The following is a 288,358-nucleotide window of genomic DNA, read 5'->3' on the forward strand; positions in this document are numbered from 1 at the left end:
ATGTCATTCCTCCTCAATCACACACAACATGTCATTCCTCCTCAATCACACACAACATGTCATTCCTCCTCAATCACACACAACATGTCATTCCTCCTCAATCACACACAACATGTCATTCCTCCTCCATCACACACAACATGTCATTCCTCCTCCATCACACACAACATGTCATTCCTCCTCAATCACACACAACATGTCATTCCTCCTCCATCACACACAAACATATGCAATAAAGCAGGAAACAGTGTGTCCAGAGGGTGGCGCTAGAGGACAGTCTGAGTCCCTACACAGATCAAGGGTTATCCTCTGTATAGTGTTACCGCTGTATGTATTCCCTGCTTCTTTTACCCTTCGGTTCCTCTGCCCAGGTGTGCTGCATTGCTGCAACGAGGTTCAGACGAGGAGCACCTGGAGAAAGAAGAGCTTACAAGCTCCAGTGCAGCAGCAGAAGAGGGAGGCCTCTGGTGTGGGGACTGCTGGGTTTCTGCCTCTCATCCGCATGCATAGTTGAACATTTTAAATGTTGATAATAATAAATCCTATGGATTTGATGATTTTAAAGGTGTCTTTTGTGTTCTATTTGGGTCCGTGGTGGAATTTTGTTAGCCCCATAGGGCCATTTTAAGGGTGGGGAGTAAGGGAGTCAAAAGACACCTGTCACTGGAGTGTTAGTTTGCAACATTTCAGATATTACATTATTATTCATCTTCTAGTTCACAATCAAAAGAGGGAAATGTTGTACCCTTACTGTACTCATTTTTATTTAACACTTGTAGTTACTTTTTATACAAATACATGTTTAATGGTATATATTATCTACTAATGTACACAGAACCTTCCAAAATGTGCTCCAAATTGACGAAATACAACATTACAAATCTTTTTTATGTATTGTATATATCACAAAAACAGAATAATATATTATTCTATAAGAGAACAACATTTTTACAAGAGGCATTCTGCACAATGACTACTTTTACTTGTCATACTTCAGTAAATAGCTGATAATACTTCTGTACTTTTTTAAATGTTTAGTTCTATATTTATATATTTTAAACACTGTCAGGAAATACTCTGATCTACTTACTGTGAGATGTTTAATTAAAGTTAGTATAGAGAGAGATTAAAATCTTGACTGACAGACTTTTTCATTGGCCAATAAGAAATGAGGAAACTGAAAAGCCTTTATAATGGTGCGTTGTTCACACCGGACGCGATGCGAGGGGTTTACTAATCTAACAGACATAATGACTTATTAGAAAGTGAGAGACGCAGGATCAGATGGTTGCAGACATTAATCAATTGAGTCGTTATAGAAGTATACCTGACCGCATTATCTCTGTAACGACTCAATTGATTAAACACTATAAGACTTAAGTTATAGTGTTTAATGTTATTTATTGTAGAGTAGCCTAAATGATTAGATAATTGCGCGGTCTGGTTGGAATGGTCACTGTCTGCAGAGCGTGCGCGTTTTCTTTTAAAAGTGGTTTCTTGGTAACAGACCGATGCTACTAGCTGCACCATTATTCAGTACAAGGCCAGCTCTGGACCCTGTCAGTTACCTCGGTGTCTCAGTCACTACCTAACTCTCAGATATGTCTTTCATCGGGAAGCTGAGTGGAGGAGAGAAGCTGACGAAGCCCTGCCGGCCGGAGGAGACGGAGCCTCTGCCGGACCGAGAGGAGCTGCTGGGGAAGAAAAGGGAGTTTCTGAAGAAGAAGATTGACCAGGAGTTTCTGTTTGCCAAGACCAACAGTAGGAAGAACAGAAGAGGTATCTTAAAATGTGTTGTATATTCTTTGTATATAATTTAATAAACTTTAAACCTAGTCAAGAGAGGTATTGTCAGTTTTTTTCAACATGTAGCTTCAATTATTAAGCTAGCACTCAAGCTAACGTTAACTCTTGCTAACAGAACAAGCTAAGCTAAGTTATTGTTCACAGATGTGTTATATTTATTTTTGGCTAATTCAATGTAGCTTACATAAAGAGTTATTCAAATACAATCACATTATACATGAATGCAAAACATGTTGACTTACACACTGTGGTAAAAAGCATATGTTGAACCGTAATTTAACAATTGAGAAACTGTTAAAGGATTTTAAAAAACAACATCAAAGAAATAATCAGCATTTGTTAAATAACATAATAGTATTGTCATTTACATTATTTTTTACGCATACCTAAATGTAACGTGTGAACCTTTAAATCAATGAGCCTACTCTAACACACTGATGGAAAAAAGACAAAAGATTTCCAATGGTCAGAAATAAAAGGAAAGTGCTCCTTGATTGACATCATTGTGCAAAAAGGTCCAGTACAACAAGAGGGATAATGTGTAGATAATATGGAAAAAGCCTGACCATGACACAGTTAACTTGACTGTGTTTGTATCTCATCATATCACCCAACATTGAACATGAATTATATTCCATTTAAATGCACCCGTTCAAGAACTCTGTTATCATGCAAGTGTATCTGTACTTTAGAAAATCATGTTGAGAACATTCCTGCTCTCTCCATGCGTTCCTTACAGGAGCTCTGCAGGCGCTGAAGAGAAAGAGGTGGTACGAGAAACATCTGAAGAACATCGACTGTGCTGTGAAGGCCATGAGGTCTGCTCATGAACACATGTAAGGCACCAGCACAGCAGCTCATCACAGTTAAGGAGATCATCATTATGTAATCAGGACACAAAAAAGGGTTTTATTAGGTACAATGTTAAAATACATTTTAAAATCAAGAACACTATACAGTAGGGATGCTCCGATCGATCGGTGACCGATACAGCAAGCGATATTGCCTGAATTTTCTCTTTCATTTAGACTCATTTTATTTTTCTAGATTTCTAAAAATTGGGGATTAACAGCAGGATTACAATGTTACAAAAAAATGTAGGATATGTATGAATATATATGTCATTATAGAATAAAAACATTGTTAAGATGACATTAAGTAGAAAAAGAAAGAGAACTCGCAAAACATGTCAGCCATTCTGGAGACAGGTTAAAATGTTGAATGAATCAAAGTGAAGTGTGGATGTTTTTATGACATACCATGAGATTGCATCCGTCTAACAGCAAATATATCATCCTCTTTTTCTTTCAAGCCTAATACAAAGTTAACGATAGAGTGCTGGCTTTTGCAGGGAGATTGTCAACAAGCTGAATGACGTGATGAAGGAAATCACAGAGGAGCACGATCTGACCCAGGACATGACCGAAACCCTCCTCAGTTCTGCCGGCTTTGAAGTGGAATTTGATGAGGTATCCCTTAGTTATTTCATTTGACTGTGACTGAAGTTAAAACAAGTATTCTTTGATTTAACTGAGCCTATGTGTGTGTCTCCCTCAGGAAGAGCTGCTGGCAGAGCTGCAGAGGCTAGAGAACAGTTTGGATGAGACTGTCTTTAATAAGGACGCAGCGGAGAGGAGGCTGCCATCCTCTGCCTCACATTCTCAACCTGGTAAAAACATCAATCACGATACACTTTTAGCTTAGATGGTAAAACAGGACGTGTCACACCACAGATCCAACGTGTTTTTTTCCTCCCCAAAGCCATGACAGAGGAAGAAGACATTGAAGGAGACTTAGAGCGTCTGAGGTGCTGGGCGAGTGCTCCCTCATAGGCACACCCGCCAAAAACACAGGCAGTGAGAGGAAAGGATGGAATAAATAAGCAGAAATGAAAGGATTGTTATGAGAGTTTTGTGAGAGCATTAAATGTAAGACGTAGGCTATTACAACAAATCTAAATCATTTATATTGTATTACATTATATTATATTGTAGTTCTGTGATAGAGTTTTATAATACACTACTATACATAGTGGACTCGTCCTGTTCATTTGTGGGCCATGGGACATTTGTGACTTCCCTCCAAGTTATCATTTGGTCCAATCCGTATGGAAATATCCATAGATATAATGTGCTGGTTACTATCCACACCAGAAGGGGCGGTACATGCCCACGCACAGGCCCTTTTCACAATGACGTATGGGAACTATTGAATTTTTTGCAAATGCCATATGCAATAGTTGAATGACTTAGGGATTACAAGTATCTGTAGCAAAAACACATGTAATCGGTTTCTCTTAAAGGCTTAAAGTCACGCAAAGCTCCCTAAAGCTGTAGGAGCAACCTCATGAGCAAAAAAGCTATTAAGAGTTCTTGGGGTTTGGACTGAAGAGAAAACTCCATCAAAAGAGAGCAGACAACGATAAACACATACTTTAACAATTGCATCATAACAGTAGATGCAGTAAAGGACATTGCTGATTTTCTCAGATCATGAGAACGGAGCTGCCGTTAACCTGTGGCTGATGCTGTTAACTGACTCCAGGGCCATCTGCTCAGCACCTGGATGTAGGCCAGGGGTGTCCAAAAATGTTTCACTGAGGGCCACATACAGACAAATGTACGATGGGCTGGGCCCCTCACTAGAGGTGAAGTACATTGGTTCATACGTTAGGTTATAAGGTAGCAAACTCAGATTGTTATAATAAGGGGAAATAGGACGGGTATATTTCAAGCAAATATAGTTATTGTTTAATTTTTTTAACAACTAAGACTAACAACTTGTTAGAAAATGTTTTCAACTTTAATTGACAGAATTTATTTGAAAAGTGGACTTATGAATACTGGACATGAATACTACTGTGTAATATCTGTTTACTATACATATATATTTAAGAAGTACAATATAAGGCAAGTACAAGTTTCATGTTTGGGCCTTAGTTGGCCCCCGGGCTGTAGTTTGGACACCCCTGATGTAGGCAGTTAGAAGCTGGAATCTCTCCACCACCTTAAATAACCTTAAGGAACTTATGAAGGTAATACTGTGTAGGCGTAGGTTGTGACCCATTAAACAGAGAGCTGGTGCCAACACAGCCTGGTTTTATCAGCAGGATATCACACCTGTACCACTGTTTACACACCTTTAGCAGGACTTGATTAAGGGCATAACATTGTCATTGCAGCTGTTCCCTCATGATGTGTAGACAGAAGCTGTGGTACTATAAACACAAAAGCACAATGAGCACTAGCTCTAGTCCTTACCATGTACCATGGTATCATGTCATTCACATTCAAACACTGTTTGTTAGATAGATGTTATACTTAAATCAGTCACTGTATGGGAATCTTAGAGACATTAAAGCAAGCCTTGATAAATCATATTTTTGCATAGTCTTTGGGAAATATTAGATTTGGCTGCCTCCATGTAGAATGTTTATCCATAAATCTCCAAATGTTGCATGCAGCATCAACACTCAAGACTTATATGCATTTGTTTCAGTTTTTATATGTAGCATGTATTCAACAAATAAATTGTAAATGGTAAATCTAAGTTAAAAGTTTGAGAAATGTAAAATATGTAATGATTTTATCGTTTGCATATTAAAGGAAATAAGCAAATTGGTAAAACCATAATAATAAAATAATTCTCTTGACTCTTAACCTCTTTACCTTGCCAATATACATTATTTATTTTAGTCACAAATTAAATAGAAAATACCATGAACAAGGTCACAAGTTTGTTGGTTTAATTTTAATTTTCATGTTTACAATAATTCATACATATTATTTATGTATACAAAATATGAAACCACATGAATTAAGAAGCTGTAGCGATAGGTTCAAGGTTTAATCCTGTATCACGTCTGTACTTTAATACAGGACAGGTCACACTTTATTTTCTGGAGGTTCCAACAAGTTATCATTTTCACCTACAATTGGGAGATCATATTCATTTCAACAAACCCTCAAATTATTGAGTTTTTTCTAATATAGATTATTATAGTTTTTCTGTCAATACTGATACATTTAATATTTTTGGAACGCCTTTAATCTAATTACAATTTATTGTCATATACAATTATATTTAGAGTACAGATGCTACTGTAGCTCAAAGACAAATGGTTAAATAGAACAAAAGTATATCTAACAAATAAAAACAGATTAAATAATATTAAAAAAAACATTATACAATAATAGATACAAATATATTCATGAGAATTCATAGTAAACCCCTGTAATTGTATGCATGTATGTCTATGTCATATGTTATATCATATGGTGACCCCTGAACTTAGAAGCAACATATACAGTCATTACATTTCTCATAGCAAGGAAAAAATAGTTTGTAACAACACATAGTTTGGAACCAGGAAATGCTTTTGTGTATTAGTCCTAAAAAAATGCAGTTAGAACATTTATTTTAATACAAATAATACCATAAGTTAATAATTCACTGACATAAAATAGCTCTACAGACTTTAGAAATGGTGTGTGCAGACATGAGCGAAACTGTGATGTGCAAAGTGTGAAAGTGTGAACTCTGGTGACCCTTTAAATCCAGTATCTCTGCCTGCTTTGAGCGAGCACTCAGGATGAATTAGTCTGTAACCCAGACAGAGCCGGTGACGCTCACAGCAGGGGGGGGGAGACGGCGTAGACACCAAGAGAAGATTGTCGAAGGTGTAGCCTCCGACATCGCACAGGCAACTCTGAATGTGCTGGGGAAATGTGAGTGTGGAGTTTAAGGACATGTAAGGAGTGTAGGACAGTGGACTGAAGCCTGATGGGGTCTGGGACCAGCCAGCAGGAAGAGACAGGTACGACTAACACACAGTACACACACCGCAGAACATTCTGAGACAGAATAACAATGTTTTAAAAGGAATTGACATCCATACATTTGAATGTACCTATAATATTATTTTTGTCATTAAGTGCAGGGGACAGACACAGGTGCATTCTGCAAGATGTATGTGTATAATGACCTAACACCTTGATAACTTGCGTATTTCTTTCTTCTACTAGCCATAGAGTAAATCATTTCATTATGTTAGCTTGTACTATGTCTCAACACTCTCATCTAACAAGGTATAATGTGTCCAGTTGTGTCTGGTGTGGTTGAATATATCAAGATAGCAAGTAGTTGTTAGTTGTTGATCAATATATGCAGGCTTGGAGAGTAATAAATAACATGTAATGGGATTAGGTAATCAGGATACAAAAAATTGCTAACCTTATTTGCTTAAAGTTAGATCAAAAAGTATAAGATTACTGTAACATTTAAAAAAAAGTGCCTGAATACGCTTAATGAAAGGCAGTTTTCCTATAGATGAATACTCCTAGCAGAGAACACAGTTTTGGAAACTAACCCTGGTTTCTTTTTGTCTATGGTTTCATTGTTCTGTTGTTCTACATAAAACCCTTAGAGAGGCCCTTTCCTTCTTTTAGGCGTTTTCCCTGTCTTGTAGTTTGCCATATAGGTGTTTGTAAATGGTCTGCAAAGGTGTTTGCATATTATTTCTTCCTGTTTTATTTCTTTGCATTGCATTTGATATTGAGGTAATCAAAAAAGTAATGGGAAGTAATGGGGTTATATAACGTATGTTGTGATACTTGGATAAGTTAACTGATTACATTTTTTTTACAGGTAACTATTGTAACGGAATACATTTTGTAAGGGTTCAAGTTCTTTTTATCATCATTTGCATAACAGTTACAGCGATCAGTCGTGGGAAATGACTTGTATTTCAGGCTTGCTGCAACAGTGGATTGAACTAAATGTGAACAGAAAGAGAGCAGTAATACATATATAGTATTTTGTGATTCTTTCACCTCTGATACCTCTGATTCCACACCCAGTTACAGAGAGCCCCCCCACATCACAGTCCAACACTGAGTCAGAATCAGCTGACTCCTCTCCTCGTCCGCCCGTCATCCTCATCACAGCTCCTTCACGAGAAGACATCCACTGCTCTCAGTCCAATCTGACCATATCTGAAGCCTCCAAAGAGCAGCAGCCTTCTTCCAAGCCCTATGTAGTGGGGAAGAGACACTGAACACACATGAGCTGCCACAGAGGGTAGGATGGGGATCAAAGCAAGCAAACACTATGAAACTGTAAACTGTGGTGGAATCATGTGGTTCATTCATTAATGGACATAATAGCCTACAGCTAAATGAATAATCTCTCCAGTGTCATTTTATCAAGCACATACATATTTATTTTTACTGACTCATACTTTGTGTTTACCTCCTTAAATCTGCACATTGTTGAGGTTTTTATGGCCATAATCTATGAAATCTATAATAATGCAACTTTATTGGTTATTTAGTTATTAGTAATGCTCAGTCTGTGGACCAGTTGTATAATGATCAAAATAAAATGTGTTTTATTGGTTTTAAGAAATAGGAAGAAGCTTGAAAGTGAATGGATTTACTGCTTCAAGTTTGACTTTGTTTGAATAAATATGTTTATTTATTGAAGTGAAATTCAAAATTGCTGGAGTAGCCCTTCATGAATTACTCCTATTACTGTTAATGCTTATGCTTTCTATGTGCTCACAGTAGGCTAATTCTAATAACGTTAATAGAAGCCATGGGCAATATATTCCATGTTGTTTTGATGACTATGTTGATTACATGTGTGGTACAATCATAAAGGGAAAAGGCAGATACGTTTACATGTTTATTTGTTATTTTATTACAGTTCTCGAAGATGGAGTCAAAATGGACTTTACAAAACCGACCATTTGCGGATGATGTGATCACAACCAGATCACAACACCCTGAAACTCCGGGAAAGCACTTAGTTGTCCTGTTGGTGTCCAAAAGCATAACAATATGGCGGCGCCCAGCTCGGTGTGCTTCTTATTAATCATCCATGGGTGTGCTGCGGACTGTCGAGTTAAAGCCAGAAGGGACGATACCCTTGTCTTCTGAGGTTGAAAACAACCTTAAATGAAAGGATGGATAACGTAGGAGAGGACGAACCGGAACCTATAAAGCTCAAGTCTATCAAGACTAATAAAACATTCACAGTGCCTCAAAGTGACAGGGTAAGAGAAGTAGCTCCGACAGACTCTGTTCAGGACTCATAGCTTTATGATTTACTGTTAATTAGCAATAATACATAACTCATAGATGCCTAATGTACACTTAGCACGATTCATTATGGCCTAGTCTGATAAACGGCTTATATTTGTCACGGGTATCACTACATTTAAACACGGTAATGTGTAGTTGTGTGACGCTCAGTATGAATGAATCACAATCCGCATTCAAACTGTATGAAGCTAGTGCAGTTCAGCAGGGGTTCCCAACGTGGGGGTCGCGAGATGATTACAATTACACATTTATTATTCACGTGGTGGAGGGTCGCCAGTCTCTGGCACTGTTATTTTGGGGGTCGCGGGCTGAAAAGTTTAGGAACCCCTGCAGTATAGAAACACTGTACCGTAGCCACTCTGTTACATTCATATTCATACTGTCTAGTCTATCTAGTCTTATGCACCTTTAGATATGTATAAACCCTGCTTTTATATACTCTTATTTGTATCATGCAGCACATCATGCACTTTTATTCTGGGACAGGATTTTTTTTTTATTGTGTCATCTTATATATTTTTAATATTCTTATATAATAGTTTTTACCTTATATGTTTGTTTGTAAATCTAGTTTCTTAATATTTAGGTGTGGAGAGCTGAGCGTAAGAATTGCATTGTGCAGTGCAACTGCCTGTTGTATGACAGAACAAATCTCTTTAATAAAAAAAAGCAGTGTTGTACTGTACTTTATTATATGTATAAGAATTATTTTTATATTATGATTCTTTATACTTTTTCTTCTCTACAGTTTGAATGCAAATATTATGCTTTTTATTACATGTATTTACATGTTTAGTTACTTGTTACTTTGCAGATTTTGGTAAATAAATTAAACAATAAAAAAATATCTGCTGCTTAAAATGGCCATTTTGCATAAGACATAGTTTTACTTTAGGTATTTATATGCTCATATATTTTCACTTTGACTTATGTACAGTTTTAATGCGGGACTTTTACTTGTAACTGAGTATTTTTAAAGTGCAGCATTGCTACTTTACTTAAGTAAATAAGAGTATTTATTCCACCTCACCTTAAAAGCAATAAACAACAGGAAATCCTTATTAGGTAAAGTGGCTGCACTCAGAGGAAATGTGACATTATGTAACACATTAGCTGTTTTTAATGGTGTTTGGCATTATTTCCGTAAAGGTGTGTTGTGATAAACTACCTGCAGTTATGAGCGCCCATTGTGGAACAGGAATTGGTTAGTTGGCGCCTTCGCTATATGTGTCAGTTAACTTTGAAAGTAAAATGAAGGTCTGTGCCTCTGAGAAGCTTAGCTCATTACTGGCTTCAATCTACACATAAGCCTAAATGTTAAAGCACCCAACTATTTACGTCATTGGCTGATTCCTCCTAAGTGAGATCTCTTGCTACGAAAAAATCTCTTCCTTAACGACCTAGTTCACTTTATTAGAGCAGCAATCACAGTCACTATCATTTTTAATGTGCATTGGGCCAAAGTTCCATTAAGGTAATTGCAAATTCTGCTCATCATTTTGGTTCAACTATTATTCATATTCACTTCAGTATTTATGAATACATGAAACTGTTACATGGAGTTCTCCAGAGGAAGAGAGACACTTTCCAGTTACTATCATAAACCACATTTATTCTTCAGGCTTCATCATGTGGGTCAATCAAATGAATCAATCTAAATGTTGTTCATATCACATGCACCTATGTTGCAGAGGGCTTTACAGTCTGGTAATAAAGTATTCAAAATATAATGACTGTAACATCTTTGATTATACTACTTTAGACAAGCATGATGCATGAAGTCCACTGCTGTGCGGAGAGTCTCTTTACCATCTGTCTTTTCACTCTTTTTCAGTTTGGGAGTTGCAGGAGTGTCAGAGAGTTTGAGAAGTTCAATCGCATCGGAGAAGGAACTTACGGCATTGTGTGTAAGTGTTGAATGTTTGAAGAGGAATTAGAAATAGCACTTTATTTACACTTCTCAGTAAATATACTGTTTTCTTCCTTCTGTAGACCGAGCTCGAGACACCAAGTCAGATGAGATTGTGGCTTTGAAGAAGGTCCGCATGGACAAAGAGAAAGATGGTAAGATCAATGCTCTGATTCATGTCTGTGTTTTAATGCAGTACTTTTGGTGTGTTTCTCTTTGTTCCACATGCAATCATATGTGTTGTTATGCATAGAATTACCTTTTTGTACATGTGGGAACTTTGTCCAGACTTAAAGCATGTAAACAACCTGAACATGAGCATAACAGGCCTGATTTCCTCCTGGTTCTGTCAGGGGTCCCCATCAGCAGCCTCAGAGAGATCACCCTGCTGCTGAGGCTCAGACATCCCAACATAGTGGAGCTGAAAGAAGTGGTTGTTGGCAGTCAACTGGAGAGGTAGTACACATACTCACACCGCCATGGTAGATTTCAAGTTTTACAAGAGAATGTTATACAGCAACAATTAATGCTGATCGTCTCACTGGGCGAAATGTAACTATTCAGCATCTGCCCAGCTGTCTTTACCGCAGTCACCTCAACCTGTTTTACACACTTGATCCTCCATGTTGTGTTTCAGCCTCTTTCTGGTGATGAGTTACTGTGAGCAGGATCTGGCCAGTCTGCTGGAAAACATGCAGACCCCATTCTCTGAGGCTCAGGTAGGACAGATCTAAGGATTTTCTCACATAAATTTAGCATATTGTAGTTGGTTTGAATTTCTCACTTAGATGCAGATAAATGATCGGTTACAGTGACATTGCCCCCTTTAACTCCTCTTAAGGACCCCTGATTGTATCCAAACATCCTCTGCCCCTTTCACACCAACGCGTTTTCAGCTCCGGCTCGGAGCTGGAGCCTGAAAAGTGCCGGTTTTTCCTGTTCACATCGCAGCGGCGCCGCCTCTTAGCTCCGATATCCGGTTCACTTCCAGCTCCAAAAAATTGTCGGTCTAGAGCAGTGACCACCAACTGGCAGCCCGCGGGCCACATCCGGCCCGCCAGACATTCTCATCCGGCCCGCACGACGGGGGTGACTGCGGCGTGGTTACTGTGTGCAGTACCGGAGTCCAACAGAGAGGCAGCAGCTGCGGGACAGTAGACTGCGTACTGCAAAACCTTTCCTGCCTTGAAGAAGAAGTGATCCTTCGTTGTGAAGAGTCTGCTTTGTGCGCTCCGCAGCACAGCAGTAGCCCCGCTGCGACAGAGTCCAACAGAGAGGCAGGAGCTGCGGGACAGTAGCCTAGAAGCAGGGTTGGGTTGTAACGGAATACATGTAACGGCGTTACGTAATCAGAATACAAAAATCAAGTAGGCTAACTGTATTCAGCTGGCGTTACATTTGAAAAACGAGTAATCTGATTACAGTTACTTTCGTAAACCTGAAGTGAATACATTTTGGAATACTTATTGGAATTATTGGTGGAAAAGTTTCCTCACAAAATGTAATATTCATTACCGGCAGAGCTGTGTGCACACTGCACAGTGCTACAGCATGTCTGTGAGCGAGAGATGCAGCGTGTCTGTGAGGCCCCGCCCCCGCACGCAGATGAGAGAGATCTCTTTTAAAATATATTGAAAGTTAGAAACGGAGATGGTTAGATAAAATGTGCAAGATAACGTTTATGTAGCATTTCTTTATTGTCGAAATTATGACATTTATAACGAGATCAAATCAAAGTGAATGGCCTGCTGCTGCTGAATGCATGGGGCAAGTGACTGGAAACAGTTTTAAAAGTTATTACATCGTTTCAGATAATAAATAATAATGATAATTCATTCTATTTAGGGGCGCCTTTCAAAGCACCCAAGGACACCTTACAATTCATAACATATTCCAAGGAAAGGTTTTAAGACTACAAAGAATGCAGTCCGGGTGATGTTTTTTATGTGGGGTGCAGATGAGAGAGCTGTCCAGAATGACACATGTTGTGTTTGTGCTCTTGATAAGCCATTAAAACAGTAAAATACGTGTCTCCTGTTCACCAAAACATACCCATCTGTTATGGAAAAAGAAAGTATTCTAAAAGTAATCTGAATACGTTAAAGTAGACCCGATTCCAACGTTTAAGACACGTAACTGTAACTGTATTCTGATTACTTTCAGAGCCATGTATTCAGTATTTAGTAACTGATTACAGAACACTCAATGTGAGTGTAATAATATGCATTCATTATGACAACATCATACTATTACTATATATTATACTATAGTAGTAGGCTACTATTTAAAATAATATAGTCTTAATACGGAAACACCAACAAAAACACTATAGTAATACTTTTACAAACACTATAGTAATAATATGCATTCACTATGACAATATCATGCTATTAGGAGTGTTCTATAGTGTGTTTAAAAAACAACTACAGAAACACTATATATTATACTATAGTTATACTATTTAAAATAATATAGGAATACTACAAAGATCTAGATACAGAGTATTACTATTGAAATATTATAGGGCTACTATAGCTAATAAAATGGCACTACAGAAAAAACTATAGTAATACAATCGCTGGTGAAAAATACTACAGAACACTACAAACTTACTATAGGACACTATACAACTCTTATAATATACTATAGTAATACTATAGTTCATTTATAGTTCATTTCGTAAGGGAGGTGCATACAGCAGACAGTAGCTAGCAGTTTTCGACAGATACAGCCCACTCAAAAATATATTGTTTTATATAAAATTAATTAATCTATATATATATATTAGCTGTACACTTTACGAATATAATAGTTTTTTATGGACAACTTTACCATTCAATCTCGTCCAACTGATCTTGCAGCTGTCACTCCTCGGCTCTTGGTAGTTCAGGCATTTATCAAACCTGGCAACTCCGGGTTTATATATACAGTCTATGGCGTAGACAGACTCCGCGAGTGAGGCTGACACTCCCGCGAGGGAGCAAGAGGGCTGTCTCTCTCGCGAGCGAGCGCATAGCCGCTCGCGGGGGTTTAATCTGCGCGCGAGGGTCATTTCATGCGCGTGTAAAAGCACATTTCCCGCTCGTGAGTAGCTTGTTTTGCGCGCTAGAATATTGACCCAAATCTGACTCCATACTTCGGAGCTAAGAGGTGGCGTCGCTTACGTCTCTCTTACGTCGAGGCGTGCAGGAAACTAAACCCACCTCCCCTGAACATGGGTTGACTGTCATGCCTGCCTAAAAGCAGTAGTGCTTAATAAACACACTTTATAAAGTCAGGCAACACTAACCAGGCTTCGTGTGATTCTGTTTATTTGTACCTTACTTTGACCATCCGTTCACTGTTATTGATCATTGTGGAGAGAGGCAGACGTGTTGTTTTGTATTATAGCAGCTATCGGATGGAATCAATACATGGGCTGCACAGGTTGTCGTGTCCGACTATCACAAGTAGAATCATAATGAAAATACGCCGGTAAAATGTGCCTGTAGAAAACGGTTTATGCCACAATAGGATAGCAATAGCAAGTAGTCAGTTTAGCTTCGGTTGCTATGCTAACATCACCCATTTTATACCAGAGAAACTTTCATAACAGCGTTGTGATGCCCAACAGCGTCAATGCAGACTGACACACATTCACTTAGGCTAAGGGGAACTGGGGATATGTATCAGCTGCTTGTGTGAGTTGGACAGTGAATACTTTAGAGCGGCCGCTGCCGTGTGATCTAACCGGGAGCTAACGGGAGAATAAACTCCCGTGGAAGAGCAGCCAACACTGCAGCCAGGGGCGCCGTAAGGGGGTGAAAAGTTAGGACGATTCTAAGGGCCCGTGACTGACAGGGGCCCCAAAATGTTTAGAACATTAAGAAAAAAAATGTAAGTAACCTTTCATCAATCCTCAATAATTAATATTAATAGAACATTATATTGATAAATTACTCACTAAACTTACGATTCATTTAACTTATTTTCTTCCAAAAGTTAATTACCCAAAGCCTCTGTACACCCCCTTCTATTTACATGTAATGGTTTGGTCCTGCCTCCAGACGCGGTGCGGCACCGGCACTTGCAGAGACTGTGAGAGCATGTGAGGACTGAGGAGGGATGCTAGTACTTAGCCTACATACGTGTGTTGTACCATGTTTCAACGACCAACAAAGTCAGGCTCTAAGATAAGAGAAAGGAGAGAAAGACAAGAGAGAGGGACTAAAGGGCGACACTATGTCACCCAGTTTTTCACAAGAAAAGGTGGGTGTGGTCCATGAGTGGTGGAAATTAGTCTGTTAGCTAATGTTTTTTTTTTTACTAAGCTGACATTAAGTACTGTTAATATCTTTACAGAAAATTCAGAGGTCTTTAATTTCACTGCTCTTTTAGCTGACATTTAAAGGTATGGTATGTAATTCACTTCAGATACACTTGTTGTTATATTCCATGGAATGCTCTTAACATCCCGATAGCAATGAATATATGAAATGCTTTGACATAATACATACAAAAACGTCATCTGTGGAAGCCGTGGCGCTGTAAAAAGCACGACCAATCATCTGAGCCGGCCCGGCTAAAATAACTGGATGGCCTACCTGCCTGTCAGCCTTCCATCTGTGCACAAACTGATCTCGTGCCCTCATTGGTCATGTGCGCGTTCGTGTGTGTTGGAGGAGGGACTCTGTAAGGAACTCTGAAGGAAGGGACAGATTTTTTTCAGTTGTGTATTTTCAAATTCTAGCTTACTCGAGCTGGTTTCTCCATTCTTACCTACCTACCTTTAATAAATGCAGGCACATTTTTAGCACCTATTCATACTAAACCAGTTGTCCCTCCCCCTGGTGCCAGGTCCAACAGATCCATCTTTAGGCTCAGCAGCCCTGTCCCCCCATTTAAATCAGGAGAGACGGTTTTGAGTGATGCATATTTATTGCACAGATGAACAAATGAATGTAATGGTAATTTTGGCGATGTAGGCCCCGTTGTGCAGGAAGTATCATTCGGGAGGGTAGAACCGATCCGATGAAACCCCCTGGGGTCTAGACACTCGTGGTGGTGAGTGGATAGTTGGGGTCGGTCTGAAGAGGAGTGGTTTAGCTTGAACCTGGATTTAGAGGGACGGGAGGAGAAAAGGGGTGGAGGAGGGTTGTGTCGAGTCACCTGAAATGACAGCTGTCAGAGGGGGAAAGAGCGGATTAAAAAGGTTTGACAGAGCGCTATGATAGGCTCTTGGAAATAGAGCAAAGTGATTGGTTAGACTGAAGAGTGACGCCCCCTGTCACTTATTGAGAGGAGAGAGAGTAATAACGTAAACATGAATGAGAAAAACAGTCTTCCTGGTTGAACTTGTGCTGAGCTTCATAAGGCTGAACCTGAACCAGCTTTTCTCCCAACTGAAGGAGGTGAGCAGCATTGTGTTGAATGACATGCCACTTAACATATCTGAAGGGAGACTGGAATACAACACATATATACAAAAAGCTAACATCTAATTTAAATTATACATTTCAAACACAGTATTTTCCCACATAGCCAATGATCTATATAAAACAAAAAACTGCTTTTAGTCTATTTAGGATGATGGACAGTTTGAAGCATTGAGTGATCAGTCTGTAAACAAAATGTTAATCACAGACATTTTGGTTATGATATTAATACTAATGTTATTATATTAAAGCAGGGGTGGGGAACCTCCGGCCCCCGGGCCGTATACGGACCGCTAGACCATTTGGTACGGCCCTCGAGGTAATTTATAAACAAAGTGGCCTGTGCCTGGTGGTGGGGCCCAATGTGATATATTTTCATGGGGCCCAAAATCCCTAGCGGTGCCCCTGACTGCAGCGGTCGGTAAATGCTGCAGAAACACATTAATAAACAATGAACCACGGCACTCTGGAGAAAAGCATAAGGTTGGAGAAGTCGTTATTTAATTTAATCTGGCTTTGTGTGATTAAAAGCAACACGATCATCGACCCGACGCAGTTGTTGTTGTTGTGAGCGCCGTAACGCCGTTGGGGAGAAAATTAGTGATGTGTCGGTCGCGAACTTTTAAGTGCCGTTTTTTTTTGTTTTTTTGCCGAGGGATCTAGATCGGCTTGAAGGCACATTATGCAATGTGCACATTATCCCGCTTATTACATGGCCACATTCTCAACAAAGTAACGACATGACTCCCAATATTAATTGAAATGCTTTTATGGATTTAGAAAATGATTTTATTGATTTAAAAAATCGTTTTATGTATTGATTTAAATTGACATGCATCCGCTAAGAAAAGTAGTCCGTTGTTACTGTTTGAACTAACGTAGCAACGGCAGGAACTGCTTCGATAGTGTTTTTGAGGAGCTTTTTGATTACAGATTTGAAAACATCGTTGCTTGCTTTAAAAGTAACACAATTCATTATGTCAAACCTTGGAAAGTATCTAGATATCCCTGGCCTGCCCTAATGCCAAAATAACTGGCAACTGAATATGTGTCGCCGTTTGATGTCTATGTCTGGACCGCTGCGTAAAAAGGAGGGTTTCTGCCCCATTACTTCTCTTCTTACTTCTATAAGAATAAAACACGGAGGACGGAGATATCTTTTTCTCCCCCTCTTCTGACAGCCCAGCAGCTGATCTCAAAGCACGCTCCCCTCTCCTGCAGGGGGGCGTGGTCAGCTGCAGCTCACAGAATCAGCCCCCTGCAAAAACAGCGCTGGAAAGAGCAAATAGAGCGAAATGATGCATGGCTCAAATGCAGGATCTTTTTGGTCTATATAGTCTATATTTTTTTATATAAAAAAAAATATTTATATACTTTATATAGGTCGATACAGTAACCCCTTATCTGTTTTGTGTAGTGTGGTTCTACAAGCAAGTCAATGCATTCATTGGGTGGTATCAGAGAGTTACACGGGTCTGTAAATGCAATGAAAACAATTGGCCACAGCAAATCATTTATATTAAACATGTAATTTTTACTTTTGAATACTTCAGTACAAAGGATGTATTGAATAATTTAAGTGATATATGTGTACACATATAAATCATTAGTCAAAACAGGGCTACATTTGATTGAATTAAAAGGTATAATATGTGGTAAACTGAAGAGCCGTTTGGGAGCCGAAAGAGCCGGCTCTTCTTGGTGAGCCGAGCCAAATGATCCGGCTCACCAAGAAGAGCCGGAATTCCCATCACTAGAGCAAATCAGCGATGTAAACGGTGACGTCATGACGCAGCAGCAGCGGCAGCACCAGTCGGGCTCTAGGCGGTGTGAACAGAGCGGGAGCAGAAAAGGGAAACCGGAGCTGAACCAGAAAAGCTCTAGCTCGGAGCTAGAAAGGGAAAAGCGCTGGTGTGAAAGCCGCATTAGTTAGGTCTGTGTAACATCATATTCTCTTCTCCAGGTGAAGTGTATCGTCCTGCAGCTGCTCAGAGGCTTGGAGTATCTCCACCACAACTTCATCATACACAGGTCAGTCACACACATTGACTGGAAACACCAACGCTGAGGCTGCACTTCTTTTTGTACTTTATAGACTTAGGAACAGAAGTAAAAAAACTCTGACCGTCACTTTCTAGAGAGGATTACATAAATCTATCCAACAATAGTATGTGGTCAGCTTGTTGACACACCAAGTTGATGCTAACATTACTTGTTAGTTGTTTTATGCTAGTTAAATAACATTTGTTCAGGTTAACTCAATTGACTTCTTATCTGTGAAACAACTGAACAGTTAAATAGCATATAGATGAAATGTTTTGGTGTATTGACAAAAAGATTGTTAAATGTACATCATGACTCCGGTCTGGTGTAGCAGCAGGATAGACGGATGTGTTAAAGCATTCTTCAGCCTGTTATGTTTAAATGAAACATATCAGGTTGGCCGGTTATCTTCGTACACATTTGGATGTGATACATTTCAAATATTCTTGCTTCAAAATATCTAAGTCGATGAAGGAAGTGAATACACTGCTGTATCTTTTTACATATCAATTATCTATAAGAGGAGTCCATAATGTAGGGGCGTCTTTCATAACAAACAGCTAGGTACAGTTTGAAGAGATTAATGCTGAGATGCACGAGAAAAGAATGGATGGTTTTAGAGTTCTCAATGACATACATATACAACTATATATATATATAGTGTTATATTTAGGTCTGATTCTCTAGACACTGAAAAAAAGGCTTATAGAAATGTAAAAGCAGATTTAGAGTTGATGTTTCGGGTATACTAACATCATTTTAGGCAAGGACCCATATCTATATTCTGATTTGCAAAGGCAAACCATGTAGACTGTTGACCAGGGAATGCCTTAAGGGCAGAATACCTCCAATTTGGAAAGAATCGAAATAGTGAAAATACATTAAAAAAATGTTACAGCTTTGTGAGTTCATGTGGATAAGCTTGAACAAATCTGACAAAGCTGTGTTTTAAACGGTTGCTATAATCTAAAAATGCATGACAAGTGTGGGAAGGGGGGTGAGTGCATTGAGGCGGGTGGATGATCCTCTCTAATCGTGTTTTCAGGGACCTGAAGGTGTCTAATCTGCTGATGACAGACAAAGGCTGCGTTAAGATCGGTGAGTCATCACAATCAGCAGCTGTCACTGTTATCCTGTTATTCCTGTTCTCACGGGCCGTTTCTCAATGTGGAGTACACCTGCTGCAGAGCCACTATTTCAAGTATACTATGTCATTGAGTGGCGCCGAATGCTGGGCATTTGAACAGTCCTTCTGCGCCACTCGATGACGTGGTATACTTGACATAGTGGCTCTGCAGCAGCTCTACTCGACATTGAGAAACGGCCACCGTGTCCCTACTCCAGCATGACCTTTGACCCCCCCCCATCTCTGTCCCTCCTTCTGTCAAGACTGCTAACTTCAATTTTTCCTGAAATGAATATAGATACAGAATTATTTATATATCTGCTAATTAAAGAATAATCTCTATTTACAACCTCCTTGTTCCTGCTTAAACACAACAAATCAAACAAATGTTACAAGTCTGCATAGTTGCATCTCGAATGTGAATGGTATTTTTGTAAAGTCAAATATATGAGCCAAAAGCGATTTATATATTAGTTTTTTTTAGAATATATGCTGTTGTTCCGGCTCTTCCAATAATATTGATCATTGTTCATTGACTACCTTTGAGTGACAAAAGAAGCTATTTCAATATGTCACCTGGGCTCTGGGAATTTTGAGTTGACATTTGAATGGATGAAATTAATTTTCTGACATTTAATTATTGTCTGGATCTGTTTGTCCTGCAGCTGACTTTGGGTTGGCCCGGATGTACGGCATCCCCCAGCAGCCCATGACCCCTCGAGTGGTCACACTGTGGTGAGTCTCACACGTGCTCACCCTAAATAATGCTTTATTTGGAAATAGCAAAAGCAATAATACCACGTTGTAGAAATTCTCTGTTACAAGTTGTGACTTAAAAGTACAAGTATTTCCATCAAACTATACTCAAAGTACCAAACTAGAAGTACTCATTGTGCAGACTGGACATTTTTAGAATAATAAATATTAGATCATTGGATTCTAATTAATGATCCATTCACGGAGACAGTTTAACTTTGCAGCTGGTCAAGGTGGAGATAACTTAAATTGCGTGCGTGTGTCTTTTAATCTCCTCCTCACCTTGGGCTCAGTCACCGTATGTGTTAATCTCCCCCCCCAAATCTGTCTGCAGGTACAGAGCTCCAGAGCTCCTCCTAGGGACGAAGACCCAGACTACAGCTCTGGATATGTGGTGAGGCTACATTATGAGACACTCATACACACATTCACATCATGCCTGACCTCCACATGAGGAAACATTTGTTTCAAGGGGGCACTACAGGGGAATCTAGTAAAATATATGTACCCAAGACATTTTACCTTGAGACTTTCTTGTTTCATTTTGTTGATGTATGTCAAAGGCTTTTACAGAGGGAATTTAAAGGTCACCTGTTATGCAAAATCCACTTTTTCATGTCTTTTATACATAAAAGCGGTGTGTGGCGCAGGTTCAAACCCCACTGCATGTCGTTGTGTCCCTGAGTCACTTCACCCCAAAGTGCTCCTGTGGGGATTGTCCAAAGTATTGAGTATGTAAGTCACTTTGGATAAAAGCGTCTAACAAGTAATAAACATGTGTCCCCTCTTCTTCATGTCTCTTGTACATCAACATGTGTCCCCTCTTCTTCATGTCTCTCCTACATCAACATGTGTCCCCTCTTCTTCATGTCTCTTCTACATCAACATGTGTCCCCTCTTCTTCATGTCTCTCCTACATCAACATGTGTCCCCTCTTCTTCATGTCTCTTCTACATCAACATGTGTCCCCTCTTCTTCATGTCTCTTCTACATCAACATGTGTCCCCTCTTCTTCATGTCTCTCCTACATCAACATGTGTCCCCTCTTCTTCATGTCTCTTCTACATCAACATGTGTCCCCACTTCTTCATGTCTCTCCTACATCAACATGTGTCCCCTCTTCTTCATGTCTCTCCTACATCAACATGTGTCCCCTCTTCTTCATGTCTCTTCTACATCAACATGTGTCCCCTCTTCTTCATGTCTCTCCTACATCAACATGTGTCCCCTCTTCTTCATGTCTCTTCTACATCAACATGTGTCCCCTCTTCTTCATGTCTCTTCTACATCAACATGTGTCCCCTCTTCTTCATGTCTCTCCTACATCAACATGTGTCCCCTCTTCTTCATGTCTCTTCTACATCAACATGTGTCCCCACTTCTTCATGTCTCTCCTACATCAAACATGTGTCCCCTCTTCTTCATGTCTCTCCTACATCAACATGTGTCCCCTCTTCTTCATGTCTCTTCTACATCAACATGTGTCCCCTCTTCTTCATGTCTCTCCTACATCAAACATGTGTCCCCTCTTCTTCATGTCTCTTCTACATCAACATGTGTCCCCTTCTTCTTCATGTCTCTTCTACATCAACATGTGTCCCCTCTTCTTCATGTCTCTCCTACATCAACATGTGTCCCCTCTTCTTCATGTCTCTTCTACATCAACATGTGTCCCCCTCTTCTCCACGTCTCTTCTACATCAACATGTGTCCCCCTCTTCTTCATGTCTCTTCTACATCAACATGTGTCCCCTCTTCTTCATGTCTCTTCTACATCAACATGTGTCCCCTCTTCTTCATGTCTCTTCTACATCAACATGTGGTCCCCTCTTCTCCAGGTCTCCTTCTTCATCAACATGTGTCCCTCTTCTTCTCATGTCTCTTCTACATCAACATGTGTCCCCTCTTCTTCATGTCTCTCTACATCAACACGTGTCCCCTCTTCTTCATGTCTCTTCTACATCAACACGTGTCCCCTCTTCTTCATGTCTCTTCTACATCAACATGTGTCTCCTCTTTTTCATGTCTCTTCTACATCAACATGTGTCTCCTCTTCTTCATGTCTCTTCTACATCAACACGTGTCCCCTCTTCTTCATGTCTCTTCTACATCAACATGTGTCCCCTCTTCTTCATGTCTCTTCTACATCAACATGTGTCCCCTCTTCTTCATGTCTCTTCTACATCAACACGTGTCCCCTCTTCTCCATGTCTCTTCTACATCAACACGTGTCCCCTCTTCTTCATGTCTCTTCTACATCAACATGTGTCCCCTCTTCTTCATGTCTCTTCTACATCAACATGTGTCCCCTCTTCTCCATGTCTCTTCTTCATCAACATGTGTCCCCTCTTCTTCATGTCTCTTCTACATCAACACGTGTCCCCTCTTCTTCGTGTCTCTTCTACATCAACACGTGTCCCCTCTTCTTCGTGTCTCTTCTACATCAACATGTGTCCCCTCTTCTTCATGTCTCTTCTACATCAACATGTGTCCCCTCTTCTTCATGTCTCTTCTACATCAACATGTGTCCCCTCTTCTTCATGTCTCTTCTACATCAACATGTGTCCCCTCTTCTTCATGTCTCTTCTACATCAACATGTGTCCCCTCTTCTTCATGTCTCTCCTACATCAACATGTGTCCCCTCTTCTTCATGTCTCTTCTACATCAACACGTGTCCCCTCTTCTTCGTGTCTCTTCTACATCAACACGTGTCCCCTCTTCTTCGTGTCTCTTCTACATCAACATGTGTCCCCTCTTCTTCATGTCTCTTCTACATCAACATGTGTCCCCTCTTCTTCATGTCTCTTCTACATCAACATGTGTCCCCTCTTCTTCATGTCTCTTCTACATCAACATGTGTCCCCTCTTCTTCATGTCTCTTCTACATCAACATGTGTCCCCTCTTCTTCATGTCTCTCCTACATCAACATGTGTCCTCTCTTCTTCATGTCTCTTCTACATCAACATGTGTCTCCTCTTCTTCATGTCTCTTCTACATCAACATGTGTCCCCTCTTCTTCATGTCTCTTCTACATCAACATGTGTCCCCTCTTCTTCATGTCTCTTCTACATCAACATGTGTCCCCTCTTCTTCATGTCTCTTCTACATCAACATGTGTCTCCTCTTCTTCATGTCTCTTCTACATCAACATGTGTCCCCTCTTCTTCATGTCTCTTCTACATCAACATGTGTCCCCTCTTCTTCATGTCTCTTCTACATCAACATGTGTCCCCTCTTCTTCATGTCTCTTCTACATCAACATGTGTCCCCTCTTCTCCATGTCTTCTTCTACATCAACATGTGTCCCCTCTTCTTCATGTCTCTTCTACATCAACATGTGTCCCCCTCTTCTTCATGTCTCTTCTACATCAACATGTGTCCCCTCTTCTTCATGTCTCTTCTACATCAACATGTGTTCCCCTCTTCTCCATGTCTCTTCTACATCAACATGTGTCCCCTCTTCTTCATGTCTCTTCTACATCAACATGTGTCCCCTCTTCTTCATGTCTCTTCTACATCAACATGTGTCCCCTCTACTCAACATGTGTCCCCTCTTCTAGTCTCTTCTACATCAACATGTGTCCCCTCTTCTTCATGTCTCTTCTACATCAACATGTGTCCCCTCTTCTTCATGTCTCTTCTACATCAACATGTGTCCCCTCTTCTTCATGTCTCCTTCTACATCAACACGTGTCCCCTCTTCTTCGTGTCTCTTCTACATCAACACGTGTCCCCTCTTCTTCGTGTCTCTTCTACATCAACACGTGTCCCCTCTTCTTCGTGTCTCTTCTACATCAACACGTGTCCCCTCTTCTTCGTGTATCTTCTACATCAACACGTGTCCCCTCTTCTTCGTGTCTCTTCTACATCAACACGTGTCCCTCTTCTTCGTGTCTCTTCTACATCAACAACGTGTCCCCCTCTTCTTCGTGTCTCTTCTACATCAAACACGGTCCCCTCTTCTTCGTGTCTCTTCTACATCAACACGTGTCCCCTCTTCTTCATGTCTCTTCTACATCAACACGTGTCCCCTCTTCTTCATGTCTCTTCTACATCAACATGTGTCCCCTCTTCTTCATGTCTCTTCTCATCACATGTGTCCCCTCTTCTTCATGTCTCTTCTACATCAACATGTGTCCTCTCTTCTTCATGTCTCTTCTACATCAACATGTGTCCCCCTCTTCTCCATGTCTCTTCTACATCAACATGTGTCCCCTCTTCTTCATGTCTCTTCTACATCAACATGTGTCCCCTCTTCTTCATGTCTCTTCTACAATCAACATGTGTCCCCTCTTCTTCATGTCTCTTCTACATCAACATGTGTCCCCCTCTTCTTCATGTCTCTTCTACATCAACATGTGTCCCCTCTTCTTCATGTCTCTTCTACATCAAACATGTGTCCCCTCTTCTTCATGTCTCTTCTACATCAACATGTGTCCCCTCTTCTTCATGTCTCTTCTACATCAACATGTGTCCCCTCTTCTTCATGTCTCTTCTACATCAACATGTGTCCCCTCTTCTTCATGTCTCTTCTACATCAACATGTGTCCCCTCTTCTTCATGTCTCTTCTACATCAACATGTGTCCCCTCTTCTTCATGTCTCTTCTACATCAACATGTGTCCCCTCTTCTTCATGTCTCTTCTACATCAACATGTGTCCCCTCTTCTTCATGTCTCTTCTACATCAACATGTGTCCCCTCTTCTTCATGTCTCTTCTACATCAACATGTGTCCCCTCTTCTTCATGTCTCTTCTACATCAACATGTGTCCCCTCTTCTTCATGTCTCTTCTACATCAACATGTGTCCCCTCTTCTTCATGTCTTCTCTACATCAACATGTGTCCCCTCTTCTTCATGTCTCTTCTACATCAACATGTGTCCCCTCTTCTTCATGTCTCTTCTACATCAACATGTGTCCCCTCTTTCTTCATGTCTCTTCTTCATCAACATGTGTCCCCCTCTTCTTTCATGTCTCTTCTACACCAACATGTGTCCCCTCTTCTTCATGTCTCTTCTACATCAACATGTGTCCCCTCTTCTTCATGTCTCCTCTACATCAACATGTGTCCCCTCTTCTCCATGTCTCTTCTACACCAACATGTGTCCCCTCTTCTTCATGTCTCTTCTACATCAACATGTGTCCCCTCTTCTTCATGTCTCTTCTACATCAACATGTGTCCCCTCTTCATCAACATGTGTCCCCTCTTCTTCATGTCTCTTCTACATCAACATGTGTCCCCTCTTCTTCATGTCTCTTCTACATCAACATGTGTCCCCTCTTCTTCATGTCTCTTCTACATCAACATGTGTCCCCTCTTCTTCATGTCTCTTCTACATCAGCATGTGTCCCCTCTTCTTCATGTCTCTTCTACATCAGCATGTGTCCCCTCTTCTTCATGTCTCTTCTACATCAGCATGTGTCCCCTCTGTGGAAAGAGACTCTGAAAGTTTCAGAAACAAAGATTCTCTCTCTTTTTGATCCATTTCTATAAAAACCTGTCTGAAAATGAGCTGATCAGATTTTGGCCACTTGATGATGTCATAACGATGTTTTGTCTTGTGTAGCCATTAGCCAATCAGCAACCAAGGTAACCCCCCCCCCCCCCCCCCCTTATCACCTGAATCTCCTCCTAGAGCACCATTGAGTTCTTTGTAACCAAATCTCTCTCAGAGGGGCGTGGGGAGGGGCTCCTCCTTTGGAAACAGGGCTGAAACAGAGGGGATTATGGGTAATGCTGCAATGATCTGTTTGGTGTTTGGAGCATGTAGTGGAGTAAAAGTACACCATTTACCTGGATTGTAGTGGAGTAGAAGAAAATTGATATACTCAAGTAAAGTACAAGTACCTGACAACAGTACTTAAGTACAGTATTTAAGTATATATTTGGTTACTTCACATCTGTACTTTGATCTGTTAGTGCGATAGACACTAAGAAATGTTTCAAATGTTCGTACCTGCCCACAGTCTGGGGTGGAATGGAAATGAACATGCAAAATAGTCCAAACTCTCAAAATAGACCATTGCATAAAAAGCATAGTACTTCACCTCTGGCGTCTTGATGTGAGGGGAGAGTTATAATATCATCACCCGCCACTCTCAGGTTCCTAATGCTTTATCACGAAAAGAGACATTGCACACTATCTTACACACCGTAAGGAGCCAATAGGAACCTCTGTTTGAAATACCTGCTGACACTGAACAGCTGATGTTCTGCAGGGCGGTGGGCTGCATCCTGGCTGAGCTGCTGGCCCACAAACCTCTGCTTCCAGGAGCCTCAGAGATCCAGCAGGTGGACCTAATCGTGCAGCTGCTGGGGACCCCCAACCAGAACATCTGGCCTGTGAGACCTCCGCTATGAACATCTGCTCATATTGACATATCTGTCAGGTCTGAAGATGTCAAAGGAATGTGCTAAATTGTTTGTGTGTGTCCCCCAGGGTTTCTCTCAGCTGCCCCTCATTGGTCAGTACAGTCTGAGGAAGCAGCCGTACAACAACCTGAAGAATAAATTCACCTGGCTGTCTGAAGCCGGACACAGACTGCTCAACCTGCTCTTCATGTACAACCCACAGCGCAGGTACACACACACACACACACACACACACACACACACACACACACACACACACACACACACACACACACACACACACACACACTCTTACACGATAGTCTATTTTAAATGTCAAAGTTAAAAATAGAACAGGGGTAAATATATAATCTCAACTAAATACAGGGAAAATTAGAAACATGTGAAACATGTTAGGGAACATTAAAGAGCAAGAAGACTAGGGCAGGATCCTTATTTCACTTTTACAGCAACATTGAAAACAAAGGATAACTCATTGAGAGCACTCGTGCGTGAGTTCAGTACTCAAACACGTATGTACTTTGTACCGCTGCAAATAACCACATGAATGATGCAGTGTGATGCTACTGTTGGGTTTGACAGCAACATGTAGGTCTTCACTTACACAGATTCATGTGCTGGAGGAAGCATGTTCAGCTGCAAACAATCTGTAAATCTTGAACAACGGGAGAGACACGCTCAGCCTCCCCTCTGATTGCGCGACCCCTCAGAAACTGAATGCAGTGCGGGCGTAAAGTCGTCACTGTCAGGGGGGGGGCTTCAGGGCACAAGTAATTAACGCTGGCTCTGCCTGCTAGTGCTGTGGAGCAAACCCCTCCTCTCCTTTTTTTTCTCTTTCTTATTTTCTCAAGCAGATTGCATTCCCACATTTTTCACTGGCCTGAAAAAAAGAAGTTGTCTTTGGTTCAAACAAACTGTGGGGCTGATTTGAAACACTCGATCAATAACTCAGAGAGAACAGTCGAGCTCACTGGATCCACACATGTTGTCTGCTGAGTCCTCTTTCCATTGGTGTCACAATGATGCTGAACACAGGTGGTCATTTATTCTATAGAAGTCATTAGAGGATGGCTTCTGTCTTTCCTAATCTGCCCCTGTGGCCCTTATCTACTGTGCTGGAAAGGTTCCTGGATATCTGTAGGCTTCAACAATATTCTTATATATATCAGGAATTCAAAGTCAATGTTACTTTTTCTGTGTGTTTGCACAGACAGAGAGATCGAAATAACGTTTCCAACAATCCCGAATACAAAATACAGTTATACAAATATGTCAATATCACTCAAAACTACAAGCTGATTCTTCACAACTACTGTGGGTAGGCTGGGCGGTTCTCCGCAGGATTGTGTGTGTGTTTGTTTCTTTTAAAGAATGTAGTTGAATACAATTTTAACTAAGTTAAACAAATTGTGTGACTGAAACATCAATCATGTTTTTATATTTGTGCTCCTGATCCAGAGCTACTGCCAAAGACAGTCTGGACAGTTCCTACTTCAAAGAGAAGCCTCTACGTGAGTGAAAGATTATGATATGCATCATCAGCTGTTTCCCTTGCCCTCTGACCCCCCCCCACTCATCTCTCTCTGCCTCTCTGCAGCCTGTGAGCCCGACCTCATGCCCACCTTCCCCCACCATCGCAACAAACGGGCCGCCCCCCCAGCAGAGAGCCGCTCCAAACGCAGCAAAGTATGATGGGAGATGGAGTTGATGAGACATCAGACTCAGAAATGACCAGGAGGAACATTCTCAGGAACGGATGTTGGTTTCTGTTCACAACGAGTGCACGGAACGTAGATCTGCTCATGGGGAGATGTTACTGCAAACAGTCATTAATTTCCCCTGATAAGTCACACTGTCATCATACTGAACGCTGTGTTCAGTATGATGACACAGAGGTCATCATACTGAACGCTGTGTTCAGTATGATGACACAGAGGTCATCATACTGAACGCTGTGTTCAGTATGATGACACAGAGGTCATCTGAACATGTAAAAAGGCTATGAGGAGCATTATTTTTTTTAGCTATACTTCCTAGTTCTCGCATTGCTGCCAAGGCTATTGCACAAAAGAAGGGAAAGTAATGAAGACGGAGTTGCCTTGACAACAATGCTGAGGCATTTTGTACTTTTGTTTCGAGCATTTGTCACATTTTATATGTTCTGTTATAACGTTCTCTGCTGTTCTGTGATCAGTTTGGATCTTAACATGAGGATGAGACTGAACGGCATGCCCAGGAAGAAGAAGAACGGCATTATACACTTTAAGGTAGAAAAATCTGCCTTTAACTCAAAGAAAATTAGTTTTTGGCAACAAAATGGGATGGAATGAAATGGCAGCTTTGTAAAGATCTCATGTTTGGTCGTCAAAGCCATCTGTTTTTGTGATGACTGTCAAAGTGACCTTTGGGTGAGGGTCATCCCTGAATCTGCTCCCTCATCATAAGTTGTTATAGGGATAGTTTGCGTAAAAAAAAGAAGCTTTTCTGCGAATTAAATGACAAAATGGATATCACTCTGTGTCTACATGCTAAGCTAAGCTTCATGTTTACTGAACAGACTTGGAGTATCAATCTTATTTTCTTACTTTAGGCTAAATCAGGGATTTGTTTTCAAATGTCAAAGTAATCATTTTGGAGCCTCAGCTCGGCTAAACGTACTGTAATAATTAAGCAGGGGCTTCCTTAGCAGAAATCACTGAAGCGGTTGTCTGTAAATATACCAAACTCAAATGTGACTGCAGAGCCTCTAAATGTCTTTAAACTGTCATCTGTAAAACATAATAAAGATGTCTTAACAGCAACTGTGCCTTTTCCTTTGAAGTGTCAGTTTATTGAATGCAGGTTAGTCAGTAGTAATGTTCAGCGGCAGGTTAGTTCCCTCACAGGGACGTCCTGACCTCACACTGAAGCAAACAGGAAGTCCCGTCAGTCTGCAGACAGGCCTGTGATCAGCAGAGGTCAGAGAGTACAGAACATTCAGACCGACTGGTCCTGCTGCAGTTAGCTTTCTTTATTGTCTGAAAGCTGACAACAAGACAAATACTAGCTAAGCTTGTGAAGGAAAGCCCTGAGCAGACGGTACTGAAACAATATGGTGATGTCTTGAGTTGAGCCATATTTACCTCCCAAAATAACAGAAATCCTTCACAAGACATAAATAAATACTTCAAATGTAAACATACGGTATCCCTATTAGTCAGTCAAGTGGTCTGTTGAATCATTTATAGTAGAGAAAACTAAATCAAAAATGTTAACAGATGTGCTTGGTTGATTCTCTTTAACAGGAAGTGTTCAGCGTACTGAACAATCTGAAACTTAAATTGATGAAAGTCCAAGAGGGAAATAGTTTGAGCTGCTTTAAAAAGAAAAGTGGAGCTGAGGTTCAAACTTCAGTCTTGACCTTAGAAAATGGATTTAGAGAGCATCACATGATCTCTATCAGCAGCCCATGAGATACAAGTGAAAACTCTAAGCTCTGCTAAAGGTTGTTTCCAATTTTTAGCATGACCTTAATGTCAGAAAGTGAAGCAACTATCTGCTGAGAAGAACATGTGATACGACCAAATCAACTTCGTTGTGAGATAATTATTTTCTGAAGAGCTACTGGAGACTTAATAAAAACAACATTTTTCTTTTTTGGATTGAGGAAATGTAGTGTTTGGCTCTTAAGCACATCTCTACTGTTGTAGATATGAAATATGAACGCCTGCAGACAGCTGCAGAGGGACACTGAGTCAGTGATGATTCATTCACTTCATCAAAATACATTAAGACAAACAAGTTTCATAAAAACAAGTAGATGCAGTCACACACTCGCATGCCTGGCAGGAGAACTCTCTTCTTCAAATGTCAGTCCTTCATTAAAACCCAAAGCAAAGTGCACACAGGCAGACAAATGTACAGTCCTTCAGAGAGGGACAAACTGTATCATTCAGATCTGAAGCAGCCTTCCTCACGTCTAAGCACAAAGTTGTAGTGGATACATTGGTGCGGCTGCTTTGTAATGGAACAGTCTGAAATGGGGGGGAAAGAGCTCTACAGTCCAACTACTACACAGCATGGTAAATAATGTAGCAATCTGTCAACTTCCTCCAGGGATTCAGACCTTCTGGAGGATCAGATTTCTTGCCATGTCTTTGTTCCAGTCTTTTATTTTGGAATCCCAGTTGATGGGAGAAGTTTGACTTCTGGTGGAGCGGGGGGGGGGGGGGGGGGGGGGAGTTGGAGCCTTGTCTCTCAGCCCTCCATCCCAAAGTCCTCTGTGAACTTCTGGACCTTCAGCAGGTCCTCAGTGTTGACCGTGGGCCGGGTGGTGGCCAGGGAGCGCAGCATGTCCGACTGAAAGGAGAGGGGACGCAGGACAGTTAGCTTCACGTTGTTTTCCATCAAGCAAGATTATACGGCATTAGACATCACACTGTGGAACATTTTGATGAGCATTGTGTGCAGCTAAGGTAAATTAGATTGATAGTAGACTGATCAAACTAAAGAATGAATAACGGGATATTATAACGGGATATTATCAAGCTGCTTAAGTGAATACTCGATTCTGATTGGTCAATTTGAACATTCAATATGTATCTCACCATGCATACTATAGGCTCCAGCAGCTTATGACTAGGCACCTCCATCCAGGTCATCTCTATGGCTGCAGGGTCGCCAGGGGAACAAGGGGTCAAGAGGTCATCCACCGTCAGCTGGTTGTTGCTTCTGGACGGCCCTCGAATCTGACGAGTCAGAACAGGAGACGGAGATCAGTGTTTAAGGATAATTAGTAACTATAACAGGAAATTGACTGAAATTGCCTCTTTAAAGTGGACCTGTAATGCTACATTTGAAAAATATATTGTAGGGCCATACTTATACAAATCATCTCTGTGAAGTTTTTTGCTTAAAATACCAAACAGATCACCCATTGTAGCCATGCCTCATACTGCTCATCCATCCATCCATCTTCTCCCGCTTATCCGTGGTCGGGTCGCGGGGGTAGCAGTTCCAGCAGTTCCAGCAGAGAGCCCCAAACTTTCTTTTCCCTGGCGACATCAACCAGCTCTGACTGGGGGATCCCAAGGCGCTCCCAGGCCAGCGAAGAGATATAATCCCTCCACCTGGTCCTAGGTCTACCCCTTGGTCTCTTCCCAGCTGGACGTGCCTGGAACACCTCCCTAGGGAGGCGCCCAGGTGACATCCTAACTAGGTGCCCGAACCACCTCAACTGGCTCCTTTCGACGCGAAGGAGGAGCGGCTCAACTCCGAGTCCCTCCCGGATGACCGAACTTCTCACCTTATCCCTAAGGGAGACACCAGCCACCCTGCGGAGAAAACCCATCTCGGCCGCTTGTATCCGCGATCTCGTTCTTTCGGTCATGACCCATCCTTCATGACCATAGGTGAGGGTAGGAACGAAAATGGCCCGGTAGACAGAGAGCTTTGCCTTCTGGCTCAGCTCCCTTTTCGTCACAACGGTGCGGTAAAGCGACTACAGTACCGCTCCCGCTGCTCCGATTCTCCGGCCCATCTCACGCTCCATTGTTCCCTCACTCGAGAACAAGACCCCGAGATACTTGAACTCCTTCACTTGGGGTAAGGACTCATTCCCTACTTGGAGTGGACAGTCCATCGGTTTCCTGCTAAGAACCATGGCCTCAGATTTGGAGGTGCTGATCCTCATCCCAGCCGCTTCACACTCGGTTGCGAACCGATCCAGTGAGTGCTGAAGGTCGCAGATCGATGAAGCCATTAGAACCACATCATCTGCAAAAAGCAGTGGTGCAATCCTTAGTCCACCGAACTGCAGACCCCCTCCCCCATGACTACGCCTCGAAATCCGATCCATGTATATTACAAACAGGATTGGTGACAAAGCGCAGCCCTGGCGGAGGCCAACCCTCACCGGAAATGGGTCCGACTTACTGCCGAGGACCCGGACACAGCTCTCGCTTTGGGAGTACAGAGATTGGATGGCCCTGAGTAGAGACCCCCTCACCCCATACTCCCGCAGCACCTCCCACAGTAACTCCCTGGGAACTCGGTCATACGCCTTCTCCAAGTCTACAAAACACATGTAGACCGGATAAGCGTACTCCCAGGCCCCCTCCAGGATCCTTGCGAGAGTAAAAAGCTGATCCGTCGTTCCACGACCAGGACGGAATCCGCATTGTTCCTCCTCAATCTGAGGTTCGACAATCGGCCTGACCCTCCATTCGAGTACCTTAGAGTAAACTTTCCCGGGGAGGCTGAGTAGTGTGATGCCTCTGTAATTGGCACACACCCTCTGATCCCCCTTTTTAAAAAGGGGAACCACCACCCCGGTCTGCCACTCCTTCGGTACTGTTTCCGACTTCCACGCAACGTTGATGAGACGTGTCAACCATGACAGTCCCACAACACCCAGAGCCTTCAGCATTTCTGGGCGGATCTCATCCACCCCCGGGGCTTTGCCACTGTGGAGTTGTTTGACAACCTCAGTGACCTCCCCCCGGGAGATTGGTGTTGATCCCCCGTCATACTCCAGCTCTGCCTCTAACATAGAGGGCGGAGTTGTCGGGTTCAGGAGTTCCTCAAAGTGTTCCTTCCAACGCCCTAACACTCCATCAGTTGAGGTCAACAACGTCCCATCCTTACTGTACACAGCTTGGATGGTCCCCTGCTTCCCCCTCCTAAGGTGTCATACTGCTCATACCCCTCTATTCCAGCCCTGTTGCAAAAAGGCTGATTCTGCTTTAAATGGAACAGCTGCTGCTAGCCACGCCCCTTTGTAGCATCACGCAGCTTTCCCCTGCTAAGAGTTTTCTACCCGGAGAAACTCAGCTAAACGCTGCCGTGATTAAATGCCATATTATGTTCCAAACCACTTCAAGCATTATTTCTGAAACAGAATGGAGCTCAAACCTTTCTCTCTCGCAGGGTTTACCGCAAGGACATTACGTTACACATATTCTTTCCAGTACAGCGTTAGCTCTGAGTGTTAGCATGCTGACTAATGTAAACACAGAGCATATTACTCCCAAAACACGCATTGTTTCTGATACAGCACATAGCTTGACATGTTCTTTCTTAAGTGTTTACCACTAGAACAGTGCCATTATATGTATTATATACAGTATAACAACTTTACTCTAAGTGCCTCCTGCAGACATCCTGCTGAATACACAGACACACAGCTGCGACAGGGTTGACGACTGTATATGGAGACCATAGGTTGGGAAGTGTCACGTGTGCCGGAGACGATAGGTTGGGACGTGTCGCGTGTGCCGGATGTCGCCAATGACGTCATTGGAGCCAAAATTCTGGATCTGCTCGTTTGCACACCTGTTTTTTTTTGTGGGTACGGAGGAAAAGAGAGAGCGTTTTCTTTTCTGACACTTTGTGAGTTCCCTGACACACCGGGGACACATATTTATGTATAAAAGACATCAAAAAGTTCATTTTGCATAATAGGTCCCCTTTAAAAAAAAATTTCTCCCACTGGCTTAGAAGATATCACCTTTTTGAAGTGGGTGGCAGACTGGACCTTCCTGACGGGCTGCATGAGAGCGTCCCTCACGATGATGCTGATGTCAGCGCCGGAGTACCCCTGGGTTTTGTGGGCGAGCTGCCGCAGGTCGGGCTCGCTCAGGCTGTGAGGCGTGTTCCCCAGGTGGAGGCGGAACATCTGAGCCCGAGCCGGCTCCTCCGGCAGGGGGATGTAGATCCGCTTCTCAAACCTGACCCCCCATAGAGGAAACCCCCCTCTCCATCAGTGAGCAGCTTCACACACATTTAAGCCTTGTGCCTCACTGGGAACATGCATTTTAGATTTGATAATTTTGACCTTGTGAATGCATATGGCTTACATTTTGGCAAGTTATTTTGTTTTTTGGAAGTTTAACCTAAACCCATATAATACGTTTATAACACTGTGTAGGCGACATGAAGTAAAACAAAGCTGTCCCCATTAAACCACAATTTCTGATCCTATGGTGCTGGTACACTCTCTGTGTGTTGCATCAAAATCCATGTTGTTACTTTTCATAGCTCGCTGAAAATATATATTTAATTCTATTTTGTGAGTTTTTGTGTGGCACTCACAAACTACCAAGAGATGTAAAGACTAAAGAAGATGAATCTGTTATTATAACTAGAGAATGCAATTCCTGAATAAATTCCTAGTTGGAATGCTTTATGCTGAAAAGCTAACACTGAATTGCTATGCTGAAATGTAATGTGTAAGAAGAAAGTGAAGAATTTAGATTGAAATTATACATGAACACTTGAATGTGTGATAAGAGAAGAAAAGAAAGTAAAAATATTTGAACTGCAAACTATTGAACTAACTTGATGACGAATGATCTGTCGCCATGGCAACGGTATTTGATGACACCCCATAATACGCTTAGATGTTTTGATGGCTGCATCGTTACCAAACCTGTAAAGTTTTGGGCCGCTTGGAGCATTTCACTGAAGTTATGAGAAAACCGTGTGTTTCATAGCGAGCTTTGTGTTGCCATGGCAACGGCATTTGAATACATTTCAAAACGGTCACGTAGATGTCTTCACAGCTGGACTGTTAGCACACGTGAAGTTTGAGCACTTTTTGACCATTTTCATAGGAGTTATAGCAATATCGTGTTTTACGGCGAGGGATGAGTTGCCATGGCAACAGCTTTTGAGGAAAACTCACTAATGGCACATAGACATGTTGTTGAAGGCTGGACCATTAACTGTCATCTGAAGTCTGGAAGTGTTTTGACCATTTTCATATCAGTTGTTTTTTGGCGAGGGATGCGTTTCCATGGAAACAGCCTATGGTGAGATGTCAGATTTGGCGTAGAGCTGTTGAGGCATGGACCGGTGATATACAAGTGAAGTTTGGGGGGCGATCGGACCGTGTCCATAGAGTGGCGAAGTCACGCCCATCTACTTCCGGTCCATGGGACCTTATTTCGGAAAAATAATGTATTGAAGTCAATGGAGAGAGAAAACGTATTGTAGTGGCCAATTGTCCAAAAGAAAATTAATGTTCAAAGGCCACTTAGTCTAGGAGGCGAGTTCGAGTATTGACTCGCGTATATTCAAGAAATCAGATACTTGCTCATTCCATTCAGGTACTTTATTGAGAGGTTCAATAGATCAGCTGGCGGCCCACTGCTGACATGCAATATTTGCACGGTATTTAAACAAATAAACAAACAAGATCCCTCGGTCTTTACGGATGTGTCGTGTGTGCGGTCAAAAACTTTTTCCAACTTCCTCTCAGACTTCCTGCTGTGTCATGCTGGCAGTGTCATTTATACCTGAGCACACCCCTACGATTGCTTTCTATAAATAATAACAAAACATAAACTAGAGCTGTCCATAAGCAAGATAACACGTTACAAAAACAGTATAATAATAATTCGTGGTTATTCAGCTAATTTAAGTTAAATTAAAGAATATTCAATTGGCTCACAAAACCATAATTCATTACCATAAAATAATGTGGCTAAATGGCTCTTACACTTATCTTTCGATCCCGTTTGAATTGTGCCATGAATTACACATATGATGTTTGTCAATCTTAAAAAATCATTTCCGTGTCAAAAAAGTCACAGTTTGTCGTAAAACTGTTGAAATATAAGACTATGAAAAATATGCAACTAGAAAGACTACAAATCCCAGAGTCGCGTAAGTGATGTCACAATTGTTTTCCTCCACTAAGAGATAGCTAAGATCAGCGCCATATAGATATAATCTATCTATATGGCGCTGGCTAAGATAAGATAACTTTAACAAAATGCCTGTGTGCTTAGTACCAGGTTGTTATCATACCAGCAATGGGTCTTGCTCGTTCTTTCGCTTCCCGTCTGATGAAAGGACCAGGAGTGGCTGGATCAAGTTAGCTACCTAGCTAGTAGCTAGCACGTTAGTTAGCATTACAGCCTTGTCATTTTTATTAGCCTCTTGGTGACGTGTGTTGTTCTGCAAGACCAGAGATGTAGTTCATTGAGCGTTTTACACAAACAAATGTGTTACTTCACAGTTTTACGACACATTTATTTATTTTTGACTTATCTTTTAAATTGACAAACATCATCTACAGTGGGGCAAAAAAGTATTTAGTCAGCCACCAATTGTGCAAGTTCTCCCACTTAAAAAGATGAGAGGCCTGTAATTTTCATCCTAGGTACACTTCAACTATGAGAGACAGAAGAGAGATTTTAAATCTCAGATCTGCTCAGGCGAAATCTGCTTTACAGGTCTCAGCACTCAAGCCTGCATTAATATAGGCACGGCCAGTCTATTGATAGCGTGAAGTACAACCGCGTGACTCAGTCATTTTGTACCTTAAAAAGCATTTAAATACCGCATTTAAAATCTGATGAACTCAGTGTGCATCTGGACCCGGTGACGACATTACCTATTGACGCAGCAACCACTGTAAGTTATATTCTTGTTTAATTAGACTTCTCTGTTTCATTTATTCGACTCTGTATAAATTGTTATTGTAGCGTAAACGGCTAAATCGCGTTTGAGAGATTTTAAATCTCAGATCTGCTCAGGCGAAACCTGCTTTACAGGTCTCAGCACTCAAGCCTGCATTAATATAGGCACGGCCAGTCTATTGTCGCCCATCAGCTGTAGATAGTTAACTAATTAGAGGGCCGTGGCCCTACAGCTGTGAGAACTGAGCAATCAGGCGTCCATTTCGGGTAGCTCTTTCCTGGAGCGTTAGCTTCAGCGTCAGACAGCCGAAGACTGACAAAGACATTGGAGTCCTGCGGGAGTAAGACTGACAAATACATTGGAGTCCTGCGGGAGTCACGAGGGAGGAAAATCCTACTCTGATCGAGCTGGTGTCTTGTTTCTCTTTTCTTTAGTTTTCTAGCCCCTCATGCTATAATCATGTGTATTTTCTCTATTCCTGTTCATGTGTCTTCTCGCAATTATCACTGGCCCCGTGTATCTCCTAATCGATATAACCGGCCTGCTCTCGTCTATCCCACGTGCTCCACTGAGATCCAACATCTAGTTTCTGGTGGCCTGTGGAATTGCCAGTCAGCTGTTCCTAAGGCTGACTTCATCTCTGGCTACGCCTCCCTGCAGTCTCTGGATTTCCTTGCTCTCACTGAGACCTGGATTACTCCATCCAACACATCCACCCCAGCAGCTCTCTCCACTGCATATTCCTTCTCCCATACACCCAGACCCACTGGCAGAGGAGATGGCACTGGTCTCCTGCTCTCTCCCAAATGGAGCTTTTCCCTCTTCAAGCTACCTAACTTCACTCCTTCCACCTTTGAATTCCATGCCGTCACAGTAACCCATCCTCTACAATGAACCATTGTTGTTCTCTACCGTCCACCAGGCGCCTTGGGGGACTTCTTGGAGGAATTAGATAATCTCCTCTCACTCATCCCTGAAACTGGCCCTCCCGCTGTACTTCTCAGAGACTTCAACCTCCAGACGGGGAAGATAGACGAACTAACATCTCTGTTAACCGCCTTTGCTTTCTCACTGTCTCCGTCCCCACCTACTCATAAAGCTGGCAATGTCCTTGATCTCATATTCTCAAGGAACTGCGCTACTTCTAACCTCTCTGTAAACCCGCTCCACACATCCGATCACTTCTTAATTTCATTCTCTCTATCCCTTTCCAAACATAACAAACTAATCTCTTCTCATCCTGCACCTGTCCGCCGTAAAATTCGCTCCCTCTCCCCCTCTAGCTTTGCCTCGTCGGTGCTCTCAGCCCTCCCTTCCTCTGATTCGTTCCATCTCCTGCCTCCAAACTCTGCTGCAGAAACTCTCCTCTCTACTCTCTCATCCACTCTGGACTCGCTCTGTCCTCTCACATCTCGGCAGGCTCGTCAGTCCCCTCCTGCTCCCTGGCTAAATGATGCACTGCGTGCTAATAGAACCGTCCTTAGGGCAGCAGAGCGGAAATGGTGGAAATCCAAACACCGTGACGACCTCCTAACCTATCAGGCTCTCCTCTCCTCTTTCTCTGCTTCGATCTCTCAGGCAAAAAGCACTTTCTTTCAAGATAAGATCCAATCTTCCTATTCCAATCCTAAAAAACTATTTTCCATCTTCTCCACCCTCTTGGACCCTCCAAAAGCTCCTCCCCCCTCCTCACTTCTGTCAAGCGACTTTGTTACCCACTTTGAAAAAAAGGTTGATGATATTCGCTCTTCTTTTTCTGACTCACCTTTACTCACCGCTGGGTCACCTGACCCTCCTTCCACCAACACACCTCCTTTTCCCCTCTCTCTCCAAGTGAAGTTCTTACCCTCATTACCTCTGCCCGCCCTACCACCTGTCCTCTGGACCCTATCCCTTCAAACCTCCTTCAGACTATCGCTCCTGATATTCTACCGTTTCTCACCCATTTCATCAACACTTCTCTAACTTCTGGTCACTTTCCAAACAGTCTCAAGGAGGCAAGAGTAAACCCTCTCCTAAAGAAACCCACTCTCAACCCGTCTGATGTTATAAACTACAGGCCTGTCTCTCTCCTCCCGTTCCTGTCTAAATCACTTGAACGCGCTGTCTTTAAACAACTCTCCCGTTATCTCAATCAGAACAACCTTCTGGATCCGCACCAGTCTGGTTTCAAGGCAGGTCACTCCACAGAAACTGCTCTCATTGCTGTCACGGAGGAACTGCACACTGCCAAAACTGCATCCCTCTCCTCTGTCATCATCCTATTGGACCTGTCTGCTGCATTCGACACGGTGAATCATCAGATCCTCCTTCGCACTCTCCAAAAACTTGGAGTTTCAGGCTCTGCACTTTCCCTCCTCACCTCATACCTGAAAGACCGTACCTACAGGGTGACTTGGAGAGGGTCTGAGTCCGACCCTTGTCAATTAACTACGGGGGTCCCTCAGGGCTCTGTTCTGGGTCCCCTCCTCTTCTCCCTGTACACAAACTCGCTCGGATCAGTCATTAGCCCGCATGGTTTTTCTTACCACTGCTACGCTGATGACACCCAATTAATTCTGTCCTTTCCCCGCTCAGAGACCCAGGTCGTCGCACGCATCTCTGCTTGTCTAGCTGACATCTCTCAGTGGATGTCTGCTCACCACCTCAAGCTCAACCTTGACAAGACTGAGCTGCTCTTCCTCCCGGGAAAAGATTGTCCCACTCTTGACCTAACAATCAACATCGGCACCTCAGTTGTTTCCCCGACTCAGACTGCAAGGAATCTGGGTGTGACCCTAGATAACAACCTGTCCTTCACTGCAAACATCGCTGCTACAACCCGTTGCTGCAGATACACGCTTTACAACATCAGGAAGATACGTCCCCAGCTGACTCAGAAAGCGACTCAGGTTCTGGTCCAGGCTCTCGTCATCTCACGCCTAGACTACTGCAACTCCCTCCTGGCTGGTCTACCTGCATGTGCCATCCGACCTCTGCAGCTCATCCAGAATGCAGCGGCTCGTCTGGTCTTCAACCTTCCTAAATTCTCCCACACCACTCCGCTCCTCCGCTCCCTTCACTGGCTTCCGGTAACTGCTAGAATCCACTTCAAGACACTGGTACTTGCTTACCATGCTGCGAATGGATCTGGCCCTTCCTACATCCAGGACATGGTTAAACCGTACACCCCAGCCCGTGCACTACGCTCTGCATCAGCCAAACGACTCGTGCGCCCTCGCTGCGAGGGGGACCCAAGTTCCCATCGGCGAAAACACGTGGGTTTGCTGTCCTGGCTCCAAGATGGTGGAATGAGCTCCCCATTGACATCAGGACGGCAGATAGCTTGCACATCTTCCGGCGCAGACTGAAAACTCATCTCTTTCGACTCCACTTCGAGCGTTAGAACTATTAACGAAGCACTTTTATACTAATAAAGGACTGGCTTACCTAAAGCCAGTGAGTAGCACTTGAAATGTTTGGCTCTATGAAACCTGATGTACTTATATGATTCTGTTTTCTTCAAGGTTGTGTCTTCCTGGTCGAATGTACTTATTGTAAGTCGCTTTGGATAAAAGCGTCAGCTAAATGCAATGTAATGTAATGTAATGTAACAGAATGGGGGGAAAGAATCCAGGAAATCACATTGTAGGATTTTTAACGAATTCATTGGTAAATTCCTCGGTAAAATAAGTATTTGGTCACCTCCAAACAAACAAGATTTCTGGCTCTCACAGACCTGTAACTTCTTCTTTAAGAGCCTCCTCTGTCCTCCACTTGTTAACTGTATTAATGGCACCTGTTTGAACTCGTTATCAGTATAAAAGACACCTGTCCACAACCTCAAACAGTCACACTCCAAACTGCACTATGGCCAAGACCAAAGAGCTGTCAAAGGACACCAGAAACAAAATTGTAGACCTGCACCAGGCTGGGAAGACTGAATCTGCAATAGGTAAGCAGCTTGGTGTGAAGAAATCAACTGTGGGAGCAACTATTAGAAAATGGAAGACATACAAGACCACTGATAATCTCCCTCGATCTCAGGCTCCACGCAAGATCTCACCCCGTGGGGTCAAAATGATCACAAGAACGGTGAGCAAAAATCCCAGAACCACACGGGGGGACCTAGTCAATGACCTGCAGAGAGCTGGGAACAAAGTAACAAAGGCTACCATCAGTAACACACTACGCCGCCAGGGACTCAAATCCTGCAGTGCCAGACGTGTCCCCCTGCTTAAGCCAGTACATGTCCAGGCCCGTCTGAAGTTTGCTAGAGAGCATTTAGATGATCCAGAAGAGGATTGGGAGAATGTCATATGGTTAGATGAAACCAAAATAGAACTTTTTGGTAAAAACTCAACGAGACATGTTTGGAGGAGAAAGAATGCTGAGTTGCATCCAAAGAACACCATACCTACTGTGAAACATGGGGGTGGAAACATCATGCTTTGGGGCTGTTTTTCTGCAAAGGGACCAGGACAACTGATCCGTGTAAAGGAAAGAATGAATGGGGCCATATATCGTGAGATTTTGAGTGACAACCTCCTTCAAGGAGTTTCTGTGATGTGGAATGTGGGAGAAGAAGAGGTGCAAATTAACCCGGCGGAATAATAAAGAATTTCGTGCGTAGCATAACAGATAGTGGGAATGCTGTATCAGCATTCCCACTAAATAACAGACTATGACCATGCTGCAGTTGCCCAGACTCACAGTGTTTAGAGTGTACACACAGCTGTTATATATGCATGTATAAGCATGGCATAAGTGTCTCTTCTGACTGACAGAGAATCATTTGGTTGTCTGAATAATAATAACACCGCAGAAGTCATGGTGAGGTAAACACATGGAGTGACCTCTGACCTTCTGCGGATGGCAGCGTCCAGCACCCAGGGGATGTTGGTGGCCCCGAGCACCAGGACCCCATCGTTGTTGTTTGCCACACCTGCACAACCACAGAGCTTCAGTCAGCTTTTCTGTATTCGCATATTTAGGATGACCTTGGTAAAGTACACACAACATTAGAATAGTCTAGACGGTGTCAGGTGTCTCACCCTGCATCTGGACCAGGAACTCCGTCTTGATGCGGCGGGCGGCCTCACTTTCGTTCTCGTTCCTGGAGCCGCAGAGCGAGTCCACCTCGTCGATGAAGATGATGGAGGGCTTGTGTTGCCGAGCTAGGTCAAACAAGTTCTTCACCAACCTGGGGGTGGGCAGGGGCGGAGACAGATTGATTGCAATATTAGAGAAGGCACAGTCCTTCTATGGCTGCAGCCACACGAGGACGATAACGGGCGTATCTGCTACAGTTCTCTATCAGATAGACGGTTCGGCCACACGAGGCCGACATGGAAACGCAGAAAACAATAACGATAACGGGTCCCAAGGTGGGTAGATCTGCGGACGAAATGCTCTGGGGGAGCCAACGGCTCCGTGATTACGCCCTATAACGATCATTTCCTGATAACGATGATGCAATAGCCCCAGTGTTTCGAGCCAGGTCCCGGTATCTCGCAGGACAGCGCACCCAGCAGGAGCTTCCAGCTAGATTTGATCGATATGGACATAAACGCGAGTGAAGTCTAATCGGATAGGAGAGGAGACACGCAGCTCGGCATGACAACCTGCAGCTCCGCCCGCTGTGATGGAGCGATGAGCGGAACAAAACACACACTTCAAGTTAGATCATCACCCTTAGCTATTTTAATTACCTCTCAAACTACCTAAACTAGTTATAAATATGTTTATTTTTACTGTCGGGTCACTCATTACTGGATCAGCCAGCTGCATGAGACCACGGATACTGACGGGCTGTCATGAGAGGGGGAGGAAAAGAGAGGCTCCGTCCTCCGTGTATTATTTTTATATTATTATATAGAGTCGTTATTCATTTGTTTTAAAGCTCAATAAATAACAAAGAAGACCTTTGACCGGCACTTTTTGTCCAGAAGATTTAAACTTTAACGGACATGTTGACCGGCGAAACCCCACCTCTGCTACTAAATCCAGTAAGGAGAATAAACAGAAGGGCAACCATGCATGCGCGAGAAGTCTTCTTCGCTGCTTTTGGTGTATTTTGTGGCAGAAGTACAGCGCCACTTACAGGCCCGGCATATGTACTACAGCGTCTCCAGCGGTTCGACCTGTCTCGTGTGGACGGACACGTTTCTGGTGCCTGTTGCGGTGTGTTTCCGTTAACGTCCTCATGTGGCTGCAGCCTAAGTGACTGTGAGTCAAAGAGGTGATGAGTGTTCCTCTTCACCTTGTCTTTGAGCAGGTTCACTACATCATATCACATCATGTGTTATTCAGCTGACGCTCTTATCCAAAGCAACTTGCACATCAATACTTTAGACATGTCTACGGGAGCTTTGGGGTTCATCATCTTGCATAAGGACACTTCAACATGTGGACTGGAGGGGCGACTGTGTCTCAGGATGTAAATGGGCGTCTACCAATCAGAGCGTCAGGGGTTCCATCCCCCAGTCCTTGCAGTCAACATGTCAAAGTGTCCCTATCCCATAAACTGAACCCAAATTGATTTCATAGTTAACCAGTGACGAGCCGTCAGGGCCCTCTAGGCCAGTGGTTCCCAACCTGGGGGGCTGCCAGTAGTTCCCAACCTGGGGGGCTGCGCAAAGATCGCAGGGCTGCGCAAAGATCGCAGGGCTTCAGATGATTTGAGGCCAAATATCAGATTTAGACTTTTTTTTTTAAAATCTTTTTTTTTTTTACATATAATTGTAACGCAATACATGATTGTCGCTACATTACAATAAAATATAAAAAATAATTGATTAATTAATTTGAATAAAAATTCAAGTTAGTAGCTATTAAAGGCATAAAAAGACAGAAATTAATAATTCTTTCTTTAATAGAAATGTTTCTTCTGCCCGTAAAGCGTCCAAACCAGGCTTTTCTGGATAAACGCATTTTTAAAACATAGTCATTGTCCATGCCGGTTTCAGTTGGATTATTTGTCACAGTTGCTCCGATCAGATCGTTCTCCTCCATTTTGTAGATTATTTACGACTTTTGAATCCACATAAACACATCGGCAAAATCCGGCTTACTTTGAGCATGTGTTTTAAACAGTTTAATCCCTTTGTGAATTGTTTCCACTTGCGCCGTCCTTTTAATTTCTTCATACAGCGGGAATCTTAATTAATCCAGAGTCCAATAACCATCAAAGTCACTCCAACAGTGCTCCTTAATTACGCTTTCATCCTCCTTTAACAAAATACTTCACATTCATCCAGTTTGTGACAGTAGTTGTAGCATTTTGAGACTTTTAAACTTGAATTACCGCTGTTGCGCCCTTGTGTGTGTGTGTTTGGGGGGGGATAGGGGGCGCAACACCGGTAATTAAAGTTTAAAAGTCTAAAAAATGCTACAACTACTGTCACTACTGTTGGTTGTTGGGGAAGTTGTGTGTAACTGGTTTGAGAGCAGTGGGCTGAAAACACAACCCGTCTCTATAATAAAGGTGTCTTTCCCAGGTTAGAGTACAGCTTCAGACTACAGATCCCCGCCCAGGAAGAGACGTACTTCTCACTCTCTCCCAGCCACTTGGACACCAGGTCTGAGGAGGAGACGGAGAAGAAGGTGGAGTTGTTGGCCTCTGTGGCCACAGCCTTAGCCAGGTACGACTTCCCCGTGCCTGGGGGGCCGAACAACAGGATGCCTCTCCACGGGGTCCGCTTGCCTGAGATCAGAAGACATGTTGGTCATGAGAGGGAACTATCTAGGTAATAGGCGCGTTCACACCGGAGTACTTTTCCCGTTTAGTTCCGTTAGTACCCCTTATGTCGCGTCCACACCAAAAAGAGTACTTAGTGCAGTGAACTTTTACCACCATTTTTAGTGCCTGCTGAGAGGTGGTACTCTCCTGGGGGGAAAAAAGTGCCCCAGTTCTGATTGGCGTGGCGAATTGCAAACCACGCCCCGTAAAACTCTGAAATGTTTTGAAGAGCTGCCATTTTATTATCCTTGCATTAGCATTATTAGCATTAGCATTAGCCCAGCGCACAAACGCAGAGAGACAAACTTATGGCAACACAAAAGAAAACATGGGAGCGGTGGAGATGAGGAGGTGTCGGCGTTCTGGCGATTTACTCGGAAGGCCAGTCCCCAACTCCGGGGACTTCCGGCCGGGGACTTCGGGTGGCAGTATACGCCGTGAAGTGGTTTGCGGCCTGCCAGTAAACCCAAAGCAGAAGAAGAAGAAGTGACGTCAGCGGCTTCATTTGCCTCATCCTCCCTCAGGGAACTTATTCCTGTGTGAACGCGATCGGCTCTTAGTTCCATAGGGGAACTAAGTGCTGGGAACTAAGTACGGCAAAGTACTTGGTGTGAACGCGGCAAAATACAATTTGACAGCCTTGAAGAACATCTAAAGTGAATTATATAATTCTATTACATCAAGCTGATATCCTCTGATCTGCTCTGATATTAATGTTCATTTTTTAATGTAATAACTTTGCCATCCTTCTCACCTTTTGGATCATTGTATGTGTCAGTTGGCGCGTTCACACCGGAGTACTTTTGACACAATAGTTCATCAGAATATATTTGCATTCACACCAAAAAGCCCCCTGAACTAAATTAGTTAATCAGAACCATTTTTACCCCCTTTTCAATCCCTGCTAGAGAGCAGGGACTTTCGTGGTAGAAAAAGGTTCGTATTTCTGATTGGCTGGGCGGATTGCAAACCACGCCCCGTAGATCTCTGAAAAAGTTTTGGAAGCTGCCATTGTATTTGCTCGCATTAAAAGCTCAGCGCAGCGCACCAACGAAGAGATTACTTTTGTGAAAGCAGTTATGGCAACACCAAATAAATCAGCGGAGCGGTGGAGTGATGTGTCGGCGCTTCTGGAGATTTACTCGGACGACGCGATCCAGAGACTTCTACTGAAGGCAGTGTCCAACACGAAAATGTACAGTACGACTGTATTTCGGTAAAGTTAGCGGCCATGGGAATCGTCCATAGCGCTAAATCATGCCGGGTCAAAATAATCCCCACATCTGGGACAGTCAATTTTGTATTATTGTTATTATATATATATATATATATGCCACTGTTATTAATACTGACACATAACTTTGCACTAGGGTGTGTCTGCTGCTGAGCCTACCTATTATTGTTATTATATATATATTGCCACTGTTATTATATTGTTTTGATACTACTGACACTTATTGATCTGCTGCTGATAAATAAAAGAGAAACTACATGGCGATTAAACAGATCCTGTATCTTGCTTATTTCTCCTCTGACACTTTATCTGTAACTGTAATTTTGTCTGTTGACTGTGGTAAATAAAAGAGAGAACCAAAAGCACTGTACAAAAGATCAGCTTTATTGTCAATTTACAATTTACATAAGGGCGTGTCAACTCCATCATGTCTGAGGAAGCGGAAGTTTTTCTTCTTCTTCTCTCGTTTTTTTGGTGGATTGCAACTTTAAGGTGCATACCGCCATAGATATATATAAACACTAGATGGCTGAAGGGGGAGTCGCCAGCGTAGCTCACCGGCGGCCATCTTGCCACAGTCAACAACTACTGCTACAGCTGTTGTGAGGTGAGTGATCTGCACAAAAATACTCTTAACTCGCTGAAATCTTGACTGATTTACAAACGGTTTGGTTTATTATAAACGTTATTATCATGGCTATGATACAGGAGACAACAAGACATGTTGAAAAAAAAAAGTTCATGATTATAATTATAAGTATGCAGTATCATAACTACATATTTGATGTTTATAACAAACCAAACCGTTTGAAAGTTGGTTGAAAATTGAGCAATCTACGGTTATTTCAATAGTGCACCAGAGACATAATGTTATCAATGAGTGAGCTGCCTGCGGCATGATGGCCGCCATGTGGCAACGTCGGTCTCCATTGCCCAGCAGCGCGGGTGAGTCATCTAGTGTTTATATATATATCTATGCATACCGCCACCTACTGTACTCGCCGGGAAGTTGTTTGCGGCCTGCCAGTAAACTCAAAGCAGAAGAAGAAGTGACGTCAGCGGCTTCATTTGCCTAATCCACCCCCAGGAACTCATTGCGGTGTGAACGCGATCTGCTTTAGTTAATCAGAACTAAAAGAGTTCTCATGAACTATTGTGGGAAAAGAACTTTGTGTGAACGCCCCTAGTGTGTACCTGTGAAGAGGTGAGGGAACTTGATGGGTAGGATGACGGCTTCCTTCAGAGCCTCCTTGGCTCCCTCCAGTCCGGCCACGTCGCTCCACCTGACGTTGGGCTTCTCCATGACGATGGCCCCTGCACACAGGAGACAGAAACCCTTTAGAGGTAAACTTACACCAGCGGCTGTCTAACATGGAAGTTTTTTGGTATCAGAGAAAAATCTATGGAGCTAAATACTGGCCTAAAGTTTTGATCATTTAAAAAAATAAAGATAATCTGAAAGTTTTGATCCTGAACTTTTAAAAATAAGATGATGTATCCAAACTAATAATAAGTGTATGAAAAGTTTTTCAGTTTGAATATTATTTTTGATTCAGTTTAGTAATTATTTGGAATAAACTGTATTCTTTCACATTTCCCTTTTGTCTATAGATTCTATTTCTTTAGTTCTTCTTATTTTCAGCTGCAGATTTTATACTTTCAGATTCAGAACTGTTATTTCATATTTTCAAATGTAATTCTTCAGTTTCAGATGGTTTTTATCTTTAGATCGTATTTCTTATCTTTCAGACTTTTGGCCCAGATGTGTTGTTGGGAGGCGGGCCTTAACTGCGGGGTTAAGGGGTTTGAATCACGAGTGACAGCAAATTAAAGCTGAAGCCCTTTCTCAGCCATGTTGCCTTCAGGGATGGTAGGAACTAGTGAGCTATTTTGGTTCGTACTAGGAAACAATCATGGTATAAAAGCAATAAATTGTTCATATTTCGATAGTTGTGTAAAAGCATCAAAGAGCATCCATATGGATTCAACAAGTTAGCTTGCACTTCCTGTTTGAACAGAAACTTTTTTCGCAGCACATGTTAAAGTGTAGGAGTTCATTTTAGTTTTCGGGAAGTTGCTTGTGTAATATACTTCAATATCTGAACTTAGGAAAGAACATTGAGTGCTCATCTGTAATAGCTTTTTTCTTACCTTAATTACCATGGTTACCAAACATTAATGTGAGGTCTCTGCATGTTAAAGTCTCTGTAAAAAGGCTCCTGTCATAATATGACTTCAAAACTGCAATTAACTCCAGAATGCTTCTAATAAATCTGAATTTCTTTTTTTACAAAGACGAGGAATTTGCTTTGGAATATAAATAAAGAAATACACAAAAATATATTACATCAACACTCAAGAAACACTGTTTGGTTATTAAATTAAACAAATAACCATATTGTATCAGTGTAATTGAAAGTAACTTCTATAAGAACCTCTCATAACGATTGTTATGGCTGTAACTACGGTTCTATGAGTCCCGGATGACCACCAGAGGCGGTGCTTTAGCACTGGATATATCCATTGCACGCATGCGCAGTTCGAGTACCTAATAACAACAAAGTCACCTGTGACCCACGTGACGACGGCTACATAGGCCGGTGTCATTAGCGGATCGGCTCCCAGAATCTTCTCGCGAGCACACAAGAATTCTGAGTGACAGGAAACTCTGGCGGTCATCCGGGACTCATAGAACCGTAGTTACAGCCGTAACTATTGTTCTATTTCGTCCCTACAGACCGCCAGAGTGGCGACATTACCTGATAACTGGAGAATGTGCCAGAAGATGCCCACGACACCGCGGCGCAGATGGTCTCCAGGGGCACCACTCTCAGGGCAGCCCAAGATGTTGAGATGCTCCTTGTAGAGTGGCATCTCAGCCCTGATGGCAGGGGGGCGGCCACTGGGAGATGCCTACGGGGTATCGACAACCCAGTGAGGCAGCCACTGGTTAGAGGGCACAACCTCCTTTAGTGCCGCCATGGCAAAATTAAGAGTTGCTCCTACTGCCGTATACAGGCAGTAGCTTCGATATATGCCCTTTGGGCACCCACAGGGCACAGCAACTTCGACGTGCCGTTCTCCTGAATGTCAAAGCGTGCCAGCTCGGCAGGCTGATTGAAGTGGGTTTGTGGAAGCACCCTGGGCAGGAATGCCATATTTGCCCAAAGGGCAACACCTGAGAATCCCACCTCGGGCATGTTTCGTTTATGGAGAGGACATGCAACTCCCCAACTTGCTTCCCTGAGGCTATGGCAAGACGAAATGCACCTAGGCAGCCACCTAAGCCCCACCTGGGCCAGGGGCTCGAAGGGAGGAGATGATAGGGCATCCGGCAGCAGGGGCAGGTCCCAAGCCGGAGCCCTCGGGGTGCTAGGGGGACGCTGCCGTAAAGCCCCTCTCATGAAGAGGAACACCGACCTGTGGCACCCCTCCGTGGCGCCGTCGACCCGAACATGTCGAGCAGAAATAGCAGCCACATAAATTCAGAGTGGAGTGAGAACATCCACTATCTAGAAGGGACTGTTGTCTGGGCAACAGCGTAGATGCTGTCCCAAGGAACAAGCACATTCCTGCCCCCCAGTTGGGGTAGAAAGTGCGTGAGTGCAAGCTGCACAACCCGAAGCTCTAGCACGTTGACATGGCGTGCACCCTCCTGGGCAGACCGCTGACCCTGAACGGTCCTGCCCTGCTGTACTGCACCCCACTCTGAGAGACATGCACCTATGGTGATGGTCTCCTGGCGGGATGGGATGGCGCCCATGGGCACGCCCACCAGGAGATAGGCCCTGCCCCTCCAGCGTGACACAGAGTGGAGGCAATGTTGCAACACCCTGACTTTCCTGTGCCTGTGCCACTTGGCATCCAAGTGAAGGCTGTTCAGCCACATCTGCATGGGGCGCAACGACAGCGGGCCTAAGGGCCCAGCGGCCGAGGCAGCCGTCAGTCTGTCCAAGGGCCAGAGGAACTGAATATAAGGCACCATCTTGCCCGGCCCACGTGGAAGTAGGCATCCCTCAAGTCCACGGTTGAGAACCACTCCGCCTGTGCATGTGCTGTGGTCAGCATATAGAATGGCAGCACCTTCAGGAATCTGTTGATTCCACTGAGGTCCAAGATTAGGAGAAATCCGCCGACTTTCTTGCTCACGAGAAAGTACGCCGAGTAGAACCCCCTGGGCTAAGCAGAGGGTCTACTGGCTCGATTGCGTCCTTGGACAGAAGGACGGACTACTTTGGGCCAGAGCTAGGGCCTCTGCCGGATCGCTGACGACTGTCATTTTGGCCCGGCCGAAGGCTAGGGGCCGGAACTGCGGTTCGTACCCCTGGGTTAAGGTGAAAACCACCAAAGGGCCGGAAGTACAGACAGCCCAGTAACTGAGCTGGGAAAGCAGCCGACGACCGGCCCAGAGAGTCTCTGGGCCTAAACCCCCCGGCCTCCGGAGCCCCCTGGGGGCGCCAGTAAGGCTCTGAGGCACGAGGCCGACTAGAAGGCCGGCGGCACGAAAGCCCCCAGGAGGTGAATGAGTTGGAACCTGCGCAGACCACCACTGTAAGCTGGTGGCTGAGAGCGGCTGCTAGAGGGGCCCCTGGGCACAGGCCTATGAAGACCCGAGAGCTGCTGCCTGGTGTGCCTAGCTTGGGCAGCACGCTCCAGTGCCTACAGGGCAGCTGCCCCAAACAGCTCCCCTGGCTCGACTGGCACACTACGGAGGACATGTCTCCGACAGTGGTGACTGAGCAGGCCAAACCTGGCGACGACTCTGCACCAATAAGGACATAACTCGTCCCCATTCCCTAGACATTAGGGCAAAGGTTTACAGTGATGCATCACTGAGGCCCAGCAAAGAAGGCTCAGCCGGAGCCTGCTGCAGAGAGGTAGAGACAGCCAGTATCAGATGAGAGAGGGAGTTCCCGTGCCGCTGTGTCGTAGGCCCTATAGAGCAGCTTGTTTGTGACACTGCACTGAAGCCGAGGGCACCTGGCATCAGGAGCCAAAATCGGGGAGGCGATGGCAGGCTCAATGGATGGCAAGCGACCCAGCCCCACCCTCGCCGGATCCTGCATGGCAGCAGAGTGGGAGAGGGCCCTGGTGTCTCTCCAGCATGCATGGAGCTCCCTCAGGTACTCCTCTGAAGGAGGAACAGTGAGAGTGAAAAGGGGCAGGGTTATGCCTGAAGAAGGCGCTAGCCTGAGCCGAATCGGCCTGCGGAACCTGAAGCTGCAAGCGTACCAGGGCCGCACGAATAATGGCCGCCATGGAGGCGTCCTCCATGCCCTACAGAGAGCTCTGAGCAGAGGAGTGGGAAGCCTCTTCGGGGGTGAGCGGGGCCCCGCCCCCCCCTTCATAGATGAGGTTTAGCTGGAGCCGGTAGCGACATGCGACAAGCGACAAGCAGAGGTGTGACAACCAAAGGAGGGCCAGGTGGCAAGCTAGTAGCCCCCACACCGGCCCCTGGCTGAAGGGCCAACAGGAGCGACTTCGTCTGCTCCATAACGGCAGATAACCGACCCACCTTAGAGGACAGCCTGTTTCTAGCCCTCTACCTGGGGGTGAACCCATAGCCATCACTCCATCAAGTCGCCGGGAACGGCCAGACTGAGCTGGAGGAAGTTATGACGAGGAGATGTACCACCTCTGCGACTCTAGCCACTCTGAGCGCCCGAGGCATGAAGCTACAGCTCATGCAGGCGCTTTGCGTGAGACCCTCCCTCAAATGCTCGAGGCCAAGGCAGAGGGGGGCAGCGGTCATGGCCGTCCTCGGGCTCAAGAGAAGCCATACAGGCGCTACATGAATGAGCCAGTCTGTAGGTAGAGTAGAGCAATGCTCCTACTCGCCGAACACAGAGAGGGATGTAACTACACCCACATTACCGGCAGAGGGAGCGGGAGCGAGAGCACTGCCTTCACCTAGCTGGATTAAATAAAGACAGGACAGCTTAGCCAGGCAGCTGCTGCTAGAATCAAGCAACACGTCTACCAGGAGCGGGGGCGAGAACACTGCCTTCACTGGTTGAGTTCATAACGAATGCCTGCACACTAGATCATATAATATTGGGAGGATGAAATCCTCTTTAATGGCCACACATGCAGAGCACACAGCACACACAGTGAAGATTGTTCTCTGCATATCATCCTAGTGCTAGAGTCTAGTACTAGGAGCAGTAAATACAACTATATAGCGCTACTGCAATCAAAACCATACGTTACCGGGAGCGAGAGCACTGCCCTCACCGGCTGAGTTAAATAATGAAGCTTAACAGTACATGCAAGGTGTTAGCCAAGCGGCTGCTGCTAACAATCAGGCAACCAAGTCAGAACACAATGTTAAGACCAGATAATTAGCTTCTATGGAATAGAACAGCCCGCATAGAACCATAGGCCATGGTCACAGTAGTAACCATGGCCAGTGCTTACATAGGACCGTAGTTACAGTAGTAACTATGGCCAGTACTTACCTTACTCTCTGCATCTAAACAAAAAAACGGGCAAAATATGGCACACTGGGCTTTCCATACTAAATTGAATGAGGGACGCAGCCAAAGCTGGGACTCAAATGCTAATGATAGCTCGGGCACAACGCCACAAGCAGAACTTTCAAAAGAGCATAATAAGGGCAACTTTATGGGAGAGGACTTACTTTACGGGGACTTATTCCGGTGTGAACGCAATCTGTACATGAGAACTAAAGAGTTCTCATGAACTAAGTTCTCATGAACCTTTGTGGGAAAAGTACTGCGGTGTGAAAGCGCCTAATGGGGGCTATCTACCCTTACCCACAATTGAAAGTAATTCACACAGGCTATCTCCTCTTTACTCTTCTCTCTGTGAGGAGCAGCAAGTTCAGCTTCAGAACAAAGTGAAAAACAAACAATGGCATCAAATATTATTATTATGTCGGGTAGTAATACATTTATTTATTTTCTTCTCAGAGTGTACCAGAATGCGTAGTTTATATGTTAGTATTTCTAAAAATCTCCTGGGGGAGAATACCCCCAGACCCCCCTTCTGGGGTTGGGTTTTCAGCATGTGTTCCTTTTGATGTGATACAGTTCAGCTTTGATTCCATCATCTCATTAAACCTTTTTAAAAGCATACTTTAGTTCTGTGAAGGGATATAAGGGATATATGCACTGTACTTCACTTTCATTAATATTGTATGCTGAAAAGCAAATATATATATATATATATATTACAGCACAATTTTTTGTTGAATAGATTTGAGTGGTTCAACATTTTCGGGTCGCGATGTATTGACAAAGTAAAAAGTGGGTCCCGAGGCCTGACCAGTTGAGAACCACTGCTCTAGACCAACCCACTCTGTTTTTATGTTACAATTTCTTATTATTAAATATTGATCATGTTTATAATGTTTTACTTCCCCAATTCGATTTTCTAAATGTGTTTTAATGTTGTATATATTCTTTTTTAATTGGATTTCATTATGTTTAGTTGTTGAACACATTTTGGAAATATTAAATGCACACTATCACAAAACAAAGAAAATATGTGAACTACATCTGAAAAAACTACAAAATATATATCCCAAAAGTATATTTCAATTGTATCAGTGGACTACGCTGATACAATAGGATATATGGCTGTCAAACATCTTATGAACTGGCGAGGAATATGAGGAATATTTGCAGACTTCACATTTAATCACCCATCAGTTGCTCTTGCAGCTTCTTCTTCTCTGGATTCTCCCCCTCGCTGTCACTATCACTCCTACAGACACACAGAGGTGAATCAAACACAGTGGATCACACACATTTGAACATGTTTCAGGGCAGGAAGCGTACACACTTGTCATTGCTCTGAGCCTCCTTGACGGGCTTCTTGCCCTGCTTGTCTTTATTCTTCAGATAGTCTTTGAGTTTCTCCGCTCGGTCCAGGTACTGCATACACTTTGCTCGTATGCTCTCCTTTGCCTTGTCACTGTGGGCCTCATCTGAGGAAATGACAACAATAATGTGAATGAAACATTGTAACAACAGAAGGGTATCAAGCCAATTAAAGTGTTCTTCCGGCTGCTTTACTCACATTTGATGGCATGTAGGAAATATTCCACAGCATGCTGGTACAGTCGCAAGGCCTCCTCATAATTCTTCGCCTTGTCTTCCTCTGTGGCTTTGGTCACAAGATCAATCGCTTTCTGGAGCAGATGGACATAAATACAGTCAGAGGACAGATATAGGCCTCACATGGGTTGGGGTGGACACAGAAATAAAGGAAAGGAACACAGTGTCATTCTCACATCAGCCTACACATTCAACACTGGAGCTTCAACTGAACAAAGCACAATATATACAACAGTCTCTCTCTCATTCTACAAAAATAACCCACTATTCCTCACCTGATCTGCGGTATGGCTTTTGTTTTTACCTTCTTTAGAACCCATAAACCACCAGTGGCTTTGACATAAGTTAGCAATCCACAATTTAAAACCCCTCCCTATGATTAATAATAGTATTATTGTATAGTAGTTAGCTGGTACAGTAACGTTAACGTTTGAGGTTTTTAAGGCTCATGTTTTGGAACAATTTAATGGAGGAACTGTTAACTGAAGGCTCAGTTAACTACACCCACAACATCAGCGGGCTTTAGCGTCAGCTGTTTTGATAGAAGGTTAGCTTACATTGAAGTATTGTATTGATGTCCAGTGCAAGGTAACTGTACTGGCTAACGGTAACTGGCTAACGGTACTGGATAACGGTACCTGTAATGTTGACGTTGTCATTTCATCTCCTTCTTGTGCTCGCCTCTCACGTTTCTATCCTCTTGCTCCAAAGGCGGATATGTGAATACATGAATTCGTTAACAGCCCTGTGTTGTGTCGGTACCGACTGTTCTTTACATGACAAACAGAGGCTAATACGTTAGCTTGCTAAGCCAATATGACAGCTCTGCATCGGCCCGACACAACCACAAGCTAGCTGATGGAGACAACTTCCGGTTACACCTTATAAAATACAACTTTAAATGACTATTTTATGTACTAAAATATCACACATTCACCAACCACATCAATATAACAATTTTATGGATAGGGTGTTGCTAATTGTAATTTCATTACATTTTTATATTTTGACATTATTAATCATTTATATATTTTACTGCTAAATAACAAATTGAGAAAATGGCAATTATGCTATGTATATGTACAGCCTACATATTTACCTTACAAATACCTATAGGCATATATATATATATTATATATACATATACTCTATACATTACATAGTTGTTGAGCACATTTTTTCAATATTACATTTACACATAACAAAGAAAATGTGTGAAATATATCCAAAAATGCTACACAATATGCTATATATAATATATCCCACAATCATGTAGATTTCTCTAGTTTCAGATGTTGATACATGTTCAGCTTCTTGTTAACGGTTCACAGCCTGTAGTCCACCAGATAGCAGCAGAGCTCCTAACAAAGGTGTAGTTCTGGTGGAAATGTTACCACCAGAATCATGCTAACACAATTTAAAAGCATAATATTGAGATTTTTTTTGTGTGGACAGCATTCAAAAACTTGCACTTGCAAGACCTTATGAAAACATAGAGCTAAAAGATAAGATATTTAAAAAATCTGATACATGTTGAGATGTAATTTCTCAATGGATATCACTTCTGGTCAGCTGTGAATTCGTCAGTGTTTATCTAACTCTTTGGAGGATAATAACATGAAAACAGGAAAATGAAAGGTGAAATGCATCAATCTGGTGCACTTTGAGGGCAAAATAAAAGACTAAATCTAGAGGACACAACCCTTGGTCATTGTTAGTTGTGACTTTGCTGGTGCTCTTCCACCTTTGTCTGGGCTTTAAAAAACATGTGCACCCAAACCCAGTAAAACAATCAATAAGTACAATGACATGTTAATATTGAATAAATTATACATGTAAAACCAATGTCCAAATCATAAAAACAAACCACACAGAAATGTCTGTAATTTGTAACAGTTTTATTGGTAGTTTTTTTTACATTTGTGATTATTACATTGCTATCATACATTATAGGCTGTAAGTATCTTGGAAGGAAGTCTAAAATACATTGCATATGACGGGTTGAGGCAGCAGCACTTTATTCTGCCGAGACCCCTCAGTTCAATGATTGTGTTGGACGCAAGCTGCCACAAAAACTACCTTTGGTTCAAAACCCTTTCTTTGCATTGCATAGACAGGAGCCACAATCACAGAAAGGAGGTGAACATCATCATGTGGAAGCAGAGGAGAGGTGTACATTCACAGATTTAGTGCACCGAGTTTAAAGAGGGACGGCCTGTCGCTTGTTGAAGGTTGACCAACTTAAGACAATCAGATCTGTGCGGTGTGTTAGAGGACAGGACTAACATGGAGTAAAAGGTGTGGTGGGGAAGGATGGAGAGCAACACAGGAACAACACTTTCTGTCAGGCCGGATCTAACTGGAACACATGAGGGGAAGTGAAGCCTGCCAGTCTTTATCACAGCCGACACTGAAGAAACCAAAACGTTGACTTTAATTAAATGTATTATGTCAACAGATTTACAAGGTTAAAAAGCAATAATATTAAGTTGAACTTATTTAAACTTAATATTATTGCCTTCACTAACTTAATACAGTTATGTGAAATCTGTTGACCTAATGCATTTTATTAATGTCAATGTTTCAGTTTGTTTTATGCATTTACTATAAAATGAAAAAAGTGTCCAAACCATCACAAGGACACCGTCTCAAACAGAATGAAGGTCGTACAGACTGTGACTGTGTTCCTTATCCGAGGACAGACGGGATATCTGGTTCTGTGTTGCACGATGAGGGGAAACAATGGGACATTGTTAGAGGCCCAAAGAACAGAGGCTCTACTGAAGGGAAGGCTCGCTTCAGGAACACGCACCATGAACAGCTGAAGGTTATGGAAATGTCTACATTACAGTCACGTGGAGCTCATTGACGAGCCAACCTTCATTTAGAGACTGAAGTCATAATTGCTTGGGCATAGTAGATTAACAAATAACATTAACCCTAGGTCCATTTAGTGGCTTTAACCAGAGCTTTCAACTGCATCTGATGCTCTTCATCAATCGATTGAGTTTGCTCAGTGCTCGTCACATGACTTCACTCACACTCCATCTAAATAACAGCACTAAATTGGTGCATGCCTAACATCACTTTCTCTCACACCAACTCTGCATTTTTCCAGGCAATAATTGAAAAATGCATACTAAAAAACAGCAAGACCTGAACGAACAGCACCAGGGCCTGAGTTGATCATGCCACTGAAAGTGACATTTTGGATTTAAGTGAAAGAAAAAAGTTTTTAAAAAATCAGTTTTACTCCTACTAGCAAACAAGGTTTATACTCTTCCACGTGAGAGAGCCAAGTGGTTCAAGGTGGATTTTTGACGGCTGCAGTACATAAACAATAGATCTTTTGGAATAAGCAACATTAAAATATGTTATTAACACATATCATTCTGAATAGGGTTCTTCTAGAATATGCCGGGCATTTATTTCATATGATACAAAAGGTTCTATATTATCTGATGTAACTCAAACAACAGCAACAGTATTTGTTCTACTTCAGAAAGTTTGTTTTTCATTGTTTCAAATTCAACTTCCTACTATTTTAACCCTTTTTTTGGATAATATGAAATATTATTATAGTAGTATTGTCATTATTAAAACATTACATATGTTTTTAAAGGATAAGATCCTGTCTAACTGCTTTAAATGTAATAAGTTTAGTAAAAGACTAAACAATACAGAAGATTTAAGGTAAATCCTTGTCTTTGATCGCCTGCTCTTTGCAGGGGCGGTTCTAGGGGGGGGCTCACAGGGGCCAGTGCCCTTATAACACTGGGCTTGGACCACCCTGTGCCCCGCCTCTGAAAAAAGAGTCTATTATAAAACCAATGGTGATGGTGCAAAGACTGTGCTTTAACTTGAGCCGAAGTTACCATGGATGTGTTTTGTTTTCATAAATGCCATTTAATAAAATTGTAACTAAGCTACTGAAACAAATATTATTCATTATAGTTTATGTTGTGTTCCATGTCATTATACTGAACCAAAATGTTGAAATCTTAAAAACACAAAGAGAGTGTTTGTCCTGCATTAAATGTGCTCTTTAAATAACCGGGCCCAGCATGCCCCCCCCCCCCCCAGTAAAATTGGTCTAGAACCACCTCTTTATATCATTGTGATGATTTCTGTGATCAGCTGATCTTAAAGGTTACTGCTACACTGGAAGCAGATGGATGACAGATGAGGCCATGCAAGCTCCAGAAGAAGGCAAGTCAGTGGACCAAGAGTAAAACATATATTTGTAAAAAACATTTCAGACAGCAAATTAAAAGGAATGTAAAAGAAAGCGTGTGTACACTGACTGCAGTGATTGCTTGGTCAGAGAAACACTGCTTTAGGCAGGTAACAAGGGACCAGGAAACTCAAGAGAAATGGAATGAGATGACAGAGACATGACGTGGCAGCAAAGGTCAAAAAGGGGGGGAACACATGTTCAGATGTCATCATCTGATACAGAGTTTAATGTCATGCTTATCATAAGACTTTAAAAACAACATAAAAACAAAGTAACACGGTTACACTAAGAGTAATACTATAGCTCGGCCATGTCGAAAGCTTCAAACTCTCTCACTGTGTGAATAAAAAATACTTTACAAAGAGTGTCACTACGTGTAGGAAGGCACCATTGGCACTTGATTACAACAGTAGGTTAGGATAATGTGCTAGCAGGTGCCATCAGACAGCAGGCACACCGTCAGCCAACCGAAGGGTGTAGTATAGACACACACACACACACACACACACACACACACACACACACACACACACACACACACACACACACACACACACACACACACACACACACACACACACACACACACACACACACACACACACACACACACACACACACACACACACACACACACACACTCTCTGATCAGTTAACTGCATACTGACTCTAAATCAGCGTCTCACACTCACAAAGACTAACAGATTAGAGCCCTGAACATTGGAAGGCTGTGGTGGAATGAAAGGCAGAGAGTAAAACAGGGAGCTTTCACCATTCTGTGCTTATTGTCTAACAAAATGTCCATCCCTTAATATCAATAACACTTTGCTTGAAGTGCACTGGTAGTGGAATCTCATGAGCACATCTTGGAATAAAAGTGAATGCATGGAATGATTTTTAAAAGCCTGTTTTGTCTCTCATCACTTCAAGCAAAGTGCCACTTCCTTTTATCTGCAAAACAAATGATTCCAGAGGCCGAGGAGATGTTTGAACAGAAGGCACAGTTCTGAGGCAATCAACACTTGTGGTCTAATCTCCCTCACTCCAAAGCTTCAGCTCTGAATGGAGGAGTCGGAAAAAGAAACTAAAAGAAAAGTATCAGCATTTACGGAGCGTCTCCTCGCTGCTGCTGCTGCTGCCGCTGCTGCTGCTGCCGCCGCTGCTGCTGCCGCCGCTGCTGCTGCCGCCGCTGCTGCTGCCGCCGCCGCTGCTGCCGCCGCCGCTGCTGCCGCCGCTGCTGCTGCTGCTGCCGCTGCTGCTGCTGCTGCTGCCGCTGCTGCTGCTGCTGCTGCTGCCGCTGTCTCACGTCAGGAGGCCCATACGAGTGAGCTTCGCTGACAGGAAGGAGTGGAGGACAAACACCACCGGCTTGGGACCTGAGTGGAGGTCAAACACCTGGAGGAGGGGGAGGAGAGGAGAGGGGAGAGGAGGAGAGGAGGAGAGGAGAGAAGAAGAGACGAAGAGAGGAGAGAGAGGAGAGGAGGGGAGGGAGGAGAGGAGAGGAGAGAGGAGAGGAGAGAGAGGAGGAGAGGAGGGGGGGAGAGGAGGAGGAGGATAGGAGTGGAAAAGCAGAGAGAGCGCAGGACGAGGCAAGCGAGAGGACGGGGAGTGAGGAGAGGAGGACGAGCGAGGAAGGAAAGGAAGGAGGAGGACAGGAGGAGAGGAAGGAGAGGAGGGGCAGGGAGGACGAGGAGAGGAGGGGAGGTCGAGGAGAGGAGAGAAGAGAGGCAGAGCGAAAGGATGAGGAGGGGAGGGACTGAAGGAGGGGAGGGAGGAGGACGATCGGCAGAGAGGAGAGGAGGAGGAGAGAGAGAGGAGGGGGAGAGAGAGGAGCGAGGAGGAGCGGGGGGGAGAGGAGAGGATAGAGGAGAGAAGAGAGAGAGGAAAGGAGAGGAGGGGAGGAGGAGAGGAGGGGAGGGAGGAGAGAAGAGGACGGAGGAGAGAAGAGAGGAGAGGAGAGAGGAGGACAAGAGGGGAGAGGAGGAGGAGGAGGAGGAGGAAGGAGGGAGGGGAGGGAGGAGAGGAGAGAAGAGAGGAGAGGAAAGGAGGGGGAGGGAGGAGAGGAGGGGAGGGAGGAGGAGGAGAGGAGAGAAGAGAAGAGAGGAGAGGAGAGAGAGGAGGAGAGGAGGGGGAGAGGAGAGGATAGAGGAGAGAAGAGAGGAGAGGAAAGGAGAGGAGGGGAGGGGAGGGAGGAGAGGAGGGGAGGGAGGAGAGAGGAGAGGAGAGGAGAGAGAGGAGGAGAGGAGGGGGGAGAGGATAGAGTAGAGAAGAGAGGAGAGGAAATGAGAGGAGGGGAGGGAGGGAGGAGAGAAGAGAGGAGAGAAGAGAGGAGAGGAGGAGAGGAGGAGAGGAGGAAAGGAGGGGAGGAGGAGAGGAAAGGAGGGGAGGGAGGAGAGGAGGGGAGGGAGGAGAGGAGAGAAGAAAGGAGGGGAGGGAGGAGAGGAGAGAGGAGGGAGGGAGGAGAGGAGAGAGAGGAGAGGAGAGAGGAGAGGAGAGAGAGGAGGGGGGGAGGAGAGGAGAGGATAGAGGAGAGAAGAGAGGAGAGGAAAGGAGAGGAGGGGAGGGAGGAGAGGAGGGGAGGGAGGAGAGAAGAGAGGAGAGGAGAGAAGAGAGGAGAGGAGGAGAGGAGGAGAAAGGAGGGAGGAGGAGAGGAAAGGAGAGGAGGGGAGGGAGGAGAGGAGGGGAGGGAGGAGAGAAGAGAGGAGAGGAGAGAGAGGAGGGGAGGAGGAGAGGAGGGGAGGAAAGGAGAGGAGGGAGGAGGGAGGAAAGGAGAGGAGAAGAAAAAAACGAGTTTCCATGTTCTATTCTGAGATATAACATATTTTTTATTCCACACTGTCGTCTTTTGAAACGTGGCCCCTACGTTACCCACAATGCAACAGTTCATTGAAGATGTGTTATGATGAGTCATTTTAGTTGTCAGGGTGCATCTCTCAGGACGGATGTTTGAAACTGTTGGAGTTCCCCTTCAACCCTAATCAACACAGACTAAAGTTTTCACTAGAATGTTTCCATTAGAATCCATTCGCTAGAATACGTTTCTATTGCACACGATTTGAGCCTAATGACATTAAAAGAGATCAAAACTATTGATTTATAAATTTCAAAATGTAGAAATTCATTAGCATTTTTTTTACATTTAAGTTCAAACCATGGTCAAGGTGAATATAAAAATGTTGAAAAGTTGAAAAAGCTTTGAAATGTGATTGTGACAGTTTAGCGCACAGTAAACATGTACTGTATAAAGCTCACCACAAAGACAGAAGGAGCATGTTTTTCCATCAACTACTATAATAACGTTAGAAATCATAAATAAAGACATTGATTGGTGGAACAGATTCTATATTATTCTACATATTGAATAATTCTAATGTATTTCCTCTCATCCATGGTCACACAGTTAAGTCATTAATGTTACACCAAAGCGTTTGTACTGCAATGTGACGCGGATAAAACAGTAGACGCTACTTTTGCTAAAAGAAAGTTGGAATGAATGAAGTACAACACAGTAATTATAGTAAACGCAATATGTAACAGCCGTGGGGTCCGAGACACAACTCAGAGAAGTTCAGATGCTTTTCATAAAATAAAGCAGAAGATCCACACTCTCATTTGTTGATTGATCAATGCAGACCTATTTACTGATATTCCTGCTTTGCCATATTTTGACTGGAATTTGTAAATGTTAAATTAGACTGGTTACATAACCTTGGAAATGCCCAAAACGTAACAGACAGCACATTCCCTCGAGGAGCTGTATGTCTGGATCATTCAGACTGAGGTCTTACTGCCAGCTCCTGATGAGTGTGTCTAATGTCGGTGTAAGTGTGGATGATTCTTTATGGAAGTAAAAAACTAAATACATGTAAATGGAGAGAATACCAGATTTTGAAGTTTCTGTCAGTAAGGGCAGATGCTAAAATCGTCAAACAAATTCAAGGCAAGAAATTATTTCAGTTGTTTTTGACCAAGTTTAGCAGCTGGCTGCGTGACAGCGGTGTATTCTGGGAAACGCCGTGCCTCCTGAACAATCTACATCTGTAAGTTCAATCAAACCTGAGTATTTCCTATAAGTGAGATCGCTTCTGACAGTTCTGTTGAAAGGAATGTTGTGCGGGCAGACATTACCCAGAGTTCCTATCAGGAAACAGCTAACATCTTATTCTTTTGTCTCACCATCTCTCCCTCTGGACCTCCAAAGTCCAGGTAGAGGTTGCGTATTCCATCGTCTGCGGACATCCGGAGCTTCTCGTAGGGGTACCTGAAGAGCACGGCCCCCCCCGCTGGGTCCACCTGCTCCTTGGTCACAGTGAAGCCCTTCTCGTAGTGCAGCGTCAGACGCACATCCTGCCGGCTCAAGGTGCAGCCTGGAGAGAGAGATTTACAATTGTAAAAATGTAGAAAAGCGCATTATAAAGGAAAAGTATTATTATAAGAACAGCAGGTGTGAGTGCACGTTAAGGTGCAGCCTTCATGTACGCTGAGTAATATTATGAAGTGCACATATTCATATCAGCACGAAAAACGTACATAGGCAAGGCAAGGCAGAATTATTTATACAGTACATTTCCACAAATGTGTTTTAAAGTGCTTTACAGCAAACATTAGAAGCATTAGGGTAACATGTAAAAAACAGTCATTAAAAAGCCAAGAAAATACAATGAAAACAAGGTATAGAATGGAAGAAGAGTTACAGTGCAGTGTAAGTTATACGAGTTATTTGATTGGATAATGGCAGCAGCCGGCAGCAAAAAGGAAACATGGAAAAGAAGTGAGTTGCAGCTGACCTGAAGTTTTCTGGGAGCTTGTTCCAAAAAATGTGGAACATAATAACTGCCATGTGTTGACAGCAGACTAAATGTCTTCCTCTCAATCTCTGGAAGTATGATATTAATATACAAGTGAATGTTGTCGCCTCAAAAATCATAAAAATAAATGAATCTATGGTGGGTTGTTCCTCTTTGTTGCAGAAGTTTAAAGTATCTTGAATATAAAAGTCCTGCCTGGTGCAGATTCAACTGGGACGTTATTTGATCATTGAGCATTTCCATGTATCACTGTTACTTCTTCCTGTACAACTGTAGCAGGACAGAGAAGAAAAAGACAAAGGGAGAAAGGCCAGCTGCTGGTTCAGCTCAGAGGAAACATTCCCCTCTGCTGGACCCGCTTCTGCTTTCCACAGAGAAGCTCAGGAGCTTCCTCTCACTGACCTTTAAAGGCATACATGAAAACATTGTATGTCTGTTTCACACTCTACACACTGCTGCTGATGATCGGTGTACTGACACTAACCATGCACGCACGCACGCACACACACACGCGCGTGCACACACACACACACACACACACACACACACACAGTGAACAAAACAACATGTGCTGTTTACTGGGGACGGAACCTTAAATCTGAATTAAAAATGATTTCAGATGTATCTTGAATCAGTTTTTGTATCCGCCTTGTTTTCAGATTACATCAGATGTCACTTGTTAGACGCTTTTATCCAAAGCGACTTACATACTCAATACTGTGGGCAATCCCTACAGGAGCACTTTGGGGTGAAGTGTCTCAGGGACACAACGACATGTGCAGTGGGGTTTGAACCTGTGACATCCTGATCCCAACACCAACGCACAACCCACTGCACCACACAGATTTGATTTAAAGATCTTATTGCTTACTAAAGCCCTGACAGGCCTTGATCCAAACTATGTATCTGACCTTTTATTGACATATGCCCCCCCCTGAACCCTGAGATTCTTAAGAGGCATCGCTCCTGGTTGTTCTAAAATCCAGATAAAAAACTGAAAGCAGACAGTCTTTGCTGTCAGAGCTCCTAGACTTTGGACGACCTGTCTGGAGATCAGGGCTGCCAACTCTGTCTCCTCTGTTCAATCATTAAAAAAAACTCACTTTTTTTTAAAGAATTAATTTTATGTGATTTTATTTATGTTTTATTATTTCTGTTTGTTTTACTCTCTGTGTTTAGTGTTGTCATTCAGCAGCAGATCACACTGAGCGGAGAGGACCAAGACACCAGCAGAGTTTTTATCTGAAGATAGTCCATTGTTATTTTTCATCAAATACAACAATGTACACCATCTCACAGTGGAATGTACAGAACATAAATAAATAAAGCTACAGTTTACCACAGCATGTCCTTAGTGTTAAAAGGTTGTTGTCTGTGATACAGCCTAATGTAAGTGAAACACTGTGTTATAACTGTAAAACTGCTCTTTTATATTTATATAGCACCCTGTCCAGTGGCGGCCGGCCCATAGGGGCGCCGCCTCACCTCTTCCCACATTAAAAAAATAATATATATATATATATATATATATATATATATATATATATATTAGGGCCGGGACTCGATTAAACAAATTAATCTAATTAATTAGAGGCTTTGTAATTAATTAATTGAAATTAATCGCATTTTTAATCACATATAAATATTTGACCTGAGAACAGTGAGAAGCAATTTTTTTCACATGGATTTTAGTATACCATTAGGCGCATTCACACCGCAGTACTTTTCCCACAAAGGTTCATGAGAACTTATTTCATGAGAACTCTTTGAACCTGGGGGTGGATTAGGCAAATGAAGCCACTGACGTCACTTCTTCTTCTTCTGCTTTGGGTTTATTGGCAGGCCGCAAACCACTTCACGGCGTATACTGCCGCCCAAAGTCCCCGGAGTTGGGGACTGGCTTCAGTAGAAGCTGCTGGGAGTCCCAGCAGCCTTCCGAGTAAATCGCCAGAACGCCGACACCTCCTCATCTCCACCGCTCCCATGTTTTATTTTGTGTTGCCATAAATTAGTCTCTCTGCGTTTCTGCGCTGGGCTAATGCTAATAATGCTAATGCGAGGATAATAAAATTCACAAAACGTTTTGGGAGTTTTACGGGGCGTGGTTTGCAATCCGCCCAGCCAATCAGAAATATAGCTCTTTTCTCACAAGAGAAAAAAGTCCCTGCTCTCTAGCAGGGACTTTCGTGGGGGTAAAAAGGTTCTCATGAACACATTTTAGTACCGGCTCTTTTTGGTGTGAACGCGATAAAAGAGGCTAACGTCCACGCTAGCTGCTATATGTTTTGCATTGAGGTGATACTTGAGGCTTGATGTGCTGCGGTGATATGCGAATTCCTTTTTGCATAATTTGCACACAACCGTGCTCTTATCGACGCTTCCATCCGTCCGTTTTTTAAAACAACATTTCCCACTGTTGTTCACTGTGGTTTGTTGTTGTCCGAAGTCATGAACGTTAGTTGGTGCTCCAGTATAATCGGTACGCCTGAAACTCATCCAGTGAGAAACGTTCCGCGGTGCAAAAATAAGTGCGATTAAAATGCGTTAATTTTTTTAACGCGTTAATTTTTGTGTAATTAATTAATCTTAATTAGCGCGTTAAAGTCCCGGCCCTAATATATATATATATATTAAAAAATATATATTAAAAAAATATATATATTTTATATTTTTATTTTTAATGAACAAGGTAAATATCATACAATTGGTATCAGTAAAATGTATAATCTTGTCACGGCTGCTGCTGCTGTCTGCTCGTTAACCTGTCTAGGATTGTTTTCAGCTGTGTATGTAATATATATATGAGATGCGCCGTTGCCCGGACGCCATTGGATGCCAGTTTCCTGTCCCTCCTCCGGTAGGCGTGACCGAAGATCTGGATTGGAGCAGGTCGGGCCCGACTCACCAATCCCTGCCCACACCTTCCGGGGACTCTTACAAGAGTGTGTGCATCTCAATTAGACAGGAGAGGTCTGAATCTGTGTCAGACGTCTCTCGGTGCTCTCCTTATGTTCTGTGTAGCTTTGTGCTAGTTCTGTTACGGCCCGTACACACAGCAGCTTTTGGCGATTTGTCCACCGCTTCCAGCGCGTCTCCGCCCATTGACTTTGAATGGGGATGACGTCACTTTCCCTCGCTTGTCGCCGAACTGCATTGTGGGGGGGCGAGGCGAAGATTTCCAGGATTTCCAGGATGTTCAGGATTTCAAAGTTGAACAATGTTCAACTTTTGAGGCTGAGCTGGAAGCGACAGCCAATCAGATCCGTTTATGCAAATCTGACAGTTCAAGCGCTAGCCAATCAAACCGCGTGCAAGCTGGGAGAACCAGACAAGCAGTTCATTTCTATATTCCACAAAAATGGAGAAGAACTTAGTTATTGCGGTAGCAAATCACCCGGTTCTTTATGACCAGTCCCTATTTACTTACCGGGATACAAACCGGAGGAGCCAGGCATGGAGGGAGGTGGCAGAGGCAGTGGGTGAAACTGGTAGGTTTTCGCTTGTTTGGGGATTTTATATCCAGTTTACTTCGTTGCTAGTTTACTTCGTTGCTAGCAAGCATAGACAGTATCATTAGCCAGCATGGAATGTAGCATAACATAGCACCATAAACATTAATCTCATAAATGTTCAAAATGTTAAAAAAATAAATGTTCATCATAGCCCTTCCTATTTGACAATAGTGTAGAAGAACCGGGTTTTTTTGCTTTGTATGTCGGGGGCGGGATATTCATGTGATATTCATGTGATTGGTTGTTGGTCGCGAAATCCCCAAGCTGTCAGACACGCCCAGCTCCAGGATTTTCAAGATTTGGTCAAAGCTGCTGTGTGGACACACCGTTATAGTGGTTAGTTAGGATGTGTGTTGTGTGTGTATTCTGTGATTTGTGACGGCGTCGAACTTGTGCGAGACGCCTCACTATTTTAGCCGTAAGTGCCCATGACTGTGATAATCTGTGGCCTTCGTTTTGTGTTGCAATATTTTGAACAGATAGCTGGTTTTAAGAGCCTGTATTTTCGGTTATATCATCTTTATTTTGAGTTTATTATTAAAATCAACCTCTTACCAAGAACACCTGGTCTCGTGTTGCTTCCCTTTTACCATAAGCGAGCTGGGAACGTAACATATTTGGGGGCTCGTCATTTCTAATCAGGTTGGTAATTTGATAAATTCGAATCAGATGGTACATTTGTAAGCTCAGGTCATAGATCAGTTGATGGAACGGGGTGTCCTTAAGTTGTCCGGCGAATCAAAGCTGGCTGTGTCTGACGGTACCATGGCCCATATAGAGTTCACACAGGAGCTTGATGGGGAATCCCTGGCTGCTGGCGCGTCGGGAGGGCAGGATGAGGAAGGTACACAGCGGGAGACGCCGGGTACACTTCCTCGATTCGATGCACTATCCACGGCAAGTGATGGCTCTCAAGATGTGGTGAGGATTAAAGTCCGCATAGCACGTCTTGAGATAGAGGCTAAGGAGCGGGCCGGGCAGGCACAGCTACAGTTTCAGCTGGAAATAAGGAAGCTGGATGCGCAGACACACGCATCAGCCCCACCCGCAGGTATGACACCCAGTTCCACTAGCTTGAATTCTGTTGGCTTTGATATTAGCAGAAATATTTCTTTGGTTCCGGTATTCTGTGAGACTGACAAACATATGTGGAGTTCGGCAGGGAAAAGGGAAGCATGTCCGATAAATGGGTCACAACATGTAAAGCGAATGATTTTGCTTCTCTGCGAGAATTGCTTCTGTTAGAAGAATTTAAGAAATGTTTGCCGGATCGTATTGTGGTGTAGAGTGTTTTACTGTTGCGAACCTGGGCATGTCATTGCGAACTGTTTGTCGCTGAAACGCAAAGAGCAGCCGCAGTCAGGCACATTTTGAGCCCTGTTCTGAGCCCTGTTCCCTGTTCTGTTCCCTGTTCTGAGTCCTGTTCTGAGCCCTGTTCCCTGTTCTGAGCCCTGTTCCCTGTTCTGAGCCCTGTTCCCTGTTCTGAGCCCTGTTCCCTGTTCTGAGCCCTGTTCCCTGTTCTGAGCCCTGTTCCCTGTTCTGTTCCCTGTTCCCTGTTCTGAGCCCTGTTCCCTGTTCTGAGCCCTGTTCCCTGTTCTGAGCCCTGTTCTGAGTCCGTTAGTCCTTCAGAGCCCTTATGAGTCCTTGTGAGTTTGTTAGTCCTTCAGAGTCCTTATGAGTCCTTGTGAATTTGTTAGTCCTTCAGAGCCCGTTAGTCCTTATGAGCCCTTAAGAGTCCTTCAGAGCCCGTTAGTCCTTATGAGTCCTTGTGAATTTGTTAGTCCTTCAGAGTCCTTATGAGTCCGTGTGAGTTTGTTAGTTCTTCAGAGCCCTTATGAGTCCTTGTGAGTTTGTTAGTCCTTCAGAGTCTTTATGAGTCCGTTAGTCCTTCAGAGTCCTTATGAGTCCTTCAGAGTCCTTGAGTCCTTAAGAGTCCGTTATAGTCCTTCAGAGTCCGTTAGTCCTTGAGAGGTCAAACATCCCTGGTCGTTATGTGTATTGTGTGTAGTCTTTTAGTCCTTCAGAATGATTAGGTAGGGTTAGTAGTAGGCATGGTTAACAAAACTGTGAGTTTGTGTCTTAAGGGGGGGGGGGGGTGTCACGGCTGCTGCTGCTGTCTGCTCGTTAACCTGTCTAGGATTGTTTTCAGCTGTGTATGTAATATATATATGAGATGCGCCGTTGCCCGGACGCCATTGGATGCCAGTTTCCTGTCCCTCCTCCGGTAGGCGTGACCGAAGATCTGGATTGGAGCAGGTCGGGCCCGACTCACCAATCCCTGCCCACACCTTCCGGGGACTCTTAAAAGAGTGTATGCATCTCAATTAGACAGGAGAGGTCTGAATCTGTGTCAGACGTCTCTCGGTGCTCTCCTTATGTTCTGTGTAGCTTTGTGCTAGTTCTGTTATAGTGGTTAGTTAGGATGTGTGTTGTGTGTGTATTCTGTGATTTGTGACGGCGTCGAACTTGTGCGAGACGCCTCACTATTTTAGCCGTAAGTGCCCATGACTGTGATAATCTGTGGCCTTCGTTTTGTGTTGCAATATTTTGAACAGATAGCTGGTTTTAAGAGCCTGTATTTTCGGTTATATCATCTTTATTTTGAGTTTATTATTAAAATCAACCTCTTACCAAGAACACCTGGTCTCGTGTTGCTTCCCTTTTACCATAAGCGAGCTGGGGACGTAACAAATCTACAATAAAATCTCGTTTAAAATTGTGTTACGATGTCTAAAGTTACTGATAAGTCACATGTTTCCTGCCTGGCCTTGCCCATGGCATTAGTTTATCATTACCGGGCGGAGCCCCCGAGCCAAACAGCAGCAACCAGCACGTTGCAAAAGTCTCAATAGTAAACTGTGCCGCCGAAACATAATTTCAGCCAATCAGCGCCGTCAAATATTTTGGTCACGAGGGCGCTCACGTTGGCGCCCACGTTGCTTACGTGCGTTGACGTGAGTTGTTTTTTAGACTCGTGAGTGACCAAGGTGAGGCAGTATTTAGAATGGTGTGCAGGTGGAGTCGCCGGACCTCGGTCCGCACCCAATTCCGTGCAAGAGCTACTCTCCAATCCTTTCCAAAGGAGAAGTTTGGGAGATAAATTGATACTTAAAGACCTTGGACCGGACCAACCCGATTTGTATATATCGCAGCAAGCTCGTGAAAAAGACAAAACGTATCAACGAGGCTAGCTGGATGCAAACGATGCAAACAGGTAAATGCTATCTTTTGTTTCCCATGCTTGCTCTTCAAACAGCCGGGGACAGGCAGATCTGTTCAGAAACTAGACAAAAGTTAAACAAGTACAAACCACAGACTGTTTGTGTCATGGAGAATACAGTCGCTGGTTTATTTATGTCTGTATAGGCCGTTGTTGTGAGTGTGGACGGTCGGAGCATATATAACGTTAGCTTTGCCAAGCTCCATTCAGAAAACAAGCATTCTAAAAGGTTTTTCGCCTGCCGTCTGTCTGCAGACTTGTCAAAGCATTAATTCATGGTTTTTACTAACCGGTATCAGTATGTTGTTACGTCGGCATAATTTAGAAACGTGTATTACAATTTAATCACGGTAAAATATGTTCATTTTGTTGTAGTTGTAGCTCCCGAGCCAGCGCGTCTTGTTTGAATGATGCGAGTAAACACAGCTGGCAGCCGCGGTGAAACTCGAGCGACTAGAGCGATGCGATAGGAGCGTTTAGAGCGAAGCGAATATTCGCATCGCGTCCGGTCTGAACACAGCATTAAAGCGAGCTCCACGCTGCACTGGAAACGCGCCATTACATCACCAGAAGTCCTAATTTAAGGGGTAATTTCTCCCAAAAAAATTTTTTTTACTCACTATATCAAAAGCCCCACCAAAAATATTTTCCACCAGCCGCCACTGACCCTGTCATTAAAAAACATAACACGGTAGAAATTTGGAGAAAAGGAAATTTGTGAATGAAATAATTTGCCATTTTTTGTTCTCTAATTGAAGGCCACACTTTATATTATCATATGTTAACTTAGGAACATTTTGGTCATTATAAGCAGGGCTGCACATAACTGTTGCCCCGCCAAAAAAAGAGCACCGGATCATTTGAAAAAAGCGCATTTGTGCACCAACATTGAGAGAGAGAGAGAGAGATTTGTGAGTTGCATAAGAACTGGTAAGATAGCAGGGTTTCCCACACATAGACTTTACAAATTATAATTCGCGAGCCATTTAGGTTACATTTTTTGTATCTGTCTGTGAGCACGACAGCATCTGCGATCCCTCGCTCTACCCCTCGCTATCGCGTGAAGGGTCTGCTTCAGGGTCGGCTCTAGAACAAATCGAATGGGGGGGGAAATCATTTACCAAGGGGGGGCACACACTGCCGTCAACAACCAACACACAAACACCAACGCAACTTCAAAAAACATGCTGTAAACTTAAGTCTATTGTTTTTCACACACATTGCAGGGTGTAGTGCTATTGTATAGCGCACCTATGACTTGTGCATACATGCACGATTGTGGCACGACCACCAAAACAGAAACATATGGACATAGGCCACCATACAAAAAAGTGTGCAAATGTATTTAGTATCCTATCCATGTGAACATGTTTTAGGTGGGGGTGGACCTAACCTCCTCTAGGAGGGTCTGGGGCATGCTCCCCCGGGAAGATTATTTTTAAAATATTGAAGTTAAATGCATCAATCTGGTGCACTTTGAGAGCAAAATGAAGAGATCTATGGATAGCCTCAGCATCCATATGAAACAGAACTGTACACAAATGTACTTTTTCTTTATGGATATTTTACTAATCACTCCCCTTTTAAACTGTATTCTTGTGTTACTGTCCTATAGTATTTTATACCCGTTTTTCATGTATTCTCTTATTCTTTAATAACTATAATGATCATATAAAGGTATTCCTCGCAAATACTTGTTTACATAAATGGTGACCAAACCGTTTGAGACCCACTGAGATAAGTTAACCTACACTAAAGTGAACTATCTAAACACTGAGAGAGTCCTTACCTCACTGAGCTGACGTTATAAGATCCTCTCAGTCTGACAGGAGAGGACTCTCCTCCACCTTGGTGTAGAAACAGCTCTTTATATCCGTTAGCATAGCTAGCTAACTCACAAAATGCGCTCGTGCCACACACACACAGAGCCGAGCTTGAATGAAACACAGAGACCCAGAAGTAGGCTACTTCTACTGTACTGTATATCGTATTATTTTCGATGGCTTTACTGTATAATCAGTGTAACAGATTAACAGATCGCCACTGGGCTTTCATCTAAACACACAGCCACGTAATGATAACAAAACAAAGGTCGGGGGTCATTGGTCAAGCAACACACCAATCAGAGAGCAGCAGTGAGCACACCTCAGGCTGTGTTTTATATTTGTATTCTTTATTTCTGATGTATTTCACACAAAACGTTTTCACTTATATGATTTAAAAATTTTAAAAAAACGGCAAAGTGGCAAGGCTTGCCCACCCTGCGTTGGGGGGGCACAGTGACTCATTTGGGGGGGCATGGCCCGCGAATGACCCCCCATGACGCCGACCCTGGTCTGCTTTATGTGCTCCGCACAGTAACCCCGCTGCGAGGCTCCGGCGAACAGTTCATGAGCGTGCTCACTAGCGCACCTCCCCCCCCCCCGTTCATAAAGTCAAGAACCCCTCAAAAGGTACGGTTTATTTCATTTTAAGGAAGTGCGCTTCAAGCAACATCTCCAGGTGCTCCTTTGAGAACCAGGGCAAAAAAGTTATGTGCACCGCTGCTTATAAGTTAGCCAATACTGGAAGGTATCCCAACATGTTTGAATTATACAACAATACAAAGGAGATGTTCCAATGTTCAGCCTGCTATAAGTTATAAATATAAGAGCAACAGCCATGCACGTTTCAAACAACAAGGCAAGGCAAGGGAATGTATTTGTATAGCACAATTCATACAGTAATGCAATTCAAAGTGCTTTACAGGATCAAACAGAGAAAACACAATACATTGAGAAGAAATACAAAACACACAAAATAATTAATTAAAAGACAGAAAACCATGTTTAACAGTTCGAAAATTAGAACATGTTTCCATGGAAGTTGGTTCTGGCCTTAAGGTAAAGTAAACAGATATTGTTCTAAACTGTATTAAAGTAAACAGGTATTATCTTGAACTGTATTGAAGTAAACATGTATTATTTTGGACTGTTTTAAGTAATCCTATATATATAACCTTCTCACTTACACTCAATGACCCAGATACCCTGCTACCCACACATACACCTCCTTCCACCAGCACACACACATATTCTTTTCAAGGTTCTTTCTGGGGCCAATATAATCTCAAGCACCAATATATCTGTGTACAATGTTTGATTGTCTGGGAAGGAATAGTTTGTGTGAAATAGTGAATAGAGTGAAGTCAGGTGGAAGATAAAGATTGACTCCGTCCTTGTTTACTTCCGAAGCTCTCACGCTCTGTTCAGAAGTAAAATACTTTTTCCCAGAACTCTGATTCGCTGTATTGGGCCCGACCCGAAGTGAATCCAACCAGTAAGAACACCTAGGGGAGTGAGCAGCCGACGCAACTCCTCCCCACGGACTCTCTGATTCGCTTAGGAGTAAAATGGGACGGAAGAGCCAGCACAACTCCGCCCCAAATATGTCTACATATACTGTGGTTTATTCATGCAAAATGCCCCCTGTTTCTGACTGGCTGGTCCCGATATCTGTATCGCACGGCAGTAGAGCGGGGAGCCCGGAGTGCTCTGTTACAGGGCACTCTGTATTTCGTATTGTGTTTTTTACCATTAAAATCAGATTATTATTATAACTTTTATGCCGGTGTTTTGAACTTATTTTATTAAATCTGACCAGGCTCATCAAACGGACGGCGCGGAGCGGAGGTGGGCTTTAAACCACCACTACTGTGTTTGCTCCAACAAAGGCGACCAGGATCGATGTCCTCAGGGTATTTCACTGCTGACTCTAAACTGGAATCACTCATGCTCACACTCACCGATGGAGACTTCTTTGATGAGCTCAGCCGCGGCGTGCGCCCCCTGCACGAGGGCTCGCGTCCATGACGACAGGTCCCAGTGGGTCTCCACTCTGAAGATGTGGGACTCGATGCCCCGCCCTGTGCCCGTCCGGGTGGCAAACACCAGGTCTGACCCCTGAGCAGGAGACCCCCGAGCACTGCCAGAGTGAACCAGCCTGAGGGGAGACATGTGTGAGGGCACAGTAACATCTAGCACATGGATTATAGTCAGTGTTAAGCTCCTCTTGCTGTCCATGACACAACACTGACCCGTCTAGTTAGTGCTCTTTCTGAGGACGAGGGGGCATGCACATCATCGAGGTAAACACCAACAACCTTGTTACTGTTTCTTTTCATTTTTGTTCATTATTTATTTTAAAGCATGTTTATAGGTCAGTGAGTCTCTGTACTGTCCAGTATATGGGATACATTGATGTGTGCTATGATTGTATATTGCAGAAGGCTAAAAGAGATTGTGTCGACCTGGAAATCATATAAAAACAAAATTACTGTACCAAACAAGGTATGTTAGAAAGCCCACACCTCTCTGCATCTCAACAATGCTTCATTTAGATATCTAAGATTAACTTAATATTATGCTTACTGCAATATGGCACATGTCCATACATTTTACAATGAATTATGCAACCCGTATTGATACGTTGGAAAATTGTCATATCAAAAATGCATTTTAATATTACTATCTGTACCATGAAGGAATGATTTGATTACAGTTTGAGGACAGTGAACTTTTATCCTTACGGCTCTAGGTGCCCCTCACCTTGTGGCCAGCAGTGGGTGTGTGAGCAGAGGCGTGGACCAGGACTCTCTGCTCCACGGCACCGCCTGAAACAGCAAGATGTCCTTCTCCGTCAGCGCCATGACAACGGGCTTATACTGCTGCCGTCCACCTTCCAGCTGAACCTGAGGGAGAAAGTCAGGAGGAGACAGTCAGGAGGAGACTTCAGTGTTATTATTTATAAATATGTTTTGGACCAGAAGGTGCCTTTATTGAGAGATACAGTGCTGACGGTGGGAGACAAAGGGAAGCACATTGGGATGTTTGGAGAGCTGGATTCAAACCCTTGTACTAGGCAGCGGACACTGGATGTATGTGGGCCACCAGCTTTAACCACTGAGCTGTCTGTTAGCCCAATTGTGATTATTATAATGTTATATTTTAAATGATCATGTAGTGATTATTTAAGAAGATCTAAAACAGACAAAGATGTTTTTTTTCTGTCTGTATTAATCTTATTTGTAGGCAGGGTCATCTATAAAATGCCATAAACCTTAATTCAGAATAGTTTATATTTACACATACTGTATGTTGCCGTAGCTATGTCATACATAGGAAGCGCAGTATTTAGTAAACAATATATTAAAAACTGTGCCTCTTGTGATTTTGACTACAATTTGAATATTGTGCAGCACTATTTAACAATGAACAGTTGAAGTGATGGAAGTTACAGTTGGTGGGCATACTGATAGATATTCCAGTGTACAGGGATATATTGGAGTAGCTCACTGTCACAGTTTGACTTTAATCATTGTTTGTAAAACTAGGGTGGTGTTGGAATGAGTCCTGGCGGAGTGAGTGCAGTGTTGGTGGAGTGGAAGTGAGAGGTGATGACATTAAAATGTATTTATGTGTTTGTTTTAGCACTGTGGTGAGTAGGTGGGCTTTACAGGAAGGAGTGCAATTCAACAGAAACTGGCTTTGGTACTTCCTGTTTGAGCCAAGTCGAGATAAGCATTCACCATGACTCTGAATGGACCCTTCATCAAAGTGAAAGGATAAAATACTCAGTCTTGTTCCTGGATGTGAACTGAGAGCAGCCTTTTCAATGGACATGTTTAAATGTAGGACTAAAGCTAATTCAAGAAAACACACACTTCCTTTGCTGCTGCTGCAGAGCAGAATGCCAGCGTATGTGTGTGAGATGACATATGTCCATTGACTTAGAGTAATGAAATAGATACTGTAGAAATCTCAACTGAAACCCTTGATTTGCTTTCCTTTTCAGAGCAACGTGTGTTTCTGCTCTTCATTTATATAACCTGAAAAATGCCCTGTATTCCCAAAGCAGTTACTGATAAAACAACCCAGTCTCACGGCATTTCACGATTTCCCCCTTTTTTTCGTGTCACACAGAACGATTTTAAAAGCAATGTATTTCTATTGGTAGTGTGTTTCGTGCATGCAACACGTCTTTTTGTCCGGTCGGGTCTTGGAAGACTGGAAGCTGTGTGGTTCATAAAAACATGTTTATACTCAATACCAAGCCACGATTATTGTTTTTATTTTAATTCGTATAATGTCGGACTTTTTTTGCCGTCCGGGAGGAAAATAAATGGGGTTCAGAGCCTCAGAATACTGACATCTGTATTTTTTCAATCTTTTTTTCGGTAACACTTTATATTAAGGTACACAAATCAACCATCAACTAGTTGTTAATTAACATGCATATTAGCAGTATATTGGCTCTTTATTATTCATTATAAAACACTTATTAATGCCTTATTCTACATGACCATATTCTAAGTAATAAGCCATTAGTTGAGAGTTTTTCCTCTATAACCCTCTAATTAGTGCTTATTTATTGCAAGTAAGGAAGTTGTTGTACATGCGTTTTGGTCTTGATATACACTGCTCAATATGGGCCTAATAGCCTAAGGCAGTAGTACCACAAGAATAGTTATTCTCCCATAATAACACTTAACAAATATGATCTATTGTTATGGAACAAGACATGAAACTATAAGTGTTAATTGTGTCTGAATAACTCAAAATTAGGTATTTATATCTTATAATATGTTTTGGGGTATTGCTACCAATAAGCAAGGTGATATTGACCTGTATGTTTCATATTTGCACATTTATATTTTTGTAAAATTTGTACTAAAGGTTAGACAGGAAACCGGGTACAGGAAGTAGGAGAACGTGAACTGAATAGAATGGCAGTAGACCAGTAGACATCCATGAGTATACTGCCACTAATTTTCCCTATGCAGCCTGAAGAGTAAAAGGGTCAAGTCCGTCAGAAAGCAATGACTGTAAGTGTAAGTGTGAGCCTTACACTTATACTGTAAGGATTAGTGTTAGAAATTAAAATCAATGTTTTATGGCAAAATGTAGTTTAAACATACCGTCAGCTTAAATGCTGTTTTATTCTGAAAAACCAGAAGTTCTCGCACAATCTTAATGCCAAGCTTTTATTCTGAAAAACCTTCATCTCCGGTTAGCATTTAGCATGTGGCTAATATTCCTTATCCTACAGAGGTGAGTGTGAATGCACACGGAGTGTTGCACACCGAAACCTACTGATTTTAACACTACAACCAGTGCTTGAATTGGAATGAAAAAGGTGCCAGTACTCTAAAATCAGCAACTTTTTCAAGTCAATTTTATATATACAGCCCACAAACAAGAATTTGGCTACTATAATGCTGGTGGGTTTGTCTCTTTACTACTGTATATTTTAGAAAGGTTCACTGTACTTAACATTTTTTATGATAGGCAGCGGATATGGCTAAAGCTCAGTAAGGTCAATATTAACTGAAAATATAGCAATCAAAGTCTAGATCTTCTGCTGAAGACACATGAAGCAGAGACCTTTCAGGTGAGAGCCCCTCTGGTGGTGTTCAACATTAATGACAAGGAAACAAAGCTCTGGTCAGAAGCATTTTTTATAAAAAGCTTTAACAAAATTAAGTATTTCTGTACATTTTGAATGCAATCTAACTTTCCAACTCAAAAAACGAAAAAGTGCCAAAAGTCTTCTCACATGGCTGAGCTGCTTTGCAATATACTTCACCACTGAAGAATACAAATATGTATAAAGTAAACTATGATGCAATCTAACTTTCCAACTCAGAAAAATGATAAAGAGCATGAACAAAGAACATGTAAAAACAAATGCAAAATTTGCACAATCTAAAATGAGAAACTGTAACTGCAAGTAACAAAGTCTGAGCCATGGTAAAGAGTTACATTGAACACCAAGCTGATCAGATAACTCCCTGGTTGGTCTGAAGTCCTTCTATCTCCAGGATCTGTACAAATCGGCACATTATGCCAAAAGTCTTCTCACTGGGTGAGCTGCTTTGCAATATACTTCACATTGTTAGAAAAGGCTCCAGAAGGCCTTGGGGACATCAGTATCAGGGGCTGGAGCTGGACAGGCTCTTTCATCAGCACTTCTCCTTCCCTTTGCCAGCCAGGACCTCACATACTGTTCGGGATTGAACTGTCCTAGTGATGGTCCATTACATTTAATGAAAACCAGGCTGGACAGTCGGCTGACAGAGAGAGCATTCCTTTTTGCAGTAAGGATATCGTTCATGCAGCTGAATGCCCGCTCACACTCACTAGTGGAGACAGCGATGGTTCGGACTGCTTTCAGTAAAGGCTCCATGGCAGCAGGTGTACGGGATGCCCTGGTTTCCTTGTATTCGCGAAAGCCCTGAACAGTCTCTCTTCTGTCCACTTTCAGCACTTCGCACAAACGTAGCACCTCTACGTCCCCATATTGTACGTCTAACTCCTCTTCAGGCCAACTTCCAGGATGGATAACTTTCATGTCCTGGATTAGCTGATTGTCCCGGGCCTCCCGGCCATGTAATGGGATTTCTCTTGTGCTGACATGAGAGGAGGTTGTGGAAGTCATTCTGTGTCTCAGATTCTCTACCATACTGCGGAAAAACTGACCTGCATGAATCTGTACAAGCCTGCCACGCAGGGCAACACCCTTGAAGGACTTCTCAGCTAGAGCTGTATGAACTGTAGTCATGTGTGGGCCAGGCATGGTGACCATGGATTCAAAAACTCGTATTTCTCGAGTTAAGAGCCTATCTGCTGTAGGCAGTGTCATCTCTCTTTTTTGGAGTTGCCGAGAGAGGTCGCTGAGCTCTGTGAGCGCATCGTACATCAGTCCCAGATTGCTGACAAACGTTGCAGATGTGAGCACATCATCCAGGCCCTTGTACTTTGCTCTGTCTCTGGAATCCCTGCTCGTGTCGTTTGCAGCATTTGTGAAGTGATCATGAAGCACTCGGTAGTTTTCCCAGACTGCTCTGACGCTCCTTTCACTTGAAGCCACCCAGCGGATGGACAAAACACACCCTATCACCAGGAGACGCTGTCCGACTGCTTGCGCACACTGCGCTAACTGCCTCTGATTTTTGGGGGAGGCATGGAACAAGGAATAGAGTTTGTCAAAAAAGATCTGGAAATGATTGAGCCCTGAGACCTCCTTGACCACATCCCCAACTGCCAGCTCTAGACGATGATTGGAGCAGTGCCACACAAACAGGCTTGGGAATTACTACACAACTGGGTAGCAACGCCTGTTCTCTTCCCTAGCATGACTGAAGCCCCATCACATGCAAAAGAAACGAAACACTGACCTAAAAAGTCCTCGTTAAAATCTCTTCCAAGACACTCCATTAACGCCTTTGTGATGTCATCAGCCGTTGTTCCATCCAACTCGATCAGCTCCCAAAAAAACGTTTCGGGCTCAGCATCAGCTAATGCTGAGCGTAGACACACAACAAGCACCGTTTTACCACTAATAGTGGTAGATTCATCGACCAAAACACAGAGTTTTCTTTGGTTTTCTGTAATGTCTTTTGCCATTTTTTTCTTCAGCTCATGAGCTATGTGGTCGATGATTTCGCCACAGGTTTTATTGGAGTGCAAAACCCTGCCCATGTTCAGCCCATTCAGTTTCTGTACATTCAAATCAATTGGCATGTCTGTGAATGGCCGGCTATGTTTGCCAATTTTATATGCCGTTCGAAAAACTCTGATAGTGGTGTCTAATTCAGATGTATGCATAGACTGCACTTGATGTTGAATAGTTTCACGTGAAGCAGATGTAAGGATGTCAGCAGCTTTTACATGGGCTTGTGATTCTTTATGTTCTTTGATTTTTTTTCTCAGGCTAGCTTGTTGTTTGCCCTTGTCAACACCGAAATGAGACACTGCACACTCACCCCATTCAGTTGACAGTTTCAGTCCTTGTCCAGTGTGTATTCCCAAAGATTTGACATCTCTGCATATCCGACATCCTAGCTTCTTATCTTTAAGAAGGAGCCATGCATTGGTCTTGCAAAAATATTGCACCTGGTCCGTTGTCCAGCAGTCAGGTGCATCGCTTTGCCCGGTGTTGGTGGTGGCAGTTGCGCCAGCAGCAGCTAACGTTAGAGGCTCTGGAGGAGGCGGTGGAGCTAGTGCTAATGCTAATGCACTAGAACTTGGAGCAGGAGGATCAACCAAAGAAAGCTCCCCATCAGACACAATTTCCAACACAGGCACAGCATTCTCTGTATTTGAAGTTTCTTCCGGCGACAACCGCTGTCTTTTTGCACTTTTATTAATCCATGCTAACATTTTAGAAATGCTAATTTGTGACGTGACTTGCTTTCCTTCTCTCGGGGGCGTGCCTGCTCTGTTCTATCACTCTACATAGCCACCCACTGGGTGGGAGTTGCACTGCATAAACACAACACACGTGCATCTAGGTATGTAAATTGTAAAGCATTAAAACATGGTTTTACTAACAGTTTTCAGTATGTTGTTACTTCGGCATTATTATTATTATTTTGAAACGTGTATTACTATTAAATCACGGTCAAATAGGTTAATTTTGACATAGTCGTTTCCACCACAGTATTTACATGGAGAAGATAAGCCCCGCCCCCTCTCCAGCACGTTCTGTTTGAATGACAGGAGTAAACAGCTGACAGCCGCTGTGAAACTCCAGCGGTTAGAGCGATGAGAATGTCCGTTCGGCACCTCATGACGCATCTACTGAGTACCGGGCGGCTGTATATATATATATGGATGTATAATAAGAACGGCGGGAGAGTGTTGAGTACTGGCACAGTGCATGAGTACCGGAGTACCGCCAGCATGCCGGTACTGAGCAAGAAGTGCCGGTACTCCATGGGTCAGAACCAGAAGTGCCGGTACTGCGTACCGGTGAGTACCGGCCCAATTCCAGCACTGACTACAACTATAGACGTCGAGATATTATTATTGCTGAATATTAAATGAAGGTACAGTTTATTTTAATACGTTTTGTTTACAGATGTGGGTAGCATATGACAACATCCGGAACTACCGTAAATGATAACTGCCGTGAAGTATTTCCAGTATTATTAAAGTAACAAATTACAGCCGTTAAAATGCAATAAATGAAAAGTCATGAAAGAGAATATGAGGAGAAAAGGCGTGTTTAGTTATGAATTGAATGTACAATGGCTGAGTCCTCTGTTATGCGCAACAACGGACATTGAAGACGAGTGGAGGGCCGGTGTCGGTACCATATGTGTTCGGGGTACCATATGTGTTCGGGGTCCTCTTACCAATGACGTCACGCATTGTGATTGCTGTACGGTAATTTATCCAGGGGTGCTCGGGGGCAAATCACATCTACATATCAAGACGAAGCGAATGGAAGTACTCCCATACTCCTAGCGTGTGCAAATGTTTGTGAAAAACGTGTGCAAAGTCTCCGAAAACGGAGCAGTGGCTGTACGTAGTGATGGCAAAATGAAGCTTTGAATGAAGCGTCGAACCACTTGGACAATTGTGTCGGAAATAGGTTCATTTCTCGAAGCTTCAGTTACAGCGACCTCTCCTGGCGAAGTGCAAGGCTGCAGTGGGTTTAACGTATCTTTGCCTTGAAAAATATTCGATGCACACACACACAATGACTGAATATCATGTTCTGTTTGCAATTAAAGATTGATAATTGTGTGTATTGGGTTATTGAGAAGAGACTAGAGAGTGCTAGACATGTTTTTGGGCGGAGAGGGCCTTTTATCAGTTAGGCTATTCAAGTTGAAAAGCAATGATTAAAATACGTCTATTCCGGGATTTGAACCAGCTGCGCGGAGGACATCGCCGCATTCGGGCCGCCGGCTCTACCCACTGGACTATCTATTCCTTGAAATATTTAACTGTTTTCATATTACTGATAATTGTCTTTTTGTTCACAACTTCTCCACATTTCGAAGTGTTTCCCGAGCCAGAACGACCTATCTTACTTCCTGGCTTGCTCTATAATGATATCAAATGCAATAACAACAACAACTCAACAGCAACAACGCAAACTACGACAACAACCCACACATTGTGCATTGTTTAGAGCGGTCATAAAGTGTTGAAGCACTCAAGTTTGAAACTGTTTCAACCTGTCAGAATCGAGACGAGGCAGAGCATTGAATCGCGTGAATGGACCGTGAACCAGTCAAGTGATTCATTCAGGAAATGAAGCAGTTGCTGCTTCGGACGTCACATGTCACGTGATTTAAAGCAGTTGCCGCTTCGGACGTCATATGTCACGTGATTTGAAGCAAACTTCGAAGCACTGCTTCTATGGAATAGGAAGTCCAGGGTTGAAGCTCCGTTCGAAGCTTCAGTGTCAAACTGCCATCACTAGCTGTACGGCATTGGTTGTACGGCAACTCAAGAGGACCATCATACACGGTCAAATTCCGAACATTTAAACATAGCCTACACTTCATTCTTTACTTTGTCCGTTATTATATGTAGAAGATATTACTTTTTTCTCCGTCATGTTGTTTCCATAGCAACAACTTCAAACAGGAAGTTAACCTAAATTACATTTAAGACACTGCAACGAAAGTAACAAAAACAATGTAAAATCCTTTTCCGTTTCACAGAACACAAATTGTGTTATTTACATAGTTATGTTTACACTGTCGATTGTTATTTTTGGGGGACACACGACACATCAAATCACATCTACAGACCAAGACGAAGCGAATGGAAGTATTCCCATACTCCTAGCGTGTGAAAATGTTTGTGAAAAACGTGTGCAAAGTCTCCAAAAACGGAGCAGTGGCTGCGATGCTAGCTTTGCAGCTAGCGGTTAGCATTTGCAATGGAAATATACATCGAAACATCATGTTTCAGTAAAAACAAGGCCCCACTGATCATCTACTCTCTTAGACGATTCCAGGGATTTCTGACTTGAGTTTCTAGCACCAGGAAAAGTGGACAAAAGTGCCCCAGATCACCCTCTTAATTTACCCAGGGCCTAGTGCTTGGCTTTGGGCATGAAAATTCAGGAAACTCCCCTGAGTATTTTATTACATATCTCAACTTTGGAGAGGAGTTGGGGGACAAACGACACATCAAATCACATTTCCACATCAAGCCGAAGCTAATTAGAATATTCTTGACTGCCTAGCCTGCGGGGAAATCGCAAAATCACAATGCGTGACGTCATTGACGTTGTGACGTCATTGGTAAGAGCAGTGTTGCCAACTTGGCGGTTTTCTCGTTCAATTTGGCGGCTTTCCAAACCCTCCGGCTACTTATTTGTGTCAAAAGCGACTAACGACTAATCTAACGATTTATAATGGTGTTATTAGCGACTTTTCTGGTGTTTGGAGACTCACGTATTGTTCTGCAGTTAACGAGCCGCGGGTGCTGCCGTGAGCCCCGCCTCCCTCCCATAGCACTCACAGGCGCTCAGACTGACAGTTGCCTGGCCGCAGCAGAGCTGCTCTGCAGTCAGAGCAGAGAGGAGACAACCACACTCCCCCGCGTCGAGACTGCAAATGAATTGCGCATGCGCCAACTGCCAAGCCGTCCTGGTTTTGAGCGGGATTTAAATGTAAAATGTAAATGTTTCTTCACTCACTTTCACACTATAATAAATAACTGCCTTTGCTTTGCTTTGACTCACACAGCATCAGTCACTCAATCACCTCGTCCACTGTGTGTGTGCCTCTCTGTGACAAGCTAAACATCTCTGTGACAAGCTAAACATCATGATGCTTTCCTGGAGAAGTCCAGAATTTGATCCTTGAAGGGTTGGGAACGTTTTTTGTACTCCCCTCTACCATGCTCTCTCCTACAGCCGCCATTACATGATATGCAAATTAGGCGAAGACGTCATTTAGCGACTTCTGGCGACTTTCCGGACAGCCAATAGCTACTTTCCTTACTATGGAGTTGGCAACACTGGGTAAGAGACGGACCCCGAAGACATATGGTACCCCGAACACATATGTTACCGACACCACGAACACATATGGTACCGACACCGGCCCCCAGCAGCGCCAACCGGCACACGAGGAGGAGCCATCGGAGGATACTTAAGGAGCTGATGTGCATGTTTCTCGCGCGCTCTTTGACTCTCGAGACCCGAGAACACAGCTGTTTTCTCTCTGAACCATATCTCTGCTTGTAACATTACCGCGCCATTTTAATTAAAGTACCCATTTGAACCTTATGCGAGAGACTCCATTGGTCTCATTTATCCTAAGCTTCTCTCCTGGACACGAGAATAACGAACAAAGCTAATATTAGTAACATGTATTGTGTTTATGTGATGACATGTGGAGATGTCAATGAGAAAATGCGTTAGCATTCGCGCTAGCATTTGCGTTAGCATTCGCGCTAGCGTTAGCATACACGGTATCGTTAGCATACATGCTATCGTTAGCCATACTAGCCTGTATACATGCTTATTGTACAGCTAGCATTAGCTATATTTACCTTGTTTACACTTAGCGGTCCTATGTGTTAATCTGTGTGTGTTACACTTGCATGTATGAGACCATTAAGTGCCTTGCAACTTCGTTTTGTATAGTTTCACTCCGTTTGAATGTCAGTGGACTGCAAATAAGTCAATAAAGGAGCATGGCTGCTCATTCGCTGGCTCTCAAAAGAGTTTGGCTGGCTGTTTAATCTATGTTGTTCACACTGAGACAGTACAACACAGAGAGAGAACAGTACACCTATTGTGTAAGAACCAAGTGGCAAACTCTGGGGAACAGCCGGGATGCCAATACGGAAGTGCCACACACTGCAGTTCATACATGGTCCGCTAGGGACTGGCTGCAGAAAGGAGCAATTTCCATAGACCCCCATGTTAAAATGCCCAACTTTACAGCAGAAAAAAACATGTTTCTACCCATGGATGCAATAAATATTATTATCGATATAGTTGGATTCCACCTTCATGATTATGAATCTGTGAGTGAATTGTTTTCTAACACGACCCTTGTATTTATATTAGGTCTTGCTAACAGCAACTTGTCCACTCTGCTAGGCTACAACCATAGAGGCTACAACGTTAGTTAGTCATAGTACTGCACTTGACCCTTTAGCTTTAGCTGTGTTCGTGGTGATTGTGCCTTTTAGGGAATATTGTTACAAATACCAGACAATTAAAATGTCGTGCTGTGTGCTTGAATGTACTAACAGAACTTCCAAAAAGTCTAAAATGATAATATTATACATGTTAACCCGTTCGCAGGTGTTTGTGTGCTTGGTAGCTTAGCTTGTTACTTATTAGCCAGCTAAGGACGTAACCCTTTATGCATACATATTAGGGCTGTCAAGTTAACGCAAAAAATTATTAACGCCACTAATTATTTTAACGCGATTAACGCATGTATATTTTTTTTCCTCGGCCGCCCCGTAGTTTCAGAGCGCATCGAGTTTAAAATACCATCTACAAGCTGATGCTACAGCCCCGCTCCTGCTGCCCGCTTGTGGCAGACCACACTTCCACGCTCACCGGCAGGCACCGACTGGCTATTGGGAGGACCGGGAGGGTGTATGTATGTGTGGCCCGAGCGAGCGAGAGAGAGACCTTACGTGCATTGTTGTTGTTAGCATCTGGTGCTAGCTAGCTGCGCTAACGGATATAAGGAGCTGTTTAAATGAAAACAGAGGAGCGACATTTCGCCACAACTGCGCCGAGCACTTGACTTTATGCAGGAAGCCAGACAGTGGGACATTGTACGAAAAGTCAGCACACTCAGCACGGATAGTGCGCGCAACATGATCGCAGCGTCCAGGCAGCTCCTGTTCGAGCATATGCCTTGAGTTGCACATAGCTCCAACGATCCATCACACACACACGCACACACACACACACACACACACAACACACACACACACACACAACACCACACACACACACACACACACACACACACACACACACACACACACACACACACACACACACACACACACACACACACCATTTGTATTGTATTATTGTATGAGAGGTTCCAGGTTGAATTGAGGCGAATATTTGTAATGTTCAGAGGTTGTTATGTTTAATATTCATGAGAATATTGTCATTGTTCAAATGATAATAAACATTAGCATAAAGCATATTTGTCCACTCATATGTTGATAAGAGTATTAAAAACTTGAAAAATATTCCTCTAAGGTACATTTAGAACAGATCAAAAATGTGCGATTAATTTGCGATTAACTATGGACAATCATGCGATTAATCGCGATTAAATATTTTAATCGACTGACAGCCCTAATACATATACATTTTAGTTTATGATTCAGCCTTGGGTAAGACTTTTATAGTCTATGGCTATGACGCCCATAATGCTAAACGGGAGCAAATGTTAATAGGGGACCCAATTATCCCAGTGGTGGCCGCCGGAGCTAACGGAGCCGCAGGGGGCTAGCTCCAGCCGGCGTCCCGGAGCTAGCCCACTGCGGCTCCGTTAGGTCCGGGCGGTGGAGTCCGTCGTTATAACTGGAGATCAAGGAATGCAGCGAAACGCAGACTTGGTTCGCCTGCTGTAGTATTAGCTAAATCAATTATGTTGAACAAGGCTTATTAAGCTGAACATCGCCACAATTGTTCTGCTATGTATCGGTACTTATTTTCTTAACGTGTGAATGACAAGCATTAAGAATAACAAAATATAGCTAATTCTCTTGCAGATTGTCTCATTTGATTATGAATGTAACGTTTATATAGGGGAACTACACTGTTAGCAGTAACTTGGTATGCATGTATTTCATGTTCGCTTAGCTTCTTAGCCTGAGCTAGCTCTGTTTACTTCCAGTTCGGAGGCAACAGGTCCCGCCTCGGCTCCGCCTCTTTGCCCTTATTTGGAGCAGGCGGTATTAGACTCTGACGTTGCTGTCAAGCCGTTAGTGGCCGACTCCGCCTACTATGGGCTTCTCGGCAACTCGAATCCTATGGGTGACGTCACGGACACTACGTCCATTTATATATACAGTCTATGGTAAGAACATACAGGCAGGTCACACAGTATGATCACAAATACATAAACTCTGTTAAAAATCTGTTTTTATTCAAAAGTACAGGCTGCATATGTGTTCTCAGCCTTGGAGAAACTTGACATGTTTTGGAACCTCTCTTTAGTGGTTCATTAATAAAACAGATATTTCAACGTGTGCCTACTTTGTTCATGTGCTGTTGAGTTTAATTTCAGTAGTTGTGTGCTATAATGTATTTACTTAGTGTGAAGAGGAGGCAATTTTAGAATAGGGAACCTGTTCAGGTCAATTAGAGTCAAACTACTAGCTTATTGGTTATGAACAATACTTCACTTTAGAATAGGGAACACATTCTTAGATAAATACCTAATTAGAGTCAAACTAATAGCTTATTGGTTATGAACAAGACTTCACTTTAAAATAGGGAACATGTTCTTAGATATAAATAGCTAATTTTAAGTTGTTTAGACTTAATTAACACTTGTAGTTTCATGTCTTGTCCCATAAGAATAGATTATATTTGTTAAGTGTTATTATGGGAGAATTACTATTCTTGCCTTATTAGGCCCATATTGGGCAGCGCATATTAAGACCAAAACTCATGTACAATAAGTTCCTTACTTGCAACAAATAAGCACTAATTAGAGGGTTATTGAGGAAAAACTCTCAACTAATGGCTTATTACTTGTAGAATATGGTCATGTAGAATAAGGCATTAATAAGTGTTTTATAATGACTAATAAAGAGCCAATATACTGCTAATATGCATGTTAATTAACAACTAGTTGATGGTTAATGTGTGTACCTTAATATAAAGTGTTACCGAAAAAAAGATTTAAAAAATACAGATTTCAGTATTCTGAGGCTCTGAGACACATTTCTTTCCGTTGCGGACGGCAAAAAAAGTCCGACATTATACGAATTAAAATAAAAACAATAATCGTGGCTTGATATTGAGTAAGAACATGTTTTTATCAACCACACAGCTCTTCCAAGACCCGACCGGACAAAAAGACGTGTTGCAGGCACGAAACACTCTACCAATAGAAATACATTGCTTTTAAAATCGTTCTGTGTGACACAAAAAAAAGATTAAATGTTGTGACTATAACACGAAATGCCGTGAGACTGGGTTGGATAAAATACTTTAGTGTGATTACTTTGACCGAATGTTCGAGGATATATGAATTACTTTGATAAGTATTAAATCTTAAAAATGCATGTCACAAAGCATCTATTTGAGTAGATATTAGAGAAAAAAGTAAAGGTGTGGTTTTAGTAACATCTATGTGTTGGATCCAGGGTGGGAATTTCACGACGGCCACGACGGCCATGGCCGTCGTTGCCCCGCACTTTGGCCGTGATGCCCTGTGAAAAAAAATGCAATTCACGGCCAAAGTGGCCTTGGTGCCCCTGTCAAAAGTTCCAGTGTAAACAACGCTAGTAAAGTCATATTAGTGCGCGCAGTAGGATAGTCCCGTGCCTGTGGATCAGAGCGATTGCTCTGCTGTGATTGTTCAGTCAGAAATGCCTGTAGGGGCCCTGACAGCCTCCTCCTCAGCCGCGGGAGCAAGACAAGCACAGGTAAGCAAGCGGACCAAGCTGTTTTGATATGATTTAACTGAAGTATGTGGTAGTATTTGAAAGGACTTAACATTTACGTGTTTATAGAAAGTACTATTGATAGGTAATTACCATTGTATTAGCCTATTTAAAGTCGACTCGTTACATTTTGTCATGAAAACTAGCGATAGCTAGCTAGTTTGGATAGCGCTAACGTCTTCCCTTCAAGGGGTCTACATCTAGTGTTGCTTCTACAAGCTAGCAGATAGCTGTCACCTTTGAATCTAGTATTTTTCTTGCTAAGCGGTTTTGATATAATACATGACTGACTTATGTGGTTTATGGCTGAACTTAACGTATACGTTAAAGAAACACTATTGCTATTCAGCCATTTGTAAAACGACTGGTGTTGACGTTAGTGCTACACTTTTCAGTCATGTTGATTGACCAGCGTAATTTAACCAAACGGCCTTTGTGCCCTGTCATGTGGCCTTTGTGCCCTTGAAAAAAATGTGAACGGGAAGGCCAAATGGCCTTGCCCCTAAAATGACGAAATTCCAAGCCTGGTTGGATCTACAGTTTTTTTTATGTTCAACATTTCAAACAGCTGTAGCACCATCATAGCACGAGAGGCTAGATGTTTAATACAGTAATCTCTGGTCAAGTGCAGACACCGGCTGCAAAACTCATTTACCAGATATCAGCCACATTTGATCTGGCTGTGAAAGAGAACGTTATGTGTGGAATAGCATTAATAAGCAACAGATATGATCTGCTCGTGAAATTAGTCACTTTAAAGTTTCACATTTGAGTAAATGCAACTGAAAATGATAACGACCTGTAAAATAGCATGCAGCTGTCGTCCTGATATACCTGTTCAGCCAGCCAGCCGATGTGTTTGAGGTGGGGGTGTGTGGAGGCCGCAGACGTGGCCCCCAGGTAAGCGTTGATGTGAGCCAGGGTGTGAGGCAGCAGAGCGGCGATGTTGGTGTGGACGGCCGTAAACCAGGAGCTGGCCGAGGGTCCGTCCTTACAGCGCAGGACCACCGTGTGCTGCCCGTCTGGGGAGTGCAGCTCCAGCAGTCTGAGGGGACAACGTGTGATAATAATTAATTTTATCAGGCACTATTACAGGTGCTCAAAGACCCTTTACAGAGAAACAAAAATAAATACAAATTGAGCTAATAAAACAACATTTAACACAAGGACTCAACAACCGTATAAGCTATTTTCATGGACTGGACAAAATAAAGTCAACTTCAAACTAACTTTCATTGTCAATGTAAAACATCAAAGCAACTTTACAATTATATTTCTTACAGAATAGATTTTATTTGAAAAATAAAATTGTAATTCTAATAATTAAATTCAAACAATCTAAATGTTTTATTAATTCATTTATTAATTTGACATCTCAAAAAAGGATAGGGATAGCAGGTATTCTTTTATTAAGTTACTCAGAAATGTCATATATTTACATATTCTTTGATTTAAGAACATAAAGCAATAATATTGTAGGAAAAAGGTTAATTGTTTTAATTAATTTGTGTGAATGTTATCACTGCTTTAGAGTGGTGCAGGAATGAGCTAATGCATTTGACCAATTCCCTTCCCCTGGTCCAAGTCAACAGTTTATCGATCATGTTTTTGGTAAGAAGCCTGAAGGTCGTATGTTAACGCAAGCTGAAGAGATTATTAGGTTTTGTTGGACGTCAGTAAATACCCCACTCATGAATGTCCGAAGCTTCTTTGTGTCTTAACAGCGGTCGTAACAAGTGACTAAATGAGACTACAAAATGTCATAACGCCAAACATAGCCACAGCTAGCATTTGCGATGCTAACTTCAAGGTCAGCCTCCAAAAATACGTCATCACTGCACCACACTATTGTTTTTCTTAACATAACAACAAACATTTCGAAAATATTGACCGCAAAACAATATTATATCATTTAAAACTAACCAACAAGCATACGATGGACAAATGAACAATATGAATATTTTGGCATAATGCTGCTGGCCAATCAGTTTAATATCACTCACCTGTGATGGGCAGCGGCGTTTTTATATGTACAAAAGTGGTGGGGCACGAAAAACTTAGATGTTTATATTATTAGGGCCCGAGCACGGAGCGCTAGGACCCAACGGCGTCCTAGCACGAAGTGCGAGGAACCTATTGTTATTGGTGGTATTATTATTATTATTAATATTATAAGGAATCATATTTCCTGTTTTTGAGGCCTTTAGGACGCTTCAAAAGTTGTATAATTTTGCACGGATGCCAGGACCGGTAAAAATTGCAACATCCTGGAGTCAATGGGTTAAAATATTCCAACGTGTTCGCTAGCGCCACCTATCAAAATCCCATTTCGGAATACATTTACAAAGTCGCACCGTAACTCCAAATGACCTGACATTTTGCACACATATCCGGGTGGACCTGTTCTACAAATAATCCTCTTGGAACCCTAAACTCCGCCTACATTTTTATTAATTTAAGGCGAGACACCCCAGGTGAATAGGGTAATTTTTTTAACCTAAAGGTATCAGCTAGAAATTTCTCCAGTTAATTACTTACAATAAGGCAATTGTTTTTTGTATTACAAGTTTTCTGAAATAGCATGGTTAAATATGCAAATGATCCATTATCTCATTAAATATGCACATATTTCAACACATTTCAGGAATCGAAATCTGAACTTTGGATAAAGCCAGTTTCAAAATTCTTGTTTCATTTTGTAGTCATATTAGTATCTAAGGCTTTTACTGAAGGGATATTGGATATCTCTTTTTATCACTCCATAAATCAGAATATACTGTCAACAGCCCTAAAATATCAATTTTCGCCATGTTTTTAGGTATACAATGTTGTATAATTCAGGCTATGAATGATATATGAACAAACCCTTCTGTAAAAGCCTTCATAATATTGATAGGAATATAACTGGAAGGTTTGGTGTATGTACGTGCTACTGAAGTTGAAATTTCGAACTCAGAGTAGGAGAAAAAACTCATTTGGAGAAAACGACCTTTAAAGATTGCAGTGAGGCGCTAGCTCAGGGGTCGGCAACCCGCGGCCCACGGGCCTTTAAGCCCTCTGCTCTGGCTCCCTTGAGCTTAGACAAAAATAAGAAGGAAATAAAACAAAGGTATTTGTAGGACTATTTATATTTTGTTGCATGGTTGAAAATGTTTCGTATCTTGTATTTTGAGGTGATACTGTGACACATAAATAAAAAACAAAACGGTTTTAATTAGGTCAACTAAAATATGCGTCACATCCTGCTACGGTCCCGCGCGAGCGCCTTTTCTTGGAGGCGAATAACCTGACCCCCGGCTCGATGAGGGAACTATGGCTAAATCAAAGAAAAGTACCGGAGGAACACAGGATTTAATTCTGTGTGGACAGAGTTATATGCTTTCACAGCAAACGATGCTGGTTTACCGGTATGTTTGATATGTAGAGAGAAGTTGTCAACGGTGGTGCAGCCTTTACGTATCGAGGAACAACAAGGGAGAGGAAGACAGCTGACTATCTTCAGTCATCATTCAATGGGGTGTGTCATTTATTTCAGAAAACACTTTTTGTTATATTCCATGGAATGCTCTTAACGTCCCGATAGCAATGAATATATTAAATGCTTTGACAATAAATACATACAAAAATGTATCTCTGGAAGCCGTAGCGCTGTAAAAAGCACGACCAATTATCTGAGCCGGCCCGGCTAAAATAACTGGATGGCCTAACTGCCTATCAGCCTTCCATCTGTGCACAAATTTATCTCGTGCCCTCATTGGTCATGTGCGCGTTCGTGTGTGTTGGAGGAGGGACTCTGTAAGAAAGTCTGAAGGAAGAGGCATATTTTTTCCGGTTGTGTATTTTCAAATTCTCGCGCACTCGAGCTGGTTTCTCCATTCTTACCTACCCTACCTTTAACTCTTTTTAGGGTGCAGCTATATGTTTTATTTATTTCAAAGTGGGCCCATTTTAATAATATTTTTTTTTCCTTCAAATGTGCAGAGGACTCCCCAAGTGCTGTGTTTAATTTATTTTAAAGTAGGCCTGTGTATTATTTTTAATTCTCCTTATAAGAGTTCTTTGTTTCTTATTAGAGGTTAACAGTTTTATATCATGTAATAAATAGACTAATAAATGCAAAAAAACTGTAGTTTTTGTCTGATATAACAATAAAAAACTATGAAATATGTTTTGCGGCTCCAGACAAAAAAATGTTTTGGAAAAAGGAGCAAAATGGCTCTTTTGGTCAAAAAGGTTGCAGACCCCTGCGCTAGCTAAACCCTCCTGTTCTTTGGATGATAGCTTGCGCATCGACGCACTCCGTGAAGGTATTTCATGTTCGGGGTCATTTGTTTTTTGTATAATCTTGCTTCGTGCAAGTGACCATTGTTGTCGTCTTCTCTGTGAACGTTTTTTTCGCTGTTCTTTTGCCATTTTGAGATTTCAATTTCTAGCGGAAAGCTAACCAGGAAGTGTTTTAGCACACCACGTGACGCATCTGAACGAATCACGTTGTCAGAAATTGACACCAGCCAATGAGATTTCGTTTCTTGGTTTAAGACCCCTTTGTGCTTTCACGATTGGTTGCTGATACAAAGGAAATGACCATATTTGGATCTGATGAGATTGTGCAGGAGAGACACAGCTTTCCAACGATATCTCTGTTGACATGGTGCACACAGCGGTCGCGGTACTTTATGTTACGTTAGAATGCTAACTTTTGGTGAATTTAGGAGAAATCTACAGACGCAAATAGACAAACTATAGTAAAATAAACACAAATGTATATTTTGTACGTTTTCCTTCCAAAAGCCTGAAAGAAAACATGTTATGGAATCAAAATAGCACAAAATCTCAAAATTGACCAGTACTTGAAAAACGATGTTTTTGCCTGCCGTGTCTCGCCTTAAAGAAGAAAGAAATGCTCATAACTCATCAACAATGTATCCAAACATCACACATTTTGGTAGATAGGTTCAGACTGTCTTGGGGAATAGGCACACCAAAGCATTTTCATGTTAGACTATAGGGGGCGCCAAAAACACCACCAATTTTTGTACACATACTCTCGGGGTGACTACGAACTCAGATTTAAAGTGTCGCAACAAATTCAGAATGTGGGCGTGGCCTATACATTGTTTTAAAATTGCGATAGCATAAAATGAGCTTCGGACGCAAAACTTGGGACACACGTCAGAGCCCACGACTTTTTCGAGAATGTAAAAAAAAAACGTAATTTTTCAAAAAAACTGCTCACTAGCGCCCCCCTATTGTGTGGTAGTCACATATAGTTTCTCAGAACTTCACGAAGTTTGGCACAGACATTCCTCATGGAATTCTGGACATATTTGTTAATAGATTATATTAGCCCCGCCCCCCAGGAAGTCGGCCATTTTGAAAGATGTGCGTTTTTCATGCATTTTAAGCACATTCTTGCGAACTCCTCCTAGGGGAATGATCGGAAAAATTCCAATCCTGGACAAGTTCAGCCCCTATCCAATATGATGCTAAATTGAGAAGAACATTTTTGATAGCTCAATCGTGGAGGTCGTAAGCTAACAGCGAATACACCATTTTTGACGATTTACATGTCGCAAATTACTCCAAAGTACTCGGATATAGTTATTCCGATATTCACGAAACGCTGTATACATATTGCTCTTATGATTGCGGACATATTTCAATTTGGCTTTTATTAGCCCCGCCCCCGACAAAGTCGGCCATTTTCCAAAAATTTCGTTTTTCATGCATTTTAAGCACATTCTTGCCAACTCCTCCTAGGGCAGGCATCCTCAAACTACGGACTCCGGTCCGGATCCGGACCGAACCACCACTGTCTCCGGACTCTGAGCAAATTATACTTTTCATATGTATTATCTCTCTGTATTATATGTGAGACATCGCCACAACGCATTCGCAACGAGTCAAAATTCTCCGCTATGTCCACTGCAAACAGCGCTCTGCATGTCTGACTGTTCCACTGTGTTCCACCTGTGTGTGTCAACGCTTTGGTCCAATCACATTCAGCATCCAGTCAGCGTTTTTTCCCCCCAAACAATCTGCGAATCAGAGGCACAGTAGGGCGGGTCTTCGCGGACTGCGGGTGGGAAAAATGTGTGTGTCTCTTTCAACCTGTCTAAATCAGAGCGAGAATTAAAAAAAAAAAAATCAGAGCGAGAGTTAACAGCTCATCTAGTTCCATCTGTACTGTAGCTAGTAGCCTAGTTTCACCTACTGGGGTGGCAACTGACACCCTAAAAATAGGCATTGCCACTCCAGTTGGCAGCTTTGTTTTGAAAGAAAAGTTGTGGCTCATCGGACATTTATGAGAGAAAGTCTCTAATGTCCGAGTGCAAGTGAATGCAGCACAAGATGCACGTCATGTAACCCCTCCCCCGGTCCTGGCGCGAGCGTGGACATACGATTGGCGGCCATTTCATTTTGAACTGGACGGCGCAAAACGAGAAGCATTCGGACCCAAGCGCTGAAGGAATGAGGTATTTGCTGTCTACACTGACAGAGAAGAGACTGTCAGTTTGGCTGTACTCAGCATTGAATCAAAACGCACTGAAGCTGTTGATCTTAATACGTTTGTGAGGCATTTTGCTGAACAAAATGGTAATCGCCGCATTCAGCTGTAATAGACATGTCAACTTGATGCTCTGCTCACAGATGAGCATACACAACTATTAAGATGATGACCTTACGTGTGTAAATATATTTTTTTCTTTGAGGGGGTCTGCCCCCAAAAAACTGTTTTAAGTCCTGAGAAAGTCAAATCAGACGGTGTGTAAAACTACACTGCCCAGCCAAAAAAAAGTAACCACTTTGATTTAACTAGGCCAGTAGGTAAGGGCTTTCCACTGGATAATAACTGAAGTATAAAATAATGCATGACTGAAGTGATGGAGACCATGTTTGAAGGCAAACAAAAAGAGGAAATAACAGGTCAAATCAAGCAAATCCCCTCTCAGATTCCACAGCAACCAGAAGAACAGAAATACTGGCTGGTGATTTGATTCATCAGCTTTGTGATGGAATAAAAAATGCACAGTGCATTTCCTTAGCTGTGGGTGAGTCCACTGACACCACTGACAATGCTCAGTTGCTGGTGTTTGTGAGTTGTTATGATGAGGCAAAGGGGGAGTTTGTTGAAGATGTGTTGGGCCTGACGAACCTCAGTGGACGCACAAGGGGGAATACATTTATAAAGCAATAATGGGAATGCTGAATGAAAGAGGGTGCAGCTGCCTTTATTCATAACTGTGCAGCTCTTACACTGCGACTCTGAGGGGTCAAGCACAGACACAATAACAATGAAAACTGCTGCATTCAGATTATTTTTGTTTTTGCAACCTTGTGTTAAGAATCTTGTTGCAATTGTTTAAAAGTTTGAATGACCGTAATAAACGGACCTTTGTCTTATTGAAACATTTATTTTGGACCTTTAAGATTTGTATTTGAGTACCCCTGTCCTAGGGGAATGATCAGAAAAATTCCAATCCAGGACAAGTTCAGCGCATATCCAATGTCATGCTACATTGAGAATGAATAGTCCTTCGCTCAAACGGGGAGCTCGTAGGCTAACGGAGAATGTACCATTTTTGACCAATTATATGTCAGATAAGCTACTGAGACCTGCCTGTCTGCCTGGCACATCAACTCACACACACACACACACACACACACACACACACACACACACACACACACACACACACACACACACACACACACACACACACACACACACACACACACACACACACACACACACACACACACACACACACACACACACACACACACACACAACACACACACACACACACACACACACACACACACACACACACACACACTCACCTACTGTTAGTCCAACAACGCCCTTTGCTGGCGGCATATTCATTACAACAGACACCTATACACTCCCTAACCCTAACCCTAACCCTACTGTCTATTAGTAGATATCTCCTAAAGCCTACAAATAAAGTGTGAAATGTAGGCCTGGTACATATATTATTGAGCGATATATATTATACACACTGTTCTGCTTTCTGCACTGACCTCAGCAGCTGTTCTTACTGTAAATATCGCCTCACAATGAAAGCAGTTGTATGATAGATAGCCTAACATCCAGAGGAGATGTGATTAGTGAGTAAACAAACGGTAAAGGGCAGAAAGTCTGATGCACATTTGATCATCTTAAATAACTTATAATCACAACGGAAACAACACTGTTGGCTGAAATCGACTCCAGAGAATACATCAGTGTACCCTCGGTTATAGGTCCTCCAGAGAGACTCCTCTCTCCTCTAAATCAGTGTATCCTCGGTTACGGCTCCTCCAGACAGCCTCCTCGATAATCGATCCTCGACGACCCTTTAGAGAAATTTGTTTTCCTTCGAGACGGCGCGCCGACATCCGTTTCCGGGTTGCTGCCGGAGGACCAGGGAGTCTGGGACGCGAAAATTATAGAAATGAGAAATGGCTAATTTTCCAGGACTTGCGAGCGTCTGCTTGACGCCGGGACGACCGGCTGCCCTCCCCGACAGGCGCACGGCCGCGAGGGCCCGCTCATCACTGCACATGTGCGATCGCAGTTTTAATTATATATAAGCTTCGGGTGCTTTTTTAAACACGTAAACAAATAGCTGGCTATCCATGGTTCCGATAGGATAGAGAGAGGGGGGGGGTGTCGCTCTATGCAAGTCAATGGGACTCCCTGATAGTTGAACATCGACGCTAAAGGGCCCCCCACTGCGTTGATAGTGATGCTAAGGGATCCTGACATATAGGACGAGTTGGGAGTGAGAATGTGACGAGAATCCTCATTTCCGGCAGCGAGAGCTGCGTCCCTAGCAACCACGTTACTATGAAAACACCGACACGGGAAATACTGTTTTCATGCAGAGAGTCGATGACGATAACTTCACATGGACACTGGCCAATCTAAAACCTCTTTAGTAACATACGTAGTACATATACATTTGATTGACAAGAACTGAAAAAATCTTCGTATTCTCCACAAAAATGTGTGTTGTAGTGAACTAAAAGTCGTGATAGAGGCTTGCTTGTCAACATCCGGGTATTTCTGCACTGGTGGGCCATGTTAACAATACCGCGTCACAATATCAATCGATCCAGCAGAGCAATAGCCTATAGGCAAAACACAGAAGATGTCAAGGGGTGAACTCAGAGGCATGAACTCAAATGCACAACTCAGACTCGGGTGGTTTTCAAAAATAAAGACTTTACTGGATTTAACACAGTAACAAAACAAGAAACACAAAATCACTCTTTCGAGGAAAAACTAAATGCAATAACCAGGAGCATGAGAAACGGGATACGACCATGGAGCAGGCTTGAACGTAGTCATGAATGAGAAACAAACTGACACTGGACAGGTGGGGACTAACACAATATATACACAAGGTGAGGGACACAGGTGGAAACAATCAGGGCGGGGTAAACAATCACGAACGCAGGAGACACATAGGGGCGGGGAGCATGGAGACCTGAAACGAGAGGGAGAATTACTACTCAAAATAAACAGCAAGCACAGGACAAAGGGACATGATAAAACTAATATAAAGAATAAACTATCATAATAGTTTCCGAGACATGACAGAAGATCAACAAAATATATGACATAAAATGAACTTACCAAAGCTGAAGTAGATGGTCAACTTCATTCATTTTCTTTCCGTTTTACTGATTGTAATCACTATACGCTGCTCTCTCTCGTCTCCTCTTCACAACTACTATTTTCGCGATCAGCTCTGAATTATGTGAGATGACGTTTGGTGGGGATGCCAGCACAGTGCCCCTATGGTGATTATTTTTTTCTGCACACATTGAATAGAAAAAGACTGAGCATGCGCAGTGTAGTTTTTATAGCACCCATTCACTTTGACAGCAGAGAGAGGGGCTAGATCGCTTGCCCCACATCGCTCAAAACGGCTCAATAGGCACACTGTAGACACTAATTAGAAGAACGCAGACTAAAACAGCAGTGTACAGAGTACAGACGAATCAGATGATTAAACATGATCTTAAAATATATTTTAAGATGTATTTTTTTGCATTTTCTAAAATTAATATTTAATTACTTTCTGCTGACAGGTGGGGCTGTGCCTAATCAGTGGCGAGCCGTCAGGGCCCTCTAGGCCCTCTGTGAGGGCCTAAGATATTCTAAAAAAAAATATTTGAAAACATTACAAAAAAAACATTTTTTTTTAAATATTATTTTTCATATCTTTTTTGTTGTTACATTTTTCATTAGTTTCACCAAAATAACTTGATTTAATTGTATTTAAAATAACATTTCCAAAGAAATAAATCCTTCGAATCTGCCTGTTCAGTTTCTGTTGGAATGTGAAGGGTTACATGCCGTCTCTGCGAGTTATGTGAAGACGGGAGAGCTTGTTGGTCCCTCTCTACATTCACAGAGGGCCCGCTATAGTAACTCAATGAGAGAGTAATGTCAAATGACAGTACGATTGACCAATCATATCTTCCCTCTAAATGGGCGGGCACTATTTTCGCGGACTTTATGACAAGTTCCGCCCGCTGTGAGGTCTATGCAAGTGGTGCAGTGACGCGTCCTAAAACCCGGAAGTAAGCTGCGCTCGGATTCCCTCGACAGAAAGCAGTGGGATTTCTCCATAGGATTTTGGAAAATAGCTCGAAATAAGGTCTGTGGAAAATGAACCTGTTTGATAAATGCACGTTTTGTTCAGCCGGATAATATCCACATGTCTACCCTACTTTTATTATCTTCGAATCATAAATCTAAACGATAGATTTATGATCGATAGATTTATGATTAGCATAAATTCGTTCATGATGGCTCACTTCAGTGATAGTGATGACATCGTTGCGAAATTATTAACCGAGTCATTTTCAAGATTGAGTTACAATGATAAACTGGAGTGGCAAAGGATCAGCTGAAGCAAGTGCTTCATCCAAAAGGACTGGAGGATGGACTTTGTGTTTGAGTGATTTGATCACCAAAGGTAGGCCTAAGTCATTTTCAATGCGGGCCGCCGTGCCGACTTAATTCATTTGTAATTGTTACTTGGCTGTGGGTGCCCTGTCATGATAGGTGTTTATATAAATGGTGTTGTTTTGTGTGGAAGAGGGTCGCTGCCATTGATGCGTTTTGCACCCCGGGCCGCTGTTTTGATATTCCGCTGAAGTATAGCTGTGACGTAATATCTCTTCTTTTTTTTTCGAGGGAAGGGGGGTCAGAGGGCCTAGGTATAAAAGTCACGGCTTGCCACTGTGCCTAATGACCAGTCGCCACTGGTTGTAGGACTGTCTGCAAACAGATCTAATTTTAACAAAGAGCAAAGAACAAAGAGCAATGTGGCGCACACACACACACACACACACACACACACACACACACACACACACACACACACACACACACACACACACACACACACACACACACACACACACACACACACACACACACACACACACACACACACACACACACACACACACAAGGGCTGCATGATAGGGGTGTAACGGTATTCGTCCCGTACCGTCACGGTTCGGACGTCACGGTTCGGCACATGCAGTCACACGGCGAATACGCCTTTTTTTACGAGTGGGAAAAAAGTCTGTCACTCAGGGCACAGGGCAGTATTACACTATATATAATCCAGGGGGCGGTATTGCGCCTAAAAGCCAGCCGCCCGTAAATAACAAATGAAGAACAAGAACAAAACACAACAAACGAACACAATACATGAAGAAGAACATTTAGTAGCTATGGCGAGTTCACACAACACACAGGAGCTAGAAGACCCACCTGCTTCTTTTAAATCAGCTGTGTGGGAACATTTCGGGTTCCCTGTGGACTACAGCAATGATGGGGTGCGAGTTGTGGATCGGACGAGGACGGTGTGTCGGCGTTGTTCGACAGCGGTGCGGTATGCTAGTGGTAACATGTCAAACATGCTCAATCACATCCGAGTCAGTCTCAGTCCCCAGCGAGAGGGTTTTCTCGACGGCAGGTGACGTAGTTACCGCCGACAGATCTGCCCTCACTACTGACAACGTAGACAAACTCATCTTTCTGAAGAACAACTTGAAAATAGAGTAAAGCTTGAGTACCTTTATTTAGGCATAATGGCCTCACACACTCACAGTTAATTACACATGTTAGACATTGCTCCTAAAGGTACAGATTTGATTTTGTTTTATATTTATCATTGTATTTATTTTATATTTTGACATCAGGAGATGTTATACAGTTCTGTATTGCCTTTTATTGAAACACTTTCTTATTATTTATTTTAATATTTTCAAGACATTCTTTTTAGTTGTACAGCTTATGTAACCTTTTAGTTTGACATCAGCCATTATAAATAATATGGCCATCTGAGTGTGTGTGTTACTGTTTGTGGTTTGTTTTTAACTGTGTAATACAGTTAATGATTCCAAATGTTACAGTTCCTTATTTTCATACCAAAACTTGCACTACTGTTACAAATAAATAACAGCAAAAACAATTATGCATTTGGGACTTTTTTTTGCTTTTCCTTGTTGTACCGAACCCGTACCGAACCGTGACCCCCAAACCGAGGTATGAACCGAACCGTGACTTCTGTGAACCGTTACACCCCTACTGCACGATATTGGAAAAAACTGACATTGCAATTCCCCCCCCCTGCGATATATATTGCGATATGAATAAATACAGGAATTAAAGAAAAGACAGTTGTTTTTTTCCGCAAACCATCTTTTCTTGCTATACAATTGGTATTTTTCTAACTATATTTAACCGGATGAAGGATTTTAGTCACGGACGTCTGGATCTGGAGTTACGGGAGCAACAAGCTGAGCTAGCTTGGTTAGCAGCGCCGAACTGCCTAGGAGAAACACATGAAACTACTTTATTCAGTGTTTTTACCTTTAATCACCAGGTCCGTTTGCTTTGGAGATTTGATTCACTCAAGTACACCTGACATGAGAGCCACGCGAGTTTTCCTTTTGTAGGAAGCAGCAAAAATAATTGTAACATGACGTGTTAATTTGCCTACTTAATATCGCACGTCCTAAAAAAAATTAAATATACAGTATATAACAAATAAATAAACACACACACACACACACAAACACACACACACACACACACACACACACACACACACACACACACACACACACACACACACACACACACACACACACACACACACACACACACACACACACACACACACACACACACACACACAGAGAGAGGAGGTACCTGTTCTCCAGGTCTGGCATGGTGAGGTTCCTGCTGATGAAGCACATCTTCAGGCTGATGACCTTCCTGTCTTTGGGGGGGGGGGAGCTGTGTTTGGGCGAGCCGGAGTCCTCGCTGCCGCTGTAGCTAGGCGACTGCGGGCGGACGCCGTCCCACGGCAGGTCGGCCACCAGGGACGGCTTCTTGAAGAGTGGAGAGACCTCGCGGATGTACTTCACTGTGGAGCAACAGATGATGTAAAGCCCAACATTAGGCCGATGTATTAGACCTGTGCCTGATACAGTTCTACCATATCTTCTTACCTGGCACCTAGTACATTTGAGGGGATTTTATAACTACAACTTGTTTTTAGAGAATACTACAATTAAAGACACCTAGCAAATACTATTGAACAGGTTATCTTTACAGTGCTCAAGACTAGCGGTAGATCCTTTTGTCTTTCTTTTTGGGAAAGACACAGTTTCCACGGTTACCCTGATGCTGAACCCTACTGAATCAGTACTGCTAATGCTAACAGCAATATCACTAACATTATATATTTGTAATCCATTGAAAGGAAACTATATAAACAGTTGAGCATTATTTTCAAAGGAACCCTCCCTGTTTTGTTTTTTGTAAATGTAATATATTTGTATTTGTTACTGTTGCTGGTATAAATCATTACATTTGCCTTTTGATACATAATAAAATTGATTGCTTATGAGAATAATAACTTTTTCAAAACAATAAATTAGAATTCATTCTTTTTAAGACTGAGAGTGACAGTACAGCACGCTTCTAATAAGCACTGACTTAATCACAACTTTAGTAAATGCTAGAGTATCGCTCCAAATAGAGAGAAAAGAAAAGAGCCAAAGTTTGTTAGGGACAGCTGTTAAATATCTACAGGGTTAGAGGAAATAGAGTGTTGATAGTCGGACCATCTGTGGGATTCCTCCCAATAACACCCAGTCACTCAGGATATATGGTGCGAGCAGCCATAGGAGGAGGAAACACTCTGGGAAGTTTTCTGAAGAAAGTAACCATTTCATCTGCTTTTTATGCACTTTGGGGCCCAGTGAAGGCTAGACTTTTAAAACATTTTGGAGAAAGCTGTGGTTTGACTGTGGATTGAATATCAACAGTTGGCTAGTAAAAAAATTCATGTGGGATGGAAAATAGATTAGGCCTGTGTTTGTCAAGCAAATATTTGAATCATCCGTAATTATTCATACAGAAAGGTATTTAAATGGAAAGGACAAGAACTTGGAAAGTAAAGAGTCCTCTGCTATCTCTTAGAAGGACACTGGTCCCCTGTGTGAAATAAGAGCTGATTTGGCTGTACAGCTTGTAAAACAACGGCTTTCAGATAATAATAATAATAAATAGTATTTCTATAGCGCTTTTCTTGAACCCAAAGACGCTTGATGTGATGCATTCACTTTCCAAATTTGGTCCAGCCACCTCACTGGCAGAGTCACATGCCCTCACTTACACTTGTATCCTCCCTCACACATGCCCATGTTATCTACTCCAATCCATGCCCTTATAGTACACTTATGTGCACAATAAGCAGAGGTGGAAGAAGTATGTAGATATTTTAAGAGACCATATTCTGCTCAGTTTCAGGTTCAAAATTGTATTTTGTTCCTCTACTATCTCATGTTCAAAAAGCTCTTTATTTTTTTCATACTGCCTGTGCTGTAGCACCTATTTTCACCCTCTGTCTGAAACCAGAGCCCAGTCTGCTCTGATTGGTTAGCTGGCCGGCTCCATTGTGATTGGTCAAACACAGTCCCACCCCTTAGCTTTTCACGTAGTTGGAGCGCTAGCCAATAGAAGCGCGACTGTTACTTAGTGATGTCACTATATGTCATGGAAGTAAACAGAGGAGTCCAATGGAGGGTTTCAGGCAGGGGGGGGGGGGGCTTGGCGTAAGCTGTTAAATAAATGTAGTGGAGTAGAAAGAACAATATTTACTATTAAATTGTAGTAGAGTAGAAGTATAAATTAGCATAAAATGGAAAAACTCAAAAAGTAAAGCACAAATTACTTAAGTTCGTACTTGAGTTACTTGTACTTACTTACACCACTCACAATAAGTTTATGCATGAGTATGAGAAATTAAAAAGAGAAAAACTGTGTGTGTGTGTGTGTGTGTGACCATTGGCTCTCTCTTCTCTTTACGCAACATGAGACTCCAGAGAGGTGAGGTGATTCCTGAATGTAGACTCAGATATAAACCTTGAAGGTGTGTGTGAGTGTGTGCGTATGTGAGCTACAGAAAGTCAAGTCTGCAGCTAAGTGCCTGTTAATGACACTAAGAGAGATAGAGTTTATGACTGAGCCATATAAGCAGAGAGAGCTGCACACTGCATGAGTCCCTGCACGCTCGTGTGTACATTACTCTGTGTGAGTCAGAGTGGGGGGCGGGGCTGTTGTAATGCTGAGGCTACAAGCCACCAAACTGAAGCCTCACTCCACCGGCCCTCCTAACCACACTGCCCATATTAACAAGGTCTGGGGTCATTTCTGCAGAGTAAGTGGTTCTGAGAAAGTCAGTGATTGTGAGAGCATTCCTGAAACCCGTGTTTATGTCTCAGGGTCATATAGAAGAGGATGTTTTCGCTGCAGATCTCTACTTTCAGACTAATAATCAGATTGGTGGCAGAGATGTTCATCAGAGATATTTTCCGTCCACAGAGCAGACCCGGGCACTCTGTGGTTCTACAGTTTATATTTTCAAATACTTAACCAATAGTATCCAGTGTTTCCCCTATATACAAATATTATATTAATAAGTGGCGACCCTTTTTCGTTTTTGATTGTTTGTTATGTGGATTTGTAGTATTTGTGTTACTGTATGTTCAATAACGGTGTATTTTTGCTAAATCTTGAGACATTGCCACTATATGTACTGGCAGGGCCGGTTTTTGACATAGGCCATGTAAGTGATGAAAGTGGGGGATGTTGGCTTATCAGGCGCCCGCAGCTCACAGCCAAAGTGCGAGCGGGGGAGCGAGAGAGCGAGTGAGGGAGAGAGAGAGAGAGAGGGCGCACCGGTACCGGCGCTGTTGTTATTAGAATCTGGTGCTAGCTGCGCTAACGGATAAAAGAAGTAGATGTTTCTACAACCATGGTGGAGGAGAGCTCTCCTGTCAGACTGAGAGGCTCAGTGAGGTAAAGGACTCTCTGAGGCTTCTCAATTCTCAAATGTCCCCTCCTCGACTCCTCGGTCCTCCGGTAGTGACCCGGAAATGAATTTCAGCGCGCATGGTGAAGGACATCTAATTTCTCTAAATGCACTTCGAGGATCGAGCATCGAGGAGGAGCTATAACCGAGGATACACTGATGCATCCTCCACGGATGCATTTCCGGGAACGGTGGAGGCTTGACGCACGGCCAGACTTATCTCAGCCAATGACAGCTCTGCATGCATCCCCTGGATATTATTTTAGTCTACTGCTTTCATCGTGGCGCGATGTTTACAGTGAGAACAGCTGTGAGGTCTGTGCAGAAAGCAGAGCAGTGTGTAAAATATATATCACTCAGTATAACAGGCCTACTCTCTGTATTTGTATGCTGTAGTTTAGTAGATATCTACAAACAAAGAGTCGATATTTTTCTAAGACCATTTAGTGCTTCACATAATAAAATAGGCTGTAGCCTGATTATGCTTTAGGAGCTGTAGGTGTGTGGTACAGTGTGTAGGTGTGTGTGTGGTACAGTGTGTAGGTGTGTGTGTTGTACAGTGTGTGTGTTGTACAGTGTGTAGGTGTGTGTGTGGTACAGTGTGTAGGTGTGTGTGTGGTACAGTGTGTAGGTGTGTGTGTGGTACAGTGTGTGTGTTGTACAGTGCGTAGATGCGGCAGACAGACGGGTCTCAGTTGTTTTGGTGTCCTATGCTTACTTTTAATACTTGTAAATACAACTTTTGGCCCGTAATTTCAATTCCCCATTTCAGCGACCAGAGAGAGGGGGGGATATATCAGTCTGATTGTGTCACGTTATTATGAGAGTGCTCTCATACTTGTTTGATTCTGAAATTGTATATATTTATATAAATGTCCGCATCTGTAGCCTGTTATTGTCTCATTATACCGCACTGTGAATGAATTCAAAGTAAATATTAGTGCTGTAGCGACGCGTCGACTTCAAAATATCGTCGACGACATATTTCCGCGTCGACGCGTCGCCACCATAGACTGTATATATGGTCGCCACACACACGTGGGTCACCCAAAGCAACAAGCAGTTCGCAATCGCACTTCTAACACAATGGAGACTGAAACCTCACAGGATTGCGCACGAAGCCCTCAAACGAAAACATCTCGCCCTAGGTCTTCAAAAGCATGGGAATATTTTAAAGTTAGTCCAAAACGCAAAGATATTTATATATTTATATCTCACTGAGACTGCTGCATAGCCTAGTAGAAGCAGCAGCTAGCTGTGGTGGCTACCATTAGCAGCTAGCATTTGCTCTCCGATTTTTACATAAAAATGGAATTATGGATTATAAATTCAATAATTTTTGTATACATAGACGTTAAAAACCTATGGATTAACCGATTCAGCCGCGTTTTTTCTCATTTTAATGCCATTGAACACGTATTTTGATCAGATTGACAGCTACGGCGGTGAGACGATCTCCCTAGAAGCTCTGTGAAGGTACGTGTTGTGATGACTGTATTTGCTTCCCCTGTCGCGAGTCCGGATCACTCAGTGATGATACTATGTACCTACATAATCTGTGGAGTCTCAGCTTTAATATTATATCTTATATATGATATCTTGTATGTGCAGCTACGATAAGTAATAAGGGTTATCTTGAGTTCTGTGCCAATTCCGTTAGCATTTTTCGCTCAGGGGTCATTTAGATAGCATTTTAGTTTGCTTTTTATGAGACTTGTGTTTTGTTTTGTGTTGGTAAACATGGTTTGTATCGTCAGTTAGCTGAGATTATTTCCGTTAATCTGGTATAACACATTAATAGGTTCTTAAATATTAAGATCCCCTGAGACACAGTATCGTGAACATTTTTTTTTTTACATTACTTTTTTTTACATTACGTTTTTTATGAATTGAACAACATAAAAATAATCGTTCCATTAGTCGACTAATCGATCAAATAATCGCCCGATTAATCGTTTTAAAAATAATCGTTTCCCCCCAGCACTAGTAAATATATAAGTCATCATGAACACATCTGTCCATCAGACAGAGGGCTGCTGTGCCTCCTGTCATCATTAATGGACGTCTCTTTAAAATGACCGCTCAGAGGAGAGGAGTTCTCATTTCTCTAACCACCTGCTGCTTCCTCTCCTCGGTTCCCCTCCTCAGTCCTCCGCTCGCATCTCCTGTGGGCGGGACTAAGTATCGAGGATAGGAGTCGAGGAGGGGACATTTGAGAATTGAGAAGCCTCTTCTGAGTGTTTAGATAGTTAATTTTAGTCTAAGTCAGGGGTGCTCAACCTTTTGTGAACCGAGAGCTACTTTTAAAGTTGCCAGTCTGCCGAGATCTACCAGTCCAAATAGAGGCGTAGCCATTACTGACCAGGTAAACTACCAGGTAAATACACACTTCTACTTGTATAAAACTGACCTTTGTACGATTAATACTTCATAAAATACTGCAGATCCTAGGGGTGTAACGGTATCCGTATTCGTCCCGTACCGTCACGGTTCGGCACATGCAGTCACACGGCGAATACGCCTTTTTTTTACGAGTGGGAAAAAAGTCTGTCACTCAGGGCAGTATTACACTATATATAATCCAGGGGGCGGTATTGCGCCTAAAAGCCAGCCGCCCGTAAATAACAAATGAAGAACAAGAACAAAACAAAACAAACACAATACATGAAGAAGAACATTTAGTAGCTATGGCGAGTTCACACAACACACAGGAGCTAGAAGACCCACCTGCTTCTTTTAAATCAGCTGTGTGGGAACATTGTGGGTTCCCTGTGGACTACAACAATGATGGGGTGCGAGTTGTGGATCGGACGAGGACGGTGTGTCGGCGTTGTTCGACAGCGGTGCGGTATGCTAGTGGTAACATGTCAAACATGCTCAATCACATCCGAGTCAGTCTCAGTCCCCAGCGAGAGGGTTTTCTCGACGGCAGGTGACATAGTTACCGCCAACCATGGGCGGATCTAGAAAAATATTCATGGGTTGGCAAGAGGGTGGCAGGAGAATTTGAGGGGTGGCATCCCCTGGCAGAAGTATATGCTGATTTAATCGCAGTCATATCAATCAATGTTAACTTGGAAAGCCACAATATTGATATTTTAACTCAATAACATTAGGTGACATTATTGTGGCACATCAGTAAAGCCTTACATATAAATATATAAGGTGGCAGACATCATTTAATGAATTTTAACTGAATGAGTTGGTTTCACTCTTAGACCAGCAGGGGTACCAAATATATGCAGACTGCTGCAATAAGTACATTAATTAACTGTCTCATCGATGTTTGTCTGTATGAATATGATAATATTAACAATCATATCATTCCTATCAGCTGTCAATCCCTTTTATGATTCACATATTCAGTGTTATTATTAAATAAACTATATTTTTTGAAGGAGTTAATGATGAATGTTCCTCAAGATGCTTGCTCACCCTCCTTCAAATTTGAAAGACAAGTAATTACTATCATAAATCAAAATAATCAAAAGAACAGTTCAGCGCCCCACAACTTTACTGCAAACAGTTACAACCTGGACTTTACATCAGAAAGAACAAACATTAAAGAAGTGACTAACTGCATCAATTAGGGTTAAAAAACGTGTATTCAGCTAAAACATAAACATCGCTGCAGTTATTATCCAGTGGAAAGCCCTTACCTACTGGCCTAGTTAAATCAAGGTGGTTACTTTCTTTTTGCTGGGCAGTGTAGTTTTACACACCGTCTTATTTGACTTTCTCAGGACTTGAAACTGTTTTTTGGGGGCAGACCCCCACAAAGAAGAAAAATATATTTACACACGTAAGGTCATCATCATAACAGTTTGTTATTCTCATCGACTCATCTGTGAGCAGAGCATCAAGTTGGCATGCCTATTACAGCTGAATGTGGCGATTACCATCTTGATCAGCAAAACGCCTCACAAACGATTTAAAGCTATGGTGCGTTTTGATTCAATGCTGAGTACAGCCAAACTTGACAGGCTCTTCTCTGCCTTTGTAGACCGCAAACAGTGGTGGCGCCAGAGTATTTGTGTTGGGTAATCTATGGTAGGGCTAAAGTCAGTATTTGCAATGTAATTACATACACGCTCCCCTTGACAGTGAAACGCTACGCGTGATGTTTAGATTATTTCCATGTCTCAATCCAAATTGAACTGTGTGAAATAAAAAGGCACATTTGTCTTGTAGTAAATAAAAAGGGCGACCTGGAGCCAATCCTGCAATTTCTCCACAGGTGAAAGAGTTGACATGCTGAAAGCCCAACCCCTGCAGGGGGGTCTGGGGGGATTCTCCCCCAAGAGATTTGTTGAAATGCTAACATAAAATACACATTCTGGTTAGGGGTGCAACAACTAATCGACTTAATCGATTAAAATCGATTACCAAATTAGTTGCCAACTAATTCAGTCGTCGATTCGTTGGTGACGTCATCACGTGTGTTTTACGCGCCGTTAAACTCCAACGTTATTGGTCTTTTTATCGGTACCGGAGTCATTTAAAAAATATATGTCATGTATTATTGCTACAAAAACATTATATCGCAGTCTTAGTATCGCCAACTAGTTTCTAATATGCAAAAACACAAACAAATACGAGATCTCTCTCCCCCGTCTGTGTGCGAGGGGGCGGGGTAGTTTACACACAGCTGCTACATGCAGCAACACACGGAGGAGATGGCGGAGAGAACGCGCTCCGAGCATGGCTCCGAGGTGTGGTTAAACTTTACCCGTCTCGATGTGGACAATGCTCGTTGCCAAAAGTGCAATAAGAGTTTAGCATGTAAGGGCGGTAACACGAGCAATTTGTCTAAACATTTAGCAAAAGTGCTCCACATCCAAACGGAGGAATGCACCGGGTCGACTGTCTTTCTAGTAGCTCTGTAGCCCCATCCACGAGTAACGTTTCCCCGTCAGGTGTTATGTATGCTAGCAGCAACACACAGAGTTAACTACATGATACAAACATGGGTTAATGATTAGAGGTAACAGAGTTACTCTTTATTTTGTTAAAGTTTCAGCTATTCTGTTTACAGTTCTGTCATCAGATTATTTAATACGATTTGTTAAAACACTGTTGTTTCTTTTGATGTGAAATATTATTTATTTAATTTAAATAAAAAGCAATGTTAGTTTTGTTCAAAATGTGTTAATTTAATAATATATGTATTTTTGAATCAAGTATTCATCTTTATTGTCTTCATTGCTAGTTTCCACATGCCTAAAACAACCTCAAGCTAAATCTAAAAGTTGATAGCTAAATAAGAGTGTTTGAGAAATTGTGCAAGGCATACAGTAATAGTCCGAATAGTCGATTAATCGTTTCATTAATCGATCGATTAATCGATTATCAAATTAGTCGTTTGTTGCAGCCCTAATTCTGGTACTCTCTTGAGAAGAAAAATGAATAAATCTATTACTACACGACATATTTAAAAAAATGAATGCCATTTTAGTTTTTTGTTACTTTGTTCTGAAAGCTGAACCTGCTGCTCCTCACAGAGAGAAGAGGGAAGAGGCTGTGTGAAGAAAGACAGCCCACACACCTATCAATCATCAAACCGTGGGGTCTTATTTCATTACGTGTTGATTTCTATCAACACGTAATGTTGTATCGATGTATATAGAGATGTACTACAGCTAAAGTATTCTCCGTGGGGACTTCCTGCAACAACATCACGCCGTTATCGTGATTCTGATTGGCCAGAAGACATTATCAAAGATGTTCTATTGAGAAGACGATCACCACGTGACAAGTTTTCAAAACCGTTTCTAGTCTTCGGTATTTCCAGACAAGTGGCTACTGAAATCAATCTTACTAACGGCTGTCTGTGCAATTTACTCCGCGCGAGTTGGCAGACATTATTTTGCTTACTTTAACATCATTGTTCATGGTGGGGCTAAGGTGGGGCTAAGCCATTTCTTGGTATGGCTGTAGCCTACCCCAGTCATACCCTGACCGCAAATACCTCATTCCTTCCATCTACTTGGATCCGAAATGCTTCTCGTTTTGCGCTGTCCCCACGTTCAAAGGAAATCGCCGCCAATCATATTTCCAAGCTCACGCCAGGGGGGGAGGGGTTACAAGGCTCGCGTCTTGTGCTGCATTCACTTGCACTCGGACATTAGAGATTTTCTCTCATAAATGTCCGATGAGCCACAACTTTTCTTTCAAAACAAAGCTGCCTGCCAACTGGGGTGGCAGCTGGGGTGGCAAGGCATTTTTCTGAGGTGGCAGCTGCCACCCCGTAGAACCGCCACTGCCGCCAACAGATTTGCCCTCACTACTGACAACGTAGACAAACTCATCTTTTTGAAGAAAAACTTGAAAATAGAGTAAAGCTTGAGTACCTTTATTTAGGCGTAATGGCCTCACACACTCACAAGTTAATTACACACCTTAGACATTGCTCCTAAAGGTACCGATTTTATTTTTGTTTTATATTTATCATTGTATTTATTTTATATGTTGACATCAGGAGATGTTATACAGTTCTGTATTGCCTTTTATTGAAACACTTTCTTATTATTTATTTTAATATTTTCAAGACATTCTTTTTCCATCCATCCATCCATCTTCTCCCGCTTATCCGTGGTCGGGTCGCGGGGGTAGCAGTTCCAGCAGAGAGCCCCAAACTTTCTTTTCCCTGGCGACATCAACCAGCTCTGACTGGGGGATCCCAAGGCGCTCCCAGGCCAGCGAAGAGATATAATCCCTCCACCTGGTCCTAGGTCTACCCCTTGGTTGTCCAGCTTATTTAACCTTTTTGTTTGACATCAGCCATTATAAATAATATGGCCATCTGAGTGTGTGTGTGTTACTGTTTGTGGTTTGTTTTTAACTGTGTAATACAGTTAATGATTCCAAATGTTAGAGTTCCTTATTTTCATACCAAAACTTGCACTACTGTTAAAAATAACAGCAAAAAAAAATTATGCATTTGGAACTGTTTTTTGCTTTTCCTTGTTTTACCGAACCCGTACCGAACCGTGACCCCCAAACCGAGGTATGAACCGAACCGTGACTTCTGTGAACCGTTACACCCTTAGCAGATCCTTTATCTTACCTCTTTCTAATCTACACACATACAAGTATTTAACTGAAGTTACACAACAGTGTTGTTGATACAGAGTTGGAGTTTATTCACACGTCACTACAGTGGGTAATGTTTTCAAGAAACATTGAACAGTGCTGCCACATATGATACAGGAACAAAAGAAAAGACTCTGAACCCTTTCTTTGTCATTATATAAAAATAGTGTTGCTACAAAAGTATAAATTAGGCTTACTAATAAGACAACTCAGATCTGAAGCTACAAAGGAATCTGCTGCCAAAGTGCAATAAAAAAAAGTCAAAATTAATAGAATCAAATTTTTGCATTTTAGTAGATTATAAAAAGAAATGCCTTTTTTAAAATAGGATGCAAGCAACACTAGTTTCTTAACCTGAATTGATAATAGACTATAATCAATTTAAGTTTGCATTCTTATACCATTTTGAACAATAATTATAATGAATAAGTTCAAACTAAAACTTACAGCTGATAAATAACAGTATCTAACTTGAGTTTTTATTATATCAAAAACCTGTTGAAATGCTTCTGTTATTTTTACTGTCCCCAAAAGCGCGTCGCAGCCTCCAGGAATGCTTCTTTCACAACTTCGCCATCTTTGAAAGACTTCATGTGTTTCACAAGAACGTGACTGACACGATAAGATGCTATGGTAGCAGCCTTGCTCTTGTTGTTGGGCCTGGTGGAAATGGACTGCTGTCCTCTCAGGCCCCTCCCCTTTTTAGATTAGATTAGATTACTTTATTGTCATTACAAAACTGCAAGCACAGTGTAACGACATTTAAGGAGGGTCTAACCAGAGTGCAAAACAGTCAGTTACATACACAATTATCAGAAGTATGTACAAAATAAATGATACAAAAATAAAGGTAAATAGATGGGAAATGTATAAATAGGAATAAATACACAGATAATAATAAATACAGTGAATACAGAATTGCGCTTCAGCACAGCACACAACAACAACTAGGCAGTATGGGACAGCGTGGGGTTCATTGTCAGCAGTCTGACTGCTGAAGGGAAGAAGCTGTGCGTAGTCCTGTTTGTTCTACCCGGGAGGCTGCGGTAGCGTGTCCCAGAGCGGGTGCCACGTAGGGGGATAAACAGTGTATGGTTGGGGTGGGAAGAGTCTCTGATGATGTTTCGTGCCCTTCTCAGGCACCGCTTTTCATAGACTGAGGCTATGGAGGGGAGTGGCATCTTGATGATGCGTTGTGCGATCTTCACCACCCTCTGCAGTGATTTCTTGTCCTTGACCGTGCAGTTACCGTACCATACTGATATGCAGGTGGAGAGGATGCTCTCGATGGTGCAACGGTAGAAGTTCATTAGCACCTGGGAGGATAGGCGGAGTTTTGCCAGTTTCCTCAGGAAGAAGATGTGCTTGTGAGCCTTCTTGACTAGGGCTGAGGTGTTGGTGGTCCAGGAGAGGTCCTCCGAGATGTGGATTCCCAGGAACTTGAAGCTGGTGACCCGCTCAACCTCTTCTTCACTAAGATGGACTGGGGAGTGCGTGCCGTCTTTGTTCCTTCTGAAGTCCACAATGACCTCTTTCGTCTTCTTGGTGCGCACCACTCTGCCAGATGCTCAACCTCTTCCCTGTATGCCGTCTCGTCATTGTTGCTGACAAGCCCGACCACTGTAGTGTCGTCTGCAAACTTAACGATGGTGTTTGAGCCATGTACAGGTTTGCAGTCATGTGTGAAGAGGGAATATAGGAGGGGACTTAACACACAGCCCTGTGGGAGACCAGTGCTAAGGATGAGATTAGAGGATGTGAGCTTGTCTATTCTAACATGCTGGGGTCTGTTTGTGAGAAAGTCCAGTATCCAGTTGCAGAGGGAGGGGTCGATGCCAAGGTCACTGAGCTTGGTAATCAGTTTTGAAGGAATGATGGTGTTAAATGCCGAGCTAAAGTCAATGAACAGGAATCGTACGTATGTGTTGCTCTGATCCAGATGGTAGAGGGCAGGGTGTAGTGCTGTGGAGATGGCGTCATCCGTACTCCTGTTCTGACGATAGGCAAACTGGTAGGGGTCAAGTGTGGGTGGGAGGCATGATTTAAGCCGAGCCAGGACCAGCCTCTCGAAACACTTCATGATGGTCGATGTAATTGCCACGGGTCGGTAGTCATTAAGGCTTGTTGGAGAGGCGTGCTTGGGAACAGGCACAATGGAGGTGTATTTGAAGCACGTGGGGACTTTTTCTTGGCACATCTTTAACCTGTCCTTGGACAGGTTAAAGATGTCAGTCAGGACTCTGGTCAGCTGCTCAGCACAAGAGCTGAGTACACGTCCAGGGATGCCATCGGGGCCAGCGGCCTTATGTGTGTTTGTCCTGCTCAGTTCAGCATGCACATCTGTGGTGGAGAGTGTGAGGGGCAGATGGTCTGCAGGGAGAGTGGCCCTAGTGGCTACCTCATGATTGACCCTGTCAAAACGAGCATAAAAATAATTAAGCTCATCTGGAAGAGAGGGGTCAGTGGACGGGGGGGAGGCCCGGGTGGGTTTGAAGTCTGTGATGGTCTGTAACCCCTGCTACATGCGTCGGGGGTCAGAGGTGTTAAAGTGCTCCTCAATCTTTAGCTTGTGGCAGTGCTTCGCCCTTTTGATGCCCCGTTTCAGCTCAGCCCTGGCTAGACGGTAGTCCTGCGCGTCTCCTGACCTGAAGGTGGTGTCACGTGCCTTCAGTAGTTGGAGCACCTGCCCATCCATCCATGGCTTCTGATTAGGGAATATTTTTGATCTGTTTGGTGGTGGTGGCATCACTGATGTAGGTGTTGATGCAATCCAAAACAGAAGAGGTGTATGCGTCAATGTCTACTTGGGAATCCATAGTGGTAGTTACAGCGAAGTTGTTCCAGTTGGTGATGTGAAGCTGATGCTGTAAATTGGACTCTGCTCCCTCAGGCCAGACTTTCACTGTCTTGACCGAGGGCTTGACTCGTCTGATAAGGGGGTGGTATTTGGGTAGAAGGAACGGTGAGATATGGTCTGACTGACCCAGATGGGGGAGAGGGAGGGCCTTATATGCATCTTTGATATTAGTATATACATGATCCAGGGTCTTATCTCCTCTTGTGGGACATGAGACATGTTGGTGGAATTTGGGGAGAACAGTATTTAGGTTGGAGTGATTGAAATCTCCAGCAATGATGAAGATAGGCTCCGGGTGTAATGTCTGTTGCGTGCTAATGGCTACATGCAGTTCCTTCATAGCTAGCTTAGCATTAGCATCGGGTTGGCAATTGTAATGATGGAAGTGAATTCTCTGGGCAGATAGAAGGGTCTGGATTTAACCATGAGAAATGCTAGGTCGGCAGAACAGTGCCTGGTAATGGTGCTGTTGTCTGTACACCAGGAGTTGTTGACATAAATGCACGGTCCTCCTCCGCGCATCTTACCACAGTCAGCTGTTCTGTCCGAACGGGTGCAGTGAAGGCCTAGTAACGCGATCGCGCTATCAGGAACGCCCTCATGCAGCCATGACTCTGTGAAGATCAGAATGTTTGTGTCCATAATCCGTTTGTTGTTTATAATCCACAGTCGTAGATAGTCAATTTTGTGCACCAGAGACCGGAACAAGGAGAAGGCTGGGGAGAGGGGCTGGGGAGAGGGGCGCGGTGCGGAGCCTGGGTTAGCTTCTCACGAGCGCCTCCTCTCCAGCCTCGCTTTTGCCTGCGATCTCTTCGCCGTCTACGGAGCCTCCTTGTCCGGGGAGGCAATGTAAACAAACCCGGTGAACCCGTTGCTAGCCTGATGATGTCGTCGGGAGCGTTAATGGGGATATCCAGTGGTCCGACATGTAACCCAATGTCCAGAAGGTCTTGTCTGCTGTACAGTGGGTTAGTACAGATGTTCTGGACGAACAGACTAAAGATAAGTGTGCAAATAATAACTAATTTGCCGAAACTGGCGAGTCCAAAAGCCGCAGCATATACATGCGCCGCCATTTTGGGAGCGTAGGGCAGAATTAGGAGGGAATTCCGTCTCGTAGCGTTTGTGCACTGTTTTGAAATGCCGCTCCTAAATTACCCTTCTTCGATAAAACCACGCTTGCATTGCAGATGAGACAGATGGACTTTGAATTGGAAAAGATACAAAAATAATCATCCTTCCACTCTGAGTGAAAATTATATATTTTGGGCTTTTTTGCTTCTGCCATAATTGTGGTCTTGTGTGTGTGCGGACTGTCACTCCTGTTGACACGGACAACGTCAGCGAACTATGCCCACTGCCCACCAGCCACGCCCTACACATGGGGCAATCACAAAGCTTTGATGCGTTCAAGTTAGAGCTGCACGGTATTGAAAAAAACTGACATCGCGGTTTTTCCCCCCCCTGCGGTATATATTGCGGTTTTTTTAACCTGTTAAACCCCAAAGTCCCGGCGGGTACTTTACTTTTTTTTTCACGACAGTGTCTCAGGGGATCGTAATATTTAAGAACCTATTAATGTGTTATACCAGATTAACGGAAATAATCTCAGCTAACTGACGATACAAACCATTTTATACCAAAACAAAACACAAGTCTCATAAGAAGCATCTAAATGACCCCTGAGCGAAAAATGCTAACGCACTTTGGCACAGAACTCAAGATAAAAGTACCCTTATTATTACTTATCGTAGCTGCATTTACAAGATATCCGATTAAAGCTGAGGTTCCACAGATTATTTAGGTATATAGTATCATCACTGAGTGATCTGAACTCGGACAGGGGAAGCAAACACAGACATCACTACACGTACCTTTACGTAGCTTCGAGGGGAGATGTCTCACCGTAGCTGTCAATCTGATCAAAAGACGTGTTCAATGGCATTAAAACGAGAAAGAAAAAACGCGGCTGAATCGGTTAATCCATAGGTTTTTAACGTCTCTGTATAAAAAAATTATTTAATTTATAATCCATAATTCAATTTTTATGTAAATATCGCAGAGCAAAAGTTAGCTGCTAATGGTAGCCACCATAGTGGCTGCTGCTTCCGGTATTGGCTATGCGGAAGTCTCTCACACACACATTACCAAATAAGGACTGTGTTATTTCCCCTCGATTCCATTGGCTCTGACGGTCAGAAAGAGATGTCACATGTCAAAATCCAGCAAGGTGGGCCAGAGATATGGAAAATCCACCCAAATGGCCCCAAAAGAGGTTTTTTTTTGTGCTAAATCTGTCTAAAAAGGTCAAATATCAGGGGAAGTTATACACACACCAACACATGAACAAATAAGGAGTGAGAGTGACGACGCGTAGCCAAAACCGGAAGCTGCATACCACCAAGGTGGCTACCATTAGCAGCTAACTTTTGTGATCCGATTTTTACATAAAAATTGAATTATGGATTATAAACAATTGCTTCAAAGCCACAGATACATTATCAACCTATGGATCAACCGATTCAGCCGCGTTTTTTCTTTCTCGTTTTAATGCCATTGAACACGTCTTTTGATCAGATTGACAGCTGCGGTGAGACGATCTCCCGTAAAAGCTCCGTAAAAGGTACGTGTTGTGATGTCTGTGTTTGCTTCCCCTGTTGCGAGATCGGATCGCTTAGATACTATACTTAAATAATCTGTGGAGTCTCAGCTTTAATCGGATATATTGTATGTGCAGTTTCGATAATTAATAAGGGTATCTTTATTTTTGAATTCTGTGCTAAAGTGCGTTTGCATTTAAAAAAAAAAAGAAGAATAAAACCGCACGTCCCTGCGGTGTGAATACCGCGCATGCGCATACCGCGGTTATCGCCATGACACGGTATATCGTTCAGCCCTAGTTCAAGTGCATTATTCTGGCACAGGAAGATTATGTTATAGAGTGGCGAAGTCCCTCCCTTTCCGGTGGACCTCCATGGGACCTTATTTCGAAAAAATTATGTATTGAAGTCAATGGAGAGAGAAAGATTATCTTTCGATCCCGTTGGAATTGTGCCAATGCTAGCGTTAGCATTTCTCCCCAGGGCTTAAATTGTGTATTATAGAATGATCACACCAGTGACAGTACTCTTCAAAGGGTTCACGAAATATGACTACTACTCTTACTGTTTAACATTTTGGGTTACTTAATGTTACTTCATATTAAGGCTAATACAAATGACAAGGCTGTAATGCTAACTCACGTGCTAGCTACTAGCTAGGTAGCTAACTTGATCCAGCCACTCCTGGTCCTTTCATCAGACGGGAAGCGAAAGAACGAGCAAGCATTGCTGGTATTTTAACAACCTGGTACTAAGCACACAGGCATCTTGTTAAAAGGTATCTTATCTTAGCCAGCGCCATATAGATAGATTATATCTATATGGTGCTGATCTTAGCTATCTCTTACTGGAGGAAAACAATTGTGACATCACTCTGGGATTTGTAGTCTTTCTAGTTGCGTATTTTTCATGGTCTTATATTTCAACATTTTTACAACAAACTGTAACTTTTTTGACATGGAAATTATTTTTTAAGATTGACAAACATCATATGTGTAATTCATGGCACAATATAAACGGGATCGAAAGATACATTTTCTCTCTCCATTGACTTCAATACATTATTTTTCCGAAATAAGGTCCCATGGACCGGAAGTAGATCGGCGTGACTTCGCCACTCTATAGGACATTAACGATAAAACTGAATATTGTTCTATTTTTAGACAGATCTCGCGATCGACTGGGAATCTCCTCGACTGGTTGGGCACCCCTGGTATAGAGTATGTAAGTCACTTTGGATAAAAGCGTCTAACAAGTGACATGTAATGTAATGTATACAGGCTAGTATGGCTAACGCTAGCATGTATGCTAACGCTAGCGCGAATGCTAACGCATGTTCTCATTTGAGTTTAAACATCTCCAAATGTCATCACATAAACACAATGTTACTAATCCTTACTGTGTAACACTTACACTGTAAGGATTAGGTCATAGGCGGCGCTTGAGGCTCAGGTTTGGGAAGGCTAAATAACTTTTTTTACCTGACGCTGCCCGCCTCCGGCGTCAATAGATAAGAGCAGCGCCATATAGACTGAGAGTTACGTCATCTCCGTTCACTCCAATGGACCATTTTGTTACAGCAATGGCGGATCGTGGAGCCTCTCAATCGTTCCCCGGAAGTTAGCGCCAAGGCTAGCAGAGCTGTAGAGTTGCAGCATAATAGACCGTTCGTGACGGACTTTTAAAGGTAAAAAGAAGTTTAAAGATTTATATTGCGGATATTATCAGTACATCTGATTCAAATTAACATGTGTATTAAAGGATGTCAGTGGATTATCCCTAAATTAGTAGATTTAGGGAACGTTTACAGATAACAGATTAAGCTAGGATACCGAATCAAGTAAGCAACACACGTTGAACAGCCTTTTAATTGTAAATTCCGTTCTCTTAATGTCATTTCGTCCAACGTTGTTGAATTAGAGAAGAGGGGCTTCTAAACGGGATTGTATGCGGGGGTGGAGGGAGTTAAATTTAGTTAAGATAACTCAAACATATCCAGGGTCTGTTGAACTGGCTTCGTAGTACAGTTTACTGGTGGCTGCATAGCAGCGCTAATGTCAAAGACACAAACATTTTACATTATATTTTAATTTTACCAGGATGCAGTGAAAAAAATATTTGGGAAGGCTTAGCCTTCCCTAGCCTACAGTACCCGCCGCCCCTCATTGCTTTGTGACAGACTTGACCCTTTTACTCTTCAGGTTGCATAGGGAACATTCATTTGTTGTAGTCTACTGCCATGCTATTCAGTTCACTTTCTCCTACTTCCTGTACCCGGTTTCCTGTCTAACCTTCAGTATACATTTTACAAAAATATAAAATGTGCAAATATGAAACATACAGGTCAATATCACCTTGATAGTAGTAGTGGTAGTTGGTAGTGGTAGTTGAACTGTCAATACTGTCAAACTCTTGAGCGTCACTCCTATTGTCTTCGTTCCCCCCCCCTTACTTTGGCATTCGCGGTCAAATTTGACCGGTCCTGTTTTAACTGCCATTACAACACACAGGTGTTCTCAATCGCAGGAGCTTCTCGCCAACTCCCACCTGTCGAGTGCGGCTGTACTAAGGTGTTTTTCCTCCGGAGAAGTCGCGAAGAGACGGAGCGGCTCCACCTGTTGCTGCCTGCGATCTACGGAGGCCTGCTCCCACCTGTAGAGTATGGCTGCACTGGAGAGGTTTTTACCCCGGAGTCGTCGCGGAGAGACGGAGTGGATCCACGCTTCGGGCTTGGCCTGCTTCCACCGGGCGTGTGCTGCTGTGCGGAGGAGGATTTTACCACGGCTGGGCCTGCTTTCCACCTGTCCTGGTTCTGCTGTCGCAGAGGCCTGCTTTCACCCCGGGGATACCACGGAGGGACCGGAGCACTTCCACGCTGCTGTTTTCGCCTGTCCTTTGCTGCTGCGCTGATTTTGCTCCAGGAACATCGCGGATTCTGTGTGCTGGTCTGGGAAAATGGCCCATATCGGGATTCTACTGTGCCTGTTAACTATTTTGGACTATGAGAAGATCTCTAATCATTCTGAGGAGTCGACTGGATTCAGGTCTGTTCTGCCACCCGCAGTGGGCATCCCCTGCAAAGGTTCGGATGTGTTACACAAACAATTACCGGTTGCCTTGTCACAGTCAATCTGCTCGACAAAATATGTTTGTCTTTTTTGTTTTCCTGCGATGATGGTTCTTCAGGACTGCTTCTTAAGCTCTAATCACACTCTCGCAGACTTTTCCGGTGATTCTAAATTAGATGACAATGTATGTGTGTCGCTTAAGAGGAAAAGATGCCTGGTTTTGTTGTTGTTATTACTGTCAGGAAATGTACAACCTAACCCTGGTCCACCCAGTAGTAGTAGTCAGATCGCTACTCCTGCTGATTTTAAAGCTAGATCTGGGTTGGGTTTCATCCACTTCAATGTGCGCAGTCTGTTAGGTAAACTAGATTTTGTCCATATTTGGGCGAGCTCGACTGACGCTGACGTCATTGTTTTATCAGAAACATGGCTAAATAAATCTATTTTGGCCTCTGACATTGCCTTAAATGGTTTTAATGTGTATCGTACCGACCGGCCTAATAAAGGTGGTGGCGTTGCCATTTATGTTAAGAATAAGTTCAGTGTAACCACATTAGTTTCCAAATCTATCAGTAAGCAATTTGAATTTTTAGCCTTAAATATAGAAGTGGCAAAGGGTCAACAGGTCATGGTAGTGAGTTGTTACAGACCCCCCTCAGCTGTCAAAGACTCCTTGTCTTCGCTAGCAAATCTTTTATCGAAACTAGACTACAAGGAAATAGTGCTACTTGGAGATTTTAACTGGGACTGGTTAACTACAGTGTCAGAGGATTTTAAAAACCTTTGTATCTCTTTAAATGTTACTCAGATTGTTGACAGTCCTACTCGCCCTAATATTAAGTCCCCAAATAAATCCTCCCTAATTGATCTCATTCTAACTAATGTTCCCTATAAATACTCAGCTGTGGGAGTATTTGCGAATGATCTGAGTGACCACTGTGTTGTAGCCACAATTAGGGACACAAAAGTCCAAAAGGTTAAACCTCGTATTATCATCAAGAGAGACATAAAACATTTTGTGGAGCAGGGTTTTGTGCATGATCTGTTTGGGTTTGATTGGGGAACAATCGATTTGTGTGCTGATGTTGAGACTGCATGGTCTTATTTTTATCTTGGTTTTATGGAAATTATAGATAGACATGCACCCCTGCGTACATTTAGAGTGAAGGGACGAGACAATCCTTGGTTTTCTGCTGAACTGTCTAGTCTCCTTCATGAGAGAAACAAGGCCTGGGCAAAGGCTAGGAAATCAGGCTCAGAGGTAGAATGGCTGCGTTTTAGGCAGCTAAGAAATAGCTTCACTTCACATGTCAAAAGTGCTAAATCTAAGTATTATCTGTCAGTTACCACAAATAACCTGAACAACCCTAGAAACTTCTGGAAAGCCATAAAATCGATATCCACCGGTGATATCCGTAATGAGCTACCTCCGTGCCTTACCTCAGCATCTGTTACTATATCGGATAGGGCTACCATGTTAAATTGTTTTAATGAGCATTTTGTGTCCTGTGGCTCTCTGTTTCATTCTGTTTCTAATTCTGCTTCTGTGAACACCACAGTCGGTGACTCGGAACAATGTGGTCTGGAAAACCCTTTCAGTTTTACTCCTTTTACTGTTGATGTTGTTCGTGAAGCTTTAACCAAGCTAGATCCTAAAAAGCCGGCTGGTCCGGACAACGTAGAACCTTTCTTTTTAAAGATAGCTGCAGATTTTATTGCTCCACCTCTCACTACTCTTTTTAACCTCTCTCTCAGCACGAACAAAATCCCAAAAATATGGAAGTCAGCGTATGTCCTTCCTCTACTAAAAGGAGGGGAGGCTACCTTATTAAACAATTATAGACCCATCTCTAAATTGTCAGTTCTGGCTAAGGTTCTTGAACGCCTAGTGAGTGAACAAGTAAAGGAGTTTTTATGTACACATGACATCCTGTCTAAACATCAGTCAGGCTTCAGAAAGCAACATAGCACCATCACTGCCACAATGAAAGTGGTGAATGATGTGGCGAGTATTTTAGATAATAAGCAGAGTTGTGCAGCTCTATTTGTTGACCTATCCAAAGCTTTTGATACTGTCGATCATCGCATTTTTAAGCAGAGGCTGGTCAGTATTGGCATATCCAGCCATGCAGTGGGGTGGTTTGTGAACTACCTCTCTGAAAGGTCCCAATGTGTTCATTTTGATGGGCTGTCTTCTGAGTGGTTAAACATCACTAATGGTGTACCACAAGGTTCAGTTTTAGGTCCGCTATTATTCTCTATCTATATTAATAGTTTAGGTGAAAATGTCGAAGGAGCAACCTTACATTTTTATGCGGACGATACCGTTATGTACTGTGCAGGTCCCTCGATTAACAAGGCTGTTGTTAAATTACAGGCTGTTTTTAACATTATTCAGACTCAGCTCTCTGAGCTTAAGCTTCTTTTAAATGTGGATAAAACCAAGGTAATGCTCTTTTCTAAAGCTAAAGCTAAAAATACACCGGAGACTGCTTTGGATATTGTAACTACGCAAGGAATACAATTTTTGAAGTGGTTACCTGTTACAAATACTTGGGTATCTGGCTTGATGACTGTCTCACTTTTAAACTTCATGTCAATAACCTGCTTAAAAAGCTGAGGGTTAGGCTAGGTTTCTTTTACAGAAATAAGTCCTGTTTCTCGCTTGAGGCCAGGAAAAGGCTAGTCACTGTGACCGTTTTACCTGTGCTGGACTATGGTGATTTGTTATATGAATATACCTGCAAGTTAGATGCTGCGTATCACAGTGCACTGAGATTTTTGACAAATTGTAAAGCACTTACGCATCACTGTACCCTGTATACCAAGGCGGTTATGCCATCACTTACTGTACGGAGGCTCAGTCACTGGTACTTTTTCATTTACAAAGCCATGTTGGATAAACTACCACCTTATATCTGCTCCCTGATCTCTCTGCGAATTGAAAGTACTTATTGCCTGAGATCGCATGCTGTGGTTTTATTAAATGTGCCAAGTGCTAGGACTGTCTTAGGGAAGAAAGCTTTTAAATGTGCAGCTCCACTAACATGGAACAGTCTGCAAAAAGAATGGAAAATTACCAAGCTAGTACCACTACATGTTTTTAACGCTCGGTTGGATGCTACAAAATCAGATGCTGTTGGTACCTGTACATGTGGTTAAATGTGTAAATTGTAATCCCTGTACATTTTGCTGTATGATGTCCTTTTGTTGTTCTGTTGTTTATGTTTTTATGTCTTCTTGTGGAACCTACTGCTGTAGGTCTCCCTTGAAAAAGAGATCATTGATCTCAATGGGATTTTATCTGGATAAATAAAGGTTTTGAATTGAATTGAATACCCCAAAACATATTCTTAGATATAAATACCACATTTTGAGTTATTTAGACACAATTAACACTTATAGTTTAATGTCTTGTTACATAAGAATAGATCATATTTGTTAAGTGTTATTATGGGAGAATTACTATTCTTGTGGTATTTATTAGGCCCATATTGAGCTGAGCATATTAAGACCAAAACTCATGTACAACAACTTCCTTACTTGCAATAAATAAGCACTAATTATAGGGTTATTGAGGAAAAACTCAACTAATGGCTTATTACTTGTAGAATATGGTCATGCAGAATAAGGCATTAATACAGTAAGTGTTTTTGTCATGGTTTTGGATTTTTGTTTTCCTCCTTGTGTCTCCCTGTGTTTGATTTCCTGTCGTTAGTTTCTCTCCTGTGTCTGATTGTGCCTCATTGTGTTCACCTGTTGCCCTTGTGTTTCTGCCTGCCCTGCCAGCTGTGTCTTGTCCTGTGATTACCCTTCTGTGTATTTAGTCTTGTCTTCCCCTGTGCTTTTTTAACTGCACTTGGGTCCTATTTTCCCCAATCCTGACAGTACGAACAGACCAGTATGGACCCAGCAGTTTTTTCATTTAGCCAAGAGCTAAATACAATCTGGAGTGTATTTTCAATGACTGGAGGAGGGCCTCATCCAGAGAGGCCAAAGAGGCTGCCCTTAAAGAGGCACGCAGGGAGGTTGACAGCAGGCCCTGGCTTAGGAGCTTGTTGCCTGAGAAGCTAAGAATTTTTACTAGCAGCCCTGAGTGCCAGCCTCAAGCCTCAAACCCCTTCTTGGGATCCCACCTTGCCTTAGGAGGTCCACGGAGCCTCCAAAAGGTCTCTAGGAGACGCAAGGCCAGGTTCCGGCCCCAGTTCTGGCCCCAGCAGCCATGGTTCCAGCCTCAGTCCTGGCCCCAGCAGCCATGGTTCTGGCTCCAGAACCGGCCCATACAGCCATGGTTCCGGCCCCAGTTCCAGCCATGGTTCCGGCTCAATTACCGGGCCCAGCAGCCATGGTCCCGACTCCTCGTCACCTGTTGACTCTTCGACCGATGCCAGCTCCCCGTGTCCTGTCGGCGTACCGGCCGACTCCAGCACCTCGTCTCTTGTTGGCTCTCCCTAGCCGACGCCAGCTCCCCGAGTCCTGTCGGCGTACCGGCCGACGCCAGCTCCCCATGTCCTCTCGGCGTACCGACCGTCTCAAGTCACCTCTCCAGTTCCCTCTCGAGTCTCCTCTCGAGTTCCCTCTCAAGTCTCCTCTCGAGTTCCCTCTCAAGCCTCCTTTCAAGTCACCTCTCGAGTTCCCTCTCAAGTCACCTCTCGAGTTTCCTCTCAAGCCTCCTTTCAAGTCACCTCTCGAGTCACCTCTCAAGTCTTCTCTCGAGTCTCCTCTCGAGTCCCTTCTCGAGTTCCCTCTCAAGTCACCTCTCGAGTCCCATCTCAAATTCCTTCTCAGGTCTCCTCTCGAGTTCCCTCTCGAGTTCTCTCTCAAGTCTCCTCTCGAGTGTCCTCTCGAGTCCCTTCTCTAGTCCCTACTCAAGTCCCTACTCAAGTGCCGTTGGAGGTTCCACTGGGGGTCCTGCCAACTCCATGTCCTGTCCCGTTGGGGGTCCCGCCGACTACTCTTCTGCCGGGGGTCCTGCCAACCCTATGTCCTGTGCCGTTGGAGGCCCCGCCGACTACTCTTCTGCCGGGGGTCCTGCCAACATTACATTACATTGCATTTAGCTGACGCTTTTATCCAAAGCGACTTACAATAAGTACATTCCACCAGGAAGACACAACCTTGAAGAAAACAGAATCATATAAGTACATCAGGTTTCATAGAGCCAAACATTTCAAGTGCTACTCAACTGGCTTTAGGTAAGCCAGTCCTTTATTAGTATAAAAGTGCTTCGTTAATAGTTCTAACGCTCGAAGTGGAGTCGAAAGAGATGAGTTTTCAGTTTGCGCCGGAAGATGTGCAAGCTATCTGTCGTCCTGATGTCAATGGGGAGCTCATTCCACCATCTTGGAGCCAGGACAGCAAACCCACGTGTTTTCGCCGATGGGAACTTGGGTCCCCCTCGCAGCGAGGGCGCAACGAGTCGTTTGGCTGATGCAGAGCGTAGTGCACGCGCTGGGGTGTACGGTTTAACCATGTCCTGGATGTAGGAAGGGCCAGATCCATTCGCAGCATGGTAAGCAAGTACCAACCCTATGTCCTGTGCCGTTGGAGGCCCCGCCGACTACTCTTCTGCCAACCCTATGTCCTGTCCCGTTGGGGGCCCCGCCGACTACTCTTCTGCCGGGGGTCCTGCCAACCCTATGTCCTGTGCCGTTGGAGTCCCCGCCGACTACTTTTCTGCCGGGGGTCCTGCCAACCCTATGTCCTGTGCAGTTGACGGCCTGCCGACTACTCTCCTGCCGGGGGTCCTGCCAACCCTATGTCCTGTGCCGTTGGAGGCCCCGCCGACTACTCTTCTGCCGGGGTCCTGCCAACCCTATGTCCTGTGCCTTTGGAGGTCCCGCCGACTACTCTCCTGCCGGGGGTCCTGCCAACCCTGTGTCCTGTCCCGTTGGGGGCCCCGCCGACTACTCTCCTGCCGGGGGGTCCTGCCAACCCTGTGTCCTGTCCCGTTGGAGGTCCCGCCGACTGCTCTTCTGCCGGGGGTCCTGCCAACCCTGTGTCCTGTCCCATTGGGGGTCCCGCCGACTACTCTTCTGCCGGGGGTCCTGCCAACCCTGTGTCCTGTCCCGTTGGAGGCCCCGCCGCCACCTGTCTCGCCGGGGGTCCTGCCAACTCCTTGTCCTCTTCCGCCGGGGTCCCTGCCTACTCCTTGCCCTGTTGCGTTGGTGGTCCAATCGACACCAGCCCTTGCTCCATCCGGGGTCCCATTGACACCAGCCCAGGTCATGTCCAGGATCCCATCTACGCCTGTCCCACCGGCTCCGGTGCCTGTCCGGCCGACACCGGGTCCTGTCCGGCCTCCGGAGCTGTGTGGTCTTCGCCCTCGAGCCCGGCCCCCTCAGTGCCGCGGCCTTCGCCCTCAAGCCCGGCCTCCTGAGTTCCCCAGCCGTGGTCTTCGACCTCGAGCCCGGCCCTCTGACTCCTCGAACTCTGCCTTGCCCCCGGGCCATCCGCCCGAGACCCCCTCCTCGAACTCTGCCTTGCCCCCGGGCCGTCCGCCCGAGACCCCCTCCTCGAACTCTGCCTTGCCCCCGGGCCGTCCGCCCGAGATCCCCTCCATGGATTATGCTTTGCCCCGGGATGTCCGTCCGAGTCCCTCCTCCAGACCCCCTCCACCCACCCTTCTAGAGGTTTTGGACTTTTTAGGGTTTTTTGGGACGTCTGGAATCCGTCCCTTGAGGGGGGGGGGTTCTGTCATGGTTTTGGATTTTTGTTTTCCTCCTTGTGTCTTGTCTCCCTGTGTTTGATTTCCTGTCGTTAGTTTCCCTCCTGTGTCTGATTGTGCCTCATTGTGTTCACCTGTTGCCCTTGTGTTTCTGCCTGCCCTGCCAGCTGTGTCTTGTCCTGTGATTACCCTTCTGTGTATTTAGTCTTGTCTTCCCCTGTGCTCCAGTCTGTTCGTCATTTCATGTCCCTGTCACCTATGCTTGTCCGTGTCTCCTGCCTGTTCCCATCTGTAAGTTTGTTCCTGTCTGTCGTGCTCCCCGGTTTTGTTTGTTAATTAGTTTCTTGTTTTTTCATGCCTTCGGCTTTTTATAATAAAGCTCGCTTTTTGTTAACAAACCTTTTTTGTATTTTTTAACTGCACTTGGGTCCTATTTTTCCCAATCCTGACAGTTTTATAATGACTAATAAAGAGCATGTTAATTAACAACTAGTTGATGGTTAATTTCTGTACCTTAATATAAAGTGTTACAATTTTTTTATATAAAAAAGGGGGTTAAGGTCCTGCAGACCAAAACACAAATAATCAGTTACTCGACTAATAAGTTCAGCCCTATTATGAAGTATGAGTTTAAAATAGTTTGAACCAGAGAAGTGAACAGTGAAAGCAATGTTAAATAAAGTATTTACCTGCCATATACATCTTCATAATGCTATTGTATTGTGAATGCATCTGCCCCTATACTACCGGAGGGACCCCAGGAGGACACACACACACACATTGTTCTCATTAGGTTTCTGGCACAAACAGACTTTGGGTGAGGGGGGAAGGAAGAAAGGGGAAAGAAAGAGTGAGCGGACATGTTTAAGAAGGCAAAGGCAGTGGTGGAATGAGAGGGATGAAGAGCAGGAGGGAGAGGGGGATAGTGAGAAGGAGGTGAGAGAGGGAGGACAGAGAAGGAGGGTCAGAAGGAGGGGCGAGAGGGGAACAGTGAGAAGGAGGTGAGAGAGGGAGGACAGAGAAGGAGGGTCAGAAGGAGGGAGGATAGGAATGAGTGAGGAGAGCGTAGCAGGCCAAACCACAGGGGAATTTCTGGGCAGTTTTGGGGGAAAAATACAGAGGCTGGGGTCTGACCGCCTCCCTTGCTGCTCTGCTAGCTATTATTTTGCTATTTTGTCCATACCATAGGATGATTACTTTACTGATTACTGTGTGTGAGTCTGTGTGGTGAGAAAGAAGAGTGGAAGGCAGTTTGTTTTACGGATAGCTTTCACCACAACTAACTCCACAACCAAATATGTGTTGAGTCACTCTTCTTACTTGAACTCCTTTTCTGCATGTTCTGCTTTTAGCTGCCCATCCTCTTCCCTTTGCTGCTGCAGGCAGATGAGCCGGCCCCAGCGGATGTTGGGAGGCATCGCTGGGGAATCTCCCTTACAAACATTAATGTAGGTGCACACACACGCAGGCTAAAGTGTGTGAGCACACACACAATGAACTGGTCGTCCTCTGTGTACTGTCCTAATTAGAAGCAGAAGTGGAGCTGAGTGAAAGCCCGACAGAACTAATGAGTTCATTCTGCAGCAGGAAAAGAGAATAGGATGATGGAAAGGAGGTAGATTTACTGCGAAGAGGAATAGTTATTATTACTGGCAGGAAAAACTGGGGAAATATGTAATAACAACATTCCCAATGCCCCTGTAAACATACTATGATGATCTACTAATATCATATACTCCCCAAATTGTTCTATTGGGCTGGGTAGGGCTGAACAATCTAATCTTAGGGTAACAATGTACCATAGCAGGTAGACTGAGCTGTAAAAAGAGGCTACATCCAATGCTGACGTTTGATTACTTTGGCTACTTTAAAGACTGCCCACATCCCTTTAATTTATACCAACTCAAACATTGAATAGGAGCAGATGTACAGTGGTCCAGCGTGCCAATAAATTACACCTGTCTTGAGCCTAAAATGTTTCAAAGCATCAGCCAACTCAATGCACTACACTTCCCACAGTAGATGTATGTTGTTAATGGAGATTGATTGGAGGTAGGCCTACATCATAAGCTGGATGTCCTAGAGCAATGGTTCTTATGGGAATAGTTTTGTATCATAAAGATAAAGCAACACTTTCTCAGAAAAAAGCAAAACTATGAGTTTAAAAGAAAAAAAACGGAGTCAAGCAAAATAAAATACATTTCAAAAATAAAACTATACAAATCATTTGTATAATCATGTAAACTATAAGTCTTTTTTCTTTGTTTTAACATAGGTTTTTGTTTGCAGTTCTTGTTTCTTCTTTCTCAATGGTCAGACTTTTGCTCTCGCTGCAGCTCTCTCGTTTGTGCTCCCTCATTTTTTGTTTTCGATTCTGACACAAACCTCCCAGGTGGGCGGGACTTTCAGGGGGGACACCACAGATCATACAGTCCAACTCATGCAGCAAACTCCGGAGTCCACTCGGCCACGTTAGTGTTGGTGTCTCCTGGGGAGTTTCATGAACATATCGGACTTCTCTTATGGATTGCTGTGCATTGGACTTGTGTTGTGTAGTTTATACTTTATTCCAACTTTAAATATTTTAAGTAGTGCTGTCAAAATTATCGCGTTAACGGCGGTAATTACTTTTTTGAATTAATTGCGTTCAAATATTTAACGCATTTACCGCATTTGCTGAATGGCCCGCCCCATACATCCCACCAGTGGCAGGAGCCAGGGTATGGCTGGGGTAGGCTACACCCATACCAAGAAATGGCTTAGCCCCACCATGAAAAATGATGTTAAAGTAAGCAAAATAAAGTCCGCCAACTCGCGCGGAGTAAATTGCACAGACAGCAGTTAGTCAGATTGATTTCAGTAGCCACTTGTCTGGAAATACCGAAGACCAGAAACGGTTTTGAAAACTTTTGTCACGTAGTGATTGTCTTCTCAATAGAACATCTTTGATAATGTCTTCTGGCCAATCAGAATCACGATAACGGCGTGGTGTGTTGTTGCAGGAAGTCCCGACGGAGAATACTTTTGCTGTAGTACAGGGGTGCACATAACTGGTACGCAGGTTATGTGCGTAATCTGAAATGCGTACCGTCACTTGTGTCACAAAGCGCATTTGCGTACCGATGTACTTGTGAAGCTTTTCCAGAAGGCAGTTAGATCACCGGACGACAGAGTCGGTCTCCGTGTGCACAGACAGGGCTGCTGTTAACGTCGGTCTGTACAACGGAATTGTGCCAAAACTACGCCAACCGGCTGCGGAGGGAGACTCCCCCCCTTCACTGGAGAACTGCGCTAAAACAGCTGATCACAATGTTCACACTCTATGGTCACGAAGTACTCCACTAGCCCCCCCCCCTGTCGACTTTCCTGAAGTACTCCCCCGTTGATAGAAATCAACACGTAATGAATTAAGACCCCACGGTTTGATGATTGATACTGTAGGTGTGTGTGCTGTCTTTCATTTTGACACACAGACATTTTTTATAATAAACATACATACTGTATGTTAAATGGATATATCCGCCTTCTTTCATTTATCTTTCCATTCCCACAACAATATACATAAATAAATGGCATATTTTAGACATAGTTCGAATGGTGATTAATCATGATTAATTAATTTTTAAACTGTGATTAATCTGATTAAAAATTGTAATCGTGGGACATGTAGTTTATGGGCATCCTGCTTCTGTAAAGTGGCATATGATATGATGTAACCGTATAATAAACGTATTATATTCTTTGCAAGCTCTTGCAGGGCGACATAAAATGAAGTCGCGGGCCGGATTTGGCCCCCGGGCCTTGAGTTTGAGACCCCTGTTTTACATCTATTACAGGGTGAATCTTAAACTGAAGCTTGACTTTAAAGCAACCCAACAGAAGTTTCATGTAAGTTTAGTTATTTCACTCGTAGCTCAGGCTGCGGGGGTGCTAGAGACGGGAGCACGTTAATACGACCTTCCTAGCCGGAGATATGGCCGCATTTTACAATAAACTTCCATTGGGTCGCTTAAAAAAAAATATCGCAAATCGAATTGCAATCGCAATATCTGTCAGAAAAATCGCAATTAGATTATTTCCCCAAATCGTGCAGCCCTACCCTGCACCCTAAGGATTCCCGCCATACCTGCCACTGGAGCCTTCGTCTTCAGTGGCTACCGCCACGTCGCCTCCACACACTGCCAGATATCTGGTAACAGGGGCGAAACGAAGGCCGGCTGCGCCGGACGAACCGGGCCGGACAAATCGGCCGGATAAATCGGGCCGGATAAACCCCTGACGGAGGCGGCTCACTGGCTTCGGTGGCAGTGGTGGGGGGAGCGGTAGCCCTACACGCTACGCCGCCATGGCCATCACCAAGGGGAAGTCCTGACGTGCAGACCTGTGTGGTGGACCCTCCTGGACGCCGGACCCGGAAGCACCAGACATCGAAGAGTCCTCGTCGTCTTCCTCCTCGACAAACGGGGCCGCCTGGCCCGCCGGAATGGCGAAAATGAATGGCATTTCCACCACCTCGAGGTCCACCTCCTCCGGCGAGACATAATAAGCCTGGAAGTGCTCCAGACGGTGCCGGCGGCTGAGCCTTGGGAGCATTCGGCAGACATTGCAGGACGGAGACTGGGTCAGGCCATCCACGTCGTGGTCAGGCCCCAGACACTCAAAACAGAGGCGGTGGGGATTGGCACCTGCGATTAAGCCAGAGCATGTAGGACAGGGCCGGGACTCAAGGAGTGGTGAGTCCATGATTTAAGTTTCTTTCTCTTTCTTTCACGTTTACGTTGCTCAGTTGTTTTATCCTGCTCGCTGAAGAGAAAAGGATGACAGTCAGGAGGCGTGGCCGCCTTATATACGGTGGGCTTGCGCCCGCATTCACGTAGGCCCGCCCCGAGGGGCCGGCTACGTTTATAGATATCTCAGTAGGTGAATGGTCGCATAGTATAGTTGAGAGGTAGTACCCATAGAGTCCAGTAGAGGGCGGAGCCTGTGTAAGATATAACAGCGCCACAGAGACAGAGGAATACCATCCAAAGTGTTTACACTTCAGCCTAAACTCCTCAACAAGCTCATAATGAGACATTTGTTTCACATATACAGTATGTCTTAGCGAACAATACACAAATGAAGGGAACATTGGCATACGTTTGGAATCGAGTTATGTTTCTGTCAACAAATGTATGTCCACTTTCCCTTTAAGATCGGATCTTTCAGCTTTTCCTAACTGCTAGCTGTTTGTTCGCTAGCTCTGCCTGTCAACCGTTTGGTTCCGCCGACTACTCTTCTGCCGGGGGTCCTGCCAACCCTATGTCCTGTGCCGTTGGAGGTCCCGCCGACTACTCTTCTGCCGGGGGTCCTGCCAACCCTATGTCCTGTGCCATTGAAGGTTCTGCTGGGGGTCCTGCCAACTCCATGTCCTGTCCCGTTGGGGGTCCCGCCGACTACTCTCCTGCCTGGGGTCCAGCCAACCCTACGTCCGGTGCCGTTGGAGGTCCAGCCAACACCTGTTTCGTCGGGGGTCCTGCCAACTCCATGTCCTGTCCCGTTGGGGGTCCCGCCGACTACTCTCCTGCCTGGGGTCCAGCCAACCCTATGTCCGGTGCCGTTGGAGGTCCAGCCAACACCTGTTTCGTCGGGGGTCCTGCCAACTCCATGTCCTGTGTCGTTGGGGGTTCCGCTGAGAGTCCTGCCAACCCCATGTCCTGTTCCGTTGGAGGTCCCGCCGTCACCTGTCTCGCCGGGGGTCCTGCCAACTCCTTGTCCTCTTCCGTGGGGGATCCTGCCAACACCTGTCCCGCCGGGGGTCCTGCCTACTCCTTGCCCTGTTGCGTTGGTGGTCCAATCGACACCAGCCCTTGCTCCATCCGGGGTCCCATTGACACCAGCCCATGTCATGTCCAGGATCCCGTCTACGCCTGTCCCACCGGCTCCGGTTCCTGTCCGGCCGACACCGGGTCCTGCCCGGCCTCCGGAGCTGTCCCGTCAGCGCCTACCTGCCCGTCCTCCAGAGTTGTCCCGTCCCCGCTGTGGCCTTCGCCCCTTTATGAACTCTGCCCCCGGGCCGTCCGCCCGAGACCCCCACAATGAACTCTGCCTTGCCCCCGGGCCGTCTGCCTGAGACCTCCTCCTCAAACTCTGCCTTGCCCCCGGCCGTCCGCCCGAGACCCCCTCCATGGACTCTGCCTTGCATAGAGTTGGTCAGGTTGTTGATTGTGGCCTGTGGAATGTTGGTCCACTCTTCTTCAATGGCTGTGCCAAGTTGCTGGATATTGGCAGGAACTGGAACATGCTGTCGTATACGCCGATCCAGAGCATCCCAAACATGCTCAATGGGTGACATGTCCGGTGAGTATGCTGGCCATGCAAGAACTGGGATGTTTTCAGCCTCCAGGAATTGTGTACAGATCCTTGCAACATGGGGCCGTGCATTATCATGCTGCAACATGAGGTGATGGTCGTGGATGAATGGCATAACAATGGGCCTCAGGATCTCGTCCCGGTATCTCTGTGCATTCACAATGCCATCAATAAATGCACCTGTGTTCGGGTCTGGGGGGGGGTCCGAAAATCAGTCAGTATCTGGTGTGAGGGAGGGGTAGGGTTAGGTTGGGGAAGAGCGCTCCGGAGGAGCCCTGCGTGGTGCACTGGCTCTCGGTAGATAGTAGGGGTGTAACGGTACACGTACCCGTACCGAAATTATTCGGTACGGGCCCTTCGGTTCGGTACAGGTGTGTACCGAAGTGTACCGAACGAATATAACGTTAAACGTAAAAAATTGAGAACGTGAACAACTTTTTGGAAGTAATCTCAGGTGCTGCGTCGCAGCATTCAGAGTAATTTGCTCACATTGGGTTCAACGCGTCATAGAGCGAGCAAGTCATTTCATTGGATGAGAGGCATACTATGAGAGCTGGTCAGAGGGATGCGTTCAAATGTAGTCAGTAATTTGAGGAACTGTCGAAAATTAATGGCGAACGCAGATAAAGTTGAGCTCGAAAATCCTCCAGCATCATTGAAGTCTCCGGTTTGGGAACATTTTGGTTTCGCAGTTACGTACAAGGATGAAGGACAAAGACAGGTGGACCGAACCAAAGCTGTTTGTCGGCATTGTTCAACTAAAATTGGTTACGCGGCTGGCAATACATCAAACTTGCACACTCTTGAAAAGGCATCACCCGAACGTGAATATCACCGGTACCAAAAGAAAAAAGACTGAAGTGCAAACCCAACTCCCACTAGCATGTAAGCCTCCACCACTCGCAGAGAGTTCAGACCGAGCCAAAGCTATTACAAACGCCAAATATCCTTATGTTGCCATGTTAGCAAAGCGCTACCTGGCTGTATCTGCTACCTCTGTCCCATAGCGAGAGGGTGTTCTCCACAGCAGGAGACATTGTTAGTGCCAGCAGATCTGCCCTTTCGGCAAGCAATGTGGACAAGTTAATTTTTCTTTAAAAAAACATGAAAATACAATGACAAGCAAGTCATAATGTCAAGCTGGCTGCTTAGGAAATAGTACAGTACAGTTCAAATACAGATGATTTCAGTTCATCGAAAAGCTGCACCTTAATATTTATTTTATTATATTTTGTATTTATTTGAGTGAATATTCACAGTTTAATAATAATTAAAAACCCAAAACTAATAGTTTATGTTTTGTGAGTACTAGTAGCCTACAGTAAAGTTCAAATACAGATTATTTCAGTTCATCGAAATGCTGCACCTTAATGTTTATTTTATTATATTTTGTATTTATTTGAGTGAATACATTATTCACAGTATAATAATAATAACAAAAATATATATATATGTTTTGTTTTGTGAAAAAAAATTCTGCTGTACCGAAAACGTACCGAACCAAACCGTGACCAAAAAACCGAGGTACGTACCGAACCGAAATGTTTGTGAACCGTTACACCCCTAGTAGATAGGTGTTTAAAAAAACATTAAAAACCTCCATAAACATAAACCTTATAAAAACCCTTTTAAAAAAGTGCAGAGCGGAGCCGGACCACGGAACGGCGGCAGAGTATGTTAAAAGCAGATCTCCCCGTCCCAGGATCTGGAGGGTGTGTGTGTGTGTGTGTGTGTGTGGTGTGTGTGTGTGTGTGTGTGTGTGTGTGTGTGTGTGTGTGTGTGTGTGTGTGTGTGTGTGTGTGTGTGTGTGTGTGTGTGTGTGGAGCTTGTCCCAATGGAATCTATAAAATACCCTAAATGATAGGGGGATCTAAAATGGCAAATTTAAAAGTGATTCCAGTTCTATTAGTAAGCCATGCATAGAAGTGTAAGTGCAGTTAAAACACAAGTGCAATGATAAAAATACAAATAATTAAAACAATCTCCCCAGTAATATTAATTTAAAAAGTAAAGGGAGTGTTAAAATTAACTAATAATAATAAAATAAAGGCACACCGGGTTAGTAAAATCGTATAAAATGAACTGGATGTCACTGAAAAACAAAAACCACTAAAATCAAGGTCGGGTAAGTCTAAAAGATTCCAAAGGGTAGGTGTTTTTTGGCTCTGTTTATTTAAAAGGGTAGCAGGTAGGTTAGGGTAATGTTGTGAATTGAGTGGCCTGTGTTCGTCGTCCATAACATACGCCTGCCCATACCATAACCCCACCGCCACCATGGGCCACTCGATTCACAATATTACCCTAACCCTCACACCAGATACTGACTGGTTTTCGGACACCCCCCAGACCCCCCCAATAAAGCAAAACTGCACGTTTCAGAGTGGCCTTTTATTGTGGCCAGCCTAAGGCACACCTGTGCAATAATCATGCTGTCTAATCAGCATCTTGATATGCCACACCTGTGAGGTGGGATGGATTATCTCTGCAAAGGAGAAGTGCTCACTATCACAGATTTTTTCAGATTTGTGAACAATATTTGAGAGAAATGGTTATTTTGTGTATATAGAAAATGTTTTAGATCTTTGAGTTCATTTCATGGAAAATGGGAGCAAAACAAAAGTGTTGCGTTTATATTTTTGTTCAGTGTATATATATATAAAAATAATATCAATATTTTTATTAACTAACCAAAGTCAATTTAAATAGCGGGCAAAAATTGGTTAATTGCCATGCATGTGGTGTTTGATAGTTTACGTTCAATTTCAACTATTTTAGGCAGAACAACGTATATTGACTAAAGTTTTTTATAGTTTACTATAATTTAGAAAGGTTTTTGTGAGAAATAATTTCGAAAGTAAACTATTTTTCATTTTATATTTTAAATTTGAATGTTTGCACACATTATTAATTTATACATTTTTATTAGGGCCGGGACTCGATTAAAAAAATTAATCTAATTAATTAGAGGCTTTGTAATTAATTAATCGAAATTAATCGCATTTTTAATCACATATAAATATTTGACCTGAGAACAGTGAGAAGCAATTTTTTTCACATGGATTTTAGTATACCATTAGGCGCATTCCCACCGCAGTACTTTTCCCACAAAGGTTCATGAGGAATTTAGTTCATGAGAACTCTTTGAACCTGGGGGTGGATTAGGCCAATGAAGCCGCTGACGTCACTTCTTCTTCTTCTGCTTTGGGTTTTACTGGCAGGCCGCAACCACTTCACGGCGTATACGTGCCGCCCAAAGTCCCCGGCCGGAAGTCCCCGGAGTTGGGGACTGGCTTCAGTAGAAGCTGCTGGGACTCCCAGCAGCTTCTACTGAAGCCTTCCGAGTAAATCGCCAGAACGCCGACACCTCCTCATCTCCACCGCTCCATGTTTTATTTTGTGTTGCCATAAGTTAGTCTCTCTGCGTTTCTGCGCTGGGCTAATGCTAATAATGCTAATGCGGAGGATAATAAAATGGCGGCTTCACAAAACTTTTTGGGAGTTTTACGGGGCGTGGTTTGCAATCCGCCCAGCCAATCAGAAATATAGCTATTTTCTCACAAGAGAGCCGTAAGAAAGTCCCTGCTCTCTAGCAGCTCTCTGCTCTCTAGCAGGGACTTTCGTGGGGGTGTAAAAGGTTAACTAATTTAGTACCGGCTCTTTTTGGTGGTGAACGCGATAAAAGAGGCTAACGTCCACGCTAGCTTCCACGCTAGCTGCTATATGTTTTGCATGAGGTGATACTTGAGGCTTGATGTGCTGCGGTGATATGCGAATTCCTTTTTGCATTAATTGCACACAACCGTGCTCTTATCGAGCTTCCATCCGTCCGTTTTTTAAAAACAACATTTCCCACTGTGTTCACTGTGGTTTGTTGTTGTCTGAAGTCATGAACGTTAGTTGGGTGCTCCAGTATAATCGGTACGCCTGAAACTCATCCAGTGAGAAACGTTCCGCGGTGCAAAAATAAGTGCGATTAAAATGCGTTAATTTTTTTAATCGCGTTAATGTTTGTGTAATTAATTAATCTAATTACGCGGTTAAAGTCCCGGCCCTAATTTTTATCAATTTTAAAAATTTGGAATCCATTTATTTTAATTGTATTTCCTTGAGGCTGGGGAAGATATCAGCATGTAGTTCAACATGCAAATGTTCTAATGCAAGTAAGTATAAATATAACATGGAAAAGGAAATAAAATCTGTTTCATAGGAGGATGTGGATTTATTTTCTCTCAACTTGTAATTACACAATCAGACAATCTATAATTTAGCTCTGGCCTTCACTCACAAAAAAACATTTTGTTGAATTGGACACATTTTTCGAAGCTCTATTGACTGACTTGCGATGACTGGGACTGATGGAAGAATCTGCGAGGAATGAACCAGGAGCAGAGAAATAATCCTATTTTAAAAGACAGCAGCTTCATAAGAGGCCAACAAGAGTGACAGAGTGTGTCAGTGTGCTGAAGGATAGACCAGATATCCAGGCCAGACTCTAAAGACTTGGTGTAAAGGTGTAAAATGCTGCTTTCGGAGTACTGACTGGAAGTATTGCTGATATCAAGTCTACCATCCTCTTAAAATACTCTGTCCAACAATATCAGTCTCATGAAGAAAGTTTTTTTTAACACTTATTCAAAATAGCAGAGAAACATGCATTCTTGTTCTCAGGAGGGGACATTGACAGAGGAGTACAGGAAAAGTACACAGTAAGTACTTCATAGTACTTGTGGGGGTAGTTTCACTAGTACTGAGTCCAACAGGATCAATCTCACGAAGAACTAATAGAAACAAAAAAGAATTCCCTCATCAAACTTAGCCGAAGTGGCTTGATGTTGTTCTCAGCAGGGGACTTTGACAGAGTATTCCTCAAAAAATACACAGTAAAAGTACTTCAATGTATTGCAAGTAGTAGGCTAAGTAATACAAAGTCAAACAGTATCAATTTCATTAAGAACTAATGGTAAAATTATATTTGTATCATTCATCAAAGATAGCAGAAAAACATGCATTATGTAGGCTACTAAGGAGGGGACTCTGACAGAGGATTACTCACAAAGTACACAGCAAAAGTACTTCATTTTATTTCTGGTAGAAGTCAAACTAGAACCGAGTCCAACAGTGTCAGTTTCCTTAACAACTTGTGGTAAAACATATTTGTATCACTCGTCAAATATAGCAGGAATGAAGAGCAGCTGATTTGAAAAAACAAAGTGGAGAGGCGGCTGAGTGACCGCAGTACAGAACCGCTGTGTAGTTTAAATCTCCTAACAATGTTGTCCATTTTAGACACAGGCTTATTATATTTACAGCCCTTAATAACATCCATTTTCTGGGCTCAATGTGTGTCTTGGCCGTTTTCATTGTGATCGCTAAATTCACCTTGTTTCCCTTTGTTTATAATATTATCACCGCTTTTGTTTTGAAATCACTTCCGTTAGTTTGGCCCCGCCCCTCGCTCCAAGGACCATTAGACCATTTAGTAAGGTAAAAAGCAAAAAGCAAAAAGGCCTCTCAAACGCTCTTCCGTTTACGTGTTTAATAAAGAAAAACAATTGGACGGTAGATACACGGATTCAGATTATTCCCCGTAACAGATGCTGTTGCATCTGGAAACAATGTTGATTTGAGTGAATTCAATTCTGGTTTGTGAAACCACTACAACGAGCAGAGAGAAACAGAAATGCTACGTAGACATGAGAGGAACTGCAGAGTTGAAGGTAATTCAATTGGCTTGCTACTAACTGTGATTTAAAAAAGAAAAGACACTGTCATTTGAGCCATATTAAAATAAAACTCTTTATGAGCTCAGTAAACCCAAATGAAAGAGAGGCATAATTATCCAAAATGGTATCCAGCCATAAAATATTGTTGAGGGTTTTGGTGAGACAAAAATATTTAGATCAGCTTCTCCCACAATCCCTAATATAAGGTAAATGGAGATGAAATCATGAAAAATGCCACCTGAAACAAGTGTGGGGAGAGAAACCCCCTCTGGAGGGAAAAGAGGGATTTTAGCCTTTGCAGAGCATTTACATGCACAGAAACCTATAGCACACACGACAGGAGAGGGAACACCACAAAAAGCTAAATAGGGCCTCTTTAAATGACAACTTGTTGGGATAAAATTATATTTGAATGCTAGAAACTCATTCTCAAAAAGCTAATTGTTTACACATTACACATGTAATTCAAATGTCACTTTCATTTCATTGAATCGTTTATTTGAACAGGGACAATGCACATTAATGAACACTTAAGACAAATAATGCTTCAAGTGTAAATATGCCGGATTTTAGTTTAGTTTAATTTCCATCCGCAGTCCCTCACATACAACATATAAGAACATGACATTTATATACATAGCAAAAATAAATATATGATATGCAAAAGAGCAAGAGCAGCATCCACAAGTATTTACCACATGGCAATACAATGTAGCAGCTATGACATAAGGTGCAAGAGAAGATGCAAGCGCTACATAAAGTGCAAGAGGAGATACCCCTGTGTTAAAGTGCATTTAGCGGTGATCGCACGTCTGGTTGTTTCTCAACCATTCTTTGAGTTGACCTTTGAAGCTATTGAGAGTGGGACAATCCCGTATCTCAGTTGGGAGGCTATTCCACAAAGAGCTGTCTTTAACGGAGAGGACATTTTGTCCAAAAGTGGTCCGTCTGCGGTGGACTTCACAGTCTCCTCTGGTTTCTGACCTAGTGCAGCTTCCAGTGTCTTTTTGTGGATGAATTCCCCTAAGGGGGGGGGGGGGTTCGGGCAGTCCATGTAAACATCTACACATTGCAGAAGACATATCTGCAGATATCAAAGGCAGTGGAGATTAGTGCTGCACGATTAATCAAAAAAAGATCGTGATCTCGATTCAGACACCTATGCGATCTCATTTCTAAATTACAGCGATCCTATGACGTCATGCTGATTTATTTTTTAAATGTTTTATTATTTTGCTTCTGAATAATACCAACTTGCAATGTCAATCATACTTAAACGATGTAAAGCAAATATACTCTATACATTTAACATTTAAGTACCATGATCGCATGCAGATGGTAGTGTTCTGTCTGTCTCTCTCATGCTCATGCAGTGTTAACGCTGCAGCCACTAGTGTTGCCAGTTTTTGCGGAAGGAATAAGCAACCAGGTCTATGAAAACAAGCGCAAAAGAACATGAGCACTTTAAACCTATACATGTCGGGTCGGCTATTATAAAAAAAGAAAATAACCTATCTACAAGCTCACAACCGCAACAACCATTATTACTTACTACCAAGCAACTTTACAGAAAGATAAGCCCAATGTGGCTTATAATAAGTATACCTGGCAACACTCACTGACTGCAGCACGTGAGGGCAGGAGCCGGCAGTATGTTTACAGAAGCGTTAGCATTAGCACTGATTAGCAAAGAGTGACGAGAGCGACTAGTAGTACAAGAAAAACAGAAATGAGTGACACAGAAATGAGTGACAAGGAGGTCGAGGACAATGACAACAACACCGATGAAAATCCCGGTGGCGACTCTGGCGAGAGGAAAGTTGTGCTTGTGCCGAAAAAAGGACCACATTCATCCAGTGTGTGGAACTTTTTTGGATTTGATCCTGATGATGACTTACAAAAAGTCGTCCACTGTAAGCATTGTTCTCGCATCGTCGCAACGACGTCAGGTAACACCACAAACCTATGAAATCACCTGCAACGTCACCATCAAATACAGTATGCTTTAGCAAAGAAGTCAAACATCCATAAGCCAAACGTTATTCAACGGAACACCATATTCACACAGCTCACGAAGGCACAAAGAGATAACGAAAGCCATCACCTTTTACTTGGCTAAGGATATGGCATCAATAAATACAGTTCAAAATGAAGGGTTCAAGAACTTGATGAAGACGCTGGATAAGCGGTACTCAGTGCCTTCCCGCAACTACTTTTCACGTACTGCATTGCCTGCCATGTACTACAAGACTCGAACCACAGTCGAGACAGAACTGAAAGATGTCCAGCACTTTGATGTTGATGGTGTCTGTTTAAAGCCACAATAGTTGGCTCCAGGTGCCACATTTTGAATGTAGTTATGTTTGTTCAGTATTCAGCAACTACAGACTAAAGACACAGTTATGTGAGAGACAAGAGAGACAAATGTTCTCTGTTTAAATTCATTGTACTCACGTGACGTCTAAGAGTAAGAGTGCAATAAATATTTGCATTGAAACGATGAGAATCGTGTGAGAATCGTGATCTCAATTCTTATGGAGGAAAATCGTGATTCACATTTGAGCAAGAATCGTGCAGCACTAGTGGAGATGATGAGACTGACTCACTAACATGGCCTCTTTCAGCTGTGCAGACTCACGCTCTGTGGCAGATCTGGCCCCATGAGGACAGAGAGCCACACAGTGAATGGACGCTCGGTTAACTTGGGCCCCGGAACAAAAGAAAGGATCTGTTCCTCGTCAGGCCTGTCCCCGTTTCATCAATGGCCTCTGTGCCTGGTATGTGCTGTTTTTATTCCTCCAATTACTCACACAAAGGCGTCTCCTTCCACTGACCAGCAGGCTAACCCAATAAGACACAAGGGTGGCTGCAGCCAGTTCCAACTAATCATTTGGACATATGGGATGTCCATCAGTCAGCTGGTGAGGGAGGGGGATTAACCAGCGGCCTGTCATGTCTGGGATAAATGCATGTCATGAGTCAATGGGGCAAAGATTGTCTGTTTAAAAATAACTCAATCTTTCATACGTCCTTGGAGAGTGACTATCAGCAAACACAGAACCACCCTGACCAAATACACACTCACACAGCATGGCCTTTGAGACTGGCCCATACAAAAAAGAATGGCTTCCAAAGAGCAGCGCTTCTGTCAGCTGTGCAGCAGACAAAGTGCACAACACTCCAGCCAGTCCAGCCCTTCCCCAAATGTAAAAGCCAACTTCCTGAATTTGACCACATAACAAACATTCACAAATAGCAAATCCTGTTAGGAGAGCTCATAGAGAGCTGCAGTCTGCCTCAGGAGCAATGATATGCTTTGTATCATCATAATTGTGATTTGGTTGATGATATCGATCAGTGATGTTTAGCTTCTTTCCTTGAATTGTTGTTACATGAAGTTGGTAACATGTTTGTTAAAAGTTTGTACAATGTGCTTTGGCAAAACTAAGTTTTTGTTATGGTGCCAATAAAGCCATGTCTCCGGCTAGGAAGGTCGTATCAACGTGCTCCCGTCTCTAGCACCCCGCAGCCCGAGCTACGAGTCAAAGAACTAAACGTACATGAAACTTCCGTTGGGTTGCTTTAAAGTCGAGCTTCAGTTTCAGACTCACCCTGTAATAGAAACACGTGATGGAGCAGTACTAACCTGACTCAGGTGCTGTGTTTCACCAAAGCATCTAAAGCTCCATTGGAAGCCATTTGGAAAGGGCAGGCACTTTCAGAAGCACTTGGCAGGTGATTGGATCAATCTGTCTATCACCTTCTCTCATGGGCCACTTCTGATTGGTTAACAATGGCTGGTACATGTGGAGCACAGCACTTCTGATTGGTGTGGATGACTGACACACAAGAAGAAAGAAAAAAAAAATCGCAGGCTTTGCGATTTCATAGTCGCATCATTTCAAACCACGATTTCGATTTAAAATCGATTAATCGTTCAGCCCTACTTCAGAGCAGGAAAAAGTAGATCAACAAATTGAGATAAAAGATTGAAATCAAGATAAGGCTTCTTGAAAAAACATTATAGTCATTCTTTTATTTAAGCTCTATTTAGGACTTAATAAGACGTGAACAAAATACAAAAGTCAGTATTTGCTTTTTTCTTTTCACTGAAAACAGCTGCTGCTGCTGGAAATACGGATTTCAGATCAAAACCAAAATGATGAGCTGAAAGACACGAACAAGTCCAGTAGAGCTGAAGGAGCAGCAGCTTACTCTCCAGGGGTTTGGCTCTACTGTGTTTGGGCATATAATCATTGGATCGATTCTTATTACAACAATCTAGGCTTCAAAATGTTTGGTCTCAGCTGTTATTGTGAGATCAGTGATCTCAGCCCACTCACATATTTCAGTGCTTATGCTGGATATTTTGTGTGGATATATTTAGGCCATTAATTAGCTTAGCTATTCAGGCAACGTGCTGCTTGATTTGAAATGGCTTGGTGCCCACCTTGTTCCAAAAGAAGACATTTAGCATGCAAAACGTGTTTATACATACTTCTATTATCTGCATGAGTCTTTCATGCACTAATAAACCTGCAACATCTGATCAATTGCACATATTTTCTTTCTTTTTGTTTTTGAAATACTTTCTGTAATGTTTGCTATTTTACATCGTGATCATTGTGTTTTATGTATGCACCAAAGCAAAGTCCTTGTATGTAAACTTACTTAGCATTTGACCTGACTGACTCTGAGGTAACAGCAGCAATACAACGCACTGAAAGCGTGCTGCAAGGGAAGAGCACAATGATCCACGCCGGAGCCCAAAGTGTTGACCTTTGCCCTACAAGCAGGCAAGCGGAGGTCAGGAATGTGGGGCACCTAAGCTAATTGTGAGAATATCTGGGGGGTTATGTCTTGTGTACACGGCACAGAGGTCTGGAGCTGGTGTCTGATGGATGTTTCTCTCTCAGAGCTGGGGGAGAGAGAGCCTTCCACAAACAACACAGCTCAGCGCCTGTGAAACGGACAAACAGTGACAGGCAGCCGACACATTCTTCACACAGAGGCCAGCGTCTGGGCCGCGGAACGAGGAGCACATCCTCCTGTCCACAACTGAGGGATGCTGCAAATGCTTTCCATACTGATTTCAATTGCAAACGGCCAAATTCCTGCAGCAGTTTGAACGAATACACTTCAACGTTCTGTGCAACATCTGCATGTGTTACTATCAAGCCATCTGAACAAACTGTAAAGTATTTTGGATCATTTCTGGTTGGTAAAATTCTTATGTTGATACAGTTTTCTATGGTTTGAAAAAAGGAAGACATTTGACCTGTTGTATTGTAGGCCCTGTTTCCACTGGAGAGGAAAGGTTTCACACATTAGTCCCTACAGTTCGTCGGTATTCATCCAGCGCTCATTCCAAACCATTAAACAGCATTTAGCTGTTCCTGGCCTGAAGTCTCCGAACCTCAAGGGCTCTGTGGCCTCTCCCTTCGACTCGCTCTTTTTCCACTATCCTGAACAGTTCTGTGTCAGCACATTTTAGGATCTTAAATCATCTCCATGGAGCCAGTACGGATCTCCTTACGAACACAATTCTCTTCATATGGCAACCTCCATCTACACTAGGAATTCCTTATGATGCATCAAGTTTGAAGTTGAGTAGATTCTAAGGCCTTTTGATATCTGTCTGTCTCTCTCCTGGACAGTACAGTGTAGTCACAGCAAGAAAGATCTGTAAACAGTGGCCTCTTATCTTTAGCAACCCACAGCCATTCAAATATAGAGTACAATGTATCTAACTTAGACTGTGACCACAACTGTGGTTACTTTCCTGTTTACACCAATCAAAGTGTTCGGATGATGTGATTTGAGCCTGCTCCTGGTCACAGAACAACTGAATGTGTACCTGCTGTTATCTCATAATATCCTAAAGAAATGCATACATGTTGATACAAATTTAAAATGACAAAAGTTCACCAAGTGTTAGTGTTCTTTCTAAACTCATATTTAAAGACCAGGTGTGGTTCTGATTAATACATTATTATAAGAAAATCATCCAATTATTTAGAAAGCACCCTTTAGCTATTGTTTTATTTAATGCATGTCTAAAGTAATGGAATGTAATAATAATAATAATACATACATGTTTTATATATATATAAAATATATTAATATACTTTATATTGCATATTGCATTGTTGTCATCTTGCTTGAAACGATGTTAGTGTGTCTGAAATGATGCTGTATGTTCAGGTTAGACCAACACTGATATGTGATTATGTTTCTTAAAAGTACCAAACTGACTCCAGTGTTATTAATGTTATTAACTGGAAATGTGAAAAAGTAGAAGCACTTTTACTCAAGTACCTAAGTACAATTTTGAGGTACTTGTATTTTACTTTAATATTTCCATTTATACTACTTTATAGTTGTACTCAACTACATTTAAAAAGGGAAACAATGTAATTTTACTCCACAACATTTATAACAGCTTTAGCTACTTTTAACAAAACTTTTACTTAAGTAAGATTAAGAATGCAGGACTTTTACTTGTAATTAAGTAGTTTGACAATAATGTATTGGTACTTCAACTTCAGTAAAGGATCTGAATAGTTCTCGCACCGCTGCAGAGGTGAACAGCCTGAGCACAGGAGTCTCATCTCGGCCTCTGCAACTCCTCGCTCTCGCGTTGGCCAACTTACCCTCCAGCGTTACTTCTTTCCCCGCCTTCTTAAGCGCCTGGACCGCGAGGTCGTGTGTAGCCTCCCGGAGGTCGTTCCCATTAACGGACAGAATCGCGTCTCCCACCCGGAGAGCCCTGCTCTGGTCAGCGGCGAGCCCCGGGAAAATCTTGGAGATGAGGATGGGCATCCGGTTCTCGCGCCCCCCCTTAATACTGATCCCCAGCCCGCCAGACTCCTGTTTGACAACCCGAACTTTCCGCACAGCTTCCGAAGGGCCGTCCGCACTGACGGGCATGTCTCCTTGTCTCGACCCGAAGCTGGACCCGGGACTGCCGTAGCTGGATCCGGGGCTTCCAACGTCAGAGTTTGTGCCGTTATTCGGGTATTTCCCGGGGCTATTTACACCGTAGTTGCCGTCGTATTGACCCCGACTGACACCCCCGAGCCCCGGGCTGCCGCTACGCCCCCTATCCCCATGGTTCTGGTTCTGGTGTTGGTCTTGACCCGAGGACGGACCGCAACCATGGTTCCCCGGACTCTGTCCCGAGTCGTTTCCGTTCGACATGCCATTTCGCAGGCCCACCGAAGAGTTGTTGTAGTCCCAGTGGTTGCCCCCCTGGCCGCCTGCCTCCGCTTCGGCCGTTAAAGTCAGCGTTTCTCGGGTGAGTTCGGCGGCCACTCTGATCCAGCGGTCCCGGAGGAGAAGGTCCAGCTGACCGTTTTTGTCTGCTCTGGTCCAAACTGCCATTCCTGATCGGGTAGCCTGCTCCGAGGCGGGCCGCTCTCACACTGAACTCATCATCAACTTTTTCCTCTTTTCAGAGTGCGCACAAGCAGCGACTAGGCTGCACTGGCCCGCAGACACACCCACTCACACACACTGTCTGCAGGCAGGGTAGAAAAAATAGAAAGACTCCCAAAAAAAGCGAGAGAGGAAAAGGAAAAGAACAACTGGCTGTGATGGGCCAGCCTCAGAGGGCTTGTTTTGGAGTTCAAGCTCTAAAGCTGTCCGACTTCCACTGCAAAGTTAGCAAGACACGACAGAATATCCGTTCAAACCTTTCAAAACAAAATAAATGCGCGCGAAATGTGTTTTGTGTCAAATTATGGAATAAGAAACGGATAAGAAACAGCAGCGGAAGCACACAGAGAGAAAAGAAAGAAGATAAGAACGACTTCAGCTCTCCTAGGATATTGAAAATAAAATGGTATCTCATTCAGTTAAATAAGGGTTACATAAAATGCTAGGCTATATCAGCAAAAGATTAAATAAATACAATTTAAAATATGTTATATCACAAACATATACTATTCGTTAGAACTAACGAATAGTATATGTTTGTGATATAACATTTTAAATTGTATTTAATAAAATATTAAAATAAATATTAAAATAAAAAAGTGTCAACTGGCAACTTTGCTAGTTGACACTTTTTTATTTTAATATTTAAAAATATTTTTAAAACAAATTATACTTACGATTTGCTATTTTGTTAAGTGTCTTTAATAACCTTTAAAAGAGCCATTTAAACCGGGGTTACATATTACGCTTTATTTTGAAATTAATCAAAACTAACTTCTGGTGTCATTCTATCTCATTCATGCTGTGTTCACGCAGCCTGTCAAACTGCAGTGGGAGCTGGATGACAGACAGCCAATGGACATGTTGACCTGAAGATTATTTACTCATGATGATGGAAGAGGCCGTGCATCGCCGCATTACAGATCCACTGACAGCCTGCTTTAATCCAGCACTGTGTTCACTATATCCATCTATATTGGGAAGGGTTATTGTTCATATGCATGGGCGTCACAGCCATTATATGAGGGTGGGACAAGTCCCCCCCCCACTTTTTCAAATGATTAGTTTAGACCCCCCCCACTTTTACTATGTGGAAAGTCCGTGAATCGGTCTATCCACTCGCCGCACTTTGTAGAGCGCTGTGTTAGTGCTTCACTATCAAATCCATTCCACTTGCTTATTGAGAGAATGCCCAAATCAATGAAACTCCGTACCATGTTTTCACTGCTACTTTGTACCAAGGCAGATTCTCACATAGTGCGCGCATGTTCAAGGAGTGTTGCCATCGTTGGACAGCTCAGATCTGTTGTATGAAGCGATGCCGGTAGCGGAGGTAAGGCACCAGGGTGGGATTTTCACGGCGGCCATGACGGCCATGGCCGTCGTAGCCCCTCGGTCTGGACGTTATGCCCCACAAATAATTGTATGTCCTACGGCCACCATGGCCTTTGGGCCCCTCACACTGTTAAAAGTTGCTTCAAAAGCGACAGAACAGTGGTTTCTGAACTGCATTATGCTGCGTTCACAACGGACGCGATGCGAATACTCGCATTGCTCTAACCGCTGGAGTTTCACCGCGGCTGTCAGCTGTGTTTACTCCTGTCATTCAAACAGGACGCGCTGGAGAGGGGGCGGGGCTTATATCCATGTAAATACTGTGGTGGAAACCAACTACGACCAAATTAACCTATTTTACCGTGATTTCATTGTAATACATGTTTCAAAATGATGCCGAAGCAACTAAATACTGGTAACGGTTAGTAAAAACCATGCTTTAATGCTTTGACAAGTGGGCAGACAAGACGGCAGGTGAAACACCTTTTAAAACGCGTGTTTTGTGAATGGAGATTGGATCGATCAGGATAAACTAACGTTGTAGCTGCTCCGTCCAAACTCACAACAACGTCCTAAAGACAGAATTAAAGCAGTGACTGTATTCGTCATGACACAGGCAGTCTGTGGTTTGTACATCTTTAACTTTTGTCTAGTTTCTGAACAGATATGAGGAGCTGTGAGGAGTTGAACACACACACACACACACACAAATTATTATTCAAAGTAAAGTATTTCATTTTATATACGGTAATACTAAGGAGGCATAGGCCTATATGATGATACGATTATTGATATTAAAAAAGTGATTTGTTTTTTGTCATTAGAAAGTGAAGTTATTTATTTGTAAGCTCCAAATCCTAATTTTTCCCTCAATGGCCTTTGTGCCCTGGCATGTGGCCTTTCCGCCCTGAAAAAATGTGTGACACCAAAGGTCAAATGGCCTTGCCCCTAAAATGACGAAAATCCAAGCCTGTAAGGCACACACACCAAGTGTTCAGGACATTGTTAATACAGCGAAAATCAAAGCTGACAATCTCTTGGTTTGATATGTTTTCTCCCCAAGACAACATGGACATAAGAACATTTTTTTCAAAGAAGAGGAAAGTAAGTCATCAGCTGGTAGCAGTTAATCAGTTAACAGTGATGGCGGCGGCGGCGTCTCACTTCTGGAGAGGAGTTTCGTCTTTATGTCATGATAGAGAGATACAAATACTGAATAGTTTAGATGAGAAAAGGCATCGAAATGCCAGGTTACTAGTATTTATCATGTAAACAGGGAACATGAATAACCCGATCTCTCTGTGCTCATGTAAACACCATGATGTCCATGTAGAGACACAGTCAGTGTTTTACTGGAGCCTCAGTTCGATAAGAGATTATTTCTTAGTTCGTTAAGGTACTCTCTCTCAAAATGGTAATGTGCATTATGTTTTAATTATACTTCTTATCATTCAGAAGCTTTTTGTGTGTGTTTATGTTTTACTGAGTGCTTATAGGCAATTTCCATCCCAGTGTTCAGTTAACTATTTATTTTCTGTGCACATTACATAGACTAGCTAATATTCTACCTACTGCTTGGGACTCTGAGTCTTCAAAATGTCCAATGTCACAGACTGGGACTTACTTTAGAGTCAGTTGTATTTACATTCATTATGACTTGTTATGATTCAATGTGAAAGAGTATACTGCTCAATAAATAATGATCACTTCACCACCTCTCTTGACATCTAGGCCAGTGGTTCCCAAACGGTGTGCCGTGAGGCAAGTCCGGGTGTGCCGTGGGATTTTGTGACAACCATACGTTATTATTGCAATATACAACTACACAAAAATAATTATTTTTGTATTTACTATATCAGTACTTTGTTGGTTTATATGTACGTAATCTGCACGACTTGCGCGTCCACATCTCCACGTGCAGTGCTGCATAAACATGGCTGAGTCAGCGATAACTTTCGAGGGGTGGAGGTATGCCCATTATTTTGACTTCGTCCGAAGAATAGACAGGAATGTGACGGTGAGGTGCAAACTGTGTCCAGGCCAGAAGCTGTTATCCACTGCTGGAAACACCACGTGGTCAAACCTCAACAAACACCTGCAAAGAACACATGCTAAGGTGAAGCTACCGCACACGCTATTTGTTGTTTGTTTATATCACGTAGTCTGTTCTTCTTCTCTGTCTTCCGGTTGTTGCCTGTTTTTAATGACAAATACACACTACCACCGCCTGCTGGTAAGGAAAGTTATTGCCACTCACGCGTGCGCAGTTCGTACGTGCTCGGCGAGTAAAGTAACGAGTTACTTTATGTAGATAGTAACGAAGTAGTTTAATATATTACTTTTTTTTTTAAATTAATATGTAATATATTAAAAAAATTAGTAACGCCCCCATCTCTGGAGTTGGCGTTCTCTACTCTGATTTACATGAAGAACAACAGGAGGTCACGGCTCTCTGTTGAACAGGACTTGCGAGTTGCCCTCTCCTCAGTGCCACCAAGGATTAAAAAATTCTGCGCGCCCCGACAGGCACATGTATCTCACTAATTTGTTAGTCGGCAAAATATTTACAATAGCACATGTTTCAATGCTGATTTCTGAAATGTTACATTTATAATTTGTAGTTCAGGACCATGGACAATGCAGCTTCCTTGCATTGACAGTTCTCTGTGCTGAATTTCTGCTGAGTTTCCTTTGCCTCATTTTTTATTTTGTGACCTGTCTGGTTTAAATGAGTGTGTTGCTGCTTTGATGAAGCCTAATTTGATAAAGTTTCAAATTAATTTCTGAAATATTTCGTTAATAAATATTTCACGAGTAATATAGTTGTCTTTGTCACATTTTATTTGGCATTAGTAAATAATTATGCACATTTACAGATATTTTACATGATATGAGTGATAACACGTGTTATAAGGGCTATTTTGCACAATAGGTGTGCCTTGAGATTTGTACTTGTCCTTTGGTGTGCCTTGGGCACAAAAAGTTTGGGAACCACTGATCTAGGCGCTTGAGAGTGAGTCAGAGGCAGAACACAGGGACAGTGGAGAGAGGTCCATTGCTGAGGTGAGTGATGAAAGGGAAATGACAGTTTAGAGTCAATTGTGATGTGGGCTCTCATCCCAGAATTTTAAGGAAATCAGTGGGGATATTGAACAGGAAGCATTTCAGTCAAGGGGCATCATATGACCAATATCTTGAGCAACATTTATTTGAACAAGTCAATGATACCATTCCTAGGTGAACTTAACAACTGTATGGAGTCAGATCAGTCTCAATATTAATAAATGCTCACAGAAGGATTCACAAATGTATTTTGCGATGTATATTTAAATGACTCTCCACAACAATATCTCTCAATGCACAATATTGTTATTGTTGTATATACATGTACAAAAAAATGGGCATTTAAACTGCTTTTTATTAATTCAAAGACGGCTCTGAATTAATAATCAAATATGTTTCCTTTCTTTGCTACTGGATGAAATTACAAAATGTACCCATCATTTTCCTCATGCTAGTATAGCCACATAAAAGTATCAAACCACCTGTTAAAATGCACCAGAATACAGGAAATCTATTTTTGGATCCTGTTAAAAATGTCCCCCCCCCACATTCAGGATGCTTCCTACGCCCATGTTCATATGTAATCCTTTACAATTACTAGTTACCACTTACCAGTGAAAAAAAAGAATCAGTAACATTTTCAAAGTACAACATGATAAAAAGCAATGCAACCCGATTACTTATGGGATTAGTTTTGTTTCATAAAGATAAAGCAACACTTTCTCAGAATCAAGAAAAACTAAGAGTTTAAGAGAGAAAAAAACTGAGTCAAGCAAAACTAAATTTAATTTAAAAAATAAAACTATAAGTTGCAAACAAATCATTTGTGTCATCATGTAAACTATAAGTATTTTTCTTTGTTTTAACACGTCTTTTTGTTTGCAGTTCTCTTTGCTTCTTTCTCAATGATCAGACTTTTGCTCTCGCTGCAGCTCTTCTCGTTTGCGCTCCCTCATTTTTTGTTTTCGATTCTGACATAAACGTCCAAGGTAGGCGGGACTTTCAGGGCTACTCAGTTTTTGAGTGACAGCCCACTACACTACAGATCATACAGTGCAACTCGTGCAGCAAACTCCGGAGTCCACTCGGCCATGTTTGTGTTGGTGTCTCCTGGGGAGTTTTCTGAAAATATCTTATCTTATGGATTGCTGTGCATTATACTTGTGTTGTGTAGTTTATACTTTATTCCAACTTTAAATATGTTAATACCTGAACAAACTGCTGCTGTAAAATAATTTTATATTTATTTATTTTATAGATTAAAAAAACACATCTATGTATTTTCAAGCTAAAGGTGATACACAATATAAACTGTATACTGTTATTTATTCAAAGACATGTTACATTTCAAAAGCATATATGCAGAGCCGGCCCGACCCATTAAGCGACATAAGCGGCCGCTTAGGGGCCCGCAGCCACTAGGGTCCCCGCTTTTTTTTTTTTAAATGAAAAAATAAATAAAATCTCAGTACACCGTCGCCGTGATAAGTATGTTTTATTAATTGTGTTAATATGCCTAGATTGCCTACTCTCAAAGTCATGTGTTATATTATTGAGTCAATAATATAATACATTAACCGTGCTTTACCTGAACCTCATCATGACACAAGAGAGGACAGCAGGATTGTAATTTCCCGTGTTCAGTGAATGCAACAGAGGCAAGACACCAGACCAACCAGAGAGTTGCATGGAAATAAACATCCGTTTCATTGGCTGACAGGTACGTATCCTGTGAGCTGTGACAATGTTTAAAATAAACTGTCAGTCGGACTCAGAGTTTTTGAAGATGGACATAAGAACATTTTTTCTTAAAAAAGATGACAATTCTCAAGTGGTGGCTCACACAACAACCCCAGAGCCACCACTTGAGCCGGTTAAACAAGGTATGTAAATGTCGGTAAACTTCCAAGTTATGCGAACATGCAAGCAAAGCATAAATTACAGCTACGTTGACGTTACTTTGAATCACTCGGGTAAGCTAAACCGTTAGCAAGTAGCTATAGCTAGCCAGATATATTAAATAAACAATTGGTCATAGAATCTAAATGTAATGTTTTTAGCGTTACCTGGTGATTTCAAAGAAAGCTCTCAGAAGATCAACAAAATATATGACATAAAATTAACTTACCAAAGCTGAAGTAGATGGTCAACTTCATTCATTTTCTTTCCGTTTTACTGATTGGAATCGCTATACAATGCTCTCTTTCGTCTCCTCTTCACAACTACTATGTTCGCGGCACACGTACTTACAGCCTTTCAGCTCTGAATTATGTCAGATGACGTTTGGTGGGGATGCCAGCACAGTGCCCCATGGTGATTATTTGTTTGCCGCACACATTGAATAGAAAAAGACTGAGCATGCGCAGTGTCGTTTTTACGGCACCCATTTATGGGATTAGTTTTGTATCATAAAGATAAAGCAACACTTTCTCAGAATAAAGCAAAACTATGAGTATAAAAGAAAAAAAACTGAGTCAAGCAAAATAAAATAAATTTCAAAAATAAAACTACAAGTTGCAAACAAATCATTTGTGTAATCATGTAAACTATAAGTCTTTTTTCTTTGTTTTAACATAGGTTTTTGTTTGCAGTTCTTGTTTCTTCTTTCTCAATGATGATCTCGATGACTTTTGCTTTTACTGCAGCTTTCTCTTTTGCGCTCCCTCATTTTTTGTTTGAGATTCTGACACAAACCTCCTAGGTGGGCGGGACTTTCAGGGGTGCGTCCCCATTGGTTACTCAGTTTTTGAGTGACAGCCCAGTCCTCCAGCGATTGTACAGTGCAGACAGCTGCGGTGCGCCAACAACACCTCTAGAAGAACCATGCATTTCAATTATTATAATACTACAAGTGAAAATATATGTAAGTATTGATCATTTGTGTTTTTGCTGTACTATACGGTCTGTTTCTTTATTGTGGTAAGTGAGAAGTAAAGCTGTGCTATGAAAGTTAGCTTTTGCTACCTTGAGATCCATAACAATGCAAGCTAAGTAGCCTAACAGTTAGCTACATAGCTAGCAGTGAGTGAGCGAGCGAGCGTTCAGACACCGGCGCACAGACTCAAACGGACTCGTGTGCCTGATTCTACCACCAGGCTTTCATGATTCTGTTTAGATATTCAAGTATAAGCCATGATAGCTTATTTTATTAACACGCTAATTTGATATGGAAATCAATGGAGGCTGAGTTAACTTTGTAGGAAAACCTACCGTCCATGATGCCCCTGAGCTGTGTTTTACTTCCTCTGAGGGGACAGCACGGAGGGGGGGCATGAAGAAAGACCTGCACCAGCTTCATCCACGCTGGCGTTACTGTTATCACTGGCTCAGTGTCATTTCATTTGACCAAATGTCTTTACATATACATTTAATAGATTGTATTATTATCCACCTTTTTGTTGTATGCCCTTTTATTTAAAACATTCTTTGAGACTTCATCTTCTGGTTCAAATTTCAATAAATGTAATTTGTATAATCACTCTTTTGTCTTTATTCTACATGAAAATGTTAGAGATTCCATTCAAATCTGTTGATTATTCATAACTTCCTGAGGAATAGTATGTCGAATTTTTCATGCTAAATGTATATCATTTTCTCACAGGATATAGAATGAGACAACACAGTTTGTATCCATTGTGTATGAATGCTTCAGCTCTTCAGACCAACATAGTAAGATGTGAGCATATTCCTAATTGTGTTGGTATGCAGCCTAGGTCTGCTCTGTTTCATAAAGAAAATCTGCCACTTTTATATTGTAGAATTTGTTAAATTAAAGCAGTCTTTAATTGTTTGTCCCAAACACAGCAATATATGCTTTTGAAATGTAACATGTCTTTGAAAAAATAACAGTATACAGTAGAGCTGAACGATATACCGTGTCATGGCGATAACCGCGGTATGCGCATGCGCGGTATTCACACCGCAGGGACGTGCGGTTTTATTCATTTAAAAAAATAAATGCTAACGCACTTTAGCACAGAATTCAAAATAAAGATACCCTTATTACTTATCGAAACTGCACATACAATATATCCGATTAAAGCTGAGACTCCACAGATTATTCAAGTATAGTATCTAAGCGATCCGATCTCGCAACAGGGGAAGCAAACAGACATCACAACACGTACCTTTTACGGAGCTTTTACGGGAGATCGTCTCACCGCAGCTGTCAATCTGATCAAAAGACGTGTTCAATGGCATTAAAACGAGAAAGAAAAAACGCGGCTGAATCGGTTGATCCATAGGTTGATAATGTATCTGTGGCCATTTGGGTGGATTTTCCATATCTCTGGCCCACCTTGCTGGATTTTGACATGTGACATCTCTTTCTGACCGTCAGAGCCAATGGAATCGAGGGGAAATCACACAGTCCTTATTTGGTAATGTGTGTGTGAGACTTCCGCATAGCCAATACCGGAAGCAGCAGCCACTATGGTGGCTACCATTAGCAGCTAACTTTTGCTCTGCGATATTTACATAAAAATTGAATTATGGATTATAAATTAAATAATTTTTTTATACAGAGACGTTAAAAACCTATGGATTAACCGATTCAGCCGCGTTTTTTCTTTCTCGTTTTAATGCCATTGAACACGTCTTTTGATCAGATTGACAGCTACGGTGAGACATCTCCCCTCGAAGCTACGTAAAGGTACGTGTTGTGATGTCTGTGTTTGCTTCCCCTGTCCGAGTTCAGATCACTCAGTGATGATACTATATACCTAAATAATCTGTGGAACCTCAGCTTTAATCGGATATCTTGTAAATGCAGCTACGATAAGTAATAATAAGGGTACTTTTATCTTGAGTTCTGTGCCAAAGTGCGTTAGCATTTTTTGCTCAGGGGTCATTTAGATGCTTCTTATGAGACTTGTGTTTTGTTTTGGTATAAAATGGTTTGTATCGTCAGTTAGCTGAGATTATTTCCGTTAATCTGGTATAACACATTCTTAAATATTACGATCCCCTGAGACACTGTCGTGAAAAAAAAAAGTAAAGTACCCGCCGGGACTTTGGGGTTTAACAGGTTAAAAAAAACGCAATATATACCGCAGGGGGGGGGGGGAAACCGCGATGTCAGTTTTTTTCAATACCGTGCAGCCCTAGTATACAGTTTATATTGTGTATCACCTTTAGCTTGAAAATACATAGATGTGTTTTTTTATCTATAAAAAAAAAAAATAGACAGACAGACAGAGACTTTATCAATCCCAAATTGGGAAATTATTTAACAGCAGTGTGTTCAGGTATTAAAATATGTAAAGTTGGAATAAAGTATACACTACACAACACAAGTATAATGCACAGCAATCCATAAGATGTGTCCGATATGTTAATGAAACTCCAGGAGACACCGACACTAACGTGGCAGATGCCCCTTTCACACCAGCGCTTTTTCAGCTCCGGCTCGGAGCTGGAGCCTGAAAAGCGCCGGTTTTTCCTGTACACACCGCAGCGGCGCCGGCTCTTAGCTACGGAATCCGGTTCACTTCCAGCTCCAAAAAATTGTCGGTCTAGAGGCAAGAGCTTCGGAGCTAAGAGGTGGCGTCGCTTACGTCTCTCTTACGTCGAGGCGTGCAGGAAACTAAACCCACCTCCCCTGAACATGGGTCGACTGTCATGCCTGCCTAAAAGCAGTAGTGCTTATAAACACACTTTATAAAGTCAGGCAACACTAACCAGGCTTCGTGTGATTCTGTTTATTTGTACCTTACTTTGACCATCCGTTCACTGTTATTGATCATTGTGGAGAGAGGCAGACGTTTTGTATTATAGCAGCTATCGGATGGAATCAATACATGGGCTGCACAGGTTGTCGTGTCCGACTATTACAAGTAGAATCATAATAAAAATACGCCGGTAAAATGTGCCTGTAGAAAACGGTTTATGCCACAATAGGATAGCAATAGCAAGTAGTCAGTTTAGCTTCGGTTGCTATGCTAACATCACCCATTTTATACCAGAGAAACTTTCATAACAGCGTTGTGATGCCAAACAGCGTCAATTCAGACTGACACACATTCACTTAGGCTAAGGGGAACTGGGCAGTGGTGTAGTGGGGATTTTTTTTACTGGGGGGACGCTATTTTAATTAGGTCATCCCAAACAATGCCACACAAGTGAGCATGCACGCAGTGCACTCACAAAACGGGCAGACAGGTCCACAGAAACTACCGGTATGCTTAGTCCTACTTTAGTTACTGTACTGCAAAAAGCAGACGGCGCTGCGCTCAACACACACAGACTCAAAACCATGGACACACTGGCACATAAGTTACATAAACAATTTATAGGCCTAAATTGCATAAGCTACAGTATTGCAACTAAGCAGACAGTGCTGCTTCTCTCTCCATCTCTCTCTCCACTTTCAAAATCTATTTAAAACTCATAAACAAAATGTCCAAAGTTGTCCTGAAATTAACTTATTAAATAAACAAAACGAAAAATATAGCCATACTTATGCAAACAACATTGAATCTGGACTTAACATTATTCTGATTAGGCCTAGCCTACATTGCAAATAAGCAGACCGCGCTGCTTTTTTCACACACACACACACACACACACACACACACACACCTTGGGTTTTGAAGACTGATTAATCCGAAATGGATGAACAAACTTTGCAGCCCAGTTTCCAAGCTTTGCAGTCTATCCACGGTAGCCTCTTGTTTCCTCCGCCACATCTCCTCCGTCCACACCTCTGGGAAAGGTGAGCTTGAGCTAGTCAGGGGAACGTTGCTAGCGCAGCTAACGTGCACGTTAGCTAGCATTATCCACGTCTTTAGGCGGCTCTTCTGATGATGTATTACTCGCAGCTTCACTTGTAGCTTCGGTGCTGCTAGCCTCTTTCTTCTTGTGAATTATATTCTTTTTAGAAAATAAGTCAAGTAAAACATGTTAGCCTGCCATTGTAGAGCTTTTTCGTTAGTGTTCTTGAGGGAAAGAGCTGCCGCAAAATCGGCGGGCGCGGCGAGCTGGCTCACCGTGGGTGTGTCAGTGACTATGGTCAGTGACCGCGGGGTCAGTATGAATCATACTTTTTTAAGGAAATCGTTTTTATTTTAATTACTGTGAAATGTATTATGTTTTCGTCATTATTACAACAAATACACACTTGCAACTGATAACACTGGCAATGATTTTATATTTATTAGACTTAAAAAAAAGATCATGCTCCAAATAAGTGGGTGTACGGCGTACCCCCGCGTCCAACGCCCACTACACCACTGGAACTGGGGATATGTATCAGCTGCTTGTGTGAGTTGGACAGTGAATACTTTAGAGCGGCCGCTGCAGTGTGAGCTAACCGGGAGCTAACGGAGGAGAATAAACTCCCGTGGAAGAGCAGCCAACACTGCAGCGGTCAGTAAATGCAGCAGAAACACATTAATAAACAATGAACCACGGCACTCTGGAGAAAAGTATAAGGTTGGAGAAGTCGTAACAGACAGAGAATCAGCACTTGTGAAACAGGGCTGATACCAGGGGCGTCGCCTGGACCTGGAAACATTCGGGGCTTAGCCCACAGTGGCGGCGCTACAGTCAAATGTTCTACTGCAAGACTCCCCAAACGCACATACACAATTGCGCCATCTAGTGTCACAAACGTATGCCTGCATTAGCTTTGTTACGGCAATGGATTGTGGGAGATTCTCATAGCACGTGAGGATCTCTTGAGGGTAAGGTGCCTGTATTATGTCGGTGGACAAAATGTATGTTTTTATTTTCTAAGGACAATAACGTACTGTTGTGTTTGTGTAACAAGCCCCGCTATGCAGGGCGCGATGACAGATAGTATTCCTGCAAAACAGGAGAAATGATGAACAACCAAATTCTTAGCTGCTCGTTTGGCGGGTCTTGCCAGAATTTATTATTCATTTGGCACACACAATTGTTAATGCCCTTAACCATTTGACACAACACACACACAATTGTTAATGCCCTTAACCATTTGACACAACACACACACAAAATACTTAGGATATAAACCTGGAAAATATGTAAGTGCAAAATGTATAGGAGCTGTAAACAATTACATTTACTTGCATTCACTTTGATCAAAGCTCAGTTATGCTACATTAAAATAGCGACCGCCATTACACACACACGCACACAGCAACCACGAGGCAGTCTCCTACGCAGCATTGAAGAGAATAAATAACGTCCAAACACCACTTCAAACACTAGGACATCGTGACACAACACTACCGTGGATTCTTATAACACTTGTGACAATATGTACACAAAACTGACCTGCAAAACAGGAGAAATTATGAACAACCAAATTCGTAGCTGCTCGTTTGGCGGGTCTTGCCAGAATGGCAAGCCAACGGCAGCACCGTCTCCACATCAGTCCGTTTACGGCAGGCGCTAATCACAACAAACCCGTTTACGGCAGTGTTAACCTGCCATCTACTGCCCCCTGCTGTCCATTGTTAAACAGGTTTCTAAAATGATATTAAATATAAACATAAAATTGTGATCACACACTGTGTGGGTCACATTTGTTTAGTTTAATGTTAATTATTTAATGCTCACAGTCACAGCAATATGTTTTTTGTGTGATTGGCTATTTGCAGTGGCAAGCCGTGACTTTTATACCTAGGCCCTCTGACCCCCACCCCTTCCCTCGAGTTATGTCACAGCAGAGTATACTTCAGCGGAATATCAAAACAACGGCCCGGGGTGTAAAACGCATCAATGAAAGCGACCCTCGACCACACAAAACAACACCTGTAAATAACCCCATTTGTGTTCTTTGAAATTGAAAAGGATATTGCATTGTGTTTGTTACTTTCGTTGCAGTTGTATGTCTTAAGTGTAATTTGGCATGCTTTTATTTTGAAGGCGAGTTAACGCTGTTGACAGGAAGTTGTTGTTGCTATGGAAACAAGAAAAGTTGCACAGCGGGCGGAACTTGTCATAAAGTCCGCGATAATAACACCCACCCATTTAGAGGGAAGATATGATTGGTCAATTGTACTGTCATTTGACATTACTCTCTCGTTTTAGTTACTATATAGCGGGCCCTCTGTGAATTCATAGCTGGAAGTCCAACAGCTCCTGTCTTCACAGACTCGCAGAGAGGGGCTTCTTTCGTTTAACCCTTCACATTCCAACAGAAACTGAATAGGCAGATTCGAAGGATTTATTTCTTTGGAAATGTTATTTTAAATACAATTAAATCAAGTTATTTTGGTAAAACTAATGAAAAATATAACTAAAATGTTTTTAAATATTATTTTGTAGAATATCTTAGGCCCTCACAGAGTTTTTTTAAGTTTAATGTTTCACATCGCTTATGAAAAATATACTATCACTATACGATCACTGATATTTTGTTGTTGACTGGACACTTCTTTTTTAAAAGAGATAGCATGTGAGGATCTCTTAAGCAATGAAGCTCACATGTCCTTTTTATATGCTGTCCATTGAAATGCAGGAAAGTAATCACCAACTGTGAGTAAGGAATCAGGATCAACTGTGTACTACTGTAAGGTAGCTTCTAGCTTCATGTCGAACACTGACAGTAAGTCAACATTTCCCAGAGAGCTTTCTTTGAAATCACCAAGTAACGCTAAAAAACACAACATTTATATTGTATGACAAAGTGTTTATTTAATATATCTGGCTAGCTATAGCTACTTGCTAACGGTTTAGCTTACCCGCGCGATTCAAAGTAACGTCAACGTAGCTGTAATTTATGCTTTGCTTACATGTTCGCATAACTTGTACATTTACTGACAGGTACATACCTTGTTCACCTGGCTCAGGTGGTGGCTCTGGGGTTGTTGTGTGAGCCACCACTTGAGAATTGCCGTCTTTTTTATTAAAAAAATGTCTAATGTCCATCTTCAGAATCTCCGCGTCCGGGGCTGACAGTTTAAAGTTTAAACATTGTCACAGAGAAGAGGTACGTACCTGTCAGCCAATAAAACACGTTTATTTCCATGCAACTCTCTGATTGGTCTGGTGGCGTCGTCTTGCCTCTGTGTTGCATTCACTGAACATGGGAAATTACACTTCTGCCGTCCGTCCTATAGGTAAAGTAGGTTAATGTATTATATTATTGAGGGAGAATTTGTCCGGGGCTAAAGAAAAAACATCCGGGGCTAAAGCCCCGGATGCCTACCCCAGGCTGATACAGAGGGGATTATGGGATGCTACAATTATCTGTTTGGTATTTGGAACCAAACACTTCAGAGACATGTTTTGTATATATCTGAGACCAATAATACATTGATGAAAAACAGTATAATAGGGGACCTTTAAATAATTGCGGTACTTCATCCATTTTAGCTAGGTGAACCTAACAAACTGAGAAACACTTTGAAAACAGATGGATACAAATTTGATAAAAATGTTCTAATGCATATATTACCCAGTGTTACGCTCTCCGAGCGCTTTACAGGAGTGAACCCACAATACTGAACACTGACGAGAGGAGACAGAAGTTATGAAGCCAAAAGGGTTTAATATCCAAAAACAGGCTTGAGACTGAACTGAAGAGGGGATTTATATTCCAACAAGTCCAGGACCAGGGAGTGTCTCAGAGGAGGAGCGGAGGACCGAAGACGGGGATCCGGAGTTGGCGAGAGCGAGCAGGCTGGAGCAGGTGTGCGGAGAAGCGCGGCGGAACACAGGCGAGGTGTGCCGGGGATCCAGAGCTGACGAGAGCAAGCAGGCTGGGGGGCAGGTGTGCGTGGAAGCACGGAGGAACACAGCTGGAGGGATGGTGGCTGGACGCGGCAGGCAGAGGAGCAGGTTGATGGATACTGGACAGAGAGAGCACAAGGTAAGAAAAACAAGAACACTGGAGATTAAGGTTTTGCTAAGTGACCAAGACGTTTTACCAATGTGATTAGACGACGAACTGGTGCATACTGGATGAAGAAACCGATTATATATGCAGGTGTAGGTGAGTAGTTGTAATCAGAGAGGTGAGCAGCAGCTGAGGAGGTGAGTTGGCGGGAATCGGAATTAGGTCAGCCACGCCCAGCCAGGAAGACAGACAGACAAAAACAAACACAGAAGGGGAACAGAAGGAGGTCAGTGATCACCAACTGGCGGCCCGCGGGCCACATCCGGACCGCACGACGGGGGTGACTGTGGCGTTGGCGGAGTGGTTACTGCGTTCGTCTCCCACCCATTTTTTTTTTTCAACGTCCCGTGAGTAAGGTGCAGTACCGGAGTCCAACAGAGAGGCAGCAGCTGCGGGACAGTAGACTGCGTACTGCAAAACCTTTCCTGCCTTGAACAAGAAGTGATCCTTCGTTGTGTCTGCTTTGTGCGCTCCGCAGCACAGCAGTAGCCCCGCTGCGACAGAGTCCAACAGAGAGGCAGGAGCTGCGGGACAGTAGCCTAGAAGCAGGGTTGGGTTGTAACGGAATACATGTAACGGTGTTACGTAATCAGAATACAAAAATCAAGTAGGCTAACTGTATTCAGCTGGCGTTACATTTGAAAAACGAGTAATCTGATTACAGTTACTTTCGTAAACCTGAAGTGAATACATTCTGGAATACTTATTGGAATTATTGGTGGAAAAGTTTCCTCACAAAATGTAATATTCATTACCGGCAGATCTGTGTGCACACTGCACAGCGCTGCAGCATGTCTGTGAGCGAGAGAGAGCTGCAGCGTGTCTGTGAGGCCCCGCCCCCGCACGCAGATGAGAGAGAGAGATCTCTTTTAAACTATATTGAAAGTTAGAAACGGAGATGGTTCGATAAAATGTGCAAGATAACGTTTATGTAGCATTTCTTTATTGTCGAGATGATGACATTTATAACGGGATCAAATCAAAGTGAATGACCTGCTGCTGCTGCTGAATGCATGGGGCAAGTGGCAAGTTTTAAAAGTTATTACATCGTTTCAGATAATACATAATAATGATAATTCATTCTATTTAGGGGCGCCTTTCAAAGCACCCAAGGACACCTTACAATTCATAACATATTCTAAGGAAAGGTTTTAAGACAGTACAAAGAATGCAGTCCGGGTGATGTTTTTTATGTGTGGTGCAGATGAGAGGGAGCTGTCCAGAATGACACCAAGATGTTGTGTTTGAGTTCTTGATAAGCCATTAAAACAGTAAAATACGTGTCTCCTGTTCACCAAAACATACCCATCTGTTATGGAAAAGAAAGTAATCCAAAAGTATTCTAAAATTAATCTGAATACATTTTTAAGACCTGTAACTGTATTCTGATTACTTTCAGAGCATGTATTCAGTAACTGATTACATTTACAAAGTAACCCTCCCAACCCTGCCTAGAAGTGATCCTTCGTTAGCGTGAAGAGTCTGCTAAGCTTTATGCGGTCCACAGTACCTGAGCGTGCTCCACTAGCACCCCCCCCCACTTCAAAATTCTGGGCTATATAAAAATCGCTGGCCCGCGATAGTGTCTATTGGATACATTTTGGCCATTGGACAAATGTAGTTGGTGATCCCTGCTGTAGATCCTCACACCCAGCATAGTTCTTCTATTAACAATAGTTTTTCCTCAGATGGTTGGGTCACCTTTGTTGGGTGCTTTTCTTACAAAATGTTTTTTTGTACGTACCATTATTTTTTACATCATCCCTTCAAGAGTAGGTTTCTTTTTTGTTACTTTTGTATATTTCATATTTACTAATAGGATATGTCTCCAAGAAATAAAAAAACATGTTCTATTCATGTGTGCCGCTGTGGACCGCAGCACGCAGAAGTGAACAGTTGAACTCAAACGCAGCACTGTCGTGTTGTCTTTACATTTTATTGCAGTTGAGGTTAGTGTTTACAAAACCGGAGCGTATTGCAAGCGTCCATGGGGGGTGAGAGAGGCGGGACCTTCAGTGCTCGCTTCATCAGCATGCTGCGTCAGTAAAAGGTATGCAGCTACACCCCGATACACTCACACCTCATCCAGATACACATCTACAAGCACGTCTCAAATGCAAAAGGGACCTTTTTTATGCAGCAGCCACTCTGTACAATTCCTTTTCAGTCGACCAAAAATAAATGTCATTGTTCTGCGTACAGGCCTGTCATTTTACAACTCTGTTTCTGTGTCCTAAGTTACATTCATGAAAAACAAGGCAACCAAAGAGAGCTAAAATGATACACAGGGTTACATGTTTACTTTATGCTGTGTGGCTATTGTCCTCAAACTACCACCACACACCTACTTTCTCACAGTGTTTACTCCCACAACCACCCTCACTTTCCTCCCCCACCCTCTCCCGCCCTTAAGCAGCAGTGAGCATCAGGGGTGAGGTCATGTGCTGAAGGTAAAGCAGATACAGAACTGATGGTTACTGCAACATTATAAAGTGACCATAGGAAGGCTCTATGTGTGTGTACTGAAAAAACTGAAACGTTGACTTTAATCAAATTATTATATTATTTAATTTAAATTACTATAAAGTATTATGTCAACAGATTTCACATAACTGTATTAAGTTAGTTGAAAGGAATAATATTACGTTTAAATAAAAAAATATTAGGTTCAGCTTCAGGGGGGGGGGGGGGTGCTAGTGGATCGCCGGAGCTGTATTAGATTAACATTAACATGCTTATTGTAGTTGTAAGTGCGGCCTGTAGCACCATCCTTGATGGAGCATATTTGTGGGCTGGACCTGTATTTTACAGGAAAGGAGTGAGCAGAGGGTCGAGTTGTCGATTCTTGTTCAGTTTTCTGTGACTATCGGCCTCACCCTCTCGGACTTTCAGTTGCGCGCGCTACTAAAGAGACGCGCTACCATGGAAACCACACAATGGTGTAGCTGTATTAAAGTCTGAGTGGAAACAGTCCTGAGTAAATCTGATTTTGTCAGAAATCGGGAGAAATATGACCCCGGGAGGAAACCGGGAGAGGGCAGTGAAATCGGGAGTCTCCCGCAAAAATCGGGAGGGTTGGCGTGTGTGTGTGTGTGTGTGTGTGTGTGTGTGTGTGTGTGTGTGTGTGTGTGTGTGTGTGTGTGTGGTGTGTGTGTGTGTGTGTGTGTGTGTGTGTGTGTGTGTGTGTGTGTGTGTGTGTGTGTGTGTGTGTGTGTGTGTGTGTGTGTGTGTGTGTGTGTGTGGGGGGGATAAAAGGTCAGCCAATCTCCTCATTGGTTCCCATTGTTGATGGTGTTGGTGTGGAGAGGAGCCGCTGATGAGGCATGAGGCCGCTGCTGCTGTGGATGATGCTGATGGGAATGTGGAGGGAGCTGGGCGGGGCCCTGTGGGTGAGGGGGACCGCGAGGGTCAGTCTCCAGGTGTGACTGGCGATGCAGCTGTGGTCTCTGGGGGGCCGCCCTGGCCTCCCTCTTGGGGGTGTTGTTGAGGATGTCCACGCTGCGGCGGCTGGACGAGATCACGTCAGCCACGAACTTGGTACACTCAGCGCAGACGTCCCGCAGCGTGCAGCCCTGAGCGTACAGGTGGGGGAACTCCTCCTCCACCGGGCGCCGGGACAGGCTGCGCAGGGACCTGCAGGGGGGGAGAGGGTTGTGTTCATAGGCGGCACTTATCCTGGGGACACTGGGGACATGTCCCTCCCACTTTGAAATAGGATTATTTGTGAAACATGTTCTGATAATAGTGTGCACAAAGAATTGTACACAAGAGAACATGTAGAATCTGGAGGACTGTTCTCACTTTCTGGGTGTATTTCTGGTAACCTAAGTAGTGCACCCTCTCTGCTCTCTCATCCCTGTCAGAGGCAGAGAGTGGATTACTGCAGCTGGGTAATTATGACATAATGGAGGCTGCACTGATGACATAACAAAGCATGGGTGGGGTCGCCGCTGCTGATTGGATTGAGTCTGCTATCTGTGATTGGTCGGGTCACTGCTTACGCTGCAGCAGGTTATCAATCAGCTGCAGACTGAAATAGATCTGACCTGTGTTCTTAACCCAGAGCCGCTGTCCTTTGAGAGAACACACAGTGACCGGCTGAAGGTACGCTGAGGACCTGTGTGTCACACAGAGGTGGGAAGTAACTAAGTACATTTACTCAAGTACTGTACTTCACTACAATTTTAAATGAGCTATTCTGCTCTGAGGTGGGAAGTAGTAAATACATATCCTCCTCAGCATCAGAACATAGTCACGTACAGTGGAAAAACTATAATAAAGTAATGGGTCCTGCTAATGGGCCCTGGAGACTGACACTTGTATTACCCTTTAACCAGGCTTGGGGAGTATCTGGGATTACGTTATCATGATACATACAAAGGTAATTTAATTCACCTACAGTGACATGAAAGATGTAATCCGAGTACTGTTACATTTAAACAAATTGGGGATTACTAGAATAATTTTTATTTGAGTAGTAAAAACCTAAAAAGATCATACAGTGTTTGTTGTAAAAGATCAGATGTTATCTCTTCTCTGTAAACCAAACCTTTAAATCGACCATAAATCGATCTTTATTGAAAAATAAACTTGCTAATTTCCATTGTTTTTTTGACTCATTAATGCACAAGGCGCTCATTTTAAATCAGCTTTAAAGTACACATGGCCCTGACAGTCTCCATGGTGACAGACTCACTTATACACTTGGCTCTTGTGTCCGTGGCTCTTCGGAGTGCTGTGGAAGCCCACAGTGTACACAGGGATGTGGGCCATCTTCTTCGAGGGGATCTTCATCTGCAGCAGAGGAAGAGGAACACCAGAAGGCAGAAGGCAAAATACATAATTAGTGAGTTTGTTCTGAGATAAAACTCAGAATTCTGACTTTGTTCACAGAACTAAAAGAGATCACTTTTGGTCAGATGTCATTGTCAAAATAAATGTCACACTTGTACTTTTTTATATTTCTTAATAAAGTGTGCTTGTCTCTTTCTTTAATATATAAGTCTACTCTTTCTCGTTTTTGCCCTTTATCTGCACTGTACCTTTGCTTCTGCGGCAGGATAAAGGATTTCTGATTCTGATAACTCAGCAAATAACTACAACCTTTAGTCATCTCACTGAAGAACATGTCAACTGAACAAACATGTTCAAACTGAATTATTATTATTTCAAACTGAAATAATGTTACACACCACAGGTTCAGGTTATTTATTTGTACCCGTAGGTAGATTTTGTTTGTAGAGAAAAAGACAAGGGATCCATCCTGACACTAAGAACAAACACAAACAAATCTCTAATAAAAATATCTATTCTAAAAAGGAGTTGACACATGTGTCTCTTCACTTTTACACTTGAGGGGTCAGAGTTCATATGGTGAGGGATGAGGCGCATTCACACCGCAGTACTTTTCCCACAAAGGTTCATGAGAACTTAGTTCATGAGAACTCTTTTGTCGCTTTCACACCAAAAAGAGCCGGTACTAAAATTAGTTCATGAGAACCTTTTTACCCCCACGAAAGTCCCTGCTAGAGAGCAGGGACTTTCGTGCGGCTCTCTTGTGAGAAAAGAGCTATATTTCTGATTGGCTGGGCGGATTGCAAACCACGCCCCGTAAAACTCCCAAAAAGTTTTGTGAAGCCGCCATTTTATTATCCTCGCATTAGCATTATTAGCATTAGCATTAGCCCAGCGCAGAAACGCAGAGACACTAATTTATGGCAACACAAAATAAAACATGGGAGCGGTGGAGATGAGGAGGTGTCGGCGCTTCTGGCGATTTACTCGGAAGGCTTCAGTAGAAGCCAGTAAACCCAAAGCAGAAGAAGAAGAAGTGACGTCAGCGGCTTCATTTGCCTAATCCACCCCCAGGGACTTATTCCGGTGTGAACGCGATCTGTACTTAGTTCATGAGAACTAAAGAGTTCTCATGAACTAAGTTCTCATGAACCTTTGTGGGAAAAGTACTGCGGTGTGAATGCGCCTCATGAGCGGTATGCGCCGGCCTGTGCCTTTACCTTGGACTTCTGGTAGAACTGCTCGGGTCTTGATAGATTGAGTGGGGAAGTTCAGGAGATCTTTCTAGAATATTATATATTAGGGCCAGGGTTGGGTTGTAACGGAATACATGTAACGGCATTACGTAATCAGAATACAAAAATCAAGTAACTATATTCAGCTCGCGTTACATTTGAAAAACGAGTAATCTGATTACAGTTACTTTCGTAAACCTGAAGTGAATACATTTTGGATTACTTATTGGAATTATTGGTGGAAAGATTTCCTCACAACATTTAATATTCATTACTAAAGGTACAGCCGAATCATCACAGCGCACAAACACTTTTACCGCCGCAGATGGACCAAAAAAGGGAGCGTTTGAAAAAAAAGGGGCGGGTCCGCTCAGTGAAACAATAACAACGAAACATGGAGGAACAAAAGTCTGCGTTTAAGTCGTGTGTGTGTAGAGGTGTGTGGTTAAAACACATCAGCCTGCGGTCGCTCTTTAGCCATATGATTCTGAAGGTAAACACAGCGAAGGCGGTGCGTTAAAGGCACTGCGCGCTCGTCTTCTCAGAGGCTGCCTCTATGGCGTTATATTTGTGCCTCTATCCTGAGCACGCAATGAAACATGTTGAGCATAGAAAATGCGATTGAGCGCGCACTTGAACATTTTTGAGCACAGATAAATATATTTCCTCATAAAACTCCTGCTCCGTGCGCAAGCAGACCGCTGCACACGCTCTCTCTCCCTCGCTCGCTTGACCTCTCCAGCCTGTGCGCGCTCAGCTTTGCCTGCGCTCGCTCAAGTTGTCACAGCGTTACAAATGTGCCACAAAACCAACCAATCGGAGAACTCGAGAAGGTCAATTCTGATTGGCTGGTCCAGCGCCATGTCGAGAGAAGAGTTGCTACAGCGGAAGTCCAACATGCTTGATCGTCACGTGGTTCAGAGAGACTCAGAAAGTTCCCGGAAGTTCGTGGCGGGCCATTTGAATCACGATTTGAATGCATTAATAACAGGATAGAAATGCAATTTTTGGTAATTAGTGGTCAATAAAGGTTTTGATTTGCAATATGTATACAACATATCGATATGTGTATGTAGTTACATCAATGTGTTTGTTTGTTTTAAGTAAAATGTGCTAATATTTGAGGATTAAGATAAAATAAGAAGTACTTTATTGATACCAATTGGGGAAATGTTTACGCTGCAGCAGCAAAAGACAAGGAGGCATTGTACATTAGACAGTTAAAAGACTATAATTAAACAATCGAAAATGTAAACATCTTAAATAGAAATAACATAGCATTACAACGTAGAAAGTAGAAAATATACATAGTGTGAACAGCTATCTTACCTGTTAACATACATGTTAGGCTAACGTTGCCTTGGTTAGAGCCTGTTGCTGTTCTTTATTGCTTTGAATTCTTTAAAACAAATATTATCTTCTTAAACCTGTATGGTAGTCAGGAGCATCACATCCTAATGTTTATTGATATATTTAGAGGGAGGGAAGGAAGGTTTCAAAATTCTGATTAGATACATTTCTACCATTTCTTTAATTCATGGTGGTTTCAGTAATCCCTTGGTAATTGAGGACATAAGTAATCTAAAGTACTAATGTCATCTTTATGACTTTCAGAAAGGACAGGAGACCCACAGGTGCCTATCAATTATTGTCAACTGACAGCACAATGAGTCAAAGGACTAGCAGCAGCATGATGATGATGTTAAATGTGTTGTTTTAGGAACATCCATAGTAAATAAATGGAATTCAATAAACATTGAATAGCATGCATGCAGTTTGTGTGTGCCTTTTCCTCTGTGTTGTCCTGGCATATCGTCTCCCCCATGGTTTGCTGTGCTGCCGGGGGATGCTCCAAGCACTCAGAGAAAGGAGTACACATGTAAAGTTTCCCCACTGACACAGAGAGGAGGAAAGAATGGCTGGCTCAAGTCAGCAGGAGCAATTTAACTATCACAAAAGACAACAACAGCAACAACATACAGTATGTGAGGTAATCATATTTTTCACAAAACGAAGACCACACCATTGGGAAGCTTAATGTCTGTTTAATCAAAAATAAAGAACAGGGAGAGGCTTGCAAAACTCTGGGAGTTGAGACTCAGGTGCAGGGTGAGGGTCTCAGTGCAGGTCTTCAGGCTCCATTGAATCCCCGTGGGGTTCTTGTGCTGAGAGAGGGAGACAGGAGAAAGGGTTAGATACATCTAGCAACCTATAGGATGGGAAATTGCTGACCTATTTTAAACTTACCTTGTGTTTTCACTCTCACTTAAGTCCCTCTCCCTTTGCCATCAATCCAACATCAGCTGAGCTGCAACATTATACAGACAGGTAATAATGAACAGAATCACAAGGACATTATATGACTCTGCTAAAAACGCTCACCCATAAGTTACGTTTTAGTTTACTGTTTAGAAGTCTCAAATATGCACTCTAAATCCATATCAATAGCGATGTATCACACAAATAGCTCTCTTCCTTATTATTGTGTAACGTGAACTATATTATACTAGCTTGAACTCTAAAATGGATATTCTCATTTCCTCACCTCCACCCACTACAATCACACGCCCCAATGTTATATTTAACTAATATGTAACTCCCTCCACCCCGGATAAAAGCACGTTAAGAAGCCCCTTTTCTCTAATTCCACAACGTTGGAGGAAATAACATTAGGAGAACGGATTAATAGGCTGTTCATGGTTAACGTGTGTTGCTAACTTTCTCCGGTATCCTAGCCTCATCTGTCCGGTTGAAAATTAACGCAAACTCTATGCCCATTGTAGAACAGGAAACAGAAGTTGGTCCAGGTTCTGGTCAACCCAACATTGTGATAGAGAGAGAAACATGTTTTGTCATTCTGCCACCTCTAATGCTTACAGCAAGTAATCAATACCTCAGAAGGGTTCATGTAGCTACATGTAGGCTACGGTTTGTTAGCGGTTTGCTTAAACTACCCTAGCTATGTTGCCGGCTAGCAAACTCAGGCATTGCAAACAATAACGTGATATCAGAAAACTAGAAATGTATTACTCACCTGACACTGTGGCGTGCTATTCTCTTCATTCGAGTCTGTCATGTCCTGTAAATGTCAACGATAGATGTGTAATAAGAACGTCAACAGCCTGATGGCAACCGAAAATCCCTCTCTCATCTCAGATAGAAGATATGATTGGAGACGACCAGCCAATCAGAATTGACCTTCTCGAGTTCTCCGATTGGTTGGTTTTGTGGCACATTTGTAACGCTGTGACAACTTGAGCGAGCGCAGGCAAAGCTGAGCGAGCGCAGGCAAAGCTGAGCGCGCACAGGCTGGAGAGGTCGAGCGAGCGGGGGAGAGTGCGTGCAGCGGTCTGCTTGCGCACGGAGCAGGAGTTTTATGAGAGAAAATATATTTCTCTCTGCTCAAAAATGTTCAAGTGCGCGCTCAATAGCATTTTCTATGCTCAACATGTTTCATTGCGTGCTCAGGATAGAGGCACAAATATAACGCCATATGCCTCCTGGTGCTGCAGAGATTTCATGAAGTGAAGGAGGTTTTCCTTCTATAAAACAGCTGTGGGCAGCAGATACTGTGAGTGTCACAGACATGAATTCATAGATCAAGGCAGACTGGTGCACACACTCTCCGGTTTTGCCAATCCGGTGCTTAAACAAATATAGCTCTACACCCCTGGCCGAAATGTCCTTAAAATGAAGTCCGAGTTCGACATTTTAATTAATGTCCTGCCAACACTGGCAGGACAGAAGGCGACACGCCCGTTCTAAGCCGTGTCCCTCACTCCTCACATCCCAAGCTGCATCCCCAGGACGTGTATTATGTTGTTACATCGTTTCAGATGTTATGTTTCAGTTGTGCTCTTGATAAGCCATTAAAACAGTAAAAACACGTTCAGTTTCCTTTTGCTTTTTGTGTCTCCTGTTCACCAAAACATACCCATCTGTGATGGAAAAAGAAAGTAATCCAAAAGTAATCTAAAAGTAATCTGATTACGTTTGTAAAACACGTAACTGTAACTGTATTCGGATTACTTTCAGAGCCATGTATTCAGTAATCAGTATCTGATTACATTTACAAAGTAACCCTCCCAACCCTGATTAGGGCTGTCAAACGATTACAATTTTTAATCAGATTAATTAATCATGATTAATCACCATTCGAACTATGTCTAAAATATGCCATTTCTTTATGTATATTGTTGTGGGAATGGAGTCCAGGAGTCGTTGGGTTGGGGGGGGGGTGTGGGGGGTGCAGGGGTACAGTGCTATTTTTTATAAGTGGGGGGTGGACCGAACATCCTTTAGGGGGGTCGTCGCCTCCAACTAAATATTGAAGTTGAAAGCATCAATCTGGTGCACTTTGAGAGCAACATTAACCCTACCTTAATAACACCTTAAAGCGGACAAAAGGCACTGGAGAACACTCATTAACACCCTTTAATGAAGCAAACTAATGCCTTAACTCACTCAAATAGTCGTTTACTTATTAAGGTGTAACGAATGTGCGTAGAGTTTTAAAGGATGCGGATAGTCTCACCTTGATTCTGGCGCATTGCTTATCGTTTTATAGATCTATTCTCATCCACCATCTTTGTTTGTGACGTAAAGAGTGTAAGAGTCACGTTTCTGAATCGGACACTCTGAGTCTGATTCAGAGGGTTGCCTGTCAGTTATGTTGTTATGTGTACTGAAACGAGAGCCGGTATAATTCCACATGTGAAAACAAAATAAAAATTGGAATACGTTATTTTAGTGTCTTAAAAGTAGACTGAGTTATGAAGGGTTAACGTTACATCTTAGGATAATTTTTAGTCATGTTCTGTATACATACTAACATATAAGGGTATACTTAGTGTGGTTACTCCATGTTTACTAGCTATAACATTAACGTTACATCACTCTTTTTCACTTCTTACTCAGTCAGCCAGAGTGCAGATATCACCATTAGATTAACAAACCTGAAACATCATCCATGTCTTCACTGCTGGTGATGACATTGTTGTCAGCTGCTGATACTGCTGCTGCTGCAACTTGTGGCGCCTGCTTCGTTGACAATAACTTTCTAATATCCATAACTGTATAGGCTATTAGCTTAAAACTCGTCAGGCACTAGGAAGGATCACTTCTTCTTCAGGGCAGGCTACGCAGTACGCAGGCTAATGTCCCACAGTGGCTGCCTCTCTGGTGGACTCCGGTACTGCACATTACTCCCGAGACGTTATAAAACATTTTTTTTTTTTAAGTGAAACATCCGGGGCTTTTCAGAAAACATCCGGGGCTTGAGCCCAAGTAGCCACCCCCTAGCGCCGCCACTGTTCGTGACCATAGAGTGTGAACGTTGTGATCAGCTGTTTTAGCGCAGTTCTCCAGTGAAGGGGGGGGAGTCTCCCTCCGCAGCCGGTTGGCGTAGTTTTGGCACAATTCCTTTGTACAGGCCGACGTTAACAGCAGCCCTGTCTGTGCACACGGAGACCGACTCTGTCGTCCGGTGATCTAACCGCCTTCTGGAAAAGCTTCACAAGTACGTCGGTACGCAAATGCTTTTTGTGACACAAGTGACGGTACGCATTTCAGATTACGCACATAACCTGCGTACCAGTTATGTGCACCCCTGTACTACAGCAAAAGTATTCTCCGTCGGGACTTCCTGCAACAACACCACGCCGTTATCTTGATTCTGATTGGCCAGAAGACATTATCAAAGATGTTCTATTGAGAAGACGATCACTATGTGACAAAAGTTTTCAAAACCGTTTCTGGTCTTCGGTATTTCCAGACAAGTGGCTTCTGAAATCAATCTTACTAACTGCTGTCTGTGCAATTCTCTGCGCGAGTTGGCGGACTTTATTTGGGGCTAAGCCATTTCTTGGTATGGGTGCGCCTACCCCAGGCATACCCTGGCGCTGTCACTGGTGGGATGTATTGGGCAGCCATTCTGCGTTAAATGCGTTAAATATTTTAACACAATTAATTCAAAAAATTAATTACCGCCGTTAACGCGATAATTTTGACAGCATTAATATATATATATATATATATTGGATTTGGTGTCTATATACGCTGGGATCCGGAGTCATGGATGATCCTGCGGTCCTGTGTCCTGCATCGCGAGCCCTGGATCTTGAGTCGTGGCTGTGGTCCTGGATCATAGGTCCTGGATGGATATCCTTGTGGATTCATCTTCCTATTATACACACATGCATTTCCAAACATTTGGACTACCTATGTTGTAAATGTATTATCTTTTCAATTTACACACGGCATCTATTGCACGTCTGTCCGTCCTGGGAGAGGGATCCCTCCTCTGTTGCTCTCCCTGAGGTTTCTCCCATTTTTCCCTTTAAACTGTGGGTTTTCTCTGGAAGTTTTTCCTTGTACGATGTGAGGGTCTAAGGACAGAGGGTGTCGTATTGTCATACTGATATTCTGTACAAACTGTGAAGACCACTGAGACAAATGTAACATTTGTGATATTGGGCTGTATAGATAAACATTGATTGATTGATTGATTGATTGATTGACGTGGGAAGGTTGCTTACGTAGGACAAAGCAAATAAATACGCTAAGACATTTTCCGATTCATGAAAGACTGCGTACCGGCGCAGGACTTGCGTATGGCACATCCTACGCCGGTTTCCCTTTATAAATCACAATCAACTCGAAATGTGGCGCAGCTTTTGCGGGCTTCACGTAACGCCCATATTTGCCTATAAATAGTCAAAGAAACGCCCATTCATTCATTCTGACTGCCGAGGAGTAAGCGAAATGACACACGAAGGATAAACACGGACTTCGCTGAGTTTTCCGGAAAAGAAAAGGAAGAAAGACGGACAAGTGGAGAGTGAGGCTAAGCTAACTACGCTAAGCTAAAAACGAAAACGTGGCAGTCGACGCATCGCAGCAGCAATGGCCGTGAATACTGCTTCTCTCCCACCGTTTGACACAGAAACGGACCTTGGCTCTGTCGGACCTCGCTGGATGAAATGGATGCAAAGGTTTGAAAACTACACCACTGCTATGACCATAAATGGCGATGCTAGGCTAAAGGCATTAATGCTGCACTTAGCAGGAGAACGTGTGCATGATATCTACGACACACTAGCAGCAGAAGATGACAAATATGCAGACGCTAAGCAGAAGCTATCAACATACTTCTCACCCAAGAAAAACGTCCAATATCAAGTGTACATCTTCAGAAAAGCTAAGCAAGATTCAGGTGAAACTTTGGACAGTTATCACACAAGGTTGAGGATGTTAGCTAAGAACTGTGAGTTTACCAGCATGGGTACAGAGATTAAAACGCAAATCATACAAAGCTGTGCATCATCCAGACTGCTCAGAAAGGCACTGAGAGAACCAGATTTAAGCCTAGATGCATATTTAGACCATGGGAGAACAATGGAGCTGTCCGAACTGCAAGAAAGTGGCATAGAAAAGGGCACAACAGCTACAGTCAACAGGCTGGATCAAAAGACCGCAGAGAAGAATCCAAGCAGCAGTAAATGGTCGGAGAAACGCTTTTCCAGCAACCACTGCAGAAACTGTGGAGGTAAATATCCCCATGATGGTGAATGCCCTGCTAAAAGCAAACAATGTAGAGCCTGTGGTAAACTAAATCATTTTGCAAAACAATGTCGCTCAAGATCTAAAGACAGTGACACAAGACAGGCACAACGCAGAGCTAACACGCATGCTAAGAAGATTCATCATATAAGAGGGGCTGCACCAAATGAGAAAACAGAGCATAACTCATCCAGCAGTGACGATGCTTATGTTTTTACAGTTGAAGCTGACAATATTTCAGAGCTGCCACAGACTCATATCAAGCTGAATGAAAATAGCATGCTTGTTTTAATCGATTCAGGAGCTACAGCAAACTGTGTCAGTGAATCAACCTTCAGAGACCTGGTGCCTCTGCCACAACTCAGCCCCACTGTAACAACCGGTGTTTATGTGACCGGTAGTCACTCACAGTAACGCCCACCCAGCCAGTGATTCGCTGTTGGTTGGCGCCTCATTTCCTTTCCCCCTATTTAGTTAGACGGAGCCGGAAGGAAAAGGTGTGTGCAGCAAGAGGGATCGGCGGAGCAACACGCTCATCTGTTAGCAACCAGCAGTTAGGTCGTTTACAGTCCGTACCGTTTGTCTGGTCCACCGTCATCCGTCATCATACCCTTGCTTCACGTTCCTGGATTATTGCATACAAAGCTGAAAGGAGCCGCTCATCTCACAAAACCTTAAAAACCAGGACTGGATTACTCAAACCGACTGACATTCTCCTGTGGTAATTGACTGTTTTATTTATTTTGAAGGACACCCAGAGTGGAACGTTTTGGATTTACATTTTGAACTGTGGGAAGACGAATTTGTTTGTATTCAAAAATACACTTACTACTTGTGATTATGATTTTGAGTTGTGTCTTTTCTTATATTTTAATGTCATTCAATGTGGGGTGTTTATAGAGAGATGTATACACCTTTGTGCAGATTTACAAAAACTGACTGACTAAGCCAAATCTGAAACGTCAGGAGAGAGACCTGACTGGCACCCCAAATAAGTAAACTGTTACATAAAAAATGGCACCCCAGATGGGACTCGACGATGAAAATACCGTTGAATGACAAAGATAAAAGAAAAAAACTAAATAAAGAAACCCACCCTTGTGGCTAGTAGACCTATACTTTATTTTTGGGAAAAAGAGAACAAAGGACAACAAAATGGCTGCCTATTCAGAATCCTTGTTGTGGGAAATGGAAGGAGAATTAGTGGTGTCCCCTACTACAAATACAGTACCTTCTCACGAGTCTCCTCCCACAACATATTCACTGTTGGACATGGACCTCACTAGATTCTCAGAGTTGGCTAATCCCTTAACTCCTCAAACTGCTGTAAAAGACGACATCAATGGAAATGAAGGACCTCAACCTGTAACTTCTGCCTTAGAGGAAAATAATTCTGGCTCTAGGATTCAACAGCAGCTTCAGAAATTGATTGAGGACCACCATCGCCAGGAGCTAAAGGATAACATGGAACAAATGACAGACAAAATCACAACTCATAATGAACAAGTAAACAAAGCCCTGACAGGCCTATTTCATGAAAAACAACAAGAAGTTGTCAAACATATGGATAAGCAGTTTGAATATCTGCAAACACAGCTCAATGCATCCATTAGCTGGCGGTTAAATCACTATCATACTGACCTGCTCAAGGATCTTTGTTCTGCTCTCACCCCAATGTCTGTTACCATAACCAACCTACATGAGGAGCTTTCCAAATGCAAGAAAACTATAGATACATTGTCAGAAGAAATGACGGCAGCCAAAGTTAGCACCACCTTTGGCCATGTGAGTGTTCAAACCCACCCTGTGGTTTTACAGGAAGATAAGCCCCTGCCCATTCCAAACCGCCCCAGATTAGAATCCACCCGTACAGCCTGGACTGTCAGAGAACAATTTGGGTCACCTGGGGAGTCTACCATTCATGAGGAAGTAAAGAGCAGGTTCATGGGAAAGAGTCCTGTTAAACTTCAATTTCCATCATTTGGGAAATTGAATGATACACCTGACCCTCTCCAATATCTGGAAAGGTGTGATGATTTCCTGGCTCTAAATCCGCTCACGGATGAGGAGCTTATTGCCACCCTGCGTAATGTGCTTCACGGGACTGCAAGAGATTGGTGGGATGTTGGCCGCCATAAAATTCACACTTGGAGAGAATTCCATGACCAGTTCCGTGCTGCCTTCCTGTCAGAGGACTATGAGGATGAACTGGCAGAGAGGGTGCGCAATAGAGTTCAGGGAGAGGGTGAAAGCGTCAGAGACTTTGCCTACATGTACCAGTCATTATGCAAGCGCTGGAAACCCGATATTGATGAAGAGGAGATCATAAAGTTGATTTTGAAAAACATCAACCCCCAACTGGCCAGTCAGCTGAGAAGTAGCAGAGTCACCTGTCGATGGACTTGTCCGCCTTGGTCAGCAACTGGAGAAGGACCGGGAGAACCAGATGCAATATGAACAAAGAAAGAATTTACTAAGTAAAACACCTCAGCATGTTGCCTCTAAATCTGCTACTATGCCTCCTAACAGAGAAAACCCTGTCCGACCAAGCCAACCTAATCACAAACCGACCCCCCCCCCCCCCCCCCCCCCAAGTGTTCTGTTGGCGCTGTAAGGGAAGTCATGCCCCAGATTCCTGCCCACAATGGAACTCTAACAGGGCTACTTCTCAGAAAACCCCATATCAACAACCAAAAACTCCCCATGATGGCCGTGCTACACTTGGGTTCCTAGGACCAACTACTCCTGCAAACTCTTCTTCAATACCACCAGGGGGCACTCTTCCCTGTCAGTTGATGGTTCCATTGCACATTGGTCCATGGATGGGAACTGCAATTCTTGACACCGGTTCATCTTACACCCTGGTAAACGAAAAAATATGGAAAGGAATTAAAGGACAGCAAGATGCGCTCAAACCCTGGACAAGGGGACCCTTGTACTTGGCAGATGGCGAAGCGAGACAGCCTTTAGAATGGAGCAATATGGACCTCACATTAAAGACACAACAGTTACATTACCTTGTGTCGTCCTGCCTGCTTCCAGTCTTGCTTTCCCTGCAGTGGTCGGGCTTGACTTCATTTTCTTTTCCGCTTGCAGTTTGATGTATCAGAGAACAGTTACTGGTTTAAGTGCAATAAAGAAGCGCCAGTATCAGTTCTTAAAAGAAAGTCAGAGTACATGCTTTTCACCACAACTCGCCTTCTTCTCTGCTGTGCCTCCTGGTAGCGTGGTTGATCTACCACCATGCCCTGACCTCCTACAGGCTGCAAACCCTCACTTCTCACCTAGACGATTTCGGAAAAAAACAACTGTTACGTCGACTACAAGCAAACTCTGATGTTTGTACAGAAAAACTTGGAAACACAAATATTCTGAACGCACAAAATGTTCTCTCACCCACAATATGCCCATCAAACAGAAGGCCTATCGTGTGTCCCCATCCAAACTTCAGGTCATAAAAGACCATGTAGAAGAAATGTTAGAAAATACATTATTGAGCCATCTTCCTCTCCATATGCTGCTCCCGTTGTCCTGGTGCCTAAAAAACAGGATAGCAAACCAAGGTTTTGTGTGGACTACAGAAAGATGAATACAGCTACCCACACTGACGCCTATCCCTTACCAAACATCCAGGAAATACTAGAGTCATTGGGTGGATCTGTAGTATTCACTTCCTTGGACCTCAACAGTGGCTACTGGAAAGTTCAAATGGATAAGGATAGCCGAGAAAAAACTGCCTTCATATGCCCTTTTGGCCTGTATCAGTTCAAAGTAATGCCATTTGGACTTAAAAACGCCCCAGCTACTTTCCAACGGCTGATGGAGATAGTACTTCGGGACCTACAGGGAAACACATGCTTTGTATATTTAGATGACATCATCATCTATTCTGACACCTTCGAAAAACACACATCTGATATACAAGCGGTGCTAGACAAACTACGGGAGGCTAATCTTACAGTCAACATGAAAAAGAGTCCGTTTTTTCGAACCTCTCTGAAGTTTCTGGGCCATGTTGTTTCCTCTGTTGGTATTGAAGTTTGACCCTGGAAAAAGCAAAGGCAGTACAGTATTTCCCTGTTCCCCAGAACATCAAGGAATTCCAAAGGGTTCTTGGGATGGCTGGATGGTATCATCGCTTTGTGCCTGGATTCTCACAGTTAACCGAACCACTCAACGCCCTTAAACGGAAAGGAGCCAAGTTCCTCTGGACTTCTCAATGTCAGATTGCTTTTGAGGTTCTAAAAAAACATCTGGTTTCACCGCCAATCCTGGGTCATCCTGACTTTAAACTCCCCTTTATCGTCTATACTGACGCCAGTGATGTCGGTTTGGGGGCAGTCTTGGCTCAACAGACTGGTCTCGGTACAGAGCAGGTCCTGGCTTTTGCCAGCCGAACTTTAAACCAGGCAGAGCGGAACTACTCGACCACAGAGCAAGAATGCCTCGCTGTCGTATGGTGCCCTAGAGAAGTGGAGGTACTACTTGGAAGGCAGACACTTTACAGTAGTGACCGATCATTCCTCACTTGTCTGGGTTTTCAAAACGCAAAAAACCAGCACTCGACTTATTCGTTGGGCTCTCCGTCTCCAGGAGTTTTCCTTCACTGTGGAGTACCGTAAAGGAAAATACAACACAGTTCCAGATGCGCTGTCAAGAGCTCCTGTGGATGATGCCCAGACACAACCTGCCACCTGTGCTGCTGTGCTGCTCTCCAAGAGGGACACCTATAGAAACCTCCAAATTACTGATGAGGACATCTGGAAAGCCCAGCAGGAGGATTCTGTCATCCAGACTCTGTACGATGCAATCATGGAAAAAGGAGAAGTCGTTGAAAACGCAACTACCAAGTTTACTGTTTTGGAGGACAAGGTATACAGAGTGGTGCACTTACCTCACAAAACGTTATACCAGGTGTATATTCCATCTTCACTACGCCAACAACTACTCTACCATTATCATAATGATCCTGTGTCCGGCCATTTCAGAAGATCCATCCATCCATCCATCTTCTTTCCGCTTATCCGTGGTCGGGGTCGCGGGGGTAGCAGTTTCCAGCAGAGAGCCCCAAACTTTCTTTTTCCTGGCGACATCAACCAGCTCTGACTGGGGGATCCCAAGGCGCTCCCAGGCCAGCGAAGAGATATAATACCCTCCACCTGGTCCTAGGTCTACCCCTTGGTCTCTTCCCAGCTGGACGTGCCTGGAACACCTCCCTAGGGAGGCGCCACAGGTGGCAGCATCCTAACTAGGGTGCCCGAACCCCTCAACTGGCTCCTTTCGACGCGAAGGAGGAGCGGCTCAACTCCGAGTCCCTCCCTGATGACCGAACTTCTCACCTTATCCCTAAGGGAGACACCAGCCACCCTGCGGAGAAAACCCATCTCGGCCGCTTGTATCCGCGATCTCGTTCTTTCGGTCATGACCCATCCTTCATGACCATAGGTGAGGGTAGGAACGAAAATGGCCCGGTAGACAGAGAGCTTTGCCTTCTGGCTCAGCTCCCTTTTCGGCACAACGGTGCGGTAAAGCGACTGCAGAGTACCGCTCCCGCTGCTCCGATTCTCCGGCCCATCTCACGCTCCATTGTTCCCTCACTCGAGAACAAGACCCCGAGATACTTGAACTCCTTCACTTGGGGTAAGGACTCATTCCCTACTTGAAGTGGACAGTCCATCGGTTTCCTGCTGAGTACCATGGCCTCAGATTTGGAGGTGCTGATCCTCATCCAGCCGCTTCACACTCGGTTGCGAACCGATCCAGTGAGTGCTGAAGGTCGCAGACCGATGAAGCCATTAGAACCACATCATCTGCAAAAAGCCAGTGGTGCAATCCTTAGTCCACCGAACTGCAGACCCCCTCCCCCATGACTACGCCTCGAAATACGATCCATGTATATTACAAACAGGATTGGTGACAAAGCGCAGCCCTGGCGGAGGCCAACCCTCACCGGAAATGGGTCCGACTTACTGCCGAGGACCCGGACACAGCTCTCGCTTTGGGAGTACAGAGATTGGATGGCCCTGAGTAGAGACCCCCTCACCCCATACTCCCGCAGCACCTCCCACAGTAACTCCCTGAGAACTCGGTCATACGCCTTCTCCAAGTCTACAAAACACATGTAGACCGGATAAGCGTATTCCCAGGCCCCCTCCAGGATCCTTGCGAGAGTAAAAAGCTAATCCGTCGTTCCACGACCAGGACGGAATCCGCATTGTTCCTCCTCAATCTGAGGAAGATATAAAACGTATAAAAGACTACAAGCCCTGGTGTATTGGCCTAAAATGAGCATTGATGTGAGAGAGTATGTACGTTGTTGTCAGGTTTGCCAGCTCTACAAACCTCAGACTCGAAAACCTCCAGGGAAACTTCAGCAGACTGTGGTACATGGACCTTGGGAGATGTTAGGAGTTGATCTCATGGGACCCTTCCCAAGAAGCTCTAGTGGTAACCTCTATCTCATTGTCTTTGTGGACTACTACACCAGATGGGTTGAGATGTTTCCACTTCGTAAAGCAACAGCAGAGGCAGTATCCCAGATATTAACAAAGGAGATTCTGACTCGCTGGGGTGTACCGACCTTCATCCTCTCGGACCAAGGTCCCCAGTTTGTTTCAGCTGTTTTTGGAGAAACATGCAAGCGGTGGAACCTTCAGCAGAAACGGACCTCACCGTACCACCCTCAAACCAATCTGACTGAGAGAGTTAACCAGAATGTGAAAGCTATGATAGCTTCCTATGTGGAAGAAAAACACAAAGCTTGGGACAAATACTTACCAGAATTCCGCTTTGCACTGAATTCAGCGGTGCATGAGTCCACAGGAGTCACCCCTGCAGAGCTAAACCTTTGTCGTCCTTTGAAAGGCCCATTGGATGTCGAGCTAAAGCCCCATCTCTGTGATCCTGACACCTCTGCATACACTACAGCTAAACAGATAGCCGAGTTTCAGAAAATGGTAAACGGCAACATGGAAAAAGCAAGGCAGAGACAAAAAATAAACTATGACAAAGGAAGAAGAGATGTGGATTTCTCAGAGAAAGATCGTGTGTGGATAAAAGCACATCCTTACTCAAGGGCTGATAAATCCTATATGGCCAAATTGGCACCTAGGTGGAAAGGTCCCTATCGTGTCATCAGGCAAGTCGGACCTCTAAACTTTGAGGTGGTCCTAGAAGAGACTGGAGAGAACATTCGTGTTAATGTGGCTCAAATCAAACCATGCTTCCCCACTGCTGAAGAGATGGACAGAAAGCAACATCAGCGTATCCTCAAGATTTTTGAAGAGGAAAGCGATGAAGAGGATTTTGTGGGTTTTCCAGCTTAAAGTTGGAACAACAATATCGGAAATAAAATAAGGAGGGATAAGGAAAATAAAAAAGCCTTCCTATGTCAGGCTTCTCTCATGGGGGAAGGAGTGTAACAACCGGTGTTTATGTGACCGGTAGTCACTCACGGTAACGCCCACCCAGCCAGTGATTCGCTGTTGGTTGGCGCCTCATTTCCTTTCCCCCTATTTAGTTAGACGGAGCCGGAAGGAAAAGGTGTGTGCAGCAAGAGGGATCGGCGGAGCAACACGCTCATCTGTTAGCAACCAGCAGTTAGGTCGTTTACAGTCCGTACCGTTTGTCTGGTCCACCGTCATCCGTCATCATACCCTTGCTTCACGTTCCTGGATTATTGCATACAAAGCTGAAAGGAGCCGCTCATCTCACAAAACCTTAAAAACCAGGACTGGATTGCTCAAACCGACTGACATTCTCCTGTGGTAATTGACTGTTTTATTTATTTTGAAGGACACCCAGAGTGGAACGTTTTGGATTTACATTTTGAACTGTGGGAAGACAAATTTGTTTGTATTCAAAAATACACTTACTACTTGTGATTATGATTTTGAGTTGTGTCTTTTCTTATATTTTAATGTCATTCAATGTGGGGTGTTTATAGAGAGATGTATACACCTTTGTGCAGATTTACAAAAACTGACTGACTAAGCCAAATCTGAAACGTCAGGAGAGAGACCTGACTGGCACCCCAAATAAGTAAACTGTTACACCACAACAACAAAGATGTATCCATTCCGCTCCAACGTCCCATTGCCTGTTCGTGGGTCATTCAGGTGCAATGTGGAGAAGGGACAGAAAAACACAATGTGCACATTATTCGTGATTTAAAGGAGATCGATTTCATATTCTAAGCTACCAAAACACTGGGACTGATTAAAATTGTCACCGCAGTGTCATCCAGACCACAGCATCTCACAGTCGCAGATGAGCTGGTGGAAAGCAATCCCGAGCTGTTTAAGGGAATAGGCCAACTGAAAGACGTTCAGGTAAAGCTTCATATAAATCCTGACATCAAACCTAGATGTCAACCACATCGACGAGTACCATTCCACATCCGCCAGAAGGTTTAGGATGAGCTTCGCAAGCTAGAAGCAGAGGACATCATCGAGGAGGTGACTGGACCGACTCCATGGGTATCACCTATTATTGCACCGCCCAAGCCTAAAGACCAAAGTAAGAATTTGTGTTGACATGCGTCAGGCTAACACAGCCATAGAGAGGGAAAGACACATCACCCCCACAATGGATGACGTGATACATGAGTTAAACGGAGCAACTGTGTTCTCTAAACTTGACCTGAGAGCTGGATATCACCAGTTAGAGCTTCATCCAGACAGCAGATACATCACAACATTTTCCACTCACCTTGGACTAAGACGCTACAAAAGACTGAGTTTTGGCTGCTGAGGTGTTTCAAAATGTCATATGCTAAACACTGCTTGGTCTGAAAGGTGTGAAGAATCTCAGCGATGACATCATTGTTCATGGTGCCACTCAGGCTGAGCATGACAACAACCTCAGAGCCCTGTTCCAGAGACTGAAAGACAGTGGTCTCACACTTAATCATGAGAAATGTGAATTCAACAAATCCAGGCTTGAGTTTTTGGGCTTCATCTTCTCAGCGCAAGGTGTTTCAGCTGATCCCAAAAAGGTTGTGGCAGTCCATCATTCCACAGATCCTGAAAATCAGAGTGAGGTCAGCAGTCTGCTGGGCACGGCCAATTATTGCTCCAGGTTCATCAAAGATTTCTCATCCATTTCCAAGCCGCTACGAAAGCTCACCAGAAAAGACACACCCTGGGTATGGGGCCCAGAACAGCAAGCTGCTATAAAGACACTGAAAGACAGTCTAGCCAGCGACACAGTCATGACATACTTGTACCCTGGCAGACAGACAGAACTTATAGTGGATGCTAGCCCTGTGGGACTGGGTGCTATCCTCTGCCAGCATGATGAAAAAGGGGTGAAGCACATAATAGCATATGCAAGTTGGTCTCTAAGTGATGTAGAGAGGAAATACTCCCAGACTGAAAAATAAGCACTGGCTATTGTGTGGAGCTGTGAACATTTCCACCTGTACATACAGTATATGCAGTGGCGGCGGGTCATTAGGGGCAGGTGGGGCACAGCCCCACCTAGTGTCAGAAGAAAGTATTACAAATAATGATTACAAAAAAAGACTAAAAAATAAATAAAAAAACATATAAAATATATTTTAAGGTCATGTTTAATAATCTGATTCGTCTGTACATTTCTGTTTTAGTCTGTGTTCTTCTAATTAGTGTCTAGAGTGCCGTTTTGAGCTGTTTAGAGCCATGTGGGACAAAACCCGATCCTGCCCCTCCCTCTCACAGTCTAAGTGAACGGTGATTGTAAAAACTACACTGCGCATGCTCAGAGTATTTTTCTATTTAATGTGTGTGGCAAAAAAATAATGACCGTAGGGGCATAGTGCTCCCATCCCCACCATACGTCATCTCACATAATTCAGAATTGATTGGCTGTAAGTACTCACGTGTGCAGTGCTGCGAAACGTCACGTGTAGTTTGAAGAGGAGACGAGAGAGCAGCATATAGCTAACATCACCAGCGATTAAAAGAAGTAAAAAACTGAAAGAAAATGAATGAAGTTGACCATTTACTGGAGCACACATTTGAGACACTTAGTCTCAGAGAGAAACTGGAGGTAAAGCACCTCGGTGCCCACCATCCACCGGATTTCCAAATGGTCCAGACTGCGGGCAAAGTTAAACGTGGGTTTAACGCTGAGTGGTTTGCTAAAAAGAAATGGCTAACGGCGAGCATCCAGAAGAATTCCCTCTTTTGCTTTCCTTGCCTGCTTTTTGGTGAAGATCAAGGTACTTGGTCGAGGACAGGTTACAAGGATTTAAAGCATCTTTCGGAGAGGACAATGAAGCATGAGAGCAGCAACAGTCATTTGGAAAATGCCGTAAAATTGGGATTACTTGGAAGGGTGAATGTTGCAGCTCAGATTGACAGCGCCTACAGACGCGGCATTGATTCTCATAATAGGAAGGTGGAAGAAAACAGGTACGTGCTTGGTCGGATCATCACCTGTATTAAACTGTGTGGGAAATGTGAGACAGCACTGCGGGGCCACAACGAGTCGGCGGACTCTCTGAATCCAGGGATATTCAGGTCAATTTCGAGACAATGTGTGAGGGCGATTCCAGGCTTCAACGGCACTACGAAGCTCAGCTTGTTTTCAAAGGGACATCAAGCACCATACAGAATGAACTCTTGGACTGCATGTATGATGTGTACAGGGAAGAAATAGCCAAGCAAGTGGACAACACATCATTTGTTGCCGTTCAGGCCGACGAGACAACCGATGTCTCCTGTAAATCGCAAATGGTGATTGTGCTGCGATACATTATGCCTGACCTCACAGTTACAGAGCGTTTTTTGGAGTTTGTGGAAGTAAAGGACAAAACTGGTGTAGGTCTCTCTAACAGCATCAAGGCTGTTCTGGAACCCCTGAAGCTGAAAGAAAAGCTAATCGCTCAGACCTATGACGGGGCGGCCGTCATGAGCGGTAACGTGCGCGGGGTACAGACGGTGATGAAGGAGACGTACCCAAACGCTCAGTTTGTTCACTGCTACGCCCACCAACTGAACCTGACCCTGCAGCAACTGTGTTCAGCAAGGATGAGCATCCTGAAGGTGTTTTTTGCAGATCTAACTGCTTTTTCCACTTTTTTCTCCGGTGCTCCAAAACGTGTTGCAGCTCTTGCAGAGGCAACACAGAGACGCATCCCACGGCCACCGGCTGTGAGATGGAACTTTAAAAGCAGAACTGTGAACGCGGTTTGGGAGACCCGAGATGCACTACTTCAGTGTATGAAGCATATACGCGCACAACCAGGATGGGATGCGGTCACCATAAGTGAGGCATACGGCCTGTCAAAGAAACTGCGGGACCGAGCATTTATGCAGCTCCTGGAGTTTTTTTTCGTTGCTTATGCCAGAAGTGGATGTTCTATACAACACTCTGCAAAAACGAAGCATCGATGCACCTGGGATCAACAGCGCGCTCTGCCGTTTCAAGGAAAATGTTCAGGAAAATGAGGCAGAAAACTGATGCATTGGCCGCCACTGCTCATGATGGAACAGACGAGCCAGGCCGACGAGTCAGCAGCACAGCGCCGGTGATGAAGGAGGCTTGTGACACAGTCATCTCACAGGTGGAACAGAGGTTCTCACAGAGTGACCATTTGATCGCTGCAAAGCTTGTTGACAGCTCATTCTTCCCACAGCATGTCCTGTCATTTCCTACACCTGAGCTTGACTGCGCCGTGAAACTGGCCTGCGTTGGGAAACAAGGAGAAGTTGAAGTCTGAGCTGACCACGCTCTACCGCCACAGTGAGCTTCACACTGGAAACACTGCCCTGTCTCTGTTGAAATCCATTCACGAGAACAACTTGGAGGAAACGTTTGCTGAGACTGTTATTTTGGTCAAAATAATAGTGACAACTCCGATGACGACATCCGAGTCAGAGAGGAACTTTTCCACCCTCAAAAGGATAAAGACTTTCACTCGCAACACCATGGGACAGCCGCGACTTAACGCATTGGCCATGCTTTCAATTGAAAGCCAGTTGATCCAGCAACTACAGGACTTCATCCCCAAAGTGATAGACACATTCTGTCAGAGGAAGGACCGCCGTGCCGCTTTTCTTTTCAAGTGAGCCTTCAGCTTTGGTAAGTTCATTTATGTCATATATTTTGTTGATCTTCTGTGTTTTGCCTCTGCTGGATCGATTGATATTGTGACCTCGATGATGAGTGTCTGTGTTTTCCTTATATTTACAGTCTATGGTGTTTTAATGCTAAAGCATTACGGTTGTTGTTATTGTTAAGAATTACTTTGTGATGGTGACCTTTACTCCATGTATGAAGGTGCATTACTATGACATCCCCACGCTGTGTACGTAAATGTATGCGCTCACAGTGTTGCTCCTGTGGTCTTCAGTATGTAATTTGACACTCCCCCTCTCTCTCTCCTCCCCCCCCTCTCTCTGTCCCCCCTCTCTCTCTCCTCCCTCTCTCTGTCCACCCCCTCTCTCTCTCTCTCTCCCCCGACCTCTTTCTGCCCCCCCAGTTTTGTACACCTAGAAACGCCACTGAGTATATGGTCATCCTTTCAAACTAGTGACAGATCATAAAGCACTGGAAATCATATGGAACAATCCCATGTCGAAACCACCTGCGAGGATTGAAAGATGGGGACTCAGGCTTCAACCATATGACTTCAAGGTGGAATACAGAAAGGGAGCTGACAATCCAGCTGACTACATGTCTCGACACCCTCTACCGTCAAAAACAAGTGACAGAACACAAGCAGCAAAAGTCGCAGAAGAGTATGTAAGCTTCATTGCAACTCATGCAACACCCAAAGCTATGACACTCACAGAGATCAAAGCAGAGACACTTAAAGACCTGATACTTCAAGAGGTAATCTCTCATGTAACTCACAACACATGGCATAAGACTGATTAAAACAGTTTAGACGAGTAAGCAGCGAGCTGACAACATCACATGCATCAGACATAGTACTACGGGGCACTAGAATAGTGATTCCCACAGCCCTACAAGATAGAGTCCTACAGCTAGCTCATGAAGGACATCAGGGCATCGCTAAAACCAAAGCACTACTCAGAACAAAGGTGTGGTTTCCAGATATTGATCAGAGAGCAGAAGCATCAGTACGCAGCTGTCTTGCATGTCAGGCAAATACCCCAGCTGTACATACTGAGCCATTAAAAATGTCAAGTCTACCAGAAGCACCCTGGCACAGCATCAGCGCAGACTTTTATGGACCACTACCAACAGGAGAGTACCTGTTAGTCATCATCAGTGTTGGGACTAACGCGTTACAAAGTAAGGCGTTACTGTAACGCCGTTATTTTTGGCAGTAACTAGTACTCTAACGCAGTGGTTCCCAAACTTGTTGTGCCCAAGGCACACCAAAGGACAAGTAAAAATCTCAAAGCACACCTATTGTGCAAAATAGCCCTTATAACACGTGTTATCACTCATATCATGTAAAATATCTGTAAATGTGCATAATTATTTACTTATGCCAAATAAAATGTGACAAAGACAACTATATTACTCATGAAATATTTATTAACGAAATATTTCAGAAATTAATTTGAAACTTTATCAAATTAGGCTTCATCAAAGCAGCAACACACTCATTTAAACCAGACAGGTCACACAATAAAAAATGAGGCAAAGGAAACTCAGCAGAAATTCAGCACAGACAACTGTCAATGCAAGGAAGCTGCATTGTCCATGGTCCTGAACTACAAATTATAAATGTAACATTTCAGCAATCAGCATTGAAACATGTGCTATTATAAATATTTTTGCCGACTTACAAATTAGTGAGATACATGTGCCTGTCGGGGCGCACAGAATGTTTTAATCCTTGGTGGCACTGAGGAGAGGGCCACTCGCAAGTCCTGTTCAACAGAGAGCCTTGACCTCCTGTTGTTCTTCATGTAAACCAGAGTATAGAACGCCAACTCCAGAGATGGGGTCGTTACTAATTTTTTTTAATATATTACATATTACTTTAAAAAAAAAGTAATATATTACACTACTTCGTTACTATCTAGATAAAGTAACTCGTTACTTTACTCGCCGAGCACGTACGAACTGCGCATGCGTGAGTGGCAATAACTTTCCTTACCAGCAGGCGGTGGTAGTGTGTATTTGTCATTCAAAACAGGCAACAACCGGAAGACAGAGAAGAAGAACAGACTACGTGATATAAACAAACAACAAATAGCGTGTGCGGTAGCTTCACCTTAGCATGTGTTCTTTGCAGGTGTTTGTTGAGGTTTGACCACGTGGTGTTTCCAGCAGTGGATAACAGCTTCTGGCCTGGACACAGTTTGCACCTCACCGTCACATTCCTGTCTATTCTTCGGACGAACTCAAAATAATAGGCATGCTCCACCCCTCGAAAGTTATCGCTGACTCAGCCATGTTTATGCAGCACTGCACGTGGAGATGTGGACGCGCAAGTCGCGCAGATTACGTACATATAAACCTACTGATATAGTAAATTAAAAAATAATTATTTTTGTGTAGTTGTATATTGCAATAATAACGTATGGTTCTGGTTGTCACAAAATCCCACGGCACACCCGAACTTGCCTCACGGCACACCAGTGTGCCGCGGCACACCGTTTGGGAACCACTGCTCTAACGCATTACTTTTTTAATTCAGTAACTCAGTTACCGTTACTACATGGTGCGTTACTCCGTTACTGCGTTAGTTTTTTTTATATAGTCAACAGCCAGGCGAACAGAGATGAGTAAATGTACTTAGATACTTCCTGTGTCACATGCGGAGATGTGCTGTGGGCATGTTTGTGTTGTATACTAACAAGACTATCATGGCGGCGGCGGAGCTCAAGTCTAGTTTCTCCACCTGGAGATATTCTCACTATTTCACTTTTGTCGAGCACAAAGAAAAGAACGTTTTAGTTAAATGTAAGTTGTGTCCTGGCGGGTCAAAGATCCTATCTACTGCCCAAACCAGTCATTCAAATCTCTTAAAACATCTGCAAAAACAACATGCTGGGACGAAGCTAGTAGCTAAGACCACAGAGACTCAGCCGACGCCACTCCACCTCCACCTAAGCAACAGCGGCTGGATTTTAACCAAGGGACTGCTAGCCAGGGAAAAGTCGATAAAGCCATTGCACGGTATGTTGTAGAACACATGCAGGCTATTGCTACAGTGGAGTCACCCGCTTTCAGGGAGCTAGTTAGCATGATAGCATGTCCAGGCGGCACACGGCATATGGGACGGAAAACTTTTTCCAACTACCTGGAGAAAGAATATACAAAAATGGAAAGCCAGCTAATATTGATGCAATCCAGATTGCATATAATGCATGTCAAGTTGATCAACAGATTGTATTATTCTCCAATGCAATAACAGTACTGAAATGAAGGCTATAAGGGCATTAATGGGAGACATTTTTTCAAGTAACAAAAACGTTACTTTTCACAGTAACGTATTACTTTTGGGTGTAAGTAACTAGTAAAGTAACTGAGTTACTTTTTGACATGAAGTAACTAGTAATGGTAACTAGTTACTGGTTTTCAGTAACTAGCACAACACTGGTCATGATAGATGATTATACACGCGACCCAGTTGTTGAGAGTGTTAGATCAACTTCAGCTAACACAATCATTCCAGTCATGGACAAAGTTTTCTCTATGTTTGGAATCCCCAGAGTGGTAAAAACTGATAATGGCCCCCCATTCAACAGCAGCCAATTCTCTCAGTTTGCAGACTACTTAGGATTTCATCATCGCCGGATCACACCGCTTTGGCCTCAAGCTGAAAAGATTCATGCGCACACTGGGCAAAGCAGTACGTGTGGCAGAAACACAGGGAATTCATTGAAAACAACATTTGAACATATTTCTACGTAAGTACAGATCTACACCTCACAGCACAACAGAGAGCTCACCTGCTGAACTGTTATTCCAACGCAAAGTGTACACAAAGATCCCTTCATTCACTCACACTGCCAACAAGAGCTCAGACTCAGAAGTGAGAGCTAAGGACAAGATGAAATCTCATGCAGACACTCATCGTCATGCTACACCTCACACTTTCACTCCAGGTGACATTGTGCTTCATCGCCAGCCCAAGCATAACAAACTCACCACACCATACAACACTAAACCCTACACTGTGATTAAAGTCAAAGGCTCAATGGTTACAGCGGCAAGAGATGGACATCGCATAGTCAGGAACTGTTCATTCTTCAAGAAGATCGCTGGAGAGCTAATTGACATCCCACCAGATCCAGTCAGTGATGACTCTACTGGCACAACAACACCCAGATATCCCACGAGACACGATAGGCGTCCTCCTGCCTATTTACAGGACTATACATAGTGTATGGACTGCTAAACATGTGAATGATACTCTGGGTATATACAAATGTGTATATTTCCAACTGTTGTTAACTTCAAGAGACTGTTGTGTCCTGGTTAAGACAAGAAGTACGATTTATGTAGGAAACAGTTTTAATTCACTTTCAGTATGCATAATATTGTGTGGATGATGTGTTCAAAGCTAAAATGTGAATGCAAAAGTCTTAAAGATACTGTTACAGCAGAATTGCACTAGTTCCAGATAACTGTTATGTTAAATGCAGTATAGCAGCCAAATGTTTAAAGCTATTAAAAAGAAAAGGGCAATGTGAATGTATTGTGCTCTCAGTATAACTGCGCCCCCTGCTTTTCTACACAGGATATAGATACACTAGCAGTGATGAAGTGCACAGTAAGCATGTATAACGTGTGTGAGCCAGCACTGGTGACTAAACCCTGTTAACGTCCAGCAAGTTGAGTCTTTCATGTCCAATCACAACATGGAAACATTACAACTGCATGAAGAAGATAGCAGGAAATGAGGACAGAACAGCTAAAAAAGACATCTCACACCGTGTCAGATTTTGGTTCTTTTGGGGAGGTCGAGATAAATCATATTGTTTGGTGGATGCAGTTTGAACCAGAGTAGCAGCATGGAGGTCGGATCGTCACCAAAATAAATAAATAAGTGGTCCGAAAAAGGTTAATGACAAAAAAAATACACATAGCCTTCCTCAGGCAGTGTGTTTGTACCGGGGACAGGAGACCCCCCCCTTGATGAGAGACTGTAAGAAATGATCGGGGGATCCCTCCGGAGTGGAGTCATGACGACTGGATCTGAATTATGTTTTTGTATTTGGTGGTTTGTGTCCCAGCTGTTGATCAGCAACTATATATCCATAATCCACCAGTTAAAGGAAATACAACTAATGTGTTGTGTTATATTAGCTGTACAATTGACCACATATGGTGTTCTTAGCTTCCATACCTCCTGTGTTTTACGAGCGACTTATCAAGTCTTGGCAAACGGCATAACACACGATTAAACATGATAGTATATAAAACCATGCTCGTATCTACAACCTATAGAAATGCAAAACAGCGTCAGTTTAGACGTAATTCTGTCCTCCTGCTTACCGCATCATTTATGAGAAAACATTTCTTAACAAGAGAACATCATCGAGGGGTGATCAATAACATTTCCGTATTTATTTATTTCTCCAAGTTATGTTTTTGTGTGCACTGAGGAGTCGCAAACAGGCATTTGTTAAATCATTTTAAGATTGGCTTTAATCAATGTTTGAAAATGAATTCTTCATATGATAAATGAGAGGTAACGTTTTATTGATGGTATTATTTCCACATATTTCTCTCCATTCTTCCTTCTGCCAACGGTGTCGCAGTTTCTCGTCTTTCCCGTTGCTGTGCTTAGTGCGTACGCATGGGTCAGAGTTTGCGTGGAGGACCGCACGTTTTCCCGTCAAGTTTGTATTTTATAAATCGCAAACATTGCGTAGAAACTGGCGCACGCCATCTTTTGAGCGTACGCACCGTTTATAAATGAGGCCCCAGGTGATCAGAAACATAGACTTGAAATAAGGTGTAAAAAGCAGTAGATCAATTATCGGTATTGTAATGCAAAACAATACCCAAATAACTTCAGAACCATACCTAAAAAAATACAATAAAGAAAGAAAAATTGCCGTCACAAAAAAAAAAAAGTTACCTTTGCACAGCAGGAACTGCAGACAGATCTGTAAGAGAAATACAAATAATCATCACGCCTGTACCATGTCAACGGGTCTGAAGTATCATTCTGTGGGGGTTCACTGGGCTGTTGATAAATACCACTAAAAATCATTTGAATTAGGATTTATTTCAATAACTCTGCTTCATTTAATGTTTGAGGTGAGCTCCCTAAAACTTCCACCTAAACCTTTATAATAAAGTGCCGCCAGATTTGGAAACAATAAGTAATTGTGATTATTTTTGTCTGATATTGAAACTGTGACATGATTCATGATACTAGAGGGATGGAACCTTTTTTGCATCATATTTCTCAGTATCATTTAATAAGATATATTTAAAATGATACTGTGGGAAATACTACAACCACAACATTTATATTTTGACATTTTTGACAAATATAAATAAAAGGAATCAAATATTTTCCACACCACATAATTTGGTCACCGTGGAATCAGTTTAAACTACATTATTTGTATCTAATAATATAATAATAATCTTCTTTGCATAAAAAGTCCTTATATGTAGAGTGATCGTTAAAAATAAAAATAAAAATAAATCTGAGCGAAATATAAAATTGGTTAAATATGAATTTAATATGAAATTAATTATACTAAAATGCTTTAATTTTTTTAACTGCTTTGTATTAAATATAGATACTTAATTGTATCTGACGAATTTGTAGGCCAGTCAATCTGCATGCAGTAACACAATCCTTAAACATTACATTTTATATTTAGCCTCTAACACATATTGAGCCTACTTGAATATTGCGATTTCAATTAGCTCCAGATTAGTTGTGCAGCCCTTTTGTTTATGGCAAAATTCATAATTTGACAGTATAGAAGCTTTGAGACAGCACACAAACATGCATGTTGTGAAATCAAACTAACAGAAAATACATGTTTAATTCGTGAACTGAATAAATGAACCATAGATGGTGGTGGGGAGTGCTTTTGCCTTGAAACAAACATCAAGTAGCAAAGGAAAGGAACGGAACGTTATCTCTGATACCTTTTACACAGCAAGCAGGTAGACGGCCATGAGAAGAGAGGGAACTTCACTCTGCAGCAGCAGCAAACCTGAGAACACACACACACACACACACACACACACACACACACACACACACACACACACACACACACACACACACACACACACACACACACACACACACACACACACACACACACACACACACACACACACACACACACACACACACACACACACACACACACACACACACACACACACACACACACACTGAGTGATCCACTGTGAACAGAGCCCAGTGGAGAATGCAGTGAGGGCTCCGCTCTGTTACCCTGCCTCTCTTCAGGTTGTTGTAGAGCTCTTTGCTCTGAAGGAACTTCTCCATCTCTGCTTTCACCAGCACTCTGCGCACGTTGATGACCTCATCCACCGTCAGTGCCAGACTACCCACAGGGTGGCTGAACTCCTCCTGAACACAGCAAGAGAAGAGAGGAGAGCCTGTCAGTTCACTCCACACATTACTCTGTATGACAGTCATGTGACACTGAAATCTCAAAATCACACATTGCCACAACGAGCGTATATGTTATGGTAGTTGTAAGTGAGAACTAAATGAAGCTCGTAGTAAGATAGATTAACATAATATCAATGTTTTGATTCTGATTTGTTTTGAGACTTTCAAAAAATGTATTATTACTGGCATATTAATCTGTCATTTTGGAATGCACATTTTTTTAACCAATATTGCCTATTAAACGATCAACCAGATGAGTAATCTGAAATTTGTTGCGAGTACAGATTTACCATTCAACTTTGCAGTTCCATCAGCTCTAATGAGCGTTTTAGAGTCCTTCAACACATTGTTTTGGTTTTATGGCAACCAAATGTAAAGTTTTGGTAAAACCTCAATACCCTTATCGGCATCTCCAGCTGCACCAGACAGCAGAAAATACATTTGTATTACTTTCACCAGGTGGACACAGACATGACTTCTTATGACTGCTGGGGTTTTTCTATTTCTTCTTGATGTGTAAAAGGGTGTCTCCAACTTAATAAGCTGACGTCATTGTTTTATCAGAAACATGGCTAAACAAATCTATTTTGGCCTCTGACATTGCCTTAAATGGTTTTAATGTGTATCGTACCGAACGGCCTAATAAAGGTGGTGGCGTTGCCATTTATGTTAAGAATAAGTTCAGTGTAACCACATTAGTTTCCAAATCTATCAGTAAGCAATTCGAATTGTTTGCCTTAAATATAGAAGTGGCAAAGGGTCAACAGGTCATGGTAGTGAGTTGTTACAAACCCCCCTCAGCTGTCAAGGACTCCTTGTCTTCGCTAGCAAATCTTTTATCACAACTAGACTACAAGGAAATAGTGCTACTTGGAGATTTTAACTGGGACTGGTTAACTGCAGTGTCAGAGGATTTTAAAAACCTTTGTATCTCTTTAAATGTTACTCAGATTGTGGACAGTCCTACTCGCCCTAACATTAAGTCCCCTAATAAATCCTCCCTAATTGATCTCATTTTAACTAATGTTCCCCATAAATATTCATCTGTGGGAGTATTTGCGAATGATCTGAGTGATCACTGTGTTGTAGCCACAATTAGGGACACTAAGGTCCAAAAGGTTAAACCTCGCATTATCATTAAGAGAGACAAAAAGCATTTTGTGTAGCAGGGTTTTGTGCATGATCTGTTTGGGTTTGATTGGGGTAAAATCGATCTGTGTGCTGATGTAGAAACTGCATGGTCTTATTTTTATCTTGGTTTTATGGAGATCATTGATAGACATGCACCCCTGCGTACATTTAGAGTAAAGGGACGAGACAATCCTTGGTTTTCTGCTAATCTGTCCAGTCTCCTTCATGAGAGAAACAAGGCCTGGGCAAAGGCTAGGAAATCAGGCTCAGAGGTAAAATGGCTGCGTTTTAGGCAGCTAAGGAATAGCTTCACATTGCAAATCAAAAGTGCTAAGTCTAAGTATTATCTGTCAGAAACCACAAAGAACCTGAATAATCCTGGATAATTTTGGAAAGCCATTAAATCGATATCCACCGGTGATATCCGTAATGAGCTACCTCCGTGCATTACCACAGTATCTGGCACTATATCGGACAGGGTTACTATGCTAAATTGCTTTAATGAGCATTTTGTGTCCTGTGGTTCTCTGTTTGATTCTGTCACTAATTCTGCTTCTGTGAACACCACAGTCGGTGACTCTGAAAAACGTGTGTTGGAAAACCCTTTTAGTTTTACCCCTTTTACTGTTGATGTTGTTCGTGAAGCTTTAACCAAGTTAGATCCTAAGAAACCGGCCGGCCCGGACAACGTAGAACCTTTCTTTTTAAAGATAGCTGCAGATTTTATTGCTCTTCCTCTCACTACTCTTTTTAACCTCTCCCTCAGCACAAATGCAATTCCAAAATTGTGGAAGTCAGCATATGTCCTGCCTTTGCTAAAAGGAGGGGAGGCCACCTTATTAAATAACTATAGGCCAATCTCTAAATTGTCAGTTCTGGCGAAGGTGCTTGAACGCCTAGTGAGTGAACAGGTAAAGGTGTTTTTATGTAACAATGACATCCTGTCTAAACATCAGTCAGGCTTCAGAAAACAACACAGCACCATCACTGCCACAATGAAAGTGGTGAATGATGTGGCGAGTATTTTAGATAATAAGCAGAGTTGTGCAGCTCTATTTATTGTCCTTTCCAAAGCGTTTGATACCGTCGATCATCGCATCTTAAAGCAGAGGCTAGCCAGTATAGGCATGTCCAGCCATGCAGTGGCGTGGTTTGTGAACTACCTCTCTGAAAGGTCCCAATGTGTTCACTTTGATGGGCTGTCTTCTGAGTGGTTAAACATTGCTAATGGTGTTCCCCAAGGTTCTGTTTTAGGTCCACTTTTATTCTCCATATATATCAACAGTTTAGGTGAAAATGTGGATGAAGCTACTTTAAATTTGTATGCGGATGATACTGTGATGTACTGTGCAGGTCCCTCCATTAAGGAGGCTGGTGTTAAATTACAGGCTGTTTTTAACATTATTCAGACTCAGCTCTCTGAACTAAAGCTTCTTTTAAATGTTGATAAAACCAAGGTAATGCTCTTTTCTAAAGCTAAAAAGACACCAGAGCCTGTTTTAGATATTGTAACTACGCAAAGAATAAAACTTGAAGTGGTTACCTGTTACAAATACCTTGGTATCTGGCTTGATGATTGTCTCACTTTTAAACTTCATGTCAATAACCTGCTTAAAAAGCTGAGGGTTAGGCTGGGTTTCTTCTACAGGAACAAGTCCTGTTTCTCGCTTGAGGCCAGGAAAGGCTAGTCACTGTGACCTTTTTACCTGTGCTGGACTATGGTGATTTGATGTATATGAATGCACCTGCCAATTGCCTGGTCAAGTTAGATGCTGCGTATCACAGTGCACTGAGATTTGTGACAAACTGTAAAGCATTAACCCATCACTGTACCTTGTATGCAAGGGCTGGTTTGCTTTCACTAACTGTACGGAGGCTCAGTCACTGGTACATTTTTATATACAAAGCCATGTTAGGGAAACTTCCATCTTATATCTGCTCCCTGATCTCACGGAAAATTGTAAGTGGCTACTGCCTAAGATCGCATGCTGTAGTTTTATTAAATGTTCCAACTGCTAGGACTGTCTTAGGGAAGACAGCTTTTAGATGCGCAGCTCCTCTGTCTTGGAATAGTCTGCAAATTAAATGGAAACTGAACAATCTGGTGCCACTAAATGTTTTTAAAGCTCGGTTGGATGCTACTCAATCGGAAGCTATAGGTACCTGTTTATGTGGATAATTATTTAAATGATGCTGTATGATGTCCTTTTGTTGTTCTATTTATGTTTTTATGTTTCATGTGGAACTACTTGAGCAGGTCTCCCTTGAAAAAGAGATCAATGATCTCAATGGGATTTATCTGTCTAAATAAAGGTTTGAAATGAAATGAATAAGGTTTTAAATGCCACTGGGACTTGAGAGGTCAAGCCGTACGTGAGCCCCCCTATACTTTAGGAGGAAAACAAACTATTACAAAACAGAACTTAAAATCAATTTATCAATAAACCAATAAAAAAGAAATACTTAAATAAAAAAAATTCACAAATAATCACTGCTTTGCTCATTTAGAGGAGAAAACATCACAGTATGACTATTAATCTTACTAAATAAGACGATATTAAAGGGTTGTCTTTGAATACTTTTGAAGGCTTTCTTAAATTAAGTGTGTTTCTTTCTGGAATTTGGTATCTCAATGTGTCATCTTATAATGCTATTTCTCACAAAATATTGGAAACAAGTTGATAAGCATTTCATCTGTTTTAAAAAAAATGAGTCTTTATGGACTCAATAATAGTTGAATGGTGCTGCAGTGCTTTGGGCTGACTCACCATCAGCTGCAGCTCGTGTCCCGCTCTGGAGCCGGACGTGCTCTCAGACCCCTCGGTGGTCTCATCCACTGAGCTCAGAGAGAGGCGGGCCGGAGAGGGGGGCACCCAGCCATGAACCGGGAGGGAGGCTTGGGGAGGGAATGAATGAAAAGAGTAAAATATGCGTTAACTAAATAGGACCAAATCAAACAAGGACATGATCAGGCAGCGAATGAGAGGAGGCCACCAATCCCAGTCTGAAGTCCATGAATTACACATCAGCTTCTTTTATTGAGCTACAGAGTGCATGTCCATCGACTCTTACTATCACATGTTTTATTAATGTAGTTTCAGAGAGTGATTCTGCTGAATCTGTAACCCAGATCCCAGTGAGAGGTCTGCTCAGCAGCTGCTCTACAAGAGGAGCTCAGGTAACAAGGGGTGGAAATCAATCAATCAATGTTTATTTATATATCCCAATATCACAAATGTTACATTTGTCTCAGTGGACTTCACAGTTTATACAGAAAATCAGTATGACAATACGACACCCTCTGTCCTTAGACCCTCTGTCCTTAGACCCTCACATCGTACAAGGAAAAACTTCCGGAGAAAACCCACAGTTTAAAGGGAAAAATGGGAGAAACCTCAGGGAGAGCAACAGAGGAGGGATCCCTCTCCCAGGACGGACAGACGTGCAATAGATGCCGTGTGTAAATCGAAGAGATAATACATTTGCAACATAGGTAGTCCAAATGTTTGGAAATGCATGTGTGTATAATAGGAAGATGAATCCACGAGGATATCCATCCAGGACCTATGATCCAGGACCACAGCCACGACTCAAGATCCAGGGCTCGTGATCCAGGACACAGGAACGCAGGATCATCCATGACTCCGGATCCCAGCGTATATAGACACCAAAAAGAAAGACATTTGGGGAAGCTGTGTTAATCGGAACATGAGAGTACACAGGTACAGACAGAGAGAAGGAAGAAGTAAGGTGTCCCCCGACAAACTAAGCCTATATCAGCAAAACTAGGGGCTGAATCTAATCAGCCCTAACTATAAGCTTTATCAAAAAGGAAGGTCTTAAGCGCACATATAAACGGATAGGGTGTCTGTCGCCCGAACACAAACTGGAAGCTGATTCCACAAATGTGGAGCTTGATAAGAAAAGGCTCTGGCTCCCATTGTACTTTTAGAGACTCTAGGAACAACCAACAACCCTGCATTCTTGGAACTTAATGCCCTAGTAGTTCTTTAAGGTAAGATGGCGCCTGCCCATTAAGGGCTTTGTAGGCGAGAATAATAATTTAAAATTCTATCCTGTGTTCTATAGGGAGCCAGTGTAAGGCAGCCAGAACAGGAGTAATGTGGTCCCTTTTCCTAACTCTGGTTAGTACACGAGCTGCAGTATTTTGAATCAGCTGAAGCGACTTGACTGACTTCTTGGTACACCCTGATAATAAAGAGTTACAATAATCCAGCCTTGAAGTAACAAATGCATGGACTAGTTTCTCTGCATCGTTTTGAGGCAAGATATGCCTGATCTTTGCAATGTTACGTAGATGGAAGTAGGCGGTCCTTGAAATTGATTTTATGTGGGCGTTAAAGGATAAATCCTGATCAAATATAACACCAAGATTCCTTACAGTCTCACTGGAGGCCAAATTAATGCCATCCATAGTTAGTATATCTTTAGATAATTTGTTTCGTAGATTATTCGGGCCAAGTACAATAACTTCAGTTTTGGTCATGTTCAACATCAAATAATGTAAGGTCATCCACGTTTTTAAGTCCTTAAGGCAGTCTTGAATTTTATTTAGATGATTAATTTCATCAGGCTTGATTGATAAATATAGTTGAGTATCATCCGCATAACAATGAAAGTTTACAGAATGATTCCTTATAATATTGCCTAACGGAAGCATATATAATGTGAACAAAATAGGTCCGAGCACTGAGCCCTGTGGCACTCCATGGCTAACTTTGGTTTGCGTGGAAGATTCATCGTTGACACACACAAACTGAGAGCGTTCAGATAGATAGGACCTAAACCAGCCTAAAGCAGTTCCCTTAATGCCAACTAAGTGCTCTAGTCTTTGCAATAGGATATCATGATCGATAGTATCAAATGCAGCACTGAGATCGAGCAAAACAAGAATAGAGACACGTCCCTTGTCAGAGGCTATTAGAATGTCATTTGTGACTTTAACCAGAGCTGTCTCTGTGCTATGATGTGTTCTAAAGCCAGACTGAAAATCTTCAAATAAATCATTGTTTTTTAAGTAATCACACAACTGTTTTGCGACTGCTTTCTCAAGAATTTTTGAGAGGAACGGAAGATTAGAAATAGGTCTATAGTTGGCTAAAACCTCTGGATCGAGGTTGTGCTTTTTAAGAAGCGGTTTTATCACTGCTACTTTGAATGATTGTGGAACATAGCCTGATAATAAAGACATATTCATAATATGTAATAAAGAAGTGCTAATTAATGGAAAAACTTCCTTCAACAGCTTAGTTGGAATTGGGTCTAACATGCACGTTGATGGTTTAGAAGAAAGAATCATTGAATTTAATTGTTCAAGGTTTATGGCTGAAAAGCATTCTAGTTTACTATCTAGTGTAATATTAGAACTTAGGTTTCCGGGAGCTGTTGATAACACTATACTGGTCAAAGGCAAGATGTCATTAATTTTGTTTCTAAGAGTAACAATTTTATCGTTAAAAAAGCACATACAATCATTACTACTGAGTGCTATGGGAATAGAAGGCTCAATCGAGCTATGGCTCTCTGTCAGCCTGGCTACAGTGCTGAAAAGAAATCTTGCATTATTCTTATTCTCATCTATTAATGAAGAGTAGTAGCTGCTCTCGCTTTACGCAGTGCTTCTTATATTCATTGAGAGTAATATGCCAAATTAAACGAGATTCTTCAAGTTTAGTGGAACGCCATATCCTTTCAAGTTGTCTCGACTTTTGCTTTATTTTGCGGGTTTCGGCATTATGCCATGGAGCTAGTCTATGTTGTTTTATTTTCTTCTTTTTCAAAGGAGCAACAGAGTCTAATTTTATTTGCAGCGCATCTGTAGCACTATCAACAACATGATCAATTTGGGGTGGTGTACATTTTGTATACGTTTCCTCCCCTACATGCAGACATGCTATCGAGTTAAGTATTGATGGAATCTCTTCCTTAAATTTGGCTATAGCACTAACAGATAGGTTTCTGCTGCAGGAGCTTTTGACTAATGCTTTGTAGTCTAGTAACAGTACTTCAAAAGTTACTAAGCAATGGTCGGATAAAGCAGGATTATGCGGTTCGACTAATAGTGGCTCAATTTCAATACCATAAGTCAGAACAAGGTCGAGAGTGTGATTATAGCAGTGGGTTGGTTTATTTACACTCTGACGGAAACCAACAGAATCTAATATATAGTTAAATGCAACAGTAAGGCTATTTTTATCGTCGTCAACATGAATATTAAAGTCACCTACGATAATGACTTTATCTGTTTTAAGTACCAAAGTTGATAGAAACTCAGAGAATTCTGATAATAATTCTGAATAAGGAGCTGGTGCACGGTACACTGTAACAAATAAGATTGGCTGCAAAGTTTTCCAGGTCGGATGCGTAAGACTAAAAACAAGGCTTTCAAAGGAGGTATCATTTAATTTTGGTTTAGTATTGATAAGTAAACTTGAGTCAAAGATTGCTGAAACTCCACCTCTGTGTCTCGAGCAATATGAGTATTGATATGGCTGGGTGGAGTGGCCTCAGTTATGCTGACATATTCTTCATGTCTCAACCAAGTTTCAGTGAGACAGCATATATCAATATTATAATCTGATCATTTATCAATATTGCTTTAGATGCTAAAGATCTTATGTTTAATAGTCCACATTTAATATTCCTGTTTTGTTGCACAGTAGTAGTTGTTACATTTACTTTTATTAGGTTATTATGTATGACACCTCTATTAGGTTTTACCTTAAATTGTCCTTGGGCAGACACACACACCGTTAATATTGGGTATTTTATTGGGTTCGGGATTCCTATGGATGACTGCCTAGGAGAGAGCGCAGAGAAGCGTGTAAGACTGTAACTCCGCCTCCCGGTCTCAACTCCAGTTTGTCATGGATTACGTCCACAAAGCCCTGAAATGTTTGCCGAAATGAGATTTGCACCTTCCAAAGTAGGATGAATCAGACCAAGTTTTCCCCAGAAGGCTGTCCAATTATTTAGAATCAGAATTCCTTCATTAGTCCTGCAGCGGTACAGACGTATCCCTCGGACCCCCCACAGCTGAAGCCTGGTCCCTCCTACTAAGGGTAGGTTTCAATGTGGCTCTAATGGAAAGCAAACAGGCTGGAGGAGGGCTGGTAACGCAAGGCAAGGCAAGTTTATTTATATAGCACTTTTCAACACAAGGCAATTCAAGTGCTTTACAAAAAATGAAAGACATTAATAAAATGGCATTTAAAATCAGTCATTAAAAAGAAAAGCTAATCAAATAAACATTAAAAGAAAAAATACATGGATAAAAGTTACAGTGCAGTCTAAGATGGGAATAGTTCAATTAAAAGCAGCGACAAAAAGAAAAGTCTTCAGCCTGGATTTAAAAGTAGTCAGAGTTGCAGCGGACCTGCAGGTTTCTGGGAGTTTGTTCCAGATATTTGGAGCATAATAACTGAATGCTGATTTACCATGTTTAGTTCTGACTCTGGGGACAGAAAGCTGACCAGTCCCTGAAGACCTGAGAGATCTGGATGGTTCATAATTCAGAAATGTATTTTGGGCCTAAACCATTCAGTGCTTTATAAACCAGCAGCAGTATTTTTGAAATCTATTCTTTGACACACAGGAAGCCAGTGTAAAGACTTCAGAACAGGAGTGATGTGATCCACTTTCTTAGTGTTAGTGAGGACTCGAGCAGCAGCGTTCTGAATCAGCTGCAGCTTTCTAATAGATTTTTTAGTGAGACCTGTGAAGACACCATTGCAGTAGTCGAGTCTACTGAAGATAAAAGCATGGACAAGTTTTTCCAAATCCTGCTGTGACATTAGTCTTTTAATCCTAGATATATTCTTTAGGTGATAGTAGGCTGATTTAGTAACTGTTTTAATGTGACTGTTGAAACTCAGGTCAGAGTCCATGACTACACCTAGATTTCTGGCTTTATCTGTTGTTTTGAACATTGCAGACTGAAGCTCAGCGCTAACTTTTATACATTCTGACTTGGCTCCAAAAACCATTACCTCAGTTTTGTCTTTGTTTAATTGGAGAAAGTTCTGACACATCCAGTCATTGATTTGTTCAATGCACTTACTCAGTGTTTGAATTGGAGCATAGTCTCCTTGTGAAATTGTTACATACATTTGTGTGTCATCTGCATAGCTATGGTAACTTATTTTGTTGTTCTTCATTATCTGAGCCAGTGGTAGCATGTAGATGTTAAAGAGAAGAGGCCCCAAGATGGAGCCTTGAGGAACCCCACATGTCATATTTGTCAACTCAGATGTGTATTTACCTATAGAAACAAAGTTGTTTCTGTCCTTTAAGTAGGATTCAAACCAATTTAGGACTGTTTCCGAAAGTCCCACCCAGTTTTCCAGTCGGTCTAGTAATATGTTGTGGTCAACAGTGTCAAACGCAGCACTGAGATCTAATAATACTAACACCGAAGTTCTGCCACATCATCAGGACATCATCTGGATCAGCTGCTGACAGCATGGCTGACCTCATCACAGAGAAGACTGCCGAGCCCCCTGTTGGCAGAGTAATGAACTGCAGAACACATCTGTTCTGCTCTATGACTAATGCAGGGGTGTCCAACTGATTTTAGTTCAGAGCCCACTGTTTATCTCAAGTGGGCCGGTCCAGTAAAATCATAGCATGACAACCTAAAAAGAACCACAACTCCAAATTGTTCCCTTTGTTTTAGTGCACAAATGTTCAAATTGAATCAACTATCTTATTACAAAACATTCTGAACAACCTGAAATGTCTTAAGCAAAATAAGTGCAATTTTAACAATTTGATGCCTCAGTTGATCATTTACACATTACAACTTACAGATCGCTGTGTATCTACAAAAACATTTAGTCACAGGTATCTGGAACGGAACAACATAGTATTTTACCGGAATCGAGAACCGAAAAGAACCGGAATCGAAAAGTATAACCGGAATCGTTAAAGTCCAAACGATACCCAACCATGGATATATAATAAGAACCCAACCCTATGTGTGATGCAGTAAAATCGTACCGCTCACTTACATTAACGGTATCGTAAAACCGTGGGAAACTGTAGAATACGATGGCGAAGAAGAAGATTCCAGTGGCCCCAATTTTTAAAATATAAAATTGCAGTAAATTGCCAAAATAACTAACAAGTACTCTCTAAAAACTGTTTCTTACACTGCCGGTAGTTATCCTGACACACTACCATAACTTATGTACATAAAAGTTGTGAAAATTGCAGTTAATGTCTTCTCTGTCATTTTTACACTTTGCAAAGTCTTCCCTAGAGGGTCCAATCTGCCCATTACAGAAGTGCACTGAGGGAAGCAGTTTGGAGGATTACTTTAAAAATGTATTCAGTTTATGTTACCAGTAGTGATGTTATGTATTGCGCCGAGGCTTCGGAGCGTGTGTCGAGTAATCCCCGAAACTTTTTGTGAAGCATGTATCGAGGCTTGTATCGTTTTGGGCCAGTGACGTCATCGATGACAAACGAAGCCTCGCTGCCTGTCGATACCATGTGACTGCTTCACGAAGCCATTCAGATCGGTTGAACCGTTGAACCACAACGCTCATAATACCCATGGATGTATAATAAGAACCATATTACCCCTCCTGTACCCGGGCCCGGTGACACGATGGAATCAAAAGAGCTCAGACCCTCACTAGAGGTCGGAACATGTCATAAGTATAAATAGATACAAGCATAAATAAATGTAGGAATAAAAACATCAATAAAAACATGAATAAATACAGGAATACATATCTTGCAGTGTTTTCAGGGAGCTTTAGTGTGTGTGCTGTGGCTCAGCTGGAAAACAGTTGACTCGTGACCGCAGGGTCCCTGGTTCAACGACTGAACAATACGTCTTTTTTGTTGTTTATAAAAGCTACAGCTAAATGAGATAATTAATAAATGTATTCTTTGATATGGTTTAGCCTTTCTCCGGCTACAACATGGTTAAGTTTATGAATATTATTAAGGAATACAAATCCCTCTTTGCAATGTTTACCAGCCTCCTTAGGCTTTTCAATCACAATCATTAAACTGGAATAAATACAATATTGTTAACATGAAAATATGATTTAATGTTCGTTGTTTAGAGGTATTCTAAGGCTTTACTCATTGGGAACTCGGCAGGGGCGGACTGGCCATTGGGAATACCGGGACTTTCCCCGGTGGGCCGGTGCTGTGTGTGGGCCGGAGGGCCAAAACAAAAAAAAAAGGTTTATCAAAACAAAAACAAATCTTTTTTTTTTGGTCTAAATCCTACATTTGTAAGTGTTCCGGCCCAGCCCAGTGGGGTGTGGCCAGGGTTGGGTTGTAACGGAATACATGTAACGGTGTTACGTAATCAGAATACAAAAATCAAAACTGTATTCAGCTCGCGTTACATTTGAAAAACGAGTAATCTGATTACAGTTACTTTCGTAAACCTGAAGTGAATACATTTTGGATTACTTATTGGAATTATTGGTGGAAAGATTTCCTCACAACATTTAATATTCATTACTAAAGGTACAGCCGAATCATCACAGCGCACAAAACCTATTACCGCCGCAGATGGACCAAAAAGGGGAGCGTTTGAAAAAAAAGTGCGGGTCCGCTCAGTGAAACAATAACAACGTAACATGGAGGAACAAAAGTTTGCGTTTAAATTGTGTGTGTGTGTGTGTGTGTGTGTGTGTGTGTGTGTGTGTGTGTGTGTGTGTGTGTGGTTAAAACACATCAACCACACCGCTCTTTAGCCTTTGTAATGATTCTGAAAGTAAACACAGTGAAGGCGGTGCGTGAAAGGCGGTGCGTGAAAGGCGGTGCGTGAAAGGCACTGCGCGCCTTCTCAGCGGCTGAGTTAACCCTCCCGCTTCCTCCTGGTGCTGCAGAGATTTCATGAAGTGAAGGAGGTGTTCCTTCTATAAAACAGCTGCGGGCAGCAGATACTGTGAGAGGCAGACATGAATAGCCTACATAGATCAAGGCAGACTGGTGCACACACTCTCCTGTTTGCCAATCCGGTGCTTAAACAAATATAGCTCTACACCCCTGGCCGAAATGTCCTTAAAATGAAGTCTGAGTTCGACATTTTAATTAATGTCCTGCCAACACTGGCAGGACAGAAGGCGACACGCCCGTTCTAAGCCATGTCCTCACATCCCAAGCTGCATCCCCAAAAAGTTTATTATGTTGTTACAACAGGGTTTAGGGGGAGTGGCTGTACGGCTGTACCCGTAGGATAGAAAAGGGGGAAGTGATGTCTGACTCAGAGGTCGCGCGGCTGTGGAGAAGAACGTGTTGCCCACATTCTGTTACTGAATTTAGGCTAATTAGCTAGCAGGTTTATTATTTTGAGTGCAGTCACTTTTGCCTCCACTTGCTGTTCAAATAAATGTTGAAAGAAAAAGTTAATCTGTTTACAGTTCTGTTTTATATGGTTGAAGAAGCACTAGGAGCAATGGGCTATTGCACAGCGCCCGGGGAGCAATGGGAATGAGGGGGGAAGGGGGTGTCCGGTGCCTTGCTCAAGGGCACCATGGCAGGAGGTGAACTGGGACCTCTCCAAGTAGAAGTCCACACTCCAAATAGGTCTGGTCGGGGACTTGAACCGGCGACCCTATGGCTCACAGTCCAAGCCCCTACTGACTGCCATAGATTTACGGCCCGTCTACACTACAGGCGTCGAAAAAGCTTGAAGCTGGGCGTGTCTGAGGCTTGGCGATTTTTTGCGAGCAACGCGACCAACAACCAATCACATGAATCTCCCGCCCCCGACATACAAAGCAATAGCAATGTTAAAACGAAGTAAACTGGATATAAAATCCCCAAACAGGCGAAAACCTACCAGTTTCACCCACTGTCTCTGCCACCTCCCTCCATGCCTGGTTCCTCCGGTTTGTATCCCGGTAGATGAACAGAGACTGATCATACAGCACCGGGTGATTCACTACCGCTATAATGAATTTTCCCTCCATTTTTTTGAATATGAGGAAAAGACCTGCGTAGTCTCTCCCAGCATACACGCGGTTTGATTGGCTAGCTTGTACTGGCAGATTTGCATAAACGGGATTTCATTGGCTGACGCCAGCTTCGAGCAAGCATCGAGCCTCAAAAGTTGAACATTGTTCAACTTTTGACGCCGATAGACGCTCGCGATGCTTGCAACGCCTTGCCATGCTACCCACAATACAGTTCGGCGAAGTTTGAAAATATCCTACGTCACCCCATTCAAATGAATGGGCGAAGCGTTGAAAGCATTTTTTGACGCCTGTAGTGTAGACGGGCCGTTAGTCCCTAATTTTGCTCTCAAAATGGACCAGATTGATGCTTTTAACTTCAACATTTAAAAAAAAATCTTCCCGTGAAATCTTGCCCCCGGACCCCCCTAGAGGAGATGAGGTCCACCACCTGCCCACACCCCCTGTTAAATTGTCTCACCCACATTGAGGATGCTTCCTACGCCCATGTTTTATTCCATGTGGCCAATCAGGCAAATTGGGTCCAAATGTTATTGCATCAATGATCTGTTAACATTAAAATCACTAAATATATGCCGTAACTATTTTGCTCTAGGCAACTCAAGGGCTCAGGTAATGTGATTACTATATGAATAATTGTCCAAAATAACATTAAATGCAGGGTTTTTTGTTAAGTAACATACTTTCGTCGCCGGCCGGCCGATACATGCCGCGCATTAAGTGGGCCTGTCTGTCAATTAATCCCCGGGTCACTTTTTCCCCCCAGTCCGCCCCTGGAACTCGGTATGAGAGAGCATACTGCCTGTTTTACACACTTTGACCAACAGGGGGGTTTGTGTTCAAATGAAGCCCATGATGAAGCCTCATGAGATGAACCCTTTTGCGAACCAATTGGCTGGAAAGCTTCAAAGCTTCATAAGGCTTCATCTCGCCATCACTAGTTACCAGTACTCTAATACAAATATTACAATATAAAAGTAATGTAACGTACTTCTTATTAACGCGTTAGTCCCAACACTGCCCGTGAACAACGTCCAACTACAACAAGGAACTCACAAAGACTAACAGAAAACACAGAACCTAAATGCACACAGGACTAATCAAACAAACATGAGACAGGTGAGGAGGGAGGAGAAACCACAGGAGCACCAGGTGAACACAATCAGGTAATCAGGGAGGGAAAACAGACAGAAAGCAACAGGCAAGACAGAAGGTGAACACTTTTCAAAATAAAACAGGATACCAAAGACAGAAAAAGACAAGACAAAACACAACACAGACAGATCGTGACAATATTAAGGCCTTTCAATTACAATTCCTACTTCAATGCCCCTTTATAAATGGATTAAGTGAAATCATTGTTTTCATCATTGTTTCAATTTGTGCTAAAAGGGCCATGTAGAATAATATTAAAATAACAATATCCAGAACATCAACTGCATTTTCCTTAAATGTTTCTCATTAGTTTCTTACGGTGGCTGACAGGGGAACGCTCTACAAAGACCCAAAACACTTCCATCAGAAGAAACACACTGTATTTTTTAAAGTATGCAAATATAAAAACACAAATGTGCTCAAAACACATCAGAAACCAGAAGTGATGCACACAGTTTGGAGCGCCTGTTGAAGTTCAGGGATTATAAAGTCTTGTACTTATATTGTTAGTGATCACTGTGTTTGACAAGTCACAGTGTCTGTTGGGAAAAATATCGATTTAAATTATGTTTCGCTCCTTCTCCCCCTGGTCATGTCAGCGAAGCCTCGTCACCGACTATACAGCTGCCAATTTTCAATATGAAATTCACAGTCACAGTCAGAGTCATGGAGCAGTTTTTAATTTAATTCATATGATGTGCATGAAGCTCGTTCAAGCAATCCCACAAAAATGTAATGGCAAGTTGACGGCAAGTGTTGCTATGGCAACATGATACTTTTAAATCGATAATGGTAATTAAAGGGACTCGCTTATTCTTCATTCATTGGATCCCTTTGAATATGAATTGATTCTTGGTTGGGTTGATGCTGATATAATAACATTGACTACATTTGAAACTCTATATTTGCCTTCTCTATTGAAGTCAGGACTTGTTATATTTTCTAAAGTAACTGACCTCTGTGAGTAGGAGGCGGCCCGGCCCCGGTCAGAGTCCTGGACCGAGGCCTCTCCCCCCGCAGCCGAACTGCCCCCCCCAGCTGGGCTGTGTCAGAGAGGGGGGGCAGCATCTCGGCCCGCAGCAGGGCCAGGTCGTGCTCTGAGAAGGAGCGGTCTCTCTTCAGAGGGGTGGGGGAGCTCTCTGCCCGCCTCAGATCCCCGCTTTCTGGGGACTCCTCCTCCTGGGGGGGTAGAAGGCAACACTGGATAAGCCCCTCTGGGGTGAACACAGGGAATTTAGCCTTTGCAGACCATTTACAATACAATACATGTCACTTGTTAGACGCTTTTATCCAAAGCGACTAACATACTCAATACTGTGGGCAATCCCCACAGGAGCAATTTGGGGTGAAGTGTCTCACAACGACATGCTGACTGCAGTGGGGGTTTGAACCTGTGACCCCTGATCCCAACACCAACGCACTATCCACTACGCCACCGCCTCCCACATTTACATGCACAGAAGCCTATAGAACACACTAGAGGAAGTGGAAAAACCCAAACGAAGAATAGGGCCTCTTTATATCTTCTCAGTTTTCTCAAAATGTCTATTTCGAGCCAAACAATTACAAAACATTTGTCAAGTATGGGAGACTAATCATTGAACGCCTAATCCATTTTGAACTGAAATTGGCCAACATCTAAAATACATTATTTAGCAGCCTCCAAGAAACTCAAATGTCTGTGGGAGTGCAGGAGTAACCCCTCTTCAACTTTTGATGTTAAACAACTGGAGGGGAAAAATAGACTTTGTGCAAAATAAATTCATCTCAAAAATATTTTCCCTTTCCATCTAACCCACCAGAGCTGCAACGCATGTGCTACTGTGACCCCTCCCATCTCTGTCTGGCCTCACCTCAGATATGTTCATCTCCTCCATCTCGGCCAGAGTCGGAGCCTTCAGCAGGACGCGGGGGCGGGACGGCTGCCGGGGACCGGGCTCCGATACGGACAGGTCGATGCACGAAGTGGATTTGATGTTAGAAGGACGAGTCTGAGCCAGGCAGGGCAGAGAGCCAAATGCTGAGAGGAGAGAAACCAAAGAGGCTTTCAGGGAACAGAGAGGTAGGAAACAGATCAGAGGGCAGCCATTCTGCTAGACCCTGTGGAGATTTGTACCATAAAAGAGGAACTGCAGTCCCTGTATTGCTTGCCTCTATTGCTGTCAATGGGTCAGAGCAATAGGCATTTGCTCTATTGTTTACAGCACATTTCCTTCAAATGTATTGAGTATGTCTCCGTCAAATGTATTGAAACTCCTCCGGTTTACACCAATCACAAACTCACACAAATACTACTGGATTTGGGTTCGTATCACATGATAACATTATTCAATAAATATAATTACATTTATTGTATTCTATTTTAACCACCGCCGACAGGGGGCGAAAGAGACGAGTGAGCGATACAGGGAGAGAAACACATAAGAAGAGACGAGAGCACGAGGAAAGTGAGTGAAGAGAATAATTAGCGATACAGGGAGAGAAGCGGAGAGGAGAGTGAACAGCCGTGTTAGCGGCAGACAGGGAGAGACAAATAAATACACATGGCGCTCTCCAAGAAGAGGAACGTGGACAGTGAGAACAGAGCTTTTAATCCTGAGTGGACTCATTCATGTTCATCCTGCCCACTGGGAGCACAGAACCAGTGTGTCTCATTTGTTCAGAGACCGTGGCGCTCATTAAAAGTGCCAAAACGCCACTATGAGACAGAACCAGACTGTATATAAATGGACGTAGGGTCCGTGACGTCACCCATAGGATTCTGCAGAGTTGCCGAGAAGCCCTTAGTAGGCGGAGTCGGCAGCTAACGGCTCGACAGTGACGTCAGAGTTCAACTCCCGCCTTCTCAAGCCTTCTCCAAATAAGGGCAAAGAGGCGGAGCCGAGGCGGGACCTGCTGCCACCGAGCTGGAAGTTCCAGAGCTAGCTGAAGCTACCAAGCTAAGCTAACATGCTCCCCATCTACACGCTGCCGTCGCATTTTACGTTTCTAAGGTAAGCGGACATGAAACTATAAATAATAATCTAAGTTATTGAGTTTTTAGCATAATACTTCAGAATCTTAAAACCCCTTAATGTTTGTATGCAATTGTGCTAAATTCAACTCTGGAATCAAGCAAATATTCATATGTTTGCATGACATTAGTTATTTGTATTTTGATATCACTTAACTATACGTTTAATACATTTAAGTCAAGCTAAGGTACATGTGATGGTAGCTAGTTAGTGCTCTTACCTGTGAAGCCTCCTCCAAACAGCATAATAACCAGACTGTATCATTACAACTAAGTACCAGTTATAGATCCTTGACTTTAGACAAACAATTCAAGAGACAAAATGTATTTAAAGACCAATCTTTATTTGAATGTGCCTCTTAACCTGAGATATTAGTTATACAGTAATAGTATTGACAATCTAAAAAAACTGAGCAACTCAACAGTCAACTTTATGTTTCTTATTGTCTAAAGCATTTATTATTTTCATTTTCCCCCTCTCATATTCAGTGTGGACGGATTGAGACAGCGTGGTGTCCAGAGAGCTGCAGAGACTTCAGGGAGAAACCTCCGTGTGATGGACGTCCTGTTGGTTTGGAGAGGACTGAGGGTCTTTCCTCAGGGAGGAGGACCAGGCCTGATGGAGGAGCCCATGCTGGGCAAAGCTGATACCAACTGCACAGGCCTAGTCTGTCACTTTATTTGACTAAATGTGTTCACTTATACATTTAATAGGTTTACACCTTCTGTCCATATGTGCTTTTTATTTAAAACATTTGATTAAGTTTTGGTTCACATTTCAATAAATTGTATTTGTATTTGCACTCCTTTTGTCCATTATTCTTACTGAAAATGTTAGATTACACATTCACATCTGACTGAAGATTGGCCCCATTTATTTGTGACGTTGCAAACTCTGCGGTACAAGGCACAAGTGATGTGAAGCTCATAAAGTGAGGCAAATAGAAATAATCAGCTGATGGAGTGTAGATGTGGAAATAGGTGACTATCAGCTGACTGTGTTTTCACAATAAAAGTAGTTTCTTAGTGAATGTCCTGTACTGGTCTTAAAATCTCATAACATCGGCTTTTAATGTTCCTCTTGGATGTTCTTCTTGACCCTCAGAGAAGGAGAACATGTCGTGTCTTTCAGGCATGTCCTTTCCTAACAAAAATGACAGGAAACATAAAACATATTATTGCAGAACAAGTGTGTTATTTATGAAAGTGGTGTGTTTGTGTGTTTAGGGGCTGTAGATATAATTATTTTGTAATTGTAATGTTTTTTTTAAATTTCAACAGTGAGCTACAAAGACAATCAGATTATGAATTAACAGTATGAAGTTCATCAACATTGAAATATATGTTATTATCAAAATAATATTTAACTGTTATCAAAACGTAGTGCAACTGTAGAAGCTTGCTCTGTTGTCTCACTGAAAGAATCACTTTTACCACGTTTTTTACAGACAATATTGAGAGATAAATAGTAGCAGTTCTCACTATGTGTTAAATATCTTTGCCTTTAATACATTAAATTAGAAAGCTGACAAAATTATAGTGCTTGTTAACATCTAAATGTAACTTTTTGCATGGAAAAAACCCTCAACTTAACTGATGTGTAGGTGATCTAGTATGGGATTAGTTTTGTATCATAAAGATAAAGCAACACTTTCTCAGAATAAAGCAAAACTATGAGTTTAAAATAAAATAAAACTGAGTCAAGCAAAAATAAAAATAAATAAAACTATAAGTTGCAAACAAATCATTTGTGTAATCATGTAAACTATAAGTCTTTTTTCTTTGTTTTAACATAGGTTTTTGTTTGCAGTTCTTGTTTTCTTCTTTCTCAATGATCAGACTGTTGCTCTCACTGCAGCTTTCTCTTTTGCGCTCCCTCATTTTTTGTTTGAGATTCTGACACAAACCTCCCAGGTAGGCGGGACTTTCAGGGGTGTGTCCCCATTGGCTACTCAGCTTTTGAGTGACTCCCCAGTCCTCCAACGATTGTACAGTGCAGGAAGCTGCGGTGCGGTAGCTGAGCGTGGATAGAACACCCCCAGAAGAACCAGCATTTCAATGATTATAATACTACAAGTGAAAATATATGTAAGTATTGATCATTTGTGTTGTTTGTGCTGTACGGTCTGTTTCTTTATTGTGTTAAGTGAGAAGTAAAGTTGTGCTATGAAAGTTAGCTTGTGCTACCTTTAGATCCATAACAATGCAAGCTAAGTAGCCTACAGTTAGCTACATAGCTAGCAGTGAGTGAGCGTTCAGACACCGGCGCACACACTCAAACGGACTCGTGTGCCTGACTCTACCAACAGGTTTTCATGATTCTGTTTAGATATGCAAGTATAAGCCATGATAGTTTATTTTATTAACACGCTAATTTGATATGAAAATCAATGGAGGCTGAGTTAACTTTGTAGGAAAACCTACCGTCCATGATGCCCCTGAGCTGTGTTTTACTTCCTCTGAGGGGACAGCACAGAGGGGGGGCATGAAGAAAGACCTGCACCAGCTTCATCCACGCTGGCGTTACTGTTATCACTGGCTCAGTGTCATTTCATTTGACCAAATGTCTTTACATATACATTTAATAGATGTTATTATTATCCACCTTTTTGTTTTATGTCCTTTTATTTAAAACGTTCTTTGAGACTTCATCTTCTGGTTCAAATTTCAATAAATGTAATTTGTATAATCACTTTTTTGTCTTTATTCTACATGAAAATGTTAGAGATTCCATTCAAATCTGTTGATTATTCATATCTTCCTGAGGAATAGTATGTCGAATTTTTCATGCTAAATGTATATCATTTTCTCACAGGATATAGAATGAGACAACACAGTTTGTATCCATTGTGTATGAATGCTTCAGCTCTTCAGACCAACATAGTAAGATGTGAGCATATTCCTAATTGTGTTGGTATGCAGCCTAGGTCTGGTCTGTTTCATAAAGCAAATCTGCCACTTTTATATTGTAGAATTTGTTAAATTAAAGCAGTCTTTAATTGTTTGTCCTAAACATAGCAATATATGCTTTTGAAATGTAACATGTCTTTGAAAAATAATAGTATACAGTTTATATTGTGCATCACCTTTAGCTTAAAAATACATAGATGTGTTTTTTTAATCTATAAAATAAATAGACAGACAGACACTTTATCAATCCCAAATTGGGAAATTATTTAACAGCAGCAGTGTGTTCAGGTATTACAATATTTAAAGTTGGAATAAAGTATGAACTACACATCAGAAATATAATGCACAGCAATCCATAAGATAAATCCGATATGTTCATGAAACTCCCCAGGAGACACCGACACTAACGTGGCCGAGTGGTCTCCGGAGTTTGCTGCATGAGTTGCACTGTATGATCTGTGGTGAGTGGGCTGTCACTCAAAAACTGAGTAGCCAATGGGGACACACCCCTGAAAGTCCCGCCCACCTGGGATGTTTGTGTCAAAATCTCAAACAAAAAATGAGGGAGCGCAAACGAGAAAGCTGCAGCGAGAGCAAAAGTCTGATCATTGAGAAAGAAGAAACAAGAACTGCAAACAAAAACCTATGTTAAAACAAAGAAAAAAGACTTATAGTTTACATGATTACACAAATGATTTGTTTGCAACTTATAGTTTTATTTTTGAAATTTATTTTATTTTGCTTGATTCGTTTTTTTACTCTTTTAAACTCATAGTTTTGCTTTATTCTGAGAAAGTGTTGCTTTATCTTTATGATACAAAACTAATCCCATAATCTAGTATTTAGTATTGTTTAATGGAATGTATATCAGTGTATTCAAGTCAATACTTCATTTATTTAAACCAATATCTTTCTTGATTCTTTGTACAGTATGAAAAATGAGTCTTTGTACCTGTGCTGAAGTTCACTGCTGTGAGGAGTCCAGTTCTGTCTCTCAATCTCTGGTCCAGCCTGTCTGCATCACCTGGACACCTTAAACAAACAGATATATATGTAAAGTACCATGTGTACAAACAATATAACTGATTCTCTTCTGTTGAACATGTTGGATTGTGTATTGTCCGAGTCAGGGTCCTTTTTATTTTACTGTAACTTTGGAAATTGTGTTACCAATGCTTACTGTTTATTTGATACCCATTTGGTAATGCAATTAATAAAAACAACAAGGTTTGGGTTCGTTCTTCAGATGACTGTGACGTTAACGTGTAAGCTCAATAATGAACTCCTGCTCAACGAACCATATTGTAATATCTAAGTAATCATCTTGAAATATGACATTAATAATTGTAATATACACATCTTATTGTGAGGTTGATTTCACATACACTACTTCGACGTTAGCTTTTCTACATACTTGAGCATAGCCAATTTAAATTAACCTTAGCGATGCATACAGTTCTACCTACATAATAAAATATCTCTCTACGTTAAAAGGATGACCTTATTTTATCAACCTCAAACAGAAGCCGTTTGTTCTACAGTATTATCCCACTTAACGTCTATTTCGTTTTAACCTTTATATATACAGTCTATGATTTTAACTTGGAGGCTACGATTAGCATCGTTAGCACCGATGTAGCTACCACTCGCTACACGCTAACCCAAGCCTTAACATTCATTACGTAGCTGATTAAAATCATTAACACATCAATAAAGCACTAGAATTTCACTTACCGCAAAACCGCATTCATGCACCGTCTGTTTCAAACGCAGAGCGAGTCACAATAGTCCGATATATAAGCATGAAGAACAAACAACCACGGCCAGCTTCAAGTTGTGTTTCCTGGATGAGCTGAGCAGGCAGAGTCCCTGTAGCTAGCTTCACGGAGCAGCTAGCAGAGAGACAAGAAGCTAACAGCAGCAGTCACTTCACAGAGCCGTCACTCAATGTGACCACGCCCTAATTTATGCAAAAACGTTAAGACCTAATATAAATAAAAGGGTCGTGTTAGAAAACAATTCACTCACAGATCCATAATCATGAAGGTGGAATCTAACTATATCGATAATAAAAATGTATGGAGCCAGGGGTAGAAACATGTTTTTTTCTGCTGTAAAATTGGGCATTTTAACATGGGGGTCTATGGAAATTGCTCCTTTCTCCAGCAATCGCCTATCGGCCAATATATGAACTGCAGTGTGTGGCACTTCCGTATTGGCGTCCCGGCTATTCCCCAGAGTTTGCCCCTTGGACAGAACACAAAGTGTTTGACCAAACATTCCCTCTCAAGTCAGAACTGAGCTCACAAAAAGCAGTCTCAGAGCCCAATATGATCAGTCGACCAGGATCAAAATTAAAACTAAATATCGTTCCAGCGCAGGCTAACCGAGGCTAACCAATGAGCACCTGCATGTGTGTATGAGAATGACCCTGACACCATTTCAGCCCAGATTTAAACTCCTGGCAGGACAAACTCCAGCTTAATTCTCGCACTGAATTTAAAAAAAAGTGAGTGAGGGACTGCAATATAAGAGAGAAAGAAAGAGAAACTTTAAAACTGTTCAATTGTTATGATGTGTAAAGACTGATATTGTTCTATAATCGTCTGAAACTGTTAAGTCATGATGTGAAACGGTTAACAAAGAAAAAGGGAAACTCAAGCTGCTGCTACACTTTATTTTATTTATCTAAAATTAAGCACTTTTAAGATGCACATATTTTCAAAAGCTATTTTATTTATTTTCTCTATTTCATTTTTAAATGCAGCCCGAGAGGAACATTACACATATCCACAGTATTTACTGTATATCTGTATTAGTTCAATGTTAATTGACAATAAATATTGTTGTTTATGAATTGTACTTTCTTTATTTGATTGGCAGTCAGTTGTTGATTACATGCAGACGTTGATAAAGCTACAGGTTACTTAAATATATATCACACTAATTCATAAAGCAAGTTAGACATTTTGATGTTCTGGACCTTTGCACGGGGAGATTTTCTCTAACTGGACCTCGTTGACTTTTAGTTGAATACCCCTGCTGTAGAGCATGCAGCAGACCATGATTTTTCAGGAAAAGGTAAAGATCAAAACTGAGCTTAAAAGAGAGTGGACTCAAATTCCCCAGGTAATTAATGGATAGTGTTCTGACACCATAGTGTATTGGCACCCCCTAGTGGCAAAATTCGGTACTGTAGCTTTAAGGCACCAGATAGCGCGACTCCTTCTTGTGTTTTAGTTTACACAGCAAAGCCATGCAGAGCACATCGTAGCTCAGTTCTATGCCACAGATCATTTTTGTTTTAATCCTTGGAGTAGATCTGTCTGTAAGTATACAAACTTACCTGTGTGCTAAGTTATGTTTAAAAAATGTGGTTTAATTGATTGTGTGGTTTCAATGTGTAAGATAAGCTAAGCTAACTAGCTGCTAAGCTAACTAGCTGCTAAGCTAACGGACATAGCTCATTCTTAGCATAGGCTGTTGATTATACTGCACTCTATTTGCATTATGTTGCACATGTATTATTTCAATTGTGTAACTTGTGTTGTATTTTTCTGTTTATTTTTGCAGTTTTACCATTTCAAGCCTCAGTAAATGGTCAACTCAACAACTGTCTTCTGAGTCTTTGTTAGCTATCTGTTAAGCTATGCAGTGCGATGCATACGCAAGGGCAGAATAGTAAAAATACACTACTCAGCTGGAAAGGCAGCGAAATAATTCTGTGATCAGCATGCTACTACTTCAACCTAAAGACTCATTCATCAGACATGATGCCACATCAAGGTGGAATGCTCTTCCCACAACTGTAAAGGAAAGTAAAACTATACTTACCTTCAAAACCTCTCTTAAAGAGCACCTTCGGGGGAGAGCATTGCAAAACTGGCCCCGGTAATGGTACAAATCTCAACCTGTCGTTCAATGGACAGCTTCCCCCCCCCCATCTATGTATATACTCACATTTTAGACTCTGTTACTAACTGTATATCTGTAGACTTGGTATGTCTTAAATGTCCGGTTAGGATGTATTAGAACGAAATCTAAAATGAAAATTGTAAATAAGCAATCTGTATGTAAAAAACCACCTGTATGTAAATTGTAAATAAGCCATCTGTATGTCAAATATGTATTATATGTCTTAAATGACATGATGAATTGGAAATGGGGGACCCTGATGTAAACAAGACGAAAGTCTTTCTCTGGTCTGCATCCCCTTAACAATTGTATGTTTTGAGCTGTACTGTACTGTACCCAATATACAAGCTGTTAATAAACTTTTCAATCAATCAATCAATCAATCACAGCAGTAAGATGAATGACCAGGAAGAAGAACTCCGGTCTGTGGAGACCAGGTCCCGGGCCTCAAGTCACAGGTCATCAACAAGGTCAAGCAAGTCATCTGCCAGTGCTGCAGCGACAAGGGCAAGAGCTAAAGCCGAAGCAGCAAAAATAAAGGTATCCTTCGCAGAAAGGGAGGCAGCCATGATGAGGCAGAAAGCAGAGGTGGAGGCAAACCTTTATGTTTTGAAGCTGGAAAGTAAAGCTGTGGCCGCATCTAAAGAGGCAGCCATATTTGAAGCAACTGCAGCAGATTTGGAAGAAGGACATCTTGGTGAGTTACAGGATGTAGCTCAGGAGGATCCAGCAAGACGCACAACAGAATACATTGATAAACATTAATTTTTACAAAACACTCACCAACAGTTTCAAAACGTGGAAACACAGAAACTCACTTCTCACAATAATGGACAGCAGGGCATACATTGGCCACACAATGGTGCAGATGAGCACAAACCCACTGAGGACCTACACTATGCATCGCTTCCTGTCTCTCCAGCATTCGTTCCAAATAACTACTCAGCTCCAACTCCTCATACTCCTGATCTTGCTCAGTATCTCGTGAGAAAAGAGAGTTCTGGGCTCCTTGCCTTTGATGATCGTCCAGAAAATTACTGGGCATGGAAATCATCATTCCAAGCAGTTAGAAGGGAGCTGTATCTGTCTGACCACGAAGAGCTCAACCTCCTTGTCAAATGGCTTGGCCCGGTGTCAGCAGCACATGCAAAGCGGATAAGGTCAGTGCACGTTTATAACCCCACAGCAGGTGTCAGTATGATATGGCGGCGCTTAGAGGAATGTTATGGATGCCCAGAGGTGATCGAAAATGCCCTTCTAAAACTAATAGAGACATTTCCAACCACCTCAAACAAAGACATCCACCAGCTCAGAGAGCTAGGTGACTTGCTACTGGAGATAGATGCCGCTAAATCTGGTGGATTCCTGCCTGGCCTAGCATATTTGGACACTGCAAGAGGTGTTAATCCAATAGTGGAAAAGCTTCCTTACAGTCTACGAGAGCGCTGGGTAACGCAAGGTTCCAGGTATAAGGAAGATTATCTTGTGCCTTTCCCACCTTTCAGCTTCTTTGTGAAATTTGTATGTGCCCAGGCAAAGATCAGAAATGATCCAAGTTTTGCATTCAGTCTCTCCTCTTTCCAAAGTGACATTAGAGTGGATAGAACACCTAAATACACTCCGAGAACAGCTGTTTCAGTTAGGAAAACTGAAGTGACTGCTTCTGCCTCACAGTCTAGCTCAGCTATCAAGACAGAGGAACCAGACAAACAATGCCCAGTGCATAACAAGCCTCATCCACTGTCAAAATGCCGTTGGTTTCGAGGAAGACACCTTGATGAGAGAATAACCTATTTAAAGGAGAAATCCATCTGCTTTCGATATTGTGAATCCACAAAGTATATTGCCAAAGATTGCGAGGCAACACTTAAATGCAAGGAGTGTGAAAGTGACAAACATACCTCAGCCATGCATCCTGGTCCAGCTCCTTGGTCGTTTGGTATGTTCAGACCTGAGAATGAGCAAAGCGGAGAGTCTGGAGGACAAAGGCCACCTGAAGTAACTTCCATGTGTACAGAAATCTGCTGTGGTGCTCCCAAGCCCAGATCATGCTCGAAAATCTGCTTGGTGAATGTATACCAGGCTGATTATCCCAACAAGTCACAAAGAGTGTATGCAGTGCTGGATGATCAAAGTAATCGGTCGTTAGCAAAATCACAATTCTTCGATCTGTTTGGCTTGAATGGCAATGCATCTCCCTATACTCTAACAACATGCTCAGGCAAAGTAGAGACAGCAGGAAGAAAAGCATGCAACATTATAGTGGAGTCACTTGATGGGAAAACTAAAGCAGCACTCCCTCCTCTGTTGGAATGTAACAACTTGCCTGACGACAGGTCAGAGATTCCCACTCCGGAGATCACACAGTATTTTCCACACCTCAGGCAAGTGACTGACAAGATTCCTCCCCTCGACACCAAGGCTCCTATTCTCCTTCTGCTCGGAAGAGACATTCTGCGTCTACATAAGGTGCGTGAACAGTGTAACGGGCCTCACAACTCACCCTACGCCCAGCGCCTTGACCTTGGCTGGGTCATAGTTGGAGAAATATGCCTGGATGGGACTCACAATTCAAACAATGTCAACGTCTACAAGACCCATGTCCTTCAAAATGGACGCCCATCCAGGAGAGGTTAAATGGTCCAGCCAAGCATCCTCTTCCAGCCCCATCTCACAGCCTGGAAAACGTCCTTTATGGAAGGTTAGATTGTATAGGAGAAAGTGTGTTTCGAAAAACACCTGATGACGACAAACCAGCCCTGTCTGTGGATGACAAGATCTTTCTCCGAATCATGGAAAACGAGGTGTAAATGGATGATGAAAACCACTGGGTGGCACCACTGCCCTTTCGCTTCCCCCGCAAGCCCCTTCCTAATAACAGGGAACATGCCTTGCAGCGTCTCTCCTCTCTCCAGCGCTCATTCAGAAGGAGACCAGACATGAAAGAGCATTTCTTTGACTTCATGCAGAAGGTCATTGACAACCACCAAGCCGAGCCAGCTCCACAACTGCAGCATGGACAAGAGTGCTGGTATTTGCCTACATTCGGTATTTACCACCCGCAAAAACCAGGGAAAATAAGAGTAGTTTTTTATTCCAGCTCTCAGTACAAAGGAGTGTCATTGAACGACGTTCTCCTCAGTGGACCCAACCTCAACAACACTCTAATTGGGGTCCTACTGAGATTCAGAAGGGAGCAAATAGCCGTCACAGCTGACGTAGAACAGATGTTCTATTGTTTCAAGGTCAGACAGGACCATCGCAACTTCCTGCGGTTTTTGTGGCACAGAGACAACGACCCAGATAAGGAGATTGTTGACTACTGGATGACAGTGCACGTGTTTGGCAACAGTCCATCACCAGCACTTTAGCAACATACGGGCTGAGAAAGGCTGCAGAGCAAGGGGAAACTGAACATGGCACAGACTCAAAGGAGTTTGTATTCAGGAACTTTTATGTCGATGATGGACTAATTTCAGTGTCAAAAGAAGATGAAGCCATTGATCTGCTACAGCGAACCAAGAGCCTACTGGCTGAGTCCAATTTGAGGCTTCGCAAAATAGCTTCAAACAGTGCCAGGGTCATGGAGGCCTTTCCTCTTGAAGAACGAACAAGCGACTTTAAAGATCTGGATCTGGGAGCCGACCCTTTGCCTCTCCAACGGAGTCTGGGCATAAACTGGGAACTCAATAATGACAGTTTCACCTTTAAAGTTTCACAGGACATTAAACCGTTCACTCGTCGAGGCATACTGTCCACTGTGAACAGTCTCTTTGATCCCCTGGGATTTGCATCTCCCATCACTGTGCAAGGCAAGGCGTTGGAAAGAGAACTTTCTTCAGAGCAGTACGAGTGGGACGTCCCACTCCCACCAGAGAAGGAAGCTCAGTGGAAAGCTTGGACTGACTCCTAACTGAGCTGGAACAGATTCAAGTACCAAGACCATATACCCCGGTCTCAATGTCATCTTGCAAACGAACAGAACTACAAGGGCAATTGCTGCCGTAGCATACCTACGTGTTCTTGACCCTGATGGGAAATGGCATGTAGGCTTTGTGATGGGCAAATCAAAGCTAGCTCCTTACCCATTGCACACCATACCTCGCCTGGAGCTGTGTGGGGCAGTCTTGGCGGTTGAACTGGCAGAACTAATCAAGTCTGAGATTGACTTGGAGTTGAAGGTAGTCAGGTTCTTCACGGACAGTCGCGTTGTTCTTGGCTACATCTACAACAATTCAAGGCGGTTCTACACCTACGTAGCTAACAGAGTAGCTCGCATAAGGAACAGTACTAACCCAGAACAGTGGCTCTATGTGAAAACTGAAGTGAACCCTGCTGACCACGGAACAAGGCCAATACCAGCAGCTTGTCTGATGTCATCTAGTTGGTTCTTTGGCCCTCAATTTCTCCGTCAGACAGACACAGAGCAAGAAAATAAGACTGAATCATTTGAACTTGTGCAACCAGAGACTGATAAAGAAATGTATCCTCAAGTTCTCTCTCTTGCAACCAAAGTCACAGAGCAGAGTATCGGATCACAACGGTAAGAGGTATGGCAACACTCATTCATGTAGCCAAGTCCTATTCCAGCAAGTCTCACACTGTAGAGTGCAATGGATGGCATCACTGCAAACAGTCACACACCTCAGAGCTCTCTCAGGCCAAAACAATCACCTTGAAGGCAGTGCAGCAGGATGTTTACAAGAACGAGGTGGACTGCGCAACTCAGGGCATTAATGTTCCTAGCCACAGCTCTCTTGTGAAACTGGACCCATTTCTTGACAAGGATGGATTGCTGAGAGTTGGGGGTCGCATCCATAAAGCCCAATTGGAAGACCAAGAGAAACATCCACTCATCCTGCCAGCCAGTCATCATGTTTCCACTCTCTTAGTCCGACACTATCATGATCAAGCAGCTCACCAAGGTCGCCATTTAACAGAGGGCGCACTGCACACTGCCGGTGTCTGGATAGTAGGAGGGAAGAGGTTCATTTCGAGTACAATATTCAAATGTGTCATCTGCAGGAAGTTAAGAGGCAAGTTTGAGGTTCAGAAAATGTCTGATCTGCCTGCTGACAGACTGTCCATGGATCCACCTTTTACACATGTAGGTCTTGATGTCTTTGTTCCATGGAGTGTGATAACTCGTCGCACAAGAGGTGGTGCTGCTGAGAGTAAAAGATGGGCAGTCATTTTCACATGTCTCAGTACGAGAGCTGTTCACTTGGAGGTTATTGAAACCATGACCACCTCAAGTTTCATTAATGCCTTGAGGCGCTTCCTGTTGATTCGTGGACCTGTCAAACACCTCAGGTCAGACAGAGGCACAAACTTTATTGGAGCATGCAGAGAGCTTCAGATAAACACGGACGCAAGGACTATCTGCAAGACCATGGTTGTACATGGATATTTAACGCACCTCATTCCTCACATATGGGTGGAGCTTGGGAGAGGATGATTGGTGTGGCTCGACGGGTCCTTGATGCACTGCTGTTGAAGAATAAGGATAAACTGACCCATGAAGTCCTGGCCACTTTGAAGGCTGAAGTTATGGCCATCATGAACGCCAGGCCTCTGGTTCCCATCTCTTATGATACAGACCTTCCTGAGATACTCTCACCTGCTACTCTTCTAACCCAGAAGGCGAGTGTGACACCCACACCCCCGGGGGACTTTGAACTGGATCACCTATGTAAGGTACAGTGGCGCCAGGTTCAGAGCTTGGCGAACTCCTTCTGGAAACGGTGGAAGCAGGAGTATCTGGCAACTCTTCAGCCTCGGAGGAAGTGGACCGAGGAGCGGCCTAATCTCCAGGACGGTGACGTTGTTTTGTTAAAGAACGTTCAAGCACAACGTAATGACTGACCTCTTGGTCTGATAGTAAAGGCCATTCCAAGTTCGGACGGCAAGGTGCGAAAGGTCATGGTGAAGACCTTAGGTCAAGGGACAGCGAAAGAGTACCTTAGGCCCATCAGCGATGTGGTGTTACTGATACCAAGGGTAAAGAGATGTAAATAGTGGAAAAAGGTTTACCAAGCGGGGAGTGTTCTGACACCATAGTGTATTGGCAACCCCTAGTGGCAAAATTCGGTACTATAGCTTTAAGGCACCAGATAGCGCGACTCCTTCTTGTGTTTTAGTTTACTCAGCAAAGCCATGCAGAGCACATCGTAGCTCAGTTCTATGCCACAGATCATTTTGTTTTAATCCTTGGAGTAGATCTATCTGTAAGTATACAAACTTACCTGTGTGCCAAGTTATGTTTCAAAAATGTGGTTTAATTGATTGTGTGGTTTCAATGTGTAAGATAAGCTAAGCTAACTAGCTGCTAAGCTAACGGACATAGCTCATTCTTAGCATAGGCTGTTGATTATACTGCACTCTATTTGCATTATGTTGCACATGTATTATTTCTAGGGCCGGGACTCGATTAAAAAAATTAATCTAATTATTAGAGGCTTTGTAATTAATTAATCGAAATTAATCGCATTTTTAATCACATATAAATATTTGACCTAAGAACAGTGAGAAGCAATTTTTTTCACATGGATTTTAGTATACCATTAGGCGCATTCACACCGCAGTACTTTTCCCACAAAGGTTCATGAGAATTTAGTTCATGAGAACTCTTTGAACCTGGGGGTGGATAGGCAAATGAAGCCGCTGACGTCACTTCTTCTTCTTCTGCTTTGGGTTTACTGGCAGGCCGCAAACCACTTCACGGCGTATACTGCCGCCCAAAGTCCCCGGCCGAAAGTCCCCGGAGTTGGGGACTGGCTTCAGTAGAAGCTGCTGGGAGTCCCAGCAGCCTTCCGAGTAAATCGCCAGACGCCGACACCTCCTCATCTCCACCGCTCCCATGTTTTATTTTGTGTTGCCATAAGTTAGTCTCTCTGCGTTTCTGCGCTGGGCTAATGCTAATAATGCTAATGCGAGGATAATAAAATGGCGGCTTCACAAAACTTTTTGGGAGTTTTACGGGGCGTGGTTTGCAATCCGCCCAGCCAATCAGAAATATAGCTCTTTTCTCACAAGAGAGCCGTACGAAAGTCCCTGCTCTCTAGCAGCTCTCTGCTCTCTAGCAGGGACTTTCGTGGGGGTAAAAAGGTTCTCATTAACTAATTTTAGTACCGGCTCTTTTTGGTGTGAACGCGATAAAAGAGGCTAACGTCCACGCTAGCTTCCACGCTAGCTGCTATATGTTTTGCATTGAGGTGATACTTGAGGCTTGATGTGCTGCGGTGATATGCGAATTCCTTTTTGAATAATTTGCACACAACCGTGCTCTTATCGACGCTTCCATCCGTCCGTTTTTTAAAACAACATTTCCCACTGTTGTTCACTGTGGTTTGTTGTTGTCTGAAGTCATGAACGTTAGTTGGTGCTCCAGTATAATCGGTACGCCTGAAACTCATCCAGTGAGAAACGTTCCGCGGTGCAAAAATAAGTGCGATTAAAATGCGTTAATTTTTTTAACGCGTTAATTTTTGTGTGATTAATTAATCTTAATTAACGCGTTAAAGTCCCGGCCCTAATTATTTCAATTGTGTAACTTGTGTTGTATTTTTCTGTTTATTTTTGCAGTTTTACAATTTCAAGACTCAGTAAAAGTAAACTCAACAACTGTCTTCTGAGTCTTTGTTCGCTATCTGTTAAGCTATGCAGTGCGATGCATACGCAAGGGCAGAATAGATAGCATACATAATATAATAAATTATTCTCGCAAATAACAGATGGGAGAATGAGTAAAACAATGGGTGGTGGAATTTAAATCTACTGCGGTTATTTGTATTTGGTATTAACTCCAAACTCTCATAATAGACAATGATGCAGTTCACTGCTTTTAAAATGCCACAAAAGAGATCGGCGCCGTCAATTAAGCGCTGCTTCAACAGAGGTGAGTCCATGTTTTTCCTACTTCTCGCTTAGCTTCGCTCAATTGTCTTGCTTGCTGAAGAGAAAAGGATGACAGTCAGGAGGCGAGGCCTCGTTTTATACGGTGGGATGCACACGTATTCAGGTAGGCCCGCCCCGGGAACGGCTACGGTTATAGAAGTCCCTGGATGAATGCATGATATGATCAAGGGGTAGCAGTGGCGTAGCTGTGGGTGGGCCTGGGCCTGGGCCCACCCACATGCACATCTGGCCCACCCACAGCCAATCAGCGCTTCATAGCGCAGAGCCGGGAAGCCCAGAAGGAAGTGCCACAAACTGCAGTTCATCTAGTGGCCGACAGGGGATGGATGCAAAAAGGAGCAATTCCCATAGACCCCCATGTTAAAATGCCCAACTTTACAGCAGAAATAAACATGTTTCTAGCCTGGATCCAATAAAACTTATTCTGGATATAGTTAAATTCCACCTTCATGACAATGGAATAGGGAGTGCATTTTTTTACCGTGAGTTTTTATAGTAAGTAAAGTAACTTTTGCCGTGAGTGAATGAAAGTATTATTTCTTCTTGAGGTCTGCAGTTTAGCGTGTACACATTTGCTGAATATGAAAACACTCAGTGTGTGCCCACTGTGCGACTGTCAAGGATAAACAACCTGTGGCCCCCGATATATGTCGTATTATTGCTACACAAACATTACATTACAGTTTAAGTGTCGCCAACTCCGTTTCTAATATGCAAAAAGACAGCAAAATGCGTCTGATTATTTTTAGTATTTTAGATCTTTCCAATCCAGTCGAGAGATCTCTCTCCCCCGTCTGTGTGCGAGGGGGCGGGGCAGTTTACACACACCCAGCTGCTACATGCAGCAACACACACACGGAGGAGATGGCGGAGAGAACGCGCTCCGAGGTGTGGTTAAACTATAGCCGTCTCGATGTGGACAATACTCGTTACCAAAGTGCAATAAGAGTTTATCATGTCAGGGCGGTAACACGAGCAATTTGTCTAAACATTTAGCAAAAGTGCTCCACATCCAGACGGAGGAATGCACCGGGTTCCACTGTCTTTCTAGTAGCTCTGTAGCCCCGTCCACGAGTAACGTTTCCCCGTCAGGTGTTATGTATGCTAGCAGCAACACACGGAGTTTACTACATTATACAAACATGGGTTAATGATTAGAGGAAACTGAGTTATTTATTTTGTTAAAGTTTCAGCTATTCTGTTTACAATTCTGTCATCAGATTATTTAATACGATTTGTTAAAACATTGTTGTTTCTTTTGATGTGAAATATTATGTATTTCATTTAAATAAAAAGCAATGTTAGTTTTGTTCACAATTTGTTTAGTTAGTTTACCTTATTTTTTTTCTCCAAAAGAACCGATAAAAGTAGGTGTTAAAGGACCGGGTTGATAAGCGCTACCGATAAATATAGTAGTACCGTTAAAACCTTAACGATACCCAGTGCTTGAATTGGAATGAAAAAGGTGCCAGTACTCTAAAATCAGCAACTTTTTCAAGTCAATTTTATATATAGGCTACAGCCCACAAACAAGAATTTGGCTACTATAATGCTGGTGGGTTTGTCTCTTTACTACTGTATATTTTAGAAAGGTTCACTGTACTTAACATTTTTTATGATAGGCAGCGGATATGGCTAAAGCTCAGTAAGGTCAATATTAACTGAAAATATAGCAATCAAAGTCTAGATCTTCTGCTGAAGACACATGAAGCAGAGACCTTTCAGGTGAGAGCCCCTCTGGTGGTGTTCAACATTAATGACAAGAAAACAAAGCTCTGGTCAGAAGCATTTTTTATAAAAAGCTTTAACAAAATTAAGTATTTCTGTACATTTTGAATGCAATCTAACTTTCCAACTCAGAAAACGAAAAAGTGCCAAAAGTCTTCTCACATGGCTGAGCTGCTTTGCAATATACTTCACCACTGAAGAATACAAATATGTATAAAGTAAACTATGATGCAATCTAACTTTCCAACTCAGAAAAATGATAAAGAGCATGAACAAAGAACATGTAAAAACAAATGCAAAATTTGCACAATCTAAAATGAGAAACTGTAACTGCAAGTAACAAAGTCTGAGCCATGGTAAAGAGTTACATTGAACACCAAGCTGATCAGATAACTCCCTGGTTGGTCTGAAGTCCTTCTATCTCCAGGATCTGTACAAATCGGCACATTATGCCAAAAGTCTTCTCACTGGGTGAGCTGCTTTGCAATATACTTCACATTGTTAGAAAAGGCTCCAGAAGGCCTTGGGGACATCAGTATCAGGGGCTGGAGCTGGACAGGCTCTTTCATCAGCATTTCTCCTTCCCTTTGCCAGCCAGGACCTCACATACTGTTCCGGATTGAACTGTCCTAGTGATGGTCCATTACATTTAATGAAAACCAGGCTGGACAGTCGGCTGACAGAGAGAGCATTCCTTTTTGCAGTAAGGATATCGTTCATGCAGCTGAATGCCCGCTCACACTCACTAGTGGAGACAGCGATGGTTCGGACTGCTTTCAGTAGAGGCTCCATGGCAGCAGGTGTACGGGATGCCCTGGTTTCCTTGTATTCGCGAAAGCCCTGAACAGTCTCTCTTCTGTCCACTTTCAGCACTTCGCACAAACGTAGCACCTCTACGTCCCCATACTGTACGTCTAACTCCTCTTCAGGCCAACTTCCAGGATGGATAACTTTCATGTCCTGGATTAGCTGATTGTCCCGGGCCTCCCGGCCATGTAATGGGATTTCTCTTGTGCTGACATGAGAGGAGGTTGTGGAAGTCATTCTGTGTCTCAGATTCTCTACCATACTGTGGAAAAACTGACCTGCATGAATCTGTACAAGCCTGCCATTCTCACGCAGGGCAACACCCTTGAAGGACTTCTCAGCTAGAGCTGTATGAACTGTAGTCATGTGTGGGCCAGGCATGGTGACCATGGATTCAAAAACTCGTATTTCTCGAGTTAAGAGCCTATCTGCTGTAGGCAGTGTCATCTCTCTTTTTTGGAGTTGCCGAGAGAGGTCGCTGAGCTCTGTGAGCGCATCGTACATCAGTCCCAGATTGCTGACAAACGTTGCAGATGTGAGCACATCATCCAGGCCCTTGTACTTTGCTCTGTCTCTGGAATCCCTGCTCGTGTCGTTTGCAGCATTTGTGAAGTGATCATGAAGCACTCGGTAGTTTTCCCAGACTGCTCTGACGCTCCTTTCACTTGAAGCCACCCAGCGGATGGACAAAACACGCCCTATCACCAGGAGACACTGTCCGACTGCTTGCGCACACTGCGCTAACTGCCTCTGATTTTTGGGGGAGGCATGGAACAAGGAATAGAGTTTGTCAAAAAAGATCTGGAAATGATTGAGCCCTGAGACCTCCTTGACCACATCCCCGACTGCCAGCTCTAGACGATGATTGGAGCAGTGCCACACAAACAGACTTGGGAATTTACTACACAACTGGGTAGCAACGCCTGTTCTCTTCCCTAGCATGACTGAAGCCCCATCACATGCAAAAGAAACGAAACATTGACCTAAAAAGTCCTCGTTAAAATCTCTTCCAAGACACTCCATTAACGCCTTTGTGATGTCATCAGCCGTTGTTCCATCCAACTCGATCAGCTCCCAAAAAAACGTTTCGGGCTCAGCATCAGCTAATGCTGAGCGTAGACACACAACAAGCACCGTTTTACCACTAATAGTGGTAGATTCATCGACCAAAACACAGAGTTTTCTTTGGTTTTCTGTAATGTCTTTTGCCATTTTTTTCTTCAGCTCATGAGCTATGTGGTCGATGATTTCGCCACAGGTTTTATTGGAGTGCAAAACCCTGCCCACGTTCAGCCCATTCAGTTTCTGTACATTCAAATCAATTGGCATGTCTGTGAATGGCTATGTTTGCCAATTTTATATGCCGTTCGAAAAACTCTGATAGTGGTGTCTAATTCAGATTTATGCATAGACTGCACTTGATGTTGAATAGTTTCACGTGAAGCAGATGTAAGGATGTCAGCAGCTTTTACATGGGCTTGTGATTCTTTATGTTCTTTGATTTTTTTTCTCAGGCTAGCTTGTTGTTTGCCCTTGTCAACACCGAAATGAGACACTGCACACTCACCCCATTCAGTTGACAGTTTCAGTCCTTGTCCAGTGTGTATTCCCAAAGATTTGACATCTCTGCATATCCGACATCCTAGCTTCTTATCTTTAAGAAGGAGCCATGCATTGGTCTTGCAAAAATATTGCACCTGGTCCGTTGTCCAGCTGCTCCAGCAGTCAGGTGCATCGCTTTGCCCGGTGTTGGTGGTGGCAGTTGAGCCAGCAGCATCTAACGTTAGAGGCTCTGGAGGAGGCGGCGGAGCTAGTGCTAATGCTAATTCACTAGAACTTGGAGCAGGAGGATCAACCAAAGAAAGCTCCCCATCAGACACAATTTCCAACACAGGCACAGCATTCTCTGTATTTTAAGTTTCTTCCGGCGACAACCGCTGTCTTTTTGCACTTTTATTAATCCAAGCTAACATTTTAGAAATGCTAATTTGTGACGTGACTTGCTTTCCTTCTCTCGGGGGCGTGCCTGCTCTGTTCTATCACTCTACATAGCCACCCACTGGGTGGGAGTTGCACTGCATAAACACAACACACGTGCATCTAGGTATGTATGTATAAACAGTTTTCAGTATGTTGTTACTTCGGCATTATTATTATTATTATTTTGAAACGTGTATTACTATTAAATCACGGTCAAATAGGTTAATTTTGACATAGTCGTTTCCACCACAGTATTTACATGGAGAAGATAAGCCCCGCCCCCTCTCCAGCACGTTCTGTTTGAATGACAGGAGTAAACAGCTGACAGCCGCTGTGAAACTCCAGCGGTTAGAGCGATGAGAATGTCCGTTCGGCACCTCATGACGCATCTACTGAGTACCGGGCGGCTGTATATATATATATATATGGATGTATAATAAGAACGGCGGGAGAGTGTTGAGTACTGGCACGGTGCATGAGTACCGGAGTACCGCCAGCATGCCGGTACTGAGCAAGAAGTGCCGGTACTCCATGGGTCAGAACCAGAAGTGCCGGTACTGCGTACCGTTGAGTACCGGCCCAATTCCAGCACTGACGATACCCATCCCTATGTGGATGTCAGTTTTACACACATTCTGAGGCCGCCGTGCCTATGTTTTTGTTTTCACTGCTAATTTATGCTTATGTTCTATTAGTGCATTAAACAATCATTAATGAAGTTTCAGCTCAGACCCCACGCTTAATATGTCTCCCCCTGGCCCACCTACATTTCTCCAGGCCCACCCACACAATAATTCCTGGCTACGCCACTGAGGGGTAGTACCCATAGAGTCCAGTAGAGGGCGGAGCCTGTGAGAGATATAACAGTTCCTCTAACCATTAGGACATAATTCTTTACAGCGTACAATTAAAGTATTGCTGAAAATGTAATTTCCAGAATTCTGAATTAAGCAATGTGTGCAGTCACTGTGGTGTTCTTTAGGTATTATTTTATCAGTGGCATTAAACTGACCTTCATTTATAAATAGCTGGTCAATATTAATGAAACACAATGCCACCTCCACATGTACTGGAGCTATAAATGGAAAAATACTCCTGTTACACACTCCAGCATAAAACTGCAGCTCTGAACTGTGGAGTGACCCTCAGCGGCCGCAGGACAGGATAAGTCTGTCGCCATTGTTTATTAACTTGACTTTGTCCATTCAGCTTCAGTACAACATTTATTTCCGCATAGAACAGCAGGAGCAAAACAGTGAAAGTCAATGTCATTATCGTTTGAGTTCTATCAAGCAACTATGATCTCGGTAAACACGTGTTTAACTCACCAGAATGCGTGACTCCACCACGACTCCTTAACACCGCATTGCGTGGTGGAGTCACGAACTTTGCTACATTTACGTGTCTGCACCACGCAAACAACGCCAATGTAAAGTGAATGAGGCTCCTTTGTCGTGGTGCACACACGCATTTCTACAACGTACAGCAGTGAGCTTTTATTCTATAAAACGTTTTTTAAATCGACTTTATAGCTTGTAGTAACTCACGGGAGGCTTCTTTTATTTTATTTGTATTCATAATAATTTGTATTTTTCGTCAGAATGTATTATGGTGCATTAGTTACACATTTTTGTTCTCAAAAAACAGTGCATTGTGTGTAATACGGGAGTGGCTATATACAGGACCGTCCTGTACACAACGCCAAATGGCTATATACAGGACCGTCCTGTACACAACGCCAAATGACTATATACAGGACCGTCCTGTACACAACCCTCTGAAATGGCTATATACAGGACGGTCCTGTATATAAGGTCTCTGAAATGGCTATATACAGGACCGTCCTGTATACAAGCTCCGAAATGGCTATATACAGGACGGTCCTGTATAGCCTCGGCCGTGTAATACAACTGTGATTTTTATTAAATTAGTTAGTTTTTAAGGAAGGCCAGAGCTTCAGCTGTGTCCAATAGATTGTTCCCTTTAGTTAACGTTTTTTAAAAGAACATTATATTCCGATTTGATCATGTCCCCTTTATTGTATTACGGAGAGCAATGTGAGCGTCAATTCCCATTGGATAACGGAGGATTTTACACCCGGAAGTAAGTATTCTCTTTACTGTCGATTGATTTGACAGTGATATCTGCACTACTCATCAACTTAAACACACCAGGTTATCATTATTGATTACACAACATTGATTGGTTTAAATTGTGTACAATGCTTTTGTATTTTTCCTCTTCGATTCAGAGAAACAAATATTTGTTCAGTTTAGGATGGCCGAAGACACTACACTACCCAGAATCCTCAGCTATTGTTCCGCTTTGCCTCAAGCTCTGTGATTGGTTGACCTCCAACTGCATTCCATATGAAAAAAGCGTTTCTTAAAAGATAAAATCATACTTTATTCAGCAGTGCTTGCTTTACTCTTTGAAAGTCATCACATTAATGCATTGTAATAAATGGTTCGGCTGCATTAAATATTACACATCTGTCGTAGTTCTTTATTTTTATTTATCTACAGAGATCTGGCCTCAGAATAGACCGGAAACTATTATCTTACAGTTCTGTTTTAATTTCACAATAAAGTTAGTAGTAATAATTTGTTTTGATATTATTGTTTTTTATACTAGTATAACTACTAGACCACTGGGTCATGTTAAGACCATCTTTTCTGTGTTACTGTGGGGTTTTTCCATCGCTTTTGTGTTACAAATATCAAAACAATAACAGAATATATCCGTCGTAAACTAAACCAGAAACAGCAGTATATTTTATTTTGTTAACACTGTAAACTTGACAGCTTTTTGACCCGCACCTCCTACTGGTTAAAGCACGTTATTACACGTTTAGAGTATTGCAATGCAGGTAGATTGTGTTGCTTTTTAATGACTGTTTAAAATGCCTTTTTCTTAATGTCTTTCATTTTTGTAAAGCACTTTTTAATGTGTTATATTTGATGAAAACATTTAAATATTAAGAGTACATACAAAATAGTGGGAAAGTAGAAGGTCAATGATATAAATATAGAATAGAAAATATCAAGAAGATACTGTAAGTGATCTCTACAATAAAACAGTTTAGTGCCTGATAGGAGGATGTGCAAAACAGACAAACTAATAAGGCTTTATTTAAACATTAAAGAATACTTTAGGTTAAGGTCTTCTTTTAAATAAGAAAAAAGCTTTGGGGGTATCTATCTACAGATAAATATTACATTACATTACATTGCATTTAGCTGACGCTTTTATCCAAAGCGACTTACAATAAGTGCCTATTAAGCCTGACAAAGTACTTAACGTCTAATATATTGCATGGTTTGTTTTGGAACTTGACAATCAACTTTCCAGCAATGTTAACTATATTGAAGCACTTATTTTAACTGATATTATACATATTGATTATACTCTTATAAGATGTATGTAGATAGAATAAGAAATGTGCAGAATATGTTTAAAGCTTTAGATATACACACATATCGATAGATGTCTTGTAATGCACTGTTGAGGAACCTGTGACCCAAGTTTTTAAATAATCATTTAAAACAAACTACGTATAGCTACCACATTATAACTGAATGAATGTAAAATGTAAGTATACAGTTATGAAGACATATCTGACATTTCCACTGGGTGACTAATTGCAATTGATGTTGACACCATCTCACAACACTCCTAAAATAACTTTACTTTCTGAAGCACAATTTAAAATGTATGCTGTTTAAAATCTCAAATTAGATATATTGTCCATCTATATTTTGATTATTATTTAATGGAAACCGTCCATAATCAAAGAGTCACTTGAAGTCAATCAAATACTTATTTCACTTCAGGGTGATAGCAGGACACCCCATCTAGTCAATCAGAGAAATTCAGGACAATCTGATGTAGAATTTCAAAATAAAATACTTTTGAAATCTCATATATGAGCTATCATCCTTCTGTTTTTATACAAGAATAAATAAAAAATTGTCAAATTATCAAAGACTTATTTCACTCCAGGGTGATAGCAGAACACCCCATCTAGTCACTCAGAGAGAATCAGGACAATCTGATGTATAATTTCAAAATAAAAGACCTTTGTAGTCTCATATATGAGCTATCATCCCTCGGTTTTTAGATAAGAATAAAACAAAAACTATCCAGTATCAAAGTCTTATTTCACTTCAGGGTGATAGCAGGTGACCCAATCTAATCACTCAGAGAGAATCAGGACAATCTGATGTACAGTTTCAAAATAAAAGACCTTTGAAGTCTCATATGAGCTATCGTCCGTTTGCATCCAACAGTTCAAATGTTCGAATTACATTGAACCAGAATTGTCCCGCTTTTGTCTTTAACAGTGAAGAAAATTGGATATGTTAATGATATATTGACCGCAAAACTCAAAATGTCCCCGGTTTTAATTTTGAAAATCTGGTCACCTTACTCCAACATCCAATCACAGAGCTTGAGGACAAATCATGGGGTTTGTCAAGCAAAGCACATGGTGTAGTCCCAAACGATAGCTGAGGATTCTGGGTAGTGTAGAGTCTTCAGCCATCCTCAACTGAACAAATATGTGTTTCTCCGAATCGAAGGGGAAAATTACAAAAGCATTGTACACAATTTAAACCAATCAATGTTGTGTAATCAACAAGGATAACCTGGTGTTTTTGAGTGGATGAGTAGTGCAGATATCACTGTAAACTCAATCGACAGTAAGGGGAATACTTACTTCCGGGTGTACAATTCTCCGTTATCCAATGAGAATGGACGCTCACATTGCCTTTAAGGGCAGCCGACACAAACGAATGCCGTGCTTCCATCCATCCATCCATCCATCTTCTCCCGCTTATCCGTGGTCGGGTCGCGGGGGTAGCAGTTCCAGCAGAGAGCCCCAAACTTTCTTTTCCCTGGCGACATCAACCAGCTCTGACTGGGGGATCCCAAGGCGCTCCCAGGCCAGCGAAGAGATATAATCCCTCCACCTGGTCCTAGGTCTACCCCTTGGTCTCTTCCCAGCTGGACGTGCCTGGAACACCTCCCTAGGGAGGCGCCCAGGTGGCATCCTAACTAGGTGCCCGAACCACCTCAACTGGCTCCTTTCGACGCGAAGGAGGAGCGGCTCAACTCCGAGTCCCTCCCTGATGACCGAACTTCTCACCTTATCCCTAAGGGAGACACCAGCCACCCTGCGGAGAAAACCCATCTCGGCCGCTTGTATCCGTGCTTCCATGAGCGTCAAATCCCGCCGCAGATGGGAATACATTGCAATCAGTTGAAAGCTATTTGCGTCCCTTTATGAAACTGAAGGAGCCTAGGAGCGTCACAACTGGACGCCACGGACACTGACCAAACGTCGCTCCTGGACGCTTAGGGAGTGAGAGTGTGTTGCACAGACACAGGTAAACAGAGAGAGACAGACACAGCACACAGGTGGCCTGTGTCTCTATTGTCATACATATTACAAAATATATTCAAAACTCACTATTCACTCTTCAGGTGGGTCGTGTGACTCTGGCACCTGTTCGACTTGTACCTCAATGCGAGGGCGTTTAAGAACAAATCTATCCATCCGAAATATACAATTAATTCTAGAAGTTCTGCTGTCTGTCGGCAATTTACTCGGCGCGAGTTTGGGGACTTTTCACTGTGAACGTGACGTATCAGTAATGCGTATCAGACCCAACGTTTCGTTGCTCTGATTGGTTGTAGGTCTATTCAAATTGACATTTTGATCTGACCGCGGCTGTGCTGATATTATAACGTGAGAGAATTTCCACACCTTTAGTGTATATAACTCCCCCACTACTTAGACTATTCCTTGCACCCCTCTAGCATAAGCCTGAATGGTCTCAACCATATTGCGTCAGTAACGTGCACTTGTTGTTACAGCAGGATCAGTTTGTGTGTTGTGGACACGACCGGTAGATTTTCGCAATCCGTGTTGTCAACATGCTTACTTTAACATACTTTTTCCTGGTCGGGCTAAGGTAGGGCTAAGCCATTTCTTGGTATGGCTGTAGCCTACCCCAGCCATACCCTGGAGCCGCCACTTCCTGCGTCAGATTCACTATCTGGTGGCTTAGCTGCCATTTTATTTTGAGTTCATTTACAGTTTTATTTCCTTGTCATTTTCGCCACTACAGTATATCAGTGATACAGTCTGTGGCTCATCCCTCCCTTTCCATAGCCTTGACTACTCCAAATACCTCCTGGCTGGTCTACCTTTATTGCCATCCGACCTCTGAAGCTAATTCAGAATCAGCAGCCTGACTTGTTCTCCCACACTGCACTGCTCCTCTGCTCCCTCACTGCCGAATCCTCTTCAAGACACTGGTACCCGCATAGCGTGTTGTGAATGGATCCAGTTCTTCCTACATCCAGGACATGGTTAAACCATACATTCCAGCACGTGCACGTCGCTCTGCAAGTGTGGATTCTTGGAGAGGTCCCAGTTCACCTCCTGGGCCCTGCCGTGGTGCCCTTGAGCAAGGCACCGGACAACCCCCACTCCCAGTGCTCCCCGGGCACTGTACAATAGCTGCCCACTGCTCCTAGTACTAGGATGGGTTAAAAGCAGAGACTACATTTCAGTGCTCTGCATGTGTGACCATTAAAGAGGGTTTCATCGTCCAATTCTATCTATCAGCCAATCAGCTCCCTGAAGACTTTTCTTTTTGCCGCTGCTTTTAATTGAACTATTCATATCTTAAACTGCACTGTAACTTTTATTCATGTATTTTTTCTTTTAATGTTTATTTTATTATCTTTGCTTTTTAATGACTGATTTTAAATGCCATTTTCTTAATGTCTTTCATTGTTGTAAAGCACTTTGAATTGCCTTGTGTTGAAAGGTGCTATATAAATAAACTTGCCTTGCCTTGCCTGGCCTTGCCTTACTCCCCACTGTGAATGTGATCCAGGTTCCCCTCATCAAAAACACACCCGTTTGCTATCCTGGCTCCTAAATGGTAGAACAAGCTCCCCACTAACATCAGGGCAGCAGAAAGTCTACATATATCTTCTGTCTACTGAGTTTGTATTGTTATGGTTTATTGCACTCATTGTAAGATGCTCTGGGTAAAAGCATCATCTAAATGTAATGTAATGAAAACCTATGGTGGCCTTCAGTTTTGGTAGGCCCCCCCCCCCGGTTGTAACAGTGAATTCCTCTTACGTCTGGAGCTGGGCAGGAGCACAGGCCGGAGCTTTCTCTCCTGCTTGATCCCAGCCAGGACCTTATCATGGAGGCACTGCTCCTGCAGGGGGGGAGGGGGGAGGCTGCGCTCTGAAACCTTACGCGGAGAAATAACAACAACACAATCATTATTTAAATAGGATAAGAAATAAAATGTGCTGACTTCTTCACGATGCTGCAGTGAAGTTCTATTAAAAGGCCAAACCCACTTACTGGTTTCAGGGGAGGTCTTGATCTGATGAAATCCAGTATGAGTTCATGGCCGTTTCTCTTCACTATCGTGGGAATGTCACCATCCACCTGAGTATTAAAAGAAACACAACACTGGATGAAGTTCTGTGTCTGTAATCACACAGTGATACAGTAAGCTGTTATCACACCATTGGCATATCACCTGATCAAGTTATTATGGCAAACGTGTTTATCCATTCAGACATGCAGCAGCCATTCGCTCACTTTTGAGCTCTGTTTTGGTATGTACCAGATCTTGATTTTTTTTGCAAAAGCTGCGAGTGTGAACACATGCACTTAACCTCCATAGCTCCAGATTTCAGTCTCTAAGGGCAGGAAAACTATGGCCGCCAAGGGTGTGAACATTTCTTGAAGAGTGAGCTTACTCAGATAGTAAAGTAAGTAAAAGTAGAAGTACCAGAATGTATGAATACTCTGTTACAAGTAAAAGTCCTGCATTCAAAATGTTACTCAAGTAAAAGTACTATCATCAAAATATACTTAAATTACCAAAAGTAAAAGTAATCATTATGCATATTCGTCTATTTCAGAATCATATATATGATATGTTTTTTGATTGATCATGAAAGTGTTCTCAAAGCTGGTGAAGGTGCAGCTAGTTTGAATGACTTTGTATACTGCAGGGTAGCTTGTGGATTTACTCCAGGTGGAACTAAAGTCTGATTCAACACTTGATTATATTTCACATCATTCATCCACATCTGTGAAGTAACTAAAAGTATTAAATACATGTAGTGGAGGAAAATAACACGACTTACCTCTGAATTGAAATGGGGTAGAAGTACAAAGTAGCAAGAAATTGAAATACTCAAGTAAAGTACAAGTACCTCAAATTGTACTTAAGTACAGTACTTAACTTAATCTACCTGGTTACTTTACACCACTGTGAGCTAAAGAGCTGTTGGTCCTAGCATAATAACCATAAGCATAATAATTGATTATGATAACACTCTCTGCCATTTATCTGCCATTTTTGGAGCAGGCAGTGTACAGCGGGTGTACAGTGATATTATCAGAGCTGACTGAAAACAGCTGCTGCTGGAGACAGGGTTAATCACAGCTTTGGAAACCAAAAAAAATGGCTGAATGATGCTAAGATGCTGCATATAGCTGAGGGGGACTGACAGTTGGTGATGACTTTCTGAGCCAAATGCTGAGAACAGAAGGCTGAGAGAAGCCTTCATTAATATCTGTGTGTGGAGGCTGAGTTATGGATCTGCCCTTAAGGAAGGCCTCAATGTGTTTGCATGTAACATAACATTTTCTTCCTGTAGTACAGTATATGCTGCAGTGGACTGCCTGAAAGAGAAAAGTGTTTTCAAGGTCTTCAAATGACAAACAGGCTCCACAGGCTCCACAGGCTCACTCTTGTCTGCCCTCCATGTCCTCTTGCCTCATTTCAACAAAGTCAAGTGTAACACATGCACCAAAAGTGAATACTGAGCAGCACAGAATTATTTATACGAATCAGTTTCGATCAAACCTCTCTAATATAAATGTAGAAATGTCAGTGTGTGGACCAGCACATCAGAAGTCTAGGTCGCTCAGGAGAAAATGGATACTGTGCAACAAAGGTGAAAAGACACAAAGCAGACGTTGTTTGGAAAAGGTAAAGAAAGGTATAATGTTTATTCCCTCTTTCTTTCAGATAAACATTTGATATACATATATATTCAGTTACCTTGAATTCGAGAGTATCCTGGTTTTAATTATTTGTACCTATTTATTTTATAACTATTTTGATATCATTTAGTGTTATTACTTCTGTTTTAATTATCCCTATTTAATATTGTTACGTCCCTCTCTAGGGTAGAGGAGAATAACATGCACCAGTATGGAATTGGTATAGTATAGGTATTTATTTTATATATGTAATAGCAGTAGCAAAATAATAAGGCATGCAACCTGGCACAAACAAAAGCCAACAATGGCGCAATGCTAAATGAAGATCCAACAGAAAAAGCCTTGTTGAATACAAGGAGATATATGCTAAACAGAAAGTAATAAAACAACTCTCGCTGTCAAAGAGTGCAAGATAACAAAAAGAGACTGTTTAGAAAACACAGCTATACTACGGAACAAACAGTCAACCTAATGCTAAGCTAACCTAAACACAATACAATACAAAACACACAAGTTAACCACCGTTAACCGATTTGTCTAGCAAGAGCAAAATGTGTGAGGCGTCAGGCGTCTGTTTCACACAGCTGACCCTCCTGAATGTTCACGGTCCATAGCCTTTTGTAGTCCTCCCCCGGAAGTTGTGTGCCGGCTGTGTCACGATCACAGGTACAGATCAGAACCCAATAGCACGACACAGATACAACCAGTGTTTTGCAATGTTCAGTTTATTCAGGTCTGGGACAGGCAGGGTCAAAACCAGGAAATCCGTCAGACAGGCAACCAAAACCAAAAAGGGAGCAGGCAGGAACTCGAGATCCGAATACAGGCAGGCAGGGGTCAAAAACCGGGCAGGACAAAAATCTAGGCTAGAGAATAACACACACTGGAGAGCTTGGCGGAAAAGACAAGACAATCTGGCAAAGGACCAGTGATAGTGAGGTGGTATAAATACTGTGGAGTGATGAGGGAATGAGTAACAGGTGAGGGGAAGGGCTGGGAAGACCAGGTGAGGGAAGTGAGCTGATTACAAGGGCCTGGAGGAAGGCGGGATCTGAAATGACAGGAGAGTTAAGATGAACCAAACAAACAACAATAGATGTGTCTAACTTGTGACAGAACCCCCCCTCTATGGACGGCTCCTGACGTCCCACGTGGTTGATCGGGATGAACCTGGTGAAAGTCAGTAATGAGAGATGGGTCAAAGATACTGCGATTTGGGCACCCATGAACGCTCTTCAGGACCATAACCCTCCCAGTGTACCAGGTACCACGTCGCCGGGACTTGAGGCGACGGACAGTGTAAACAGTCTCCCCGTCGACAATCCGGGGTGGTGGTGGGGGTCTAGAGGGGGGCTGAAGAGAGCTCACATTAACTGGTTTGATCTTGGACACATTGAAGATAGGATGAATCCTCATAGAAGGGGGCAGGCTGCAGGATTGATGACCCTAGATATGGGAAATGGGCCTACAAAACGGGGAGACAACTTCTTTGACTCAACTCTGAGAGAGAGATCCTGTGTGGGGAGCCAGACACGTTGCCCTGGGGAGTACTGTGGAGCTGGCTTGCGACGGCGATTGGCGGACCGTTGATAACGGTCGGAAGAGCGCAGTAGCGCGGAGCGGGCCTTTAACCACATACGTCGACATCGGCTTACAAACGCCTGTGCAGATGGGACGCTGGCCTCACGTTCCTGTGCAGGGAAAAGGGGTGGCTGGTATCCGCGGGAGCATTGGAATGGAGAAAGACCAGTAGCAGAACTAGGAAGGGTGTTGTGGGCATACTCAACCCATAGAAGCTGCCTCGACCAGGAGGAGGAAGTGGAGGAGACAAGACAGCGTAAGGCAGTCGCCATCTCCTGGTTCATTTGCTCTGCTTGACCATTGGACTGGGGATGGAATCCGGACGAGAGACTGACACTGACTCCCAGCAGCCTGCAAAACTCGGACCAAAAGTAAACTGTGGTCCCCGATCAGACACAACGTCACTGGGGAGACCATGCAGCCTGAACACATGTTGTAGCATGATTTCAGCAGTTTCCTTGGCAATGGAATCAGCAGGGCAGACTTGGAAAACCGGTCTATGACTGTGAGCATGACTGTGTTACCGTCTGAGGGTGGTAGACGAGTGACGAAATCCAAAGAGATGTGGGACCAGGGACGATGAGGGATAGGCAAGGGATGAAGAAGACCGGAGGGAGCAGACTAGGCAAGCAGCAATTAATTCCTTGGTATCCTTCTCCGCTAGGGACCATCTCACTCCTGAGTGACAAGCTAGGCGAGAGTTATGACCCCACTGGAGAGCCTGGGTACGATAAGGGGCAGGAACAAACAGACAGTTAACAGGACAGGCACTTGGGGCTGAGTGTTCAGCATGAGAGCGCTTGACCTTATCCTCCACCTGCCAGGTCACCAGACCAATGACACATGTAGAAGCAATGATATTCTCAGGATGAGATGGAGAGCTCTCTGGCTGGAACTGGCGAGACAGGGCATCAGGTTTGATGTTCTTAGAACCAGGTCTGTATGAAAGAGAGAAATCAAAGCGCGTGAAAAAAAGAGCCCACCTGGCTTGACGAGAGTTCAGCCGCTTAGCTGAACGGATGTACTCCAAATTGTTGTGGTCAGTCCAGACCACAAAAGGCTGTTCTGCTCCCTCCAACCAGTGTCTCCATTCTTCCAGGGCAAGTTTCACTGCCAACAGTTCTCGATTTCCAATGTCATAATTTCTTTCTGCTGGGGACAGCTTCCGAGAGAAGAAGGCACACGGGTGAATCTTCTGATCCTCGGCCGACCGTTGAGAAAGAACTGCCCCAACTCCAGTGTCGGACGCATCTACCTCTACAACAAACTGCCGAGTAGGATCTGGAAAAATCTAAATAGGAGCAGAGGTGAAGCGTGATTTTAACTCACCAAAAGCCCCTTCTGCCACAGGGGACCACCGGAAGGGAATGTTCTGAGAGGTGAGAGCTGTGAGAGGAGCTTCCACCAAGCTGTAGTTTCTAATGAACCTCCGGTAGAAGTTGGCAAAACCCAGAATGCGTTGGAGCTCCTTGCGTGTTGAAGGGCGTGGCCAGTCAGTCACCGCGTTGGTCTTGTCAGGGTCCATCTTGATGTTTTCGGTGGAGACCACAAATCCCAGGAAAGGGACTTCTGTGGTGTGGAACACACACTTCTCGGCCTTGACGAACAGGTGGTTCTCCAAGAGCCTCTGGAGGACTAGGCGAACATGGACCACATGCTCCAGTTTTGACTTGGAAAAAATCAAAATGTCATCCAGGTATACAAAAACACAGATATTGAGTAGATCCCGCAGAACATCATTCACCAACCCCCGGAAGACTGCAGGTGCATTGGTGAGTCCAAAAGGCATGACTAAATACTCATAATGTCCACTAGGAGTGTTAAATCCCGTCTTCCACTCGTCCCCCTCCCTGATTTTCACCAAATGGTATGCGTTACGTAGGTCCAGCTTGGTAAAAATAGTAGCACCTTGTAACAGTTCAAATGCAGAGGAAACAAGTGGAAGGGGGTACCTGTTCTTGACAGTGATGTTATTGAGTCCTCTGTAGTCAATGCATGGGTGCAGAGTCTTATCCTTCTTACCCACGAAGAAAAAACCTGCACCAGCAGGAGATGATGAAGGCCGGATAGGTCCTGCATCCAAAGTCTCCATTGACTTAGTTTCAGGAGCCGATAAAGAAAAAAGTTGACCTCTAGGGGGAGAAGTACCAGGTAACAGGTCAATAGAACAGTCATTAGCACGATGAGGCGGGAGTGAGGTGGCCAGAACCTTGTTAAAGGCCTCTTTAAGGTCCCAGTAATCCTTGGGAACACCGGAAATGTCTTGACACTCAGAGGTAATCGGCTGACTGGAATCAATTGAGGAACTAGATCTTAAGCAGACAGCATGACAATGAGCACTCCACTCTCTAATAGTCCCTGAAGCCCCATCTCAGTGTGCGAAAAAGTACACGTCCCTCCGTCCGGGACGTGTTATTTACAATATCGGACAAGTCGATCTTTCAATTGACTTGTCCGGCGGGCAAGTGACGTTTTTCGCCCTAATTTATTGACAAATTATTGATAAATTCAGTTTACAAAAGGCAGAACTCATTCGCAAATTGTACGTGTCCGCCATTGTTCATTTAGAAATGTTAGTTTCGGTTCTGCTTGTCGATTCCTAAGGAAATGCATCTCGCCGTTTTCTGTACAGTTAGACGGGGTAGGGGCGGGAAGTGTAGCACAGTGGCAGGGTTGGGAAGCAAAGCTTGGTTCCGAGTAGGAACAAATAACAATTGTCCAGTACCGGGATTAATAAGAGTTGTGAGCACAGGAGGCGAGGCCGAGCCCGCGGACCGCAGCTCTCTCTCTCTATGCTCCGGATCATCTGATCGCTGCACGGTGCAGCTCAGCGTCTCTCTCTCTCTTTCTACACACAGCGGATCCGCTGCCCGTTTAACAGCCTCATCTTTGTCAAACTTTCTTATGTTCTTTCTCTAACACGTAATGAAGGTTATTAAGCGTTTTAGCTCCTATGTTGTTCATATTGACCGCCATTTCCTTTATGAAGTGAAGCAGCCTCCCTGTCTGTGTCCTCGCGCTGTCCTCACATCCCCGGACCCCCAGACTCGGAGGAGCACAGGGATGTCAGTATTGTTTATGAAGCAGGGTATAGAAAGTAGCTACATTATTGAAATGAAAATACTATTTATTTACTTTTACAAACAGTGAGCATGCAAGCGTCTTTGAGTTGTAGAAAAGCGCTAGGCCTATAGGCTATACATATAATGTATTATTATTAGGTTATGTCCTATGTGTTGGACATGTGTTGTTGGACTCTGTCTCACAGGCAGGTTGCAGTGTAACATCAGAGGACACTGGGCCAATTGTACATTCTCAAACTGCACCACTTAGAACTAACTAAACAATGCAGAGATTATTTTTATATAATTGTGTTCAATAACCGTAAGAAATTAAACAGTATGAAGTGATTTGTAAATAGGAATACAGATTTGACTTAATGTTTTCATAAATATATTTTTCTCCCAGTTTGTCATGGGACTTATTTTTACCCTCTCAAAGAACCGGAATCGAGAACCGAAAATAACCGGAATCGAAAAGCAGAACCGGAATCGTTAAAATCCAAATGATACCCAACCCTATGTGTGATGCAGTAAAATCTTACCGCTCACTTACGTTAGCGGTGTCGTAAAAACCGTGGGAAAATGTAAAATACGATTGGCGAAGAAGAAGATTCCATTGACCCCAATTTTTGTCCATTCTGGACAAGTGAAAAATGTATTCGGACAAGTAAATTGCCAAACTCACTTGTCCATGGACAAGTACTCTCTAAAAACTTTTTCTCACACTGCTGGCTATATGAGGATTATGCCTTCTTAACCATGGAAACCCCAAAATGACAGGCTGATGTGGTGCATAGATAAGGTGAAAAGAGAGACAGGATGTGTACAGGGATTGGAGGACGTCGATCCAATCACCTCTCCGGAAGCGAGGGCGGGACAGCCAATGACATCCAGGGAACCTCACTGCTCATTTACATATGCACAAACAGAGTTAATAGCACCGGGGAGCCAACGGCCGTAACAAATATAAACTAATGGTTTTATTTAAATTTAGTGGCTAAGCTATATATTCTAATTTTGGGAACCAGGACTCTGTATTTGAAATGTTATTTCAAATTCTTAAATAAAATGAAAACTTATCACATTACTTCTATACACATATAGTTATAACATATTCAACATAGTATCAAAACAATCAACAATCAATCAGTTATTGGCTCTCAACTTGTGAAGAGGAAAAGATGCATAAGTTCTTGTCCTACCACCGTTGTGGGTAGTGTAATAGTTCTCTTCCTTTAGATAGGTCGATGGGTAGCTCGCCAGACTGAAATTCGCCACAGTACACCAGCAGAGATGAGGGCAGCGTTCCAGTCAAAGAATCCAGAAAATCTCTTTCACATCACACAAAAAAGACCCGACCAAGGGTATCATATAACGGCCCCTACACACGGCGGCGTGCATTGCCGCTTCAACGCTTCTGCCCATTCACTTTGAATGGGGTGACGTCATGATTCGCCGAACTGCATTGTGGGAGCAAAGCGTAGCTTCTCTCGCGGTGCTCGCTGCAAAAGTAGAGCAATGTTCTACTTTTGCCGCCTCGACGGAGGCGTCAGCCAATCAAATCCCGCGTATGCAAATCTGACAGTACAAGCGCTAGCCAATCAAACCACGTGTATGTTGGGAGAGCCAGACCGCAGTTATTTCCCATATGTCAAAAAATGGAGGAGAAAATGATCGTGGCGGTAGTGAATCACCCGGTATTATATGACCAGTCCCTCTTTACATACAGGGATACAAACCGGAGGAGCCAGGCATGGGGGGAGGTGGCAGAGACAGTGGGTGACACTGGTAGGTTTTCGCCTGTTTGGGGAGTTTATATCCAGTGTACTTCGTTTGAATGGACAGCTATGGACATAGACAGTATATTTAGCCAGCATGGATGTAGCATGAGCTTTGCTTTGTATGTCCGGGGCGGGACATTCATATGATTGGTTGTTGGTCGCGTTGCTCGCGTTGACTCCCCAAGCTCAAGACACGCCCACCGCCAAGCGGTAACGCACGCCGCCGTGTGTAGGCTCCGTAAAAGGCAATGCTCTTGGGGAAAAGTAGCAAAGTCGGTCAATCTACATCAAAAGTTGTCCGAATAACTACAATCAAAATCCACAGTGCTAATGCTACCGAGTCATCGTCCCAAAAGGATAATACAGCGCATCTCACTTCCTGGTAGACGGGCAGACACGGGGCGGGTCTGAACTTTGATTGGCTTAGCCTTGCTTTACAACCATTTTAGATGGACAGGGGATTTATCTAATCACACTCATTTAAATGTTTTCATGAATAATTGTCTAAATCATGTTGTCCTAAATTGCATATTGTGTATCTATATTGTTTCTATTTTAGTTTCAAATAATTGATATTGTTTGTCATGTTACTCAGTGTTATTTCTCAGTGTCTTAGTAACCGGGGGTTACACAAGTGAGTCCTCAAGATCTGTGATGCTTTGATTCGGCTGATTCCAGCAGCTAACACTTGTACTTTCATACATTTCCTCTGCTTCTAGCATTTATGACTGTGCTGAATACATTACCTTTCATTTACCATTTCATCTGCTTTCATCTCTTCAACTGACATTTCATATACATTGGGTGCGAAGGAATTTATGCCTCATGTTACAAGCTCACTGAGTTTCACAGAGATGTATTCACTGCCTTCAGCAAGTCTGGCAACAGCTAAATTAGTCTTGTTCAACCAATAGTAAACCGATTTTGCTGTGAGTTGTTTGTTGGTTGGTTGAACAAATGTATTACAGGGATGCCTAAATAACTACATACCGAAAGTGATTTCAAAATGAATTACTGTATTTGTCAGATCTTCTGTAAGAGGACAAGCAAACCACTCATAAAACTCTTGTTTTCTAAAAAGAGTGTGAATGCATCAGGGCTAGGTTAGCTGAAATTGTAACTGCTCCTTTACCACTTGATATTAAAAGATTCAGGCATAAATCCAGCAGCTCCAGTGCCCACAGAGGGCTGCTGTTTTCCTCCATTTCTGATCCAACTGAGTCAATGAGAAAGAGGAGAATCTAAACTCTTATGGCTTCCTTTGATACTGCACCATGCACAACCCGGCTCAGGTTAAATGATCTCAACTCACATGATTATTCAAATCATTCAAATTTGCCGTTTCATTGCTAATTAGCTTTGCGTTTGGTGTAAATGCACTACTTCTCTACAGCTGATATTTCACACACATTCATCCATTACTCTTCAACTGAGAATGCTGTCAGGCATTACCATTCTTCTTCTTTATGGTTGGCTTGAATATTTTAGACCAAGTCTCTCACCATGACTTTGCGGAGCTGGAACTTGCGTGTCTGGATGTCCTGCATCAGCATCTCGAAGGGTGTGAGGCTGAACTCGGTGGGCAGCAGGTTGAAGGGCTGCTCCTGAACCTTCTTCAGCTTCACCCCCTGCCTGAGGTCCTTCATCAGCTGCACCCACAGACGCGCCTGGAAACCAAACCACACACACATTAACATGTGTAAAAAAGACAATATAGCCTTCTTTAATCAAACACACAGCTGTATTGTCCTCCCTGTCTCTCACCCAGTCTCTGTGTTTCAGTGCGTCTAGCTCCGCTGCAGACCTGTCCTCCACAGATTCCTCTGATGTGATCTTCTTCAGCATCTGTGCAACAAATAGAAAAATAGAGCATTACTGCATGAAATGGTTTATTTTTTATTATAGTATTGCGATATCACCAGGGGGCACCAAAGTGGTAGTTTATAATAACTTGCGATTGGTTTACAACTGTATAAACCTTTATGTGTTTAGTAATAACCCAAACTATTTCTTAGACTAAGAACATTGCTTAAATAAGTCCCAGAGGGAGACATTGAGGAATCAGATGTGCAGACAAAAAACAAAAGTAAGTAAGTGTAAATGTAACGGCCCTATTTAAATCCTAGCAAACAGGATGTAAACAATGCAGAATTTAAAATTGTCAAAGTAAAATCAAATGTTTTTATAATTATTATTATGACTGTCGAGGTGTCATCTTCAGGCTTTCATTATCTTCTTATTCACAGTTAAATGCAAGAAGTTACTCAACTGTTGAAAAACTACTTTTTCAATGATTTTACCTAGAAATGGCAGGTTTGATATTGGCCTGTAATTGTTCATTAGTGAAGCATCTAGATTATTACTTTTTAAGAGCAGTTTAATGACTGCAGTTTTCAGGGCCTGAGGAAAAATACCTGAGTGAAGAGATTGGTTTACTATATGAAGTAGATCTAAGGCCATGCAACGAAAAACATTTTTGAAAAATCCTGTTGGAATAATATCAAGGCAGCAAGAGGAGGATTTCAGAAGTTGTATAATGTCCTCTAGGTTTTTATCATTAATCTGATGGAATTGTGTCATGGTGTTTGAATTGATATTAGGTGGACACAGGGACAACACATTTGCTGTTCCTGATGCAGAGGCACTGACTGCTTGTCTGATTTTCTGAATGTTGTCAGTGAAAAAGGCAAAATCATTGCACGCCCTGGTGGATAGAAATTCAGAGGCTACTGACACTGGGGGGTTTGTTAGTCTGTCGACGGTAGAAAACAAGGCATGTGCGTTGTTTTTGATAATGATGTCAGAGAAGAAAGACTGTCGTGCGTTTTTCAATTCCAAATTATAAAGGCCAAGTCTCTCTTTATAGATTTCAAAGTGAACCTGGAGATTTGTTTTTCGCCACCTACGTTCAGCTTTTCAACACTCTCTTTTTTCTGTTCTCACGGTCATGGCCTTTCTCCATGGAGATATTTTCTTGCCAGTCACTTCCTTTACCCTAGTTCAGTGGTTCTCAAACTTTTTCTGTCAGGACCCCCCTTTGGAGAAAAAAAAAAGTCGGGCCCCCCCAACACAAATAGTCAGGCTCAGTGGCGGCGCCAGAGATTTCTTTTGGGGGTGCTGTGGGGTAGCTTGACGTTTCATAGAGGGTGCTCAAACATTTAGGGTTTCCCATTAATGTACCAGGCGCTACAGAGGAATGTTCTACTGCAACAATCCCCACACGCATATACACAGTGTACCCGTGACTGTTACAATGAAGGCTCGATAATCAGCTCACGGCATATAGGTGTAAGCAGGGGTAAAGTGCTATTTTTACAGGTGGTGTGTGGACCTCACATAGGGGGGTCCGGGGGCAAGCTCCCCCGGGAAGATTTATTTTTAAATATTTAAGTTAAATGCATCAATCTGGTGCACTTTGAGAGCAACATGAAGAGATCTATGGATACCTCTCTCAACACCCATATGAAACAGAACTGTAAACAGATTTACTTTTTCTTTATGGATATTTTACAAATCACCCTTTTAAACTTTATTCTTTTTTTTACTGTCATATAGTATTTCATACCTGTTTTTCATTTATTCTCTTATTTTTGTATAACTATAATGATCATATGTGTGTGCCTCGGAAATAATTGTTTACATTAATGGTGACCAAAACGAGACCCACTGAGATAACACTGACAGAGTCCTTTAGCTCAGTGAGTCTCTCAGTCTGACAGTTTGTTGTTGAAAAAACTCCTTATATCTGTTAGCGTAGCTCGCTAGCACCAGAAGCTAACAACAACGATCTCCAGTACCGGTGCGCTCTCTCTCGCTCGTGCACACAAAATGGCTCGTTTGACACACACACACAGTCGAGCTTTAATGAAACACAGAGACGCAGACGTAATAGTACTGTACTGCATTATATTATATATATCGTTTTTCCTCCGGAGACGTCGCAAAGAGACGGAGCGGCTCCACCTGTTGCTGCATGCGATCTGCGATTTACGGAGGCCTGCTCGTCGCAAAGAGATGGAGCGGCTCCACCTGTTGCTGCCTGCGATTCTGCGATCTGCGATCTACGGAGGCCTGCTCCCACCTGTAGAATACGGCTGTACTGGAGAGGTTTTTACCCCGGAGTCGTCGCGGAGAGACGGAGTGGATCCACGCTTCGGGCTTGGCCTGCTTCCACCGGGCGTGTGCTGCTGTACGGAGGAGGATTTTACCACGGCTGGGGCCTGCTTTCCACCTGTCCTGGTTCTGCTGTTGCAGAGGCCTGCTTTCACCCCGGGGATACCACGGAGGGACCGGAGCGCTTCCACGCTGCTGTTTTCGCCTGTCCTTTGCTGCTGTGCTGATTTTGCTCCAGGAACATCGCGGATACTGTGTGCTGGTCTGGGAAAATGGCCCATATCGGGATTCTGCTGTGCCTGTTAACTGTTTTGGACCATGAGAAGATCTCTAGTCATTCTGAGAAGACTACTGGATTCAGGTCTGTTCTGCCACCCGCAGTGGGCATCCCCTGCAAAGGTTTGGATGTGTTGCTCAAACAATTACCGGTTGCCTTGTCACAGACAATCTGCTCGACAAAATATGTTTGTCTTTTTTGTTTTCCTGCGATGATGGTTCTTCAGGACTGCTTCTTAAGCTCAAATCACACTCTCGCAGACTTTTCCGGTGTTTCTAAATTAGATGACAATGTATGTGTGTCGTTTAAGAGGAAAAGATGCCTGTTTTTTGTTGTTGTTATTACTGTCAGGAAATGTACAACCTAACCCTGGTCCGCCCAGTAGTAGTAGTCAGATCGCTACTCCTGCTGATTTTAAAGCTAGGTCTGGGTTGGGTTTCATCCACTTGAATGTGCGCAGTCTGTTAGGTAAACTAGATTTTGTCCGTATCTGGGCGAGCTCAACTGACGCTGACGTCATTGTTTTATCAGAAACATGGCTAAACAAATCTATTTTGGACTCTGACATTGCCTTAAATGGTTTTAATGTGTATCGTACCGACCGGCCTAATAAAGGTGGTGGCGTTGCCATTTATGTTAAGAATAAGTTCAGTGTAACCACATTAGTTTCCAAATCGATCAGTAAGCAATTTGAATTTTTAGCCATAAATATAGAAGTGGCAAAGGGTCAACAGGTCATGGTGGTGGGCTGTTACAGACACCCCTCAGCTGTCAAAGACTCCTTGTCTTCACTAGCAAATATTTTATCACAACTAGACTACAAGGAAATAGTGCTACTTGGAGATTTTAACTGGGACTGGTTAACTGCAGTGTCAGAGGATTTTAAAAACCTTTGTATCTCTTTAAATGTTACTCAGATTATAGACAGTCCTACTCGCCCTAACATTAAGTCCCCTAATAAATCCTCCCTAATTGATCTCATTTTAACTAATGTTCCCCATAAATATTCATCTGTGGGAGTATTTGCAAATGATCTGAGTGATCACTGTGTTGTAGCCACAATTAGGGACACTAAGGTCCAAAAGGTTAAACCTCGCATTATCATTAAGAGAGACAAAAAACATTTTAGGGAGCAGGATTTTGTGCATGATCTGTTTGATTTTGATTGGGGTAAAATCGATCTGTGTGCTGATGTAGAAATTATTATTTGTATCTTGGTTTTATGGAGATCATTGATAGACATGCACCCCTGCGTAAATTTAGAGTAAAGGGACGAGACAATCCTTGGTTTTCTGCTAATCTGTCCAGTCTCCTTCATGAGAGAAACAAGGCCTGGGCAAAGGCTAGGAAATCAGGCTCAGAGGTAGAATGGCTGCGTTTTAGGCAGCTAAGGAATAGCTTCACATCGCAAATCAAAAGTGCTAAATCAAAGTACTATCTGTCAGTAACTACAAAGAATCTGAATAATCCTGGACAATTTTGGAAAGCCATTAAATCGTTATCCACCGGCGATATCCGTAATGAGCTACCTCCGTGCATTACCACAGTATCTGGCACTATATCGGACAGGGCTACTATGCTAAATTGCTTTAATGAGCATTTTGTGTCCTGTGGTTCTCTATTTGATTCTGTCACTAACTCTGCTTCTGTGAACACTACAGTATGTGACTCTGAAAAACGTGTGTTGGAAAACCCTTTTAGTTTTACCCCTTTTACTATTGGTATTGTTCGTGAAGCTTTAACCAAGTTAGATCCTAAGAAACCGGCTGGCCCGGACAACGTAGAACCTTTCTTTTTAAAGATAGCTGCAGATTGTATTGATCCACCTCTCACTACTCTTTTTAACCTCTCCCTCAGCACTAACACAATTCCAAAATTGTGGAAGTCAGCGTATGTCCTGCCTTTGCTAAAAGGTGGGGAGGCCACCTTATTAAATAACTATAGGCCAATCTCTAAGTTGTCAGTTCTGGCTAAGGTTCTTGAACGCTTAGTGAGTGAACAGGTAAAGGTGTTTTTATGTACAAATATGACATCCTGTCTAAACATCAGTCAGGCTTCAGAAAACAACATAGCACCATCACTGCCACAATGAAAGTGGTGAATGATGTGGCGAGTATTTTAGATAATAAGCAGAGTTGTGCAGCTCTATTTATTGACCTTTCCAAAGCGTTTGATACCGTCGATCATCGCATTTTAAAGCAGAGGCTAACCAGTATAGGCATGTCCAGCCATGCAGTGGGGTGGTTTGTGAACTACCTCTCTGAAAGGTCCCAATGTGTTCACTTTGATGGGCTGTCTTCTGAGTGGTTAAACATTGCTAATGGTGTTCCCCAAGGTTCTGTTTTAGGTCCACTTTTATTCTCCATATATATCAACAGTTTAGGTGAAAATGTGGATGAAGCTACTTTACATTTTTATGCGGACGATACCGTAATGTACTGTGCAGGTCCCTCCATTAAGGAGGCTGGTGTTAAATTACAGGATGTTTTTAACATTATTCAGACTCAGCTCTCTGAACTAAAGCTTATTTTAAATGTAGAGAAAACCAAGGTAATGCTCTTTTCTAAAGCTAAAAAGACACCAGAGCCTGTTTTAGATATTGTAACTACACAAGGAATAAAACTTGAAGTGGTTACCTGTTACAAATACCTTGGTATCTGGCTTGATGATTGTCTCACTTTTAAACTTCATGTCAATAACCTGCTTAAAAAGCTGAGGGTTAGGCTAGGTTTCTTCTACAGGAACAAGTCCTGTTTCTCGCTTGAGGCCAGGAAAAGGCTAGTCACTGTGACCTTTTTTACCTGTGCTGGACTATGGTGATTTGATGTATATGAATGCACCTGCCAATTGCCTGAACAAGTTAGATGCTGCGTATCACAGCGCACTGAGATTTGTGACAAACTGTAAAGCATTAACCCATCACTGTACCCTGTATGCAAGGGCTGGTTTGCTTTCACTAACTGTACGGAGGCTCAGTCACTGGTACATTTTTATATACAAAGCCATGTTAGGGAAACTTCCATCTTATATCTGCTCCCTGATCTCACGGAAAAGTGTAAGTGGCTACTGCCTAAGATCGAATGCTGTGGTTTTATTAAATGTGCCAACTGCTAGGACTGTCTTAGGGAAGACAGCTTTTAGATGCGCAGCTCCTCTGTCTTGGAATAGTCTGCAAATTAAATGGAAACTGAACAATCTGGTGCCACTAAATGTTTTTAAAGCTCGGTTGGATGCTACTCAATCGGAAGCTATAGGTACCTGTTTATGTGGATAATTATGTAAATGATGCTGTATGATGTCCTTTTGTTGTTCTATTTATGTTTTTATGTTTCATGTGGAACTACTTGAGCAGGTCTCCCTTGAAAAAGAGATCAATGATCTCAATGGGATTTATCTGTCTAAATAAAGGTTTGAAATGAAATGAAAATATTATTTTCGAATCAATAATTTTTCAAATTATGATTTTTTTTTTTTTTTTTTATAACCATTTTTCCTCCTGGTCTCTCGTGCCCCCCTGGCATGCCTCTGCGCCCCCCACTTTGAGAACCACTGCCCTAGTTGGAGCAATGGCATCTATAACATTTTAAATTTTTTGAATTAAAATGATCTACTAGCTCATTTACTGAGATGTTAGCAGGGGCAAGTGTGGAAGAAAAATTCTGAGTAAACATTTCCCTAGTATTTTCAGTTAAATATCGCTTTGTGGTTACCTCTTTTTGAACATTTGTGTGAACAGAAATAGAGCTCTCAAAGGAATGATCAGAGAGTTTAACATCAGTCACCACAACCTTAGAGATATTCAGACCCTTTGAGATAATTAAATCCAGAGTGTGCCCCTTATTGTGCGTGGGCTCCGTCACATGCTGAGTCAGTCCATAGTTATCAAGAAACCAAAACAGTTCTTTAGCCCCTCTATCCTGGGGGTTGTCAACATGGATGTTAAAATCACCAACAATGACTAGACGGTCAAAGTCAATACACACTATAGACAGCAGTTCAGTAAAGTCATCACAAAAGCTTGCACAGTATTTGGGTGGTCTATAGATATTTAGGAACAGAGCTCGAGAGGAGCATTTCAGCTGAAGGGCCACATATTCAAAAGAATCAAAGTTCCCATAAGATGTCTTCCTGCATTGAAGGGAATCATTGAACAGAATAGCAACTCCACCCCCTTTCTTATGCATTCTTTCCTGACTCATAAAACTAAAGTTGGGAGGGGTTGATTCGATAAGAACAGCTGCACTGTTATTTTGTTCAATCCATGTTTCTGTTAAAAACATAAAATCGAGATTGTGCTCAGTGATAAAATCATTGATTAAAAATGTGTTTCCTGACAAAGACCTGACATTTAATAAAGCTAGTTTAAGTTTGTTAGATACACTATCAGTCAGGTTTTTTGTGGCAAGCTGTGGCTGACATGGAATCACTGCTAAATTAGATAAACTCACACAAACGTTTGAGCTCTTCTTGTTTCTAAGCTTATTCACCGCTCTTAATATATTACCTATCAACACAGATATCGGCAAAGCAACTGGCAGGCAGGGCCCTGACATGTCCTGGAAAGAGTTGAGAGTGCCATACGCCCTTGAGCCTGGACCCAGCAAATATCAGTTTGCTGCGTTTTGTACACACACATTCTTATCAGGCTTCGGAGACCGCAGATGCTTTCTTGAAGGGGGGAAGGTCGTTTTGGTCCGGATGATTGTGGTAGGCATGGTGATGAAGTCGGGGGAGATGGTGCGCGTCTCTGCCTCGGTGATTCTGGTGGGCGTCGTTGAGGGACGGGGGTCAAGGACATGCTGCTAACCCTGTGTATCGCCTTCATATTTTCAGTGAACTCCAGGAAGGAATTGGTGGCAACCCTGTGTATCTCTTTCATGTGGTCATCGAACTCCAGGAGGGTGGGCGAGGGTGAAAGGGTGAGTGGAGAGTAGAGAGAGCTGGGGGGTGAAGGAAGAGTATCCTCAAAGGCGTTTGATATGGAAAACTTCTTTGCAGCAATGTTGAGTATTTGTTCTTGAAATTAGGGAAACTGGATTCGCCTTAGTCAATACACTGATATTTATTGAGAGACAAAACGGCCGGAGGATCAACAAAGCAACTCGCACTGTTTAATGCAAGCTTCCAAATTAATTCTGCCCACACAAAGACGGAACCGCTCGAACCTGGTCTCTGAGAAGGGGCGGAGCCTAGAAACGCGGGCCTTTACCCCAATCGATTCCAGATGAACAAACAAAGATGCTCTGTCTCGTAAAGGCATCGGGCAGTAAATCCTTCCCCCACACAGGAAAGAGAACCCATAAAACCTGGGACATGTAAAGTTTCTCAGGACAGCTAAGAACACAAAGACATCAGAATAAAATATTCCTTTACAGCGTTGATAGGGGGGGTGAAGGGCGGTGGAGACTCCTCCATTTGTGTCATAGGTCTCCCATAATCAAGACATTCCTCAGGCCGGTGCAGTGATACTTCTTCAAGGTTTTCTGCGCGATGTGATGTCTTTCTCTTGTTTTGATTCCTCTTGCTGCTTGTCCTTGGCAGAGGGAACAGATTGATGACACAGGCAGTTGAATATGTTAGAGATAAACTATTTTACTCCTGACTTGTTCAGGCAAAGTCCATCTGCCTTAAAAATATGTCTGCGGTCCCAGAAAAAGTTAAAATTGTCAATAAAATGAACAGAATGGTCAGTACAGACAGTTGAAAGCCAGGTGTTCAGTGCAAACAATCTGCTGAATCTCTCCACTCCTCTTCTGACTGGTGGTAGAGGGCCACTGATGAACTCCTCCGTATTTAGAGAGCTGACAGTTTCCAACAAACATTTAAAGTCTTCTTTCAGCACTTCTGACTGTTGTTTCACAACATCATTTGTTCCAATGTGTAGTACCACATTCTTCACAGTCGGATGTTCAGCCCCAAAATGCAGGATCTTCTCAGCCAAGTCAGAGACCACATCCTTGGGAAAACAGAGTACTTTGGTGTTGTTCTTACTACACAGACATTTTACATCTCTTACAGCAGAGTCACCCACAATCAGAGTTTCAGGCCCAGTCGTTAGCTTTCCCTCTAGCCTTTTACTTTTGGAGTAACTATTGGTCCTTACCCTGCTGTGTGAAGAGGACAGGTTATCCAGGTCATCAGAAAGAGATCTCCGGTTCTGGGTCAGTGGATCGTATCTGTTCTGGATTGGCACACTTGGTGGTTTAGGAGGATTGTTTGTACTTCTCCCTTTAGCAGCTGTCCACAGCTGTTTCCTAGTAGGAACAGGGGTTGAAGAGGCGCTCTTCCTGGGTGATAACAATGCAGGCCAGCCGGTCGATCACAGATTTCAGAGCGCTGGGCTCTGCCTGTTATTCGTCCTCCCAAATCCCATGGAAATGATTTACTCTTAGGCTTTGCACCCAGAGAGTTCCAGGGAGGACTACCACTTGTAGATTTATTACCCGGTACACAGCCCTCCTGTTCCTTGGAATCCTTGTAGCTGCTAACTAGCTGTGAGTTAGCATGCCCTTTTCCATTCTTTTGCAACACTGGTAAAGTGGCGTCATTCCCACATAGTCCATTCACTTCCACGTTAACTTCCAACCGTTGCATTTTCATTTCCAACACGGCCATCTTCTGTAGAAGTTTGTGAAGTCATCTGTAGAGAACGGAGGCATTTTGCTGCCAACTAGCTTAAGCTAAATAGCATGCAGTATCAGGCTTTAGCTGTTGCTAGGCCACGCTACTGTAAGACTGAGGTCGTCGTACAAATATTGAAATATGGCTGAAACCCTCCGTCTATTTACGAAGAATAACTGTCCCAGTGATAAGTTAAGAAAAATAGGAAAATCAGCATAAAAAAGTAAGCAGAGGCAAGAGCAAGCAGAAAAGTGTCTGCACTGTAAGGAAGCAGGAAGTAATATAGATTAAATTAGATTAGATATTCGGTATTGATACAAATTGGAAGAAACAAAATGTGCAGCAGCATGTCAACAAGGCATTGCACATGGGTTAAAATGTGCAAAGTAGTTGCATTTTAGTCAATTGAAATGCAATGAGGATGTGTGAGAATAATATGGAAACAAATTATTGTTCAGGGTTATTAAAAGGGGAAAAATTCAAATGGAATCTAGTTTATTGAGATATATTCTGCTCATATTCAGGTGTACTGTATGTAGTGTCCACCGCTTAGAGATGTCCCGCCCCTTAGCCTATCACGTACAATGTTTAAGAGCGCTAGCCAATAGAAGTGCCAGTGTTACATAGTGATGTCATTATGTTATCAGGCAGGCAGGGGGGAGTGTGTGGGAGAGAAACTCCCTCTGGAGGGAACACAGGGATTTTAGCCTTTGCAGACCATTTACATGCACAACAAACCTTTAATTTCTGCTCCAGTCAAGTTAGGACAATTTAGGAGACACATTTTTAAGTAGAGGTGATCAAGGGTTACCTAAAATTGCCATGACAGCCTAACGCACCTGCTTGGCATCTCTGATCTTGATGAGGAAGGTCTGCAGCTCGAGGGTCTCCACAAACAGAGCCCTGCACACAGCCTGGTAGTGGTCCGCAGCCAGGCCAGGGTCAGCCAGCCGGGACGCACACAGCGCCATCACCTGGCGGATGGTACACACCGGCCTGGTCCCTCCCTGCTGCTCCTCCTCTTCCTCCTCTTCCTCCTCCTGGCCGCTGTAGCCCTCATCTGTGGTGCCGTTCCTGGCTGTGCTGAGCCCCTCTCCGCCCTGGTGCCCCCCCGCCATGCGTTCGATGAGGTGCTCCAGCTGGGGGCTGAGCTCCCGCTCCTCGCTGTCATCTAGCCCCCAGTCCAGAGCTCGGTAGATGGCCACGCCCAGCGACTGCACCAGCTAGAGGTGTGGGGGTGGAGACACAACAAGGGAGTCAATATTGTCCTTGGCCATTTTCCATTCAGAACCAAGATGGTCAAAATCCTCCCAAACATCCAAATAGATGCAACTAATCCATCAGACCAAACCTTAACATACACTTCACATAAAAGACTTCTGATTGAAGTCAGCCACTGGTGGAATGTAACCAAGCACAGGTCTTAGGTACTGGTTCAGGATTCCCATTTCATGTTACATTTGACTTTTGCTGTGCTATCAGAATCAGAATTTTATATTTAAGTTTAAATGATAACCTTAAATACTTTACAGATTTAGTTTTTAATACAAAATGCAAATCAACTAATGAACGTAAGTTCAGTCAGGAAAACTAAGCTCTTCTAATTTATCATGTTTACTTCCATCCCTCCTCTCATTCGGCTCTTATCAGATGGTCACATCATCCAAAGACACACCTACCATGTTAGTCCATCATATCGCTGCTGTCTGTTTTTAAATAAGATTAGATAAGACTTTTCATAAGGTTCCTGCTGTACATGTGTGTATGCAAATCTCCATCTTTTCAGACAATAACTTTTAATTGTTGTACTTTAAGTATATTTTTAGGCTCATACTTTTAGTGAATTAAGTACAATTTTGAATGCAGGATTATTTAAACTGTGGTATTGCTACTTAAAGGGGACCTATCATGCAAAATGCACTTTGTGATGTCTTTTATAAATAAAGATGTGTCCCCGGTGTGTCTGGGAACTCACGCAGCGTCAGAAAATAAAACCCTCTCTCTTTTCCTCCGTACCCAAATCTCTAAAAACGGGGCTACAGCGGAGCTGATCCAGATTTGCGTCCGATATGACGTAATATCTGAAATGTGGACCCACGGCCCTATCAGAAACGTTGCTATCAGAAACAATGCCCGACTGTTTTGGACGTAATATGGTCGGTGTTTACATTAGCATCGCTAACACTCAGAGCTAACCTGTACTAGAGAGCATGTGTGTGAAGAAGCAGGAAAGAAAAAGTAACTCACCTTGTGGTATAACCGGCAAGAGAGAAAGCCTTTGAGCTCCAAACTGTTTCAGAGAGAATCCTTGATAATCCATGATATGGCGTTTCATCACCGCAGCATTTAGTTTAAACAGTAGCTGCCGGGTCCCGCATGAGCTCAGCCCCCTGCTTTTTTATTTTTAATCAATTCTCTTCTTTTATTTTTAAAGCTTTATACCCCAAATCAGCACTTTTGAAACAGGAAGTGAAATAGAGGGATATGAGGCATGGCTAGAATGGGAGATCTGTTTGGTATTTTGAGCGAAACACTTCATAGACATGTGTTTTATATATTTTTATATATCTGAGACCTATGCTATTGCCTAAAAATAGCATGATAGGTGACCTTTAATTTAAATAGGAGATCAGAATACTTCTTCCATCACTAAAGACAACAGATCATGTGATGATCTGTTGAAATTCTTTTTAATATAGGAACACTTATTTCAAGGTAGAATTGACTATATTAAAATGCATTTCATTGTAGAATTTGTCATCTAAAATATAAACAACATAGTGCTTTGCGTCTACTTTTTTTTTCTCACCTGACGCTCTGCAGCAGGTGGAGGAGGAGCTCCATCCATGTCATCTGAGGAGAAATGAGTGAACATGCAACCAATAAGGACCAAGGAAAAGACAAAACATTTTACTCAAAAGACAATTTTAGGTGAACTTTGTATTCAACTCAAATCTTCATTATAGTTTCTACACTGGGTATTTTTGCCAAAACTTTAGAGTTAATAATAAAAAACATTTTTAAAAAACAGCATAGAAAATGAAAACTCTGACTCAGATTTAAAACGTTAATATAGGGTGATAAACTAAAAACCTGTACAAATGTGATTAAATTAATCTAGTTTCTTCATGTTCATGTTTGTAGTTTCTCAGTTTTCAAAGTCACTGGATTTCTTCATTTAAATCAGTTAGCACAAGTAAAAGATGGTGCTATATGTAACTGTTCATGTTTACTGTTCCTGTTAAGTCCAAATGTTGTTTTCTTCTGGATGTTCTTTTTTTCTCCCATTATTAATGAGACCTAAATTGTGATTACATCCATGTTAACATTTCTCACACTGATTTTTACAGTCCTATATGAATGTCAAAAATTGGGAAGAGACTAAATAGAGACCACTTAAGGTCGTTTTTTCTTTGATTTCTTTTCAAAATAAAACTTTCAACTAACAGCTGATTAGTACATATTTATACATCATGTTTGAGTTGTCACTTGCTGGGGTCGGAGACACAGATAGATATTACTTTAAGTGTTGCCAGCGGCATATTTTTAAAAAAAAATCAGTAATGCTTTTACGTTGAACTGGATGAATACTCAGCAAGTTGTTGGGCATTAGTGGCTCAGGGCTTTAATGCTCCGATCTGGCAACCAGGTATGTCTCTGTATTAAAGTTTATGTTCATGTTCAGCTAAATAAAATGTAATGTAAAAGAAAAATCTGCTATCTGTGCGATGCTGTGCATTTTATGGCAATTGTTAAAACGATGTCTTCTCATCATTAAATCAGACGTGTTACTCCATCTGTCCCACAGCCATAACTTAGGCATGCATTATTGTCGTAGCTACGTTTAGCGGGCCTATCTGAGTGTGTGTGTGTGTGTGTGTGTGTGTGTGTGTGTGTGTGTGTGTGTGTGTGTGTGTGTGTGTAGCTGTGCGAGACAGTAAAAAGCTCTTTCTCCCAGCTCAGATATCAGTAATAATGACACCCGAGAGGCAGTGGCGGCCGGCCCATAGGGGCGCGCCCCCCCTCTTCCCACATAAAAAATAAAATATATATATTTAAAAAATATATTTAAAAAATATATTTTTAATAAACAAGGTAAATATTATATAATTGGTATCAGTAAAATGTATTATCTATAATAAAATCTCGTTTAAAATGGTATTACGATGTCTAAAGTTACTGATAAGTCACATGTTTCCTGCCTGGCCTTGCCCGTGTATCATTACCCTCTCTCGTCTGGGCGCTATGCACAGCGCCCAGACGAGAGTGCAGCAAGCGCAGCAGAAGCCAACTGTTGCTGTCTTTAAACTATGCCGCCAAAACATAATTTCAGCCAATCAGCGTCGTCAAATCTGATGGCCACAGGGCGCCTACATCAGCGCCCGGTGCAGTCTGTGAGTTGTTTTGACTCGTATCCAAGGAGACAAAACAGGAAGCTGTCATACACTCTGGATGCTATCATTAGCAGCTAATGAAAACTCAATTTTTGACATAAAAATGGAATTATGGATTATCAATAATTTTTTCAAAGTGACAGACACATTGGATTAACCTATGGATTAACCTTCAGCCGCGTTTTTCTCGTTTTTGATCAGAATAACAGCTAAAGGTGAGCATATCTCTGTGTTTTGCTACCTAAAGCTACGTTGTGTGATGTCTGTATTTGCTTCCCCTGTCGCGAGTTCTGATCGCTCAGTGATGATACTTATATTTCTAGAATCTGTGGAATCTCAGCTTGTTAGCTAAGCTTGTTTGTGCATATCCGATAAGTATATCGATTGATTTATACCTAGAGTGCGTTAGCATTTTTTCCCTCAGGGCTCATTTAGACGCTTCTTGTGAGACTTGTGTTTTGTTTCGGTAAACATGGTTCATATCATCAGTTAGCTGAGTTTCTTCCTGTTAAATTAGCAGGACACATGAATAGTTTATTACATTTTAAGAAGCCCTGAGACACAGTTTCGTGAGAAAAAAAACGGGGGAAAAAAGCCCCTTAACAGGTTAAATGGGAATTAAATCATTTTAAGTAATTTTGAGTGTTCCCAAAGAACCGGTGTTCTGCAGTTTGTGTGGGCCTGCTGTACTGTTGCACAGTTCATGCTGTAGAAACTATGTCCAGGACAAGGTATTTGGAAGTTTTGGAAGATTCATAGCTAACCACACTGAAGATTATGGAGGTATTGATCAGTCTTCTCATATTTGTAAGCCTCAATTTGTCCCCCCCCCCTCCTCGAACATCACCAGAAGTCATAATTTAAGGGGTCTTTTCTCCATTTTTTTTTATCGGGGGAGCATCCCCCCGGACCCCCCTAGTATTGTTTGGTCACCATTTCCACAGCCCCACCTAAAATATTTTCCACCAGCCGACACTGCCGAGAGGCCTGAAACTCCTCCATCAGCAGCTCTCACTGCAGAGCGTCAGGAGTATGGACGGACAAGAGAAGGAGGAGACAGAGACAGCGAGAGGGGGGGGACTTGCGGAAACATCAGAGAAGAGAGGTTTGAAAGGAGTGAGAGATAAAGCGAGAGAGGTAAGAGATCAGCAGAAAGATGAGAAACGAGCAGCGTGGGTCAGGAAGTAGTGATGGGGGTGTATGGGGGGGTCTGTCTTCCCCCACCCAACAGCCTCCCTCTGTTCCCTGACAAACACAGATGCTCTTTAGTGTGCAACAAAAGCTCCTGACCCTGGAGGAGGAGACTCTATTCTGAGATGATAACATGAACCCCTGCAAACCTGTCAGACAGGTCAGCTCGTGAAACCATGATCCCTCTGCCACTTTCCCACAGACACAAGTCAGCAAGCACAAAGGGAAGGAATCTGCATGGAAAACCAAGTCCTCACGCTCAGATGTTGGAAAGCACTATGACCCAGTGAGCCATAATGACAGGGGGAGGATGCACAATAGAAACGTAATGATTGCATCTCTAAAGCATCAAGGGGAACCACTGCAGATAAATAAAGGAATACTTTCAATGAATAGAACTTGAAGTAGTTGATTACAAATGAGGAATAGTAACTGTAGTGTGTTCTATAGGTTTCTGTGCATGTAAATAGTCTGCAAAGGCTAAAATCCCTGTTTTCCCTCCAGAGGGAGTTTCTCTCCCACACACTCCAGAGCTGGCCGAACATTCAGGCGGTGTGTCCCCCACTGTCTCCCCCTGATCAACTCTATACCAGTGACGGCCGGCCCATAGGGCCCCACCTCTTCCTACATTCTAATCTAGATTGTCATTCAAAAATATTTTTATTAAATTAATTGTATACATTTTTTTGTAATGAACAAGGTACATATGATATAGTTGGTGTCAGTTAAATGTATAATCTACAATAAAATATCGATACAAATTGCTTTACGATGTCTAAAGTTACTGATAAGTCGGGGCCCACAACTAGGGGGCAGCAGGAGCGCCAGAGTGAGTGATTGACGTTTGAGTGAGAGAGAGTAAGACGGAGACGGAGTGTAACCAAAACTATAGCGAATATGGAGAAGGAAAATTATGTTTAATCACAACACCCTTTGAGAGGAGGACACTGGAGGGAAAGCTGAAAGTAAAAGAGCTCAGACCTGATCAGCCTGACATAGGCAGGAGTTAAGGACAGAGGAAGGCAGTATACCTGCTCTTTTTCAAGGAGCTGGTTTAGCAAGAAGGCTAACTACCTGTAGCAACTCCCCTGCCTCCCTTTTCAAACGTCAGGATCAGACCAGTCTATGGACCAGACCCAGCATGGATCCAGACAGATGTGAGTGACTTAAAGCAAACTAGAGTCCACACTATGCGACTAGCCATGTTTAGGAAAGTAAACACAGCTGTCCAATGAGGGCTACAGGATAGGGATCAGTAAGCATAAAAAGGAGATTGACAAAAACAGGCACGTCCTACCTAAAATAATTGACTGTATCAAGTTCTGTGGTGCCCTTGAGCTAGCCCTGCGTTGTACTATGGACATATGCTTTGAGTTTGTGTATAAGTTTGCTTACATTTTGTTAGAGCCCCCCCCTGGAGAAAAATGCACCAGCTGCCACTGCTCTATACATCTCTAATAAAGGCCCTCTATGACCAAAAAAAGACGTTAAGTAACGGCAAGTTCAAAATGTAAGTTTAATTTAGACCTATTTGTATCCCTCCAAAACCAAGAGAATACTTTCAAAATATACATTTTAAAGTAAAAAAGTGAAATAAAATTACTGTATTTCTTATTCTTTTTTTTCTCTTTGTCTTATCATATGTTGTAACAACAGCACCTTGAACCTACCTCTATGAGTCAAACATGCTTTATAGATAAGACTGCCACACATTACAGCTGTCCCCTGAAAGGACCTTTGTCCCATACAGCAGGTGGAGTCCTCAGACCTGCACCTTCATGTCCAGTCACTTTCTCTCAAGTCATTATCAGGGATTGCAGGAGAGCAATAATCAAGTGTCCGAGTGTTTGTGTGTGAAAAAACTGAAATGTTCACTTTATTATTATGTCAATAGATTGTTGAAGTTGAAAGCAATAATATTAAGTTAAACTTAATATTTTGTATTTAAAGTTTTTAAACGTAATATTGCTGTTTTCAACTAACCTAATACAGTTATGTGAAATCTGTTGACATATTACATTTATTTAAAGTCAATGTTTCAGTTTTTTCAGTGTAATGACAGCTGTATTTAAGCTCCCCTCTGTGTGATAAATGTGGCTTAATCTCACGAGGAGCACATTAATACTATAGTGGTTAAAGCTTGCACCTGCTTCATCAATCTGAAATAAAAGAAGTTGACATTTGCAACCTTTTTTTTGTATTAGATATTTTTCCTGGCCACCAGTGTCTGTTCTGAAGAGACAGTGTTGAAAGTGGGAGACAGAGGGGACGAAATAAAAAAAAAATGTCCCAGGCCAATCCAGCCCCAGGACCTCCACAAGGGGACCGAGCCCCAGTATGGACCTCCAGCTGTACCAAGTGAGCTATATAGGCCTGTGATTCAAGCTTTTATCTGAAAGAAGCCACATGAATATGGACTTTGACCTCACACTGGCCTCAAGTGAAGATAGTGATTCACATCACCTCTATCCTTGTCCTGCAATGTGTTTCAGCAGCCTGCAAACTAATCTGAAGTCCTTCGGAATCTCATCCGTTACTTCATATGTTTATTGTTCACAGACTAGGATGCAGCTCTTTGACCCAGGAGAGATATCAAAGTTAAATAGATTACAAATCAGGAGCTTTTCAGCACCTCAAACAGAGGTAAAACTCTCCACTTTAGAATACGAGATGACGCAGCTGTAGTGAGCACAATCTGTTTTTACGAGTGACAATACAATTTCCATTAGACCCACTTAGTCATAAATGTATTAATGAGGATGAAGGGACTGTGCCATTAAAGTGATCCTGAAGCACATTAGGGCAATGCATGGGTAGGACGAACGTCACAATCCTCAGTCTACAATAAAAGTGTTTCCATTTGGGCTGACTACTATGATCATCATGAGGGCATTTAGGCCTCTCTACTTCCTTCTTTTGATTAGTTTAGTTTTTCACCCCCTTTCCCTTGAACTAATTTATACAGGAGAGTGCATTTACGTAGTCACGTTGTGCCTCTCGGCGTATACTCTGACTTTCTGTCTCTTTGGAGAGTGCTAGTACGTTGGATACGTTGGGCCTTTTCACTGTTGTCCCTCTTCACTAGTATCCCGTGTCCCCTCTTCATAATTTGGGTCTTCATAATTTCCACCCTATTCTAAGGGGAAGCATGATGGTGCCTTTTCATTTCAATTTCTGGCTTTGTGTTTCTTCACCTCTTACTCGTTTAATGTTTAGGAGAGTGCATTTACGTAGTCACGTTCTGCCTCTCTTCCTCTGTTTCTGGCTGTTCTTTTCATACCCTTGTTTCTCAGAGAAGAGAAGAAATACTATTCTAAAAAGGAGCTGACACATGGTGTCTCTTCACTTGTACACTTGAGGGGTCAGAGTTCATATGGTGAGGGATTCCATGAGCGGTATGCGCCGGCCTGTGCCTTTACCTTGGACTTCTAATAGAACTGCTCGGGTCTTGATAGATTGAGTGGGGAAGTTCATGAGATCTTTCTAGAGGGTTATCAAGAATAACTTTTATCCAATGACCTTTTCCCTCTCTGTCTGTGTCTGTGTATTCTCTTGTTCCGATTAACCCAGCCAAATCTTTTTTCTTGTTTTGTATCTATATCTATGCCGGGAACCGGAGTCGAGGCTGATCCTCTTGCTGTAGTCCTGTGTCTTGGATCCTCTATCCTGAGTTCTGGATTAAGTCGTGGACTTCGGGTCGTGGCTGAACCTGTCTCTGCGGTCCTGCCTTGGGTCTCGTCATGCTGCTTCCCTGATGGCTTCCACAGGATTGTAGCTGACATCCTCGTGGATTCATCTTCTTATTACAGACACATGCATTTCCTAACATTCGGTCTATATGCTGTAAAATGTATTATCTCTTCGATTTACACACGGCATCTATTGCACGTCTGTCCGTCCTGGGAGAGGGATCCCTCCTCTGTTGCTCTCCCTGAGGTTTCTCCCATTTTTCCCCCTTAAACTGTGGGTTTTCTCTGGAAGTTTTTCCTTGTACGATGTGAGGGTCTAAGGATAGAGGGTGTCGTTTTTCTCATACTGATACTCTAAACAATCTGTGCTGTTGTATTTGCTGTAAAGTGTCTCTACTGTAGGCTATTTTTATTATATGTACAGCACTTTGGCTCCACCAAAAATGGTTTATAAATGTGCTATATAAATAAAACTTGATTTGATTTGATCAATGCTTTTGCAATCTTACTTATGAATACAAATAAGCAGAAACTACCTTTAGCATTCTTTAAAGCAATATAATTAACATTCCCCAGTTTATTTTGAAATGTATTTTCTTCTTGTCTTGTTTTACTTCCTGTCTGATTGCTTGCTTCACCCTGGTTCTTTCCACCTGTGTGTGATCTCCTTGCCGCCCTTATGTCCTTCCCTGAATTCTCCACCTGTGTCGTGTCAATGTAATTGTCTCTATATATTCCTGTATCTGTAACTCCAGTGTTCTGCAGGGCTCAACATTATAATGTCCGCTGGCCCGGAAGCACTATTTAGACACCCCGGGCCAGCATAACGTACTTTCCACTTGCCCGCTCGGGCCACTAAAAATATTGCTTTAAAAAAATGGTCCTGTGGTATTGGTATTTTGACTAGCAATTTAATTAAATTGTTTCGTTTATCAACGCTACAACATAGCGTTCCATGAGTCGGTTGTCATTGTTGGGGGAAAAGCAAACAGCTGTTTGCTGCAGAGCGCAGCGCGAGCAGGCTCCTATGAGGGGGAACGCGCTCCTTCACTACAGACTATCGAGCCACCTAACCATTCGCCAAAATGTTTTTAATACCAGCGGTAGCCGGGCAAAAAACAATCTTCAAATAAAAGAAAGTCACCGGAGGAGTTAAAGGAGATTGACAGGGAGTATGAGAAGAAGAGGGAGAGAAAGTTTCAGCCAGCTTGATCGATGGAGTTGGCTTCTAGTGGTGCAGTGACGCATCCTAAAACCCTTTTATAATCTATCGATTAGATTTATGATTCGAACATTATAAAAGTAGGGTAGACATGTGGAGATTATCCGGCTGAACAAAATGTGCATTTATCAAACAGGTTTGTTTTCCACAGGCCTTATTTACAGCTATTTTCCAAAACCCTGTGGAGAAATCCCATTGCTTTTTGTCGAGGGAACCAGCAGCTTACTTCCTGGTTTTAGGATGCGTCACTGGCTGCACCTCTCAATATGATGCCAATATAAACAATGTCTTCTGTCGACTCTGTACATCAATGCCGACCTATGCTGACAAGTAAGTGAAGAGTAGAAAATAAAGGTATTGGCTATAGGGAAATGTCCCAGCAGTTTAGGATAATGAAGGTTCTAATCAAATCAATTACATAGCCATTACATGTCTAACTCCTAATGACAGGAAGGCAGAAAGCGCATTATGCAAATAATAATACTCATAATAATAGCAGACATTTTTTAACAATGACCACAATATCATTATTTTAATAAACCAAATGTGAACAATTGAGGAAAATGAGGAAGAACTGATGATTCAAATGTTGTAGTACAAGACTGTAGTTAGTGCATAAATTACTATCGCAACAAATGTGTTAATTTTCTTCATTATTAGTCGATTTTTTTTTTGGTGGACAAATGCTCCAGGCCAGTGGTTACAATGGTGGGGCCAGTGATAATACAATTCCACCGGCTCGGAGGGCCAGTGGCATTTTACCCTTAATGTCTACCCCTGTTCTGTGTCAGTCCGTCGTAATGTTTCCAGCCTTCATCGTCTTCCCCGGTGCGGTTCAGCTTCCCAATGTTCCTGTATTTGGATTATTCATCATGTGGCATCCTTGTTTGTAACTTTCCCTTTTTTTCTCACTTTTTTGTTTTTTGAACCTGCTTTAATTGAATAATGCTCACTTTTTTTTAGGGGTCCAGAATCAGAGGGCATTTTTTGTCCAACCTTAGAAATTTAAAAAAATCCATGCACAAAAAGCTAAAACGTGCACTTGTGTTAAAATGTAAATAAAATTGTAGGAAAAGTGGTTTCAAAATGTTATTTAAAATATCTAAAAGCTCTCGTGCACCCCGTAAAATGGCCTTTTTCTCTTGTCCCTCCTTCTTGGTGACCAACTTGCATGTCAAATAAAAGCATTTATAATATAATTATATATTAATAATTTATAATTATTTACGCTTTCTTTTGCTATTCATTTGTTGATTCATTTGTTGCTCCTGTAATGGTCAAAGCAATTTGTTATATCATACATTTATTTTAAGTAATAGTAATTTTACACTGAAGGTGTGTCCCACAACATTCGCGCAACCAAAACCAATTAAGCTTGGCAAAATAAGTGAAAAAACTAGCAACCAACTTATGTACCTACCAGAGTTCCCGTTAGAATATTTTTTCGCCGGTCAACATGTCCGTTAAAGTTTAAATCTTCCGGCCAAAATTTGAAAAGTGCTGGTCAAAGGTCTTCTTTGTTATTTATTGAGCTTTAAAACAAATTGATATGATTCGATATTAAACAAACTAATTATAGTAGATTAACTACATTATTCAAAAAACTTACAATAACACGGGAATAATAAACGGAGCGCTCTTTCCTTCTCCTGACAGCACGTCAGTATCATGCAGCTCGCGGATCCAGTAATGAGTGACCCGACAGTAAAACTAAACATATCTATAACTAGTTTAGGCAGTTTGAGAAGTCATTAAAATAGCTACGTTGTCACGGTCCAAGCGGTGTTCCTGTTTGTTCCTCTGTGTGTGTGTGGAGAGGGTGTGGTTTCCCTTGCAGGCAGCAGCCTGATTGCTCTCACCTGGCCGTCCGACTCAGCTGTCCCTCATCATCTAATCAGGACACAGCTTATCTACTCCAGTCTCCCAGCAACTCACCACCAGATTGTTTTCTACACCAGTGGTATTACATCCTCCTGGCTGCCCATTCAGTTATCCTGTCTGCGTGTAATTCTGTACTTTTTGTAATTAGTTTCTCCTTGTGTTTCCAGTGCAATCCCTCGGCCATCGTCCACCAGAGCTTCCAGCCAACCTGCCTGCTTCTTCCTGCATCATACCTGCCTGTCTAGTTATCAGTCCAGCCTGAACTGCCTACCTCCACTCCGGACCTCCATAATCATCAAACCTGCCTGAGTCTCCCAAACAATAAACCATTTAAACTAGGGCTGTCAGTCGATTAAAATATTTAATCGCGATTAATCGCATGATTGTCCATAGTTAATCGCGATTAATCGCAAATTAATCGCACATTTTTGATCTGTTCTAAATGTACCTTAGAGGAATATTTTTCAAGTTTCTCACATATGCTTTATGCAAATGTTTATTATCATTTGAACAATGACAAATATTCTCATGAATATTAAACACAACAACCTCTGAATATTACAAATATTCGCCTCAATACAACCTGGAACCTCTCTCATTCAATAATCAATCAATCAATCAACAACTTTATTAATCCAGCAAGGGGCAATTGGTTATGAGCAGCAGCTTATGTCATGAACACAGGCAGGAACATACAAGAAGAAAACACAGATACACCCGGGAGCACAGATGTGGATAATTCCAATTTACACTATAAATAGTTCAAAGCATCACAATAATAAATAAATAAATAAATAAATAATCAAGTTTCAAGAGTTTAAAAGTTTGAGTGCAGAAGGGATGAATGATTTAGAAAAGCGATTAGTCCTTTGATCAGGTAGAGCATATCTACGCCCTGATGGCAACAGACGAAATTCATGTGAAAGAACATGACCTGGAGAGTTCAGAATGCTCTCTGCTTTCCGTAGAATCTGTTGGTTACAGAAGGAGTTTCAGTCTCTCTGTTTCACGCCGATGATCTTAGAGCAGGTTTTAACAATGCTGTTCAGGCTGTTCCTGTCTTTCAGTGTGAGGCTATGGAACCAGCAGATAAAAGAAAAACAAATACGGCTCTCAATGAATGCTTTGTAAAAACGACCAAGAATGAAAGGCCTGACAGAGAAAGAGTTCAGTTTGCGAAGAAGGTGCATTCTCTGTTGACCCCGCTTCACAATACACTCAGTATTCACATCAAATTTGAGGTGGTCATCGAAAATGGTGCCCAAGTATTTGTATGATGTGACAATTTCTACCTTGTCATTGTGTATGATGCACTCCTTAGGAACATCCTTGTGACGTCTAAAATGAATGATCAATTCCTGGGTTTTGGAGACATTTAAATCCAGAAAACTGTCATCACACCAGGAAATAAAATCAGTAAGAGCACACTCGTGGCCTGATTCTGAGCCGCTAAGGAGGGACAAGAGGGCGGTATCATCAGAGAATTTAACCAGGTAGCTGTTGTCTTGCATGCTCCTGCATTTATCAGTGTACATTATAAAAAGTAGGGGCGAAAGAACGCATCCTTGAGCCCGTGGAAGTGATGACAGAGTCAGAGAGGCGTCCATTGACAGACACCTTCTGCTCTCTATTAGTTAGAAAGTTTAAAATCCATAAAACAAGTTGATCGGGCAGTTTAAAATGACATAATAGGCTCTCCACCAGGAGATGCGGCTGCATTGTGTTAAATGCTGAAGAAAAGTCAGCAAACAAAAGCCTGGCATGGACTTGTGGCTTTTCAAGGTGTTTGTGGAGGGTGTGCAGTATAAAAAGCTTTGCCTCCTCTACGCCTCTCCCTGCCTGATACGCACATTGTAGTGGATCAAGATCACCACCTACTACTGACATGACAAGGCCTTTAACAATTTTTTCAAAAATGTTCATTACCAATGACGTTAAAGCCACCGGTCTGAAGTCATTTAGGACTTTAGGATGAGGCTTCTTAGGGATGGGAATTACAGTTGAGGATTTCCACATATCAGGAATTTGGCTATTCTCAAGTGACAGTTGGAGGATATGCTGGAAAACACCACAGAGTTCGCTAGCACAATACTGGAGTGTCCGCCCACAGATATGGTCAGGACCTGGGGTCTTCCTAATATTGACTCGTTTTAAGAGATTCCTAACATCATCCTGTTCAATGACTATGTCTGAGATAGGTGAGAGAGACTCTCTAAGGGTTGAGGTGTTTATGGAGAAATCATTTTTCTCAAATCGAGAATAAAAAATGTTAAAAGCATTGGGGAGGTCTGCCTCATTTGTTCGCTCAATGTTAATTGTATTCCTAGCCCTGTCATTGTTGTTACCCTGGGAGATGGAGGACATTGATTTGATTCCCCTCCAGGCTTCCCGAAGATCTCCACTGCTGTATTTGAGTTCCACCTTATCCCTATAAGCTATTTTAGCTTTTCTTATCTCATTTCTTAATTCTCTGTTCATTTATTTTTTGTCCTGACTGTTTCCAGTATAAAATATACGTTTCTTTCTATTTATAACACTCTTTAGTTCCTTCGTGACCCACGGCTTATTATTAGGGAAGACGGTAATGTCTTTACAAGGAATGTTAGACTCCACACAAAATGAGACAGTTGACGTCAGTTCATTGAGATCAGAGCATGAGCTATAAAACACATCCCAATCCGTGCAGTCCAAACATGCCTGTGAGGTGGCAATGCTTTCCTCTGTCCAACATTTCACAGTTTTTTTTGTGCATACTTGTTTCCTGCAGATGGGTTTGTAGATCGGCACCGGAAGAACGCTTGTGTGGTATAAAGCTCCAAAAGGGGTCATGGTCAGGGACTTGAACGCACCAGGCACCGTGCCGTAACAGAAGTAAATCGTGGATTTATTTAAAGTTGAAGGACATGTGACATACTGCTCGTATGTTTTTAAGGTCTTATGCACCTGACAGTGATTAAAATCTCCTAAAATAAATGTAGGATTATAGGATTAGGATATAATACAATACAAACTGTGTGTGTGTGTGTGTGTGTGTGTGTGTGTGTGTGTGTGTGTGTGTGTGTGTGTGTGTGTGTGTGTGTGTGTGTGTGTGTGTGTGTGTGTTAGGGCTGAACGATATACCGTGTCATGGCGATAACCGCGGTATGCGCATGCGCGGTATTCACACCGCAGGTACGTGTGGTTTTATTCATTTTTTTTTTTTAAATGCTAACGCACTTTAGCACAGAATTCAAAATAAAAATACCCTTATTACTTATCGAAACTGCACATACAATATATCCGATTAAAGCTGAGACTCCACAGATTATTTAAGTATAGTATCTAAGTGATCCGATCTCGCAACAGGGGAAGCAAACACAGACATCACAACACGTACCTTTTACGGAGCTTTTACGGGAGATCGTCTCACCGTAGCTGTCAATCTGATCAAAAGACGTGTTCAATGGCATTAAAACGAGAAAGAAAAAACGCGGCTGAATCGGTTGATCCATAGGTTGATAATGTATCTGTGGCTTTGAAGCAATTGTTTATAATCCATAATTCCATTTTTATGTAAAAATCGGATCACAAAATATAGCTGCTAATGGTAGCCACCTTGGTGGTATGCAGCTTCCAGTTTTGGCTACGCGTCGTCACTCTCACTCCTTATTTGTTCATGTGTTGGTGTGTGTAGAACTTCCCCTGATATTTGACCTTTTTAGACAGATTTAGCACACAAAAAAACCCTCTTTTGGGGCCATTTGGGTGGATTTTCCATATCTCTGGCCCACCTTGCTGGATTTTGACATGTGACATCTCTTTCTGACCGTCAGAGCCAATAGAATCGAGGGGAAATCACAGTCCTTATTTGGTAATGTGTGTGTGAGAGACTTCCGCATAGCCAAGACCGGAAGCAGCAGCCACTATGGTGGCTACCATTAGCAGCTAACTTTTGCTCTGCGATATTTACATAAAAATGGAATTATGGATTATAAATTAAATCATTTTTTTATACAGAGACGTTAAAAACCTATGGATTAACCGATTCAGCCGCGTTTTTTCTTTCTCGTTTTAATGCCATTGAACACGTCTTTTGATCAGATTGACAGCTACGGTGAGACATCTCCCCTCGAAGCTACGTAAAGGTACGTGTTGTGATGTCTGTGTTTGCTTCCCCTGTCCGAGTTCAGATCACTCAGTGATGATACTATATACCTAAATAATCTGTGGAACCTCAGCTTTAATCGGATATCTTGTAAGTGCAGCTACGATAAGTAATAATAAGGGTACTTTTATCTTGAGTTCTGTGCCAAAGTGCATTAGCATTTTTCGCTCAGGGGTCATTTAGATGCTTCTTATGAGACTTGTGTTTTGTTTTGGTATAAAATGGTTTGTATCGTCAGTTAGCTGAGATTATTTCCGTTAATCTGGTATAACACATTAATAGGTTCTTAAATATTACGATCCCCTGAGACACTGTCATGAAAAAAATAAATAAAGTACCCGCCGGGACTTTGGGGTTTAACAGGTTAAAAAAACCGCAATATATACCGCAGGGGGGGGGGGAAACCGCGATGTCAGTTTTTTTCAATACCGTGCAGCCCTAGTCAATCAATCAATCAATCAATGTTTATTTATATAGCCCAATATCACAAATGTTACATTTGTCTCAGTGGACTTTGCAGTTTGTACAAAATATCAGTATGACAATACGACACCCTCTGTCCTTAGACCCTCACATCGTACAAGGAAAAACTTCCGAAGAAAACCCACAGTTTAAAGGGAAAAATGGGAGAAACCTCAGGGAGAGCAACAGAGGAGGGATCCCTCTCCCAGGACGGACAGACGTGCAATAGATGCCGTGTGTAAATTGAAAAGATAATACATTTGCAACATAGGTAGTCCAAATGTTTGGAAATGCATGTGTGTATAATAGGAAGATGAATCCACGAGGATATCCATCCAGGACCTATGATCCAGGACCACAGCCACGACTAGTGTGTGTGTGTGTGTGTGTGTGTGTGTGTGTGTGTGTGTGTGTGTGTGTGTGTGTGTGTGTGTGTGTGTGTGTGTGTGTGTGGGGTCTTCCCTCCAGCCTTTGAAGTGTCCCAACAGTATTAGCAAAACGGAACGCTAGGGTAGGTTGTTCAGCAGCTCTATAAATAATTAATAATTTACCGGCATACAAGTCATACTTGCTGGCAGAGAGAGTGCGACACAATAACTGTCCTGATAATAACACTGTCCTGATCATAATACTTTATTAATAATACTGTGTCTGTCAGTTTAGGTCCTACACTGTAAAATGTTTGGCTGTAAAATTACAGTAAATTACTGGCTACTAGTTGCATGGATTTCACAGTAATTGACTGTAAATATTTCACAGTAATTGACTGTAAATATTTCACAGTAATTTACTGTATATATTTTACAGTTAATTAGAATAAAAGTACAACTAAATACTGTGAATTTACAGTTGCCATGCCCATGGAATTACTGTGATATAGCAGTACAGAGCTGTGGTATTATGGTACCTTGCTGTACATAAATTACAGTAATTAGTTACCTGTATGTTCACACTATTACTGTACAAGTAATACAACACAGTAGCCAGTAATTTACTGTAAATATACAAATCTAAATAATACGATAATATATTGTAAATTTGACTGGGATTGTACCATAACTACACAATTCAATCAGCTCAATCAACAAAGAAAAACAAAGAAAATGCCCATTTTAACGTTTTATTACTCCATTGAAGTGCAAAGTACATTTCACAGTGTCTTGGACATGTTGTTACGGCCCCAACCTCTACTCCGCGGTAGTAGCTCGTGCTGAGACCCGCAACATGAAAGAATACACGCAATAACCGGTACTTGGTAACGAGCATTTATTTAATCAGCCGTTTGCTCACACAAGCGAAATGGGAAACAAAAAGAGGTCTGGAGGAGTGGCCAAAAGGAACAAACAGAAGGAGGGAACCCGAGCCAGCCACACCACGGACCGTAGGACCCAGAACTCCCCCGCCTAACCAAAACTCAAGTATAAACCCTATGGGAAACAAAATAAAGCTGCGAAAACTGGACTACCAGGTCCTCCAGGCTAAACATAAACACATCTGCAAAAATATGGCCTACAGCTCAAAATGGCAAAGAGGTATTCTAAGGACAGTGTCTCCCGGCGTTAGGATAGGCGAGACATCCTTCTCCTCCAGCTTCTCTTTATATATACACACGGCTGGGTGGAATTTGGAACACCTGGGCAGAGGCGGAGCCAGGGGCAGACCAGGTGCACCTGGGCAGAGGTGGAGCCAGGGGCAGACCAGGTGCACCTGGGCAGAGGCGGAGCCAGGGAGACAGAAAACAAGGAGGGGAGCACTTAACACATGTCTACACAGACATCCACTCAAAGTCAATAATTTTTCTGAAGAATGTGCTGACATGGAGGTTTAAATTGCCATGCCTCTTTTTGGCTTTCGAGCCCGTCTCAGGGTTAATGCCCAGGAAGCACCTGAAAACACTAAGCCAAGACAACAATTTAAATGTTACATAGATGTATATGTATATCGTTTATTTGAAGGCACATGCAGCGGTGCCCCTTTCAATTTAAGTAAAACCTGCACCAAAGAAAGAAATTAGTATTTAAAGCCAAGCAAGAGCGATAAAAGCAAGAAATTCACTTAATTTGTTGTGTTATCACATAGGATGGTCTGAATACAGTATTTTACTATGAAATAATACAGTAACATGTTGTGAAATCCTGGTAATCATTTATCCTGTACATTCACAGTAATTAACTGTGTTATATTGTGAACATTACAGGTAAAGACTGTAAAGTGGTAAAACAGTAATTTATTGTAAAATATTACAGCTAAATATTGTGAAATCATGGTAATATTTTACAGTGTACACAATCAGAATCGGGTTTATTACCAAGTAGGTTTACACATAATGGAAATTTGCTTTGGTATAATTGGTGCATTCAAACCATCACAGAACCAGAAAGAAACAGAAAGAAAAATACGTAGCAAACAAAAAAGAATATTTACACAAATAAATATTATCTCAGAAACTGGGTAAAGTATAATGAAATATATGACAAATACTATCTATATTCAAAGTGGAGAGCTGGGCTATTATTCAACTGTAAATAAAGCTCAATGAGGCTGGGATATTAAGTTGTTTGGGACGGGATAGCATCAATGCGTCTCTCCTGTGAACAGGATGTTCCTGTGTGCCAAACTCAGTACGGAATTCAGTTACTTTCAAGTAGCATTGCTTTATTTCAAGGTCCCTGCTAAATTAAGCCGTATTCAATATATTAAATGAAACAATGGTGGACATGGTTTAATTCCGCACTGTTGGTTTGTAAGTAGGATGTGTTTAAGAATGTGCACATGAATATGTGTCTGCTCAGTTAAGTTGCAGGTGTTATGGCGGAGTGATTTGAAGGAGGAAGACAACGGGAATCAGTCGGACCAGTTAAAAACAAATGTGTATCAGTGCTGATTTGTGGACATAGATATAAGCCGAATTGAAAAGTGGCTCGTTATTTAACACATAATAGTGGCAAACGGTAAGCGATAACTTAATTGGTACAGAACAGGCAAATTGTTCAAATGTATATTTCACAGTGACTGTTTGTGTCAGAGCTGTAACAAACAGAGCAGAGAGAAGTTGGTGTCAGTTACACCAGTAACGGACAGCTGTCCTACCGTGGTGTGGGGTCTCCTGCGGCAGTGACACGGTTCCGTCCCGGTGCAGGAGGATGGAGGACGGGTCCTTCAACCCACTGAATCCCCCGGCCGGCGGGCGGGGCAGCCTCCTCAGCCCGCTGCAGCACTGGTAGCACACCGCCCATGCCTGCTCCTCGTTGATGGGCTGCTCGTAGGACTTCAGCACCTCCTTCAGAGACAGTTCCCGGGGCTCGGCAAGGTCCCGCGCCTCTCCGCGCTCGGTGGGGGCGGTTACCCGTGAGTCCCCGTCCTCGGCGCTTCTGTTAGTGGATCTGGCCATGGCTGAGATAGCGTGGAGCCCATTCTTTACTCCTCAGGCACCGAGGCCATTTATGCTGTCCCCTGTCTCCTGTTGGGCCCGGTCTCTTCTCCTGTCCTCTACTTGGCGTCTACCGCTCCTAAACTACCGCAACTGCACCTCGTCACCAAAACATTGTCATGGTAGCATTTCGGAATGCAGCACTTCCGGTCCAAGTTTTCAAAAATAAAATCATTAAAATGTAATTATTTGTTGAGTAATGTTAAGTATAATAGTAAAATACTATTGTGAAAATTACATTTTATCCTATGGTTTTATCACAACAAATATTTATTTGTGTTATTTTTTCAGTTTTCTTAGAAAAAAAAGCTGGGGTTTTCCGTATGAAAACATTGTTGGAAGGTAGGCTAACTAAATAGGCCCTACATGTAATCAAGTAGGCCTACTGTACTTAACTACAGTTTCGAGCTAGGAAACTTGTACTATACCTGAGTATATCCCTTTAACACTAATTCATAATTCTACCCCACTGCAATTTGAAAGCACATTTTTTTCCTTTTTCCCCTTTATTTGCTTTAGTTAATTAATTTGCAGGTTCATAATACAACATATAAATCAACCAATGATCTATGGCGTAGCCTTCTATTATGGATTAAGATTCCTGGTAATATAAAAAGACAGTAAAGTCTGCTCCACCTTCACCAGCTGCAAAGTTAAAATAATAGGCTACACATAACATCAATCACTCGTCATTATAAACAAGTAAACTGTTTTGAAAATAAGCATCCCGCATAATGATTACTTTTACTTTTGGTACTGTAAGTATATTGATGCTAATACTTTTGCACGTTTATTAAAGTAACATTTTGAATGCTGTATGAGTATTTGAATATTTATACACCGTGGTATTAGGCTACTATGTTTTACTTACATCTAAATTCCTTTCCTTCTTCATTTGCAAGGGTCAAACACGAGTTGCATATAATCATGGTTGGAGTTTCCCTTTGCTTTTACTTTGACAGTAAAACAACTAGGTTTCCGGTCATAGTCTCGCTTAATATGGCTGACTTGATCCAGCTTGTTGCCGTATCAGCAGATGATGGGTCTGCGGGAGAATGTCAATCACCGGCCGCTGAGCGGGACCCTCCTCCGGGCTGTCGCATTATCCACATGCTCCAGCTGAACACTCATCAGTTCTAATGATGACATATTATCACAGTGATATATATTATTTGGGGGATGAGTGGGGGATCACGCTCATTCTCTCCCCTTTATTCTTTCACTTGTTTTCACCTGACAATTCAAAAGAGTAAAGTACACATTCCCAACATCTTTAGAAACAAAGCCTTTACTCAATGATTCAATGATGCAATCAGTTTAAAGATTATACATTTAATTTATCACCAATATATTTTTACTTTATCAAAATATTAATGTTTCGGGTTTTTGTATTATTGAGTCTATGCTATCAACAGTCACATGTTTGCACCTTGAAGACAACATGTCAGCATGTTTCCTGCTTTACAGGTGATTTCCTACTCTATTTGTGTGTCTTTATAATGAAAATAAATTGCAACAAAAATGTTCCTTGTACCACATTATTTCTCATATAAAACTAATGTTTGTTTTTTTACCATATAACTCGAGCAAAATAGTAAACTGCATACATAATTTTGTTTTATCAGTAACCTGATTTAAGTATCATAATACTAAACCTGATTACTTTACATAATATTTGTATTACATTATTATCAAACACAATACAAATAAATACAAGCGACTATAAATATCAATAAGATGTGTATTAATGTAAGAACACAGAACAATGTAACCTTTGAAAAGAAGAACATATATTTAGTATCAAAATAGGTCGTAATAAGAATAAAGTTGACTAATTCTGTTTTACATGATTAAAAAGCTAACACAGTATTTTTGTTAAATAAATCAGGTGCCACCTACTACATGAAAAAAATACATTTAAAGTGGAATAAAGAAAAATGAAAGTAGTCAAAATGAAAACCAAAAGACAATTCAGACAGTACAGTGCCTATAATATATTGATATTTATTTTTGACATATATTGTAACATTGTAGTTCTGCTATAATTCCCATGATTTAAAAATGTTACAGTAATCTGATTACATCTTCTTTTAATGTAAATGAGGAATTACAGTATCTTTTTTTAAATTCTGAAGATGTAATCCTGTTAAATGTAATCTGTTACTCCCAAATCCTGCATAAAGTAACTTGTGTGGCCAAAGTGTTATGAAGATACCATAGACTGTATAATTAAGAACAGGACAGGTGGTATTTGATGCTTCGTTGACCTGTCCAAACTCTTACGGCCCGTCTACACTACAGGCGTAAAAAAATGCTTTCAACGCTTCGCCCATTCATTTGAATGGGGTGACGTAGGATATTTTCAAACTTCGCCGAACTGCATTGTGGGTAGCATGGCAAGGCGTTGCAAGCATCGCGAGCGTCTATCGGCGCCAAATCCCGTTTTTGCAATTCCCGCCAGTACAAGCGCTAGCCAATCAAACCGCGTGCAAGCTGGGAGAGCCAGACCGCAGTTCATTTCCTCATATTCCAAACGAGAAATTACGGTAGCAAATCACCCGGTTCTTTCCGACCATAACTATATACCGGGATACAAACCGGAGGAGCCAGGCATGGAGGGAGGTGGCAGAGACAGTGGGTGAAACTGGTAGGTTTTCGCCTGTTTGGGGATTTTATATCCAGTTTACTTCGTTTTAATATTGCTATTGCTTTGTATGTCGGGGGCGGGAGATTCATGTGATTGGTTGTTGGTCGCGTTGCTCGCAAAAAATCGCCAAGCTTCAGACACGCCCAGCTCCAAGCTTTTTCGATGCCTGTAGTGTAGACGGCCCGTTACGGCCCGTCTACACTACAGGCGTCAAAAAATGCTTTCAACGCTTCGCCCATTCATTTGAATGGGGTGACGTAGGATATTTTCAAACTTCGCCGAACTGCATTGTGGGTAGCATGGCAAGGCGTTGCAAGCATCGCGAGCGTCTATCGGCGTCAAAAGTTGAACAATGTTCAACTTTTGAGGCTCGATGCTTGTTCGAAGCTGGCGTCAGCCAACCAAATCCCGTTTTTGCAATTCCCGCCAGTACAAGCGCTAGCCAATCAAACCGCGAGCAAGCTGGGAGAGCCAGACCGCAGTTAATTTCCTCATATTCCAAACGAGAAATTACGGTAGCAAATCACCCGGTTCTTTCCGACCAGAACTATTTACCGGGATACAAACCGGAGGAACCAGGCATGGAGGGAGGAGGCAGAGACAGTGGAGGAACCAGGCATGGAGGGAGGTGGCAGAGACAGCGGGTGAAACTGGTAGGTTTTCGCCTGTTTGGGGATTTTATATCCAGTTTACTTCGTTTTAACATTGCTATTGCTTTGTATGTCGGGGGCAGGAGATTCATGTGATTGGTTGTTGGTCGCGTTGCTCGCAAAAAATCGCCAAGCTTCAGACACGCCCAGCTTCAAGATTTTTTTATGCCTGTAGTGTAGACGGGCCGGCGTCAGAAGTTGAACAATGTTCAACTTCTGACGCCGGAGTAGCCAGCGCCAGCCAATCAAATCCCGTTTCGGAAAATCTGACAGATCAAGCCGTAGCCAATCAAACCGCGTCTAAGCTGGGAGAGATATCCCGCCGTTGATTTCTATATTTCAAAAAAAGATGGAGAAACTAATTATCGCCGTAGCAAATCACCCGGTTTTACATATGATACATGTGATTGGTTGTTGGTCGCGGTGCTTGAATAAAATCCCCAAACTTCAGACACGCCCAGCTCCAAGCTTTTTTTTAAGCTGTAGTGTGGACGCTCCGTTACTGTTTTAATCTAACACATCTGCTGCAGCCACACTGAACTTGAAATAAAAGGCAGCTTATGTATTGACAACATAAAGGGTTAATGATAATTTCTGAATGATTATTTTTCAAATTGTATGACTACACTTTCCAAGAAATACTGAAGCAGAGACAATATGTGTTAACATTAAGAAAGCCTTAAACACCTTCCACCAGCAGCGCACTGCGTGTATGTGGCCCAACATTGTTTGCTGATCTTCAGTTTTTAAAAATTCTCACAGAATAAATTGTTCCCTTTTTGAATATGTATTTGTAATGTTTGCCTGTAGGGCATTCACTTCTCCAGTCCCACTATCAGCTCCAGTTATACAAATCCTCATAAACAGGAAGTAGAAACTGCTCAGTATTGTTTCCTTTGGCTCTGTTCAAACTTACCTGTTTGAAATGTGTGAGCGAGAGAATCTCTAAAGAGAAAGAGTCAAACTTAGCTTACAGTCCAAAAAGGCCATGAAGATCACAGATCAGAATGCAGGTCAACAGATGTGGGTGAAGGTGAACTGTTTCTCACATACTTTACTTAAGTAACATTTGTAGACACTTTGTACTTCTACTCCACTACAATTCAGAGGTAAATACCCTGCAGTATACAAAGTCATTCGAACTAGCTGCATCTTTACCAGCTTTGAGAACACTTTGATGATCAATCATTATAAAACATATCATTATATCTGAACAATGACACACTTTTGTTACTTTAACTATATTTCGATGCTAATACTTTTCTATTTTTACTTGAGTAAAGGCACGGACACACCAGGCCGATTATCGGCGTCGGTGGGCATCAGGCCGACGATGAGCTTCGACACGCCCTACTCAGATTGGTGTGTCCCGTACCGTCTGGTCTTTTCAGCCGTGCCGACGGCTTTTCGGCCGAAAACCCGGCGATTGTTGAATCGGCGGGTTTTCGGCTAAAGGCCCTGACACACCAAGCAGTCACCAGAGGACTCGCCGACGCCGACGTCGGCTGTTGCGTCGCGGTGTTCTCCTGCGTCTTGGCCATGTGTTGCACGGGAACACACCGCAAAGACTTCAGTGCGTGAGTGGCAATAACTCTCCTTACCAGCAGGCGGCGGTAGTGTGTATTCGTCATTAAAAATAGGCAACAACCGGAAGACAGAGAAGAAGAACAGACTGCGTGATATAAACAACAACAAATAGCGTGTGCAAACTGCAGCCTGGTTATGATCCACTGCTGTCTGCCCGTCTTTGGTGCTCCACAACTACCCGAAGGGGCAAGTCTCCTGTACCGGGTGTACTGGGTTTGCAGAGAATCCCACTTCTTCCTCAGCTCTTTCTCTGAAGCACACAAATAAACGATGTAAGCATTGTGGCTAGTTAGCATGTCCAATTCAGATCTATATGCAGTGCCAAACTGCACAGCTAGCAACAGCTAGCAACAAGATAACAACAAAACACAAGGTTGAAATAACAAATTACATTTCACGTTAACGTCACTGTACGCTGGCAAACAATAAAAAGCCAACAATATCTGCTAAAGAGCTCAATTGATGAAAAAAATAATCTTACCCGAGAAACCAAGTTGCGTTTCAATCTCTCGCCAGAGTCCGGTTTTCACTACACGGTTCGAGTACCTTTTCTCTGTGATGTCGTACAGAGCTGGCCTCCCCTGGATCAATGTGATGAGCAGGTCTTCGTTTGCGTCATTCCAGATCGCCATGATGAGATGAAAATGAATATCAGTCTGTGTGTGCCTTCTTAAATCGTTTGTTTACGTCCCTCACTTCCGTTTCGCTTCTCATGCACTGATTCGCTAGCTGAACAGCCAATCAGAGTGATTGTTTGGTCCGACTGCCAGACCCGATGCATGGCCGATTCAACATGTTGAATCGGCCATGCATCGGGTCAGGCAGTCCAAATAAGGCGTGTCACGGTCGACGGTGCGGGACACACCAAATTGAGTTTGGGCGACAGGACACGCTTCGTCTCCCGACTTACGAAAACAGCCGAAATCGGCCTGGTGTGTCAGGGCCTTAAAGGCAGTCGGCAAGATAAATCACTCTGATTGGCTGTTCAGCTAGCGAATCAGTGCATGAGAAGCTAAACGGAAGTGAGGGACCCAAATAAACTATTAAGAAGGCAAATCTGAGATTTCATTTGACTCCAGCTCTCGACACAGGTTCGGGAAAACCCCATGAGCTTCTCGCTGTAGAGTGAAAATGGAACGCACACACTATTTGTTGTTTGTTTATATCACACAGTCTGTTTTTCTTCTCTCGGTTATCACGCAGTCTGTCTTCCTGTTGTTGCCTCTTTTGAGTGACGAATACACACTACCGCCGCCTGCTGGTAAGGAGAGTTATTGCCATTCACGCATGCACAGTTCGTACTTGCTTCTTGACCGTCAGTCACCGTAAGTCTTTGCGGTGTGTTCCAGTGCGACACATGGCCAAAACGCAGAGACGCAAGGCGACGTAACAGTCGGGGTCCGTCTGTGTCAGTTCTTTGTTGTCGGATTGGTGTGCCTGGGCTGTTAAGTATTACTTTGTAAAAGCACCCTTACTCCATGTTTAATGGTACATTACATTACATTACATTACATTGCATTTAGCTGACGCTTTTATCCAAAGCGACTTACAATAAGTGCGTTCGACCAACAAAATACAAACTTGAAGAATACAGAATCATATAAGTACATCAGGTTTCATAGAGCCAACACATTTCAAGTGCTACTCCACTAGCTTTAGGTAAGCCAGTCCTTTATTAGTATATAAGTGCTCTGTTAGTAATTATATCGCTCGAAGTGGAGTCGAAAGAGATGAGTTTTTAGTCTGCGCCGGAAGGTGTGTAAGCTTTCTGCTGTCCTGATTTCAATGGGGAGCTCATTCCACCATTTTGGAGCCAGGATAGCAAACCCACGTGTTTTTCCCGATGGGAACTTGGGTCCCCCTCGCAGTGCGGGTGCAGCGAGCTGTTTGGCTGATGCAGAGCGGAGTGCACGTGCTGGGGTGTACGGTTTAACCATGTCCTGGATGTAGGAAGGGCCAGATCCATTCGCAGCATGGTACGCAAGTACCATTGTCTTGAAGTGGATTCTAGCAGTTACCGGAAGCCAGTGAAGGGAGCGGAGGAGCGGCGTGGTGTGGGAGAATTTAGGAAGGTTGAAGACCAGACGAGCCGCTGCATTCTGGATAAGCTGCAGAGGTCAGATGGCACATGCAGGTAGACCAGCCAGGAGGGAGTTGCAGTAGTCTAGGCGTGAGATGACGAGAGTCTGGACCTGCGTCGCTTTCTGGGTCAGCTGGGGAAGTATCCTCCGGATGTTGTAAAGCGTGTATCTGCAGCAGCGGGTTGTAGCAGCTATGTTTGCAGTGAAGGACAGGTTGTTATCTAGGGTCACACCCAGATTCCTTGCAGTCTGAGTCGGGGAAACAACAGAGGTGCCGATGTTGATTGTCAGGTCAAGAGTGGGACAATCTTTTCCCGGAAGGAAAAGCAGTTCAGTCTTGTCAAGGTTGAGCTTGAGGTGGCGTGCATACATCCACTGAGAGATGTCAGCTAGACAAGCAGAGATGCGTGCAACGACCTGGGTCTCTGAGCGGGGAAAGGACAGAATTCATTGGGTGTCGTCAGCGTAGCAGTGGTATGAAAAACCATGCGGGCTAATGACTGATCCGAGCGAGTTTGTGTACAGGGAGAAGAGGAGGGGACCAAGAACAGAGCCCTGAGGGACCCCTGTAGTTAATTGACAAGGGTCGGACTCCGACCCTCTCCAAGTAACCCTGTAGGTGCGGTCTTTGAGGTATGAGGTGATGAGGGAAAGTGCAGAGCCTGAAACTCCAAGTTCTTGGAGAGTGTGAAGGAGGATCTGATGGTTCACCGTGTCGAATGCAGCAGACAGGTCCAACAGGATGATGACAGAGGAGAGGGAGGCTGCTTTAGCCGTGTGCAGTTCCTCAGTGACATCCCGTTGTGACGTCATAAGCATGATAAGCGTGGAGCGCTATATGTCTCATGTTGATTATGCAGCACTGCCATGCTGGTTCATGTCCCTGAATAAATGGAGGAGAGAAGAAAAGAGACTGTGCATACTTTATTAGTTTAACAGGTTATGGGCCCAGGCAAAGTTGGACTCATGTTAGTTTTCCGGAAGAAGTTTAACGCGAAGTATTACACGGAACTTCTACAAACTATGTGGACCAATAAGTAAAGAAGTGGCGGAAGATGTTACACGCGCCGTATTACGTGAGAGCCCAATGCTAACAAGCTAGTTTAGCAAGCTAATCGCTGTGCTAACAAGATGGCAAGCAGAGCAACGGGAGTTTTCGCGCCACAGCTTTTGTTCGATGGAACCGACGACAATTATGACCTTTGGGAAACAAGATTCTTAGGCTGCCTACATATCCTGAAATCAAAAGAAACTATTCTCCATGAACCCACTGGAAATAGTCCTGAACAGCTGGCAGAAGACAGGAAAAAGAATGGTGATTGCTATGCTGAGCTAATAAGACTGATAGATGATAAAAGCCTATCACTGATAAGACACGATGCCGCTGATGATGGCAGGAAGCAGTGGCGGCGCTAGGGGGTGGCTACTTGGGCTCAAGCCCCGGATGTTTTCTGAAAAGCCCCGGATGTTTCACTTAAATAAATAAAAAAATAAAAAATTTAATTTACATTTTTTGAAAACGTCTTGGGAGTAATGTGTAGTACCGGAGTCCACCAGAGAGGCAGCCACTGTGGGACATTAGCCTGCGTACTGCGTAGCCTGTCCTGAAGAAGAAGTGATCCTTCCTAGTGCCTGACGAGTTTTAAGCTAATAGCCTATACAGTTATGGATATTAGAAAGTTATTGTCAACGAAGCAGGCCACAAGCTGCTGCAGCAGCAGTATCAGCAGCTGACAACAATGTCATCACCAGCAGTGAAGACATGGATGATGTTTCAGGTTTGTTAATCTAATGGTGATATCTGCACTCTGGCTGACTGAGTAAGAAGTGAAAAAGAGTGATGTAACGTTAATGTTATAGCTAGTAAACATGGAGTAACCACACTAAGTATACCCTTATATGTTAGTATGTATACAGAACATGACTAAAAATTATCCTAAGATGTAACGTTAACCCTTCATAACTCAGTCTACTTTTAAGACACTAAAATAACGTATTCCAATTTTTATTTTGTTTTCACGCGTGGAATTATACCGGCTCTCGTTTCAGTACACATAACAACAGGGTTGCGTTGCGATAATCCAAAAATTTGCTCCTAAATTCTAACCCTATCTCCTATTCCTTGACCTCTGAGTGAAACGTCACGGGGTTAAGGGATAGTGGATAGGAGAATTCAAAAGGATTTAGGAGAAGAGACTGCGGTGCTTAGAGAATCCGAATGCACTTTCACTATCCGACGTGTTTATGATGCTCCAGCGGACGTCATGAATGTGCGTCTGCTGCTTTGGGGAAACTATGGAAACTACAGTTTTCTATACAGCGGACTACAACATGGATGTTCAATAAGAACGAGGGACTACTGTAAACTCATCTAGAGACTCTGCACCGTGCTCTGATGCTGTTGTTTTATGCTTTATGAACGGGGACAACAGAGAAACATATTCTTCATGACCAAAGTTGGAATTGAAATAAAAAAGGAAAGTGAAACTCACCCTCTCCCTCCGGTCCACATTAATACAAATGATCCCAATACGTATGATTGTATGAACTATTAAAAGATCTTAAAATAAATACAAATGTATTTATTATAAACGTTAGTCCTTAACATCTATTGTAAGAGAATATTTTAATCTGATCTTGATTATAGAGTTTCTTATTGTTTCTTAGAATCTGTGATACTGCAAACATCTATTTGTAGTATCAGTAAAATCTCCTCCGTAGGTTGAGGTCACAGGTGAAACGCTTCTCCCATATCCTGTGGGGGAAGGGTCCAGGCCTGCCTGCATTTCTTTGAGACAAGCAGATATATTGTCTCACATCTGCTATTGATTAGCTTCTGAGAGCCCGCCTCTCCTCATGTTTTTGCGTGCTGTGGTTTCTGTGGGTTCAGAGATGATTTGGTGGATGCACAGGACAGTGTGAAACTAAGTGACCTCCCGGCTGTATTGATGTACTGTGTTCAATAAACTCTCAGTGCTTTGGCTAACGACGTTCCAGACTCCTTCATTCCACCTCAACATTGCAACAACAGAAGTTTTAACTTCACAATTTGCGTCACGAACAATTACCAAGATATCTTCAGAAACTGGTAAGTGCTATTTCAAATCTATTTGAACATCGCCTTACCAGGGTCTGTGATTGACGGTATCAAAATTACCTGTGAAACGGCGCGAGTGCAATTTGTTTTGGTCT

At 42.8% G+C, this 288,358-nt stretch overlaps 5 protein-coding genes and 1 long non-coding RNA gene across 8 annotated transcripts; 2 read left to right on the plus strand and 4 right to left on the minus strand.

Moving 5' to 3' along the window:
* Positions 1–1,279: 1,279 nt before the first annotated feature.
* On the plus strand, positions 1,280–5,339 carry LOC117553222 (charged multivesicular body protein 4b-like). Its single transcript, XM_034227067.1, has 5 exons — positions 1,280–1,779; positions 2,546–2,642; positions 3,158–3,275; positions 3,364–3,475; positions 3,568–5,339. Exons 1-5 carry the CDS (start codon positions 1,602–1,604, stop codon positions 3,636–3,638), a joined length of 576 nt encoding a protein of 191 aa, XP_034082958.1. The 5' UTR covers positions 1,280–1,601; the 3' UTR covers positions 3,639–5,339.
* Positions 5,340–8,603: 3,264 nt separating this feature from the next.
* Positions 8,604–29,332, plus strand: cdk10 (cyclin-dependent kinase 10). Of its 3 annotated transcripts, none has more exons than XR_004570095.1 (14): positions 8,604–8,860; positions 10,744–10,816; positions 10,902–10,973; positions 11,172–11,274; positions 11,456–11,537; positions 18,196–18,263; positions 19,321–19,373; positions 20,067–20,136; positions 20,492–20,551; positions 26,378–26,501; positions 26,599–26,738; positions 27,990–28,042; positions 28,129–28,385; positions 28,427–29,332. XR_004570095.1 is itself a non-coding variant. In XM_034227066.1 (13 exons), exons 1-13 carry the CDS (start codon positions 8,771–8,773, stop codon positions 28,221–28,223), a joined length of 1,083 nt encoding a protein of 360 aa, XP_034082957.1. In that variant the 5' UTR covers positions 8,604–8,770; the 3' UTR covers positions 28,224–29,332. The 3 variants fall into 3 exon arrangements, 1 of the variants encoding a protein (XP_034082957.1); XR_004570096.1 differs by having other exon boundaries at positions 28,468–29,332; XM_034227066.1 differs by having other exon boundaries at positions 28,129–29,332.
* Position 29,333: 1 nt separating this feature from the next.
* On the minus strand, positions 29,334–54,845 carry vps4a (vacuolar protein sorting 4 homolog A). The gene is made up of 11 exons (XM_034227065.1): positions 54,609–54,845; positions 53,933–54,044; positions 53,696–53,840; positions 53,556–53,617; positions 47,084–47,203; positions 44,463–44,619; positions 41,969–42,117; positions 41,778–41,859; positions 34,018–34,237; positions 31,118–31,258; positions 29,334–30,869 (listed from the first exon to the last, which is right to left on the minus strand). The coding sequence occupies exons 1-11, from the start codon at positions 54,627–54,629 to the stop codon at positions 30,768–30,770; spliced, it is 1,311 nt and encodes a 436-aa protein (XP_034082956.1). The 5' UTR covers positions 54,630–54,845; the 3' UTR covers positions 29,334–30,767.
* Positions 54,846–55,853: 1,008 nt separating this feature from the next.
* Positions 55,854–146,630, minus strand: sntb2 (syntrophin, beta 2). Its single transcript, XM_034227078.1, has 7 exons — positions 145,644–146,630; positions 101,461–101,677; positions 89,043–89,253; positions 74,334–74,476; positions 73,532–73,728; positions 62,384–62,574; positions 55,854–59,602 (listed from the first exon to the last, which is right to left on the minus strand). Exons 1-7 carry the CDS (start codon positions 146,371–146,373, stop codon positions 59,510–59,512), a joined length of 1,782 nt encoding a protein of 593 aa, XP_034082969.1. The 5' UTR covers positions 146,374–146,630; the 3' UTR covers positions 55,854–59,509.
* A 14,652-nt stretch (positions 146,631–161,282) lies between these two features.
* LOC117553269 lies at positions 161,283–162,120 on the minus strand. The gene is made up of 2 exons (XR_004570102.1): positions 161,682–162,120; positions 161,283–161,603 (listed from the first exon to the last, which is right to left on the minus strand). It is a non-coding gene; the product is annotated as an uncharacterized LOC117553269 (long non-coding RNA).
* A 2,731-nt stretch (positions 162,121–164,851) lies between these two features.
* spire2 (spire-type actin nucleation factor 2) lies at positions 164,852–278,298 on the minus strand. Its single transcript, XM_034227143.1, has 15 exons — positions 277,862–278,298; positions 260,598–260,641; positions 258,628–259,011; positions 248,542–248,622; positions 248,280–248,444; positions 238,692–238,778; positions 238,458–238,575; positions 210,879–211,045; positions 209,982–210,204; positions 198,673–198,800; positions 194,591–194,728; positions 194,275–194,342; positions 193,241–193,268; positions 166,347–166,444; positions 164,852–165,283 (listed from the first exon to the last, which is right to left on the minus strand). The coding sequence occupies exons 1-15, from the start codon at positions 278,160–278,162 to the stop codon at positions 164,920–164,922; spliced, it is 2,394 nt and encodes a 797-aa protein (XP_034083034.1). The 5' UTR covers positions 278,163–278,298; the 3' UTR covers positions 164,852–164,919.
* Positions 278,299–288,358: the final 10,060 nt, after the last annotated feature.

This window comes from Gymnodraco acuticeps, unplaced genomic scaffold, assembly GCF_902827175.1.
Source record: "Gymnodraco acuticeps unplaced genomic scaffold, fGymAcu1.1, whole genome shotgun sequence".
In the NCBI taxonomy this organism is placed as follows: Eukaryota; Metazoa; Chordata; class Actinopteri; order Perciformes; family Bathydraconidae; genus Gymnodraco; species Gymnodraco acuticeps.

Excerpts from the sequence above, each read along its gene's own strand:
- LOC117553222 (XM_034227067.1), top strand. The coding sequence starts at position 1,602 with ATGTCTTTCATCGGGAAGCTGAGTGGAGGAGAGAAGCTGACGAAGCCC. Across the intron at positions 2,643-3,157 it reads AGGTCTGCTCATGAACACAT|GGAGATTGTCAACAAGCTGA; the intron begins GTAAGGCACCAG and ends TGGCTTTTGCAG. Across the intron at positions 3,476-3,567 it reads TGCCTCACATTCTCAACCTG|CCATGACAGAGGAAGAAGAC; the intron begins GTAAAAACATCA and ends TCCTCCCCAAAG.
- cdk10 (XM_034227066.1), top strand. The coding sequence starts at position 8,771 with ATGGATAACGTAGGAGAGGACGAACCGGAACCTATAAAGCTCAAGTCT. Across the intron at positions 10,817-10,901 it reads AGGAACTTACGGCATTGTGT|ACCGAGCTCGAGACACCAAG; the intron begins GTAAGTGTTGAA and ends TTCCTTCTGTAG. Across the intron at positions 11,275-11,455 it reads GTTGGCAGTCAACTGGAGAG|CCTCTTTCTGGTGATGAGTT; the intron begins GTAGTACACATA and ends GTTGTGTTTCAG.
- vps4a (XM_034227065.1), bottom strand. The coding sequence starts at position 54,629 with ATGACAACGTCAACATTACAG. Across the intron at positions 53,841-53,932 it reads TTTCCTACATGCCATCAAAT|ATGAGGCCCACAGTGACAAG; the intron begins GTGAGTAAAGCA and ends TCATTTCCTCAG. Across the intron at positions 44,620-47,083 it reads GTTCCCTCACCTCTTCACAG|GCAAGCGGACCCCGTGGAGA; the intron begins GTACACACTAGG and ends TTCTGATCTCAG.
- sntb2 (XM_034227078.1), bottom strand. The coding sequence starts at position 146,373 with ATGGCAGTTTGGACCAGAGCAGACAAAAACGGTCAGCTGGACCTTCTC. Across the intron at positions 89,254-101,460 it reads ATGCCAGACCTGGAGAACAG|ACTGCTGGAGCTGCACTCCC; the intron begins GTACCTCCTCTC and ends TTGTCCCCTCAG. Across the intron at positions 62,575-73,531 it reads CATCAAAGAAGTCTCCATCG|GCTGCACCTTGAGCCGGCAG; the intron begins GTGAGTGTGAGC and ends CTCTCTCTCCAG.
- spire2 (XM_034227143.1), bottom strand. The coding sequence starts at position 278,162 with ATGGCCAGATCCACTAACAGAAGCGCCGAGGACGGGGACTCACGGGTA. Across the intron at positions 238,779-248,279 it reads TCCAGCTCCGCAAAGTCATG|GTGGATGGTGACATTCCCAC; the intron begins GTGAGAGACTTG and ends TTTAATACTCAG. Across the intron at positions 194,729-198,672 it reads GACACGAGCTGCAGCTGATG|GAGGAGTTCAGCCACCCTGT; the intron begins GTGAGTCAGCCC and ends TGCTGTGTTCAG.